The 288,358-nt window shown below is 37.7% G+C and overlaps 2 protein-coding genes and 1 long non-coding RNA gene across 12 annotated transcripts; all 3 read right to left on the reverse strand.

Annotated features, from left to right (window-relative positions):
* Window positions 1-1,292: 1,292 nt before the first annotated feature.
* Window positions 1,293-227,006, reverse strand: NME8 (NME/NM23 family member 8). The gene is made up of 19 exons (XM_077996925.1): window positions 226,908-227,006; window positions 54,510-55,077; window positions 54,182-54,414; window positions 52,932-52,971; window positions 52,796-52,853; window positions 52,490-52,596; window positions 45,849-45,920; window positions 41,053-41,169; window positions 39,848-39,914; window positions 38,887-38,960; window positions 37,683-37,775; window positions 35,379-35,575; window positions 25,615-25,790; window positions 17,708-17,852; window positions 16,926-17,033; window positions 13,734-13,885; window positions 7,083-7,227; window positions 4,534-4,771; window positions 1,293-1,451 (listed from the first exon to the last, which is right to left on the reverse strand). The coding sequence occupies exons 4-18, from the start codon at window positions 52,962-52,964 to the stop codon at window positions 4,549-4,551; spliced, it is 1,767 nt and encodes a 588-aa protein (XP_077853051.1). The 5' UTR covers window positions 52,965-52,971; window positions 54,182-54,414; window positions 54,510-55,077; window positions 226,908-227,006; the 3' UTR covers window positions 1,293-1,451; window positions 4,534-4,548.
* GPR141 (G protein-coupled receptor 141) lies at window positions 162,671-227,048 on the reverse strand. Of its 10 annotated transcripts, none has more exons than XM_077996928.1 (6): window positions 226,908-227,036; window positions 204,274-204,368; window positions 176,384-176,482; window positions 175,648-175,769; window positions 173,269-173,719; window positions 162,671-165,170 (listed from the first exon to the last, which is right to left on the reverse strand). In XM_077996928.1, exon 6 carries the CDS (start codon window positions 165,154-165,156, stop codon window positions 164,239-164,241), a length of 918 nt encoding a protein of 305 aa, XP_077853054.1. In that variant the 5' UTR covers window positions 165,157-165,170; window positions 173,269-173,719; window positions 175,648-175,769; window positions 176,384-176,482; window positions 204,274-204,368; window positions 226,908-227,036; the 3' UTR covers window positions 162,671-164,238. The 10 variants fall into 10 exon arrangements, with proteins under 10 accessions (XP_077853054.1, XP_077853053.1, XP_077853055.1 ...); XM_077996927.1 differs by lacking the exon at window positions 226,908-227,036 and adding an exon at window positions 213,892-214,041; XM_077996929.1 differs by lacking the exon at window positions 176,384-176,482 and having other exon boundaries at window positions 226,908-227,048.
* Window positions 227,049-257,561: 30,513 nt separating this feature from the next.
* LOC114676744 (uncharacterized) lies at window positions 257,562-263,866 on the reverse strand. Its single transcript, XR_003727791.2, has 4 exons — window positions 263,807-263,866; window positions 263,168-263,321; window positions 259,715-259,831; window positions 257,562-257,760 (listed from the first exon to the last, which is right to left on the reverse strand). It is a non-coding gene; the product is annotated as an uncharacterized LOC114676744 (long non-coding RNA).
* Window positions 263,867-288,358: the final 24,492 nt, after the last annotated feature.

Here is a 288,358-nt window from a genome sequence, read left to right on the forward strand (position 1 = left end):
AAGGTGCCAAGTACTGCTAACCCCAGTCCTTACACGCCTACCTCTTGCTATTGTGTTCCACCTACTAAACACAATCCCCTCTAGACTAAGACGAACTCAACTTAAAGCGTAGTTGGATAGATCTCTTTAGACATTGATTGTTAGATTTCTGGCTACTTCAGTTAGAAAGAAATGGCCTTTCTCTATATCTTGTGTATGAAATCTTTGTACAGCTTTAGTCACATATACACACAACTGAGTGTAGCTTGCCATCTGCTGGTGAAATATGATATCACTTTTAAGAGAGTTTTGTCTTGTTCCGTTTTTTTCCCAATGCATTCGAAGGTCTGGATCATCCTTGAAGTAATAGCAGTGTGCCACTCAGCACAATCACGTTATGAATATCGAAATACTATTAGGCCATTGAAAGCATCAGATAATAATACTCAACCTGCGGGAGCAGGGAAGGTGAAGGAAGTGAGGAAAGTAAAGATACTGACTGTACTTATTTCTCTGCACAATCTAAAGGAAGCCAATAATTGATTTGCCTTGTTTTTTAATGCATTCTGAGAAAAATTGAGAAATATCCTTACTGATAACTCCCATGTACGTAATTAGATTTTGTATAATTTAACACAGTTCACAGGCATGCTTCTCAAACGTTATGTTGGAATATGAAAGTATTGCAGTGAGTAATCTGTTTCTAATGTAGAGGGATCAAAGTTTGTGAGCGTCTTATTTTTATTAATATTAGAGTTAAGAAATTAGATTGAAAACTTAATCATTCAGCAACATGATTCTCACTCATTTGCAATCTAATATTTCCCCCGAGTGTAATGAAAAGGAGGGTGTCACGGCTAACATGCTGGGAACCACATATTACTCTGGCTATAGGCTTAAGAGCACGCCACTGCAGAAAACATCATTCAGAGTACATCGTGAGGGAGGAAAAGAAACAAAAAGAAAAACAAAATTGGCTTATTCCCTTCTTGCATTTTCTTACCCTCAGGGAGTTAGGTACACTGCCTGGACTGTTGGACTGTACTACAGTTTGCAAACTATACAAATCTACATGTCATCCTTTCCTTATTTTCTGCAAGAAAATTTAGAGTGAAAACTTTGATCAATTTTAAATATACATTAGACAGTGTGCATTTGTATTTAACTCCACTCCTGGCTTTATTTGATCTCTCCTACTCTCTTCTTCTCCCACATTCCGTGTTCCTTCCTCAATTATCTTGTTGTATATTGTATGCATTTATATACCTTAAATCTTTTCTGGAAGATCGGGTAAAAATAAACATTAAGATTTGTTTGGGGAATACATTTTTATTGTTATTATGCATCGCCATTCATTTTTGTATCTTGAGATGAGCTTTCCTCCAAAGCATGTTTTTCTTATTATTCCTCCCAGGAAGCTGTGCCAAATGGTTACATATTGATGTGAACTTGTGTATTATCTTCTCAAAGTTCTAGGAAAAGAAAGAATGCACTTAACAAAATAAATGACAGTGCTATACACTAATCTTTCAGCAGTTATCAATTTCCATATTGAAGTGTTGCACACAAATCACAGAACTGGGAGATGGGCCTTAACCTTTACCTATAGACAGTCTGACTGAGCAAGTAAGCAGTCATCAAACATTTACAGAGCAATGAGTTAATGAACAAACATTTGTGACAGGGTTAAAAATATTAACTTGTGAGTAAGCTTTCTACCCAACCCGTTCAAGGATTAAGAATTGCTGGTTGAACCAAAGGTTAAGAAGAGAATAGGAAGGGGCTGAGAAAAATGCCAGGACTGATTGTGCAGCTTCTTCTGAACATGATGGACAGGCTGGATTGTAAAGGCGGGGGTTGTGGGGTGGCCTGGGAGAGCAGCTGGGCATTCAGCAGGACTCTCAGGTCAGAGATGCCCAAGAAAGAGTTTAGGGAGTTTTGTTATTGTTATACTTTGTTTGAAACAAAATTTCCTTTATTTACTATCTGTTTAAGAACTTTATTAAAGGCTTACTTTTTTTTTCTTCAACTTTATTTTAAGTTCAAGGGTACGTCTACAGGATGTGCAGGCTTATTACATAGGTAAACGTGTGCCACAGTAGTTTGCTGCACAGATCATCCCATCACCTAGGTGTTAAGCCCAGCATCCATTAGCTATTCTTCCTGATGCTCTCCCTCCAGCCCCCACCGACAGGCTCTAGTGTGTGTTGTTCCCCCCACGTGTCCGTGTGTTCTCATAATTCAGCTCCCACTTATAAGTGAGAACATGCGGTGTTTGGTTTTCTGTTCCTGCATTAGTTTGCTGAGGATAATGGCTTCCAACTCCAACCATATCCCTGCAAAGGACATGATCTCATTCCCTTTTATGGCTGCATAGTATTCCATGCCATATATGTACCACATTTTCTTTATCCAGTCTATCATTGATGGGCATTTAGACTGATTCCATATATTTGTTATTGTAAATAGTTCTGCCATGAATATATGTGTGCATGTATCTCTATAATCGAAGGATTTCTATTCCTTTGAGTATATATCCAGTAATGGGATTGCTGGGTCATATGGTATTTCTGGTTCCAGGTCTTGGAGAAATCAGCACACTGTCTTCCACAATGGTTGAACTAATTTACACTCCCACCATAAAGGCTTACTTTTAATTAAAGATTTCGATGTTAGGATTACATGCATTTTCTTTTAAAAATGTGACACTAAATTTTGTATCATTTTGGGGCGGGCGTTGAAGAGTTCTCTTGCAAGAGTTTTTTGTGCTTGTCTGAAATAATTCTTCCTTATTTCACTATTTTTGTTACTATTTTTTTATCATGGCAATATGTCGGGGGTGTGTGTATTAAATTTGCCATTGCAACCATTTAAGTGTACAAATCAATGGTATTAATGACATTTACATGGTTTGCAAACATCACCACAAACAATTTCCAAAATATTTTGTCAACTTAAAAAAGACTCTGTACCCATTAAGCAATAACTTACAATTTCACCCTTCCTTCAGCCCCAAGCTATAATTTACTTTTTCTCTCTATAATTGCCTATTCTAGGTACCTCATATAAGTGGTAACATGCAATATGTGTTATTCTGTGTCTAAGACTTCATTTAGCAAAATTTTTTTGAGATTCATCCATGTTGCAGTATGCGTCAATACTTTATTCCTTTTAATAGCTAAATAATATTCCATTGTATCTTTATATCACACTTTGTTCATTGTTCTGTTAATGGACACTTGGGTGATTTCTTCCTTTTGGCTCTTGTGAATCATTTTTCTATAAACATTACTGTACAAGTATATGTTTGAGTCCCTGTTTTCAGTTCTCTTGGGAATGCACCTAAGAATATAATTGATAGGTTAAATAATGATTCTATGTTTAACCTTTTAAGAAACTGTCAAACAATTATCCAGAAGATGCACTATTTTATATTCCTACCAGCCCAAGGTGACTGTGGATTTTTCCATCACTGTACACTGTACAATCATTGTACACTGTACACTGAAACTTTGGCCATTCAGGTAATTACTAAAAAGTCAGGAATAATAGATGCTGGTGAGGCTGTGGAGAAATAGTAACACTTTTACACTGTTGGTGGGAATGTAAATTAGTTCAATCATTGTGGAAGACAGTGTGGTGATTCCTCAAGGATCTAGAACCAGAGACACCATTTGACCCAGCAATTTCATTACTGGGTATATACCCAAAGGAATATAAATCATTCTACTATAAAGACATACGCACACGTATGTTTATTGCAGCAATATTTACACTAGCAAAGACATGGAACCAACCCAAATACCCATCAGTGATAGACTGGATAAAGAAAACTTGGTACATGAAATACTATGCAGCCATCCAAAGGATCATGTCCTTTTCAGGGACATGGATGAAACTGGAAGTCACCATCCTCAGCAAGCTAACACCAGAACAGAAAACCAAACACTACATGTTCTCACTCATAAGTGGGAGTTGAACATTGAGAACGCATGGACACAGAGAGGGGAACAACATATAGCAGGGCCTGTTGGGGGGTGGGGAGCGAGGGGAAGGATCTTAGAGGATGGGTTAATAGGTGCAGGAAACCACCGTGGCACACATATACCTATGTAACAAACCTGCAATTTTTTTTTTAGAACAAATAAACATAAAAAGAAAGAAACTTTGGCCATTCAAAGCAGAGAAGTGGAAAGGAGTTGAGTAGAGGGACTGCACGAGGCTTTTTATGTCATGGTAGATGACACCACAGCTCAAGACCAAGGTGTGCGAACCAATGGGTGCATTGCTTGCCCTGTTGTCTCCATCCCTGCAGCCTGGATGCAGCATCCTCCACCTGGTTACAAGCAACCAGAATCCCCAAGGTCATCAGCATCTACTAGGCTCAGGTTTAAGGCTGTGCAGCTACTATGCAATAGAACAGTGTGTCTCACAGGAAATAAAGTTTGATTCAGGAATTTGGGAAAAGTTCTTCTCTTTTTAGGACAGGTTTGTCCTAGCCTCAGTCACTGCAACAAGCAAATAAAATAAAATAATAATTAAACAGGTACGTACTTCACAGTATATACTTTAGTTTTCCTCAGGATTCTCAAAGAGTCTATTAATAACTTCTTTTGCTTCATAGGCATTAGATGCTCCATGGACAACATTTTTCAACTTACTTATTCCAAACCGGGATCGGATGGAGTCAGGGGAAAGTACTTTTGCTTCTTCTGGGTCTGTTGGACCCATCAATCGTCTCCATTCGGCAACAGCATTCCACTTGGTCAGAATCATGACCATAGATGGACCTCTGCAAAGAACGGTGCTTTCAGAAGACCCAGCCTACTGAAAACTGTTGACACTGCAAACAAGGCTAAAGACAGAACACTGCACCCTGGGCCAGGGAGCTCCTCTTTATTCTTTGTCCTTATCAGTGCAATCATATACTTCCTTTTTTTCATTTCTCCCTCTTCTAATAGGTTTATATGCTAGGTGAGTGCTGTAATTTCATTCTAGACAATATTTGTCAATGAAGTCTTATTATTTTTCTAGTATGAGGTCTGTAAATAGAGACATTGTGATGGATTCAGGACTTGTTGCTTTATGGTTGTCCTGCAGCCTCTGACCCCTTCAGGGATTGCCTCCAGTTCAGACAGCCACCTTGCTCAGGCCACCCTCAATGCCAGGATGGCCTACCTTCAAGTAACTGAGTGATTTGACTGTACAACAGCCTGGTCATCTCAGCCAATACTGGACAACTCTGATAGACCAATCTAGCTGTGGTTAGCAGAGGCTGTTGTCTGGCCTGCACTACATCTTGACTTGCCCTCATCGCCATCCTGCTTCTTTGCCCTCTCTTCTTCGTCTCACCCTTATTCAATAGCCTGAATAAGAAACTCTTCCAGTTTCCCAGAAAATGCAACCTGCAATGAGTACAAAAGTTAGTTTTCTAAGCTTTCATGGTGCAGTCCTAGGCTTCTGCTTACTATTTATATCTAAATAGCACATATATTCCATTAAGTTTTGTTAACTTTATAAATTCTGCCTTCCTAAACTCATTGACAAATGGTCAAGAATGGAAAAAAGGGAAAATGTGCAATTAAAGAGATTTCTTATATGTATTTTATACACGTGTGTGTGTGTGCATGTGTGTGTACATGTACAGTCATGTACCTCTTAATAATGGAGATACATTCTGAGAAATGTGACATTAGGTTATTTCATTGTAGTGCAAACATCATAGAATATACTTACAGAAACCTAGATAGAATAGCCTTTTACACACCTAGGCTATCTGGTTTAGCCTATGGGTCCTGGGCTATAAACCTGTATAGCATGTTACTATACTGAATACTGTAGGCAACTGTAACACAGTGTTATTTGTATATCTAAACATATATGAACAGAAATGGTAATGCATTGCATTACAATGATCATGATGTCACTAAGGCAATAGGAATTTTTCAGCTCCATTATAATCTTATGGGACCACTGCTGTACATGTAATTCATGATTGACTGAAATATTGAACTGCAAAGCGTGACTGTATAGAAAATTTTTGATGTTTAATATATATGAAATAGAAAAGACATTTAACTCACAGTAAATCGATAATCATGTTCACATAATTATGAACTCTGTGTAAACGATAGTTTTGGAAAGCAGTAGTTAAAAGCAGAGACTCCCTGGGTTCAGGACCCAGCAAACCATGAGTTTTGTGACTGTGGACAACTTCTAGCCCTGGGCCTCTGTTCTCTCAAAATCAAAGTGGAAATTCTAGTAAAACTACTTCACAGAGTTGTTATTATAAGAGTCAAATGAAATAAAGTGTGTACAGCTCATCACAAGGCCTGGAATTAAGGAAACAATAATTGTTAGCCTTTAATTTCTATGCGGTGGTTATAAAAGTATGTGTTGTCAGGAACAGATGTATCATGTAGAAAGAAGTTTTAAAGGAGTGTATTTCTTATCGTAATCTTTATGTTATTACGATACATAAAGACAAGGTATCAACACATGTAAAAGGTATCAACACATGACAAGGTATCAACACATGTAAAAAAAGATGTGAATAATCACAGCTAGCATTTATCAAGTGTTTAATATCTGTCATGCACTGTTCTAGGTACTTTCAACACATAAATTATGTAGCCCTCCCAACAAGCCTATTAGATAGATACTATTATTATCCCCAGATAAGGAAACTCAGGCAACAATTAAGTATGTTGGCAAAGCAGGGGTTTGAACTGAGCCAGCCTCTATATATTTAATGCGAAGACCTAGAGAAACTAGAAGGAAGGAAGGAAGGAAGGAAGGAAGGAAGGGAGGGAGGGAGGGAGGGAGGGAGGGAAGGAAGGAAGGAAGGAAGGAAGGAAGGAAGGAAGGAAGGAAGGAAGGAAGGAAGGAAGCAAGGGGGCGAGGAGAGACAAAAGGAGGGAGAGAAAGGAAGATAGGGAGAGAGGTAAGGAAATAGAAAAAGGATGAACCGTGAATGTTAGCAGAATGTCTTCTCATGAATGAGATTAGATGAAATGTTTCAATTAATTTTTGCATTTTTCGAAGTTTCTATAATGAACATTTACCACTTTTATGATGCAAATAATTACGTATCAGAAACTTACTCAGATAACATTTCCAGTAAATCTTTATAAAAGTCTTTTCCTGTTATTTTTGGATAAATGTTCTCTATTTGCTCAGGAGTTAGGGACATTTTCTTCACCTGTGTCAGATCAAATCCAGCCTCCTTAATCATATTCAGAATCTTCTCTAGGAAAAACAGATATTTGATAATATTGCAGATTGCTTCACTTTTCCTTCATATTCAAGTAGACTGAAATAACTACGGAAAATGATAGTTTAACTTGCATGTTGTGGTTTAACACGGCAAAACTCTGCTAAACTAAATTAAAATTCCAAAGCACCAAATTGACATTCAGAACCTTAGTATGTTAACATAGATTTTCTAGTCTCTGAGGTTCACCTTTCCAGAAACCACCTGAAACACCTAGTAGACCACAAGAGTAGAAGGGGAAGGGACCTGCTCTCATGCTAAGAATAAAGATGTATTTTCACTTTCATGCTACAAATGCCAAGGAATTTCTTGCTAGATATGGATTGAAGGATAAAGCCAATCTGAACTCTTCTGCCTGAAGAATCAGAAATCTTAAGGGAATTAAACAAAGCAAATGTCAAAATCTCACCAGCAGCCTAAGTTTTGAGGGCTACATTCTAGAGACACAGGTGAACCAACTGAGAAACTGGGAGCTTTCTGGTAAAACGGCCTCTTCTTTGCTCTGGATCAAAAACACAGAGTGGTCTGGGAGCTAAAGGCAATATGATTATAACCAACAGACAGCCTGGAGAAGGCTGGACTCCTCCTGCTGGAAGGGAGGTGGCCAGGATCTGCCCTAAGACAGGCACTGCAGAAATGAAAGGGAAGAAAACATAAACCTTTCCTCAGAGACTAATTGTCTCAACAGAGAGCAAGGCCTATAAAGATATCATGAGAAAGTGATCATTATTATAGAGTAATATATAAGGTCCCCAGAACCACAGGTGAGAAAACATTTAACTTTCCCTGGAGAGGTCAGGGATGACTTCACAGAGACACTGACCTTTGTGTTAAGCATGGAAAAGATAAGGTGAGATCACCAAGTGGACAAGTAGGGAAAGTACATTGCAGGCAGAGTGAGTAATGTATGCCAAGGGCAGAGGGCAGGAAGAAGTGACTGGGTGAAAATATACTGGAGATGAAGTTGGCCAAGTAAGTAGAAGAAAGATTATCAATAATTATGCCCTGTGAAGAAATCTGGACTTTCCTCTAAAAACAACAAGGAACATTTAAAGCATTCTAAGCAATAACATATTCAGATCTGTGCTGTAAAATGATAATTTCCTTTGCACATGAAGAATGAATTAGTGTAGGAGTGGGTGACTGTGGCATTGCAAGCAAGGTATTTGAAGACTAATGCAGTTTTTGGAAATCAATACTTCCTGGTAAAAGGAGCCACATTGGAAAACAAAAGTCTCTTACAGTTCTTTTTTTTTTTTTTTTTTTTTAATACTTTAAGTTCTAGGGTACATGTGTACAACATGCAGGTTTGTTATATATGTATACATGTGCCATGTCGGTGTGCTGCACCCATTAACTCATCATTTACATTAGGAATATTTCTTAATGCTATCCCTCCCCACTCCCACCACCCCACAATAGGCCCTGGTGTATGATGTTCCCCTTCCTCTGTCCAAGTGTTCTCATTGTTCAATTCCCACCTATGAGTGAGAACATGCGGTGTTGTTTGGTTTTCTGTCCTTGTGACAGTTTGCTGAGAATGATGGTTTCCAGCTTCATCCATGTCCCTACAAAGGACATGAACTCATCCTTTTTTATGGCTGCGTGGTCTTCCGTGGTGTATATGTGCCACATTTTCTTAATCCAGTGTATCATTGATGGACATTTGGGTTGGTTCCAAGTCTTTGCTATTGTGAATAGTGCCGCAATAAACATACATGTGCATGTGTCTTTATAGTAGCATGATTTATAATCCTTTGGGTATATACCCAGTAATGTTCTTAGATAAAGACAGCAAGTGGTTCAGGTTAACATTCAAGATAAACAGAGAGTACTGTAGATAGTGAGACAGATTCACCCCCTGCAAAGGCCCTACCTATTAAGAAACTACCTAATTATATTAATACAAAACCAAGAGAAAATCTGACCTGAGAAATGAAATGAGCTAACCCAAACCTTATTAATCTTTACTGAACAATTAAAAAAGATAAAATTAAAATTACTTTTAAAATTACTATTTAAAAAATGTCTTCCCCTGCTAAAGAAAGAAATAAAAGAAAGAGAATGAAGAAGGAAGAGAGGGAGGAAGAAAGCCAGCAGAAGGATGACAAATACCCCCCAAACTGTAACACGACACCCTAATGTGAATTAAGCAGTTTGAACATTAAAAAAATCATAAATCAAAACTTCAAACTCAAAACTAGAAATGACCAAGCAATAAGTAGATGTGAAATAAAAGCTGCACTCACGAAAGACAAAGATAAAATAACAGAAATAAACTAGGTGTCTAATGTAACTTAAAACACAGAGAAGGACATAGATAACAGAAGTAAAAACAGCCAAGTAAGGGATAGCAAAATAAAGAAAGAGAAGTCAATAGGAAAAGCGATAGATACAGAAGTTAGGCAAAGATAAGTATGTCTACACGTGTGTGTATGTAGGGGTGTGTGTGTACATATCTGTGTATATATATAATTAAATACTATACATTACTACATTTATTTAAGAAATTTGACTTCATCTTACCAAAAGAGAATATTTTTAACTAAAAATTGGGTAAGTCAATCTAAACACTCAGAAACTTCAAAAGAATCCACTGTTAGTTCCAGTTGGTGAAATCCCTAAAGAAAAAAAAAAAAAAGACCCGTGGAACAGAACTAATATTTAAAACTATAAGGCAGGAAAACCATCTTGAAATAAGAGAGGATAAGAATCTAGACAGCAAAAAAGACTAACATGTATGTGGAAAAACACACCAAGAGTGGTCAAATCTCAGACATATGTTAGTAAAACTACTAGCCTTGAGAAACAAACAAAAATTCATCCCTTCTTCTGGGAAAACACCATATTACTTACAACGAAACAAAAGTCAATATGGCACCACGCTTCTTGAAAGAAATGCAGGAAACAAGAATAGAGATACCCTGTCAAGAAACTCCAAGAAAAAAATGTGAGCCTAGGATTATTTTTATCCAGCATATATGTAAATAATATGTTTTCTAACAAAGTACATGTAACATTTAACACAAGTTCAAAAAATAGGAGAATAGCTCAAGAAAAGAGAAAGATTAAGTACCTAATTGTCACAAAGGTAAAAGGATATCATTTAAAGCAGAGAAAACAAATATCCATCCCACATTTTTTGTTGTTGCTGTGTTTTGTTTCAGGCTTTTAGCAGCCCGAAGCCATGGTTTTTTGTTTCCGTCTCTAGTGATAACCAGAAAAGAAAGATGAGGAACGGGCTTTACTGGCCCGATCAGAAATAGAAACTGAGAACCCATGACTATATTCTTTCCCTTGGACAATCCTGGTAGATATTACAATAAAAATAGCTTCCAGAACAAATAAATTTCTCAAACACAAAAGAAAATGTAAAAGACCACACAGAGAAGAACATCAGTAAATGAAAAAATAACATGTAAAGTAAATATAATTTAAAATAATAAGATGTTTGAAACTAAACATATTATTAATATAAAATAAACATATTATGTGAATTTATCTCACCTACTAAATTTTTTTCCCTGTAAGACCTAAAACAATAAAACTACTAGAAGAAAATATAGGTGAAATGCTTCATAGCATTGGTCTTGGCAGTGTTTTTTTTTTAATAAGACCTCAAAAGCACAGGCAACAAAAGCAAAACTAGACAAATGGTATTATATCAAACTAAATTCTACATAGTGAAGAAAAAAATCAACAGAGTGAAGAGACAACCTACAGAATTCAAGAAAATATTTTCAAGCTATGCCTCTGACAAAGGGTTAATATACAGCATATATAAGGAACTCAACTCAATAGCAAACAAACAAAAGCCAGAAGAAAGGATTCTGATTTAAAAATGGGTGAAAACCTGAATGTACATTTCTCAGAAGAAATCTGTTGGACATACAATGACTAACAGATATATGAAAAAAGCCTCAACATCTCTTAAAAAATTAAAAATAGAACTACCATATATGATCCAGCAATCCCACTATGGGTTTATATCCAAAAGAAATAAAATCAGTACATTGAAGAAATATCTGTACTCTCATGTTTACTGCAGCATTATCCACAATAGCCAAGATTTGTAACCAACCTAAGTGTTCATTGATGGATGAATGGATAACGAAAGTGATATATATACATAATGGAATATTATTCAGCTATAAAAAGTAATGAAATCCTGTCATTTATGGTAACATGGAAGAACCTAGGAGACATTATCTTAAGTGAAATAAGCAAGGCACAGAAAAGACATATACTGCATGATCTCACTCATATGTGGAACCTAAAGAAGTTGATCTCCTAGAAGTAGAGAGCAGAATGGTGCTTTCTAGAAGTGGGGAGGGTATGGGGGAGGGAGAATTTGGGAGAGATCAGTCTATGGGTACAAGTTCTGGTGTTCTACTGCATAGTAGGGTAACTATAGTTAATAATATTGCATTGCATATTTCAAATTGGTAGAAGAGGAGATTTTGAATGTTCTCACCACAAAGAAATGATAAAGTTATGAGGCAATGGGTATGCTACATACCCTGATTTGATTATTACACAATATGTACATGTATCAAAACATCATAAGGTACCCCATGAATATGGACAATTATGTTTCAATTTAAATAATTAAAAATACATGAGTTGTGTACTGTTTTATTACAGTAAATTTGGCTGTTTAACATATATTTTGAGAGAAAGTCATGAATACAAATCCGTCTTTATGGATTTTATGTGTGAGACAAGCCTAAAAAAAAGTGATTCAAAAAGGTTAAAAATAAATAAATAGGCAAAAATGTATAAGGTAAATGCAAATGATAAGAAAGCAGGGTGTGTGGTCTTGATAGCAAACAATACAGAATTCAGGCCCCAAGGCATTAAATGAGACAAATAAGAGCTTTGTTTAATGCTAAAAACTAAATTTACCATGAATAGTTTTAAATATCTAGGTATCAAATAACATGGCCACCACCATTATTAATCAGAAAATACAGGAAATATAGCCAACAATATACTGAAAACAGGTGACTCACACCTCTAGTTTCTGACAGATCCTGCAAATTCAAGACAGATCAAGTTGGGAAAAAAATTAAATCTAGATGAATCAAACGGTAAGGCTGGTTTTATCTTATATTCAAACTTTTCACCATGATACCGGTGATAATATTTTTTCTCCTCATACACGTAGAATCTTCACAAAAGTTTGCCATATGGTAGTTCAACAATATCATGATAATTTCAAAAAAATGCAAGCTTTTTCTTCTACCAGAATTTTTAAAAATCTCTTTAAAATAAATTTATTTGTTGAATAACTCTAAGGCCCAAGGGAAAATATAAACCAAAATTTCAAAATTTTAATAATTAATTATCAATAATCAATAAAGATAATGAAAACACTATGCATTAGAACCTGTGGGCTATAATTAAAGCAGTAATCAAATGAAAATGTATAACTTTAAAAATTATTATCAATAAAAATTAAAAGTTGAAAATAAATTTACTATTCAACTCAAAAAGCTAGAAGAAGAACATAAGAAAAAACAACTAGGAAATAGAAGGAAGAAAATCATGAAGATACAACCAAAAATAGTAGTTAGAAAAGAGAAAAACATAGAACTCATGAATAAATTAAATTTTTATTGTTTGAAAGAGAGCAAAATATAAAATGGTAAAGTAGAAATAATCACTGAAATGGAGGAAATATAATAATGATAAGAAATTACTTTACAAATTCCATAGCTGGAATAGATAACTTCCTAGGAAAATGTAATTTATCTATATTTACTCAAAGGGTGATAGAAAGCTTAAATACAGCAATTTCCATAAAAGAAACAGAGAAAGTGATCAAATAATTATCCCACAAAACAAAACAGGCCCAGATATTTTTGCAGGAAAATTGTGCCACACCTCCAAATACCAATCTCAGTGCTGCTTACACTCTTTTGGAGCACTGAAAAACATGTTCACATTCCTTATGAAGTATTCCATTGATTTCTAAACCTGATAGATATCAAACCAAAAAAATGGAAAGCAGAGATCAAGCTGTTTCAAGTCTCAATACAAAAAAATAAACAAGTGAAATATAAGCAAATAGTATCCAAAAGCATATCTAAAAATGCATCATAACTAAGCAACATCTATATAGGAATGGAAGGATATAGTTCAATATTTGAAATATCATTAACATGATATTCCATATCAATATATCCATGGAAAAAATAACTCATCATTTTCATAAATTCTGAAAAGGGCTTCAGCAAAATTCAATACCATTTCTGATTAAGAGAAAGACAAAGAGAAGGATGAGGGAGGGAGAGGAAAGACAGGTAGTAAAAGAAAATATGACAAAGTTAATTGTTGAATCTAAATGAAGGACATACGTACTCATCGCAACTTTTTTGAATTTTCTGTTTCCTGCTTTGCTTTTCTGTTTGTAAATTTTTTAAATGTTCACAAAATTTGGAGAAAATGTATACATTGACTTTTATTCTTAAATATTTACCTATTTGTTCACTTGTTGCATGAGGTTTAATCAAGCCTAAAGTGCTTTGAAGAGGAAAGAAATGCTGTATTTCCCTTTCAGCGGTTTCTAATGAATCACTGCCATACAACTGGTTGACCGGCAAACTGTCCATCGCAAATTGTGCACATAAACTTTGAAAAAAGAAGTCAGATTTAAAAGCTATTGGAACAGAACAGAATAATATACCACAATTTATCTAAGTTGTTCAAAAGTTATCAAATAACAGCAAATCATTCCAGATCTTGACACTGTGCAAACGAAAGTGAGTACATGGTGGCTTAGGGCATGCTACTTCTTTTCAAGGAGGTAATGGTCATTAAGAAGAAAGGATGTGATCATTTAAATCATCATGACAATGAATATTGGCAGATAACTATGAAAGAGCAATGAATGCTTATATGGTTTGGCTGTGTTCCCATCCAATTCTCATGTTGAATTGTAATCCCCAAAATCCCCACATGTCATGGGCAGGACCTAGTGGGAGCTAATTGAATCATGGGGGCAGTTTTCCCCACGCTGTTCTCGTGCTAGTGACTGAGTTCTCAGAAGATCTGATGGTTTTACAAACACCTGGTATTTCCCCTGCTGGTACTCATTCTCTCTCCTGTCACCCCGTGAAGAGGTGCCTTCCGCCATGATTATAAGTTTCCTAAGGCTTCCCCAGCCACGCAGAACTGTGAGTCAATTAAACCTCTTTTCTTTATACTACCCAATCTCGGGTATTTCTTCATAGTAGCATGAAAACAGACTGATACAGATGCCCTGCGCAGTGAAAAAGCTCAGAGGGTAGAATTCTTGTTGCACTATTTGCTAGCTATGTGATATTAGGGAGCTGCTTAACTTCCCTGTTCTTTAGTTGTCCCAAATATAAATATGACAATAAAACCTGTTTCAGAAGGTGATTTTGCAGATGCAATCAGATGATGCCTTTGAAATATATGGTGCGTGTATTGAACTCTAAATTTTCTTTCACCATGTGATAATGCTTCATATTATCAAGCATTACATGGCATTTGACTCTACACCAAAGATACAAAATTATAAACAATAAATCCAGAAGATACTGTAAAGGAACCCCCCAGGTGAGCAACAACAGCAATAAAAGAGAAGTAGACAGGACAGCTTTGTGGGAAGAGGCGAGAGTGAAGTTGATAATACCAGACCAACCACATTAGATTAGACAGTTTATTGTTATGCTTTCTTTCCTATAAATAAGTATGTATCTCCTGAATCAGTTGTTGCTCTTTGGTTTTTTTTTTCCAGTGGTCCTTTTTATCTGTCTTTCTATCTATCTATGCATATTTTAGTAGCAAATGATGCTTACTGCCCATTTCACCTTTTTCCCTTTAAACGGTCCAGGGCAGTCAACCCAACAAATTCCAGCTATGGTGAATAATGTTCCTTCCTGCTAACACCAATGTGGATTCTTCATATCACAGGAAACTTGGTTTTCGGTCCCCAGCTTCCAGATCCTCTTCTTTCCTCTCTGGTCTCAGTGACGCATTCAGGGTTTTGTTTGTTTGTTTTTTCTTTTTCTTTCTTTTTTTTTTTTTTTTTTTTTTGCCTTATCACCCTGACGTTTCCATTCTGCCCTTGGCTGTTCCCATACCTCCAATTTGGAGATACTTTCAGCCCTAATCCCCTGGACTCTGTGATTGCTAGGGATGAGGGATTTGCACAATGATTGAATGAAACAACCTGAGCCATCGTGACCACTTACTCTACTCAGTGCAGAGCATTCTCCCATCCCCTGTTACGCTGTCAAACATGATTATTGGAAAATGTCAGGGGAGGAATAGTGGGATAGAGGGAGTAATGGGTAACAATGAGGGGTTGCTGTGCTTCTCTTCTATGCAAATTATTGTATTTTGGGTAAAACAACCCAGAATAGCATCTAATATTCAGGCACAGGAAAAGGGTGAAGTTCCATTGAAAGAGTTATTCCTAAAGCAACCGTAAGTGCTGGGTGGAGCCAAGGGAAGTGGAAAAGTGGGGATCAATTGGAAAGAAAGATGAAGATTAATTGTGAACTTGTGGCAATTTTCGGTATGATAGTGGGGTGGAGATGGGGCAGTAACTGAGAGCCTCCACACTTGGTGCCATAGTGTCTAGACCAGTGTGCCTACAGACACAGGCCTTGTGTTGATAGCAATCCTTCTCTCTGGTAGCATGCATTGCACTCTATGCCACATTTTATTAAATGATTCCATGGCACTCTGCTCACACCACCTGCAGAGGTTCTATGCTTATTATCCTTCACAATCATTGGCACATAAGCAAAGACATAACTGAGTAGGGCTAAATAAGGGGCAATACATGTTCATGCAACACAAGCCAAATTTAAGTATATCCTACCCAAAAGAAAGCACTTCAGCTTTCATGTAAGTGAGGCTTCATAACTATTGCTATTTATTGTGTCAACATGTATGTCAGGTTTGCAATGCCTTAAAGAACATCTATATTCTTACACACTTGAAGGGGGTATGAGGGGAGTCCTTTCTATCTTTGAACTGAATCCTACCCTAAAATCAGCACAAAGAATTCAAGGGAATTGAAATTCAATTTGCTTCCATCAGCTTCGTGCCAAATATGGAGATGCATGAGATACTATTTCTATCCTGCAGATGATATTAAGCCTAGCAGGTAAGCTCAGAAAATACAGAAAGAGTTTCCCCTATATGCCAGGTAATATGCCAGGGGTCAAGTTGATTACAAAGTTTAGCTGATTTCTAAGATTAATCAATAAGCTAAGTCAATAAATGTTCCCACTAAATTGTAGAGTACATATTCAATTAATCATCATTGTCTTAAAACTCATGATCAGTTAAAGAAGCTATAGCTGCCACCACAACCTTCCCAAAGGAATTTCTCCTAAATAGTGGGTAGGGTGGATATTTCTCCCAAGAGATGACCTGTTGACTGAAATATACACCTCTTAGCTCCCGGCCCCAAGCCTAGCATCTCACAATGGTCTCTTGCAAATCCTTGGCCATCCTCAGCCTGGCACAGGGCTGGACCTCCAGTCATAAGCAGTCCACTCCTTCACCAGGAAAGGTAGCTTTCCTGAGAAGCTCCCTTGGACTAGAGCTGTGGTTCCAATACTCTACATCTAAAAAGGTGTTTAAAGTGGAGCCCATGAAAACAGATAGGGACCCATGGTATGAATCCTACCTCTCTGGAAAATATTCAATAGCTTCTTCCACAGTTTTTGGTCCCAGTAATTGTTTCCAGTATTGCAAGCCATTGTCTCTCAATAAAACAAGGGCTAGAGATGGACCACTATTAGAAAAGGAAACAAAGAAGAGGTAATAAGAATTGTAGCTCAGTAATTAATTATGTGTAGGCAATACAAATGCATGTTGTTAAATAGATCAAAAACATGTAACATGTAAAATAATCTTTTAACAGAGGTCTGAAATTAGTTTCCACTGATAAATTTTCAAGAGCATATCTTTAAAATAGAAGCAGAGAAAGGAAGGGAAGGGGAGGGCCATGATTCTTGTAGATGTTTCTTTAATTATTCCCATGGTCCTGCTGGTTTACATGCCCTTGCAGGATTTCTGCTTCAATTGCGATTTCAGTTATTCTTCTAGCACATTTCTAGCAACTCATTCTTTCCAGAACTAGTTAACTACAAGATTACAAAAGCTCTTGAGAGTCAGTCAGTTCTCTGCTTAAACTTGATAGTGTTGTACACCCTGGACTTCTAGTGTTCAACTCAACAGGACTCCATTAACTTCCTCTGAGACCTTCCTACTATTCCAGTAACATTCCTGGAAGACTAGAGAAGGTGAGCAGAGGATTGGGATGGGAGCAGGACTGGTAGAGAAGTAAACTCAGAACGTGTTTACAGACTTGAGGAGTTTGGCAGCTTAAATAGAAACCAGACTTAGGAGAAAGTTTACATGATTCAAAAATAAATCAGACTGAGTTTTCTAAATCTTGAATTCTACCTGGTCATGTTTTCTATAAGTTTATTAAAATAGTCTTCATTTTCATATTCCTTGCACAGTGCTTGTGCTTCTTTTTCCGATAATACTAGTTGCCTTTGCTCCAGTATTTTGAAGTCTTCATCTCTAATAGTACGCAAAACATCATCTAAATAAAAACAGTCACATAATAAGTTTTAAACTGGTAGATTACTGGTTATGTACACAATACATAATATACTATCATGAGGGCATACAATGCACTTTACTCTCATACAAAATTTTGAAAATTTGCAGAAATAGCTTCTTAGGTTTTAATTTAAGGTGAACAGTGTCTCTTAACATCTCATTATGATGCATTTCCAATTTTTCATTGCATAGGAATCATGCATACATACACATACACATATACAACACACACACACACACATAGGTATCTCATTAAATCTTTTTCTTGGGTGTATGCATGTGAATATGAGTGTGTGTGTGTGTGTGTGTGTGTGTGTGTGTGTGTGTAGATAGTAACCTAAATAATCAACTAACACAATTATGGAAGTCATTATAAATAATTTTTATGTTCAATTACCATGATTTGATTTGTCCCATTTGGGGAGAAACAAGTTGATTGAATACCTGAAAGTATATCTCAACCTTCTTCTCTCTTGCCTGCTTCCCACTATAGCAGCCTAGAAAATCCAATACTCATACCTCCATCCTTCCTTACAGATAGTGTGGCAGTGTGATCCAGCTATGGTCAATGACATTTATAGGAAATACACTGGGGAGTCTTCTGAGAGAGGCACTCAGGGAGAACCTCTGTCCTACACCACCTTCTGCTTCCTGCTTTTGAATGTTTGAGGGACATGATGTTTGGAGCTGTGCGGGTCATCTTGTGACAAAGAAGGATAAGTCAAAAGCACAAATATTGACTCAGATCTCAAACAGCCTTAAGCTCCTTATTGAGGCCAAAAAACAGGAAATAAAGTGAATAAACTAGAACTAAGCAAACAATTGTAAAGAAAGAATAAAACAAAGTGCCATGCATGTTAATACAGTTTAAGCAACAATTTGCTTCAGAACAGCCTCACAGAAAAAAAAGAAAACACAGGATATATAGCTCTTGAAATTTGAAAAGGTGAAATCATATTAATTCTTAGAAGATACTGAAGTTTTTTTTAATTGCTAATTTTGTAAAAAGATTTCTGAAAGGAAGATACCTGATGACCACAGTTTAAAAAGTGACAACCAATCCCCAAGCAATTGCCATATAATATTAATAGCTTCTTGAAATGACTCATGATAAAAGCTGAGGAAAAATATTCAGGGAAGGTAAATCTGCATAAAGCTAAAGAAAGTAGATTTAATGGGAGAGTAGGTCGATTGTCGACCCTTGAGAATCCTGGTGATTGCCTTCCCTAATTTGCACTCTCTCAGTTAAGTGATCACAGACAAGTTATAAACCAGGTGTAGAGAGGGTCCTCACCATCCAACGGATAAATGGAAAAAATATTGGTGAGTATGCTTTATTTGCAAGACAGCATTGAGTTTCTTTGAACTCACCACTAGAGGATTGTTTCACTCTAAATTCCATGATGAATATAATAATAAATATTTTATTTTGCTTGCACTATGCCCACGACAATTTTCAAACATCCTTTCAAGCATTCCAGTAACACTTCCTAATGCAGTATTTGGTGACAGGTATGAACACATACAGAATTCCTGGTTCTAGATAAAGGCTTCTAGCAATTGCATAGAAGTTTCATGGAATAACCTGATGCATAAAAAGTCATACTTCAAAGTCTTAAACACCTTGTTGACTTCTTTCTTTCTTTCTTTTTTCTTTCTTTCTTTCTTTCTTTCTTTCTTTCTTTCTTTCTTTCTCTTTCTTTCTCTCTCTTTCTGTCTTCTTTCTTTCTTTTTCTTTCTTCCTTCTTTCCTTTCTTTTTCCTCCCTCCCTCCTTTCCCTCCCTCCCTCCTTCTCTCCTCCCTCCCTCCCCCCTTTCCTTCCTTCCTTCCTTCCTTCCTTCCTTCCTTCCTTCCTTCCTTCCTTCCTTCCTTCCTTCCTTCCTTTATTTCTTTTCTTTTTCTTGACAGGATCTCACTCTGTCGCCCAGGCTAGAGTGCAGTAGCACTATCTCAGCTCACTGCAACCTCCACCTCCCAGGTTCAAGTGATTCTCCTGCCTCAGCCTCCCCAGCAGCTGGGACCACAGGCATGGGCCACCACGCCCGGCTATGTTTTCTATTTTTAGTAGAGATGAGGTTTCACCATCTTGCCCAGGCTGGTCTTGATCTCCTGGGCTCAAGCAATCCGGCTGCCTGGCCTCCCAAGGTGGTGGTACTACAGGTGTGAACCACAGCACCTGGCCCACACCTTGATACCTTACTTCTCATCAATCACAGGTAAATTTCTAAGTAAGGTGCTTAATAGTTAAATAAATGTGTAAACATCAGTTCATTCTTAGATATCTATATAATTTTGAAAAACAATTGAGCAAAAATAAAGGGAAAATATTTTGCAAGTATCTAAATAAATCAAGCCACAACTACCAAGAACAAAAACTGAATTATCCACAAAGGAACAAAAACCAAGCTGACAGCAGACTCTTTCTCTGCAATACAACTTTGTGCTCACAAATTTGATAATTCAGATAAATTGACCCATTCCTTGAAATACGCTAAATATTAAATACCAAAACTCACACAATGAGAGCTAGGTAATATGATTATCCCTATATCTATTAGATAAATTGAAATAATCCTTAATAACATTCTGAAAAATACAGCACCAGGACCAGATTATATCACTAGTGAATTCTACAAAACGTTTAAGGAATAAATGACACCAATTATCTGGAAACAATTTATTTATTTTTTCCAGAAAATAGAAGCAGAGGGAACACTTTCTAACTCATTCCATGAGGCCAGCCTTACCATAATATTCAAAAAGATATTACAAGAAAGAAAAACTACAGATCAATAGCTCTCATGAACATAGGCGCAAAAATCCTTAACAAAATATTAACCATTCAAATTTAACAATGTATAAAAAAGTTACAAACCATGACCAAGCTGGATTTATTCCAAGTACGCCAGGGTGGTTCAACATTTGAAAATCAATTAACATAATCTCCACTAACAGGTTAAAGAAGAAAAGTCATATGATTATATTAGTAGATACAGAAAAATCGTATGACAAATTTAATACCAATTCATGATAAAAAATTCTTACCAGAGGAGGAATAAAGGGAAACTTTCTCAACTTACTAGAGAACATCTTCAAAAATCCTACAGTTAACACTGTCCTTAATGGAGAGAAACTAGAAGCTTTGCCTCTAAGATCGGGAAAAAAAAGCAAAGCTGCTCCCTCTCACTACTCCTCTTCAAATTCATACTGGAAATCTTAGCTAAAGAAATAACACAAGAAAAGGAAATAAAAGGTATACTGATTCAGAATGAGGAAACAAAACTATTGTTGTTCTTCACAGAGGGCATGACAGTCTCTGCAGAAAATCCCAAAGAATCATCATCATCATTGCCAACAACAACAACAACACAAAACTTCAGGCACTGATAAGAGAATATTATAGCAAGAGTTCAGGTTATAATTAATGCACAAAAGTCAATTTATTTCTATATACCAGAAATGAACAATTGGAATTTGAAATTTAAAACGAAACAATCTATACTAGCACTAAAAAAGAAAATACGTGGGTAAAAATCTATCAAAATACGCAAAGAATCTAAATGAAGAAAACTACAAAACTCTGGTGAAAAAAATCAAAGATCTAAATAAATGGAGAGATATTCCATATTCATAGATAATAAGACTTAATATTAAGATGTCAGTTTTTCCCAACTTGATCTGTAGATTAAACACAATCCCAACCAAAAACCGAGCAAGTTATTTTGTGGATGTGGAAATTGACAAACTGATTCCCCAGTTTATATGAAAAGGCCAAAGATGTGACACAGTATTGAAGGAGAAGAACAAAGTTAGAGAACTGATACTACCTGACCTAGCCACATCCATTAATGGAACAGAGTAGAGAGCCCAGAAAAAGACCCACACAAATATAGTCAATTGATTCGTGACAAAGTTGCAAAGGCAATACAATGGAGGAAGGACAGTCTTGTCAACAAATGGTGCTGAAGTAGTTAGAAATACCCTCTCAAAACAATAAATCTAGACACAGACCTTATACTATTCATAAAAATAACTCAAAATGGATGATAGACCTAAATGTAAAACACAAAACTATAAACTTTCTAGAGAATAACACAGAAGAAAATCTAGGTGACCTTGTGGTTAGCAATGAGTTTTTAGATACAACACTAAAACCACAATCCAGAAAGAAATAACTAATAAGCTGGATTATATTAAAAATAAAAACTTTTCTATATTAAAAATAAAAAGTGTCTGTGAAAGACACTTTTAAGAAACCACAGAACAAAAAACTTGGAGAAAATATTTGCAAACCACATATATGATAAAAGACTTGTATTCAAAATAAACAAAAACACTTTCTACTCAACAATGAGAAAAACAAACAACTCAATGAAGAAATGGGCAAAAATTTTAAAGAGACAACACATCATCAAAGAAGATACTGAGATGATTAGTAAGCACATGAAAAGAAGCTGTGCATAATATGTCATTAGGGAATTGTAAACAAGGACATCGGTAAGGTAATATTATTTACCCATTAATGTAACTAAACTCCCAAAAACTGACAATACCAAATCCTGGCACGGTTGTAGAGCAACAGGAACTCTGATTCATTTCTAATAAAAATGGAAAGTGATACAGCTGCTTTGGAAGACATTTTGGCAGTTTCTTACAAACTACACATAATTTTACAGCATGATCCTATACTCATGCTCCTAGATATTTACCCAATTAAATTGAAAACATACATCCACACAAAAACCTACATATGAACACCTACAGCAATTTTCTTCATAATGGCTGAAAACTGGAAGCAACCAAGATGCCCTTCGATAGCTAACTACATCAATAAACTTAGTTGCATACATACAATGGAATATTATTCATTGATAAAAAGAAATGAACAATCAAGCCACCAAAAGACATGGAGGAACACAAAATGCACATTGCTAAGTGAAAGAAGTCAATCTGAAAAGGCTATCCACTGGCCGGGTGCGGTGGCTCACACCTATAATCCCAGCCCTTTGGGAGGCGAGGCAGGTGGATCACTTGAGGTCAGGAGTTCTAGACTACCCTGGCCAACAGGGAGAAACCCCTCTCTACTAAAAATACAAAAATTAGCCAGCGTGGTGGCACACCTGTAATCCCAGCTACTTGGGAGACTGAGGCAGGAGAATCTCTTGAACCTGGGAGGCAGAGGTTTCAGTGATCCAAGGTTGCACCACTGCACTCTAGCCTGGGTGACAGAACGAGACTCCATCTCAAAAAATAAAAAATAAATAAAAACATATATATATATATATAATGAAAAGGCTACATGTGGTATGATTTCAACTCTAAGACATTCCGTAACATATCAAATAGTAAAAGGATCAGTGGTTGCCAGGGGTTAGGAGAGAGAAAGGGATTGGTATGTAAAACACAGGGGATTTTTTAGGGTGATGATTCTATTCTGTATAATACTGTAATGGGAATACCTAACATTATGCATTTGTCACAATCCATAGGATGCACAAAATAAAGAGTGAAACTTAATGTAAACTATGGACTTTAGTTAACAACATTGTAACAATATTGGTTCATTAACTGTAAAAGTGTATCACAGTAATACAAGATGTTGATAGGAGAAGCTGGGAGGCAGCAGGTATATAGGAACTCTGTAGTATTTTTCTTAATTTTTCTCAAAGTCTACAACAATTTAATTTTTTGGCTTGATTTTTCTGTAAATCTAAAACTCTTCTATAAAGTCTGTTTATTTAAAAATAACATATATTTGAAAATATTATCTTTTTTAAATATTAAAAGACATTCAAAATGGCAAAAAGACAAAAATAAAACAAAATCTTCCATAAAAGAGAATCCCATGTCTAAATCGTTTTACTCACAAATTCCAGTAAACATTTAAGATATAACTCCAATTTTATACTGTCTCATCCATAAAATAGGAGTGATTGCTTCTCATCTCACTTTATGAACCTGCATTACTCTGACACCAAAACCAGATAAAAACATTACAAGAAAATAAATCAACACGTATCCCTTCTGAATATAGACACAAAGATTCTCAAAAGAATATTAGCAAATCAAACCCAGCAGTGTGTAAAAAGGACAATACGTGACAGCCAAGTCAGATTTTTCTGGAGAATGCAAGGCTGTTTCAACATCAAAAATCAAAATAATCCAGCATATTATCAAAATGATGGAAAAAACACAATCACATCAATAGATACAAAAAAAAAATAGAGAAAAACACAACATCCATTCCTCATAAAAATTCTCACCTAACTAGGAAGAGGTGGTAATTTTCTTAATCTGATGAAGGACATACACAGCTAACACACTTAATGGTAAAAGACCAAATGCTTTTGCTGTAAGATCAGGTACAAGGCAAGGATGTCTCCTCTCATCACTCCAATTCAGCATCATGCAGGACATGTTAGCTAGCTCAACGAGGAAAGAAAAAGAAATAAAAGGCATACAGATGGAAATGAAGAAGAACAAGAACAAGTATCTCACTTTGCAAACCCTATTACTGTGTATATCAGCGATTTTCAGCCAGAGAGATTTTGTTCTACAAGGGGCATCCTCCAGAGACGTTTTTGGTTGTCACAATTTGAGAGGTGGGGCAGTGGGGAAGGGGGATATGATACTGACTTTTAGTGAGTAGAGGCCAAGGATGCTGCCTCACATTTTACAATGCACATAACACAGTCAATTCTCCCCCCTGGACAAAGAATGATCTGGCCCAAAATGGAAGCAGGTCTGAGGTTGAGAAATCCTGGTCTACACAGAAACACCAAGGAAACAATGTCAAAGCTCCTAGAAAGCTCCTGGGTAATTGGACAAGTCAGAGAATAAAAGGCCAATATAAATATTAATGGTAATTATGTTTCCATATATTAGGTATAAAAAAAGAATGAAGAGTGTTAATTTATGACTCGTGTTCTTGTTCTGCCATATTCACTCTGCTGTAAGAATGTGGGGTGAGATGAAAAGAACTAACTCTTTATGTGCCAGGTGCTTTATTTGTGTTTTATCATTTTAATGTTCTGAATTTTACACGTGAAAAAATAAACTTGGTAAAATATCTTGTTCAAGTTACACTATCAGTTATGGTAGATCCAAGCTTTGAATTGAGGCATTTCAGACATAAAAGCTTTCAATCTTTACTATGTAATAATTCCTGCAATGTTAAATTCTACTCTAACAAATTCACAGATTAGAAAATACCTTGTAAACTCTTCAGCTACAAATATGTTTTATTCACTATTATTAAGATATTAGTCAGTTAATACATTGATTTCTTTTTTTTTTTTTTTTTTTTTTTTGAGACAGAGTCTTGCTCTATCACCCAGGCTGGGATACAGTGGCGGGATCTCAGCTCACTGCAAGCTCCTCCTCCCGGGTTTACGCCATTCTCCTGCCTCAGCCTCCTGAGTAGCTGGGACTACAGGCGCCCGCCACCTCGCCTGGCTAGTTTTTTTTTTTTTTTTTTTTTTTTGTATTTTTTAGTAGAGACGGGGTTTCACCGTGTTAGCCAGGATGGTCTCGATCTCCTGACCTTGTGATCCTCCCGTCTCAGCCTCCCAAAGTGCTGGGATTACAGGCTTGAGCCACCGCGCCCAACCAATACATTAATTTCTTAAGGTGCTTTTTCTTCAATGTTAAATTTTAAAACAATGTCTTTAAATGTAATTATACTAGGGTTTATTCAAATCTCATCTATAAAATACTTAAACAATTTATGCTTGATTCCCTACCTTTCCTTTCATGAAAGAGATTTGGTCGAAGTAATGCCAATGTCTTTTCTAATTTCATGCTTTTCGTTTTTATAAAATCAGGGAAGAAAGTTTCCATGAACTTAGAAACATTAGTTGCATTCTCTTCAATGTCACAAAACTGAGCTACATGCTGTCTTTCCAGATATTCTTGTAAACTGTCAAAATCCAAAATACAATTTAAGATTATTGTAAACTGAAGTTTATAACCATGCCAACAAATTAAAACTGATAATATGTTCATAAACTACTAGAAGTTTAATAAAACAAAATTAAATTCCATATAAAGATAAATTGCATCTCCCTATTATATCCAAAAATATGATACTTAATTCAACTTTTTATTGAGCCCACTATAAAAATTACTTACATGATATCATCTATGTTTGACTTTATGAGAGAATAAACAAAGATCAAAATAAAATTTTGTGTCTTTAAGGAAAAATTTTTCTTTTCCCTATGTAGAACTTTCCAGATAGTTTTTAATTTTCTTTTTAATCTTGTCTTTGAACTAAAGGTTATCTGAAAATGCATTTAATATTTTCAAATGAAAATTGTCAGTTACTTTTTAATTGTTTATTTCCAATTTTATTGGATTATAATCAGAAAAATATGTGTGGTAAAATTTTGATTAAAAATGTGTTGAGGTTTTCTTTGTATAAAAGAAAAAATTATAGCGTGTAAGGTTGTATATATGTTTATGTTTCATATATTATAGATAATTTATCTATCTATATATACATATATATATACACACACACACATACATATGGGTTTTTTTTTGTTTTTTTTTTTGAGACAGAATCTCACTGTGTCACCAGACTGTAGTGCAGTGGTGCAATCTCCGCTCACTGCTACCTCTGCCTCCCGAGTTCAAGCGATTCCCCTGCCTCAGCCTCCTGAGTAGCTGGAACTACAGGCACGCGCCACCAGCCCAGCTAATATTTTTTTTTGTATTTTCGTAGAGATGGAGTTTCACCATGTTGCCCAGGATGGTCTCGATCTCCTGACCTTGTGATCAGCCCGTATCGGCCTCCCAAAGTGCTGGGATTACAGGAGTGAGCCACCGTGCCCGGCCAATTTAGTATATATTATTTATGGATTATATATTTTTAATTCCTCTACATCCTTACTTATTCTCGTCTGCTAGCAGGTATTTTTTCCAGTTCTCCTTATTTTTCCAGTAATTCCCTCCTTATGTACTTAGCTGTTATGTTGGGGGGGGCACAATTTTTTCTTTTTTTGGTTGCTATATTGTCATAAATGTTGCCTTCTACATCATGTCTTTCTTTATCAAATTTAGCAATTTTAATGATCGATGTTAATACTTTATTTTTCCTGGCTATTTTTTGGCCATCCCTTTATTTTCATCTTTTTTTTCTAAACAGAATATAGATGAGTAAAGTTGTTTAAATTTTTTATTTTGAAAAACATTAAATTAATAGAAAAGTTGCAAGACTAGGACAAAGAACTCCCATTTATACCCTTCATCTAGGTTCACCAACTGTTAACACTGTCCCGTATTTGTTCTCTCCATCTCCTGCTTTCATCCTCCAATGTGTGTTGAGGGTTGGGGGGGCTCTGCAGATCCATTTGAGAGTAAGCTGCAGATATTTTAACAATTCACCTCTAAATACTTAGGAAATATTACATTGCTACAAAACTATTACCTCATAAACAGTGTATATTCAATTTTCACTAATTTTCTAATATCATCTTATCTATAGTAATTTTTTATATTAATCCATGATTATATATTGCAAGCAGTTGTTTCGTCTCCTTAGTTTGCTTTTATCTCCAACAGTGACTCCACCTCTTTTGTCTTTCATGATATTGATATGTTGAAGAGTCCAGGCCAGTTGTTTGTAGACTTCCCTTCATTTTGGATGGTTTCAAATTATTGGATGGCCCAGTAGTCTCCTTTTACATTCTGGTTATGAATCTTTGGTAGGAAAACTACCTTTGTGAGCCTGTGTCCTTCTTGGTCCATTACTTGCTCCATCACATAGGAGGTGTATGATGTCAGTTTTTCCCATTATTGGTGATATTAATTAGTTGATATCCCCCGTTGCCTCTACTGAAAAGCTACAATCATCCCCTTATAATTAATAAGTCATCTCTGAGGACATTATATGAAATTGTGTATATATTTTTCACACAATATTTTTAAACTCAATGATGATTCTTGTGCCCATCATTAATATGGTGGTTTTTCATTTAGTTTATTTTTTTTACCTTTACCTAGTAATCTCTATATGTGATGGGAAAACTAACCTTTTCATAGTTAGCCTAATAGCCATATTCTTGACTTTATTTTTTTCATCTAACTTGATCTAGATTATTTATTTTAAATTGAGATTTCTTCTTTTTTCCCCTCTTTTGCTGGTCTGAGCAAGCTGCTATTCATTTCATGTTTTTCCCTTGTGAATGTGGAAGTTCTACTATACTTATCCACTGCACTAATGTTTACTGTCTTTTTCCGGCCCCTGTTGTCAGATGCGTATGTCCCAAATATTTCTTGCGTTCTGACACACTACCTCCCAATTTTAATACTCCAGTTATGCCCTTTCTGCAAATAAGAACCTCAAAATACAACTGTCAAAATACTACCTTCTTGATCTTTAAACCACATTGCCACAGACACCCAGAAACTTCTAGGTTTTGTTGAGATAATTTAGAATCTAGAAGAATTTTCCTCTATTTCTAGAGTCTTTCATCAGCTGTTATATTATAAAACCCAGAATTATGGACTGTATGTGTCTGTGTGTGTGTTCAGAGATTCCAAGTTTCGCTGATAAGAATTGTTTTTCTTTTTTTTTCCTCCCATATTTTTGATTTGGTTAAGTATATCCTCACGTATTTTCCACAGGAGTATATAGGTGATATACTGCTAAGTATGTCCTTGAAGATCTTCATTTGCTCTACCAGGTAAATATCTTAGCTTTGTAAGAATGCAGAGGTTGCAGTCTTTTTCTTCCAGTAGTCCTAAAATGAGCCTTATGGCAGTCAGGTATTCTTCCCTTGTAACTTATTCTCAATTGCTGCCAAGTATGCAGTTGGTGGAAGAGATCCACCTAAAGTGCAAGTGCAATTTTAAACCAGTAATAAAACCAATTAAAAGTCTGGTTGCTTTTTATCAGCACCATGTACCAGCACTCCTAAACATTAATGATAATGCTCCTATGTACTCTTGGAGTTCGCACATATTCATTACTTATCCTTTCGTAAGTAGTGTACTATACAAGGTGCTCTACATAGAAGCAATCCCAAAACAACAAAGCTATTGGCAGTATTGCAATTTATGTAATGTACTGTAAAATGGGAATTTCACCTGTCTGTTTCTATTAAACATAGAGTGGAGATCAATTTTCAGAACATCATGGACAAATGTTCAAAAATTAAGACTTTCAAAAAGCAAAATCTGGACTTCATTTCTGTGACAGATTAATATATACAGGCATACATGTATTTTATTGATAAAAACATTAATTAAATAATCTATCACTTTTTTCCTTTGGGACATATATACTCACATATTTATATATTCAAAAGTCCATAAAAGACTATTTTCTTTTCTTTTCTTTTCTTTCCTTTTTTTTTTTTTTTTTTTTTTTTTTTTTTTTTTTTTTTGAGACAAAGTCTCACTCAGTCACCCAGGCTGGAGTGCAGTGGCACTATTTTGGCTCACTACAATCTCCGCCTCCTGGGCTCAAGCAATTCTCCTGCCTCAGCCTCCAAAGTAGCTGGGACTATAGGCATGGGTCACCAGGCCTGGCCAATTTTTGTATTTTTAGTAGAGATGGGGTTTTACCATGTTGGCCAGGCTGGTCTCGAGCTCCTGAACTCAAATGCTAGGATTACAGGCATGAGCCACAGCATCTGGCCCATAAAAGACTATTTTCACTGTCTGTAATTTTATTCTAGCATAATTGTTTGCTTCATTCAGTAACTAATACTTAAAAATAATTTCGTCATACAGAGGAAGAGGATGTTAGGAAGATGATCTGCTCTGGGTTTCAAACATATGAAGTAAACAATTGCTTATTCTGTCTGTCTGGAAACAATGTGCAGAGTTTCTTCCCAGGATGTTCCTATATTTGTGTGTGGGGTGGGGGTGGGGTGGCATCAGCTGAGGGTGGACTATTGTAAGCCGTTGCAATTGGCAGACAAATGCATTTATTCTGGGAAAACATTTCCCCCATTATTTGTTGAATTACAGTTTGTCCGTCTGTTCTCTGTGTGGAGTTTCTCATTAGCACATTGGTCCCCTCAGTATATTATCCAGATTGCAGACTTCTGCTCTCATAATATCTGTCTAATTTTTTGTGTGTACTTTCAGCTATTTCTTGCATCTGACTTTCCATGTCATTAATTTGAGTCTCAAACAATGATCATACCCACTAATTATCCACTGGACTTACAATTCAAATCACAATTTGTATAATTCAAATTTGAAAGGCTGTTTAAATGTATACCTAGCAACTGAATCTCAAGCCCTATTTTTATTGCTATTTTATTTAAGGATTTTTCTGTCTCTAAGCAGATCTTTTTCACTAGACTTGTGTTGTGATTTTTGTATAGGCCTTCCTTTCTCTGGCTGCCAATCTCCCTTAGACAGGTAGTCATTTTTCCTTGTTGGCTCACGGGGGCTCAGGTCTGATTTTTGATATAAGTGTTGGAAACCCTGTAGTTGGAAGGCAAGATGACCTCTAGGCTACAAGCTTGCGCTGTAGAAGACAGTGGGTTGTTACTCTTCTGCAGGGCCAATCTGGAAAGGTACCCAGAGAGCTAGCTAGGACAAGGAATTCGATAATTCTACTCAGTTCCATCCTGGCCCTTTAAGAGTCAGGAAGTCGGGCCGGGCGCGGTGGCTCATGCCTGTAATCCCAGCACTTTGGGAGGTCGAGGTGGGTGGAGCACAAGGTCAGGAGTTCGAGACCAGCCTGGCCAATAAGGTGAAACCCCCCCGTGTCTACTAAAAATACAAAAAAGTTAGCCGGGCTTGGTGGCGCATGCCTGTAATCCCAGCTAATCGGGAGGCTGAGGCAGGAGAATTGCTTGAACCCGGGAAGCGGAGGTTGCAGTGAGCCGAGATCGCGCCACTACACTCCAGCCTGGGTGACACAGCGAGACTCCGTCTCAAAACAAAACAAAACAAAACAAAAATAGCCTAGGCTGGGCGCGGTGACTCAAGCCTGTAATCCCAGCACTTTGGGAGGCCGAGACGGGCGGATCACGAGGTCAGGAGATCGAGACCATCCTGGCTAACACGGTGAAACCCCGTCTCTACTAAAAAAATACAAAAAAATAGCCGGGCGTGGTTGCGGGCACCTGTAGTCCCAGCTACTCGGGAGGCTGAGGCAGGAGAATGGCGTAAACCCGGGAGGCGGAGCTTGCAGTGAGCTGAGATCCGGCCACTACACTCCAGCCTGGGCGACAGAGCCAGACTCCATCTCAAAAAAAAAAAAAAAAAAAAAAGAGTCAGGAAGTCTCAGTGAAGTCCACAAGTCTGTTATTCTCAGGTCTGCTGCTGTCTGCAGGTCCTTGTTTTCTGGGGAGCTCAGGAGCTCCTCAAACTCACAGTGGAGAAAACACCACACCACCCTCACCTTCTCCTGCCCCGGGGACCTGAACAGAGCTCCAGAATTCACTGATAGCCAGCTGCTCATCAGTTCAGCTTCCCTTTGACTCAGAGAGGAAAGAAAGCTTTGCAGATGGGAGTAGAGTCAGGGTATAGAATTCAGACTGCCCTGATCCCAAAAACACCTTTAGGGATTATTTTAGGAATTGTATCTACTGTGTTTAATTTAAATGAGAATACCATAAAATAAAAAATTAAGTTCCCTATAGCTATTACAGTTATAGGGACAAACAGAGAGGCTACTGAGAAGAGAATAGATATTTTCTAAGGACAGAGGAATACAATATAGTGGAGGTGGTTGGAAATGTCACCTTCACTCTGTCATAAAGACTTAAAACTGAAAGTGACCTCAGAGGTCATCATCTAATTCTTCCCCATCTTCGTATCTCTAGGATTTGGCATATAGTAGGACTTTAATAAATACTAGATGAATGAATCAACACATAACAGAATAAGTGAATGAATGAGAAGACTCGGCCAGTTACTACGTGTGTGACTCTGAGCAATGTAGCTAATGGAACCACACCTTCCTGATCTGTAGAAAGACTGGAAAGCAAAGATAAATGACACTATCCTTTGATTTCTTAAAACAGGCTGATTAAAGAGACAGACATGTAAATAATGTAATAAAAAGCCATCATGAAGGAAGCTGGAATGTGAACAACAAACGAGGGTACCTCTGCCCTGTTTCCCTGGCTCTTCTCCATCCTTCTGCAGCCACTGGAGCAGGGAGACCATCAGTGGCATGGAGAGAGTTTCCCCACACCATGTGAATTCATAAGCTGCGAAGTGTTTGTCTCCATAGGAATAACCAGCCAACAAAGCCCTGGGGCTCTGCTGCTCTGTACACAGAGGGGTCATGTGCATGGGAGGGGTCACCAATCACTCCCAGTTCAATTGCTCTGCTTTTAACTTCTCTCCTGTCTCACCCTCTCCATCCCCCCAACCCAGAGAGGAGAGTGAGCAGGCTGGGAGACAGGGGAGAGGGGGCAATAAAGAGTGAAAGTGAACAACTGAATAAATTACTCATGAGAGTTTTTTGTCCTTATTCCTTTAGATTCTGGACATACTTGAAAGATGTCACATGGAAGTGACAGTGCCTTTCAGGCCCTCCCTCCAAAACAAGAGCTGTGAAAACAAGAACAAGCACTATAAGGGCCGGGGAAAGCTTCCCCTCTGTCCTCTCAAGTTTCGCTGAAAAACCAACAGGCATCAACAACAAAAAGTAGCTTAGCTGGAGAAAAAGCAGACAAATTTGATTAACATGTACACAGTGAGAACCACAGAGTGAGTACCCACCCCCCAACGAGGTTCAGAAGCTTAAAGACCAAGCTTGTCCAACCTGCAGCCCGCTGGCTGCATGAGGCCCAGGAAGGCTTTGAATGTGGCCCAACACAAATTGGTAAACATTTTTTTTTTTTTTTTTGAGATGGAGTCTCACTCTGTTGCCCTGGCTGGAGTGCGATGGTGCAATCTCGGCTCACGGCAACCTCCACCTCCCGGGTTCAAGCGATTCTCCTGCCTCAGCCTCCTGAGTAGCTGGGACTACAGGCATGCACCACCACGCCTGCCTAATTTTTGTATTTTTGGTAGAGACGGGGTTTCACCATGTTGGTCAGGCTGGTCTCAATCTCCTGACCTCGTGATCCACTCGCCTCAGCCTCTCAAAGTGCTAGGATTACAGGCATAAGCCACCGCACCCAGCTCAAATTGGTAAACTTTTTAAAACATTGTGATTTTTTTTTGCAAGTATTTTTTTTTTAAGCTCATCAGCTATCGTTAGTGTTAGTGTGTTTTATGTGTGGCCCAAGACAATTCTTCTTCTTCCAGTGTGGCCCAGAGAAGCCAAAAGATTGAACACCCATTATAAACCATCTGGCAAAACAGGCAATGGGAGTGGGGAGAATTCTGCTGAGGGGCAATAAAGGATGACTAGGGAGAATGAACGGACCAACGCACAGAAATTAACTTGTACACTATCTCCATGCAGATGTGGTTACATTTTTGGTCTTATAGGGAGGGGAAGAAAAACAGTTGTTCTCCTTGTCGGATCTGTGGATTTTAGGCAGATAAAAGAACTTCAGCTTCATCCTGTGCTTTGAGAGAGACAGCTGGCCGGGAGTGCTGGGGCAAGTCAGAGAGATTGTGAAGCTTTTTCAGTTCAGCAGGTCAAAGCGCCATATTTTGGGTATCAGTTTCTGAGCCCCAGCACACCAAACAAGCATGCTCCATGCTGTCCCATGCTGTCTGCTGTGGCCAGCTTGGGATAAACATGGGCCAAAGGCACATGGGGACTCTAAGTTTAGAAAGGAAATACTGCAGACTGTGCCAGAGCAAGATGTACACATTTCATGTACACTCTGACCTTGGCCCCTACAGTGCTTGCTCTTGTTCTGGAGGGAGAGCTGCTGGCACTTCCTTCTGACATGCCCATTAACATGCCGAAATTGTTCATGGTGTCATGTGAGTATTGAACAATGGGAGCTTCTCAAAGTTGGATGTAAAGGTTTACTACCTAAACAATAGCCCCATGGAATGATGACTTTATTCATTACATTAATGAGTGCTTCATAGAACGCTTTTTGTTTTTTGAATGGCTTAAAAATTCTAGGATAAAATGTGGTATCTTTTTAAACTTGACACACCCTACCCAACAAACCTTCCCTCGGCCCACTCATTATTATTTTCCCTTAAAACCCTGAAAGTAACTGCTACTGTTTACAAAGCTCCTTGACAACAGGATTTACTTTATGAGTTCCTTTATCCTGCATACAATTTGGAACTAATGATATTAGGATCTCCCACTTCCTGAAAATATGGCATCATTGGGAGCCAACAGAGGTAGGCACCCAAGAAAAGCCACTACAATTCATTAATAAGACAAGAAGGAATAACAAGGAATATTCTGGAGATTCTCCATCAGAAAATGCAATGGAGATGGGCTGCCAAGCACAGGGAGACACATCCCAGGAAGCCTCAAGGCTCAGATACTCTTAAGTATGTTCTTGCTCACCTGATTTTCTTTCCGGTGCAGCCTGACAACTGCTGTGTTACACTCTCCATTCTCTGAGTCTTCAGAGGAATAACAGGCACAAACAGCAGCACATGAAACCAACGCTCTACAAATTATTTACATCCATTTTCTAATATTTTAAAATCCATCAACAAAAAATATACAACCATTTTGTTCTCAGTAATTTGTAACCACAAACCATCTAAAGTAAAAGTTCATGTTTCATGTTTTTAGGGCACCGGGAAGCTGGAAGGGGAAGGTGGGGAGATGGGAGAGGAGACTGAGTTGGGAAGGGTTATACATGGTTCCAATACACCCTTCAAGCCCCAGCCCTTGTGGCCAGACTGGTGTACCCAGCTTTAGGAAAACAAACGGGGAAAAGGCCTCCCTTTCTAGTGGTCTTGACATAAACTTTCAGGGTAGTCACAGTGAGGGGAGCAAAGATCGCCTGAGGGCTACCAAGCTGACTATCCAGAGGCCAAACTCCTTATGTGAGGAATTTAGAAGTAACTAGACTTCCCTATTATTTAAAGCCAGCATCTGGTACCAGGCTTAAAAAAAATTATAAGGAACTAGAATTTCTACACATCTCCGGAATGCATGTATGTTCAAACTCATTGTGCAACCCTTGCTGACATCAAGGCATAAACATGTCTATAAGTGCAATTATTTGTCATGACCTGTGTGGCTAATAAGGTCCAAATTACCCTTAAGCTCCAGCTTTAAAGTCCATAAATATCCCTAAAGAAAAATCCACCAAGGCGAGCTCAGTCCTCTCTTACTGAGGAGCCCTGCTGGACTCTTCTGCAGTCCTCTTTCTACCTAACAAAACTTTCCTTTCAAACCTACACCGTCACCTCTAAATTCTTACTACCCTACAACCCACGAGCCAACTACTTTTTCCGATGCCAGGTATCTGACACTTGACCCGGCACACAGCTCTTCTGAATATACAGTATGTTAGGTTGACTGGAAGAAATACTTATGCCTTTAACATAAAAACATTTGCCCTTAGGTATTGAGGTGCCTACATGACGCTTCATTACCCAATAACACATTGCAAGTGACACAATTCCTGGTCTTGAGCTATACCTGTCTCGTTTCTTCTTCATCATTCCAGGTGTAACCTTGGCTTCAATCTCACATTGATCCTCAGATGGTTTGTTAGGTGCCCTGTCAGGCTGTGGTTCAGTTTCTTCAGGGGGAGTATTGTGTTTACTTCCTTGAGATACAACTAGAATATAACTTAAGCCACTTGTCATAAAAGAGACAAACTCTTCGAAGTCAGGCTACAAAATAAAATGATAAACTGTTTCCTTCAGGCTCCTGAAATGGATGGACTAAAATGGTGGTCGCTACCCAAGTCAAATGAAATCTTCCCCCTCCATGGTCCCTGGGCAAGGGAATGTTACTCTTATAAATCTCTGTTAACAATACATTTTTATGTTTGGGGTTTTTTTTGGTTTTTTATTGAAAAATAATTGTATATATTCATGGGGGACATAGTGATGGTTCAATAAAGAAAATGTATAATAACCAGAGCAGGGTAATTTTGTATCCTTCGAAAAATATATCTCTTGGACCCCAAAATCACTAAGCCAAAGGGAAAAGTCAAGCTGGGAACTCCACTGGGCAAATCTGCCTCTCATTTTATTCCTAAATAAGATCGCTACAGAGATTAAAAAAAAAAAAAAAAAAAAAAAAAAAAAAGCTACATACCTCCCTCATAATTTGTCCACAAGGAAATTCCTTGTGGGCCTCAAGATCTTTACCCTAAAACAGTTCTGTTGGATTTCACCCTGGCAATGTAAATTGATAATTGATAGCTTATCTTCACAGGTGGGGGACAGAGGACAGACAGAGCCGAAAGTCATCCCTCTGCTCACCTGAGACAAATGCACATCTGATGGCTTCCTCTGCTCAGTTGTTTATGTAAAAATGCAGATTCACTAAGCGAGACTAAGGCATAAGTGACTATTCCTCTATGGCATCTCGCATGTAAATCGTGTGTTCAGTGAAAGGCTCATCAGAGACTCAGAAGAATGCAATCGTTTGTCTCTTACCTACCTATAACCTGGAAGCATCGCACCCCACAACTCTGCTTCATGTTGCCCCACCTCTCCGGAAGAACCAGTGTACATATTACACACACTGACTGATGTCTCATGTCTCCCTAAAATGTATAAAATCAAGCTGTGCCCTGACCACCTTGGGAACATGTCATCAGGGCCTCCTGAGGCTGTGTCATAGGTGTGTCCTTAACCTTGGCAAAATAAACTTTCTAAATTGATTGCAACCTGTCTCAGATAGTTTTAGTTCACACCTTTAACAAATCTTTCCCTATTCCTTCCCAGCTACTAGTCTCCTACATTTTTAAGTGGTAGAAGTTCAAAGCTAGTTGGAATTGATCTTAAAGATAACCTAACAACATTCCCAAATTTTAGGATGTTTCCAAGTCATCTAGGGGGCTTGTTAAGACACATTTTTCTGGAACCCAATCCTAGAGTTTCTGATTTAGCATGTCTGAGGTGGGGCCCAGGAATTGGATTTTCTCAGAAGTTTACAGTTAATGTCTATGCAGTTGGCGTAACCCTTTCTTTCTACACAGGTGGAAGCTGGGGCCAACAGAGATGGCGTGAGTGGTGCAGTCAGTTCCACAAAGTATTGTCCAGTAGAACGGTCTGTGATGAGGTACATGCTCTCTGCCCTTTCCAACACAGTAGCCACATGTGGATTTGAACACTTAAAATGTGGCTAGTGCAACTGAGACTTCATATTTTTAATGTAATTTAACCTTAATGAATTTAAATTCAAATGATCACATGTATCTAGTAGCTACCATATTGGACAATACATTTCTAGAAGTGAGGTCTCCTGACTCCCAAGCCAGTACACTTTCTAATACACAGCACTGCCTTTATTATATTACATCCCCAGACAAAAAAGTGTTGGTGGGGCAGGGAGGTGGCATGAGTGGGGCAATTAGGGTAGGGACAGCCTGAGAGAAATGCCTTTAGGTAAAGAAAAGATTAAAGCAGTCTTGTGAAGCTGATGTCAGAGCCTTCAACCCAGAATAAAAATCAACAGGAAAGGACTAGATATTCACTTCCAGAGGAGTGATGCAGGGGCCTTTGAAAGACATGACATAAAGAGGTCTTCATGTCAACAAAACACAATCAGACCATCCAGTTTTGCTTGGCAGTCACTATTTCTACCGAAGATTTTTTCAGAGCCGCTATCATTGGCATCTCCATGATATGGACACCAACAGGGACACCAGAAGTTATTTTAGTTGTTCAGACTTACCAATTTGCTTTTCTGTAATAAAGATTTAAAGCTTATAGAGGTCACTGTATTTAAACACATAGAGGATTTTTTTCTTTTTAACTTTCATACCTGGTCTGCTATTCGACTATAGAAGTTGACAACTTGTTCTTCAGTGAACACTGTCTTATGCTCTGCTTCTATGATAAATCCTGCTGTGGTAATCTTCAATTAGAGAGTAAGGTCAAATCCAAGTGTCGTGGGATCACATGTAAAACAAGTTAAGTTTGTTTTCTGGGCTTAACAAACCACCAGCTTTCAATGCATTTTCTATAAGAACCTCAGCAAAATCTATGGGACACTTGGTTTGAAGTGGCTCAAAAATATACAAACTTTAAGATTTGACTGCCCTGCTGGATTTCAGACTTGCATGGGGCCCATAGCCCCTTCATTTTAGCTAATTTCTCTCACTTGGAATGGCTATATTGACCCAAATACCTGCACCCCTACCCCTATTGTATCTAGGAAGTAACTAACTTGCTTTTTATTTAACTGGCTCATAGGCAGAAGGGACTTGCCTTGTCTCAGATGAGATGCTGAACTGTGAACTTTTGTGTTAATGCTGAAATGAGTTAAGACTTCGGAGGACTATTGAGAAACCACGATTGGTTTTTGAAATGTGAGGACATGACATTTGGGAGGGGCCAGGAGCAGAATGATATGGTTTGGCTCTGTCCCCACCAAAATCTCATCTTGAATTTTAAACTCCTACAATTCCCACGTGTTGTAGGAGGAATCCAGTGGGAGGTGACTGAACTATGGGGGCGGGTCTTTCCTGCACTATTCTCATGTTAGTGAATGAGTCTCATGAGATCTGATGGCTTTAAAAATGGAAGATTTCTTGCACAAGTTCTCTTTGCCTGCTGCCATCCATGTAAGATGTGACTTGCTCCTCCTTGCCTTCTGCCATGATCGTGAAGCCTCCCCAGCCATGTGGAACTGTAAGTCCAATAAACCTCTTTCTTTTGTAAATTGCCCAGTCTCAGATAGGTCTTTATCAGCAGCATGAAAAGAGACTAATATACAATCTAGTATAAGAACTATACTTTTTAAAATTTTACATAGGATGCTGGTAGAGTAGGATCATTTACAGAAGGATGCATGAATAGATCGAGCCTTGTAAAGACATAAAGAACTCAAAGCCTTCAGAGGTAACTAGCACCAGTAGTGCATTTTTGTTATATTTCACTCTAAATGATAAGTTTGTCTTCAAACTGACGATTAAGAGGTTGTTATTTTGCAATTAATTTAATCATAGTTGGAAAATATTACTTACTTTTCTTTTAATTTCTAGACCTTTTCCACTAATCACAGCATCCGGTTTGATAATAGCAATACTGAATAAGTCCTCTAGAAAAAAATTTAGAAGAAGACAGAATTTCATTTTCTTGGCACAAAGTCTGGATAATGAAGGATCTGGCAATTAGCAATGTAAGTTTCTAACGATCAGTGAATTGTTGCCCATTGATAGCTGCGTATCTTATTATGGCATTTCAACTACCAGAGGGTTCCTACTTAGAATCAAAAGGCAGTTCCTATATTTGCATGCAGGAGAAACATTCACAAGAGTTTTTAATCAAGAGGAAACAAAACTTGAGTAGGTAGGCCCTGGCGGTTTGAATGCAATTCCCATGTGTAAGAAGCACACACAGGATCCATCCAGCACAGTACCACCAGTGAGTGAAGTTTTAACTGTGAATCATGCAAGTAAACATCACCAACGGATTCATCTATGAATGTACCGACATTCTTATAATGAACTTTTAGTGTAAGATAACTCATTTGGTTGTGGCTGTTTGCCTCTGCTCCCTCCAGAACATGAAGACATACACCCCGCTACCCCAACGCAGATCATCTAGTGAAGGCGTGAAATTGTTAACTGCAAAGTAAACCAAGAGTATGGGTCATCAAGGAAGAAATTATCATCACACATTTTTGGAAGATGGTAAAGGATGAAGTAGGAAGCTGCTGTCCAGATTAGTAACAGGAGACAGGAATCCATTGTCCTGGGTAACCTCTGAAAGCCTCCAGGCCCAGAACCAAAGGTAAGGCGAGTGAGGAAAAGAGGGTGCTTTTTAATAGCTGAGTCTTGCAAAGCACAAAATCATCATTTATCTGAACAATTCCTCATTAATAAACATGGATTTTGTTACCAGTGTTTAGCTGGAACAAGTGATGCTCTGATGACCACCCATATACAGAAAACCCTTGGATTACTTTGAAGTAAATTTACTTACGAACACTTTCATACAGTGATTCCTCACTAACTTCTGAATCTGAGTCTACTAATGGAATTTCAGGATGCTATGAAAAAGAAATGCAATGCAAAGAGAACACAGTTATGTTTTAAAATGATAGTGAGTGGGTTTTTAGAAATTTTGTGTCTAGTAAATATTTATAATTTACTAAATAGAAAGTAAAGTGGAAGAGTTCCTGAACTTATCTGACATTACTGTCTCCAGCTTTCCACTGAAATAAAACAAGGGATGTTTTCAAATGGAAGGGGCAGGAATAATGCATATGTGCAGTATGAAAAGGGTAGCAAACCTTAAATTTTTTTATTTTTTATTTATTTATTTTTTGAGTAGGAGTCTTGCTCTGTCGCCCAAGCTGGAGTACAGTGGTGCTATTTTGGCTCACTGCACTCTCTGCCTCCTGGGTTCAAGAAATTCTCCTGCCTCAGTCTCCCAAATAGCTGTGGTTACAGGCACCCGCCACCATGCCGGGCTAATTTTTGTATTTTTAGTAGAGACGGGGTTTCACCATGTTGGCCAGGCTGGTCTCGATCTCCTGACCTCAAGTGATCCACCCACCTCGGCCTCCCAAAGTGCTGAGATTCTAGGCGTGAGCTACCGCACCCAGCCAAACCTTAAAATTTAATAAGAGCATGGGAGATAAAATAAGAACAAATCAGAAATTAATAAATAAGAAAACTGTAAACATATGATTATCATGTTAATGATCAAAGGAGCATTTGATAAGTGTGAAGATCTATTCTTGACCATTACTATCAGCAAATTTGGAACAAAAGGATATTTCCTTAACTTAAACAAAATCTTTCTAAACCAATAATCAATATCCTATTAAAGAGCAAAATACCAGAAGGACACAGGTTCCTAACTTACAGGGAAGCCATGAATATGCTTCTATGATTCTGTGAACTATCTGAAAGGTTTCATTTATATATATATATAAATATATATACACATGCATTGCCAAAATGCTTCCCAGAAAGGTTGCACCATTTACACACCTAGATAGTTACAAAATTAGGTTAAATAATTTAGGAAAACATCAAATAAAAGGTAATATACTTTTTAAAAATTAAAAGACATAAAGTACTCAAAGCCTTTAGAGGTACCTAGCACCAGTAGTGCATTTTGTTCTATTTCACTCTAAATGATAAGCTTGTCTTCAAACTGTTGTTAATCCAAAGTATTACCTGAGGTCGAGCCATTTCACCTGCTGCAATTTTTCTCTCCTCATTGATCAAATTAATAACTTTTTTATTAACAAGTGGTGCATTTGCACCCTGAATCTTTGCGATAATTTTGCCATTCTATAAGGGAAATGAAAACAAGAGGGGAACTTTCATTGCAGAACACATCAAGAATTAACACTTAAACTAGACTAAGTCATCCCTCCCTTCTACCCTGGTCTCATCCTCATGAATCCTCTTTGAGCTATGGTAATTAACCATTTTATAGTAAGGTCTTAATAATGTGAATGTTCTTGAGTTGGTAAACTCAGCTCTTTGAGTTCTACCTCCAATTTGCATGTCCTCCAGCACCTTGCAGCAAATCATCCCCCTGCAGGAGCTCTCACCTGATGCAATCTTTCCTGAGGCATCCTTGCTTTAAAGTTGAACAATTCTGGATAGACCTCCCAATGACATCCTCCCTAGTTATTTCTGACACCATGCCCCTTACACTCACTTTTCAACACCTGTTTACTAAGCATCTGTTTACTGGTGCTGTACCAGGCATAATGGTATAAAATAATAGATCTGGTACCTGACCTAATTAGATTAAAAAAATTTAAAAAGCCCTAGTAAACACAAACACGTGAAACAGCAACTTTAGTAGGTGCCACCAAGAGTGATGCAAAGCCCTTGGAGCACCTATAAGGATGGGTTTTGGTCAAAGAGATCAGCGAAGGTACTTTTCAATGTCAGGAAGTGATTCTTGGTTTAAAATATGAAAGATGGGTGAGAGCTAATTGGACAAAAAGGAGAAGGAAGAGCAAAAGGAATAACAGATACAAGGGTTCTAAAGCTGGAAGGAAAGATGGCAAGTGATAAGGCCAGGTGACGAAGTGAGGGGGAGCCTGGTGTGAGTTGAAACCCAGCACCCAGGGGAAGCCACACTGTGCACAGTGTGGTGGGCCAGAGATTCAGTCTTCATCCTAAGTGCAGTCAGAATGTTTAAGCAGAGGCCATGGCCACTATTAAAATTGTTTGTAAAAATTATTTCACCTACTGTGTGGAAAAAAAATGCTGGGGGGTGCAAAAGAAAATATTTGCAGACAAGTTAGGAATCACGCTAGAGGTGGAGGTGGAGAAATGATGGTAGTGGAGATGGAAAGGATGGAAATAGGTAGATGAGTGTGACAGAAACTTGGGCAGTAAAATTGACAGGTCCAAGGTATGACTTGGATAGAATGTGATGTAAAGAGATGTCACCAAGGCGACTCTTCTGTTTCTCACTTGAAAACTGGATAAATTATAAATTATCATGTTACATGCCAAATTCTGAGACAATAGAAGAGAACTGTGTTTTGTGGGGAGGAAGATCTGATATTGAATGAGTTTGCTATGAGATGCTTTTTGAGAAAGCCAATAGGAGATGCCAAGACACCAACTGGAAAGGTGAGTGGAAAGCATAGGATTCAGTTGAAGATGTAAATGTGATTTATTGATATACATATGGTGATGACTGAAACTGTGTGTAGACAAAATTTTCAAAGGAGAGTGTATTGCCTGATAAAGTCAATATTTAATCATGGAATAAAGAAGGGTGAATTTCTCAAAGGGACAGAGGGAAGTGGCATCCAGGAAGGTGAAAGGAAAACCAAGTCACATAAGCCAAAAGAAGCAAATATTTTAAAAAGGAGAGCATGGTCACCATATTCAATCCATTTAAGAGGTACAAATGATGACTACCTAACAATATCCATTGTACTTAGCACAGGCTGATTCTTGAATACATTAGCAACAGCAATTTTGATGGAATTATCAGAACTCAGGTCAAATGGATTAAGGAGTTAATGGGATGGAAAGAAAATAAGTAAAATTAAATATGAAAAGTCTTCTGACCAATTTAGCTATGAGGTGAAGACAAGAAAATGGTGAAGGCTAGAGAGGGATATGCTATCAGATAGAAGTATTATATATTTTTTAAATTGAAAAGACTTAATCATATTCAAAAGCCAATGAGAAGGATCCAGTTGAATAAGGTTTAAATGAAATCTGAAACTCTAGTTACCCTTTCCAACTAAAAAGTATCTTTCAACAATTCTGTGAACTATCTAATATCTCTTGAGGAAGCCTTCTGCTGAGACTAGCTGGAATGAATCTGTTGTCAGCTAAAAATGCTGAGCCGTACAAAGGCCTCATATCTGATGAGGGAATATCTGAATAAAATGAGCATTGGGCTTGATGGTGTTTTTGTGATTACAGAATTCTATTCTTAAATTAATGATTATGAATGTGGAGCAATGGGCAGTCTGAGACATGATTGCAGAAGTGATTGGATGAAGTTTATTGGAAGAAAAGTTTTTTAGCAGCCAGGAGGACAAGAATTGAAAGGCCAGGTTATTGGGTGGGTTGTCAACGTGGATACTAAAGTCCTCAAGGTGATGGCAGGACTCAGGCTTGAGAGTAGACTTTGAACCACATGCCAAAGACTTCAGTCATCAATAGACCTGATTTGAAGGTCAGCAAATGACAAGAGTGAGATAGGGGAACAGGAGATTTAGTCATGTGAAACAGACCTCTAGTAATAACAAAGAAAAGAAGGTTATTGAAGAACTAAGAAGTAAGGGAAATACCAACTCTATTCCACATTTTGAAATAAACAATTATCACTTCTGGGCTGTGGAGAGAGTGTCCAAAGGAAGAAGGTAGAATTAAGGCAAGCCAAGGAAGAAAGACAAAAGCTCAGAGCCATGGTCAAAAATCTTAGGAAGTCATTTTAATTCCAGATGTCAGAGAGTGGAAAGGTTTGGGAGGCAGGGGAAGAGTTGGAGAACTGGGTGTGACAAAGAAGCATTAGAAGGATGGATGAAACATGGCTACAAAGGAGGGTGGACTTAAACTCTGGGCACTGATTGCAGGGATTAGAGAACACGGATTGGATGATCCACTTAAGGAGAGTGGGGCTGGGTCTACTGGTCAGACTGGACTAGCTGTCGGGGTGATGGCCCGATTAGTCTGTTTTGCATTGTTATCAAGGAGTACATGAACCTGGGAACTTTGTAAAAACAAGTTTATTTGGCTCAAACTTTTGCAGACTGTACAAACATGGCACCAGCATCTGCTTCTGGTAAGGCCTCAGGAAGCTTGTTCTCATGGAGGAAGGGAAAAGGAGACAGCATGTCACATGGAGACAGAGGGAGCAAGAGAAAGGTGAGACAGTGCCAAGCTCTTTAAATAACCAGCTCCTGCATGAACTAATAGAGGGAGAACTCACTCATTACTGCAGGGAGGGCACCAAGTCATTTATGAGGCGTCCGCCCCAATGAGCCAAACACCTCCCACTAGGCCCCACCTCCAACGTTGGAGGTCATATTTCTGCATGAGATTTGGAGGAAACAAATACCCAAACTATATTATCAACTATGCCAGAGCTCCAGACTCTACAATGTGACCCACCTGCTCAATCTTTTCTCCTCAGTCCCATGCTCCTACCCACTACATGCAGCTAAAGCCTCCTCATTGTTCCATGAGCCCCCGAAACCCATTCTGCCTCTGTGTTGTTATTCATTCTGGTCCCCTCATGAGTGTAATGACATCTAGTTTAGGAGTCAGCAAACCTCGGCCCAGTCCAGAGACTGTATTTTAATCATGCTGAAAATATTCACTCTCTGGCCCTTTACAAAAAAACAAAACAAAACAGACAACAACAAAAACAACGTTGGCTCACCCCTCACCTAAATCATTGAATTCTAAACATCCAATTTAGAGGAGATCTACAATGCATTTTTTACCATTCAATGCATTTTTTTATCTTTAACCCAGCAATTCAACTCTTTGAAAGGGTTACAAGAGTATTGTTTAATAGCAGAAAAAAGCTATATCCAAGATGTGTTTTTTAATGAGTATTTCTAATATCAAAAATAAATATGCCACAGTGGAGGAACAGTCCAAGTCCTATCTATCTCCTCCGTGAAGGCTTTCTTCTGTCCCAATTCTCGAACTCTGGAGCAGCTATACTCCGTGTCACACAATTTAGCACTAACTGTACACTCTGCTTTTAGAAAATAGCACTTTTTATATCTTTCTAATTATTCATTTATATTTTATACTTATTTTATTATTACTTATTTTTAAAAATAGAGCTGTGGTCTCCCTATGTTGGCCAGGTTGATCTTGAATTCCTGGCCTCAAGCAATCCTCCCACCTCAGCATCCCAAAGTGCTGAGATTACACGCGTTAGCCACTATGCCTGGCCCCTGTCTGACTATTAAAGTTGTGTATTCCTCACAGAATATGTGGACAATATAGAATAGTATGAATAATAAAACTCAAATTAGTCACCTGTTCCTCACACAGAGAAGACTATGATAACATTTTGGTGAATCCACTTGCTTTCTTCTTTGTAAATATAGAGATAAGAGTAATATGTATTACAAAAGACTGATATACAGATGCTCCCTTGTATGGATATGCATGAATGTTTATAACCAATTCTCTGCTGCTAGGTATCTAAGAAATTTCCAAGTTGTTACTCCTGTAAATAATTTATTGTGCAAATCTCCAATCATTTCCTTAGTAAAGGTAAACACCATATTACTTTTCCTTTCCCTGATCAACCCAGTGTGTCATCATCTAATCCCTTCAATCCATTATAAGCTCCTAGCGGCCAAATTACAAAATTTATAAATAGTCAAGAAAAGATAAGGCAAACATTGTATAATTACTGTCATTGGCAAACAATTTCATGGTAATTTTACAATGTTACTTGTTCTTAACTGCAAACTGGAATCTGATAATGCAATTGAGAAAGTCAATATACTTACAACACTAAAGAGAAAAACAGGTTCACATTTATCTCTAAATGGCTGCAAAGTCACAATGTTGTCAGCTTCTGCCTGAAAAAGTAAATATTTCATATAACAATAAATAAAACTATATTCAAGTAATTTGATACACTATGTTGCAACAATGCAGAGATACATATAATTTTTATGTTTACTGCAACATTGTGTATGCCCTAGTGGTTTTAGGGATCAAACTGCACATACTGGCGATTCAAGCCCTACATCATTTGGCCTTAAGCTTTCCTCACCATTTCCCTTTACATTAACCAACCTTTAGCCAAACTTATTTACTCATCTTTTCCTCCCTGGTCCTGCCCTTCTTTTACTGTCCCTGTTCAGCTATCCTTCCTCTAATTCTGTCTCACATCCTTTTGCTGTAAATCATCTCTTGTTCTGCACAACATGTTACTGTCCCTCTCCCAAGGCAGCTATGTCCCTTTCAATATTCTGCTACAGGCACCTGTGGGCCTGCTGCACCTGCTCTGTTAGAAGGAGAGTTGTGTGCACAGATAGAGTATGTTTCCTATCCACGTTTGTATCTCATCTCCCTCTGTCAGTCATAGGGTCATACATTAAAAGAGGCTTACTAAACATTCCTTGAATAAATTAGTAGTCAACTTTTAAAGATTTTGAATTTTATGTCTGTAATCTTCTAAATATTTTCTCATAAATTTCAAGTTGTTCCAAATTAATTATGAACAACTATACATTCAATAATACTGTCTTCTTCCATATTAATGTAGTATCCATTGGTCCAGCTGCCAGAATGAGATCTTTTGGTAGGGTCTTCTGTAAGAGTTGGTGTCTTAGTCAGTTTGGATTACAATAGCAAATTGCTGTTGACTGGGTGGCTGAAAAACAAACATTTATTTCTCATAGTTCTGGAGGCTGAAAGTCCCAGATTAGGGTGCCAACACAGTCTGGGTGCCAGAAGTGAAGGCCTTCTTCTCCATTAATGTCCTCACCTGGAAGAAATCACATGTCTCTTCCCTTATTTAAATAAAGGCTTTGATCTTATTCTAATTACCTTCTAAAGTCCCCATCTCCAAATATCATCACATTGGGGATTATGATTTTAATATATGAAATTTGATAGCAAACATTCAGTTTGTAGCAGTTGGTTTTTGTAATCTAAGGCAATGCTTTTCAAAGTGGGATTTTCATTGTGTTTAGTGCAATGCCATAAACCTTGACTAACACCTTGGGATCCAGACAAAGTGCTACTAGGGATGTTGGAAGTGCTCCTGAAAAGCTGAGAAAAATCATGACATTACAAGAAAGAGCTGACTTGCCTGATAGGTACCCTAAATCGAGGTCTGCGGCTGCGGTTGCACACCATTTCAAGATAAAAGAATCCAGTCTAAGAGTAATTGTTTTTTTCTTTTAAAAGAAGTTCATGAAGCCATCGCTGCAGCTATGTCAGTAGGCATATAAATCTTGCACTTTTTTTGAAATATCTTTTTATCTTACATTGAAAATACAGCTTTTATGCAGGGGCAGGATTACTATAAGACAGGCATGCATATAGACTCTAATACGATTCCAAAAAAAGCAAAGTCATCATATGGCAACTTAAAGCAAAAGGAAGTGAAGGACCTAAAGATGGAGAATTTAATGCCTGCAAAGGATGGTTTGATAATTTTTGAAAAGGCTAAAAAATATTAACATATCAGGAGAAGCAGTTGCTGCTGACCAAGAGACAGCAGAAAAGTTTCCAGATGCCTTTGAGAAAATAATTAAGAGGAAAAGATGTCTACCCGAACAGGTTTTTAATGCAGGTGAAAGTGCCCTAAACTTGGGTTTTGGTGGGGGGAGGGGAATGCCACAAAGGTCGTTATTTAGTAAGGAAGAGAAGTGAGCACCAAGACTTAAGGAAGAAGAGATAGGCTAACTCAACTGTTTTATGCAGTCGCAGTCGGGTTTATGATCAGGGCTGTCTTTCTCAATAAAACTGCTAACCTCCAATCCTTGAAGAGAAAAGATAACACCAGCTGCCAGTCTTTCAGTTGTACAACAGAAATCCTGGACAATGAGAATCTTTTTTTCTGGATTGGTTCCATCAATGATTTGTCCATGGTGTCAGGAAGTACCATGCCAGTGAGAGACTGTTTTTAAAGTTCTTTGATTTTGGACAATGCCCCTGGTCACCAAGAATCCCATGAGGTCAACACCAATGGTGTCAAAATGGTCTGCTCGCCCCCAAACACAACATCTATAATTCAGCCTCTAGATCAGGGGCTCATAAGGACCTGGAAGGCTCATTACACGTGGTCCTCTATGGAAAAAAATGTCAGTGCTATGGAAGAGAACCCTGATAGAACATCATGAAAGTCTGGAAGAATTGCACCATTGAAGATACCATCATTGTTACAGAAAAACTTGCAAAAGCTACCAAGCACAAATTAATAAATTCCTGCTGGAGAAAATTGTGTCCAGATGTTGTGCATGACTTCATGGGATTTATGACAGAGCCAATTAAGGAAGTCATAAAAGAGATTGTGTATATGGCAAAAAGGTGGGGGGTGAAAGGTTTCAAGATATGGATGTTGGAGAAATCCAAGAGCTGAGAGACACCACACCAGAGGAATTAACAGAAGACAAATTGATAGAGATGAGTGCCTCTAAACCAGTGCCAGATGATGAGGGAGAAGATGTAGAAGAGCCAGTGCCAGAAAACAAACTGACACTAGAACATCTGGCAGAAGAATTTCAGTTATTCAAGACTGCTTTTGACTTCATTTATGACATGGACCCTTCGATGATATGGGCACTGAAACCAAAGCAAATGGTGGAAGAAGGATTGGTACCATATAGAAACATTTTTAGAGAAATGAAAAAGCAAAAACGTCAGACAGAAATTACCATGTATTTTCATAAAATTACATCCACTATGCCTGCTTCTTCTGCCTCCCCTTCCACTTCCTCCACCTTTTCTGCTTCTGCCACCCCTGAGACATCAAGACCAACTCCTCTTCCTTCTTCTGCTCCTCAACCTACTCAATGTTAAGATGATGAGGATGAAGACTTTTATGGCAATCCACTTCCACTTAAGGCATAGTAAATATATTTGGTTTTCCTTATAATTTTCTTAATACTATTGTCTTTTCTCTAGCTTACTTTATTGTAAGGATATAGTATATAGTACACATAACATACAGAATATATGTTAATCGACTGTTTATGTTACCCATAAGGTTTCCAGTCAACAGTAGGTTATTAGTAGTTAAGTTTCGGTGGAGTCAAAAGTCATACATGAATTTTTTACTTCACAGGGGGGTTAGCACCCCTAACTCCAGCATTGCTGAGGGTCAACTGTATTTAGAAGTAATTCAGGTATTACAATTACAATGTTTATATTATAATACATAAATGATTAAGGATTAAGTAATTTAATAGTAATATAGTAACTATAATAAACACCATTTACTAAATTTTTATATGCCTATATATATATATATATACACACAAAATATTTAATGTTCCTCTTTTAAAAAGGCACACAGTAGAAAAAAATTGTATACTGACCATTAAGCTCAGGATAATTTTAATAGGTAATCAACCTTATACATTTTAATTTTGGACCTACATGTTCAAGTTCAGAGTGTCTCTCTTCCTTGATTAACAGCAGAAAACAATACGTCCAGCAGAGGGCATCCCTCCATTACTGCTCACAATGGAGGTTTGGAGATACAATTTTCTTGCACCTTTATGGGCAGGTCACCAGAATCCAGAACCCCTAGTCTAGGTGAATGTCTACTCCTACCACTTTTGAACAAAGTTTCCTAATGCCAACTGCCAGGATTCACAGGAATTTCCTGATCCTCAATTTCCTGTGATCTATCTGTCAGCTGTTAGACACCTGTGACACTGTCTTTTAACTTCTATCAACCCCTTTCCAACTGCATGTGGCAATCTCCTTTAGGCCCTATTCTCTGCTCTTCTAACTTGATTTTTCTTTCTTGTGAAGAATCAAGTCTGGAATAACTTCCTAGCTCCTTTCTGGTGGTTCTGATTCTTCAGAGTGAAACAGGTTGTTACAGAATCTTGTCTTTAAAAAAACTACAATGACAAGAGAATGAAACAACAAGCCACAGACTGGGATAAACTATTTGCAAAAGTAATAACTGATAAAGGACTGTTATTCAAAATACACAGAATGCTTGAAACTCAACAATAAGAGAACAAACAACCCAATTTAAAAATAAGCCAAAATCCTTAGCAGACACCTCCTCAAAGAAGACATACAGATGGCAAATAAGTGTATATAAAGATGCTCCACATCACATAATCTTGGGAAATGCAAACTAAAACTACAATGTGATTCTACTACACACCTATTAGGATGACCAAAATCCAGAGAATGGCTGCTGGTGAGGATGTGGAGCAACAGGAACTCTCATTCATTGTTGGTAAGAATGCAAAATGGTACAGCTGCTTAGGAAGAAGATTTGGTGGTTTCTTACAAAATAAAACATATCATTACCACATGATCCAGCAATCTTGCTCCTGGGTATTTACCCAAATGAGTTGAAAGTGTATGTTCATGCAAAAACCTAAGCATGGCTGTTTATAGCAGCCTTTTCCTAACTGCTGAAAGTTGGAAGCAACCAAGATGTTCTTCAGCAGGTGAATGGATAAGTAAACCCTGGCACATCCAGATAATGAAGTACTATTTGACGCTAAAAAGAAATGAGCTGTCAAATCATTAAAATACATGGAGCATATCACTAAGTAAAAGAAGCCAATCTGAAAAGGCTCTACACTATGTGATTCTAACTATATGACATTCTGGAAAAGGCAAAACTATGGAGGTAGTCAAAAGATTGGTGATTGCCAGAGGTTATGGGATAGCAAGAGATGAACAGATTACAGAGGATTTTGCAGGGAATGAAACTATACTATATGATGCCATAATATAATAAGTACTTGTCATTATACATTTGTTAAAGTCCCTAAACTATACAACACCAAGAATGAACTTTAATGTAGACTATGGATTTTGGTAAATAATGATGTGCCAGTGTAGGCTCATCCGTTGTAACAATGTACCACTCTGATACGGGACTGATGGTGGAAAAGGCTATGAGAGTGTGGGGATAGGGGATATATGAAAACTCTTTACTGTCTGGTAAATTTTGCTATGAGCCTAAAACTGCTCTAAAAATAACATCTATGTAAAGACTTTTTCTTTTTTTAATTAAAGGAACGAAAACCTTACAAAGTCCTTATTTCAGAAGACAAAAAAAAAGTCAATTCCTTCACCAGAACAACAGGAGTTAACTACTGTAGACAGCCACTTACTTTCTTGAATAGAAAAATAATAAGAGGTGAGTGTCTAGGCTTTAAACTGCTTATTCATCATCTTGAACTAAGGAAAATAAGTCCTATGGAAAATGCATTTAAAGAAGGGGATGGATAGTGAAATACAAGGTCAGTAGGCAAACCCATTCCAATGTTTGGGTTGAAAGCGGGGCCATGAAAGACCCGTAACTGGGAGAACATGAGTGGGTTGTGGTTGCATGTCTGCATTAGGGACTATGTATTTCAGAGATAAGGAGTAAAGATCTGTTATCATCTGTTACCTGCTCCTGTATCTTAAGCCTAGTTGGTTTGGGTGCTTTTCTATATAATATAAATATATTATGTAAGCCACACATATAAATTCTCTAGTAGCCACATTTAAAAACAAAAAAAGGTGAAAATAATGTGATAATAAATTTTACTTAACCCGATACATCCAAAAGATTATCATTTCAACATGTAATCAATGTATAAAATTACTAATGGCATATTTCACTTTCTTTTTCCATATTAAATCTTTAAAATTTAATGAGTCTCTTACACTTAAGAACACATCTTAATTCATATGCTAAATGTTAATCAGAAATAATTAATCTTTAATTAGCTTTAATAAAATTTACAGTTAAATAGTAGATCCACATACTCAAGTTATCCCAGATTTTAAAGGTTTTACAATAACTCAATTGTCAGTTTTAAAATTCAGATTTAAATCATTAAAATTAAAAATTCAGTTCCTCAGTTGGACCAGCTACATTTCAAGAGCTCCATAGTCACTTATGCCTAGTAGCTACCATGTTGGACCACAAAATCCTAATTAGTTGATCATTTTATGTGAATACATTGAATAAACGGTACGATTAAGTAAAATGTGTTTGGCTATAATATTTCAATCCCTTATTGCAAGTAGGTAGCAAATAAATGAAGCAGAATATCATTGCTGCTGGAAAATATGGTAACTGGGTTAATGCCAGAGCATTACTCAGTGATACCTAATAAACAGCTTTTGCAGCCCTTATTCTAAAGGACACACACTGAACATGTGGTCAGGTGAAAGGAAACAGAACAATAGACATATCCATTATTACCCTTTTCTAACTTTCACAGTCATGGTAAATAGCCTTAATGTTATAAGAATGGGATAAAAATCATGTTCATTCTCAGATCTAGTAGAATTAAATATATAGTAAAACTGCCAAGTAAAGACTATTTTGAAGAAATGACAAGTTGTTTAAATTAAGACAATACTTAAAAGTATTAGAGGATACTTAAACACTTAATATAAAGTGAAAATAGTGGTTTAATTAAAACAAAATTCTTACAACAGCAAAATGCAGAATTTCATCTTCGTTCAGCTCGTTTTTCAATTTTCTGAATAAAGGTTGCATTGCTTTGCAAGGTCCACACCAGGCTTGGTAAACATCAATCACTAGAAGATGATGATATTTATGAAATAACTAAGTCTACCAATCTAGGATAGCAGTTATCCCAATTTGGAGCCACGGCCAGGGCAAAGGCACTGCAGGATTTCTTGATCAAAGTGGGGAGTGGCACTCTAGAGGGGCAGGGTGCCAGGAGGTGCCCTAGGTCAAACCCCAGGTGGCCAGGCAACCGGGGAGCCCTTATACCTGTTAAGCCTTTGTTCTGCAGCATCTCATCCCACAGGCTTTGATTATTGATGACTGCCTGCAAAGAGGAAGGCACTGTAAAGGGTATTCAAGCACCAGTGCACCAGATAAAGAATTGTTGATATGTCAGACCCACCTGTAACTGGACTTCTCGTTTTTTGCTTGCCATTTATCTACTATCATAGGAAAAAGAAAAAAATTTTTAAGTCAGAAATTTAAATAATATCTTCTTAATGCATGCGAATAACATCTTTTAAAACAATTTTTATTTTTAACTTTTCAGGGGACATAGTAAGTGTATATATTTATGTATCTCTGTATTTACGTACTTAAATATTTGTGTATTTAAATCTGAGATATTTTGGTATAGGTATGCAATGCATAATAATCACATCAGGGTAAATGGGGTAACCATCTCCTTAAGCATTTATCCTTTGTGTTACAAACAATCCAATTACACTCTTTTAATTATTTTAAAATGTACAATTTAGATTTGACTGCAATCACCTGTTTGTGCTAGCAAATACTAGGTCTTATTCTTTTTTTTTGTTTGTTTTGTTTTCTTTTTGAGACAGAGTCTCACTCTGTTGCCCAGACTGGAGTGCAGTGGAACAATCTCAGCTCACTGCAATCTCCGTCTCCTGGGTTCAAGCAATTCTCCTGCCTCAGCCTCCAGATTACCTGTGACTACAGGCGCCCGCCATCATGCCCGGCTAACTTTTTGTATTTTTAGTAGAGACAGAGTTTCACCGTGTTAACCAGGAGAGTCTCAATCTCCTGACCTTGTGATCCTCCCACCTCGGCCTCCCAGAGTGCTGGGATTACAGTATTAATTATTCCTAACTGCAAATAACATCTTAATATAGTAGTGAAAATTTTCCCCACTGTATATTGGATTATGCAGTCTCATCTTTGCTGGGGAGAGAGAAGCAAATGTCATGGAAGGACTCTTGTATGCTAGGCTCTATGCTAAATGCTTATAGCGACCACGCTATCTTATCCTCCCAACAGTCCTGTAGCAAGGTAAGAATGTTACACGTTGTCTGTTTTTTTTTTTTTTTTAAGTTTTGTTTTCCTGAAATATTAGAAAGTGTTTCCTATATTATCAATTGCAAACATATTGTCTGTGAACATGCCCGTGGATCTTTCTGGGGTCCCTCTTCAGATCTGGCTGCTCTAAGGATATTTAACCCTGAGAACAAGGCCACTAGTGTTTTCTGGGGAACAACATAAACTTCCCAAACTCCCCATTCAGTGGTATCGGGGCGGTGTAGAACAGGAATCCGTCAGCGTGTGGGTGATACTGGACACTAGCATACAAGAAAGGAAAGGCCACATGCAAGCCCGTATCCCAGGAAAGGTTCTGGTTGCTCCGGCAAGCCTTACACAAAACAGGTCCTCCTCTAAGCTAGACTGGGACGTTTAAAGAAAAGGAAGGAACAGGCCCAGAGGATCTAAATCAGCTCGCTCGTTGTGGCCGTTTGAGCGGTGACCTCAGTGAAGTTCCATTCCAGTACCTAAGGCCCTGCTAGGGCCCGGGGCTGAGGCTGGCCAACCTCTTGCTCGGTTTTCTTCTCCAGCTGATTCACCAAAAGGAAGAAGGGGGATTCCCTGCCTGTCTGGGAAGAAGAACGGGGGCAACGTTTTGTCCAACCCATCTGCCCATGAGGCTTGAGCTGCGTCTCGAGGCCCCTGCTCCAGCCAGAAGCTATACTTGGGCAGCAGGGACAAGACCAGGGGACGCCTAAAATCCTCCACCTCTTCTGCCCACACAATGCAGGAACAACGAAGTCCTGATTCCACCATCACAAGACTCTCTCTGTTCTTCAGCTGCCTCATCCCCAAACTCGCATCCCCCATCCTCCCATCCCCCCATTCCCCTATCCCCCAGATGTGCACCAAGGTGCGCTTTCCCAAATGCAGATTTGATCATATCTCTCCTTGGCTTTGAATCCTCCCATGACTGGCCACACTTTACAGCATAAAATGCATACTCCTCAAATTGGAGCAGAAGGCTCTCTGCCAGCAACAGCCTTTTCTTTCTTTTTAACTTTGTCTTCATTTACCCTGGTTCGTTCTTTCTTTCTTTTCTTTGTCTTTCTTTCTTTCTTTTCTTTGTCCGTCTTTCTTTCTTTCTTTCTTTCTTTCTTTCTTTCTTTCTTTCTTTCTTTCTTTCTTTCTTTCTTTCTTTCTTTCTCTTTCTCTCTCTCTTCTTTTTTCTTTCTCTTTCTCCCTTTGTCTCTTTTTTTTCTCTTCACTTTCGTTCCTCCCACGTGCAGCATCTGGAAATAATTTTTAACAACAGTTTCTGATTAATCCGCAGGCTGAGATACAGAAAGCAACCATAGAGTAGAGGGACACAATGAACCTTTGTAGGGATCCTCATCCCTGGAGTGGATCTACAAAAAATAGATGAGAGGGCTACCTGTAGAAGGATCTTTGACCAGGATCATATCCTATCAAGACAGGACATGTAGTACTCCTTCACTTCACCATCTGCAATTTTCTTTCTTTTTTTTTTTTTATTATACTTTAAGTTCTGTGATATATGTGCAGAAAGTGCAGGTTTGTTACATAGATATACACATGCCATGGTGGCTTGCTGCAGCCATCAACCTGTCATCTACATTAGGCATTTCCCCTAATGCTATCTCTCCCCTAACCCCCCACCCCCTGACAGGCCCCAGTGTGTGACGTTCCCCTGCCTGGTCCATGTATTCTCATTGTTCAACTCCCACTTATGAGTGAGAACATGCGGTGTTTGGTTTTCTGTTCTTGTGTTAGTTTGCTGAGAATGATGGTTTCCAGCTTCATCTATGTCCCTGCAAAGGACATGAGTTCATTTTTTTATGGCTGCATAGTATTCCATGGTGTATATGTGCCATGTTTTCTTCATCCAGTCTATCATTGATGGGCATTTGAGTTGGTTCCAAGTCTTTGCTATTGTGAATAGTGCCGCAATAAACATACATGTGCATGTGTCTTTATAATCCTTTGGGTATACACCCAGTACTAGGATTGCTGGGTCAAATGGTAACAAAAGCCAAAATTGACAAATGTGATCTAATTAAACTAAAGAGCTTCTGCACAGCAAAATAAACTACCATCAAAGTGAACAAGCAACCTACAGAATGGGGGAAAAATTTTGCAATCTATCTATCTCACAAAGGGCTAATATCCAGAATCTACAAGGAACTTAAACAAATTTACAAGAAAAAAACAAATAACCCCATCAAAAAGTGGGCAAAGGATAGGAGCAGACACTTCTCAAAAGAAGACATTTGTGAGGCCAACAAACATATAAACAAAAGCTTTTCAACATTGATCATTAGAGAAATGCAAATCGAAACCACAATGAGATACCATCTCACACCAGTTAGAATGGCGATCATTAAAAAATCAGGAAACAGGTGCTGGAGAGGATGTGGAGAAATAGGAACACTTTTACAGTGTTGATGGGAGTGTAATTATTTCAACCATTGTGGAAGACAGTGTGGTGATTTCTCAAGGATCTAAAACCATCTGCTATTTTCAAATAAGTTTTATGTATTTCCTATAATTGCTATTTCACCAGAGTCAGACTGCTAGCAAATTGACTTTTGATTCTTCTTTGATTCAACATAATAGTTCACATGGAGAAATGTTATGCAAATATTTCAGGCTAGTTCTTCATATAACACTTTGATGCAAGAAGAAGTTTCAAAGTATTCTCAAATTAGAACAAACATTTACCAGTGGCCAATACATGGAAGGAAGGTGTAATTAAGTTTTTTTTTCCTACATCATTACTACTAATTGCAAAAAATTTGAATGTTGAAGTTTTAAAACATAAATCTGAAGAGCTTTTGACTTGGGTCTGCCCAGAATTGACTTTAAGGGCAAATTCTCTGAAAATGTTGGTTACAAGACAATGTATATTTTATTATAGGAGAGTATAAGCTATAAATGCCAAAAAGCCTATGAGACATGTTACTTCTGAAGGGACCTAATAGTTTGTTTTGCTCCTTGCATATATTTGACTTTATCTTTCAATATTCATTAAAGGTACTCTCCTACATTGACTTGCCTTTTCTTACCCTCACACAGCACTATGTATAATGCTTAATTTGCTTCCTTGGGGCACAAGTTTATTAGTGCCTAATTATTTCATTTGTGTGTTCTCATGACTTCTAAATATATATGAAGACCCAGAAAAGAAGAACTGGATTGTAGAATTGTTTTCACTTTGCCTTCTTCCTCTCGAAATCCTCTCTGGCACCTAGCATCACCATTTGGACATAAATACTTTAAAATTAGGTAGCAAGCTAGTGCATTTGGAAGTAGCAGATATTCTTGACACATTTATGTACTCTTTAATGAGGATAAATAAAATTCTTAATTTTTGAATTCAAGAAATCTGCCTGGTGATTTCTCAAAGAACTTAAAACAGAGAGCTACAATTTGACCCAGCAATCTTATTGGATATACACCCAAAGGAAAATAAATTATTCTACCAAAAAGACTATGCATTCATATGTTCATCACTGAGCTATTCACAATATAAAGACATGGAATTAACCCAGGTGCTCATCAATGGTACACTGGATAAAGAAAATGTGTATATAAACATATACACCATGGAATATGACACAGCCATTAAAAAGAATGAAATCATGTCCTTTGCAGCAACATGGATGCAATTGGAGGTTATAATCCTAAATGAATTAATGTGGGAACAGAAAACCAAATACTGCATGTTGTCACTTGTAAGTGGAAGCTAAACACTGAGCACACATGGACATAAATATTGAAACAATAGATACTGCAGATTACTATAAAAGGGAGACAAGGAGGGAGACGTGGGTTGAAAAACTACTTATCAGGTACTATGCTCATTACCTGAGTGATGGGATTTGTACCCCAAACCTCGGCATCATGCAATATTCCCGTGCATTAAATCTGCACATGTACCCCTTATTTCTAAAATAAAAGTTGAAATTTTTTTTAAGTTTAATAAAATAAAGACACAATGCTTAAAAAAAGAAGAAATGTGATCCAGGTAATTAAGTAGACTACAAAGAAAATAAATGGTATAGGGACTTCCTTTAATTTTATCACTTCAGCTAGAGATAGAAGTAAGCTAGTCATCTATCCAGGAGAACTTTATATAACTTTATTTTATTTTATTTTATTTTTATTTTATTATTATTATACTTTAAGTTCTAGGGTACATGTGCATAACGTGCAGGCTTGTTACATATGTATACTTGTGCCATGTTGGTGTGCTGCACCCATCAACTCGTCAGCACCCATCAACTCGTCATTTACATCAGGTATAACTCCCAATGCAATCCCTCCCCCCTCCCCCCTCCCCATGATAGGCCCCGGTCTGTGATGTCCCCCTTCCCGAGTCCAGGTGATCTCATTGTTCAGTTCCCACCTATGAGTGAGAACATGCAGTGTTTGGTTTTCTGTTCTTGTGATAGTTTGCTAAGAATGATGGTTTCCAGCTGCATCCATGTCCCTACAAAGGACACAAACTCATCCTTTTTTATTGCTGCATAGTATTCCATGGTGTATATGTGCCACATTTTCTTAATCCAGTCTGTCACTGATGGACATTTGGGTTGATTCCAAGTCTTTGCTAAAAATTTCTCCTATCTCCACTAGATCAAAATGGCAGATTCTGAATTCCAATTTTAAAAGTCACCTGCAAAATAATACTAAATTAGATATTCTCTTTTCCCGTTGTATATGAAATTAAGGCACTGAGAATAATAAAAACTCATAATAATAAAACAGAATGAGTGAACCTATTACAGCTGCAACCTATTGGGAACTGCAAGATTGATGGGTTTGGAATGAAATAAAAATTTTGTGCAGTTTCTATATCCAAGCAAATCTGGCAGCCTGAAACTAATCAGAAAGAGGTTTTGGACCTTCCTGTCTGCTTTCTGTCCCAGAGACTCAGAGAGTTGCAATAAACCAAAACAGTAGCCATCCCTCTGCAGTCCAGGCACTGATTCGTAATGCAATTTATGTACTATTTTCTACCTTTTACTACCTTATTTGCTGTATTTATGGAAGATCACAATTCTTTCTAAATAAGAAAAGCAAGGGTGAGAAAATGGAAGAATTAACTTGTGATATCCTGAGAGTCATAATCAGTAATACACTGGTAAATGTTAATAACCAGTTCTCTTGGAAAAAAATGTATACAACGAAGTATTATAAATTTAATTGTTAAAATGATGTTTCACATTTTTAATATATATTATAAAATATACAGTACTCTTTATTGCAAATCCCATATAGTCAATTGATTTTTACAAAAGTGTTTTTCTTTAATTTTCGCCAAACTTGTGTTTCCATAGCCAATTCATGGTTGCAATTTGTTCAGAAGATGAATAAATGCTTGTTTACTATATGATTCAGCAAAGAAATTAGTCATGTCATCAATGAATGTGTGTAGTTCCAGTAAGAATGTTGGTCAATATTTCAACATACATTAATGAGTTCGGCGAAGTGAAACAATGAAGATATGTTAGAATTTCACCCATTCATCAATGAAATAAATGACTTCTTGCTGAATATGGTAATGGTTTGCAAATACTGGAAGATTATTTCTCAAATATTGGGTGCTTGTTAGAATATAACAACTACAGATGCAACATACTTTAACATTTAATCTGCATTAACAATCAACAAATCAATAAAGTGCTAATTTGTGGCATTTGCAGATTTCTATGGTGTAAATATTCCCACCATGTTCAGTTTCAAGTTACTAGCATGATGCCATGGGACACAAAAGATATGCACTAACACTTCATTACATGGTTGGTGTTTTTACCTAAAGATACAATATATACAAGTAATTTTAAGAGCACAGAAAATAGTAAAATGTGATAAAGTGATAAGGAAGTGATGAGAAATTTGAGAAATTTATTACTTATGTTTTAAATATAAATAATTTGTTACTTTATATATTTTTTGTAATGGCTGTGATTAACGATCATCTCACAGAATTCCTGAAACCTAACAATTTGTTCTCATTAACTAGTATAAGGTGGCTCCCTGCGGGATAATAATTTTAAATGACGTCTTACATTGGGACAGAGATAGGAAAAGAAGGAGTGGAAATGTAGGATGAGTACAGTATATGAATTCAGAATATTAGAGAAGCAAACAATGGGAAGAGGAGACTATCTGACTTCTGACAAGAAGAGCAGCACCAGATGTCTGCCATTTCATTAGATCTAGTTTTCAAAGTGCATTCAATCAACAACTATGTGTAGGTGAGTAAAACCAAGAAAACCTGGCACCTTGCTATTAGGCATATGACAGATATTTATATGAGTGAAGATATATATTTCAATGAAATAGTTAATAATAGCAACAAAAACAAAAACAACATGAGGCTTATGAACAAAGTAATAAAAATTAGTTAACATAATTTTCAAAATTAAAGGGTTCTTTACCTATATAAAATGTTTAAGGTATAAAATTTGAAGAACTGCCTTATTAATTGCATCCTATAAATTTTGACACATTGTGTTTTTAAAATCACCATTCATTTATAAATATTTTCTAATTTACTTTGTGTTTTTTTTTTTCTTTTACCTGTGGGTTGGTTATTTACATATGAGTTGGTTGATTTTCAGATAGGACTTTTCTAGGTGTTTTATCAATGCTGATTTCCAATTTAATTCTGTTGTGGTCAGAGAACATATTCTGTAAGATTTCAGTCTTTCGAAATCTACTACGATTTGTTTAATGGCCCAGTTTATAGTCTACCCTGTTAAGCCTTACATATGCACTTGAAAATAGGCTGGGTGCTGTGGCGCACGCCTGTAATCCCAGCACTTTGGGAGGCCAAGGCGGGCAGATCACGAGGTCAAGAGACACAGACCATCCTGGTCAACATGGTGAAACCCTGTCTCTATTAAAAATACAAAAATTAGCTGGGCATGGTGGTGCATGCCTGTAATCCTAGCTACTTGGGAGGCTGAGGCAGGAGAATTGCTTGAACTCGGGAGGTTGAGGGTGCAGTGAGCTGAGATTGTGCCACTGCACTCCAGCCTGGCGACAGAGCGAAACTCCATCTCAAAAAAAGAAAAAAAAAAGAAAATAATGTGTATCATGGAGTCGTTGGAGGCAGTGTTCTACAAATCTCATTTGAGTTAAAGCCACTGACATTGTCGTTCAGATTCTTACGGACTTTTTTTGGTGTAGTTGTTCTAACAATTACTTAAAAAATCTGACAGACCACAATAAGATACCATCTCACGCCAGTTAGAATGGCGATCATTAAAAAGTCTGGAAACAACAGATGCTGGAGAGGATGTGGAGAAATAGCAACGCTTTTACACTGCTGGTGGGAGTGTAAATTAGTTCAACCATTGTGGAAGACAGTGTGGCGAATCCTCAAGGGTCTAGAACTAGAAATACCATTTGACCCAGGCATCCCATTACTGGGTATATACCCAAAGGATTGTAAATCATGCTGCTATAAAGACACATGTACACATATGTTTATTGCAGCACTATTCACAATAGCAAAGACTTGGAACCAGCCCAAATGTAAATCAATGATAGACTGGATTAAGAAAATGTGGCACATATACACCATGGAATACTATGCAGCCATAAGAAAGGATGAGTTCATGTCCTTTGCAGGACATGGATGAAGCTGAAAACCATTATTCTGAGCAAACTATCACAAGAACAGAAAACCACACACCGCATGTTCTCACTCACAGGTGGGAATTGAAAAATGAGAACACTTGGACACAAGGTGGGAAACATTACACACCAGGGCCTGTCGTGGGGTCGGGGGAGGGAGGAGGGATAGCATTAGGAGAAATACCTAAATGACGAGTTAATGGGTGCAGCACACCAACTTGGCACATGTATAACTATGTAACAAACCTGCACATTGTGCACATGTAACTTAAAGTATTAAAAAAAAAATTGGAGCAAATTATTCTCAGTAAGAGATCAAAACTGTTTTATTAATTCCCAATCTCATCAAACATTTACAGAGACCCTATTAGATATGGCAAAGGATAAAAATTATTATTATTATTATGAAAACATTCCCTTTCATTCATTTATTATTTAGTTGTTTGAATACTTATTTATCTCTTCTAGTGTCAGGCACTGCTATTAGCTAAAAATTCAAGATTAATAAGATACAGTGCTGCACTCCAAGAACACACACTCCAGAGATTTACATCCTGAATTATTATTAGCTTACCTCTGCCCAAGAAAAGAGGGAGGAGAATGTGATAGAAAGGTGGGACTTCAGCTGTCTTTGTAATATTTTATTCCTTTATAAAACCTAATAATAAGAATATTAACATTTGGAAAATCTAAATGGCAAAAAAAAAGTCTGATAGAGTCTCCAACTATGACTGTGGGAATTGTGCATGACTTCTTTTAGTTCTGTCAATTTCCTGTATATATTTTGAAGTTCATTTATTAGGCTCATATGTTTGCAGTTGTTTCCTTTTGAACTGTCTCTTTATCATTACAAAATGTCCCTCTGTCTTTAGTTAGTATCTTTGTCTTAAATTTCATGTTGACTGATATTAGTATAGCTACTCCACTTTATTATGTTTACCATTTTCCATCCTTTTACTTTCAATTTATTTGTGTTTTTATATTTAAAGTGCATTATTTTGTGGATGGCATACTGATGGTTCTTACTTTTTTACACAGTTTGAAAAATCTTGATTGTTGCCTTTTTATTGGAGTATCTAGTCCATATACATTTAATGTAATTATTGATATGGTTGTACTGAGGTCTCCCATTTTTCTATTTGTCTTATCTGTTTTTGTCTTTTGTTCCTTAGATGCCTTGTTTTAACTGAATATTTTTAAGCATTCCACTTTAATGCCTTTTTTAGTTTTCTAACTACATGTTTTGAAATTATTTTTAACTCATTGCTTTAGAATGTAAAATATACAGCTGTAACTTATCTGTACCTACTTGGAATTAGTATTTTTTTAGGTAAAATATAGAAAACTTGCAACAGTATATTTCTAGTCATCTCTCCCCCATCCTTAATGTTATTATCATCTTAGGCATTATATTTCTATATCTTGTAGACTCATCAAGAAAGTGCTATAATTTTTGTTTTAAAATGTCATGATTTTTTGAAAATAACAGATACACAACATATGTGGTGAGGGGAGACAGAGAGAGAGAGAGAGATGGAGAGAGAGAGAGAGGAGTTCTTCTGTTAACTTGCTAACTCACATACTTACCATCATTTTTGGTTCTCTTCATTTCTTCTATGTATCAGAATTGCCATCTGGTTTCATCTCTCTTCAGCCTGGAGAACACTATAGGATTACTTGTAATGCAAGTCTTCTAGTGACAAATGCTCTCAGTTCTGTTTATCTGAAAATGTATTAATTTTTCCTTCGTTTTTAAAAAAGTTTTATGGATACAGAATTCTTGCTTGACATGTTTTTTATTCCCTCTCTTCAGCACTTTGAATATATCTTTCTGAAGTATGATGACTTCCGTGGTTCCTGATGAGACATCAGTCTTTAACATTATTATTGTTCTCCTGTATGCAATATGTCATTATTCTCTGCCTATCAAGATTTTCTCCTTAATTTGGCTTTCAACAAAATGACTATGATATGCCTAGTGGTGGTTTTCTTTGCATTTATTCTGCATGTGTTTTGTGGGTTTCGCAGACTCCTATGTTAATATTTTCCATCAAACTTCAAAAGTTTTATATCATATTCCTTGTAATATTTTCTTGCCTTCTTTCTCTATTCTCAATCTCATATTCCAATTGCATGTATGTGACAGTGTGATGTTGCCCCACAGGTCTCCGTAACTCTGCTTAGTTTTGTTCTTTTAATTCATTCTTTGGGTGCAGATAACATATTTTGATTTATTTTCAAGTTTATATTTTTTTGTCATTTATTATTTGTTGAGCTCATCTAGTGAATCTTTTTTATTTCAGTTATTGTACTTTCCACCTTTAAAATTTACATTTCTCATAGTTTGCATTTCTCTATTGAGATTTTCTGTCTAGTCTATTAATTAATGTAATTTTTTATTTAATTCTTGAATTTTTTTGAATTTATTGAACATATTTTTAACAACCGCTTTGAAATCTGTGTCTACTAATTATAACATTTGGGCCCATTCAGTCAATTTCTAATGACTGCCCTTTTTTGAGCATAGGTCATACTTTTCCATCTCTTTATATATCTAGTAAATTTTAGTAATAAAACTGGACATTGTAGGTAATGAAGTCAGCTTTGTAACAATTCTGAGTTCTGTTGTGTTGTTTTAAACATTTCTATTTTATTATTCTAGTAGGCAATTGACATACATTTCTATACTCAAAATGCAAAATTAGAATACCCATGATACATAGCATCTGGTAAAAGGACATGCTTTTTCAACTAAAGATATATATGAGTTGAAAGTCAAAAATGGAAAAAATATAATGTAAAAAGTAAGAATGCTGACATGACCATGTTAATATCAGACAAAGTAGATTTCAGTACAAGGAATATTTTCACAGATAATAAATATTTCCTAATGATGAAAAGGTTCATTAGGGAGACATAAGTATTTTAAATGTGTGTATATTTAAGAACAGAGATTCAAAAATATATGAAACAAGAATTTCCTAAATTAAATGAAAAATAGATAACTCATTACATCTCAATAATTGATATAAATATATAAAATCAGTAAGATTATTGAAGATCTGAACAACCCTGTCACTCATCTGGACCTAATTGACACTTACTGAGTAACTGCAGAATATACTTTCTTTTGAAATGCACATTGAATATTTACTTTAATGAATCATAAGCCAGACAATAAAATCACAATAAGCTTCAAATATTTACATCTTTCACTATATTGTCTCTGGTCACAATAGAAATAAGTTACAAATTAAAAACAATTCCATAATAGTAAAGTTTGAAATACCTGAAAGTTAACAATATACTACCAAATAATCCATGAGTTAAATAAGAAATCAAAAGGGAAATTAGAACATATTTTATTTATTTATTTAGTTAGTTAGTTAGTTAGTTATTTTTGAGACAGGGTCCCATTCTGTTGCCTAGGCTGGAGTGCAGTGGTGTTATATTTGCTCACTGCAACCTCTGTCTCCCAGGTTCAAGCGATTCTTGTGCCTCAGCTTCCCATGTAGCTGAAATTACAGGCATGAGCCATTAACACCCAGCTAATTTTGTATTTTTTTGTAGAGACAGGATTTTGCCATGGTGCCCAGGCTGGTCTCAAACTCCTGAGCTCAAAGTGATCCACCCCCTCAGCCTCCCAAAGTGCTGGAATTACAGGGATGAGCCACCAAGCCCGGCCTAGAAAATATTTTAAATTGAACGATAATTAAAACATACCATATCAAAGTTTGTTGGATGTTGCTAATGCAGTTCTTAGTGGGAAACTATAAATGCTTATATTAGAGAATACAACATGTTTAAAATAAGGATGAAATTACAACTTATGAGCTGAAATAAATGACTTATTTTTCAAAGTGAATTGAGAGAAGAAACGAACAAAAGTTAGAAAATTAATTAAATAGAAAATAAAAAAATGGAAGTTGACAAAACTACAAGGTTTTTTTTTGTAAAGATTAAAAAAAAAAAAAAGACAAACCCAAAACTAGACTACATAAGGAAAATAGGCTATATACAAATTTTCAGTATTGTAAATGAAAGAGGGCATATCACTAAAGACCTCATAGCAATGAAGTTACAAGGATGGAATATTATAACAACTTTATGCCATAAGATTTTAAAACTTAGATGAAATAAAAATTACTTGAAAAATACATTTTAGCAAAGGGTCACAAGGAACTGAATTACCATGTATCTGTTACTTACATTGAGTTTATAATTAAAATATTTTTATAAAGGAAATTTTATGCCCAAATAAGAAAAAAATTTAATACTATATAAACTATTTTATAAAATAGAGAAAGAGGAATATACCCTGACATGTGTCTGCTTCCAGACCAGCATAACCCTTATCGACCAATATACCTCATGAACATAGATGTAAGTATATGTAACACGTTTACAGATCGATTCTAATAATACATGAAAAAGATCATCTATCATGACCAAATGAGGTTTATCTATCAATGCAAGCTTGAAAATTAAGCAGTTATTCACCATATTAGCATAAAACAAGAGAAAAACTATATCATCATCTAAATAAATGAAGAAAATAATGTGATAAGCCTTATATTCATTCTTGGTAAGCACACACACAATCCCTTAGCGGACTTCTCCAATCTGATATAGGGTATCTATAAAACACCTTCAGCTAACATTGTATGTAATGGTCAATTATTAAACACTTTCCCGTAAGACCATGAACAAGTCAAGAATGTCTACTTTCCACACTTCTATTAAATGTTATATTGAAGTGCTAGCTAGTGCAATACAAGAGGAATATAAATAATAGGTGTAAAGATTGAAAAACGTATGTATATATAGGCAAAGGCATGATTTTGTATCCTAAGGAATCTTGAGGAAAAAATCAACCTACTAGAACTAATAGATGATTAATCAAAGTTGCACAATACAAGGTAAATATATAAAATTAATTGTATACCATAAACTAGCATCGAAGGTTTGGAAAATAAAATTAACTTTAAAATTTGCAATACCATCAAAGAAGATAAAATATTTTATAAATTTAAAATAAAAATCTATCTTATTGCTGAAAACAACGAAGTATTGCTGAAAAAATTAAAGAAACAAATAAATAAAAAAGTGTATCATATTCATTAATTAGAAGACTAATTGCTGAGATGTCACTTTTTGGTTTTTTTTTTTTTTTGAGACAGAGTCTCGCTGTGTTGCCCAGGCTGGAATGCAGTGGCGCGATGCGATCTTGCCCCACTGCAACCTCCACCTCCCAGGTTCAAACGATTCTCCTGCCTCAGCCTTCCATGTAGCTGGGACTACAGGCACCTGTCACCATGCCCGGCTATTTTTTTTTTTTTTTTGTATTTTTAGCAGAGACGGGGTTTCACTATGTTGGCCAGGCTGGTCTTGAACTCCTGACCTCGTGATCTGCCCACCTTGGCCTCCCAAAGTGCTGGGATTACAGGTGTGAGCCACCGCACCCGGCCCAAGATGTCACTTTTAACCAAAATTATTCTATAGATTCAATGCAATCATAATAAAAATACCAACCATTTTTTGTTGCACTTGACAATCTGATTCTAAAATTGATTTGGAAATGTCAAGTACCCAGAATAGTCAGAAAGAAAAAAGGTAGAAAACATGCACTTTACTATTAAACTACGGCAATTAAAATGGTGTGGTAATGCCATGTGTAGATCAATGAACAAAAAATACAAAGTTCAGAAAGAGTCCCATACATACCGTCAATTTATTTTTTTTCCAAAGACATCAAGATAGTTCAACAGGGAAAGGAAAATCTTTCAAATAGATGATGCTGGAAAAATTTAAACTCCATATGGAAAATAATGAACCTTCACCTTCTCTTCATAAAATATGCAGTGTAGTTCAAGATGGATTGCAGACTTATACATAAAAGTTTACAACTATAAAGGTTTTCCAAAAGTATAGAATAATATTTTTATAATCTTGGAATGGTAATCAAATATTTCTTAGAACACAAAGAGTCATCATAAAATTTTAAAAGTAATAATTGTACTTAATCAAAGTTAAAAACCAAGTCTATGCCAAAAATGATTAACTTTCATTAATAATAATTTTAGAAAGTTCTGAACAAACTGAGTTGAGAAATAATTCCGTCTGAAACTCAGAGCTAACATTGTATGTAAAATCAAAACATTACAAACATTCTAATTAAGCTAAAACCATGCAAGAATATTCACAAAATCCCATGTTCATGGATTAGAAGACTTAATATTCTTGAAATAATCATACTATTCAAAGTGATCTACAGTTTAAATACAATTTCTATCAAAATCCCAATGGCATTTTTTACAGACATAATAAAAACAATCCTAAGATTCATATTAAACTATAAAAGATCCAGAAGAACCAAAACAATCTCTAGGAAAAAAAAGAAAGCTGGAGGCATCATAGTTCCTGATTTCAAAATATATTACGAAGCTACTGCAATTAAAACTGTATTGTATTGGCTTAAAGGCAAACATATAAATCAATGGGATAGAATAGAGAGTGCAGAAATAAACACACACACATATGATTAATTGATCTTTGACAAAGATGCTAAGAATACACAGTAGTTTCTTCAACAAATGTTAGGAAAACTGGATATTTACATGTGTATATTATACCACACTTAACAATCAACTCAAAATAGATCAATGACTTAAATGTAAGACCTGGCCAGGCTTGGTGGCTCACACCTGTAATCCCAGCTCTTTAGGAGGGCGAGGTGGAAGGATCACCTGAGTTCAAGAGTTCAAGATCAGCCCGGGAAATATAGAGAAACCCTGTCTCCACAAAAAAATAGCCTGGTGTGGTGCACACTTGTAGCTACCTGCAGTTACTTGGGAGGCTGAGATGGGAGGATCACTTGAGCCCAGGAGGTTGGGGCTGCAGTGAGCTTTGATTGTGCCACTGTACTACAGCTGAGTGACAGAACAATACCTTGCCTTTAAATAAATAAATAAATGTAATACCCCAACTATAAAACTTCTAGAAGAAATCATAGGGAGAAAGCTTCATGATAATGATCGTGGCAGTGATTTCTTGAATACAACACCAAAAGCACAGGCAACAAAACTAAAAATAGACAAGTGGGACTACATAAAATTTAAAAGTTTCTGTACAACCAAGGAAATAATCAACAGAGTGAAAAAACTTCTAAAATCAGATAAAATATTTGTCAACCGTATTTATGATAAGCCAAAACATATAAGGAACTCCTACAACTCAGTAGCCAAAAAACCCTAACATGCTAATAGCTGAGAATTTTATCCTGATCCTGCTATTTAATTTCTTCAGTGAAATCAAAATCAACTCTTTATTTGAATATATTCTGTCTGAAGTCCTCATATGAATTTTCACTGCAAATGTTTATAAAAACTACCCATGACATTATTTGTCTATTACATTTGAATTTTATTTAATATAATTAATAACGTTTAAGTGTAACTTCTCAAGATGTCCATAAGGTGGCAGTGTGCACTTCTGCGGCGGCGGTTGAGCAGCAGCGCTCCAGAAAATCAGATAAAAGTCTGCGGGGACCACGTTTCGCTGCCAAGGCTCTGAAGCCCCCCTGCCCTAGACCATCTGGAGCACTAAACATACAAAGAGTTCTGAGCTCCTATCCCGGGACTCGGCGTTTTCTTTTCTGTTGCTCATCATCTTACCCCCAGTTCTAAAATGGCACCCTTGTTTGGAAATGCATGAACCTCTGGAATTCACACATACCCAGGTGGTCCTACAGCCTAGTTTCCAGTTTTCGGTCTCAGTTCCGAGTGGAAAGGATTTCCTAGCAGCCTGACCATACAGCCAGAAAGCATATTATGGGGCAAGGTGATAAATATGTGCCATATGAGCCGTCCCCGACTCTCCCACTTTTGTAGCAGACGTTACTAATCAATCATGATAGTTCTTGCTACTCAGCCGCCCCCTTTCTCAGCAGAACCCCAAAAGCTCCAACATAGGAGAGTTCCTGTCTTTAGAGGTGGGGGCCGATTCCCAGAAACTCCTAGGATTCCAACATGAGTATGGAGGTGTTATCACACATCAACCATGAACAGCAAGAACAACCCCTCAAGACCAGACCCCGCACAAACCAGGGATTCCCCACTCCTTCTCTCATTAATCCTACCCCTCTCTTCCACGGCCCCTGAAGACCTAAATTGTATTTTGCATTTTCAGCCAAATTTGGTATTATTTTTATTAGCATAATCAATTTTTCTTCTTTCCTGAATTACTTTCCATTAGGATTTTAATCTCTGATGGCATAGTATTTTTTTTTAATTCTCTAGTATATCAAAATTTTAACTTTCCTCAGTAGCAAATGTAGGATTTGATATAAGTCTTGATCCCAAATGCAAATCCCAGAAGACCTGGATTACAACCAAAGACCTGGATTACAGTTCCATCTTGAAAGTTATTTCTAGGAGATGGATCTGCCATCCAGAATGGGGAAATGAGACTGGGCAGAACAACCCGCAAAAGGAGTAGGGAGATGAGAGAAAGGAAGAAAAATTGCCAGTTCATGGCCATCGACATTATGCTTTCTTCAAGTGAAGATCTTTGATTTGATTATGTTCCTGATTCTAGAATGGCATCTAGGCCTAGGATAAACGTCCCCAACTGAGGAAACTGGTCTGGGAAAAATATCCTCAACCTTGTCTTGGGGCAGAGGTGCAGGTGTTGATGATGGCAGTGTCAGCAAGTACATCCAGGGACCAGATGGTGCCAGGGTCACTGCAGTGGCAGCATCAGAGCTACCAGGAGAAGCCGCGGGTTAGCACCCCATGCCCATAGTGGGTGGAAGAGGAGGAGCCTGACTCCCCAGGGAGCCTCAGCTGATAAGGGCTGAGAAGGCAGCTGCTGAGTCCACCAGGCATTCTGCCAAGGAAGGGAGGCACCCGCATCTGGGAACTTAAAGAGCTGGCCTGGTGATAGAATCTGTCTGGGGAGGCTCAGCAAGATCCTACTATTTTTTTTCCCATGTGACCCAGAAAATACTCCATTTGTTGTGAATTTAATATTACATAGAAGAATGTTTACACTATGTTCCTATGAATATTAAATATACTGTTCTTCACAATGAATAATGGTGATGACTCTACAGTGGAAAAATGATAAAAAGCGGTAGGCAGTGTCCCATACACATAAATAATTTCTAAATTCTGTAATCTTTAATATATAAATCTTTAATATGATATACTACTGAGCTTTTTTTTTTTCAACCATCATATGTTGCAATTTTTGCTTACTCTGGTATATTTTCAAAATACTCTTAATTCTTGCAGCCATTCTCAACTGGGGTTCTGTAAAAAATTAAATACATGCAGACATTCATTTAACTTCACTAGAAAACTTTGAAATACTGGTATTTTAAATGGATCAAAACCCATTATTGGATCAAAACCCATATATGGATCAAAACCCAGCTCCTATTATTTTCAGTTCGTGTGCTTTAAGAACAGACATACTTAGACCAGAATAGATAAAAATCTTGGAAATAGCCTTATTATTACAGTGATTCTATTTTTTTTTTTTCTGATTTTCATCTTAACTTAATCTTTTCGTACCCTTTGTGAACAAAAGTTCTCTGAAAAAAGAACCTGGAGGAAAGAGACTGTATTCCAGTGAACCGTTTGCAAATCAGGCAGACATGCAGGCTGCTGTGTAAAAATGAAGATCCATTCCAGAGAATGAAGGGATGGCATGCCTGGGGTTTTATAGGAAAAGTCCCCACCCAGGTACCCAATCAGGTCCATTTATGCAAACAAAGGATTGAGTCTTGTTTGGTTTTGACTGGCTGACACAGCTGAGTTCTGATTGGCCTATACAGCTGAGCCTTAGTTGGCTAGGGCAGGTGATCTCTGGTTGCTTTCCAAGCCCCAAACCAGAAGTCCCTGTTGGATGTTTCTTTCAAATGGCCAATGGGTCCTGGGGCTTGCGGCATTGGGAGGTGCGGGGAGGTGCTGTGCTTTTTGCAGCAGTTTATCTTGTAGTCCAACAACAGAACAGGAGCTGGTTGAGCTTGGTTGTAGAAAGGGAGGTCCTTTGATTTGTTTATAACATCTTTCCGAGAGCACGGACCTTGTGACCATTCTGTCACCCAGCTATGGACACCTAGTCCTGTTTTAACTTTGAGCTCCTCAGTTAGCCACAGGGAGTCCATTTTGTCTGGGGGCAGACTTACCACCTTTCTTTTCTAATTCTTGTATTATCTAATTGAACTGCATACTTTAGCACTTAATCGTATTTGTATACAACACTAGTTTATTTAGAATTGTTTGTTCTCTAGTTGTTTCAACTGCACAGGCCTTGCCTTCCTTAAGTGAGTGTGAACTCGTGTAGGCAGGAATTCTGAACACACATTTGTTTTGTTGTCCATAATTTCTAAAAATTCACATTTCATTAAAATAGCCAAAGTTACCCCTACTGAACAACACTTAGAGGCAATTAGATTCAATTGCTCGTTGGGCTCAGTGAATCCCTTCTTGTTAGTCACGGAACCATAGTTCTTTAAGCCTTGTGTACGCACATCTCTGGTAGATATGAATTAAGAAATTAATCCAGGATGCATTTTAGAATGGGTAATTATCATTCCTGAAGCCACACACAGTCACTACTTTTAGAACTGGAAAGGACTTCTCTTCTTACAGATGCAGCAATTGAGACCCAGAGCTGATAAGAATTTAGCCTGATTAACAGACTTCAATGTTGAAGACATTTGAAAATCAAAGCGGAACATTACTTTTTCTCAGATTTAGAATTAAAAAGGAAAAAAGAAACAAGTGGTTTAGTCTTGGGAGGGTGTATGTGTCCAGGAATTCATCCATTTCTTCTAGGTTTTCTAGTTTATTTGCGTAGAGGTGTTTATAGTATTGTCTGATGGTAGTTTGTATTTCTGTGGGGTCGGTGGTGATATCCCCTTTATCATTTTTTATTGAGTCTATCTGATTCTTCTCTCTTTTCTTCTTTATCAGTCTTGCCAGTAGTCTATCAATTTTATTGATCTTTTCAAAAAAAACATTTCCTGGATTCATTGATTTTCTGAAGGGTGTTTTGTGTCTCTATCTCCTTCAGTTCTCCTCTGATCTTGGTTATTTCTTGCCTTCTGCTAGCTTTTGAATGTGTTTGCTCTTGCTTCTCTAGTTCTTTTAATTGTGATGTTAGGGTGTCAATTTTAGATCTTTCCTGCTTTCTCTTGTGGGCATTCAGTGCTATAAATTTCCCTCTACACACTGCTTTAAATGTGTCCCAGAGATTCTGATATGTTGTATCTTTGTTCTTATTGGTTTCAAAGAACATCTTTATTTCTGCCTTCCTTTCGTTATGTGCCCAGTAGTCATTCAGGAGCAGGTTGTTCAGTTTCCATGTAGTTGAGAGGTTTTGATTAAGTTTCTTAGTCCTGAGTTCTAGTTTGATTGCACTGTGGTCTGAGTGACAGTTTGTTATAATTTCTGTTCTTTTACATTTGCTGAGGAGTGCTTTACTTCCAACTATGTGGTCAGTTTTGGAATAAGTGTGATGTGATGCTGAAAGAATGTATATTCTGTTGACTTGGGGTGGAGAGTTCTGTAGATGTCTATTAGGTCTGCTTGGTGCAGAGCTGAGTTCAAGTCCTGGATACCCTTGTTAACCTTCTGTCTCATTGATCTTTCTAATGTTGACAGTAGGGTGTTAAAGTCTCCCATTATTATTGTGTGGGAGTCTAAGTCTCTTTGTAAGTCTTTAAGGGCTTGCTTTATGAATCTGGGTGCTCCTGTATTGGGTGTATACATATTTAGGATAGTTAGCTTTTCTTGTTGAATTGATCCCTTTACCATTACGTAATGGCCTTCTTTGTCTCTTTTGATCTTTGTTGGCTTAAAGTCTGTTTTATCAGAGACTAAAATTGCAACTCCTGCTTTTTGTTTGTTTGTTTGTTTTCTATTTACTTGGTAGATCTTCCTCCATCCCTTTGTTTTGAGCCTACATGTGTCTCTGCATGTGAGATGGGTCTCTGCAGTACAGCACACTGATGGGTCTTGACTCTTTATCCAATTTGCCAGTCTGTGTCTTTTAATTGGAGCATTTAGCCCCTTTACATTTAAGGTTAATATTGTTATGTGTGAATTTGATCCTGTCATTATGATGTTTGCTGGTTATTTTGCTCGTTAGTTGATGCAGTTTCTTCCTGGCATTGATGGTCTTTACAGTTTGGCATGTTTTTACAGTGGCTGGTACCAGTTGTTCCTTTCCATGTTTAGTGCTTCCTTCAGGAGCTCTTGTAAGGCTGGCCTGGTGGTGACAAAATCTCTCAGCATTTGCTTGTCTGTTAAGGATTTTATTTATCCTTCACTTATGAAGCTTAGTTTGGCTGGATATGAAATTCTGGGTTGAAAATTCTTTTCTTTAAGAATGCTGAATATTGGCCCCTACTCTCTTCTGACTTGTAGGGTTTCTGCAGAAAGATCCGCTATTAGTCTGATGGGCTTCCCTTTGTGGGTAACCCGACCTTTCTCTCTGACTGCCCTTAACATTTTTTCCTTTATTTCAACCTTGGTAAATCTGACAATTATGTGTCTTGGGGTTGATCTTCTCAAGGAGTATCTCCCTCAGAGATAATACCACACATCTACAACCATCTGATCTTTGACAAACATGACAAAAACAAGAAATGGGGAAAGGATTCCCTATTTAATAAATGGTGCTGGGAAAACCAGCTAGCCATATGTAGAAAGTTGAAACTGGATCCCTTCCTTACACCTTATACAAAAATTAATTCAAGATGGATTAAAGACTTAAATGTTAGACCTAAAACCTTAAAAACCCTAGAAGAAAACCTAGACGATATCATTCAGAACATAGGCATGGGCAAGGACTTCATGACTAAAACATCAAAAGCAATGGCAACAAAAGTCAAAATTGACAAATGGGATCTAATTAAACTAAAGAGCCTCTGCACAGCAAAAGAAACTACCATCAGAGTGAACAGGCAATTTACAGAATGGGAGAACATTTTTACAATCTACCCATCTAACAAAGGGCTAATATCCAGAATCTACAAAGAACTTAAACAAATTTACGAGGAAAAATCAAACAACCCCATCAAAAAGTGGGCAAAGGATATGAACAAACACTTCTCAAAAGAAGACATTTATGCAGCCAGCAGACATGTGATAAAATGCTCATCACCACTGGCCATCAAAGAAATGCAAATCAAAACCACAATGAGATACCATCTCACACCAGTTAGAATGGGGATCATTAAAAAGTCAGGAAACAACAGGTGCTGGAGAGGATGTGGAGAAATAGGAACACTTTTACACTGTTGGTGGGATTGTAAACTAGTTCAACTGTTGTGGAAGACAGCGTGGTGATTCCTCAAGGATCTAGAACTAGAAATACCATTTGACCCAGCCATCCCGTTACTGGGTATATACCTAAAGGATTATAAATCATGCTACTATAAAGACACACGCACACATGTTTATTGCAGCACTATTCACAATAGCAAAGACTTGGAACCAACTCAAATGTCCATTGATGATAGACTGGATTAAGAAAATGTGGCACATATATACCATGGAATACTATGCAGCCATAAAAAAGGATGAGTTCATGTCCTTTGCAGGGACATGGATGAAGCTAGAAACCATCATTCTCAGCAAACGATTACAAGGACAGAAAACCAAACACCGCATGTTCTCGCTCATAGGTGGGAATTGGACAATGAGAACACTTGGACACAAGGTGGGGAACATCACACACCAGGGCCTGTCATGGGATGGGGCGAGGAAGGAGGGATAGCTTTAGGAGAAATACCTAATGTAAATGACAAGTTAACCGGTGCAGCACACCCACATGGTACACGTATACATATGCAACAAGCCTGCACGTTGTGCACATGTACCCTAGAACTTAAAGTATAATTTAAAAAAGAAGAAGTAAAACTTTAAAAATAAACAAACAAATAAATAAATAAGTAGTTTATTATTCATGGATTGTATCTTTCTATGAACATTAGTTTGTATATTTCATAGAGAAAATTTTTAAAAACCACAGTTCAATACACCTAAGAGATGGGCATTTCAAAGAGCTGCTTACATGGAATTATCTATGTCAGGATATTAAGAATGCATGTCTCTGAGTAACAGAATTTTATGGCTTTCTAAAAAAAATAATAATAATCACAAGACAGAAAGAGCCTGGATCTTTGAGTCATTGGCTGGAGGCTAGCCCTGGTTAACCTGCATGGGCCTTTGTGTGAGGGAGAAATCAGACTTCAGTGTGCTATGCCACTGGGATTTGGCAATTTATTTGTTACTCAACATATTCTCATTCATTCCCTCTAATGCATTTATATAGAGAGATGCATTGATTTGATCAGAGACAAATCAAAATAAGAAAAAAATCAGTATTTTGCTGGTCAATGTATCCTCACACACATTTTTCTGTAAGTGTATCCATACAAGTCAGAACCAATTGTATCTGTAATAATTCCGTTTTTCTGCATGTTACACAAAACCCAAGTAAGAATGGTTTAAAAGCATAGTGGCTTAATTTTCTCAGGGTGAAAAGAAGTGTGAATGTAGACACTTTGAGAATTGGGTATCATCCACAAAATATCATCAAAATCCTGCCTGCTCAACAGCATTTTCTCCTCAGGGTTGTGTGGCCTCAGTGACTTTACCTGTGATTAAGTATCCAGGAAAATAAAATCAGTATGGCATGGTTAAGTCCTGGGGTGGTCACTGACAACAGCTGCTTGGAGTACCAAGGATCAGAAGAGGCTTCCTGAAGAAAGTGGTGTTTCAGTGATTCCGGTTGTGTTCCCCCACAGAGTGAGCCTGTGCGATGACCCTGTCATGAGAGGAGCCAGCCCACTTTAGAAAGCTGTGAGGAGCTTGGTGTCGCTGCAGCTGGGTACAAGCTCAGCAGGGGGCAGATCTGGAGGAGCCTGGGAGGGGTATGAACAACTGGGCATACAGCCTGAGGGCAAGCGAAACGACCGCAGCTTTCTACTGAGCAAAGTGACTGCTCATTTTTACATTTTAGAAACACTACTCTGGCTGGGAGTGGAGAATGGGTTGAAGGAGAGAGGAGAGGATGGAGAAACAGAAAAGCTGGGGGAATCAGAGGGAGATGGGTGGTCTGCTGCAAGACTGAAGGAAAATCAGAAGAAAGTGTATGGCTGCACAAGAGGATTAGGAGGTACTTGACAACACATTCACACCACTACAATTATTTAAACCTGCACATCAAATTAGATATCTTTATGGCTTAATAGATTAAATATTTTTTCTATTACTCATCACTTCTGCATGTTATATGCTTAAACAAAACCGAAAATGCGTCGAGTGTGGCAGCACATGCTTGTAATCCCAGCACTTTGGGTAGGCCAAGGTGGGGGGATCACTTGAGCCCAGGAGCCCGAGACCAGTGTGGGAAAAATAGTGAAACCCAGTTTCTAAAAAATAAAAATAAAAATAAAATAAAATAAAAGTTAGCTCAGATTATGATCTGATTAAATATATGCTATTTTTTACTTGTTTCATCTTATTTATTATGTACTAGTTCAGAACGTCATGGCTTTCTCCAAATATTAATATTATTATTATTTAAATGCTTAAATAATTATTAATGTTATTAATATTTTGTGAGAAATGTAATTGAATATGATTTCATTGTTTTTGAAATCTTGATTTAATGTTGTGTGATAGAGTGATTCAAATGCCTGCTTCTAAGTTTTAAATTTATTTCAATGCTGAAAATACTTTCTCACAAGAAAATGCCATTTAAAACAAAAGATGCTTATCTTTCAGTATCTTCCAGACTTTTGTTACAATTACTCTGTAACTTTTCAACATCCTAGAAAATCTCAATTGCTTTTTCTACCAAATGAATTGGAAGCATTTGCATTTGACAAATGACTTAAAAATGTAACTTTTGGGGAAATTTTTTACAACGGTAGAAAATTTGTGATGCTAAGGTATTTTAAGTGTGTAATTGTGAGAGGGTTTATAAGTAATGCACATTTTCACTATTAAAGCATGTTAATTATGGAAAAATTTCAAATATTGGTTTTCATATATTTCTACCTCCTCACCATGAGTTATTTCAAAAAGCAGTAATTTTCTCACTGTTTCAAAACATCACTCTAATCTTAGGGGAAATAGATAATGATGATAACTTTATCAAATATACCTCTTAGATAGCAAAATTTAGAGAACCACATGTCCTCACATTTAAAACATTCTATTCTTACAAAATAAAAATGAACTTTGCCATGAGATAACCAATAAATAATATTCTGTAGCCATTGGTTTGCAAGTTGTTTTGCAGTGGACATACCAGTTTATCAGTATTGGTCAGGAATAATAACTGGATTTAGACCTATACCACCTGGTTTTGCTGGATCCCGGGGATGAAGAGGGAGAGGGGGCTTAATGGTCAAGGCTGACCAATAGCTGGGATGTTCCTGTGTGAACAGCTCCTTGTAGGAGACACTCAACAAACCTTGAGCTTCCTGATACCTTTGCATGTGTGTGGTGGTTGACAAACCAGAGACAAAGCATGTCCATGCAAACCAGAAACAGGAGGATGAAAAAGCCATTGAGGACATTACTGATGATACATATGATAAACATTAATAAATTAGCACAATCTTTTCTCATATTTCAGATAAGAAAATATACAAAAATATAAATGTCTTTTTCTTTGTGTAGCCTCATAGATTTATTTTGCATACCCCAGGGAAGGTGTACACAACACATTGGAGACTATTGGATATGAAAGATATTCAGGAAATACCTGGGCTGGAGATATAAATTTGCTGATAATCAGCACATTAGGGGAATAGGAGCGTAGGAGATGGCCAAGAAAATTGTGTAGTTTGAGAAAGTGAAGGTCCGGGAGGATATGCTAGGAACATCAATTTTCAGGAATAGGTCATGAAAGTAAAGCTGATGAAGGAAAATGAGGAGGAATAGCAAAAAAGGTGGGAGAAGAACCAAGAAATGATGTCATAGAAATCAAAGAGTGAGACACTGTTGAGGCAGCAATACTCAATATTGCCAAGTGCTACAGCGTGGCCAAATAAAACAAGATCTGGCCAAATAAAATGTCATTCACATGGATTGAGCAACAAAGATGCCAGTGGTGATCATGAGAGTGTCTTCAGCAGAGTGGTCTGGGAAAGTCCCTTGAGAGACTATAAAGACAGGAGGTAGAGACAGAACCAGCAACTCTTTCCAGAAGTGTAAGGGTGAAGAAATAGAAACAGAGAAGAGACAGTTACCCAAAAAATGTGAGTGCTGGAGGGCTCAGTTTTCTTTTTTAAACAAGGTGGAAGAAGTTTGACTATCATACTATATTTAAATGCTGATTTTTAACAGTCAGGAGAGGAGAAGTTGAAGAAATAGAAGATGGCAGGTGCAGGTGAAGAGAATACCTCAGATGACAGGAGGGGCGCTTCCTCAAGCATGAGCAAAAGAAAAAACACAGCCTTTCCATATCTTGTTTTTCTCCATTTTATGTATTTAAATAGCTTATATTTTCAATGACTTTTCTAGCATCTTTATGCAAATTATTTCTATTACAAGCATCTTTGAGGATCCCTGTGGTCCAAATATGTTATCGCTTAAAAAATCCACATCCATTGACCATGTCTTTATCCAGTCAATCTATAATCACAGCTATTTAAACATTTCTAAGAAATGCAAGAAAAAATAACAAAAGATGAAAGCATCCAGTTTATGCTCATGTAAACAGACCCCAGTAAAAGTAACACATTTCATTTGTAGTTGTTCATGCAAAATAATTTCAGGCTTCAGTGGAGAGAAATCTACAAGTCACTGCCCTGTTAAGCTCCTTTCTTATCTTATATATGTGTGCATGTGTGTATCTATAGATAGATACATACACACACGTATATATACGTATATGTGTATATATAAGATGTGTATATATACATATATAAGATAAAGACAGCTCTTATAATACACATGTATATAATATATATTCTGTAATGTTATGCATGTTATATATTATGTATTTTTAGCAGAGGTGGCTTTATCAAACTTTCATTTTATATTTATACTATTTCAATGGCAACACTAATGTCACTAGCAGAAAATGGTCAACTGGGATTGGTTCAGGTATGAGTTCCGGTTTCAACCTTTTTTTCTGTTTCCTAAAGGGAAAAATGTTAGGAAATTGATCATCTTATTTTTTCATTGATTTATTCCCTGGTAAATACTTATTGAACAGCAAAGCATTGTTCTAGAACATGAGGACATAGAGAGAAGTATCATTTAGTTTTTCTCTTTTTATGATTTCTCTGTCTGGTACTTTGTCATAGCTTGTCAAATTAGTCACTGCAATAGAGGCACAGCTAAGATGACAAGGGAGTTGGTTAGAAGGAGGTTCATAATCAGTCTGGAGATAGGAAAGGAGCATCCTGAAATCCTGGCATATGAGTTCTTGCAACAGATGCATAGGAATAATTAATTACTCCCGCCGCTCTCCATAAAGGACTAGAGGTAAGACTAGAACACAATAAGATGGAGCTGAGCATGGAGCATACAGGGAGGCAAATGGAGATAAAGGGAGTTTGGGGGAAGGGACTTCAAGGTGCAGCCGGAAGTATGTGTAGCCATAGGGATGGGAGAGCCAGATGTATGGAGGGGCCTGTGGATTTGATGCTCTACCTGACGTGAAGAATTCATGTGAGGGCATGACAAGCCTGGAAAGGCAAGCTTGGCTGCAGCATAGGGAGTCCAATAAGCATGTTAATAAATTTGGGCTTTATAAAAAAACAGTATGAAGCTTCTCAAAGTTTAAAGTGGGAAGACTTATGATAGATGCATGACAGGAAAAGGTTTCAATTCTTGAAAAACCACTGTGACATCACTGTGGCAATTGTAAATGTGGGTGGGAAATGAAACAAGAGGTAAGGAGATATGGGCTTATTGGTGCAACCCAGAGGAGCTGGGCCAAGGACCTAAACTAAGGCAGAGACTGTGGGTAAGGAGCAAAAGAAACTGACTTGTGAGAAACTGACTTGGTTTAGCATCAAGGGAACTTGAGGACTTATTCTGTGGAGGTGTGAGGGATGGGGAGAACCACAGAAAATCCTAAGTTTCAGGTTTGGGTGAGTAAATGATGCCTTTCATATTGACAAAGACTCTTTCTCCTTTGACCAAATTTTAATCAGGCTCCTCTGAGCCCTCTGCTCAACTGGGCCCAAACTTCAGCTTCCCTCTCTCTTCTTATAGAATCTAATCTGAGCAAGAATCCTGCTAAGTCAGTTTAGTGAAAATTTCCCACCCTTAGTATCCAATCACTCCCCATTCTTATCACCTCAAGTTGTCTTCAACAAGAATTCTGTTGAGTCTGCCTAGCAAGAATCCCCCTTACCCTTGATATTTCTTCCTAATAATTTTCCATCCATTGACTCCCACTCCATTCCTTGGCTAGAAATCCCCACTTTTCCTTGGAGTTGAAGTCAGACCCAATCTCTCTTCCCCTGTTGAAGTGGTTCCTATACTCATCACAATAATTCCCTTTCTTTGTATAGCCTTCTATACCATCTTTAATAAGTGCCAATGAATAATTTTTCTCTAACAAAATTAATGAGAAATGTAAAAGGAAGATAAGATCTGAAGGGTAGATCATGAATTCAGGACTTTTAGAATGACAAGATGGAAAAAGACTCACTACCACTATTGACAGTTAAACCAGGATTATTATGATCCACAGATATGATGATTACCAAGGAAATGATGAATAAGACAAAAGTCCATTTTCACAATAGCGTTAGGTTTGGGCCAACATTGTTCTATGCAATCAGTAATTTGAAAATAAATAAAGCATATTACATTAGGGCTTTTCCTAGCTAATTAGCTCCCCACACATAAACATATACACTTTTTTGGGGTAAAATTTCCATGCAGCAATATTGGGTAGTGGTGGTCTTTGAGACCTTGGGTAAGTTTCTTAACCTCCCTGAACCCCAATATCTTTACTGGAGATTATAAGCAAACTTATTGAATGGTTTCTGTGAGGATTCAATGATTTTAAATATGTAAAAGGCTTAGAAAAATCTCTAACTTATGGTGAACATTCAATAATTATTATTTATTGTCATGCAGAGATATAACTTTAATATATTTTCATTACTATATCTGTATAAAATTTTTATTCTACCTGAACTTTGAGAAAGTGCATTTTCACAAACTAATTTCTATCACTATTAAGTTAGAATCGAATGGAGATGGAGAAGAAGGAATGCCAAGGGATAGATATGGGGATGGGGAACGGGGAAGAATTACATGACTAAAATGTTTTAAGATGTTATATACTGATATATGTTCATACAAATGACTCATTGATTGATTGCTAAATGAGAAAAACAAAATTTGATCACAGCATCTGCATTTAGGTCATCTTAACATTATGTCATCACAAACAAATTGCTCAGCCCACAGAATAAGAAAGAAGGTCATGAATACCTACGGCTTGTTGTTGTATATGAAATTTCCTGTGGTTCTGGCCGAGATGTAGTAAGACAGACCAGATTTGCCCTGCTCTCTGAAAAAAATCAAAAACTGATAAATCCCTGTAACAATAGTTTTCAATACATTGAATGGGCATCAAGCAAAGAATGACAGTGATCAATGACAGATGAAAGATAAATGAGATGAGCCCTATGATCAACTTACTGCCTTGTGAAAGTTTCTAGTTTGCAACCTAATGGGGGAACTCTGGCAGAATGAGAAAGCATCCTTGGGATATGAGGAGGCTAAATGGAAAATTCAGGCAGCTAGAATTTGCAGAGCAGGTTAACAGAAAGAAGAAAGGAGACCGCAAAACAGAGAGAGAACCACAGGCATTTACAGAGTCCCTATCCTCCTCCCTGAGCTCAGGTATTCTGCTGAATACTGATCAGTCTGGAGAAAGAAGAATATGAAAGAATTAGTAGGGGCAGTTTCCAGTGTTTACATAGATCTGAGAATGGTAGATGTTACCACCAGGCACATTGAAGAATATAATTTATGGAATGCTGAATATAGTACTCAAGAAGATCTTGCCTGCATAGTGGGAAATACATAGCCTGAGATTGAGCACTGAGCTGAATTTACCTAACTCATCTTAAAAGCAACACCTGAAATGATCAAACTGCATTCCAGAAGAAAGCACGTTCATATTTATAAAAACATAAAAATACTCAACATCCAATCAGATAAAATGTACAAATGAAGGACATTCCCAATTAAAAATTGTCAGACACATGAAGAAGCAGGTAAATATGACCCACAATGAGGAGAAAAATCAGTAAATCAATAAAGCTGCCAGATTCCAGAATTAACAGAAAAGGATATTAAAATAGTAATTATAATCATGTTCTATAGTTCAAAAAGTAGAGAAGAGATATCAAACACATAAGACTCAAATCAAAATAATACAGATAAATATTCTGGCTGATATGAAAGACACAGAATGAGATTATTGGCAGCTTAGACACTGCAGAAATAAAAATTAGCATAGTTGAAGACAAAACAAAAGACACTCTCCAAAAATCAAACACAGAGTGACAAATTAACTTTTAAAAATTCAGAGTGCGTCACTGCAGGGAAGACAGTGTTCAGGGCAAAGTTTATAGCTGTAAACACAATTGAAAAGAAAAAGGATCTAAAATCAGCAACCTGAGTTTACATCTTGAGGAAGTAGAAAAAGAAGAGCAAACTAAAACCAATGCTAGTAGAAGAAAGGAAATAATAAAGATTACAGTGAACATAAATGAAGTAGAGAATTGAAAAATAATAAAAAGAAGCAATAAAACAAAAAGCTTGTTCTTAGAAAAAAATTTTTTTAATTGGCAAACTTTAGCTAGACTGACAAAGAAAATAAAAAAGAAAAAATAAATAACTAAGATCAGATGAAAGTGCGCCAATCTTACTGACCTGACAGAAATACAAAAGATTATGACAGAATACTATAAACAATGATTTGCCAATAAATTGCATAAATTAGATTAAATGCTCAAATTCTCCAAAACACATAAATTTCTTAAAATGATCCACAGTGAAGGAAAAAATATTCTCAAGATTCTCTAAAATCAGGAACAGGACAAGTATGTCCCCTTTCATCATTGCTATTGAACATTGTACTGAAAGTTCTAGCCAGAGCAATTAAACAAGGAAGAGAAGCAAAGGCATCCAAATTAAAAAGGAAGAAGTTAAAACTATTGCCATTTACAGATGATATGATTGATCCCATAAATAGAAAATTATAAAGAATTGAAAAGAATGTTACTAGAGCTAATAAATGAATTCAGCAAAGATGCAGGTTATAAGACCAATGTACAAAAATTGGTTGTTTCTGTACACATGAGATGAACAATCTGAAGATGAAATCTAAAAGGTACAATTTCATTCACAGTAGTATTAAAAGACACTCTTAATAAACCAATACATTTAAGAATAAATTTAACTAAGAACATGAAAAACTTGTACACTGAAAACTACAAACTATTGTGGCTAGAAATTAAAGAAAACCTAAGCAAGCAAAAAACATAACATATTCATAGATAGGAAGACTAATATTGTCAAGGTGTCACTATTGCCCAAAGCAATCTACAGATTCAGCACAATCCCTATGGAAATTCCAACAGCCTTTCTGTCAAAATTAAAAACTCTATCTTCACATTTATATGAATTGCAAGGAACTCCAAATAGATAAATTGCTCTTAAAAATGAAGAACAAAATTGGAGAACTCAGACCTTCTAATTTTAATACTTACTACACAACTAAAGTAATCAAAACAATGCAGTACTGCCATGAGGAAAGATATATAGCTCAATAAAATAAAATTAGAAGTCTATAAATAATCCCACATATCTGTAAGCAATTGACTTGTAACATGAGTGCCAAGTTCATTCAATGAGGGAAAGAACAGTTTTTTCAAAAAACTATGCTGGTATAATTGCATTTTCACACCCAAAAGAATGAAATTGGACCTACTTCACATCAGGTATAAAAATGACTCAAAAGGGATTAATGACCTAAAGACAAGAGCTAAAACCATACAACTCTAGATAAAAACATAGGGGTCAATCTTCATAACCTTGGGTTTGCAATAGATTCTTAAATATGACAACAAAAGCATGAGCAGCAAAAGAAAAAAAGATAAATTGGACTTTATAAAAATTAAAAACTTTTGTGCACCAAAAGACATTATTAGGATAGTAAAAAGCAACTACAGAATGGGAAAAAAATTTACAAATCATGTATCTAATAAGAGTTTGATATTCAAAATAAATAATGGACAACTAAAACTAAACAAAAAGACTAAAAAAACTAAAACTAAACAAAAAGAAAACTCAATTTAAAAATGGACAAAAGACATAAATAGACATTTCTCAAAAGATATACAAATGACCAATAAGTTCATAAAAAGATGTTTAACATCACTAGTCATTGGGGAAATGTAAATCAAAACCAGAATGAGATACCATTTCACACTTACAAGAATGGCAAAAAAACATACAAATAAAAAACCTAACATAGAAAATCACAAGTGTTGACAAGGATGTGGAGAAATTGGAACTCTCATACATTGCTGATGAGAATGTAAAATGGTGCAGCCTCTGTGAAACTCAGTTCGGCAGTCCCTCAAAAAGCTAAACAAAGAATTAAAAAAAAAAAATTCTCTAAAAATGTTTTTAAAATTCTATTTTTTTCCCTAATAAAGTTCTTAGTCCCAGTTTGGTAGCTGAGCTACCAAAGTCTAAGAAAACAAGCCCTTCCTCAGTATCCCTGGGAAAGAAGAGTTGAGAGAACACAGATCCACCAGGCCCTGGGTGACTGCATTGCTGGGGTCATGCAGGGCCTAGCCTTTCACCAAGGGTAAGTGCTGATTTTCCTTGTCTTTGTCCTGGCCTTGCGCCCATGCTGTCTTCCACTTTTCAGAAGTTGCCCGGTTCCAAGATGGCTCCTTCCTTTAGTTTACTAACATTTTCACTTAGTGAAGACCGCCTACCCTTCTCTTGCTTTACCTGTCATGGTGTCAGGGTGCCAGAGGAGTTGTCCTCCTGCAGAATGGTGAGGGGGGGAATCTCCCTAGTACCTTACCATTTGGCTTCCATCTATTGCACATAGAACCTGAAGATTTGGGAGTCTCAAGGTGTCTCAAGGGCTTGTCAGAGCTCTGGCTGGCTACAAGGGTTTCTGTGGGCTGTCTTGCTTCCTCCTTGAGAAACACCTGTTTGGTGCAAAACTCAATCTGGTTCCAAGACTGAGTTACTATATATATATACACTATATACAGACTATATATATATACACACACACACACTATATATATACACTATATATAGATTATATATATATTTTATATATATCTCTCTCCAGAACTTAAAAGAAAAGAAAAGCATATCAGTAAACTGGGGAAGCATTTCCATAAGCATAGTATATATGTAATTGGACTCAAAAAAGAGGGTAAAAGTCAGAAAAATTATTTGAAGAAATAATGGCTTAATTTTTCCAAATATGATGAAAAGTATAAAACCACAGATCAAAAAGCTCAATGAACCCCAAACACAAGAAATATGAGGAAAACTACACCAATTTACATCATAATCAAATTCCTCAAAACCAGATATAAAGGTAAAATCTTAAAAGTAGCAGGAGAAAGCAACAGATATTATATACAGAAGATCAAAGTTAAAGATGCCAAAAGATTGCTCATCAGAAATGATTTAAGTGAGAAGACAGTGGAACATGTTTAATGTACTGAAATGAAAGAACTGTCAACCTAGATTCCTTTCATTTTTGGTTTTTGTCATTATTTATGAAATAAATTTTAAAGTTTGAGGTTTACAACATGATGTTATAGAATACATATGGCTACCAAATTGTTGCTATACTGAAGAAGAGTAACATGTATTTATTTCATCTCACATGGTTACTTTTTGATAGTGACAAGAACAGCTAAAATTTACTTATTTAACAAAAATCTCTAATACAATACAGTTTTACTAACTATAATCCTTATGTTGTGTCTGAAATAATAACTTCTTAGAGGATACCAATACGTATGTTGAATCTCCTTTTCTGCGTTCAACAATTATCATTTTCTTGTTAATTCTTTTTCTTTTTAAAAATGTTCATATAATTATTTTTGCTTTTATTAATCCCAATTTCTGAGTCCTTTGCTATGTTTTCAGCAATTTCAATTCTGTATTATGAAGTTTTCAGCATGGCCTTAGTTTCTAAATCTCTGTTTCGTTTATTCTTCGAGATGTGCCAGCTTATATTTTATTGCCTTTTGTTTTCTTCCTATGTCTGAGAAGTTTCACCTCTGCTTTTTGCTTTGGTTTTGAGGCAGTTGTTTTAATAAGAAACTTTTTTTTTTAACATGGGGCTTTGTCAACACTTTTCTCCACAGTTGTCTACCCTGCTCCACCCAGAGAAGCTGATCTATGTGAATTACATCAGTAGGCTCTCTTGTATTCTGGCATCTGGTGAATTCAGTCCCAACAACAAAAGATTGGAGGAATGGGGAAGAATAAGACTGTGGCGTGTATTCCACCGGGTGATGCTCTGTGGTGTTGTCTAGGGATGGTTGTGTTTCTGAACCTAAATCAGAGCATCTTTCAAAGCAGTTCTCTCCACATCATTCCCTCTTTCCACCTTTGATAAACACTCACTCCCTTTGCCATTCGGGCCTAGGAATATTGATAGCACTGCTGTTAGTAGCCCTGCAATACTTCACTATTGTTTGTGGTTTCTCTACATTGTCCCCACACTTTTGAAACTAGTCTCTTATCCTTGAATTATTTTGATTTGTGAGGATCATCTGTTTCCTGATGGGTCTTTGACTAAATAAAAGCTGGGAGTTTTTGATCCAGCTGGCATCCCATTTCCAAGCCTGAAGATTATAGATTTAGTATTAATAAAGTAGGTAAAGAGTTTATCCTCCTTGTAGTTCCTTGTAAACGGAGCATCTGATGGTGATGTTTTATGCACAGAATTTTATTAAAGATTTATTTGTTATAAAGTGAAAAGTATCTGGTGGAGGGGAAAAATATCAGAGAATAGGAAATCAGTGCAGCAAAAGACCTGTATTTGATCCAGATAATGTCTAAGATCTATTCTGCTCTCCAATTTGATAACATTCACTCTGAAGTATCAAGGTTTATCATCATCTAGATTGAGAGGTATTTACACAAGCCCCCATCTGCCCAGATTGTGAGATCATTGGCTATTCTCTGTTATGTGAGCAGCTTCCATCCTAGGCAGAGTCTCATAAACAGATAAATGATACCTGAGGTCAGAATATTAGATTTCACAGATTCAAGCTCTCATTCTTTGCTTAAAGAATGGTTTGATTTATAGACTGATTTTTTGCTCTCAAATTTCTGGTGAAATGGGTAGTGGTATATTTGAGAGAGAATTCCATATAGACAAATTATTATATAACAAGGGCAATGATAGATGGCTCTACAGATATGTTTGCCAAGTATCTGTTGGTAATTTTCCTACTGTATCTTGATGCTCATTTTGTTTTAAATTTTATTGTTTGCTAAAGGTTTGGAATGAAAATAATTAAAAGAGAAATACCAAAGGAATTAATGCAAAAATAGGATGGAGCCCCAGATAGTGTATGAGAGTGGTGATGGAGGCCCTGGGAAAAGAAGGAAGGGTTAACTGAGCTAAGGAAGCCTGCATATGCACAAGAGCTAACAATAAGTAATTATCCAGGGTCTAAAATAATTCCTGTTTTTAACCCACTCTGAACTGTACTCATAAGTTACCAGTATGAAGTGCCAACTATTCTTTGGTCTTGAGAAACTTGAGGAGCTTGTTCTGTGTGTAACCACATCCTTTATCTCAGGATACCCTTTCAGTGGTGGCTGCCCTAAATCTGGGCTTGAAATGTAGCTGATAAAGTGCCAGCACTTAATAAGCTGTAGCCTGAATAGGGAGAGTAGGGGGAATAAAAGAAAGAGCAGTAAGAGAGCCTTCAACAAAAACAAACTATGAAGAAAAATCTCTAAGAAGGTGCAGTGAGGCCTAGATACAGGAAACTGAATCCATACAATGCATTCCAGCTAAGATGAATAAGTAAAGCTACCGAAGAAATTTTTACATCATACCAAGCCAGTATTTTTCCTCCTTGAGTGTTGTGATCACCGTTGTTATCATCGTCATCATCATGTATTTAGTGTGGAACCTGGTGATGTGCAAGTACTCTAGCATTCTGAGGTCACTCATATTTCACAACCAAATAAAATGATTCAAACCATTGCAGAAAACTGTACAGCCTGTGGTGATCCAGTGACTTCTCAAATATTTCCAAAAATTCTCCAAAATTTAGAATTTCCTGGAAACTTTATGCTGTAACCTCTAAGAGTCAGCAGAATTCTCATTTTGTGTCCTATGGCTCCTGTTGTCTCTCTATTCCACTTTATTATATTCATTCACCCAAAGCACCAATAACCTAAGTGTTAGGCTACTGTGAAGTAATTCCAAACATATAATTTTCTATGTGAGTGGCATGTTTTGCTGTAGTAAGAACATGGAGTGTAATCTCTCTCCCCAGAAGAATGTTATAACACACCTTATCAGACCACATATGTGAGTTTATAAACCCAAGACTTTGACAGACCTTAAGAGCTTAGAGTGTGGCAGGCAGGGTACTTTCTGCCAGCCTTTGAGCTATTCTCTGCTGCTTTGCCCACCAACACCAGCACTATTTGAAAGCACTGAAGGAGTTTACATGCCTCTGTGTTTATCAAACGTCTCTTTCAAGAACCTCTTGTGGAAAGGTTAAGTGTTAAAAGAAAAGTTTCAGCCGAATTTAATTTAAAGGAGTTTAATTGAGCAATGAATGATTCATGAACTGGGCAGCCTTCAGAATCACAGCAGAATCAGAGAGACTCCAGGGATGCCTCATGGTCAGAACAACTTTATAGACCAAAAAAAGGGAAGTGACGTACAGAAATCAGAAGTGAGGTACAGAAGCAGCTGGATTGGTTACAGGTTGGCGTTTGCCTTATTTGGACACAGTTTGAACACACTTAGCAGCCTATGAGTGGTTGAAGTATGGCCACTGGGGTTGTCCAAGACTCAGCTATTGTTACAGGCACATACCCCTAAGTTAGATTTTCAATTTTGTCTGCCAATTAAGCTAGGTTTCAGTTCATCCACAAGGACTCAAATATAGAATTACAGAGTCCTTCTCAGGCCATATTTAGTTTGCTTTACCATAAGCCTCAACTTCCATTAGACTTTACATTCACACATGCCTGCTTCCATCCTAATTGAGCAGCTAGACTTTAATAACTGAACTCTAATCAAAATTGGAACTCACTCACCATGTGCTTAATGTACCTTGTCTATCAAGTGTGTTCTCTGAGATTTATTCTCCTTATTCTCTCTCTCTTTGAGTGTGGTGGAAAAAACAATATTTTTATGTGGCAATAAACTGTATGATTGTGATGAATGAAATCATACTTTGATCATCTCCTTATTTTAACCATACAAAACGCCAAGGCTGTTGTGTAAGAATGCTGTAGAGAAGTTTTAATATCAATAAAGAGGCAAACACAACACAACATGGTACAGAAAATAGCTCAAGATAAAATATATAAGCTGTTTCCACATGCAAGGAGCTTGGGTGTTGCCTCTCCAACCTGACAACAACTAAAAATCTGAACAAAATGAAAAAAATTAACAACTCTTCTTAGATCTCTGAGATAAGTAAAGTCATAGCACAAACTGATGCTCCCCAAATTGGAGAGACAAAGAGGTATGAGGCATTACAACTTTTCTCAAGCAGAAATTCATAGAAATCTCCACAGGAGATTTCCACAGTAAATATGAGGGAAAAATTCCTTTGGGGTCCCAACAGTAAACTGATTCAGAGAAAGACCTCACATTTTTAGCAGGGGAAGGGTAAAATGGACTTTTTAAAATACACCACAGCATTCTGTTCTTAACAAAAACTGTTCTCAGGAGAAACTGAAGAGCTTAACCTGCTGGGATGGTATCAAGCCTAACTAACCTGGGGGAATGGAAATACCCAACTCCAGCTCACTCTAGTTAGAGTAAGCTCGTAAGTTATCTTCATCCTGTCTCACCGAAGGAGAGGAAAAAATAAAACCTGAGAATCATGTGTAAAGTTCACAGTCCAGAGGCACAGGCTGTCTCCGAGACTGACACCTAATCATAAGACTAAGAATGCATTTCTTCCCCCAACACCTTAACCATTACATTACTAAAGGCCTATTTATGGCAGTTTCTTTTACCCAGCACATCATGTCTATCTAGATAGAAAGAAAAATTACAGGACATACTAAATGGCAAAATAGGCAGTTTGAAGAGGCAGAACGTACATCCCAACCAGACCCAGATATAGCAAGGATGTTGAAATGATCAGACTCAGCATTTAAACAACTGTGATTCATATGCTAAGAGCTCTAATGGAGAAAGTAGACAGCATGCAAAAACAGATGGGCAATGAAAGCAGACAGACGGAAGTCCTAAGAAAGTCTCCAAAAGGAATGCAAACCAAAAACACTAAAAGAAATGGAGAATGCCTTTGATGGGCTTATTGGTAGACAGGACATAGCTGAGCAAACAATCTCGGAGCTTAACAATGTCTCCATAGAAATCTCCAAAATTGAAAGGCCAATAGAAAAAAATATTCACAAAAATGTAACAGAATATCCCAGCATTCTGGAACAACTACAAAAGTAGTAACATATGAGGAGGGAGAATACCAGAAGAGAAAAATGAATAGAAGAAATATTTGAAACAATAATAACTGAGAATTTTCCCAAATTGATGTCTGACATCCCCACCAACCTAAAATTCTGTGATCTGCAAAGTTACCCTTCAAAAATGAAGAAGAAATAAAGATTTTTCTCAGGCAAACAAAAACTCAGCAAATTTGTTGCTAGTATACCTGCCTTGCAAAAAATGTTAAGAGGAGTTCTTTAGAGAGAAGGAAAGCGACATAGCTCAGAAACTTGGATCTACATAAAGAAAGAAAAGACATCTGGCCAGGTACAGTAGCTCACACCTGTAACCTCAGCACTTTGGACAGCTGAGACAGGTGGATCACTTGAGGCCAGGAGTTAGAGACCAGCCTGGCCAGCCTGGTGAAACCTGTCTCTAATAAGTAGAAAAAAAAAAAAAAGAGTGGGGCATGGTGGTGTTCCCTTTTCTCTGCATCCTCACCAGCATCTGTTATTTTTTGACATTTTAATAATAGCCATTCTCGGGAGGCTGAGGCAGGAGAATTGCTTGAACCCAGGATGCAAACCCTGCAGTGAGCCAAGATCGCGCCACTGCACTCCAGCCTGGGCAACAAAGCAAGACTGTCTCAAAAATAAATAAATAAATAAACATAAATAAATAAATAAACAGAAGGAATAAGAGGATGAAATAACTTTTATTGTTACTATTCTTTTAAAAAAATCCCTTTTATTTTATTCATTTATTTTTCTTTCCAACTTTTATTTTAGGTTCGAGGGCACATATGCAGGTTTGTTACGTGGGTTAATTGCATGTTGCAGGGGTTTGGGATACAGATAATTTTGTCACACAGGTAATCAGCATAGTATTCAATAGGTAGTATTTCAAACCTCACCCTCTACCCTCAAATAGGCCCTGGGGTCTATTGTTTGTTTCTTTGTGGTATCCATGTGTACTCACTGTTTAGTTCCCACTTATAAGTGAGAATGTGTGGTATTTGGTTTTGTGTTCCTGCATTAGTTCGCTTAGGAGAATGGCCTCCAGCTCCATCATGTTGCTGCAAAGAACACGATTTTCTTCTTTTTTAATGGCTGAGTAGTATTCTATGGTGTCTATGTACCACATTTTCTTTATCCAGTCCACTCTTGATGGACATTTATGTGATTCCATGTCTTCGTTATTGTGAATAATGCTGTGATGAACATATGCATGCATGTATCTTTATGGTAAAGCAATTCATATTTCTTTAGGTATAAACCCAGTAAAGGTATTGCTGGGTTGAATGGTAGTTTCATTTTAAGTTCTTTGAGAAATCTCCAAATTGCTTTCCACAGTGGCTGAACTAATTTGCATTCCTTTTGCTCTGCATCTTTATCAGCGTCTGTTATTTTTGACGTTTTAATAATAGCCATTCTGATTTGTGATACAGTATCTCATTGTGGTTTTGATTTGCATTTCTCTAATAATTAGTGATAGTGAGCATTTTTATATGCTTGTTGGCCATGTGTATGTCTTCTTTTTCACAAGTGTCTGTTCCTGTCCTTTGTCCATTTTTTAATGGGGTCGTTTGTTTTTTGCTTGTTGATTTGTTTAAGATTTATTAAGATTCTGGTGTTAGTCCTTTGTTGGATGTGATGTGTAGTTTGCAGTATTTTCTCCCATTCTGTAGGTTGTCTGTTTACTCTGTTGATGGTTTCTTTTGCTGTGCAGAAGCTCTTTAATTAGGTCCCACTGTCAGTTTTTGTTTCTGTTGCAGTTGTTTTGGAGTCTATGTGATGAAATCTTTGCCAGGGCCTATGTCCAGAATGGTATTTCCTAGGTTTTCTTCTATGGTTTCTATAGCTTTAACCTTTACATTTAAGTCTAATACATTTTGAGTTGATTTTTTTAATATGGTAAAGGGAAAAGGTCCAGTTTCAATCTTCTCCATATAGCCAGCCAATAATCCCTGTATTATTTATTGAAAGGGGAATAATTTTCACATTGTTTGTTATTGTCAGCTTTGTTGAAGATCAGATGGCTACATGTGTGGCTTAATTTCTGGGTTCTCTAGCCTCTTCTATTGGTATATGTGTCCGTGTTTGTACCAATACCATGCTGTCTTAGTTACTGTAGCCTTGTAGTATAGTTTGGGGTCAGATAATATGATGCCTCCAGCTTTATTATTTTTGCTTAGGATTGCTGTGCTTATTCTGGCTTTTTTTTGGTTTCAATTCAATTTTAGAATAGTATTTTTAAAATTTTGTGAAGAATGTTGTTGGTAGTTTAATAGGAATAGCATTGAACCTACAAATTGCTTTGGGTATTATGGGCATTTTAACAGTAAGATTCTTCCTATCCATGAGCATGGAATATTATTCCATTTGTTCATATTTTCTCTGATATCTTTCAGCAGTGTTGTGTCATTCTTATTGTAGAAATCTTTGACTTCCCTAGTTAGCTGTATTCCTAGGTATGTTATTCTTTTTGTGGCTATTGTGAATGTGATTGTGTTCTTAATTTGACTCTCAGCTTAGGACATTATTAATGTATAGAAATGTGACTGATTTTTGTACATTGATTTTGTATCCTAAAATTTTGCTGAAGTTGTTTATAGAACCAGGAGCCTTTGGGCAGAGACTATGGGATTTTCTAGGTATAGAATCATATCATCTGTGAACAGAGATAGTTTGACTTTCTCTCTTCCTATTTGTATGCCTTTTATGTCTTTCTCTTGCTTGACTGCTCTGGATAGAAGTTCCAGTACTGTGTTGAATAGGAGTAGTGAGAGTGGGCATCCTTGTCTTGTGCCATTTCTCAAGGGAAATGATTCCAGCTTTTACCCATTCAGTATGATGTTGGCTGTAGGTTTGTCACAGATAGCTCTTACTATTTTGAGGTATGTTCTTTTGATGCCTAGTTTATTAAGGGTTTTAACGTGAAAGGATGCTGAATTTTACCAAAAGCCTTTTCGGCATCTATTGAGATTATCTTGTCGTTTTTGTTTTTGGTTCTGCTTATGTGATGAATCACATTTATTGATTTGCATATGTTGAAGCATTCTTGCCTCCTAGGAATAAAGCCTACTTGATCATGGTGGATTAGCGTTTTGATGTGCTGCTGGATTTTGTTTGTTAGTATTTTGTTGAGGATTTTTGTGTCTATGTTTATCAGAGATATTGCCCTGAATTTTTCTTTTTCTGTTGTGCCTCTGCCAGGTTTTGATATCAGAATGATGCTGACCTCATAGAATGAGTAAGGGATGAGTCCCTTCTCCTCAATTTTTTGGAATAGTTTCAGTAGGAGTGGTACCGGCTCTTCTTTATATATCTGGTAGAATTTGACTGCGAAACTGTCTGGTCCAGGACTTTTCCTGTTTGGTAGGCTTTTTATTACTGATTTAATTTCTGAACTCATTGTTGGTCTGCTCAGAGTTTCAATTTCTTCCTGGTTCAATCTTGGGAGGTTCTTTCCAGGAATCTATCCATTTGTTCTCTATTTTCAAGTTTGTGTGCATACAGGTATTTGTAATAGTCCCTGACGAATTTTTGTATTTTCGTGGACTCAGTGGTTATGTCCCCTTTGTCATTTATTGTTGTGTTTATTTGGATATTCTCTCTTCTTTTCTTTAGTAGTCTGGCTAGTGGTCTACAAGTCTTTTTTTTTTTTTAAACAATTTTTGATTTTGTTGATCCTTTTGTATGGTTTTTCTTCTATTTCATTCAGTTCAGCTTTGATTTTAGTTATTTCTTTTCTTCTGCTAGCTTTGGGGTTGGGTTGCTCTTATTTTTCTCATTCTTCTAGGGGTGACATTAGGTTGTTTGTTAAAGGTTTTCTAAATTTGATGTGACCATTTAATGCTGTAGACTTTCCTCTTAACAATAATTTTGCTGTTACCCAGAGATTCTGGTGTGTTGTATCTGTTTTCATTCATTTCAAAGAATTTATTGATTTCTGCTATAATTTCATTGTTCACCCCAAAGTTACTCAAGGGTCAATTGTTTAATTTCCATGTAATTGTATGGTTTTGAGAGATCTTCTTGGTGTGGATTTTAGTTTTTATTGTGTTGTGTTCTGAGTGTGTGGTTGGTATGAGTTGTTTTTTAATTTGTTGACAATTGCTTTATGGCCAAGTGTGTGATCGTTTTGGAGTATATGCCATATGCATAGGAGAATGTATATTCTATTGTTGGGTAAAGTGTTCTGTAAGAGGTTGTTAGGTCCATTTAGCCAAGTGTCAAGTTTGGGTCTCAAATATGTTTTTTAATATTCTGCCTTGATCATCTGTTGAATACTGTCGTGGAGTGTTTAAGTTTCCCACTATTACTGTATGGTTATCTAAGTCTCTTTGTAAGTCCTTTAAGATCTTGTTTCATGAATTTGGGTGCTACAATGTTGGGTGCATATGTATTTTGGATAGTTAAGTCTTCCTGTTCAATGAAACCCTTTATCGTTATGTAATGCCCTCTTTTGGCCTTTTTGATCATTGCTGGTTTAAAGTCTGTTTTCTTGGAGATAAAAATAGGAACTCCTGCTCTTTTTGGTTTTCCATTTGTTTGATACATCTTTCTCCCTCTATTTACTTTGAGCTTATGTGTGTCCTTGCATGTGAGATGGGTTTCTTGAAGTCAGCATATAGTTGAATCCTGTTTCTTTATCCAACTTACCAGTCTGCCTTTGAAGTGAGGTGTTTAGCCTGTTTACATTCAAGGTTAATATTGATGTGTGCTGATTTGATCATGTCATCATGTTCTTGTTTGTTAGGTAGACTTGATTGTGTAGTTGTTTTATAGTGCAAATAGTCTATGTACTTAAGTATGTTTTTGTGGTGGCCGTTAATGATCTTTCACTTCCATATTTAGAACTCCCTTAAGCAACTCTTGTAAGGCGGGTCTAGTGGTAACAAATTCCCTTAGTATTTGCTTATCTGAAAAAGATTTTATTTCTCATTCACTTATGAAGCTTAGTTTGGCTGGATATGAAATTCTTGGTTGGAATTTCTTTTCTTTAAGAATGCTGAATATAGGCTCCCAATCTCTTCTGACTTGTAGGGTTTCTGCAGAAAGGTCTATTGTTAATGTGATGGGGGTCCCTTTATAGTTAACCTGCCCCTTCTTTCTACTGCCTTAATATTATTTATTTTGCATTGACCTTGAAGAATCTGATGACTATGTGTCTTGGGGATGTTTGTCTTGTAAAGTATCTCACAAAGGTTCTCTAAATTTCCTGAATTTGACTGTTAACTTCTCCAGTGAGGTTGGAGACATTTTGGTGGATAATATCCTCAAATTTGTTTTCCAAGTTGCTTGGTCTCTCTCTCTCTCTCTTTCAGGGGTGCCAATGTGTTATAGGCTTGGTCTCTATACACAATCCCACATTCCTCAAAGGTTTTGTTCATTTTAAAAATTCTTTGTTTTTTTATTTTTGTCTGACTAAAATAATTTGAAGAACTGTTCTTTGAACTCTGAGATTTGTTTCTCACCTTGGTCTATTCCACTGTTAATACTTCTGATTGTGTCACGAAATTCTTTTAGTGAGTTTTTCAGCTCTATCAGATCAGTTTTGTTCTTTCTTAAAATGCCTATTTTGCCTTTCACCTCTTGAATCACTTTACTGGATTTATTAGATTCTTTGGATTGAGTTTCAATTTTCTCCTGAATCTCAAAGATCTTCATTGCTATCCAGATTCTTAATTCTGTGTCTGTTATTTTAGCCATTTCATTCTGGTTTAGAACCATCATTGGTGAAGTGGCATCATTGTCTGGGGTAAATACCCAAGGTTCATCATCTCATGCCAAGGAAATCAAGTATGCACATGCAAGAAGTAAGTTTAGGAGTGGAGGTTTAACAGGCAAAAGAAAGAAAAAGGAGAACAGCTCTGTCTCCTGTTTTAGAGAAAGGTGCCCAAATGGGACTTCTGGCAGACAGTGGAGTGCTCAGGATTTTATAAACAAGCTTGAGGAGGCAGTGTCTGATTTATATAGGACCCAAAGATTGATTAGACTAGGTTGACATTTACATAGCATGTGAGGAAGCTGGCAGTCCCACCCTAATATTATTACGCAAATAGGATATTTGCCCCATCAGCACCATGTTGTCTTCAATTTACTGTACATATGGTTTGGCAAAGAAAAGGAAAGATGGAGCTGACATTTTGAACATGCCTACTCCCCAGGTAGCCCCTTTCCTACTGGCATAGCTGCCATCACTTCCCCATGCAAGCTTCTAGCTTGCCTTTCTATGTCTGCAGCTCGATTTTACAGGCTGCTCTTTGTTAGAAAAGAAAATGATTTGGGGGCTGCTTTTCATTAAAAGGAAAAACTTACTAAAGACTTTCTTACCTCACTATCTGTCTAAGTAATTTATTTTTAACTCCTATATCATTGAGGAGCTAGTGTGGTCATTTGGGAGTAAGAAAACACTCTTGTTTTAGAGTTGCCAGAGTTTTTACATGGGTTTTTTCTCATCAGTGTGGGCTGATGTGCCTTTAACTGTGGTGTAATTTGAGTATACTCAGTTGAATTTGTTTCTGGATTTTTCAGAGGGCTGATGCTTTGTGCAGGGTCTTTATTTGTCCTTGATTTCATGGGGAGGTATGTTAGCAATGTATTTTTGGTGTTAAAGTTTGGGCTTCCATCCAGTAGATGGCACTTAACCATAATGGCTGGTAGATAGGCTCTTACCCAGCCACATGGTTCCTCTGTATTTCCTCAATTACAGCCATGCTGTCTCTCAGTGCTCTGAGAGTGTGGGTGCCTCTCCCACTCAAGTGCTGGCCATATATCTCAGCTTGGCACTCCCAGGCTGTGCACTATAGTCCTTTTGGGAGCCCAGGCTTTTTGTTCTCTCCTCAGCTTGAGGGTGGCAGGGGTGGGGACCTTGACAGCGGCAATCGCAGAGGTCCTTTCACTTGTCTTTGAAGGATTCACTCCAGAGAAGCACAGAGCTGCTACCAATCAGAATGATCAGCTGGGGGTGGGGCAACTGCATTGTGGGCCTCAAGCCACGGGGCCTTTCCTGGTGAAGAGCTGGAGGATTGGAGGCTTGCTGTAAAATCAGTCTGGCCTTTTCTCCACAGAGCAGCTGTGGCATGGAGGTGTGAACAAAGCACTTGGGCTCTTTGTTCCTGGCCCAATCTGGTGGCAGCCAGGGTGTGTATCCACTGCAGTGGAAGTTATAGAGGGGCTGTCAGTCGCCTCAGGAAACTCTATCCCAGAAAGACATGGATTTGCTGCCAACAAGAACATTCAGGTGGGAGTGGGATGGCTGTGCTGCAGGTCCAAGCCAGGGGATGAAGAGCAGAGAGATCAGGGGCTCACCAGGAAGCAGACTGGACTCTTTTGGATATGATAGCTTCAGTGTGCTGGAGGTACAAGCAAAACAATCAGTGTCTTCATTCACTTCGCAGCACAGTTGGTTTAAAATAATAATAGCAACTATGCATTCAATTATGTACACTTATGTGTATATCTTAGGTATATATGTCTATCTGTGCTTATATATGCTTACATATAAGTAAAATGAATGACAGCAGTGATACAAGGGATATAAGGGAAGAGTTTGAATTATTTTGTTATTATAAGATACCTGCACTAGCTGTGAAATGGTATAGTGTTTTTGGAAGTTGCCTTGAAATAGTTATACAAGCATATTGCAAACTCTAAGGCAACCACTAAAATAAGTGAAAAAGGCATAACTGATATATGTTAAGAGAGGAGAGAATATGGAAACATATTAAAGTATTCAATTAAAACCACAAAAGGTAGAGAAAGAGTGAAAGAAAAAATAAGAACAAAGAACAAGAACAACAAATAGAAAACACTAACAAATATGGTAAATATTAATTCAACTATATCGATAATCACTTTCAATGTCAATGGTATAAAATAACCAGTTGAAAGACAGAGATTGGCAGAGTGGATGAAAAAAAATGACACAACTACATGTTGTCTACAAGAAATCTACTTTAAATATAATGACACATATAGATTAAAAGTAAATGGATGGGCTGGGTGTGGTGGCTCACATCTGTAATCTCATTACTTTTGGAGGCCAACACAGGAGGACTGCTTGAGTTCAGGAGTTTGAAACCAGCTTGGGCAACATGGTGAGACCTTGTCTCCATTAAAAAAAAAAAAAAAAAAAAAAAAAACTGTGTGTGGTGGGATGTGCCTGTAGTCCCAGCTCCCAGCTACTTAAGAGGCTGAAGCAGGAGAATTGCTCGAACCCAGGAGGTCGAGGCTGCAGTGAGCCATGATCACTCCAGCCTGGGTAACAGCAAAAACTTGCAGGAGAGAAAGAAAGAAAGAAAGGAAGAAAGAAAGAAAGAAATGAAGAAAGAAAGAAAGAAAGAAAGAAAGAAAGAAAGAAAGAAAGAAAGAAAGAAAGAAAGAAAGAAAGAAAGAAAGAAAGAAAGAAAGAAAGAAAGAAAGGAGGGGCGGGGAGGGGAAGGGAGGGGTGGGGAAGGGAGGGGAAGGGAAGGGAAGGGAAAAGGAGAAATATTCCATGCTAATAGTAATGAAAAGAAAGCAGGAATCACTGTATTAATTTCGAGCACAGTGGACTTCAAAACAAGGAAAGTTAGCAAGGGTAAAGAAGGACATTACTTAATAATAAAGAAATCAGTTACCCAAAAATACAGAACAATCCTTAACATGTATGTGCCTAACAGAGTAAAAATACATGAGGCAAAAACTAATTATGCTGGAAGGAGAAATCGGTTAATCCACCATTATAGAGGAAGATTTCAGTGCCTCCTATCAGAAATGAACAGATCCAGCAGGCAGGAAATCAGTAAGGACATAGTTTTACTCAACAGCATCATCAATCATCTGGACATCTGTAACTCTCTACAACAATAGCCGAATACACTTTCTTCTCAAGCTCATGTGAAATATTAACCAAAATAGACCACATTCTTGGCCATAAAGCACACTTTAAGAGATCTAAGAGAATAGAAATGTCATATAATATCTGCTGTATATCATAATGAAATTAAACTAGAAATCAATAACAGAAAGTTAATTGGAAAATCCTCAACTACATGGAAATCAAACAAAAATAACACATGAGTCAAAAGAGAAATTTCAAAAGAAATTTTTAAAAATTTGAACTAAATTAAAATGAAAACACAACTTATACATGTTTGAGGGGTGCAGGAGAAGAAGTGCTTAAAGGGCAATTTATAGCATTGAATATGTATATATTAGAAAAGAAGGGAGATCTAATATCAATCATCTAAGCTTCTACCTTAGGAAACTAGAAAAGGAAGAGCAAATTAAATTCAAGGTAATCAGAAGAAAAGAAATAATAAAAATCAGAACATAACGCAGTTGAAGATAGGAAATCAATAGGAAAAAATCAATGAAACCTAGTGCTCATTCTCTGAAAAGACCTAGAAAATAGGTAAGTTTCTAGCTAGGCCAATCAAAAAAAAATCTTCATATCAGAAGTGAAACCGGAGACATGACTAGAGATCCCATGGACAATAAAAGGATAATCAAGAAATATTGTAATCAACTGCATGAACACAAATTTGATAAGGTAGATGAAAGGGACCAAATCCTTGAAAGACACTATCTGCCAAAGCAAGAAGAAAGAGGCAATCTAAATAGACCTATATCTATTGCAGTAATTGAATCAATAATTAATAACCTTTCAAAACAGAGAGCACCAGGCCCAGATGGGTTCACTGTTAAATTTTACCATACATTTAAGGAAGAAATTATACCAATTCTCTACAATCTCTTCCAGAATATAGAAACAGAGGGAATACTTCCTAACTCATTGTATGAGGTCAACATCACCATAATATTCAAACCAGACAAAGGCACTGCAAGTGAACAAAACTACAGTCCAATATCTCTCATGATCATAGATGCAAAAGTCCTCAACAAGATATTAACAAATCAAATTCAGCAATGAATAACAAGAATTATATATCACACCCATAGTGAGATTTATGCCTGGTGGGCAACTGGTTCAACATTCAAAAATTAATTAATGTAATTCATCACATCAACAATCTAAAGAAGAAAAGTCACATGATCATATCAATGGATACATAAAAATCATATTATAAAATTCAAGATGCTTTCACAATCAAGCTTTCAGTAAACTAGGAATAGAGACACTAGATAAGGAATATTGAAGGGTGACATAATATGCCACCTCAAAATATGCCACTTTGACATAGTATTACTTTGGACTAAAGGCACTTAAAAAACATCAGTTGCAGGAAGGCATCCTAATATTCCCCTTTTCTTCCTGAAAATAGAAGAGAAAAACTCATAGGAAAGATGCGCCCTCTATAGCAGGAGAAAAGAAACATTCTTCAATAGAGAGTCATACCCAGAGAATTCTGGGCAAACAGATCCTGTTAAAATAATTCTACCTTCCATTAGCCTCCCCACATAATTTAGTTACTTTTCCATGACTACCTCTCTTTGTTCAACCTAATATAAAAGCATACAAGTTTGCCACTTTTTGGGGTCATCATTTCCTTATGAGGACTCCATATCATGTAAAATGTAAATTCAATTTGCATGCTTTTCTCCCATTACTCTCTTATGTCAATTTAATTCTCAGGCTTAGCTGGGACTTTACAAGGGTAGATGTAAAATTTTGCTTCCCCTACTATATTTATCAAAAAACTGACAGCTAACATTACACTTAACGATAAGAAATGAGAAACTTTCCCACTAAGATTGTGAACAAGGCAAGGATGGTATTCTTACCACTTCTTTTCAGCATCATACTGGAAGTCCTAGCTAACCAAATAAACCAAATTTTTTTTTAAAGCATACTGACGGGGAAGGAGAAATGAAAACCACCTTTGTTCACAAACGACACAGTCATCTATGTAGAAAGTCAGAAAGAATAAACCGGAAAATAAAACCTCCTTAAACTGATAAGTACACCAAGGCTGCAGGATGCATGGGTATTATACAAAGTCAATCTGTTTTCTATATACCAGTAATGAAAAGTGGAATTTTAAGTTAAAAATACAATAACATTTACATTTGTGCCCCCCAAAATGATACACTTTTGTGTAAATCTAACAAAGTATGTGCAAGATCTACATGAGGAAAGCTGATGAAAGAAATCAAAGAGGAGCCCAGTAATAGAAGAGATATTCCATGTTTATGGAGAGGCAGACTCATTATTGTCAGGACATCGGTTCTTCCTAACTTGATCTATAGGATCAACACAATCACAATTAAAATTCCAGCAAGTTATTTTGTGGATATCAATAAAGTGATTGTAAAATTTTTGTGGAAAGGCAAAAGACCCAGAATAGCCAGCACAATGAAGGAGAAACACAAAATTGGAGGATGAAGAGTGCCTGACTTTAAGACATACTACAAAGCTATGGTAACTAAGTTGGTGTGGTACTGGCAAAAGTATAGGCAAACAGATCGATGGAAAAGAGAGGCCAGAAATAGACCTATATAAATAGATTCAATTGATCTTTTGACAAAGAAGAAAATGCAATGCAATGAGGAAATGATAGCCTTTTCAACAAATGTTGCTGGAGCAGTTGGATATTCCACATGCAAAAAATATGAATCTAGATTCAGATTTTGCACCCTTCACAAAAGCTAATTCAAAATAGATCACATACATAAATGTAAAGCGCAAAAGTCTAAAACTACCAGAAGATAACACAGGAAAAGATCTAGATGACCCTGGGTTTGGTGATTACTTTTTAAAGACAACACCAAAGTCAGAATCCATAAAAGAAAGAAAGCTAGAATAGATAAACAGAAAGAAAAATAGATGATTGAAAGCTAGCTAGATAGAATGGATTAAACAAATTATATTACTACTATGGATTTTGCCTCTTCCTTTTAAAATTTTTAATATGGCAAGTAGAAAATTTTTAATTATACATGTGGCAATTATCTATTTTTATGTAACAAATAATCCCAGAATCTAGTGGTTTAAATCAATGATTTCTCTCATAATTGTGTGGATTGGGAATTTAGGCAGTATTGAGTGGGCAATTCTTCTGCACCATGTTGTGTGGACTGAGGGCAGTTAGTGGTATTCATGTGGCAGATAGGTTGTTCTGAAGGGCCCAAGACAGCTTTGTTGCTTATATGCCTGGTGCCTTCGCTGGAAGTTTGCTATATTTGGGCACATCTCCATGTATTTCCGTGTAGTCTCAGGCATCTCTAGATGTTCTCCAGCATGCAAGTCAGACTTCTTTCATGGAGTTCAGGCTCCAAGAACCCATGCTTCAAGAGACAGAAAGTGGAGGTTGCTAGTTTCTTAAAACCTGCACCTGAGAATTGGTACAGCACCACTTTCCTTGTGTTCAATTGGTTGAAGCAATAACAAATTCCACCCATAGCAAGTTATAGGAGATATAAATTCCACCTCTCAATTGGAGCAGTTTCGATATGTGCCCATTTTCAGTTTATTAACTTAATCCAGTGCAGTGGTTCTCAGATTTTAGCCTGCATCAAAATCACCCAGAGGGCTTGTCGAACCTCCTGTCATTGTGACCCACAGCCAGAATTTCTGAATCAGTGGGTCTCAGGTGGAGCTCCACTGATATTTCTTTGTCAGAATTTTCATTTCTAACAAGGTCAGAGGTGCTGCTGGTGGTGGTGGTGATGGTCCAGGATCACACATGGAGAACCAAAGGTCCAGATTTCAACATGACTAACAGAACAATTCTTACCCACTCTTCAACTGACCCCATTGCAATCTTTACTCTAAACCAGCCCAGTGTATCTCCATTTACTATGATATGCTCATGTATACTATTTTACTATTACATATAATACAATACCGGGCACAGTTCTTATTGACTCAAACAACAGGCAAGGATATATTTTTATCATCAGCACCTGGAATAAGCAGAGACTAAGAAGCAGGTTGTAAATGTCAGATACTAGTGTCTTATGCGGCAGCATTCTGTAGGTGTAAATTACTTACTATATTATTTATCTATTGCTGCATAATACATTACCCTAAGACATGAAGACTTAACACAACAAGTTTCAAGTCAGGAATCTAGCAGCAGCTTAGCAGAGTAGTTCTGCCTTAAGGTCTATCATGAAGCAGCAGTCAATTCCCAGCCAGGCTGCAAACATCTCAAAGTTCAAATGGGAGAGGTGGGAGAGGATCTGCTTCTGAGCTTACTCCACAGCTACTGGTAGGTCTCAGAAGATTCACTTCTAAGCTCACTCGCATGGCTAGTAGAAGGCCTCAATTATTTGCCACATGGGCTTCTCCACAGGGCTGCCTTATGACCTGGTTTCCTCCAGAGTAAATCAATCCAAGAAAGAGAGAAAGATTGCTCGAGATGGAAGCCACAGCTTTTTTGTAACCTAACCTTGGAAATGATATTCCATCACTCTGCCCTGTTCTATTTATAAGAAGTCAGTAAAAGGGGAGGAGATTCCACATGGTCATTATACAGGAAATATTAGGAGGCAGTAATCACTGGAGCTCCTCTTAGAGGCTGCCTACCATGTTAAAAACAAACTTGTAAAACCTAATGAATTAGTAAGTTGAGTACTGACAATAATGAATACTGTCTATCTTGAGAAGACTGTGACTTAAAACACACCATGTGCCCTAAGAAAATCAATTAAGTGTAATTTGAGTATACTGCCATTTATCTTGCTCTGTGGTAGTGAAATTATAAAGTGGGTCTACTATAGCATTTTGAAATATAGTTAATAATTATAGTAACAATAATAATGGAAAGTTATTATGCCTAGTCATTCCTGAAAGAACTTTCTCTCTGTTGACTTCCTATCTGAGCTAATGCTTTCCTCCAAATACCAAAGCCAGTAACTGTAGCTTTACTGACAATCAGTAGTTTTCAAGAGGCAGCTATGTCAACTTAAGTATTTTCTAGAGCCCAGTTTATACCGTTCCTATTTCCAGGTTCTCTGGATCTTAGAAAATGATAGGTGGAGATGGAGGGAAATAACATTCTAGGGTCAGAACTCAGTGAAAGCAAATGTCACAAATTTTGCTCACAATGTAATTTTAGTACACTGCCATTTATCTTGTTCTGTGAAATTTGTGAGCAAATTTCCCTGGAGAGTACAGGGAAACCAATTGTTGTGCTTAGCTGAAGTTAAGTACTGCATGAAGGTAGTTAAGTCTGGAAAAAATGATACAGTCAGCTTGTATAGGGCTAAGAGACTGGACATATTCTGCGGTAAATATAGAACTGGTAATGGTTCTCTAAAGAGAGGGGAACAATCAATCCTCATTACCTTCTTGGGAAAAAAAATTCTGATGATGATTAAGATGAAAAATTTTGAAATCACAGTAACACTCATTCAATTAAAGCATTTTGTCACAATGATGGGAAAACACTGTGAAGCAAGAGACATGGGAATGCTTAATGGATAACTCCATTCATGAAACACAGCATACCCAGGCAACAGACAGTTGCTAAAGCAACACAAATTTCACTATAAAGAACTAAGTCAGAAGCTTTTCTCTCTGAATAATTTTGAATAAAGTGTACCTGGAATGCATGGTGGGGTACAAAACAGACAACTATTACTAAAAGGAAGAAGAAACTCTTGATTTGGGCTCTATACTCTTGATGGGTCCACATGTCACGCCAAAGAGCCTTTAGCAGTTGAATGATGACAGCTGTCTGTATCAGGAAGAGGATCACAACCATCGTCATCATAATGACAATCACAGATTAGTTCATGATAATGAATTCTCCACGTTTGAGATCTTTGCAGAACTCAAAGCATTGTTGTTCTGAGTAACTTGGATCTATGCCATACTGTAAAAAAAAAAAAAGGCAAAAAATGAGGCTGCCTACCATCCAAATAATATTGTTTAAAACTACTACATGGTATTTTTGTAACTGTTGCATTTGGAGGTTCTTAAAATAAATGAGTAAATAGAGTATGACAATGGCCACATAGAAAACAAAAGTAAAGTACATATGCCCATATAATGTGCTGCTAACCACTTGGCAAGTAAAGAATCCAAGCTCGCAGATGACTAAGACATAATAGCTGAGGCAGAATGGAAGGCTTACCAGGAGGATGGAGTGTAGCACTATGATATTGAAGATGATTGTAGCAATCATTGATTGGCTATTCTTTTTGAAGATCATACGTAACATCATAACCATTCCTGTAGTGCTACCAAGTAAAATCACACTGTACAGTGTCATGAGAATCATCTTATGATGCATGTCACAGTGATCTAAGTCTATGTTTGAGGAGTCTGACAGGGTGGTTGTATAGATCATCTCCATGTTTTGCCACACAGAGCTTGGACGAACCCCTAAATAAAAAGTTTTACAAAATAATGATAAACATATTGAAACTAAACAACTGTGTATTAACGTTACTGAGCTTGGCAACTCCAGATAATTATTTTAAAACCAAACCTATATACCAAAAAAAATTGTCAGAGATTCCACCCCATTGCCAAACATACTTAAGAGACAGAAGTTAGTGAAATAAATTAACAACAAAAATTTGTTTGAATGTAAAATTCAGAGCTGTGCACCTACAGACAAGTTTAAACACACATATCAGGTTCAGGGCTGGTATGAGACATATTAGCTTCAGGGGTAAAATTTAAGGAAAGGCCAAAAACTCAGGAAACAAAATAAATAATATTTTGAAGCAATATTTTTAAAATAAAAACTAATGCAAAGTATCATGAACAAAATAACAAAAGTTTAAGTAAATGCAGGATCAGTATACATCCAGTCCACGTTTAGGTCAGATATATAAAGGTCATTCTCCTATTGTCATGCGATCCAATTGGGGAAATGTAGAGAAAAATACACTAATCGTGTAATTATTGTAAGAAGGCATATCAGACAACATTTTAGAATATTTTCTGTGGGATCTATTTATTGCAGGATCTGGCCAAGAGCCCACAATGCAATGGGGCTCTTTCTTTGTTCCCAGGTGGATTGGCAGGTCGAGAAATAATAGACACACACAAGATAGTGAAAGTTGGGTCCAGGGTGGTCACTGCCTTCTGGTCCCACGATGCCAACAATGCACTGGATATGCCAGCATTTATTATTAAGTTTAGTGAGGACAGGGGTAGGTTAGTGAGGGATTTAGGGTCATTTGATTATGAGATGAGATGGTCACATGGGGATGAAGTAATTCTTTAACATAACATCTGTATGCAGAAGTACAGTATACAGAGATAAGAATTTACAACATAGTGTGTGCATCATTAATTTCTAACAGAGCCTTAAAACGTAAACAGTCTTTCCATAACCTATGATTAGCAAGATATTAATCAGCCATAACAGTTGCAGCAAAAGCTGGTTACAAACAATCCATATAAACAGGACGTGAAGCTAGACAACTGGTTAGACCAGAAATTCTCAGAAGGGAGTATGCCTTAACCCTAAAGAGGCCTAGAAGAGCCGTGGCAAGATGAGGGCATTTATAGCACTATCTTATCCATATGAACAGTCACCCTCATGCATCCGTTTATAGGCTCTCCACGAGGGTTGCATTCCATTCCCAGAGCTATGAACATCTGCTTTACTAGGAAAGGAATCTTGGTGATGTGAAACCTCCCTGACTGCACGTCCATTCATAGGCTCTCTGCAGGGGGAAGCACATCACGCGCTGTTGGCTCATTCTGGCTGTCCAACCTGGCATTGTCTTTACACAATCCTGCATGCAATTTTGTATTTACAATAATCAAGAGCATTTCATCTTTTATTCTATAGCAATAGTTTCAGGGGGTCTCCCTATATCTATTAAGCAGAAAGTAGCATATAATATATATGTTTAATATATAGTCCTTTCTTCTTCTTAGACCTGAATCTCTTCTTGCACTGATGTGGTACATTTTGGTGAAATGTTGGGGATTGAAGATGGGTTCCTTTTAGTTTTTATTTGAATTTTCCAGGTGTGGGAGTTTAAGGGGCAGTGATCATGTAGCAGAAGGACAGAACATTGTCGATCTGCCACCCTGCAAATAAGCACCAACTCTGTCATTTGGTTACTGTGGGCCTGCCATGAGTTACTTGACTTCTTAGGGCTTCAGCTGTGAAACAAGAAAAGTTGTACTGCCTGCCTTAAAGGGCTATTGAAAAGTTAAGTAAATTGGCAGGGCGCGGTGGCTCATGCCTGTAATCCCAGCACTTTGGGAGGCCAAGGCAGGTGGATCGCAAGGTCAGGAGTTCGAGACCAGCCTTGCCAATATGGTGAACCTCTCTCTCTACCAAAAAAAAAAAATTAGCTGGGCATGATGGCACACTCCTGTAGCCCCAGCTACTCGGGAGGCTGAGGCAGAAGGATCTCCTGAACTCCAAAGGCGGAGGTTGCAGTGAGCTGAGATCACGCCACTGCATTCCAGCTTGGGCATCAGAGTGAGACTCCATCTCAGAGAAAAAAAAAAAAAAAGCCATATAAATGTTATGGTTCTTAAGGCAAAACCACAACCACAAGATGACATTATTTGCCTCTTCCTCTCTGCTATAAGTAGGGGCAGAAACATAGTTATGATCCATAAGATTATGGTTGCATCAATAGCTATTTAGTAAATATCTAACTATTTAAAAACAAACAATAACTTTTCCAGATCTTGTTCTGACAGTATGAGAAACTCAGGCACCAACAGCTCAAAATGTTCTCTCTGGGAAGACCTGTGTCATTTTCTTCATGTATTTCCTACCTACCTGGCCACATTGGAGTTTGATTGTATCAGAGTGAAAAGGTATTCCACAGTGAAAGTCTAAATATCTTAGAGCTTTTCCTCTGCTACTACAGAATCTTCTTAGAATAACTAAGCTTTTTGTTTGTGATAAATTATATTGGACTTGGCATATTTACTACCCTCAATAAGATTTTATGGCAACTTAAAAACATAATTACAACTGATATAATGATCTAAGTTTTATGTGTTAAAATATTCATTTTTTAGAAGTATGTGTGTATATATATATATAAATGTAAAGCTTATAAGCTTTTGGGTGAAATAGAGTAGGTTTATATGACTTAATAAGCAATAAATATGATACTGATTCAGTTTTAAAATATTGGTCATCCTCAGGTCTAAGCATACATGATCTTTTAAAATAATTTCAAAAGAATGAAAACCTAAATTATTTACCAGTTCCATGGTTTATATGAACATATCTCCTAAGGCAGTGTGATATTTGGAAATGGACAGGTAGCGCCACACCTTACTAGCTGGGGAATCATGAGACAGATACTTAACTCTGTAGCTGTTTCTTCAGCTATAAAAATGAGAATGATAATGCCTATTTTGTAAGATTTTTGTGGGCAGGAAGTTAGATCACATCTGCAAAGAACCTAACAGACTCTCTGACATATTATAGGTTACTGAAGTGTCAATGGCCTTTCTCTTTCTATAATGTCCACAAAGATATTTCACAAACACAACGTGCAAGAGCCCATTCTGCTTAAGTTGCCTCTCAGAAACCTACAAATGTTTAAATTCATAAGGACAAATACAGAAGGAGGGGAGAAGTTACACAATTACTTTTCATATCCCTCAAGACCCTATCCTATGACTGCACCACCACTCATAACATTATCTTTCAAAAGCCTGTAATTTCTGGGATGATACTTGCTTATTAAAACCAAGTAAAGACATTTTTGGATCTGTATTATACTCAGAAACAAATGGCTACACAAACTACTTACTTGTTCTTTTCCTGTTACAATTTGCTTAATATCACAGTGGGTGTACAACCTGTAATATTATTTGTAGTATCATCGTAGGGGAATATTATCCCTAATATCATAGTGGGTGTACACCTGCTGTGTACACACTGTGATATTATTCATAATAACTTAGGGGGATGTTACTTCTAATATCACAGTGGGTGTACACCCTGTCATATTATTTGTAATACCTTAGGGGGATATTACTGCTAATACTATAGTGAATGTACACACTATGATATTATTCATAATATCTTAGGGGGATTTGACTCCTAATATCACAGCGGGTGTACACCCTGCGACATTATTTGCAATATCTCAGGGAAATATTACTCGAAATATCACAGTGAGAGTAGACCCTGTGATATTATTTGTAATCTCTTAGGGGGATATTAGTCCTAATATCACAGTATGTGGACACCCTGTGATGTTATTCATAATATCTTAGGGGGATATTCATCCTAGTGTCACAGTGGGTGTACACGCAGTGTGTATACCCTGTGATATTATTTATAGTATCTTAGAAGGATATTCATCCGAACATCACAGTGCATGTACACCTGGGGTGTAGACCCTATGATATTATTCATAGTATCTTAGAAGGATATTCTTCCTCCTATCACAGTCCGTGTACACCTGGTGTGTCCACCCTGTGACATTATTCATAATATCTTTGGGGGATATTTCTCCCAATATCACAGTGGGTGTACTCCCGGGGTTTACACCATTTGATATTCTTCATAATCTCTTAGGAGTATGTTCCTTTTCGTATCACAGTGGGTGTACACCCAGTGATATTATTTGTAATATCTTAGAGGAATATTACTTCTAATATCAAAGTGGGTGTATACCTGGTGATATTAAGAGTAATGTCTCAGGGGGCTATTACTTCTAGTATCACAGTGGATATACAAACAGTGTTATTAGGAGTCATATCTCAGAAGACTATGACTCCTAATATCACCGTGGGTGTACACCTGGTGATATTATTCATAATATCTTGGGAGGATATTACTCCTAATATCACAGTGGATGTACACCCTTGATACTATTCATAATACCTTAGGGGCATATTACTCCTAATGTCACAGTGGGTGTACACACGTGATACTATTCATAATATTTCAGGGGGATATTACTCCTAATTTCACTGTGGGTGTACCCCGGTGATATTATTGGTCATATCTCAGGGGAATATTACTTCTAATATCACAGTGGGTATACACCTGGTGATATTATTCATAATATCTTATGGGGATATTCTTCCTAACATCACAGTGGGTGTACACCCTGTAATATCTTCAGGGATTCTTCTCCTGATATCACAGTGAGTGTACACCCTGTGATACTATTCATAATATCTTAAAAGAATATTCTTTATGATATCACAGTGGGTGTACACCATGTGGTATTATAAGGAATATCTTAGGGTGATATTCCTCCTCATATCACAGTGGCTGTACACCCTGTGATATTATTCATAATATCTTAGGGGGAAATTTCTCCTAATATCACAGTGGGTGTACATCCTGTTGTATTATTTGTAATATTTTTGGGAGATATTTATCCTAATATCACAGTGGGTGTACACCCTGTGGTATTATACATAATACCTTAGGGAGATAGTCCACCTATTACTACAATAGGTGTACACCCTGTGTTATTATTCATATTATATTAGGGGATATTCCTTCTAATATCACTGTGGGTGTACATCCTGTAATATTATTTATAATATATTAGGGGGATATTCCTGCTAATATCACAGTGGTGTGCACCCTCTGATGTTATTTGTAATATCTTAGGGGGATTTTTCTCCTAATATCACAGTAGGTATACACTCTGTGATATTATTCATAATATCTTTCAGTGATATTCCCCCTAATATCACATTGGGTGTACACACTGATATTATTCGTAGTATCCTAGGGGTATATTTTTCCTAATATCTTAGTGGGTGTACATCCTGTGATATTATTTATAATATCTTAGGGGGATATCTCTTCTAATGTGACAGTGGGTGTACAACCTGTGATATTATTTGTAATATCTTAGGGGGATATTCCTCCTAATATCACAGTGAGTGTACACCCTGTGATATTATTTGTAATATCTTAGGAAGGTATTTCTTGTATCACAATGGGTGTAAACCCTGTGATATTATTTGTAATATCCTAGGAGGGATTCCTCTTAATGTCACAGTGGGTGTACACCCTGTGATATTATTCGTAATGTATTAGCGGTATATTTTTCCTAATATCACAGTGAGTGTACACCCTGTGATATTATTTGTAATATCTTAAGGCGATATTCCTCCTAATATCACAGTGGGTGTACACCTGGTGATATTATTTGTAATAGAGAGGTATTCCTCCTAATATCATGGCGGGGGGGAACCCGATGAAGTTTTTCAAAATATCTTAGAGGAATAGCCCTCCTAATATCACAGTGTGTGGACAACCTACGATATTATTTGTAATATCTTAGGGGGATATTCCTCCTAATGTCTCAGTAGGTTTACGCCCAGTGTGTACACTCGGTGATATTATTCGTAATATCATAGGATGATATTCCTCCTAATATCAAAATGGGTGTACACCCTGTGATATTATGTGTAATATCCAAGGGGGATATTTTTTCTAATATCACAGTGAGTGTACACCCTGTGATATTATTTGTAATATCTTAAGGCGATATTCCTCCTAATATCACAGTGGGTGTACACTGGTGATATTATTTGTAATATCTTAGAGAGGTATTCCTTCTAATATCATGGAGGGGGAAACCCGATGATGTTTTTCAAAATATCTTAGAGGAATATTCCTCCTAACATCACAGTGTGTGGACAACCTACTATATTATTTGTAATATCTTAGGGGGATATCACCCCTAATATTTCAGTAGATGTACGCTCAGTGTGCACACCTGATGATATTATTTGTAATGCCTTAGGGGGCTGTTAATCCTAATATCACAGTGGGTGTACACTCAGTGATGATATTTGTAATGTCTTAGGATATCACAGTGGGTGTACACCCAGTGTGTACAACCGGTGATATTATTCACAATATGTTAGAGTGGCATTACTCCTGATATCACAGTGAATGTACACCCGATGTGTACACCCAGTGATATTAGGAGTAATATCTCAGGGGCATATTACTGCTAACATCACAGTGGGTGTACCTCTGGTTATATCGCAGTGGGTGTACACCCGGTGTTTACACCTGGTGATATTATTCGTAATATCTTAGGTGGATATTCCTTATAATACCACGGTGGGTGTAAACCTTGTGTTATTATTCATAACATCCTCAGGGAATATTTATCCTAATATTACAGTGGGTGTACCCCCTGAGATATTATTAGGAATATCTTAGGAAGATATTCCTCCTAATATCACCGTGAGTGTACAACCTGTGATATTATTTGTAATATCTTGGGGGATATTCCTCCTAATAACACTGTGGGTGTACACCCTGTGATACTATTCATATTATCTTAGGGGGATATTTTTCCTAATATCACAGTGGATGTATACCTGGTGATATTATTCCTAATATATCAGGAAGCTATTTCTCCTAATATCATGGTGAATGTGCACCTGCTCATATTATTCGCAATATCTTACAGGGATATTACTCCTAATACCACAGTGGGTGTACACCCGGTAATATTATTTATATCAGGAGGATAGTACTCCTAATATCACAGTGGGTGTACACCTAGTGATAGTATTTGTAATATGTCAGGGAGATTTTACTTTTAATATAGCAGCATGTATACACGTGGTGATATTATTCTTAATATCTCAGAAGGATATTACTCCTAATATCATACTGGGTGTACACCCAGTGATATTATACGTAATATCTCAGATGGATAATACACCTAATATCACAGTGGGTGTACACCCGGTGATATTATTTCTAATATCTTAGGGAGAAATTACTCCTAATGTCACAGCGTGTGTACACCTGGGGTGTACATGCTACAATATTATTTGTAATATTTTGGGGGATATTTCTTCTAATATCACAGTGTGTGTACAACCTGTGAAATTATTAGTAATATCTGAAAGGGATATTTCTCCTAATATCACAGCGGTTGTACCGACCATAATATTATTCGTAATATCATAGGAGGATATTCCTCCTAATATTAGAGTGGGTGTGCACCCTGTGATATTATTCATAATATCTTAGGGGGATATTCCTCCTAATATCACAGTGAGCATACACTCTGTGATTTTATTCGTAATATCTTAGGAGGACATTCCTTTTAATATAACAGTGGGTGTACACTCTGTGATATTATTCTTAATATCTTAGGGGAATATTTTCCTAATATCACAATGTGCATACACCTTGTGATATTATTCATAATACCTTACAGGAATACTCCTAATATCACAATGACTATACAGCCTGTGATATTATTCTTAATATCTTAGGGAGATATTCCTCCTAATATCACAACGGGTTTACACCCTGTAATATTATTCGTAATATCTTAGGAAAATATTCCTCCTAGTATCACAGTGGTTGTACACCTGTGATGTTATTTGTAATATCTTAGGGGGATATTTTTCCTAACATCACAGAGGGTGTGCACTCTGTGATATTATTCCTAATATCTTTGGAGGATATTCTTCCAACTATCACAGTGGGTGTATGCCCTGTGATATTATCCATTATATCTTAGGGGGATATTCCTCCTAATATCACAGTGGGTGTACATTCAGTGATATTATTCATAATACCTTAGGGGGATATTCCTGGTATCACAGAAGGTGTACACCCTATGATATTATTTCTAATATTTTAGAGGTATATTCCTCCTAATATCACAATTGGTGTACACCTGGAGATGTTATTAGTAATATTTTAGAAGGGTATTCCTCCTAATATCACAGTGGGTTTACTCCCGGTGATATATTTGTAATATCTTAGGGGGATATGCCTCCTAATATCACAGTGGGTGTACACCTGGTGATATTATTCCTAATATCTTAAGTGATATTACTCTTAATATCACAGTGGGTGTACACCTGGTGTGCACACCCATTAATATTATTCATAATATCTTAGAAGGATGTTACTCCTAATATCACAGTAAATATACACTGGTGTGTACATCTGGTGATATTATTTGAAATATTTTAGGGGAATTTTCTTCCTAATATCACAGTGGGTGTATACCCTGTGATATTATTCATAATATCTTAGGGTGCTATTCCTCCTAATATAACTGTGGGTGTATGCACTGTGATATTATTTGCATTATTGTAGGAGGCTATTTCTCCAAATATCACAGTGGGTGTATACCCTGTGATATTATTTATAATATCTAAGGAAGATATTCCTCCTAATGTCATTGTAGATGTACATCTGGTGATATTATTCATGATATCTTAGGGGGATATTACTCGTAATATTTTAAGTGTAGACCGGTGATGTTATTCATACTATGTCAGGGAGATATGACTCCTAAGATCACAGTGAGTGTACACCAGGTGATATTATTCATAATGTTTCAGGGGGATATTACTCCTAATTTCACTGTGGGTGTACACCTGGTGATATTATTCATAATATCTGTGGAGGAGATTATTCCTATTATCACAATGGGTGTACACCGGTGATATTATTAGTGATATCTCAGGGGGATATTACTCCTAATATCACATTGGTGGGGTACACCTGGTGATACTGTTTGTGATATCTCAGGAGGATATTACTCCTAATATCACAGTGGGTGTACACCCAGTGATAATATTTGTAATACCTCAGGAGGATATTACTCCTGTTATCTCAGTGGGTGAACACTCGGTGATATTATTCATAATATCTTACAGGGCTATTCTTCCTAACACCACAGTAGCTGTACATGCTGTAATATCATTTGTAATATCTTAAGGTGATATTCCTCCTCACATAACAGTGGGTATACACCCTTCGATATTATGCATAATGTCTTACAGTGTTATTGCTCCTAATATCACAGTGGGTTTACACCCTGTGATATTATTCGTAATATCTTAGGGGGATATTACTACTAATATCACAGTGGGTTCACACCCTGTGAAATTATTCGTAACATCTTAGAAGGATATTACTCCTAATATTAAAGTGGGGGTACTCCCTGTGTTATTATTCATAATATCTTAGAGGGATATTACTTCTAATATCACAGTGGATGTACACCTTGTGTTTATGCCCTGTGATATTATTCATAATATCTTAGGGGGATATTACTTCTAATATCACAGTTTGTGTACACCTTGTGTGTACACCCTGTGATATTATTAGTAATATATTAGTTGTATGTTACTCCTAATATCACAGTGGGTGTACATCCTGTAATATTATTGGTAATATCTTAGTGAGATATTACTCCTAATATCACCAATGTACACCCTGTGTTGTTATACGTAATATATTAGGGGGATATTACTCCTAATATTCCAGTGGGTGTACACTCGGTTTGTACTCCATGTGACATTATTCATAGTATCTTACGGGGATATTACTCCTAATATCACAGTGGGTGTACGCCTGTTGTGTACAGCCTGTGACATTATTTGTAATATCTTAGGGGGATATTACTCCAAATATCACAATGGGAATACACCTGGTGTGTACAACCTGTGACATTATTCATAATGTCTTAGGGAGATATTACTACTAGTATCACAGTGGGTGTACACCCTGTGATATTTTTCATAGTATGTTAGGGGAACGTTACTCCTAATATTATTTTTTAAAATGATATAATTTACCATAGTCATTTACTAATCATGATCAGGGCAGGCAATGAGAGCAACTTACTGGAACCAAGACTTCGCTAACCTCAACAGTCTTGAAAACCATGTGAGAAATGATGAACCGAGGGAATAGATTTAGACTGAAGGCTCACAAGGAGGAACAGTGAAAATGGAGAGCACAGATGAACCATCCCAGCCACAAAGGAATGTTTATCTCTACAGTTAGTGGTGAAACACTTTCGAGAACATTCCCATAAGTAAATGCTTCATTTTCACTCTCAATGTCTTATTTTCAGAAATATTCCTTATTAAAATGAAACACTTAAAAGGCATTTTTCAGTGCTGTTTCTCATTGTATTTATGTGTTGCCCCAAATGTTTCACATTCAGAATGAAAACAACCTGTGGCATGACTCCCTGTGAGACTTTTGTATTCTCAGCAGTAAGCCTCCAATATTTAGAACTATAATTTTCCATTGTCAAATGTCCCTTCTCTCAACAACTGCCATTTGGACATACGGTTTTCTTTGAAGTCCAATCCTCTGGTGATGTAACTTCAACAATGAAGGTTGTTTTCCTCAAAAGTTTTTAAGTTTCATGTATCAACCATCTCACTTTCTGTCCTAACTTCACAGTCATCTGTAGCTGTGCTAAGACATCAAAGCATAATTTTGAGGAAGTATTGGGTGACTACACCCTACAGATGGAAGGAACTAGCAGTTACAGGCAAACTCAGCACCAAATCTTATTACTGCTCAACTACAGGAATTCCAAAGGACGAAAGTGCATAATGCAAGTGCGTTATGGCCTATGTTTAGGTAACAACTGATAAAGTTCTCATTTGCTTTGGAAAAGAGTAAGTATTGTCCCCACCTGTGCCATCTGCTCCACAATCATCCAACAGTACTTGCGGCCACAGAGATGTAAAACAGCAGAATCCAAATGTTATGGAGCCATATGCTTAATTATTTCAAAAAAGGCTCTCAATAAAAGATAAGATTTCAATTCTTATTATCAAAATCAAATATGTACCAATTCAACTCAGCTGAAAAATTTCACATGAAACCAATCTTTCAACTAATTTTAAACAATCTACTTAAATGAAATTCATTCAAAAATATAAAACCCAGGTTATAGTCCTGAATTTGGATGTATTATCTGACAGTTCCTTATTTTTCAGATAAAATGTGTTCCTGGAATCTTCAGGAGAATGTATGTTCCCATAGAAACCGTGCTATATTTAGGGGTTGCTTGTCTAACAAAGGATAAACTAAGAAATAAGTTAGATGTGACCAACAGTGGAGTATAAAAGTAAAAATCAGCTATGGTTTGGAACTATGACCAACACATACTTTAACTGTTCGCATTGATGATATTAGGATTTCAAAGTACTAAAATCTGTACATATTGCATTTGCAACACAGCTAGAAGAATGCAGGTGTTTCACATAATTTCTTACTATACTCAGAATTTAGCACTTTTTTCTTGGGTAGCGCCAAGATTTTAAAGAAAACTAACAATTCCTTACAGTGAGAGCTTAGAAATAATTTACTCCAGAATAGTACAATTCTCTTATTTAAGAGATGAGCCCACCCCAATTCAGAGTTTAGGAATTTACCACAAAGCCACAGGGCTACTTAAGAAGAAGATAAAGATGAAAACCAGGGTTTGTGTTCCAAGTCTTCATTTCCACTGCACCGTGATGGACACTACACATGGCAAGGAATTTGAGACAGTCTCTGGCAGACACATTAACAATCTATGGCTTCATTTTCCACCTTTTTCTTTTTGCTATCTGGAAACTAATTTTTGAGTTGGAACTTAAGTAGAAGTATATTTTAAGTAGAAGTATATTTTTAAATCCCAGAGAATTAAAATTCTTTAAATATAATTATTTTCCCCCTCTGAACTGTTAAATTAAGACATTAACATAAATGATTAACCTAATTTCATTTTTAGAAGACAAAGTCAATCTATCCTCAGAAGTCCAAAGCAAATGCTGCTGGAGATGTCACCAACTTGCCCACTTCTCCTTTTCCATGGAAATGCCATTTGAAATGGCCATTGCTGGGATATTACTCCTAATATCTGCTCCTGAAAGAATGGATGGAGGTCATTTTTCTTCTCTAGAGTTCTTAAACTGCCACTGTGAAGTATTCTTAGGAAAGTGGTAACAAAATCTGCAACTGCTAATTTCCAAACCTGTTTACACTCAAAAGTCATTAGCCAAAAACTTGAGATGCCAGGCTTGGTACCCTGTTTGATCTAAAAAAACCCCAGAGTCTTAACCATCCTAGAAACGGGGAGTGGTGTGTAGGCTCTTCACACTAGGCACCTGCATTCTTAAAGTATGTCTTTATTCATCTTTCCTTCTCCACGTATGTGCATGTCTCACTCTCTCTTGATTGAATGTATCCATGCTCTGGGATGCCTCCAAAGTGTTAAGATATACAGTGCCCTAAAAAGGCCATATTTGGAATTTGGAGAACCCTCCAGCTGTGGTGGATCTGAGATGGTCACGTTGGGTGGCAGAGCTTGTTAAGAAAGGATGATGAACTGAGAATCTCAGAGCCAGGGCATTTCAGTGCTTTCCACTCAGGCTGGCTCTCTGGGTTCTGTTGCTAAAGTATTTTACAGGGAAGAAACAGAACCCAGAGAGGTAGCCTGAGGTGAAACCACAGAACAGAGATTTCCCAGCAATGGTACAATAGACCTTTCTTCCATTGAAACATGAGATTTCAAATGAGAAGAATCCAGATAGGTTATCCCATCCCTGTCTTCCACTTTGCAGCTGAGAGATGAAGGCCCACAAAGGTCATTCTGTCTCTCTCACTCCTCCCCCAGAGGAAGGTGATCCAAGGCCGCATTTCTGAGCATCCACAGGACCAAGAGAACAAGCATGTTAAAAAAACATATTGTCTGGCATTTCTTTTCTAGTCTAGATATAGTCTCAAATAATGAAATCATAGTTGGCGCACAAAAGTCTTGGATGATCGAAAGCTCTGGATATTAGTCTCCAAATATTTATAAATGCATACCCTGCCCTGTAAGGGTGTTCTCTACATCTAACAAAATGACAGATGATTTTAAGTGCAACAAGAGAGCTTGAGATTAGACACTAAGAAGGGATCTGTAATGACTACAGAGAAAGATTTATGCTGGCCTACAACATCCTCCTTTTATATGCTGGACCATTATTCATACCACGCCACGCTCCATCCGTTGGATTTTATTTTGCTCCTGGAGCCCACCCAGCTCTTTGTGCATTGTGTTCTTTGCACCTGTGGGTTTCTCTGCCTGCAGTGCTTTTCTCACTTCCACCTGTGGGGCTGTTCCTGGTCATTCCATTCTCAGTATTAATGGCACATACTTGGGGAAGCCTGCTTTGACTGCCACAGTGTTAGGAAACTGCTCAAGCACTATCACATTGTTCTCTTTGAATTCTTTACATATGACTTTCCACCAGATGTTTTCATTGCCCTATTACTTGGCATGGGTTTCTTGTCTGCCTTCTGCTGAGATATTCTGCCTCCAGTATCTTAGTGGACTTAGCCACTATACTTTTAAATCAAACAGGGCACCCCCACCTGGCATTTTATAGTTTTGATCAGTGTAAACACGGAGGGTAAACAGGTTTGAGAATTAGCAGTTGCTGATTTAGCTAACACTTTTCTAACGATCTATTCCACATGGCCCTAACTATATTGTTTATTGTTATTTCCCAGTGCCCAGAAAATGCCTTGCACGTATTTGTTCAATTAATACAATATTTTCAATGATGGTCTGACTATACATGATTTTCTGAGAGTAGTCGTGGAATAATCCTTCTTTTGTAGATAGCTATTTAATCATTCTTAACTTGATTTTCAAAACTTTTCTGGGATCCCGGTTGAATGTGAGGAGAACTGACCTAAAACAAGGCTCTATCAAATCCATATACAGTATTTTACAGGGAAGGAGCAGAACCCAGAGAGGCAGTCTGAGTAGAAAGCATTGAAATGCCCTGGCTCTGTGATTCTCAGTCCTTCCTCCCTTCTTAACCAGAAGTGGCACCCAAAGGGACCATCTCAAATCTACTACAGCCAGAGGTTTCTCCAATTCCAAAGATGGCCTTTTTAGGGCGCTGTATATCCTTATTTTAAAATTAATATATGTGTTTCTTTATTAGTATAGTAAATACAGTATCTAGTGACAGGTTTAATGGTCACTGTAACATTGAAATGATTTGCATAAATGGTATTCTGAGAATGTGCCACAGTTGCAGTGTAATGTCAAGTGATCTGTGATTCCTACTGGTGACAGAGTCACTGGTTTCTCTAATACAATTCTCCTTTTTTGTCAACATTTATAATTGAAGGAAATGACAGATTTAGTTATAGATCAGTGAAAAATAAAAGTCAATTGTTTTCTGATCCCAGTTCACAGCTGAGGGCACTATATATCTTAACACTTTGCAAGTATCCCAGAGCATAGATACATTCAATCAAGAATGAGAGAGGGAGGAGCAAGATGACTATATAAAGCCCTCAATTTATCATCCTGCCAAAGGAACACCAAATTGAACAATTATCCACACAAGAAAGCACCTTCTCAAGAAGCACAATTCAGGTGAGCGATCACAGTATGTGGTTTTAACATCATATCAAGGAAAGAGGAATGGAAGAGGGATAGAAAGACAGACTTGAAACACACCTTCCCCATCCTTCCACAACACCTATGTGGAGCATGGAGAGATAATTTGTGTGCTTGCAGGAGGGAAAGTGAGTGATTGTGGGGCTTTGCACTGGAAATCAATGCTTCCCTGTTAACAGTGGAGAGCAACACCAGGCAGAATCCAGCTTGTGCCCAAGGAGGGAGTATTTAGACCATCCCTAGCCAGAGGAGAATCGCTCATCTTAGTGGCCTGAACCTAAGTTCCAGCTAACTTCACCACTGCAGGTTAAAGTGCTCTGGGATCTTAAATAAATTTGAAAGACAATCTAGGCCACAGGACTTCAATTCCTGGGCAAGTCTTGGTGCTGTGCTAGGTTCAGAGCCAGTGGACTTGGAGTGCATGTGACCTAGTGAGACACCAGCTGAGATGTCAGGGCCAAAGGATTGCTTTCATCACCCCTCCCCCAACTTCAGGCAGTGCAGGTCACAGCTCTGAGACTTCTTCTACTTGAGGAAAGGAGAGGGAAGAGTAAAGAGGAGGCCGAGGCGGGTGGATCACAAGGTCAGGAGATTGAGACCATCTTGGCTAACACGGTGAAATCCCGTCTCTACTAAAACTACAAAAAAAAAAATTAGCCAAGCATGGTGGCGGGCACCTGTAGTCCCAGCTACTCAGTAGGCTGAGGCAGAAGAATGGCGTGAACCCGGGAGGTGGAGCTTGCAGTGAGTCAAGATCGCGCCACTGCACTCCAGTCTGGGTGACAGAGCGAGACTCCATCTAAAAAATTAAATTAAATTAAATTTAAAAATAAAAAATAAAAAAAGGACTTTGTCTTGTAGCTTGAATACCAACTTAGCCACAGTGAAATAAAGCACCAAACAGAGTCCTGAAGCCCCTGTTCCAGGCCCTAGCTCCCTGGGCCAGAAAGGAATCTGTTGTTCTGAAAGGAAGGACCCAGTCCTGGCAGGATTCACCATGACCTGCTGGCTAAAGAGCCCTTGGGCCTTGCATAAACATCAACAGTAGCTGGGCAGTAGTCACCATGGGCCAGGGCAGTGGTAGACACAGGGAGAGACTCTTGCTTGAGGAAAGGAGAGGGAAGAGTAAAAGGACTTTGTCTTGCAACTTGGGTACCAGTTCAGCCATAGTAAAATAAAGCACCAAGTAGATCCCTTAAATTCCTGATTTCAGGACCTAGTCCCCAGATAACATTTTTAGACCCACCGTGGGCCAGAAGGGAACCTGTTGCTCTGAAGGCCTGGAAGGATACACCACTTTCTGACTAAAGAGCCCGTGGGCCTTGAATAAACATCAGTGATAGCTAGGCAAGAGTCACCACAGGCCTTGGGTGAGGCTCACTACTGTGTTGGCTTCAGGTGTGACCCAGCAGTGGAGGCCACAGGAGTGGTTCCATCACCCCTTCCCCAACTCCAGGCAGCTCAGCACAGAGAGAGAGACTCCATTTGTTTGGGGGAAAGGTATAGAAAGTGAACCAGAGACTTGGCCTGGGAATTCAGGGAATTCACTCAGATCTTACCCAAGACCACCAAAATGATGTTTTTACAAGTCTGCAAGAGTCACATTGTTACTAGGCTTGGGGTGTTTCCTAATGCAGATGTGGCTGCAGTGGGTGACCAAAGACTTAAATCACAACACTCAATTCCCTTCGAATACTTGGAAAGCCTTCTCAAGAAGGACAGGTACAAACAAGCCCAGAGTGTGAAGATTAGAATAAATACCTAGCTCTTCAATGCCCAGATGTCAGTGAATGTCCACAAGCATCAAAATCATCTAAGTAAATGTGACTTTATGAAACAAGCTAAATAAATTACCAGTGACTGATCCCAGAGTAACCGAAATATGTGACCTTTCAGACAAAGAATTCAAAATAGCTGTTTTGAGGAAGCTCGATGAATTTCAAGATAATACAGAGAAGGAATTCAGAGTCCTATCAGATAACTTTAGTAAAGAGATTGAAATAATTTTTAAAAATCAAGCAGAAATTCTGGAACTAAAAAATCAATTGACAAACTGCAGAATGCATTGCTGTGTGTCAACAGCAGAATTGATCAAGCAGAAGAAGGAATTAGTGTGCTTGAAGACAGGCTATTTGAAAACACACGGATTAAACAAAAGAATAAAAGAGTGAAGCATGCCTACAAGCCTAGAAGATAGCCTCAAAATGGCATATCTAAGAGTTATTAGCCTTAAGGAGGAAGCAGAGAGAAAGAGATCAAGGTAGAACGTTTATTCAAATGGATAATAATAGAGAACCTTCCCAAAATATACAAATGTATTCATGTTTAAGTACAAGAATAGTATAGGCCACCAAGCATATTTAACTCAAATAAGGATACCTAAAGACGTTTAATAATCAAGTTCCCAAGGGTCAAACATATAGAAAGATTCATAAAATCAGCAAAAGAAAGAAACAAACAACATATAAAGGAGCTCCAATACACCTGGCAGCAGATTTCTCAGTGGAAAGCTTAGAGGCCAGAAGACAGTGGCATGACATATTTAAAGCGCTAAAGGGAAAAAACTTTTAGCCTAGAACAGTGTATCCAGCAAAGATAAATGAAGGGGAAATAAAGAGTTTCATAAACAAATGAAAGCTGAGGGATTTCATCAACACCAGACATGTCTCACAAGAAATGCTAAGGGCAGTTCTTTAATGTGAAGGAAAAGGATGTTAACAGGCAATAAGAAATCATCTGACAATACAAAACTCACTGGTAATAGTGAGTACAAAAATACAGAATATTATATCACTGTAACTATGGTGTGTAAATTACTCATCTTGTGTAGGAAGACTAAAAGTTAAACCTATCAAAAATAATAACTACAATGACTTTTTAATATATAGATAGTAAAATAAGATATCAATAGAAAAACAGTAAAAAGTTATAAGGTGATGTGGATGAAGTTAAAGGTAGATTTTTCATTAGTTTTCTCTTTGTTTTTGTAGTCAAAGTTTTATCATCTTAAATAATTATTTATAAGACATTATGTGCAAGCCTCATGGCAACCTCAAATCAAAAAACCTATAACAGATATTAAAAAAAGAAAAGCAAGACATTTAAACAAATCAGAGAAAATCACTTTCAGAAAAGAGAAGACAGAAAGAAAGGAAGGAAGGAAGGAAGGAAGGAAGGAAGGCAGGAAGGAAGGAAAGAAGGAAGGAAGACAATACCAAAAAACAACCAGAAAACAAATAGCAAAGTGGCTGTACTAAATCCTTATTATCAACAGTAACATTGAATTTAAATAGACTAAATTACATAATCAGAAGACATAGAGTGGCTGAATGGATTGAAAAAAAAAAGACCCAACGGTCTATAAGAAAGATATTTTACCTGTAAATAAACACATAGACTGAAAATAAGGGCTACAAAGATACTCTATGAAATAAAAATTTAAAAAGAGCAGAAGTAGCTATACTTAGATAAAATAGATTTCAAGAAAAAACTTATAAAAGTGACAAAGGTTGTTATATAATGATAAAAGGGTCAATTCAGCAAGAGGATATTGGGTAAATATATATGCATCCACTGTTGGAGCACCCAGATATATAAAGCATATATTATTAGACCTATATAAAGAGATAGATCTCAATACAATAATAGCTGGAGACTTCAACACTCTCCACTTTCAGCATTGGACAGATCACTAAGACAGAAAATCAACAAAGAAACATTGGACTTAATCTGCACTATAGAACAAATGGACATAATAGATATTTATAGAACCTTTCATCCAATGGATGCAGAATACACATTCTTCTCCTCAGCATATAGGTTACACTCAAGGATAGACCATATGTTAGGCCACAAAACAAGTCTTCAAATATTAAAAAAACTGAAATCATATCAAGTGTCTTCTCCAAGCACAATGGAATAAAACTACAATCAACAACATGAAGAACTCTGGAATCTATACAAACTCATGGAAATTAAACAATATGCTCCGAATTACCAATGGTTCAATTAATAAATTAAGAAGGAAATTTAGGCCGGGCATGGTGGCTCACACCTGTAATCCCAGCTCTTTGGGAGGCTGAGGCAGGTGGATCGCCTGAGGTCAGGAATTCGAGACCTGCCTGACGAATATGGAGAAACCCTGTCTCTACCAAAAATACAAAATTAGCTGGGCACGGTGGCACATGTCTGTAATCCCAGCTACTTGGGAGGCTAAGGCAGGAGAATCACTTGAACCCAGAAGGCAGAGGATGTGGTGCATCAAGATCGTGCCATTGCACTCCAGCCTAGGCAACAAGAGCAAAATTCCATCTCAAAATAAATAAATAAATAAATAAAAGAAATTTAAAAATTTCAATTAAAATGAAACCACAACATACCAAAACCAATGAGGGTACAGCAAAAGCAAAACTAAAAGAAAAGTTTCTAGTAATATCCCAATGAGGGTACAGCAAAAGCAAAACTAAAAGAAAAGTTTCTAGTAATATGCACCTACATCAGTCAAGTAAAAATTTTTCAAAAAACAGCATAATAATCAATAAACAACCTAATAAACAACCTAATGATGCATTTTAAAGAACTAGAAAAACAAGGGCAAACCAAGCCCAAAATTATAAGAAAAGAAATAGTACAACACAAAAGATCAATGAAATGAAAAGTTGCTTTTTTAAAGATAAGCAAAATCAACAAATCTTTAGCCAGACTAAGAAAAAAAGAGAGAAGACCCAAACAAATAAAATTAGACATTAAAAAGGAGATATTAAAACTGATACCACAGGCCAGGCACGGTGGCTCATGCCTGTAATCCCAGCACTTTGGGAGGCCGAGGCAGGAGGATCATGAGGTCAGGAGATCGAGACCATCCTGGCTAACACAGTGAAACCTTGTTTCTACTGAAAATACAAAAAATTAGGCAGGCATGGTGACAGGCACCTGTAGTCCCAGTTACTTGGGAGGCTGAGGCAGGAGAATAGTATGAACCCGGGAGGTGGAGCTTGTAGTGAGCTGAGATCATGCTACTGCACTCCAGCCTGGGCAACAGAGAGAGACTCCATCGCAAAACAAAAACAAAAACAAAAAACCCTGATACCACAGAAATTCAAAAAGTCATTAGAGATTATTCTGAACAACTATATCCCAATAAATTAGAAAAACCAAAAGAAATTGATAAATTTCTAGATACATGCATCTACCAAGATTGGCCAATGAAGAAATCCAAATTCAGAATAGAACACTAACAAGTAATGAGATTAAATCTCCTAGCAAAGAAAACTCTGGGACTTCATGGCTTCCCTGCAGAATTTTACCAAACATTTAAAGAATAACTAACATCAATCCTACTCAAACTCTTCTGAAAAATAGAGGAGGAGGGAATATATCCAAACTCATTCTGTGAAGCCATTATTACTCTAATGCCAAAACCAGACACAAACACATCAAAAAATGAGAGCGAGAGAGAGAAATACAGGTAAGTATCTGTGATGAAAATTGATGCAAAAATTCTCAACAAAATACTAGCAAACTGAATTCATCTAAACATTAAAAAGATGCATTATAATCAAGTGGGATTTATTCCAAGCATCCAAGGATAGTTTAGTGTATGCAAATCAATCAATGTGATACATCATATCAACAGAATAAAAGACAAAAATCATATGACCATTACAATTGATGCTAAACAAACATTTGATATCATTCGACACCCTTTCATGAGAAAAATCTCTCAAAAAACTGGATAAAGAAGAAACTACCTCAACAAAATAAAAGTCACATGTGACAAACCCATACCTAGTATCATACAGTACGAGGAAAAACTAAGTCTTTCCTCAAGATCTGAAACAAGACAAGGATGCCCACTTTCACCACTGTCATTCAGTAAAGTACTGACAGTCTCAGCTAGAGCAATGATATGAGAGAAAGAAATAAAGTGGATGTAAATTGGGAAGGAAGAAGTCAAATTATCCTTCTTTGCAGATGACATGATATTATATGTGGAGAAAACTAAAGACTCCACCAAAAAAACTATTAGAACTGATAAACAAATTCAGTAACATTTCAGGACACAAAGTCAACACACAAAAATCAGTACCATTTCTATATGCCAATATCAAACAATCTGAAAAAGAAGATAAGAATATAATTCCAGTTACAATAGCTGCAAGTAAAATAAAATACATACGCATAAACTCAACCAAATAAGTTACAGGTCTCTAAAATGAAAGCTATTTTATTATAACTATTACTGATACTCAGTAATTTATAAAGGAAAAACGTTTAACTGACTCACAATTCAGCATGGCTGGAAGAGGCCTCAGGAAACACAATCATGGTAGAAGGAGAAACAAACATGTCCTTCTTCACATGGTGGCAGCAAGGAGAAGTGCCAAGCAAAAAGGGAAAAGCCCCTTATAAAACTATCAGATCTTGTGAGAACTCACTTTCAGGAGTTGGAAGTAACCACTCCCATGATTCAATTACGTCCCATCAGGTCCCTCCCACAACATGTGGTGATTATAGAAACTACAATTCAATATGAGATTTGAGTGGGAACACAGCCAAACCATATCATTCCACTCCTGCCCCCTCCCAAATCTCATGTCTTCAAATTTCAAAACACAATCATGCCTTCCCAACAGTCCCCCAAAGTCAACTCATTCCAGCATTAACTCAAAAGTCCAAGTTCAAAACCTCATCTGAAACAAGGCAAGTCCCTTCTGCCCATGAGCCTGTAAAATCAAAAGCAAGTTGCTTGCCAGATACAATGGAGGTATGGTCACTGGGTAAATATGCCCATTCCAAGTCGAAGAAATTGGCCAAAATGAAGGGGCTACAGGCCCCATGCAAGTCTGAAATCCAAAAGGGCAGTCATTAAACCTTAAAGTTCCAAAATTATCTTGACTCCATGTCTCACATCCAGTTCATGCTGATGCAAGAGGTGGGTTATCATGGTCTTGGGCAGCTTCGTCCCTGTGGCTTTGCAGGATAGAGCTAGCACTGCTTTCACAGGCTAGCATTAAGTATCCGTGGCTCTTCAAGTTGCACAGTGCAAGCTGTCAGTGAATCCATCATTTTGGGGTCTAGAGGACAGTGGCACTCTTCTCACAGCTCCACTAGGCAGTGCCCCAGTGAGGACTCTGTGTGGGGGCTCCAACCCTACAATTCCCTTCTGCACTGCCCTAGCAGAGGTTCTTCATGAGGTCTCTGCCCCTGCAGCAGACTTCTGCCTAGATACTTAGGCATTTCCATACATCCTCTGAAATCTAGGTGGAGGTTCCCAAATCTCAATTGACTTCTGTGCACCTGCAGACTCAACACCACGTGGAAGCTGCCAAGGCTTGGGACTTGCACCCTCTGAAGCCATGGCCTGAGCTGTACCATGGCCCCTTTTAGCCATGGCTGGAGTGGCTGGGATGCAGGGCACCAATTCCCTAGGCTGCACACAGCAGGGGAGCCCTGGGCCTAGCCCACAAAACCATTTTTTCCTCCTAGATATCCAGGCCTGTGATGAGAGGGGCTGCCGGAAGGGTCTCTGACATGCCCTGGAGACATTTACCCCATTATCTTAATGATTAACATTTGGCTCCTCATTACTTAAGCACATTTCTGCAGCTGGCTTGAATTTCTTTGCAGACTATTGGTTTTTCTTTTCTATTGCATTGTCAGGCTGCAAATTTTCCAAACTTTTATGCTCTGCTTCCTCTTGAATACTTTTCTGTTCAGAAATTTATTTTGCCAGATATCCTAAATCATCTCTCTCAAGTTCAAAGTTCTACAGATCTCTAGGGGAGGAGCAAAATGCTGCCAGTCTTTTTGCATAGCAAGAGCGACCTTTACTCCAGTTTCCAACAATTTCCTTATCTTCATCTGAAACCACCTCAGCGTGGACTTCATTGTCCATATCACTATCAGCATTTTGGTCAAAGCCATTCAATAAGTCTCTAGGAAGTTCCAACTTTTCCCACGTCTCCCTGTCTTTTGAGCCCTCCAAGTCTCTAGGAAGTTCCAAACTTTCCCACATTTTCCTGACTTCTTCTGAGCCCTCCAATCTCTGCCTATTACCCAGTTCCAAAGTCATTTCCACGTTTTTGATTATTTTTATAGGAGCACCCCACTCTCTGTAGTACCAATTTATTATATTAGTCTGTTCTCATGCTGCTAATAAAGATATACCTGAGACTGGGAATTTATAAACGGAAGAGGTTTCATTGACTCACAGCTTAGCATGGCTGGGGAGGCCTCAGGAAACTTACAATCATAGTGGGAGGGGAAGCAAACACATCTTTCTTCACATGGTGGCAGCAAGGAGAAGTCTCAAGCAAAAGGGGAAAATCCCCTTATAAAACTCTCAGATCTTGTGAGAACTCACTCACTTTCAGGAGAACAGTATGGAGGTAACTGCCTCCGTGATTCAGTTACCTCCCACCAAGTCCCTGTGGGGATTATGTGAACTACAACTCAAGATGATATTTGGTTGGGGACATAGCCAAACCATATCAACTATAAAAAGTTGATGCAAGAAATTAAGGAGGATACAAAAAGATGAAAAAATATTTCATGTTCATGGATTGAAAGAATTAGTATTTGAAAATGTCCATAATATCCAAAGCAATCTACAAATTCGATGCAATCCTTATCAAAATACTGATGACATTGGTCGGGCACAGTGGCTCACGCTTATAATCCAAGCACTTTGGGGGGCCGAGGTGGGCAGATCATGAGGTCAGGAGTTCAAGGCCAGCCTGACCAATATGGTGAAACCCAGTCTTTACTAAAAAATACAAAAATTAACCAGGCATGGTGGCACACACTGTAATCCCAGCTGCTCAGGAGGCTGAGGCAGGAGAATCGCTTGAACCCGGGAGGTGGAGGTTGCAGTGAGCTGAGATCGCACCATTGCACTCCAGCCTGGGTAACAGAAAAGACACTGTCTCAAAAAAAAAAAAAAAAAAAACTAATGATGTTCTTCACAGAAGCAGAAAAAAAACCCTAAAATTTATATGGAACTATAAAAGACCCCAAATAGCCAAAGCCATCCTGAGCAAAAAGAACAAAACTGAAGGAATCACATACCTGATTTCAAATTATATTACAGAGAAATGGTAACCAAAACAGCATGGTACTAGCATTAAGACAGACACATAGACCAATGGAATAGAATAGAGAATCCATAAATAAACCCATACATCTACAGTGAACTCATTTTCAACAAAGGTGCCAAGAATATACATTGGGGAAAGGACAGTTTTTTCAATAAATGGTGCTGGGAAAATAGGATACTCATATTCAGAATAATGAAACTAGATCACTATCTCTTGGCACATATAAAAAAAATCAAAATGGATTAAAGACTTAAATCTAAGACCTCAAACTATGAAACTACTAAAGTAAAATATTGGGAAACTCTCCAGGACATTGGTTTGGGCACAGATTTTTTGAGTAATATCCCAAAAGCTTGAGTATCAAATAATGGTCAAGAGGGATCACATCAAGTTAAAAAAAAAAAAACAAAAAAAACAAAACTCTGCACAGCAAAGGAAACAATCAAACAAAGTGAAGAGACAACCCAAAGAATGGGAGAAAATGTTTGCAAACTGTCTGTCTGACAAGAGATTAATAACTAGAATATATAAAGGCACTCAAGGAACTCATAAAATCTAATAATCCAGTTAAAAATGGCGTTTATCAGAAGACGACATACAAATGGCAAACAGATATATGAAAAGGTACTCAACATCATTGATTACCAGAGAAAATGCAAATCTAAACTACAATAGGATATCATCTCACCCCACTTAAAATGGCTTTTATCCAAAAGACAATCAATAATGAATCCTGGTGAGGTGGTAGAGTAATGTGAACCCTGATACATTGTTGGTGAGAATGTGAATTATTATAGCCACCCAGGAGAACAGTATGGAGGTTGCTTAAAAAAACTAAAAATAAAACTAACATAAGATCCAGCAATCCCACAGCTAAGCATATACCCAAACTAAAGAAAATCAGTATATCAAAGAGATATCTGCATCCTCATGTTTATTGTGGTACTATTCACAATATCCAAAATTTGGAATCAATCTAAGTGTTCATTAACAAAATTTTTTTCCTATTGAGTTCCTTGAGCTCTTTTATACATTGTAGTTATTAATCACTTGTCAGACAGACCATTTGCAAATATTTTTTCCCATTCTTGGGTTGTCTCTTCACTTTGTTAATTGTTTCCTTTGCTGTGCATTTTTTTAACTTGATGTGATCCCTGTTGTTTATTATTGTTTTGATACTTGTGCTTCTGGGATACAACTCAAAGAAATCTGGGATAAAGAAAATGTGGTACATACACACAATGGAGTACTATTCAGCCATAAAAAAGAATGAGATCTTGTTATTTTCATCAATATGGATGTAACTGGAGATCATTATGTTAAGTGAAATAAACCAGGCAAATAAAGACAAATTTTACATGTCCTCATTTGTAGGAGCTAAAATTTAAAACAATTGAACTAATGAAGATAGAGAGTAGAATGATGGTTACCAGAGGCTGGCAACGGTAGTGGGGAAGTGGCAGGGGGAAGAGTAGGGATAGTTAATTGTTAATGGGTGGAAAATATAGTTAGATAGATGGAATAAGATCTAGTACACACATCCAGTCTGCAGTAATTTATTGTACATTTAAAAATAACTAAAAGAGCATAATTGGAATGTTTACAACACAAAGAAAGGGTAAATGCTTGAGGTGATGAATACCCCAATTACTTTGATGTGATTATTACACATTGTATGCCTGTATCAGAATATCTTATGTACCTCAAAAATATGCACCAATATACCCATAAAAATTCAAAATTAAAAAGTAAATAAAAGGAATGAAAAAACATTTTGTCCAATGTAGACTTTTTCTCTGATCTTCTTTTTAGTCTTAGATCCTTAAATGTTTTGTGCAAATCTTCACTCATGCCGTAGGGTACCAGTCTGATGTTAGTATAGAAGAAGCAAGTGACCTCTTCAGGGGTTACTGTACAATGAGGTTTAATTTTTTTTCATCTTCTTTATTCTACGTCGTTATGAAAGAAAGATACTATTTATTTCCTCAGAGCACAGGAAGGGAGCTGGCGTTTTTTCTAACAAATGATATACACTGGACTAAAGAATGACATGTAGCTCACATCAGTAGATTAAACTCAACTGTTTGCAGAAACAATTATCTTAGAATTTTGACATCCAGAGGAATGTCAATCAAGATATAATCAACAATATATCTGATAAATGTGACAAGGAGGACTTTGTAAGAATTCACAGAAAGCACTTTCTTCAAGGCATAATAATATCCAGAAGCTGTACACATGTCTACCACTCTAGTGGTTTAAAAATGAAACTTCTAAAGCAGTATTTCTCAAATATTATTGTGCTTACGAATCATCTGGTGATCTTGCTAAGATGCAGATTCGGAGTCTGTAGATCCAGGGAGGAGCTTGAGAGTAGGCGTTTCTAACCAGCACCCAGGTGATGCAGAAGCCACTGGGCCATGGACCACATTTTATGTGACAAGACTCTACAAAATACTGTCCAATATGACAGTCATTTGCCACATGTGGCTTTTTCAATTAATTTAAATTAAATTACATTTAGCAATTTACTTCTTCAATCACGTTGGCCACATTTCAAGTGCTCAATCAGAGAGAGTTCTATTGAATAGATTTACTAAAGAAAACACAATTTATCAAACAACTCCTAATCCCTGTGATCTCACCTCATCTCTCTTTCAGCTATGGGCTGACAGCTTACATTTGAAGAAGAGCAAAAATTGACTGGATAAGCACTTGGATTTGGAACTGGGGGCAATGGGACTGAAGAGAACCAGGGAGAATAATTGTTAAGGAATCAAAAGAACAAGGGGATTTTAAAAAAGGCATGGTCAACAGGGTCAAATGCTGCTGGGAGGAAAAAGAAGCTAAGGCTTAAAAACTGTTCACTGACCTTGAAGAGGGCAGAGTAAGAGGGCAGGAGTTTGTGGAATATAGCATCAGACAAGGGTTTCTGAAGATGGAAGATTTTTGCTTGTTTACATGATAACTCTCAGAATGGCCATAAGGATATATTGGTTTTGAATGCTCAAGTCAAAATGGGCCCTGTGGTGACCTAGTTTATGCTCTGACAGTTCAAAGAACTCAAATAAATACCATTAGCTATTAAAGATTTCAGTCTCCCATTATAAGAAGCAGATCACAAGCCTTCAAAGAAACTTCCCATTTCCTTCTGGCTAAGTAGAAAAATAATTACTTTGTCATGAATACACCGGTGACTACAGAACTCTTCGCTCTTTTGCAGACTCTAGTTAGGATGAGGAGCAATTTCACTAATCACTTTTCACTCAAAATCTCACCAGACCCTTAAAAACAAACCCTCTAGGCCAAGCCCTGTGGGATTTTGCCAATCGAAATCTGATGCCTTGTTCAGAGCGTGAAAAAGCAGTTTTAATTAGGAGCACAGGCCAGCCTCTTTTTAAAGGAAAGAAAACTTCTTAAAATTACATTAATTGCCCTATTATTAGTAAATAAAAACACACACACAAAAAAAAGCCTGTAGAACTCTGTGATGGGTGAAACTGATTGCATTTTCCCGCTGCAGCAGCAGCAAAGCCCACTGAAGGAGGATGGCATCATGTGCTGGGGTAGACAAGGTTTAATTTCCCCCAAACAGTGCCGCACCTTGAACACTGAGAATATTGCTTCCTGGATTGTTCCAAATTGCTACCAGAGCATTGCATCACTGCACTACATGCTGGCAAATGACAGTTGACAAAGTTACTTGAAAGGACTCTTGGACAAGTTGGACAATGGGAGTTTGGCTCAAATGAGTACTGTGTGACTTCAGGCAAACCACCGAATATTTTAATTCTTTTATTTTTAAAATAGGCAAAATATATTTTTTTCTTCTCTTAAGAGATTTTTTTTTTAGAGGAACAAAAAGCAAAATAAACAAGAACATAAAAGGCATCTTGATTTCTTCAGGTAGTTGAGCAGTGCTGACCCAGCTCATGCACCGAACATTAGTTGATGGCTTAGACTTTCATTTTAAGCAATTGAAAAAATCTGAGTTTCCTTTGATTAACTAATAGAGGTCATTCATGGGGACACGGTATCAGTGGACATCTGGGAGATGACATAATTGAGTTGAGCTTAATTACAGGCACTGGAGAGAAGGATTAAGACAGAAAGGTGGGACTGAGGAAATGGACACTACTAAGGAGCTTGCCCCACTGGGGCAGTGGGGCCTTGCAAGGGTAGGCTCAGATGAAATGACAGCCTCAGCCAAGTTCGACCTGGTGAGGGCAAAGCAGCAAGAAGAGATCCAGGTGGCGGATGTAATCTAAACCCAGACAGGTAGAGGCAATGAACCTGGTATTGGGTTCATTCATGCATGGGCCCGGTGAGAGAAGAGTCAGATGGTAGGCGGAGCTTTCAGCTTTAACCCACTTCAGAGTCATCTGGGAGGCTTGCTGACAGGACCCTTCCTGATGGACTGTGGGGAGCTGGGAGGGGACCAGGCATCCACACTTTTGAAAGCCGCGAGGTTATCCTAATGTGATTGATCAGACGACCCTTCTAAAGCAATGGAAAACAGGCCTTGTCACTCCAGGTGTCAAGGCAGCACACAACAGGGCCAGATTTTACCTGAGGGTCTCCTAAAAAGGAAGCCAGTGTTCTAGAGAAGAAATGGAAGCAGAGTCATAGTTGCATGGACCAGGCAACAGGCTGATGAGCAGAAAACGTTTAACTCGGGCTGGCCAGATGTTTTCACCTCATACATGTTGGCCAAAGCCCTAACACACTTCCTGCATGACTACGGTCTGTGAGATATAACTCTAGAGGCAGAGTTTAGAGGCAGATCCAACCACAGAGAAGCCTAGAAGGTAGGGATACATCACATCTAGAGTAGCCTCAGTAGTATTCATTACCAAGTGATGCCTTCAAGTTGAAGAATCCCAATACAAGAGTCTTGGATAAAATGAGAAATTTTGTATCACACATTACAAGAGATTCAGGGTGGATGGCTCCAGTCTAGGTTATTCTTGAGCACTCACTGATGGCAGAACTCTCGCTTGGTTTCCCTGTGGTCTCACGGCCTTCTTTTCATGACTATAAAAAGATGAATGTTGCTTCAATTTTCAGGCCATCACACAACCTTCTGGAGAGGAAGACAAAGAAACTGTATCTTCCTGGTGCCTCTTTTTGTCAGGGAGAAAAACATTTCCTGAAGCCCTCATGCACACCTGCCTTTACACCTCACATGACAGAATGAGTAGTTGTTGATTCCTCAATCCATCTTAGAAGCATCATGGTTCACACTCTGTGGCTAGAGAAGAGCCTCTTTTCCCTGAGCCTACTCCTCCCAGTACAGAAAAGTATTGTGGTGCAGGGAGCAAGGAAAGAGTTGGCATATCTCTTCAAAGACAACACATAGTGCCTTTACCCTTTGACTCAGGAACTTAATCAAGAGATTCTAAATGCCAAGAACATATCTGTGCAGAGTTTACTGCATGAATTCCTCATGGTCTGCCCATTATCAAATTATGGCAGTAAAGTTATGGTCAAAGAACTAAGCTCCAAATACAACTGAGAAGCCTGTAAGTCCTCCTTCCATTCATCCTCCTCTGAAAAACAGTAAAACAGTGTACATTCCCAGCACACAGCCTCCTGTGCAGGACACTGCGGATCTTCTTTGTGTCATTGCAACCCTTGTTGTGATGCGCTTAGCAATATTTCATAACTTAGATGTTTCCTCACTTTTTAAAAAAACTATAAATTCCTTCTTCTAACTTCTTTTCATTTTATTTTTCTCAAGGCTCATCTAAAGATATTGCACCTCTAACATATTTCCTTCTTCAGGGGAAAGTGTCTTAGGAAATGCTGTACAAAAGTAGTCTGGGTTCTGTTTTTGAAATGACATGAAACCATGTTTTTCTATATGCCCACAAGGACATTCATGCCTAATGATTTCTGTGAATAATGTGACTTAGAAACATATAGGCCAGGCGCAGTGGCTCATGCCTATAATCCTGACACTTTGGGAGGCCGAGGAGGGAGGATCACTTGAGGCCAGGAGTTCGAGACCAGCCTGGCCAGCATGTCAAAACCCCATCTCTACTAAAAACACAAACAAACAAATAGACTTCCTGCTTGGTTCCATTAATGTTTCATAATTTCATGATCGGGTTTGCACTTTTAAAGCTATGTCAAGAGAATACATACTAGCAATAAGAGTATCTTAGTTGGCTTCTGTATTCCTTCATTCCCTTTTATTTGGCAAAGGTCCATTTAAAAAATCTCAGTATCAAACAACTCACATTTGAATATTCAAAACAAGCTTTTTTTAAGGAACAATAAAAAATATTATTGCAGGACAATTAGCCATTGTATCTAGAATTTAGGTAAAAGTCCTGATGGCTGGATAATAAGTGAAAAAAATCCAGAAGACTACTTGCTGAGAGAAAGCATAGGATCATAAAATCATCAGTGTTCAAATGAAACATCAATAATCTGTCGCAACCACCAATCTTACTATAAGGCATCAGAGCTGGAGAGGTTTCAAGCCTTGCCACATCTCACATGAAGAAGGATGCGGAGACAACCCTTGTCTTGCTTGGGCTTATAGCTTGGGCCTGCACTGCTGAAGGCAGTAGCCCCAAGTCAAGTGGGCCTGAACCCTTTAAATATGGTCATCCCAGTTGAAATTCAATACACGCTGAATTTTGAAGTCTGTTAAAGAAAAGAAATGTAAGCTATATTGTTAATATCCTTATATTGATTACAAGTTGAAGCAATATTTTTAATATATTAGGTTAAACAAAATGATATATGAATTTTGCCTTTTGCTTTTTACTTTTTTAAAAATGTGGTTACTAGGGAATTTACATTTTCTCACATGGCTGGCATTATATTTCTATTGTATTGAAACAGATGGTTAGCTCTTTTGGTTCTGAATACTAACCCTATTGAATGAGAAGGGTATAGTCTGGCCTCATGAAAGGTTTGTCTCACTATTTTTTAAGGAGGTTTTTTTTGGGGGGTGGGGAGGGCATAAATTGTGATTTTTTTTATTGGAAAAATAAAAAAAATCAACTCACAATGGGAGTGGATTTGAGGCAAATTGTGCCATAAGCAGATTTTCTTTAAGTGGCTAAGCAAAGTTTAAAAAGCAAGTAACAATAAAAGAAAATGTTTCTGGTACAGGACCAGCAGTACAAAAATAGTGTACAAGTGCCTGGATAACATACCCATTTTGCAAAGTGCAACTTTTAAGTACACTATTTTAATGACTTTCTTTGTTGCTTAATCCTTTGGATCATTATAAAATAGTTTTATGAATCAATCAACAGCCAGGAAATTTGAGGTATATTTCCTACCTGTATTGTTTATCGTAAGAGTGTTGGTCTCTAGTCCCACTTAAACTCTACAGCCCATGCCTGGCAATTAGGGACTAATTAACACTATGGATAGAGGTATATGGTTTTACCAGAATTCCTGACTGAAAAAACAATCAGCTTTAACTGGTTAGAAGTCATCAGTGCTGGCTTACATATTAAATAAATCTTTTCCATAAGTCTGACAGTGCCTTAGAAAGAAGCACTTTTCCCTGGAGACCTTCACCCATGCAGAGCACAGAAGAATGAATTCCAGAGCCAGCCATTGCTGGGAGATGGAACAACAGTAAGGAAAGCTGAGAGAAGCACAGTGTCAGTCCAGGGCTATTCCCTGCAAGCAGCAGAAACTTTGCCTTGGCTGACATTACACAGAAAAGGAGGTTTTGCAAGGTTAGTAGTTTGTTCACAGAATGATTGGGAATATGCAGAACTAGTGTCTGGAAATAGGCATGAACAGAGGGCAGCCAGAACCACAGCCAAAGTCAAGACTCAGAACTTGATCTTAGGGTGGTCAACGCCTCACTGCAGATACTGCAGCTTCCCCTACAGCCACGGTTGACCCTGGACACTGAGGCTGAAACTGCCACCCCCATACTCCAGCAGCAGGTGACCCACTGGTGCTGGTTTGCTCAAAACTCTTTGCCGGTTTTAAAACTGATAGTCTGGGCTTCTGAGTACCCCGTCTGCCTCAGCAAAGCAGGACAGTTGGTCATGCTAGTCGCAAGAAATTCTCCACCATCCCTGGCTCCCATGTCCAAGTGCTGGGCGCGTATGTCTGATTAGACCCTGCTGGGTCACCTGTCTAAGTTCTAGCTGCCAGAGAGATGAAGAGAGAGGGTCTGGCCATCTATCTTCCCTAGTGGGCGGCTGGCTAAGCTTTCCATCAGAGGCTTGTGACTAAAACATAAGGAGACTACTTCTCAGTAATTTAAGTTAAACAGAGGATACGGAACACAAAGAAAAGCAGCCAGGAGCAACTGGAACTGATGGCTCTCCTTCTGAGGCAGCACCGTGTGGTCGAAGGGGGAGGTGCTTTGCTGGGACTCATTTTGTTCATTCATAAGTTGGAGAAAGGACTCTAAAGGAGCTCATGTAAGGAAAGTGCCTAGCCCACATCACATGCTCAAATATTTCTTTCCCCTTTCTTCTGTTTTTCACTTTTTTTCCCTCACCCCTTCATTGGAATGTGATGTCACTAAAGTATAGAAACTTTACTATGGAAACTAAACTGATTTACATTCTCTACCAACTAGCCATTATTAAAAATTCAAGTAATAATGTGTAGAACTCATCACTTACTAGAACTCATCACTTACTATGTTTTATTTATTTATGCTTTTGAAGTTACTTATGTCTTAGTTGCAAGTTGCGAGTTCTACATAATGCTATGTCACTGCACATCTCTTCCCAAATCTGTGTTTGATGACATCAGTCGGATAGCTTGAAATTGGCCTGGTGGGAGTATACACATTTCAAAAATTGGCAAATGCTACAAATTAGGGCTCAATTTATCTTTTCTTGACTGTCTAGACTTATGGAAGTGGTAGAGAAAATGTTGATAAAGCAGATTAAACTTACAAGTGTGTTGTGTTTCTGTAGTACTGAAAAATATAGTTTTCTAGTATTCAACCACTATTATACAATTCAACAGGGAAGTTGCTCACACCATGGACAAAACAGTGAAGCTCTGAGACGTGAGTCTTCATTGTTTCACTTTTGTCTTACATGAGATAAACAAATGTGTCAATTAACTTGTTCATCAGTTGCAAACAAAGGTTGGCTATAGATAAGAGTTTGGTAGAAATTAATGAAGCGTTCTGTGGGAACTAACTGACTGTATGAAATTTATAATAACGAATATTGTGTATATATATAAAATACACATACATACACACACACATACGCACACACACATACATACGCACACACACATACATACACACACACATACATACACATACACTTACAGAGATTTTTTTAGGGAGAAGGGAACCAGTTCAAAAATTACCAGTATACTGCAGCGACCTGCCGTCTTTACATACGATCTGTTGTTATAATCATATTATTGTTGTTTTTAATTTTTATTTTACTTTAAGTTCCTGGATACATGTGCAGAACGTGCAGGTTTGTTACATGGGTATACATGTGCCATGGTGGTTTGCTGCAACTATCAACCCATCATCTAGGCTTTAAGCCCCACATGCCTTAGCTATTTGTCCTGATGCTCTTCCTCCCCTCCTCCCCCTATAGGCCCCGATGTGTGATGTTCCCCTCCCTGTGTCTATGTGTTCTCATTGTTCAACTCCCACTTACAAGTGAGAGCATGTAGTGTTTGATTTTCTGTTCCTGTGTTGGTTTGCTGAGGAAGATGGCTTCTGGCTTCATCTGTGTCCCTGCAAAGGACATGATCTCATTTGTTTTTATGGCTGCATAGTATTCCATGGTGTATATGTACCACATTTTCTTAATCCAGTCTATCATTGATGGGCATTTGGGTTGGTTCCATGTCTTTGCTATTGTGAATAGCGCTGCAATAAACATACGTGTGCTTGTGTCTTTATAGTAGACTGATTTATAAGTCTTTGGGTATATACCCAGTAATGGGATTGCTGGGTCAAATGGAATTTCTGGTTCTAGTTTCCTGAAGAATTGCCACACTGTCTTCCACAATGGTTGAACTAATTTACACTCCCACCAACAGTGTAAAAGCATTCCTATTTCTCCACAGCCTCGCCAGCATCTATTGTTTCTTCTGTCATCCATGTCATCCTCTGTTCAGTTCTGTGCCTTTGCTGGAGAGGTGTTGTGATCATTTGGAGGAGAAGAGGCACTCTGGCCTTTTGGGTTTTCAGTGGTTTTTTTGTTGATTTTTTTCTCATCTTCATGAGTTTGTCTAGTTTTGATCTTTGAAGCTGTTGATCCTTGGATGAGGATTTGTGGGGACTTTTTTTGTTGATGCTATTGCTGTTGCTTTCTGTTTGTTTGTTTTTCAATAGTCAGCTGCCTCTTCTGTAGGACTGCTGTGGTTTGCTGGGGGTTCACTTCAGGCCCTATTCATCTGGTTCACTCCTGTGCCTGGAGATATCACTCAAGGAGGCTGGAGAACAGCAAAGATGGATGGCTGCTCCTTCTTCTAGGATCTCTGACCTCAAGGGGCACCAATCTGATGCCAGTAGAAATGCTCCCATATAAAGTGTCTGACAACCTCTGTTGGAGGATCTCACTCAGTTGGGTAGCATGGGATGCAGGACCCACTGAACGAAGCACTTTGGCTGTCCCTTGGTGGAGGGGTGTGCCTTGCTGTGGGGAAACTTACTCCTTTGGGCTGCTCCGATTCCTCAGAACTAGAAGAAGGAAAGACTGAGTCTGCTGGTCCACGGAGACTATGGCCACCCCTTCTATGGGCTCAGGCCCAGGGAAATTAGAGTTCTGTCCCTGAGCCCCTGGCTGGAATTGTTGGAGTTCCTGCAGGGAGGCCCCACCCAGTGAGGAGGGATAGGTCAAGGTCAGGTCTGAAGAGGCACTTTTTCAGTACTCTGCCACAGCCGGTTTATTAGGCCGTGGGGAATACCTCTTGGGACCAAACCGTCCAGCCTCCTTGGCTCCAGCAGGGGAAAAGCGTGTCCTGGAGCTGTAGAGATGGCTGCCACGCTTCCCCTGCCCTGGCAGCTTAGTGCGTCAGGCAGCTAGCATTCCGTGTTGCCTGCCGCCCCTCGTCCAAGGAGCCCAGACAGCTTAGACAGCAGGCAGCTACAGCTGTGATGATGGCCTCCCCTCCTCTCAAGAACCAGGCAAGCTTAGGCAGATTCTAGCTGACTGGCTGTTGAGAATCTGCATGGCTCCATGGTTGGGACGCTAGGCCATGGTGGCTTGGGCTCACAAATGGGATCTTCTGATCTGTGGGTTGCTCAGTTCCATGGAAAAAGCACAGTTTACCAGACTGGGTAGCACACTCACTCACCACCTCCCTTGGCTGGCGGTTGGGGTCTCCTCTGTCCTGTGTGGCTCTCAGGTGGGCCGCCCATCACACTGCTCTTCCTTCCTCTCCATGGGTCATGCCAGCCTCCTACACAGTCCTGATGACAGAACCTGGATACCTGGGTTGCCGGTGGAGGATTCGCACACTGTTTTGGTTCTTTTCTATGAGAGCCTCCGATCGACACTGATTCTAGTTGGCCATCTTGGCCCTGCCCCCCAGTCATATTATTTTCTAAATCAAATAAAAATACATGATTGGACAGATTTATTTTCTGAGTTGTAGAACTTTTTACATGAAAATGCTTACATACAATTAAATCACATTTAGTTTTATGTTTACTAGGTTGTCTTCACTGAAAAAAATTTGTCACATAAAACTAATACACCATTCTATATAAATTATAACACTTAATGCATTACCTGACTATTTGAATAATGATAATGTACTATATTATGAAAATATAATCAGAAAGACTTAGTGTTCAGCTTTTCCTGTGTAATATTGGGCAAATTATTCTGAGTATCAGTTATCTCATCTATACATGCAATTAATGATATCTCTCATCCTTTTATTCAACTCTTTTTTTTTTTTTTGAGACGGAGTCTCGCTCTGTTGCCCAGGCTGGAGTGCAGTGGCCAGATCTCAGCTCACTGCAAGCTCCGCCTCCCAGGTTTAGGCCATTCTCCTGCCTCAGCCTCCCGAGTAGCTGGGACTACAGGCGACTGCCACCTCGCCCGGCTAGTTTTTTGTATTTTTTAGTAGAGACAGGGTTTCACTGTGTTAGCCAGGATGGTCTCGATCTCCTGACCTCGTGATCCGCCCATCTCGGCCTCCCAAAGTGCTGGGATTACAGGCTTGAGCCACTGCGCCCAGCTCAACTCTTTTAAAATAATTTCAACTTTTATTTTAGATTCGGGGTAGGTAGGCAGGTTTGTTAGATGGGTATACAGGATGATGCCAAGCTTAGGAGTATGAATTATCTCATCACCCAGATAGTGAGTATAGTACCCAATAGGCAGCTTTGCAGTCCTTCCCTCTCTTTCCCCCTCTAGTAATCCCCATTGTCTGCTGTTCCCATCTTTATGCCCATGAGTTCTCAGTGTTTAGCTCCCACTTATAAGTGAGAACATGCAGTATTTGGTTTTCTGTTTCTGTGTTAATTCACTTAGGGTGATGGCTTCCAGCTACATTCATATTCCTGCAAAGGACATAATTTTATTCTTTTTAAAGAATGTGTAGTATTCCATGGTATATGTACCATATTTTCTTGATCCAGTTTACTGTTGATAGGTACCTAGGTTGATTCCATGTCTTTGTTACTGTGAATAGTGCTGCAGTGAACATGAATGTATGTGTCTTATTTGTTGAATGATTTATTTCCCTCGGGTATATACCCAGTAATGGGATTGCTGGGTAGAATGGTAGTTTGTTTTTTATTTCTTTGAGAAATCTCTAAACTGCCTTCCACAGTGGCTAAACTAATTTACATTCTCACCAAGAGTGTATAAACTCAACAAATATTTATTGAGTACCTACCATGTACTTCACACAGCACAGAGTGCATTGAACAAGACGTGGTCACTGTTCTCAAGGAGCAGATGACTTCATGTCATATGAATTTTTTTTTAAATAACATGTAGGCTGTCAAACATGGCAGGCTCTCAGTAACAGCTGGTTTCTTATTTCCTTCTCATTTTTCCAGTTATCCAGGTTATATGGTCTTCAAAGCTATGTACATTTTGCCCTCCCTGTGCTCTTAAAGAACCTATAACTTTCTTCCCTTTGACAATCTTAAGCATAAGATCACACACACACACACACACATACACACACACAGAAACTGGAGAACAAAAGTGTTTCTTCTGCAAGTGGTCCTCTGATGTAATAAACCCTAAGTATCAGAGGCAGAGAAGAGAAATTCAAAAATCAACTAAATTAAGAGCTGAAATAATATAGAAGACACTGTTTCCCTAGAAGCTGAAAGTGATATTTTTCTTGTTCCTCTGTGAGTGAACTTAGCTGGCCCCTGAAGTCTTTCCTGGCCAGGAATTAATTGGCTGTGTAAGTTCCCTTTCTTATTCTCAATTTCTATCTCAACATAGAAGTATTCCGAGCTTGAAGTTTTATGTGAGTCTGGTTTTGCCACATAGGAAATGCAATCAGCACCTGGTAGAGATATCTGCACTCTCATGTTCATTGCAGCATCATTCACAATAGCCAAGTTATAGAAACAACCTAAGTATCCATTGATGGATGAATAGATAAAGACATTATAGTATATATCTACAGCGGAATATTCATCAGCCTTATAAAAAAGAGGAGAACTGCTACTTGCTACCACGTGGATGAACCTGAATGACACTGTACTAAGTGAAATAAATGAAATGACAGAAAGAAAAATACTACGTGATCTCACTTATATGTAGAATCCAAATAAAAGTCAAAAACATAGAAACAGAGTTAGAATGGTGGTTATCAGGGGCTGGAAGGGAAAAGAAATGGGGAGATGTAGGTCAAAGAGTCCAAATGCTATCATGTATGCTGAACAAGTCTAGAGATCTGATGTATGGCAGGGAGACTACAGTTAATAATATTGTATTGTATATTGAAAATTTGATAAGGTGGTGAATTTTATATCAAGCATTTAAAATGAAAATGTTTACATATAATTAAATCACATTTAGTTTTATGTTTACTAGATACATCTTAACTGAAAAAAAATGTAACATGAAAGTAACACACAATTCTACATAAATTATAACATTTAATGCATTACCTATTTGAATGAGGCATGTCTCTAGATAATGTACCATAGTACAAAAATACAATCAGAAAGACAGTGTTTTGCTTATGCTGTGTGATACTGGACAAATTATTCTAAGTATCAGTTATCTCATCTATACATGCAATTAATGAGAGCTCTCTCTCATCCTTTTATTCAACATTTTTTAAAATAACTTCAGTTTTTATTTTAGATTCAGGGGTACATGTGCAGGTTTGTTACATGGGTATATAGCATGATGCCAAGGTTAGGAGTACGAATGATCCCATCAGCTGGATAGCAAGTATAGTATCCAATGGGTGGCTTTTCAGTCCTTCTTGCCCTCTCTTCCCGTTTCTAGTAGTCCCCAGTGTCTATTGTTCCCGTCTTTATTTCCATAAGTGCCCAATGTTTAGATCCGACTTATAAGTGGGAACATGCAGCATTTGGTTTTTTGTTTCTACTTGAATTAGCTTGGGATGATGGCCTCCAGTTACATCCATGTTCCTGCAAAGGACATGATTTTATTCTTTTTAAAGAATGTATAGTATTCCATGCTATAAAAGTAAAGGTACTCCAAAGTGAGTAATAATTTCACTTCATGTATGAACGCATCATGTTGTGCACTGTAAATATGTACAATAAAAAATAAATCAACTGATTAGTTCATTAATGAAAACACAGTCATATTTCCTCCAGTATTCAAACTGTGACGACAGTGTCCCCAAGCACATGGTTGGAAAGTGAGATTTTATTCTGGGCTTCTATCCAGGTCATGCTAAGACTCTCTAGTGTAGTTTACACTCCTGAATAATTAGCTCTCCTTGGTGTTTCCCTGCTGCTGCCATCTGTCTGGAGAGCACAGAACCAGCTGTGCCCACAACAGCTGATCTCTAATCTGCTCACTTCTGGGTAGGTGGTGCAGGCCCCATGTTCTGCTGGGACCTAGGGAGCAGTAAGCCAGTGTGATCCCACAGCTCTGGAGCTGGGCTCTGCTTGTCCGAGGAATCACCATGGTAACCAAGGCCCAGCCACCCTTGCACAGTTGGCACTCCAGCAACCCTGTGTAATATGCTGTCTACAGTCTTTGATCCTTCAATGTTTCTCTGTAATGGATGAAAGTGTTTGACTCCTAATAGTACACTCAACCAGGGGTGCCCCAAAGCAACAGGCACAGGATGCAACACCCAACTGTCTGGGCTCTGAGATACCAGCTCTTTGAGTTTGCATACATGCGCCTCTTCCCAGTAGAAGATAGGAGGAAAGAGTAAAATAATGGGAACTGCATCAGGAAAGGGTACAGTACAGCCACAAATTGTGTCTCAATCCAGCCTTTTTCGAAGAATATCTAGGCTCTGGGGTTGCATCCAAATCACTCATTTAGATCCCTCCCTGATGGTGAGTTTCCTCCTGGGGTACCCTGTTGACCTTTCTTGGTAGCTGGTTTTATTTGCCACCCTTCTAATCCATCACACATGTTCTAGTTAATTATTGTAAACTTCAGAGATGATATTTGTATTCTGTTTCTCTTTCTTCCATAAAGGTCCTTGGCTTCTAGGAAAAAACATAAAGCAGAATCAAATCAATACGTAAGGGATACATTTTGCCTAACTATACACAGCAAGGTTTCTGTGTTCCAGGTTCCTGCTGAGCTTTACATGGATGACACATTCTTTCAGAACAGTAAGTGGGGTACTTGATCTCCAGCAACATCACTAAGAGGGACCATTGAGAGCAAAAGGGTCTATTTCAGTAGGCACAAAACTTCAGGTACAAAAATACAAAGTCTGGTTATCTCCAGCCCTAGGGAGAAAACTGCTTTCAAAGGAAATGGGAGCTTTTCAGCCAGCATCTAAGTTCCATCTGTTATGACATATTTTCCATATGTTCCAACATATTTCCTTGAAGAGGAGAGGACAATGCAGAATTACGGCTACTCCACAGGGAATATCCACCAGCCTCCAGCCTCTGTGAGTTTTACTGGGAGATATAGTGTTCCATGTGTGAGTACTATCCATCACAGGATAGGGAAGAATAGTTGAGAACGACTGTGCAGAACTACATGCACCTGCCTGCTCACTCACTTGATGCTGCATGTGTCACCGTTGCCTACATGAACACAGAAAATATTTCTAACAGGTAGTTTGTCAAATATTTTGTTGTCCCCAAGTCTGGTCAAATTCAGAGAATGTAACTGGGCTCCTGTCTGAAATGCCTGTCCAAATGTTCTTGGACATCGCTAGACTGCAGTTGAACTAGGAAAGCAGGCCCATCTCAACCTTTGCCCTCCTGATCCTGACACTTGCCTCTCTCCACTGTTTCTTCCTTAGTAACTAGCCCTCATGGACTCCTACTCAGAACCCACATTCCAGGCACTTGCAGTGATTTTCTGTCAAAGTCAGCCTCCAGCGAGGACTAGTTTCTTCACACTGAAAGAAAAATGACTGGTCTGGCTAAGTGCTACTCTTCCCAAAAGCCCAAAAGAATGCAAAAGGAAAAGAATGAGAATCTGAAAGCTCCCCACTCTCCAGGTTATACTTGCAAATACATAATAAGAATCTCGTTACCTTGGAGAAAAGCAAGTCATCAGGACTGAGAGTTACACAAATTCTATTTCTTCCAAAACTCTGTAGCTTTAATCAAGGCATGCTGACACCAGATGATGTCTGGTTTATGGTACCACTACATTAAATTAAATTAAATGATTAATTTACACTAGATTAAATATTTAACTGCTATGACCACATGGCAGACTTTGAGATAAAGATTGTTTCAGCAACAGGCCCTGCCTTCAAGGAGCTCACGATCCAGGAGACATATAAGCAAATACTTAAGGGCAGATTATATCAAGTACCTGCCAACAAGTGCACATAAGGGATTGATGACTAGAACCACAGAGCCTAGGGAGGGTGCAGCCAGGTTTGTGTCCTACTAACACTCTGTGGAAGTACTACTGTCCCTACCAATTGTCTTTTGCTTTTGACAAAAGTGATGACATCGCTGTGGTGTGAGAGCTAATCAGCCACATCTGAGAGCACTGGTTAAAAATCAGGTCAAGGCCAGGCACGGTGGCTCACACCTGTAATCCCAGCACTTTGGGAGGCCAAGGCGGGATCACCTGAGGTCAGGAGTTTGAGACCACCCTGACCAACATGGAGAAACCCTGTATCTACTAAAATCACAAAATCAGCTGGGCGTGGTGTTGCATGCCTATAATCCCAGCTACTTAGAAGGCTGAGGCAAGAGAGTCACTTGAACCCAGGAAGTGGAGGTTGCGGTGAGCCAAGATCATGCCATTGCACTCCAGCCTGGGCAACAAGAGCAAAACTCCATTTCAAAAAAGAAAAAGAAAAAAAAACTCAGGTCAAATGCTGCACTAGCGCATGGCCAGAGAAGACGAGGCCCTGGCTGTGGGGCTTCCCCCTGAAGTGCTCCCATCATGTGTGGCAATGCCAGGGGACTCTTCCACAAGGGGCCCAGATGATATTCTGTTACCTCACTTTGATCGGAATATCCTAATTTTAAAACTTCATTATTTGTTCTTTTTCTGAAAATACTCACTTAAGCACCTAGGAAATATTTTATTGAAAAGAAAAAACACAAAAATGAAGAAATTGTATTGAATCTAGTTGCACTTCGAAACTCACCCTTCTCTGTGAGGCTGAGTTCTCTCTCCTCATTCCAACAGAGAGTAGTCATGTGATACCACCTCCTTCCAACTGAAAACCATCCTCTCTCCTTATCTGTGACTACAGTTTACTGTCATTAGACACCCAGCCCTCACAGCAAAAATCTCCTTTGGCAGATCAAATGAGATTACCTCATGATCAACATTCTTTCAATGCTGCTTTTAATTGTTCACCAAAGGTGGCCACTGCAACACTAAATTCACCTTTTCCAAGAGTGAATAGATTGCTTTCTTAAACCTTAAAATATTCTGTAAGTCATACACATTTACTACTTTAAAGTGCACAGGAGTAAAGACATTCAGAAAAAAGAAAAAGCCAATCAGAATCAACTATAAGTACAGCCAAAATCTCAATTTATATTCTTCTCAAAAACTCTACATGAAAAGAGAAACACACACACTGGATTTATCACATGCTTAGTTTCCTTAATAATACATAAAGAACATTTTCTCATGGAAAGAAAAGTTCAGCAGCACCATTTTTAGGAGTACATAATAATATAAAACACCTGTGGATAATAGGCAGGGTTGTACAGATGAAGGAATGATCAGCTCTTCCTGAAGGAATGAATTCTGTTCTGGGTTTTAAAGCACAGTCAGCAATTTGCTGGGCAAACAATAGAGACCACTGTTGGCAGTAGAGAAACAAGACAATGGCGTGTGCAAAGTCACTGAGGCAAGAAAACATGTGAAGTGCTTTGGGAGTTTTAAAGAAACTTCATAATGCTCACACATAAGAAAGTTATAAGTGATGACTTTCTAGAAAAGTAAAGTTTTCTAGTTTGATGTAGTCCTACTTGTCTATTTTTGCTTTTGTTGCCTGAACTTTTGTTGTCATAACCCAAAAATCACTGCCAAAGCCCATGTAAAGGAGCTTATCCCCTATCTTTTGTCCAGGAATTTTACAGCAAGTCTTACACTGAAGTCTTTAATCCATTTTGACTTGATATTTGTGTGTGGTATAAGATAAGAGTTCATTTTCCTTTTTTCACATGTGGATATCCAGTTCTCACAATAGCATTTATTAAAGAGACTATCCTTTCTCTGTTGAGTAACATTGGTTTCCTTATTGAAAGTGAGTAGTCCTTATATGTTTGGACTTCTTTCTGGACTCACTGTTTTCTGCCATTGGTCTAGGTGTTTGTTTTTATGCCAGCATCATACTCTTTTGATCACTATAACTTTGCAGTATAATTTGAAATCAAGAAGTGTGACGCCTCCAGCTTTGTTCTTCATGCTCAAGAGTGCCTTGGCTATTTTGGGTCTTTTGTGTTCTATTTGCATTTAGAATTGTTAAAAATGTCATTGCAATTTTGAATAGGAATGCATTGAATCTGCATACTGCCTTGGGTAGGATGAACATTTTAATCATATTAATTCTTCTAAACTATGGACAAAGGATATATTTCCATTATTTCTATATAAGGATTGGGGGAATATATTTCTAAACCATATATCTGATTAGGGATTAATATCACAAATATATAATAAATGCACACAACTCACTAACCAAAGAAAAAAATAAAAAAACTCAAGTGGTTTAAAAATGGGCAAAGGACCTGAATAGACATTTTCTTAAAGAAGACATACAAATGACCAACAAGTATATAAAAAGAAACTCAACATCACTAATCACTAGGAAAATGCAATTCCAAATCATATTACCTCACACTCCTTAGGATGGCTGTTATCAAAAAGACAAAAGATAGCAAGTGTTGATGAGGGTGTGGGAAAAAAAAGGGAACCCTTGTACACTATTGGTGGGGCAGTCATTACGGAAAACAGAATGGAGATTCCACAAAAAATTAAAAATAGAATTGCCACATGACCCAGTAATCCTTCTGTTGGATATATAGCCAAAGGAAATGAAACCAGCTCCTGGTAGAGATACCTGCACTCCCATGTTCATGGCAGCCTTACTCATAATAGCCAAGCTATGGGAACAACCTAAGTGCCATTTGGTGGATTTATGGATTAAAATGTTGGATTTATGGATTAATATTAAAATTAATATTATATATACACACACACACATGCATGTACAGAATAGAATGTCATGTGACCTTTAAAAAGGAGACACTGCCATTTATGACAACATGGATGAACCTGGGAGACATTATGTTAAGTAAATAAGCCAGACACAGAAAGAAAAATACTGTATAATCTCATTTATATGTAGAATTTTTAAAAGTTAAGTACATAGAAATAGGGATGGGGAGGTAGTTGAAATGGGGAGATACTGGTCAAAGGGTACAAAGTTGCCATTCTGTAGGATGACTGTTTAGAGACCTAATGACTAGCAGGAGGACTCCAGGTGATAATACTTTACTGTGTATGGAAGATTTGCTGAGAGAGTAGATTTTAGGTTCTCTCACCATAAGAAAAATAAAGTCAACTCTGTGAGGAGATGGCTATGTCAATTTGCTCAACTATAGCAATCATTTCACTATGTATGTGTATAATCAAACGTCATGCTGTACACTTTAAATACATGCAATTTAAAAAAAAAGATAAAACACAGGCAAGAGCCAGATCATCAAGTTATAGAGGTCATAATGAGTAATGTGGGCTGTATCCTGTATGTTGTTACTTTCACAACTTCTTTTGAGTTGCATACTGACTTTGAAAATCTAGTGAGAACTATGGATTCTATATCTGGAAAATGCATGCATATAAGGTACACACAAACATTTACAAATAATTTAGGAGAATCAGAGACCTCTCAAGTTAAAACCAGTGAAGATTTTAGGCAGTGAGGTGACAAAGTTACATTTGTCCCTGATTGATTTCTGGTAATAATGCTTAACTGGGTTATATTCAGTCCCACACACATCCTTTTCCCCTTCAAATAGCTTTGTCACCTAAAAGAGAGATGTACATATATTGTGCAATCTCTAATGGCCATGTGTAACAGTGATTTGTCATTTGGGATATGTAAATTCACAAAATAAAAACTTATACACTAAGCGATATCTTTCTCTTAAACACTAACAGACACACAAAATATGACCCTGTTCTTTAATTCTGCTGTGCATATCTTGAAACTTTTGTCCTTAATTATTATTATCCTCTATAAATATTCACAGACCTCCTAGCAGAGCACTCTTCTAAATCATGTAGATAAAAGGGGAAAAGGGAGTTGGTTCCTGCTCCTGAAAGAAGTAAAACTTTAGAAAGTCTGTAATGCTTTAAATCAGAATCTTTACCCAATATTAGCTCATAATTATCTCAATTCCTTGACAAAGTTCAGCTGTCATTAAAAAGGAGACATGACTTCTTTTCTAGATGGTTTCTGTTTTCCTGTCACTTTGTTGTGATTTTTTTTTTAAATTTTGTAACCAGAGATTTTCCTCTGCCTGTCTTTCATACAGACAGAGCACCAGCTTTCAGCCACAGATACCTGGGCATATCCACATCCATGTCTCTGCCAAGTTTTAGCCCTGTGTCCTCAGACTAGTCACTTAACTTCCCTGACTCCTATTCTTGGCCCTGGAATAAGTGGATGATAAGACCTATGCTTGTTGTTATGTTACTGTGAACATGTGTAAAAGTAGTATATATAGTTTTTAATAAAAGAAGACTCCTGATTCATCAATGAAACAGGAAACAGCAATAACAGCAGCAAAAACAACAATGTACCAATAAATGTGCTATGAGTAAGCCATCATCCACCTTTCCTATGGCCATACCACAGCTCTTCTTCCCACTTGAACTCAGAGAATCGTTACAGTTCTCAACAGAGGGGTCCAGGCAGACAGCACTCTGATGTAACTGGTCCTCAGGTTGAAGATTCTTTGATAGCCTGAGCAGCTGATTCAATCACAAAACCTCACAACAGAGGACAAGCATCAACTGCTTCCCTAAAGTGCACACCTGCTCGGGGATAGGCTCTCCCCTCTTTCTTATTACATTTAGGTTATTGAAAAAGTAATTGTGGTAAGTAATTACTTTCAATGGCAAAAATTGCAATTACTTTTGCACCACCCTAATACCTTTTGTTTATGTAGAGATGTTATCAATTTTTTAAAATTAATCAAATTCACTGAGAGAGATACTCTAATTATAATTCCCACAACAATTTTGTCAAAACTATTAAAACAAGAACATAGTCTATTAAGGCCTAAGGCACTCCTGAAGTTTATGCTCTACTGGACCAATTCACAAAGTCAAAAAGAGTCATTACAAACCCATCAGAATTACAGAATTTCCCCAAGCACATAATTTATCATCTCTGAAAGAATCATTTTTAAATCATCCAAAAAAGACCAAAAAAACCATTTTATTAATGAAAAGAACTTTTCAAAGAGGCCCAACCATGACACTTTTATCTGAATACAGGCTGTACATATGCTAAGCTGCTCAGTGAAGGACAATTCATTTAGACATCTACTCGGCTTTATGGCATTGTGCATATGGGCTGGCACTGTTTCCATACCTCACAAATACCACCTCACTTGAGATCTGGGACCAAAATACCTCTGTCCCATATAAACAATGCCATAGAACATACTCTTCTGCCCCAGTGCTAACCAAATCTGAGACAATATATTCTTCCTGTTTCTTTATTAACCAGTACTGAGAACAAGCAAAACACACTTAGCTACTTGCTCCTTGAAACACTTGCTCGTGGAATATAAGACCGTGAGCCAACCCAATCACTAATTCATTAGGACTAACAGCTTGCTAACTTAATTCACTTTACCACCCTCACCCTACTGTGTCCATCAAAGCACAGTTATTTCATAAACTCTGTCCAATCCAAACCTTAAAAGATACCTTTAAAATCTCCCAGGCTGGCCTGTGGCCCTATAAATATCCTGCCCTAATTGCTCTTTTTAAGAAACTCCTTGGGGTCCATCAAGAGATGGCTCTGCTTGATCAAGAAGTCTTTCTGTTGGTTTTCTGAGGAGTTATCATCCAACCTGGTGAATTTTCACATTAACTTCAGAGAGTTAAATGTTTTAAACTATCATCTTAGAGAAGAAAAATTTGAGGTTCTTAGATATTGAGAAACTGACTCGAATTTTATATGCTAAAAAATGGCAGATCGTGGGTTCAAATCAGTCTGATGAAAAGCAGGAATTCATTCCTTTACCCATTTTTTTATTCTTTCAACATATATTTATTGAATGCCATTAAACCTTAGCTCACAATAGCCAGGCAAAAATAATGTCCTTCTTTATGACACTTAAATTCTAGTGGACAAAAATTTAATTAATTCTTGTTAATTAAGAATACATAACAATTTGTGGTAATAATAAATGCCATAAAGAATGTAAAGTAACCAGGTGTGGTGGCTCATGCCTATAATCCCAGCACTTTGGGAGACCAAGGCGGGGAGGATCACTTGAGGTCAGGAGTTGAAGACTAGCCTGGCCAACATGGTGAAACCCCATCTCCACTAAAAATACAAAAATTAGCTGCGTGTGGTGGTGCACCCTTGTAATCCCAGCTACTCGGGAGGCTGAAGCAGAAGAATCTCTTGAACCCAGGAGGTGGAGGTTGCAGTGAGCCGAGATGGCGCCACTATACTCAGCCTGGACGAGAACATGAGACTCCATCTCAAAAAAAAAAAAAAAAAATATATATATATATATATACACACACACACACACACACACACACACACACACATACACATATGTATATATAAAATAGTATAAAAAGTAGGGAACGAAGAGCTACAATTTTAGATAGAGAAATAGAGAAATCAGGACCGTCTTTGCGGAGATGACACTGGAGCAGATGTGAATGATACGGAGGAACCAGCCATTTGAGGAAACGTTCCCATCAGAGATAACAGAAAATTGAAAGCTTATGAGGCAAAAACAAAGGAACAGAAAGAAGTTAAGTGAGAGGCAGGCAAGGGTCTGATCATGGTGTTTATATTTTCATCTGAGTGGGATCGAAAGCCACAGGAAAATTTTCAGTGGAGACTATCATGATTTAACATCAGTACTATAAATTAGTATAACATTGAATTTATAATTCCACGTGATGTATGGCTAATGTGCAGAGAATTGACCACAGTGCAACAAAAGTGAAAACAGAAAGAGGCAGAATGTTGTGCTAGCCCGAGAAGGTAGTAGCAGCAGAAATGAGAGACATGCTTTAAAGCAGGGTCATCCATATTAGAAGATACAACGTATGTGGTGTGGGTGTGAACAAAAGAGAGGCTATCCATCCATATATTGTCTTCGGCTCCAAATCCACCCTCTATTACCCTGCCATGAAACTAGCATGTTTCTCCCTTACCAGTGGGCAGGATGCTAAACTAATCTTCATCATTACAAGGCGCTGAAGCAGTACTTGGGGAGGAATAGGCTTTTCTCCCTGGCTTTGGTACCTGCTGTCTTGTAGCAGGCTGCTGCCTAATGCACACAATGCATGTGGCCTCCTCGTGGACAGTCACCCCTGCCCTTCAGAGGGCAGCTTCCAAAGGCATTCAGTTCCTGGACAGATGCCCAGCATGGCCTGAGATGCAGTTTCTCCCCTTGGAGAGCTTTTCCTAATACCCCTATGAATGACTTTTCAGCGAGTTCCATCAGCACAGCACCTTTGTGAACTTCTCCATCATCCAGGGGACCCCCCCCACCCCCCCACCACCACTGCCCGCCACCATTTCCTGCAAGGTCTGCATTTCAGCGCTAGTTGTGTGTGTATGTGAGGTGGGCTGGTGGGGGCAAGGGGGAGGATTCCTTACCCAGGTTCTTTTTTCTTTGCATGCTTTGCCTCTGGTCTGAAGATAGTGGCTGCTGGCTATATCTCCTACTCTGTATTCTTTAGACATCTCTTTACCTCTTAGTAGCTAATCTCTCAATGCTTCAAGAGATTCAATCTCTCAATGCCTGTTATAGCTAATGATTAAACTTTCCCTGTTTAAATCACCAAGCAGTTTCTGTCTCATAACTGGAACCTGATGGACACAAAGGGCGTTGAGAATAACTTCTTGGTATTTGGTTCGAGCTAATGGGTAAAAAGTGATGCCATTTTCTGAGATGGGGAAGGCTGCTGAGGCAGGAAATCCAGTGTTCTGATCTGGTGAAATTAAATTGAAGTTGCTTATTATTATAAGTAGAAGTTTCAAGTGTAGCTGGAATCTAGGAGGGAAGACAGAGAGATATAAATTGGTGAAGATCAGCATACAGATCACATTCAAAGCCACAAAACTGGCTAAGATTTTTTTAGGGAAGTGTGCTGAGAAAGGCAGGAAGGTTGCTGAGGATGAAGACCTGTGCACTCCAACCTTTAGAAACTGGGAAGAAGAGGATGAATAGCAAAGAAATGGAAATGGAGGCAGGGTGTGGTGGCTCACGCCTGTAATCCCAGCACTTTGGGAGGCCGAGGCAGGTGGATCACGAGGTCAGGAGATCAAGACCATCCTGGCTAACACGGTGAAACCCCATCTCTACTAAAAATTAAAAAAAAAAAAAAAATTAGCCAGGCATGGTGGTAGGCGCCTGTAGTCCCAGCTACTGGGGAGGCTGGGGCAGGAGAATTGCGTGAACCTGGGAGGTGGAGCTTGCAGTGAGCCGGGATACGCCACTGCACTCCAGCCTGGGCGACAGAGTGAGACTCCACCTCAAAAAAAAGCAAAAACAACAACAACAACAACAAACAAACAAAGAAATGGAAATGGAATACTCAATGAGGTAGGAGAAAATCCAATAGCAGGAGACATTTTAGAAATTAAATGAGGAAAATATTTCCATAAAAAGAGATATCTCAACTGCATCCTACCTTACTTTGAGATTGAATAAGGTGAAGACTCAAACTTAACCATTGAATTTTATAATTGATACCATTAATGACCTTGACAAAATTGGTATGGAGTGGGGCATAAAGGAAACTATGGAACTGGGCCAAGGGAATAATGGAAGGTGAGGAACTGGAAACAGAATGCAGCTTTGGGAGGCCAAGGGTTGGGGGGTGGTGAATCGCCTGACATCAGGAGTTCGAGACCAGCCTGGCCAACATAGTGAAATCTCATCTCTGCTAAAAATACAGAAATTAGCCCGGTGTGGTGGCTGACACCTGTAATTCCAGCTACTCAGGAGGCTGAGGCAGGAGAATAACTTGAACCCAGGAGACAGAAGTTGCAGTGAGTCAAGATCACGCCATTGCACTCCAACCTGGGCAACAAAAGCAAAACTTCTTCTCAAAAATAAAATAAAATAAAATATAATAAAATAATGCAGGTGTTACTTTCAAGGAGTTTTCTTGTAGAAAACTTATAAAGGGAGGCAGAACAATAGCATGGCATTTACTGGAGATGATGGGAGTGGTTTTGTTTCATTAATACTATATTATTTATGCAGATGTGGATGACTCAGCAGAAAGAGAGAAAATGATGGTGCGGGAGTCTGAGGCCACAGTAGCAGAGGCAAAGTCCTGAGTTGACAAGAGAGGATGAGGTCTGTGGAATAAGTACATATTTATATACCAACACCCAAGATTTGGTAGTTTCATAATTTTGGAGCATTTTTATTTCAAAAAATTATCTGCATTGATCTTTTAGGGTAGTATCCTATATTTAAATATCTTTAAAGGTTTTGTGGTTTTAAAGCATCACAACAGACAAAACTTAATATATCATGCACTAGAGTTGCTTTGATCATTTGCATTTAGTTCAATAAATCTGAAATGAATATGTGAACACTCATATTTTCAAGAAATTCTGCATGACTCTCCTTGGCAGGCTGGATGTTTATTTTCATCATGCCCTTCTGTGAATTTACGCACAACGCAATTCGTGGCATACACATTTTTACTCTGTCAGGTTTTTTAAAAAACATTCAAGGCCAGATGCAGTGGCTCACACCTGTAATTCCAGCATTTTGGGAGACTGAGGCAGGTGGATCACCTGAGATCAGGAGTTTGAGACCAGCCTGGCCAACATGGTGAAACCCCATCTCTACTAAAAATACAACAATTACCCAGGTGTGGTGGCAGGCGCCTGTAATCCCAGCTACTCAGGAGGCTGAGGCAGAAGAATCACTTGAACCTGGGAGGTGGAGGTTGCAGTGAGCCAAGATCGCACCTTTGCACTCCAACCTGGGCAACAGAGCAAGACTCCATCTCAAACAACAACAAAAAAGAACATTCAAACAGATAAACTGGATCAAACTTCACTTTGACATGTTTAACATGCTTGATCTTTTAATATCCATAAAAGGCAGAATTAATTTTAATCATCAAATATATCAAAAGTCAGGACTTTGAGAGAAATTCAATGTGTTCACTTATTGATTGTTTACAACTAATTTCAATCTCATATAAAAATTTATTTTTTTAAAAACTTTGCCAGATATTTTTGGGGCAATGTGTCATCTGGGGTGACTTTACTGATAACAATAGCAGATACAGGATTCATTTTGTGTCCATGATATACCAAGACTGGCCAAAGGGCACCTAAGACCAAAGACTGGAAACTGACCAGTATTTTCAAGAAAGTTGTCTATATGTGGTTCTTAGCACAACCACCATCTTGCAGATTACTTAATTATAATCTTATAAATGGTGTTTATAATATTTCTAGTACATTATGATATAATACAAATAAAGTGATTATAAAAATATGTCTCTGAATATATCATTAAATATGTTTCACTTTAAGAGAAACACAGTGCATCATTGCTACATTTCTTATTTCCCTGGAAAAACAAAATTTTACTATGAAGCAGCACCTGTCATTTGTGGATTGAAGGCTACTTGGAGGTTCACTGACATTGCGGGGAGAGGGTTTGTACACACACAAAAAAGGCAGTTTCTTCACTCCAGAATCATTCTGGGTACACAGGGCTGACCACTTTACACAAGAGAATTAATAACTATACAAAAGACACTGCAGCATTAATAGAGTTTTCCATAATCCCTACAGCCTCTTTCCTGCCCTTCGGCACTTAACACCAGGAACTGGTAATCAATCTCCTATGTTTACATTTAAGTGGATGCCTCTAATAGCGCCTGATAATAAGGACTTAATGAGAAGAAGCCACTGACACAGTTGGTAAGAAAAACTAAGGCCTAGGGATCGCTTATTTAGGAATACAGGAATAAGAGGGGAAAACTACACGTGGCCAATAACCAGAACTGCTCAAATGGTAGAAAGAGTACGTTTGAATAGAATTTTCTGAATGAGACAGAAAGACATTGTAGACAGTACTGGTCAATTTTAAACCACTGACAAAATTCAAAATACATGTTTTCTGTAGAACAAGAGGTTAAATGTGAAATATGTTAACAGGTTGTGATAAAAATGGAGATGAGGCAGAAATTTAATTTTAGGAAAGTTTAGGAAATAAGGTTGTGAAACTAAATATGCAATAAAAATTTAAATGCAAAGCAAAATTTTGAAGATGATTGTGATAGGAGGGGAGAGACAATTATTTCAGAACAGATATCTGGCTCTTTCTAGTCTAAGGAAATAGTGACATGGAAGTGGCTCTAAGAGTGGATGGAACATGAGAACAAGAGGCCAAGGAAACCTGCCTTCCTATTGTCAGAATCATGGAAGAAACATTTTTCTAGACCGAGTGCTGAATGGATCTTATTCTAAAAGGAATGTTAGGATTTCACCAGCAACTTGCCTCCTGGAAAGATAATTTGGCCTCAAGATAATCAAGTAGAGTTGCTCTCCTACCTGGGGAAGACCCTGGAGTTGGAGAAGCAATGGTTTTGAGATGATAAGCCATGAGATGGAGAGGAAAATCCGTCTCAAGTCCCTTTGTCTACCTAGGGGCATGCACAGTAGTTGCCTGCTTAGAGAGTTCTTAGCCATGACGTTTTAAACCAAAATCCAATAGGCATTGACTCCCATTTTCTGGCACTTAGGCTGTGAAGGAAAATAACACCTTTCTAATTGTTTTTCTTTCTTTTAGAGGTAAACATTTCTCTTGCCTGGCTCTTTTTGTACTAATTCTTTGTTCTTAATATTAAAAGCATCTCCAAGGATATGTCCAGATGTGAAGTGTTTTCCATTTGCTTTCCCTATAGGTAGTCCCTTGATAGGAGGACTGAACTCTTTTTATGTCTCAGACTAGCTTTTTTCTTTCTAATATTTTAACTTTCTCCATCAGCTCAGTTCTTGCCTATTAAAGTTTCTAAATATATACATATATATATTTAGAAATGTTATATATATAACTAAATATATATATGATATATATATCTTCTAATTTAAAAAATTGTTTATTGTGGTAAATATGCATGACATGAAATCAACTATCTTAGGCATTCTTAAGTGTACAGGTCAGTAGTGTGCGCCATTTTTAAGCACAATGCTATGAAAATAATGGAATTCTGAGAGGCAAAGGACAACTCAGAGAATGGGGTACCCAACTGGGCTGTGGTAAGAGGTGTGCTGTGTTATACAGAATTGAACATCACTGGAGAGGGGGCCTAGATGTCTTTCCAGACCCTCCTGAGGGTGCCAGAAGGCAGGTGTAGACTTTGGCAAGTGTCTACTCCTGACATGTAAGATGATGCTTTCCTGAAAACAGAAGGGAAACTCTTCTGACTCTTCTAAATCCAAGGGATTCTTTTCTTACTTGACTTAGGGATGAGCTGGAGATCTTTATCCAAAATCTCTGATCAGGTTGCCAGTGGTTACATTTTTGTAACCACACCCTGTCCTCCATGAGCTCTGTGGCCCAGATCAACAACAAAGGGCAGGAATCATTCATTGCTAATGACATAAACGATTAGGACAAACTGCAAATAAAACAAACCTCACTCTCCAGCACCTTCTTACCTCCTGTTCAAAACTGTCTTCTTTGTTTGCTGCCTCCATTGCTCTGTTTTTCAAGAACAGTCCTGTTTGCTCAGAACTCCTGAGCAAGACTCCCACAAGCCCCTCCTGCTCTCAGCTAGCGGTTCTCAGTCCTGGGTCTCATTTCCCCAGCAGCTCCTGCTGGGTCTTCAGATTCCCCTGGTTTCCAATCCCCATGGGTGTCCCTTGGCATGTTGCAATCTCTGAGCATTATCCCCGCAGTTCTGCCATCCCTGTGCCCCTTTACCATGGAGCTCTCAGTACCAAGTATTTACAAAATGCTGTAGTTGGCCCCTATAACAAGAAGAGCTTCCTTGTTCCTGCCCCAATAAGTGTGAGAGTCTTTGGCCTCTGTCTGTCTCATAGAGGAAAGTGGGCAAAATCTATCCAATCAAAGCTATGACAGCGTCCCAAATTCTAACTTCACACCAAAAACCAGTGACTGAGAATGGATTGGCCCAATACCCTCCTTCAGAAAAACTGAATCTTAACCCAACAATCGTGTTTTCATGGCAGCTTCATTGAGGAGGATTTGGGGAGGCAGGAGGGATTCATTAGCACCTCTTGAATCACTTTACAAAAAGTTCATTTCACCTACAAGTGAAACAATCTTTTTATCCCGAATTTAAATGAAGCTGGGGAGGAAGGCAGCGGACTCAATGATCCTGTCACAGGAAAATTAAGGAATAAATAAGAGCATGTACTGTCCCTTTTAATGGGTGCCTGAAGAGATCTTTCTGCCTGGACCTCAAAAATTATTATGCCTGGGTTAAAAATCTGGTAGATGTTGATCAAGAGCCAATCTGAGAGTGGTGAGGCTCAGAAAAAAATGTATTTTTCTCATTAAAAAAGAAAATACACATGTATATTTTCTTCACATTTTTCTAAAAGTTGCATTTAATTGTTTTAGAAACAAAAGAAGTAATTTAGAATTGAATGAAGATGAGGTAAGTATCTCAGAAACAGAAATATTTTTCCTGTTTATAATGTTAAAATTTATAAATTTCCCTCTTATTTTGTCCCTTTGTGGTAATTTAGTGGTTCTCAGCTTTCTCAGACCCAATACTTTGCTTTTTATCACAAATATTTGATAATACTTTTACCATTCTAAAATAAAACTTACAGATAATTTTACCATTTCGGAATGAAATGTATATACTTTCTACACTAATAATGTAAATATACACATTATTTTTACATATAATGTTCTCACTGTAATATAAATGAGTAATGAAAAGTTATCAATACTAGTATATAATTCAGTGTGTAAATGCTTAGGCATCACCACATAAAGAGACAAAATGAGTGAGTCTGATGCTGACACCTGTATGTAATATTCCCTGAATACAACAGCTACAAATACTGCCTACAGGCATGTTGTGTCATATTTTAATGTCATAAATGGCATTGCTACTTATGTCATTTCCAAAGGACTGAACAACTCTTGGTAAAGTTCAGAGGAAACCAAAGTAAAATCTTTCTTCAATCCATGATAATTGCATTTCCAGAAAATTCAGAGAATTAAAGCTATACAAAAAAATACTATGTGTTTGTGAAAACTGGGTAAAACCTGGTAACTGCTCTGATGGTTTTGTTTCACTTCATTAATATCTAATAGGGCATTCAAATAGAGAGCAAGGCCTGATGGTTCTTTATTGTACGGACAATTATGTGCAAGGCAGGATGTCTATTCCTTGGCTCCCACCACCAAATGCTAATACTAGTGCTCTCTTATAATGGTGATATCCAAAAATGGCCCTAGAGGCCAATGTCACCCCCAATCCCACATGAGGTTCATTTCTGTATTGACTAAAGACAAAGAACAGGAAAACTAAAATTTTTCTATTTACTCTGTAAATACTGATGAAAAAGATATTTTATATCATGAAATATTGCATTTCTATATTTTGAGTAACATTTGTAATAAGCCCTTTATTATAATGTATGAAAATAACATAGTGTTATGTTAACATTATAACAGATTAATACAGAGATTAATTCTTTTGAATTGCCTGACCTCAACATATATAAAATGTGGAAGAGAGTATGATATAATCTACAAGGTAATGAAATTCTAATGAATACTTTTAATTTAAATATTTTCTAAATTTATTTTTTTTACATATTTACAGGTATTATAAATTTTCTTAAAACTATCAGGGGTCTTAGTAATTGTCTTATAAATTTTATGGTCCAAAAAGAGAGAGAAAAAATGTAAAAAATAAATGGGAAAAAAGGCAAGAAAGAAAATAAATATTACTTTTTTAAAAGGACATTTAAAAGAATATATAAAACAGAAAATATATGGAAACAAGTCGTGTTTGAACTATGTTGCTACTTCTGCTTCCTCAAATTAATTTCTGTGGCTCACTAATTTTAGTTGTCACAGAAATTCACAGAGGTATTTCTTATTCATCTGAGGAATCTGTGGATCCACAGAGTGATAATAAATTAAGAAAAACTTTTAAATCCTGAAGATATATCTTGATGAAAAAAAAGTTCCCTTAATTCATTATGTTATTCTATTCATGTTACTAATTACTCTAGGTTTTCTGAAGCATTAAATATGAAACTGGATCAGATCCTGGGAAATTTTTAAGGAGATAAAACATTGAAGATAGTAGAGTATGGGCAGGAGGTAAAAAAAACCCAAAAAGCAAAAATCCACAAGCCAATGTATCAACCTAGCCAGTAATGGAAGTTTTTGAAATAAAGTCAGTTTAACATGCCACATGTCACAAGTCATTAATACAATTTTACAGAAAGTAACTCAGAATTTGGAAAGAAAATCCAAATTATTTTATTATTATTACTTTAAACTTTTATTTTAAGTTCAGGGGTACATGCGCAGGTTTGTTACATATGTAAACATGTGTCATGGGAGTTTGTTGTACAGATTATTTCATCCTAAAGTATTAAGCCTAGTATCCATTAGTTATTTTTCCTATATTTTAAAGGATTATACTTTTATTACTTTTGAATACATTTATTTATCCATTCTTCAAATATTCAGAAAACCTTCTTCATGCAACCTAATCTCACAGAGTCTAAATTAATGGTTTTGCTATATACTTCTCAAAAGTTCTCTTTTAAAAACATAGTTTTCATTTATTTAAAAATATATAATTTTAACCTGGAAACCATCATTCTCAACAAACTAACACAAGAACAGAAAACCAAACACCGCATGTTCTCACTCATAAGTGGGAGTCGAACAACGAGAACATATGGACACAGGGAGGGGAACATCACACACTGGGGCCTGTCCAGGGGTAGGGGGCTAGAGGAGGGGGAGCATTAGGAGAAATACCTAATGTAGATGGGTTGATAGGTGCAGCAAACCACCATGGCACATGTAAACCTATGTAACAAATCTGCACATTCTGAACATGTACCCCAGAACTTAATGTATAATTTAAAATATATATATATCTATAATTTTAACAGTGGAAGGGAGCTCTAAAGATTTCAGTATAACTTTCTGTCCCCCGTAAAAATCTTAATTTACTGTGGCCCAGGACATCTAGAAATTCTCTCAAAAAACAGAAGAGAAAAAAATTTTAATCACTTCCCTTGGGAACTCATTTTAATGCCTACCAGCACATTGGTCAAGAATATTTTCTAAATTACAGTTTCACCATTATGTAGATATGTCCAGTAAGCTTTTAAATGATTTTTGGAGCAACAGTGCAATTGGTGATATTGAGGAAATTGATCCCCATGTCGTGAAATGACCTTTCACAGGACAAATCTAGAAAACCTTGTTAAAACAGAAGGCCACACGTTCTTTGTCTCTTGATTTCTAGACAGATGACTTCCCACCAGAGTTATGATACCCTAGAAAAATTTTTTAACTATTCTCTCCCCTTACCAGTTTTCATCAGGGTGTGAGATGAATGGGACATCTAACCTGGTTAGCCAAGGAGAGTTTGTGTCTTTGGAGCTGGGTGGTGGTCAGGATTTACTTACCTAAGATGAAGTGGGATGAAAAGAACTAAAGGGCTGAGTTCAGTCCAAAACCTAAGAAAAGATCATGCTTCAGAGGAAATTAGAATGAGCTAATGAAACTCCAAAATTCTTAAGACCTATGTTGCTTTAATGGGCCACGCAGACATTCTGTATTGGGAAATAATGTAATATTGGAACTCCAGGTGGAATCAACATCACTGGTCTTTGTATGGGCATCACTCAGAGATGGCAGGGATCCCACAAGGACTACAATGAAGGCTCTGACATTTTATAGTTCTTTCATTTTGTGTAGATCAAGGCATGGTTTTGATTAAGTAATGAAATACCATTCTTACCTCCCCATACTGATTTTTATTCCCAATATAAAGGAAGCAAATATGAATACTGTAGTTTGTGGCTAACGGCACAAAACACAATTCCATAAGTCAATTATCTTTTGCTTAAACCAATGGCTTCCCCCAAAGACAAAGAGAAGCAAATCATAGCAGCTAATTGCTGTTACACTCAAGAAGATTTCGTTATAAAATGCAATCTTGCTGTTACAGGTATTGGAGTGCATCACAACATTCAGGTAATAGATCCTAAAGAACTGGTAGGGAAGGAAACAAACAAGGATGACTCCTATAAAAAATAGGTTTTTCAGCTGAGCCCAGAACTCCTGGTGGGATAGTAAGGAGTGGCGTAGCTTCTGCACCATCAACATAATGATGAAGACCTGGAAGACCAAAAGAATCACAGCAATGGCTATGACAAAAATGACTATCATATAGTTGATGACTTTCACATACGTGTAAGCAAGCTCTTTGTGAAATTTAAAACAGTGCTTTTCATTGTATTCCTCGTGAATTCCATACCGGGAGACAACCAGGGGTACCACAATGACAATCACCAGCGTCCACAGGCCAGCACTGGCAGCCACAGCATGCAGTTTTCTGTAGAATTCCACTTTGTCTTTGCGCTTGAAGAAGATGAGGTACCTGGTGACCAGGATCACCACATAGAACAGGAATGTGAGATACATGTGGATGTGCAGCATGGCACTCACGAATCTGCAGAAGGGCAGCCCAAATATCCAAGTCTCCTTGATGAGGTAGGTCAAGCGAAATGGCACTGTCAGCAGAAAAACGCTGTGGACCACCACCAAGTTAATGACCGCCATGGTGGTCACTGACCGGGTGTTCATTTTCACCAGCAGGAACAGAATGGAAATGACACCCACCAGCCCTCCAATGAGCACTATGAAGTAGAGGCTGATTAAGTGGGATGTCACTAAAGGATCGCAAGAGGAATTCCTGGAGGTATTGTGGCCAGGCATACTTGGGAAGTCACCTGGAGGAGACAAAGCACCAGAGTAACTGACAAGCTTTCAGAACTTTGTTCCTATCTCTTTTCTAGCACTGACAATGTGACTTTGTCATTTATCTGCTTACATGATATAAACTTTACATGCTTTAAGAATGAAGATTATGTCCTATGAATGTTTGCATACCCTAAACCTAAAGCACAGGAAGCCATTGATTCTTACTCTTTAATAGGAATAAAAATCGAATTTTAATCTTCAAGTTGCCCCCCAGAGATGTGTATGTAGATAAGACAATTTACATAAAACTTCAGGAGGATTGCAGACCATCTGGAGCTGATACTTGGATACTAGTACTACAGTAACCCTTTAAAAAGTTGTAAGATGGATAGAAAGATCGACGGATTCATGAAGTATACAATTTTTTTTTCTTATGGACATGATTATAATTCTCTAATTCTTTCTTACTTATTAGCAAATAACCCAAGAATATTCATACTTAATTCATTTAGAATACTGATTAATTTGACCAAAAATATCATCTAAGTCAAGGCAGCAGCAGGCAATAGGAAGGTTTACCTGAATTTCTCATTATAATTATGTGATCATCCAGCAATGAGGCCTTGCTAAGCCTTCCCATGGGCCCCACTGAAAATACAGCATGTCTCCCAATCTCTCATCTACTCTCAAAGGACTTGAAAATTCATGACAGAGCCATCGTCATTTATCCCCTGGACTCCTGAAAGATCCGCTCCATAAATACTCTCAGTCCTTTCTAATTCATTCTCCATATTCTTATTCATTGCTTGCTATAAAAGATTTAGTAATCTTTTAATTTCACGAGAAAGTCATGTCAGTTTCCTATCTAAATCCCTTCAATGGCTTCCCATCTCTTCTAAGATAAAGATTGATAGCCTTACATGTCTGGAATGTTCTGGGTTACAGTGGCAAAATCTGATCCCTTGAGACAAGATTCAAGCAATAATCAAGAGATGAAATTGGCAGGCTTTAATGGTTTTGATATGGGGAAATGAGGCAAAATGAAGTGTCTTGATACTCTCAGATTTTTGACTTGAACAATTGTGTTATTAGAGGTATGTCTACTAACACCAGGGAGACTAAGATTTGAGAAAGAACATAATTGCATTATGCACTCACTCCCTGACCTTCGTAACACATATTCAATTATTCTTATTCATTTATTGAATGTCTCTTTGTATAATGGAATATTACCCAGCAATAAAACGAACCAACTTCTGATATACACAATACTGATGAATCTCAAAAACATTACACTAAATCATGTATTCTCAATGGGGTGACAGCACCTTGTAAGGGGCAAAACATTTTGAGCTGTGAAAAAAAAATCTTGGCCGGGCGCGGTGGCTCACGCCTGTAATCCCTGCACTTTGGGAGGCCGAGGCGGGTGGATCACGAGGTCAGGAGATCGAGACCATCCTGGCTAACACGGTGAAACCCCGTCTCTACTAAAATACAAAAAATTAGCCGGGCGTGGTGGCAGGCGCCTGTAGTCCCAGCTACTCGGGAGGCTGAGGCAGGAGAATGGCGCGAACCCGGGAGGCGGAGCTTGCAGTGAGCCGAGATGGTGCCACTGCACTCCAGCCTGGGCGACAGAGTGAAGACTCCGCCTCAAAAAAAAAAAAAAAAAAAAAAAATCTTACTCTGTATAAAACACAGGTGTATACACAGTACATAAACATATAGATTATCTGTGGTAGCAAAATTTCATTAAGTGGGGAGAGACAATTAGGGAAAAATACTCATTAGAGGGACCATAACAAACACAAAATGTTGAGAAACATTACTAAATAAAAGGTACCAGCCACCAAGATTATATATTGTATGATATCTTTTTCTAGAAAAAGCAAAACTAACATGACAAGAAGCAAATCAGTTAGCCCAAGGTCCAGGTTGTCGGGGAAAGGATTAGTTTCTGTTTTATATTATGTTGGTTACCATTGCAGTTATTCGCCAAAGCTCATTGAATTGTATACTTAAAATTGATCATTTTTATTGCATATAACGTATACCTCAATGAAACTTAAAAAAAAAAGATAATAATAACCCAACTTCAGGGAGCCTTCTGCATTTGTGGGCATGGAATACAATTTCAAGGAACTGTGACTCACTTAACTGAATATTATTTTTTTGTTGGCTCTGCAACAGCTGTCTCATGTTACACTGTGTATTTCATCCGTAGGCTGAAATCTCTCTACCTGCCTTTTATTTTCCCCTGTAGAAAAGTAGTTTTATCAAGGAGACATGAAATTATATTGTGTTCACATGTGAGTCAAGAATGAATGTGCCACCATAAGTTCTGCTCACCATTTCCTTTGGCTATTGGCCTAGTAGGATTGACTCCTAATTGAAGAAAGTAAAGTAAGTAAGCACATCACTTGTCCCAAGTCCTCTTTCTTATTATAAACTCTCATGATCGTTGCCAGATAACAGAAACACATGTTAAATATCTTCCATGTTTCAGGACTACACTACATCCTTGCCTGTACTTTGTCTTATTTAATTTAACCCTTACAACAGTTCTATGAATTGTGTAATGTATTATTATACTGAATATTAGATGACAAAACTGAGCCCTAGCAGGATAAGTCATTTGACCAAGGTGCCCAAAGCACACACACACTCCCCAAAACTTTATTATACATTACAGAGAAGCATTGTGAATCTCCTAAGTCCAAGTTTCTAAATTGTAATACAAGAAGGAAAGGAGGCCACGGAAATTTGGTTCTACTCACATGGCTGTATGCCAATATATCTTGAAAGGTGCTTTTCTCTCTTTTTTGATATCTTACTTTCCCATTCCCTTTACTTGGCTTATAGTCAATCCCATATGTTAATTCACTCAATATCCACCTGAACCTTTTCTGGACTGCTTTTCTGTACAGACTTTTTGCATCTACAGTGCTTGTATGTGCCTTAGTTTCTGCTAGTCTGTTGCACTATTGCAAAACTTGGAGGCAAAAGTGAAGCAAATGAGGGATGTCAATGTGCAGAGAGATTAGACCAGAGGTGTCTAATCTTATGGCTTCCTTGGGCCACATTGTGGAAGAAGAAGAATTTTCTTGGGCCATATAAAAAATACACCAACAATAACTAATGAGCTAAAAAAAAAAAAAAGTTAATAAAAAAATCTCATAATGTTCTAAGACAGTTTACAAATTTGTGTTGGGCTACATTCAAAGCGGTCCTGGACTGCATGTGGCCCATGGGCCGCAAGTTGGATAACCTTGGATTAGACCATTTGACAAGACAGTGGTAGATTTATCTGGTTTCTCTAGGACTGTTATAACAGAATCCTGGATTTCAAATACTAATATGATATATTACACATAATTTCAATCACATTTTACATTAAATGTAAATAGATTAAACAGTCCAATTAAAAAATAAAGGTTGTTACACTGAATTAAAGAAACAGGATCCAGCTACATGGGTTTTAAGAAAGACATTATAAATACAGGAATTATAATAAAAGTGATATATTCATTATGAAATGTCCTCTTTGTTTCAAATAATGATTCTTCTTTGAGATCAACTTTTGACACACTCAAGCTTTTTTGTTTATTGTGTGTACTTTATATGTTTTCCCTTTTTTTCTTGCAATCTTTATGATTACTACCTTTAAAATGTGTTTTTTGTAAATAGAAATTTTGACTCTTCCTTAAAATGTTATAAATTCAGAGCATTTTAATTCCATTTACACACTCCCTTCTTCTCTTATAGTTTTCATACTTTTTATTTCTATATATCTAATTAAACCCCACACAATATTATTGTATTGTATCATTAACATTCAATCCCTAGTCATTTATTTTTGTCCATTTAGTTTTCTTAACCATTGATTTTTATGTCTTCTTGAATTTCTGTGTTTCCATTGGATATAACTTTCCTTCTGCTGAAGAACTCCATTTTAAATTTCTTTCAGTACAGATTTCTTACGGATAAATTCTCTCAGCTTTTGCACGTGTGTGTCTGAAAATGTTTTCATTTCATCTTTATTTTTAGGATATATTTGCAAGCCATAAAAGCCAAGGTTGGCATTTCCTTTCAGTACTTTAAAGATGTTATTACATTGTCTCCTGCCTTTCATCATTGAAACTTCAGTTGTCAATATTGCCATTGCTTCTATTAAGGTTGCATGTCTTTTTCTTTCCTTCTTTCTTTTTAAGAAAGATATTTTTGCACTTTTGCCTGTGTCGGTTTTTTTTTCTTCTTTGTTTATGCTGTTTGAGGTTCTTAAATTTATAGGTTAATGTCTTTGTCCCTTTTGGAAAATAATCAGTTTTACCCCTCCAAATATTGCTTTGTCCCAATCTGTTATCTCCTCTTAAAGTTCAATTATAGTTATGTTAGACATTTTAACTGCTTCCCTTCTGTCTCTACTTTTTTTCTGAATTTTATATACATTTCATCCATCTCTTCTTCCCTTTCTCCATTTGGATATATCCTTTTTTTTTTTTTTTTTTTTTTTTTTTTTAAAGAACCTTGCTCTGTCACCCAGGCTGGAGTGCAGTGGCACGATCTCGGCTCACTGCAACCTCTGCCTCCCAGGTTCAAGCAATTATCCTGTCTCAGCCTCCTGAGTAACTGGGATTACAGGTCTCCATCACCACGCCTGGCTAATGTTTGTATTTTCAGTAGAGACAGTTTTCACCATGTTGGTCAGGCTGGTCTCGAACTTCTGACCTCAAGTGATCCACCCGCCTCAGCCTCCCAAAGTGCTGAGATTATAGGCATGAGCCATCATGCCCAGTCTGGATATATTCTTGTTCAGTGCTTTTATCTTTGGTTGTTTCCATTCTGCTGTTAAACCAACTATAGTTCTTCATATCAGATATGTAATACTTTCAGTTCTATGCTGTGTCAGTCTTATACATTCTACATTCTACTTTGTGAAATTTTCTCATCTATTTCATTTTCTTCACCTTTTCCTTTAATTTTAATTTCTTAAATACTTTAACCATAGTTATTTCAAAAGGCTCGTCAAGAACATTTGTAGATATATTTCTATTATCTCTTTTTTCCTCTTGGTTTTCCATTATGTAATCTTATCCTTTGATATGTCTAGTAATTTACTAATAAGTTCTGTATATTTTTCTTTAAAAAGGTAGTGGTTCCAAGTAATGTTCTTTTTCTTGAGAGGGGTCATCCTTTCCACCACTATACTAACATTATTTTCAGTCAAGCCTTGTTTGCAGTTCTAGTAAGGCTTAGTGTACTTCTGGGTCTCCTTAGCCCCTTTTGTAATTTCAGCTACAGTCAACAGTCGTATCTCTGACCTCTTTTTCTGATGAATCTGGCCTGACTTCAAATCCTGGTCTTACAAAACTGCTGACATTGTTGCTATATTTTTCAGATGTTTTAAGGCTTAGGATTTTAGTCTCCCATCTCCCCAAAGTCCCAGAATTCATCAAAATGTCTTCATGCATTGGTGAAGAATTTGAATTCTCAGCTCTGAAAAAGCTACTGTGGTGAACGAAGTTGCTTTGAGCTTTTTCTCTCCTTGGGAGTCACGACCTCTTCACTAATTGCCTCAACTGCGCTCCACTGTCTTCAAGCAAATAACTTCGGTATTTTACTTTATTTGATTTCTTGGATTATTCCTGGCGGGAGCACTAACCAGTTGATCAACCTTCCATCCTATGAAGATGCAGAAGCTAATGCAATTTTTAATGTTTCAGTGGTGCAATAAATTCTTATAGTCTTGAAATTAATGGAATTAACAAGAGAAAGGTAACTTCCTCCCCAACATATAAAGATTAGTTCCCTTTTATAAATTTATATTCTGATGTAAATACGTTATAGTACTGTTATTTGTACATTTTAAAGTGCATCATCTAATCCCTGCTTTCAGCACCCACACTCCATAACACCTTACCTTCACTGAATGCCTCAAGCTCTTTCTTGCCTTAGCACCAACACTTCTTCTCTCCCCTCCCCACCCATCTACTAATCCTTCAGGTCTTAACTCCATTATCAATTCTTTAGGAAAGTTTTCTCTGACTCCCATACTAGATAAGATCTACTTGGCCTCTTTCAGAAGATAAGGCAGAGAACTCCTACACTACATGAGATCTACCTGACTTTCTCTTTTCTCCTCTTCTGAAAAGAACCACCTCTACAAGGGTGATTAAATAATCACTTGGGTAAATAGGTGCTGGTTGCTGGTATCTTCCCTCTTCCCCCTAGATTATAAGCTCCTAAGCTCCACAAGGACAAGGACTGTGCATGTTTTTATTATTTTCCACTCTTAGATCCATAGCAATAGCCAACACATAGAATATAGTCTCTAAATATGAAGTAGAAGAATAATTAAATATTCATAACATGTAGCTAACAGAACAGTGCATTACTTCAATTCTTGCTTCTGCTACTGTTTGCAGTGTTACTGTGAACAAACTACTTAACCTCTCTGAGGCTTATTTCTCTCACCTAAAATGTGGATAAGCCCTACCTACCTCATATAGCCATTATGAGACAAACTAGATAATTTATGCCAAATTAAAACAATATACAACATAATTAATATTGATTAATTGAGTAATTAATTAGTTGGGACAGTCTCGCTCTGTTGCCCAGGCTGGAGTGCAGTGGCATCATCATGGTTCACTGCAGCCTCGATCTCCTGTTCGCAAGTGATCCTCCCACCTCAGCCTTCCCAGTAGCTAGGACTATAGATGTGGACCACCACACCTGGCCTAATTTTTGTATTTTTTGTAGAGACAAGGTTTCACCACGTTGCCCAGGCTGGTCTCAAACTCGTAGGCTCAAGAAATCCACTTGCCTTGACCTCCCAAAATGTTGGGATTACAGGCATGAGCCACCATACTTGACCAATATTGATTAATGTATGAGATAAATATCCAACGTGTGAAGTGGAAAACATCTTCTAGGAATATTTTAAACATCATCTTGTGGCTGCAAAATTCCTGCAAACTTCTGTTTTTCTGAGGGGTCTATCAAGTTGGCAATAACTGGAATGGTAACTATCAGGGATGCTAATCCTAGCAATACTTTTCTTTTTTTCTTTTTTTTCTTTTTTTTCTTTTTTGAGACGGAGTCTCACTCTGTCACCAGACTGGAGTACAGTGGTGGGATCTTGTCTCACTGCAACCTCCGCCTCCCAGGTTCAAGTGATTCTCCTGCCTTATCCTCCCGAGTAGCTGGGATTATAGGTGCCTGCCACCATGCCTGGCTAATTTTTTGTATTTTTAGTAGAGACAGAGTTTCACCATTTTGGCCAGGCTCGTCTTGAACTCCTGACAGGTCATCCACCCTCCTTGGCCTCCCAAAGTGCTGGGGTTACAAGCGTGAGCCACTGCGCCTGGCCACAATACTTTTCTGTGGCTTTCCTCATCCATGTCCCTGCTCCATTTGCTGGGACAAGTCACCATGTGTTATGGTAACATCACAGTTATTCCCAGGAGCAGAGGCTTCTTCCCGTCCCAAAACCTAGGACCCAAGCTGTTTATAATAAAATTCCTTGCCAGGTGCATGATAATAAAAGCACCTGTAGATATAGCTGCAAAACATTCAGCTAGCCAAGCACATAGAGCCAAGTGTATGTCTTCCCAGCCCTGCCCAGATCCATCCACGTACTCTACGTTACTTGTTCTTGACTTGCCACCTGATATCTGGTTTTGGTTTTCTGCCTTACCTGACACACTTTGGCTCACTCCCTACCAGCTCCCTGCCTCAGACTCAGCTCTCTTGATTGTTTCCCAGGCAAACTCATCTGCCTGACTTTAAAGCCTGATTTTCCCTTCTAGGAAATGCCTCTTCATGTCGCAGCTCCCCCATATACTCTTGCTACTTTCCTGTGACTACATCTCTACCTCAAGTTTTGGATTAACCTTCTCCCAATCAGAAAAGGTTTATCTGCATCTCAGGAGATTCTGCATGAACCACTGCTGTGCCAACCCTCTCCTTATGATCATCTAGCTCTCATAAAGAGTTCTGCTCTGCTCCTTTGTTACAAATCTATTACTGAGATTCCTTGGTGGTGCTGTTTACCTGCTCACTATCTTCATAACCTATTTATTGTTCCTATATTGTAACCTTGAGGTCAAGTTCCATGATCCCACTTACCTATGATCACTTGTCCTGAAATTGAGTCCTGATAGGTTTTCCAGATGCTGCCTTTTATGTCTGCCTGAACCCAGCATGTTTCCAACTTCCAAATTCCTTTTTTATTGTGCTCTGTCCACACTTAATCAGGATATTGCACAAGACTTTCAGATGATCTGCATCAGATTGCAACATCTCCATTCTGTCCCATGGACTATAGCTAAAATAATCATTCCGCTAAACCATGCGCTCTCTCAATCTGCCTGCTGGGGGCAGAGTCTGGCAACTCATCACTCTCAAGGTGCGGGGCTCTGACTCTAGCCTAGGTAATAGGTTGTTGCAAAAGTAATTGCTGTTTTTGCCATTGCTTTGCATGCTTTTGCAACAACCTAATAACAAAAAGAGAAAGAAATTGCAGTAAGCCGAGATCACGCCACTGCCCTCCGACCTGGGTGACAGAGTGAGACACCATCTTAAAAAAAAAAAAAGAGAGAGAGAGACAGAGAGAAAGAAAAGAAGTTAGAAAGTTCTTCCTGCACGTTGTGCACATGTACCCTAGAACTTAAAGTATAATAAAAATAAAAAATAAAAATAAAATAAATAAATAAATAAATAATAAAAAGCAAACAAACAATAAACCTCTCTTCCTCTTTACTTTGCTTCTTTCTACAAGGCACTTACTCCCTTATTGTCCCCCCGAAGACCACTTCATCTCATGTAATGAGCACCCCACTCCCAAGATGGCTCCCCAGCATCTAAAAACCGAGCAAGAACTAGGATGGGGCCAAATGGAGGAAGACCATGAAGCAATAAACTCTTTCAAGATTCACAGATAGTAAGAAAGGCCAGAAAGGGATTGGGGCACAAGTTTTTCCTAGTGGGACAAAAAGATTATATATTTGTGTAAGAAGTATTCCTCTGCACCTGTAATCTCTGCACTTTGGGAGACCGAGGCGGGTGGATCCCGAGGTCAGGAGATCGAGACCATCCTGGCTAATTTGGTGAAACCCTGTCTCTACTAAAAATACAAAAAAAAAAAAAAATTAGCCGATGTGGTGGCGGGCGCCTGTAGTCCCAGTTACTCGGGAGGCTGAGGCATGAGAATGGCAACCAGCAGAGCTGGACAATCACCTCCCCACCTATGCAGGTGCATGGGGGATTGCTACATATTCATAACAGCCTGTTCTCTAATCCCTGAGAAGAGATGGGTATGCAGGATCAATAACATGATTTTATCAGTATTACATTAAAGAACTGTATTCTCCAAATCGAATTTGAAACATTAAAATCTGCAGATTATTCTCATTTGAGTTTTAATTTTAGCAGTGTCACATTTGTCCTCCAGGGCATATTTCTTTTTACAGTGGTTTCCTTCAATGGCAATTAATAGCAACATCAATTCAATCAAAGTAAATATATTTGTTTGAACTTAGACTGTTAAATATTCCCTAGTCTATTAATTTACGTGTCTGTTAGAGTTGGATGCCCACAAAGAATGAAGGCAATTTTGAGCCTTTTCACAAAATGGAAAGTTCAAAGCTTAATAACCTTGAAAGGAAATGTCTTCATTGCTAAAAAATTGAACGCATACAAAAAGAATAAATGCTGCTCAGAAATGCTTCCAATGCCTCACTTCAGAATATTAGCTTGTTATTTAGAACACTCCCCGAGACTGTGGGAAGCCAAGAGAAGGTCTGAGAGACACAGTGAGCTGTGAAGCAGTGAGCCTGCCAGGCATGAGACAGACAAGCCTGAGAGACAAACACCATGGCCATGGCCGGGCCCTGGGACCCTGGAACAAGCAAGCCAGCACCCACAGTCACAACAAGTGCAACTGATGGCTTTGATGTGTGTTATATACAGAACCTGCCAAGTGTGGTTAAAACAAACACTTGTAGGTAAGAAATATGCAGTCTCTGATCAAATGAAAAGCTCTGTTTTCCTGGGTGCCAGCTTTAGATGATACATGTTTAGATTTCTTGATATTCAGGTTCAGGTTTTGAAATTTGTCCTGAGCTTTGGGACACAGGCACTTTGAAGAGAAAACAATGGAAGCTTACAAAGTGTCCAGGATAGACTGTTTGAGACACACTTGTTGTTATTATTTAAAGATCCACCTCACACTTAATTTTGAAGAAAAATATAGCATGTACCCTAGCTCAGAATTTGGGACGTGGTATGTGTCAAGTACTTCTGTCATGATGCAATGAATTCATGAAAGAAAGAGGGTGAGAGATCAAGAAAGTGAGGGAGGAACAGAGAAAAGAGAAAGAAGTGGGGAAAACAAAGAAAAGGAATAAGAAAAATAAAGAAGAGAAGAAGATGAAGGGAAAATAGGAGAGTAGGCTCTGAGGGTCCCAGCCAGTGATGCTGGTGTTATACTTAAGGCATTGAACTGACCGTAATATTTTCCTGGGCTTCGGTCTTTCTTTACACCTAGAAATGATTCAAATGTCTCAGTTACTCTCTCAGTTGATTGTCCAATATAGTTTTGCTAAGGAGTGCAGCTGATCCAGGAAAACCTGAAAGAAGGTAAGAAAGAGGTAGTTTCTGCTTCCACGGAGACAATCCATTCCAAATACAAGAAACCAGGGAATTTTTTTTCAAATAACATTAACAACAGTTATTTGTTGATGCTACTTAGATATTTCACCTATATGTCTTCACTGTGCTTTCTCTTCCCAAAATATTACCCTCACTCACACAGTCTTGCACATCTTTGAGGTGTAAACACGGACTTTCAAGCCCTTCAGGCCCCCAGGACATTCTCAGCTGCTTTCTCAAAATGCTTTACAGGTGCCTCTCAGTCCTTCCTTTGTTGTCTTATTAATTTCTCTATTTTAATTATTTTATTCATTTGTGCACTTGCTTTTAACTTTGAATTTCTTTCAAAACTAGCATATAGTTTTTTAATAGCGGTCGTGAGTTATTAACTGAATGGGTGAAATAATGGTGAACAAGTGCCTTGACTGGATTAAATATTTTTTGGATATGGCCACATTTGGATCTAGACCAACAACTGACATCAGGATCCCAGAAATAAACTGCAAACCCAGAGCCAGCTCTCTCAGGGGGCAGGACTGCCTCTCTGGCTGACTGTGAACTTCCTTGTCCCACATGGGGATCCCCTCTTTACCTCTGCAATTGATCTTGGAAGGTCATCATGAAGTCTGGCCTCAAACTCTGATTTTCCCCTGCCCTCTATCATGTCTCTGCTTAAAATCCTCTTTGTTTCCTGTTAGAGAAAAGAATAAATTCTCAGTTCCTACGATGACATGTAAGCCCTTTGCAAACTGGCCTCAGCTTCTATTTCAAGGAACACCTCCTCTCTAACCCCCTTCCTTCAGCCTCGTCCTGTGACTCAGACTTACCTATCGTTCTTGGAATGTTCTCTTTCATACCCCCAGCTTGTTTCTTTTTTCTCTATGCCCCAAATGTACAGCGAAACAACTAGACTGAAGTCCAAATTGCGTCATCAATGATTTCATTTCTCTTTTTAAAAACTTTCCCTGGCATCCCATTGTCTATGGGAGCTGTGGAAACTGACATATTAGCTGACCTGACATACCGGGCCAGGTCTTGCTGGTATTTGTAGCTCTAAACAAGCCTCTCCCCTATTCTGGTGCACCAGGATTCTCCCATCGTGCCTGCATGATTCTCTTATGATTCTGATCTGATCTCATCCCACACACAAGAGAGCTCCTCAGGTCTGCCTGAGGCCTGGCTGGTGGCTATTCCCTTGTATCTTACCAACCCCCTTCCCAAAGCCTTGCCCACAACCTTGCTTGGGTCTCAGCAGTCATTGTCCATGGCCTGAGGACTACATCAATGTCAGAAGTGAGATACGGAAGTGGTTTTAGTGGCTGTTTCATAAGAAACCTATGGTAGAGCCAACATCAGAGACCAGCCTACAAAATGAGAGTCCTACACAATTTGTAGAACCCTGCAAAATGACATTAAATAATCCAAATGCTCATTAGTGTGTAGACCTTAGTCACCAGAACCCCTCCCTGTACCGTTTTAAAACAGGCAAACAAGTATAACCTACTTTGGGATTTCTCACTTCATTTATTAAACAAATGATATCACTCTAAGTGTCTATTGTACAGTAGGTAGCAAATATTCTGAAATGAATAAAACACATCCCCGCATTTAAATCTCCTTCTGTTTGGTAGGAGAGAAAGAGACACATCAATTATTTACAGAAACACCTACAGATACATGAAAAATGCTGCAAGAATTCAGAAAGAGCAGTAGTTATTTAAGAGGTACTGGAGGATGAAGGCATCAAAATAAAGTAAAAGATGCTTGGGTACAGATATGTAGCAGTTACTGGATCTGAAAGGATGTATTGAAGTTCTAGATGTAGACAGGAGGAAATAAAGCACTCCAGGGAAAGAGAAGATTCTGGGCAAAGGCTTGGATGCACATTCTGGGAATTACCAATAGTTTGATGTGCCTGGAACATCTGACACATGAGGAGAACATGAGTGAGAATCTGTAGATGAGGGTTTCCATATATACGGCATGTTGCCACTCTAAGGATTTTGCATTTTATTCTGAAAATTATGAGGGATGCAGGGAATTGTAGAATACTGAATGACATCTTAATATTTCAGTTTTGAAAGTTTGTTTTGGCAACAGAACGGAGGGTTGGAGAAGGGTTATTCAGGTTAAAATATTATAAGGATTGGAGCAAGATGACACCCACCTAGGAGAGCTTGCCCCCAAATTAAAAAAAATTGAAGAGTCTGGGCTTGGAAGAGAAAAGTACGTGCTTCAGGTTCCTTCATCCACATTCAACAATAAGAAAGCAAGGATGAGTCACTGGACATTTTAGGAGAGCTAATGCCACATTAGATGGATACCAAATTTCCCAGACAAAAGAACTAACAGATGGGTTGGTTTGCTAAGAAGGCAAAGTGGAAAAAAGTAACTTTAAATGTGCTCAGAGAGGAGAGAATGGTGTGAAGTAAGACTCAGAGTTGTTATTTTAATTAAAATGCACCAAACCACACAATCAATGAGATTGTAAGAAGGTTGAGAAGACTCCCGCAGATAGAACCAAAAAAGGTCAAGAGATGGAAGATTTAAAAGAAAAGCTAAAAAACACCTAGAACGAAACTATTAATAGAAGTTCCAACATCATCTGTTATTTTCCTGATCTTGACCATTGTATGTGGTTGTATAAGAGAATATCCTGTTCTTATACAATATCACTGCATACCATATGGATAAACGCAGCATGCTTTCAATTTATTCTCAAATAGATTCAAAAAAATTACAACATGTATATACAAAAAGGGAAAAGCCAATGTGGAAAAGATTACAATTGGGGAATCTGGGTGAAGGTTATATTGGAGCTCTTTATATCATTCTTACAACACTGTAAATGTTGTGTGTAAAATTAGTTCTAAATTTAAAAATTATGAAAAATTACATAAAATAAACATACAGTTGGTCACCTCTTCATTGCCTACATTGCAACAACTGGGATTCAGCCACATTAACTCTTAAAGGGATTATTACAGCAAATCATTTTTTACTCCTATCTCCCCTATTCCCAACTCAGCAACCTAAGTAATCTTTCAGAATGTAAGTTAGAAGATGTCATTCTTCTTATCTCAATCCTCCAATGGCTTCTCACCTTTCTCAGAGTCAAATCAAGATTTGGAAATGGTGTGGAAGACTTTATAGAATGCGATCCCTCCTCCCCGTTCTCTGTCTTTGGTCTCACTTTCTACAGCCAAACTGCAGTGAAATACATTTTAGACCTACAATGCTCATGATCATACCAAATTAAAACACCCATTGGTTTCCACAAGGTGGAAGTGAGGGAAATAAAAGAGAGAAATTGTATGTGAATATCTTAATATTTTTTGGTGGGGAAGAGGTTAAAGGTACTGTTTAAGTGTAGAGAAACAAACAAAAAAAATGAATGTAACTTCTTCTTTTTTTTTTTTTTTGAGACGGAGTCTCACTCTGTCGCCCAGGCTGGAGTGCAGTGGCCGGATCTCAGCTCACTGCAAGCTCCGCCTCCCGGGTTTACGCCATTCTCCTGCCTCAGCCTCCCGAGTAGCTGGGACTACAGGCGCCCGCCGCCTCGCCCGGCTAGTTTTTGTATTTTTTTTTTTTGGTAGAGACGGGGTTTCACCGTATTAGCCAGGATGGTCTCCATCTCCTGACCTCGTGATCTGCCCGCCTCGGCCTCCCAAACTGCTGGGATTAGAGGCTTGAGCCACCGCACCCGGCCGAATGTAACTTCTTGACGAAAACTTAAGAGCAATCAATTAGTGAACCAAAGTTACATGTATGGCTTGCAAATTATGAGAAGGAAAAACAGAGCACAGCAATAGCAGTAACAGATGCAGGAAGGAAAAAAAAAAAAAGCAAACATGGTAAATAAACATATTTTAAGATAAAAGAATGAAAAGTCCAGACATCCGAATTCACACAATTTATAATTTGTTCCTTCTTCCACCTACAAAAACGAGAAATTTTGTCTATCACTCTGTGACTGTACTAAAAACCACTGAATTGTGGTTCACCAGCCATAAAGTTGTCCTTTGAAAAAAATGACTTTTATAGTTGGTGAATTATATTTCAGTAAAGCCATTGTGCAAAAAAAGAGAGAAAGAAATTGCATCTGAGCTGAGCCTTGGTGATGAGGGAGGAGCGGGAGAAATATTGACAGAGAATCAATGCTGCCGGTGACTTCCTTCATTTATTCATATCGAGGGCAGAGTAGGAAGCTCCCCTGGTTAGAGGGCTAGGTGGATGCCGTGCCAGGAACCAGGAGCTCTGGGTGCCTCACCCTGCTCAAGATTGCAGGCCTAGTCCCTCTGATGTGGCTGCTCATTCCTCCTGGCTCTCCACTCCATCCCTGGCTTCACTTCTTTCCGCTGCACATTGGACAGATGGGACTGCAGATTCAGCTTCTTGATTCTTGACCACTCATTACAAGGAACCAGCCCTACCCAAGCCATGTGCTTCATAGCACTGATCACTGTCATCTCACTTTTTCTTTGTTATTCTCTATATTCATCCCTGCTTCCAAGAAGAAAAGATCCATGAGAGTGGCCATGATGTCTCCATCTCCAGGACAGAAGGAACCCTTGGACCAGGAATCAGAAGACAAAATCACGAATTCTTAGTGTCAGAGTGAAACCTAGAGATTATAGCATCCAGTGCACTCATTAAACTGAGGAAGACATCGAGGCCCACACAGGGACCTTCAAAAGCTAGCAAGGCTTGTCACTGGCTAAGTTCCAGGTTCTGTGTCTCAGTCTGGGACTATTCCCGTGACACAGCACTACTACAGGCAGACTCCAGAGGCCCAGTGAGACAGATGGCAGCTTCTAATCAACAGAACTATGCTTTAAGTCCAGCCCCATAGGCCCCACCTCAAGGACACCAGTTGGGAGCCAGGATGGATGTCCGGCCCCAGCTAGAAGAGGCATCACAGGTTGTTCTGAGAAAAAGTTGTCAGCAGACAAATGGCTTCCCTGCCTTTGAGATCTCCTTAGAACGAATTATAGTTTGTTGTGCTTGCAGAAAACAAATGGGAGCCGTCACTTTAATCACTCACTCAGGGAAACTCAAGCAGCAGTTCATCCAAAATATATTGAAAAAAGATTCTGGGATGGCAGCTCCCACATTAAGGACCAGCTCAGTATAGCTAAAAAAACCAAAACCAAAAAATCTGTCTGAAAATATCTGAAGCAGTGTGGGAAACAACAAAAGAGAAATATCCACTCTAAAGAAATCCACTGGAGAAGATTATAGGCCTAAGTAAAATATGAAAATTGCCCCCTGTTTTGTCCATATTCAAACTCTTCTCACAGTCCTCCTCCTCTGTACATCCTATTTCTGAAGTTTGAAAGGACTCTCTCGGGTTTTCTATGGTTTGTTTAATAGCAAAAAAAATAATAATAATAATACATTTTTTAGGCAGTTTCAAGTAAAATTAGATGTGCAGCCTCACTCATCAAAGACATCATTTTCCACCAAAGAACAGGCTTCTGGATTTGAGCTCTCCATTCTCTCCTCACTTGAGGAATTCACCATTGCTGCTGACTCTCTAACAGGTGAGGATGCAAGTTCTGGTTACCTACAAGGGAAGTGGGAACTGAAACTCAGAGGCTTTGTGTCTGTGTAGAGTGAACCACACTGCTCCGCAAGGCACTCAGGCTGCCCCTGCTGCCACCCGTGTTCTCCAAAATAAGGAACTGTCAGTGAGTTCGTGAGTTCTTTCCATTCCCAGTGAGAGCCTTGCATAGATCCGTAGGTCTGCAGATATTAAAATGAGCTATGAATTCTGATCTTCTTGAATGTCCATCTCCTTACCAGAAATTTTGCTTCAAAGTAATCTTTCATTGTCCAGGGACTGTGCTTTATTCTCTGAAATTGTTAAATCTGGGGGACTGTGTTCCTGGAATTCCTGAGTGTCCAGTGCTACCACGGCCTTCTCGTCACCTTCGACACACCATCTGGCCTACTTAATCCACCCAGCCTCGAAAGACAGAGAAACATGTCTATACGGACATGTAAGGGACGAGGCCTTCAGATAGGCAAAACGTGGTATTCAACAATGCTGGTAACTTCCTTGCCTCCAAGCCTCCTTATGGCCCATGAAGCACTAAAACGTGATAGAGCAAGAACAGGACATCACTAAAGGAGGCTGCTTTTCACATCATCATTTCACAGGATTCACTCTGTGCTTCACCCAGTATCATAGTTTCTTCCCTCCCTCACCATGTGCACTTCAGGCATTTCACTATCTGACTTGCTCATCTTCCATGCCATTCACTTTTTTTTTTTTTCTTCCTAGTAACTTCTAGGGTTTTATTTCTTTTTATTTTCTCAGTGTTTCTGGGATTGTTTTATATCAATAAAAAAGAGGCAACTAAAAGTCACTAAAGGAAAATTAGGCATTTCTGGACTCTTAGGCTGGGCACAGTGGCTCACGCCTCTAATCCAGGCACTTTGGGAGGCCGAGGTGGGTGGATCTGCCACCACACCCGGCTAATTTTTGTATTTTTAGTAGAGACAGGGTTTCACCATGTTGGCCAGGCCAGTCTTGAACTCCTGACCTCAAGTGATCTGCCCGCCTTGGCCTCCCAGAGTGCTGGGATTACAGGCGTGAGCCACTGCACCCGGCTTTTTTTTTTTTTTTTTTTTTTTTTAGAGAGGGAACCTCACTATAGTGCTCAGGCTGGTCTCAAGCTCCTGGCCTCAAGTCATCTTCCTGCCTCAACCTCCCAAGTAGCTGGAACTGCATATACAAGCCACCATGCCTGACCTGTTTCTGTGCACTTTTATATGACAGCATAGCATCTCATCAAGTGGATGTCTCCAAAGTGATTTAACCAAATTTTCAATGATGTTATGTTTCTAACTCATTAATGTTATAAATAACTCTGGGATAATCATTTTTGTGAATTTAGTGTTTTACGTATTTTAGATTTTTCCAAAAGGTGGTGTCCAGTAAAAAAGTGGTCATAGGACATGAAAGTATTTGTGGATACAGATTGATACTGCCAAGTTGCTTTATGTTGACAGACATGAAATATTTCCTTAAAGTCAAAAGTTTATTTCTGTTTTCTAACTTAAACTATTCCTGTCAAGAAGTTTTCCAATATGTTATCCAGATGGCTTCAATCAACCATCAATCTTTATTCACTGTAGGTGAAGTACACTTGTAGGCAAAATTCCGAAATGAACAAGACAAAAAAGGCTGTGGAAAAAATACATCCTTCAAGCAACGCATTGGCCCCTGAGACAGACACCATACTTTCAGGCCTCAACAGTCCAGGCCGACAGTGAGAGAAGACTCTCCCAGAAGATCTAAAAATTGTGTCTCCACTTCACACCCAGAGACATGGAGATATTGTCGACCTTTGTCTTGGAGCCCAATATAATCTGCCAACAAGTTCAGCTGCCATGCCAACAGAAAATCTAGGGAGAACCAGGAATGGAAAATAGTTTTAGGACATGTTGGGCATGTTTATAAAGGGGATTTCATCTATAGAAGCAATCAACATCTATGGATGGAAAACACCACACCACCAAAGTGAAATCCATTCAGAGAAGACCTTTCTTAAATCAAAGCTACTGAGACATTAACCAGGCCAATCTGTCCAAGTTCACCCTTATTCTGTCTTTAGTCCCAGGTACCTCTAGGTTTATGCCTTTTCACTAATAATGGGCACATCTATTATAGTATAATGTATTGATAACTTTTGCCACCAGGTCCTGAGTGCCTCCTCAGTTCCTGGCACTAAGATGCAAATTTCTTATATGCTACTTATAATCCTCCCAAGAAATCTAGGACATGGGTACTTTTATTCCAAATATTAATTGAAGAAATGAAACTCAGAAAAATTAAGCAGCTTTCTGGGTTCACTCAACTAACAAATGATAGCCCTGAAATTGGAGCCCCAGGCTGTTTGACTCTGAAGCCCAAAAGTTCTGCAGCACATCACAGGGTCACAGCAACATAGAAGTCCCTTTCCTACAAAAAAAGAGAAAAAGTGATATTTCTTCGCTGCTCCATCCCTGCTCTCCTTTGGAGCTGTGGATTCCCCTAGACAATCGGTCCTTGTTTTTCAAATGTATTGTTTGTATCTCTATGACCAATTATCAGGGTATCGAAAAGTAATTAATTAGAATACTGGAAGAGGACTTGGAGAAGTAATTAAAACAGGCCTACTCGAGTTCTCTAAAGCCAATAAATGTTTGAAAAGCAGTTCATCAGATTGCAATGTAAGAGCAAAACAAAATTGCACTAAAATTTAATTCCCCAAATTTAATTTATCCCAGACAGGGTTCTGAACCCTTTTCTTAATTTCTTTTCCTTTTTGAACTCTAAGTCCTTAACTCTCTGCTTTTGTTGAGATTGGAAACTACACTCAGAGACTGTTATGATGCACTCAACTCACATGCTCAGCTCCAAGAAGGCCTAGCCCAAGGTGGGCCAGGTAAAGCCATCAGTGGGCATCAGGGTCTGGTATCTCTAAGTGTCTGCTGCCCTGTGCCCTGTGAACACGGGATGAGTGCCGGGGACAGTCCCTCTTTTGGAAGTGCCAGGCTTGAGTCACGGCACACCTTTTCTCTGCCTGCCTTCTGCCCAACTCCTAATTCACCTCCCAGGCCCTGTTGAGTCCCAAGCCTTCCTGAACCCCAACAATCTCCCCACACTCTAGAACCTTTTTCGTTCATGTTGCGGCCCTGGCAGTAGTTTAGATGTTCCTCTTTGACCAGTGACCCTCCAAGACTAGTCACCCCTTCAGAGGCTGGTTCCAGCCTGACTCTGACACTCTCTGGGGGCTGCGTTCCCCATTATTCCTGCTGCTCCCTGTTTCCAAGGGCTGTCCTAGCTCCCCAATCCTTGCCTTATTTCCAATGGGATCTCTGAAAGGATTCAAGCTCCACCTCACACTCTCATTCCCTAATCTCTTCCAATAAGCTCATTCCCTGCTGTATGTCATAGGAGTTGAAGGAATGTTTTTCCAAAAACAATTCCTGACCAGGTGGAGAATCACTAATTTCACTCATTTCCTCAGTTTCTCGTCTAATTTTCAGCCCCCTTTTTCTGGTTTTCTACTCAGCTGCCTATGAACTGTACATTCTAAATATGGCCAAGGCTAACTCTAAGGTTAGACAGTTTAGTCCCTTATGACAATGACTCATAATTTGCAGACATGTGTGGCAAAGGTGAGTGTCAATATTTTTGAGGAAAGCAACTAAGTTGCTAGAATCATTTTGATCCTCTATATAAGATGGGAGAGGACCCATCTGTTAATTAGAAGAAGTTAAAAAGTTTATAACTAGTAAGGGTGATTAGAAGCCCTAAATTCAGCAAATGTTCAGCAAAGTATTTAGTGTTTACTAGATATCTAGTATCATGCTAGTGATGAACTAAATAGTCACTCTCACCACCCTCATGGAGACTGTAGTCTAGTGAGGAAAATGGTCAATTCATATGCAAATTAACAAATAGATTTACAGTTAGACATTGTATAAGTGCTATAAAGAAGTTACTAACCATCAATGCTGGATGAAGGAAGAAGAGATGCAGATATCCAAGCATTATCAGGAAACTTCTTGCCAAACTGAAAACTTGCAAGATACAAAAACTCATCACTGAATCTGATGGTCAGACAAGATGATTTATCTCGAGAGTGTATGATTTGGCAAAGTCCTGGCTTTTGCAGTCATATCTTTTTTTTTTTTTTTTGAGATGGAGTCTCGCTTTGTCGCCCAGGCTGGCGCGATCTCGGCTCACTGCAAGCTCTACCTCCCGGATTCACGCCATTCTCCTTGCAGTCATATCTTACCACCTCTCATAGCTCACACAAACTTCTACCTTAGACTCAATCAACACAACTGTCTTGTGATAGTGCCGGTTACCAAGCAGCCAAAGGCATTTCTTTCTTGGCCCAACCTTTGATTCTGGCATGGCAGAACCAACCAGAACTGTGTGGACATTTTGAAGTATAAATTGGCCATCCTCCACATCACAGCTTTCCCAGGTCACATGAGAAAGTTGAAATCGTCTGGTGAAACTCTTCACACACAGGCAAGACAGCTTGTTCTTCTTGCCTTCATAATGCCCTCCAACCCCATCCCCCACCCTGCAACACACACACACACACACACACACACACACACACACACACACACACACAACTTATCAGGGAAGCCTAAAATACAAATGTATTACAAATGTGAGCCCTGCTTAAGATACTGCATCTTCAGTTCTATGTCGCTGGTGTGCATTCAAAGCTTAACAGAAGCCCTTGGTTAAGGTTCAGTGAGCCAGGGAGATCTACATAGGCTCTATCACCCTTGTGATCTCAGAAGAGCAATTGTTAAGTGGATGTAGACAGGGTTCTAGTACCAATTTATCTCTCATTTATGCTCAGGGCAAATGTTGTTTCCTTTGCCAACCAGTGGCCTTTTCATACATCTCCATGAATGAGGATAGCTCAATTTATCTTAAATCAAGCTCATCAGCAGAAATGACTTTCTAACCCACATTTTCTCTAAACCTTTTTTTCTTGAATCAATCCTTCCTTCCTTCCTTCCTTTTTTAGAGACAGAGTCTCACTTTGTTTCCCAGACTGGAGTGCAGTGGTTTAATCATAGCTCACTGTAGCCTCGAACTCCTAGGATCAAGCAATCTTCCTGTCACAGCCTCTCAAGTAGCTTGAGTAGCTAGGACTACAGGCACACGCCACCATGCCTGCTAATTTTTGTAGTTTTTGTACACATAGAGTCCTGCTATGTTGCCCAGGTGGCCTTGAATGCCTGGCCTCAAGTGATCCTCTCACATCAGCCTCCTAAAGCACTGAAACTGCTTAATTTCTTTATAGCACTTATACGATGTCTAACTGTAAATCTGTGTGGTAATTTGCATATGAATTGACCATTTTCCTCACTATAGTCTCCATGAGGGTGGTAAGAGTGACTATTTAGTTCATCACTAGCATGATACTAGATACCTAGTAAACACTAAATACTTTGCTGAACATTTGCTGAATTTAGGGCTTCTAATCACCCTTACTAGTTATAAACTTTTTAACAATTCTAACTTTCAATATAATTGACTTATTTCAGCCCAGAGAGAAGGAATACTTTGCAAGGCTATTAGACCAGGGGATCCACTTCCTGGTACATTTATCACACAATTATATTTAACAATTATATTTATGAGCAATGTAAACAATCATATTTAAGATATATGTGTTTGCCCAAGAGATGTATAAGGATTGCTCAGTAATGAAGGAGGGACACAAAGTAAAAGAAGAGCAGTCCTGCCCTCAAGGAGCTTATAATTTAGTGAAGGAGACAGATGCATGTTGTAGAAATTCATGAAAGTAAAATAAGATAGTGCATCAGGGCATTGTTGTGGGAGAACAAGCCAATCTTGGAGAAGGGGGAATCTGTGAAGGCTTCATTCAGGAAGCTGGTTTTGGAGTGACACTTGAAGATAGAAAGGATTCAGCACACAACAAGGAGGTGAGGGAAAGAAAGAGGGGGCAGAAAATATCAGGGATGGATAGCATAAGCCAAAAAGGCAGGCACTGATGTTGAAACATTTGTTAATGAACAAAGTGGTCTTCTCCATTATGGTCTGAAATGTATCAATCAGCAAATACACAACCTCCACCTAGACTTTGACTATCTACTCCTCCTTTTTCAGAGATGTCCTCAATCCTCTTAACCTTTGAGGGGAAGGGAGATTTCAGTAAGAAATATACTTGCAATTCTCTTTTATTGGTTCAGTTTTAGGTCACAGGCCACCTACTTTAAATGTAGAAGCTTAGCTTTCCCTTTTGTAGATTTGAAAACAGCTTTTTCATTCTTCTTCTAGCAAGCCTTCATGCATATTTTCTGAACCACATTCCCTCCTAGTGTCTATTATGTATTTAGAAAATGAAGCAAATTTTCACCTTAGTAGAAGACACACATAATTAGCAAGGCCTATCTGTCCTCAGAGGCACCCGTGATTTGGACATGGCTTGATTCTCTTTTGATCCTCTCCATCATCAAAATTTGAGGCTCTTAGATGGAGGACCTCTCACCTATCTTCCTGAGAACCTTACATAGAGCTGAGCCCTTTTAAATGCTCACAATACCCTCAGCCCTTGGCAGGCACTTTATCCATCTCCAGTGTGTAAAGGAAAACCTTCCCTTTAATATTTAGAAACAGAATTTGAGTTGAAAACTTAGCTGAAAGCTCAGGTACTTTGAGTCTTCTTTTAGAGCAAAAGAGATATAAGTAAACAAATATAGTTGCAACTTTATTCAGAAATAGAAATTCTTAAGAAGGAATCATATAAGCTGACAGAAAATATACTTTGCAATACTCTGGTTTCCTGAGCAAAGAGCTAACTCACCAAAGAATATAGAACTTACCATTTTTCAGCCAACAAGAAATTATACTTTTGTCCACACACTTCTGATTTTTTGACCACACTTATTGGAAAAATTGATCCGAAGTAAAACAGCGAAATTGAGTAATTTTTGTTCTTTGGAGCCTTATATTTTCTACTAAAGCCCTGGGCATTACCTCTCCTCATCTTTCTGTCCATCCTGTTCCCTAACAAGTCTTACTCTCCCTATGTCCCAGTTTCTCTCAGCATCATATCACATGCAGCTAAAATAATTCCTATTCCTAAGTACCCCTTCGAGCTCTAAGAAATCTCTCACCCGCCTTGAAAATTTTCCATTATTTGTGCCAAAAAGTAATTCTCCTTCTCACTCTAATAGGTAGTTGCCACTTTTATGTCACAGCATTTCAGGTTTTGATTATAGTTATTAATTTAGCTCCTCCCTCTTCATAACAAATTATAGGCAGCCTGGACAGGAACTATGTCTAATTCATGTCAGTTTCTCCCACTGTTCTTAGCCCGATTGCTCTCTAGATGCGGCTTTGAAAGAATAAATGATGTTGTGGACAGCTGGGTTTGCCTGGCTCCCAGACTTCCATGTCTGTCTGCCTTCCTCAAAGCCTACCACTTCCATTTCAAGATCCAAGTCATTCTGAAAAGTTGACTCTGTCTTAGCTCCAAGGATGGGATTCTTGACTTGGGCTATGTTAAATGGAGCAATGCATTTCACCCCCGCCTCACCCCTAATCACAATTACCAGTTCGGGCTGCACATAAGGCTTATGGTGGTTTAATCAGAATGAATTTCAGGACTCGTTTCAGGAAGCGTGGACAAAGGCAAATTCTCTTGTTTTAGGTAGTGGGATGTGTGCATCGGCGACCTACAAATGCTGCCACCATTTTGTTAACATAACAGAGGTCAATATTTCAACTAATACTCACCTCCTGATGCTAATACCTGCTGGCCACAGACTTTTAGGGATCTGGTAGAAGAACTATGTTTTCATATGCAAGGAAACAAACAAAATTTCCTATCAAATTTTGAACCCATCAAAGCCTGATAACCAAAAAAGCTAAATTAGAGATCTATGCAGTTTGCATTATCAAATGCCATTGTTTCTTCAGCTGTAATATGGAACTAACATTGCAATAAACTATGTAAAGCACCCAGCATAAGATTGGATGCTGAACAACCACTCCATAAATATCCTTTGTTTCCTTTTATTTTCCTCCTCATCTAACGAGGTTTTCTTTTTAAGGAGGAAAAAAACCCCACTATTTAAAGGAGAAAATAGACTGGGCACAGTGGTTCACATCTGTAATCCCTGCACTTTGGGAGACCAAGGTGGGAGGACTGCCTAAGGCCAGGAGTTCCAGACTGGCCTGGGCAACATAGTGAGATCCTGTCTCTACAGAAATAAATTTTAAACAAGAATTAGACACATGTGGTGGCTCACATCTATAGTCCCAGATACTCAGGAGGCTGAGGCAGGAGAAGTGCTTGAGCCTAAGGAGTTCAAGGCTGCAGTGCGCTATGATCATGCCACTGCACTCCAGCCTGGGCAAGAGAGGAGAGTGAGACTCTGTCTCTAAAAAACAATAAAATAAGATAAATAATAAATAAAAACTTTAAAACCACTAACATATATCAATAGCCAACAATTCTTGTTAATAATAAATAAAACACTTTAAAACCACTAACATATGTTAATAGCCAACAATTCTTGCTATAACATGTTTTGCAGAATTCAATATAAAGACAAATAATACCCAGAAAAGAAATGCCATTTTCTAACTTTCATGAAGATAAAACTAACCCAAATCAGAACTCATAGAGTTTTTTGAAATTCCTAATGCTTGAGACACAGATGAATGGGAAGCCATTGGAAAAAACATAACAGCTTGCATCCTGTTTCCACACATCAAAGTAACTGCCATGGCGTAACAGTGCTTGCTACACAAATGGCATATGAAAACAACATGAAGAAAAATAAACATGATTTTTTTTGGACCATATCTTTACAGTAAAACATGTTCATTGGAAAGTGAGGACAATGGAAGGGAAGAAATTTCAATTTGCTTTCTTCAAGGTTATTTAGATAAATTGAAATTAGTTTGACTTCTTTTTGGGTTATCCTTTAACTTAAATTGTCTAAGAAGTTAGGTAAACAACCAATAGTAACAAGAGTCCCAAGTTATTCAAAAATCCTTTTATAAACCAACACTCTAGAACTTAGTGGGCTGTATGGCTGAATAGTAACTATCCTCTGCCATCTTATTTCTATGTTATTGCAATGTGAAGAACACCCATGCTATTTTTATTCCCAACCTCTTCCAGAACTGTATAAATATAGTCCTTTAGGTCCAAGTTCACTGGTTAGTTCCAGCAGCAAAATTGTAGACTCTCACACCTTCGATTACCATGATTAAACATAGTAATTTAAATAAGAGAGGAGGAAAATATACTGAGTCTGCATCCCAGTCCCTGTAAATCTCTTCACTTCAAAGTACTAGTCCCTGCAGCTTTATAGAAGATAACAGTAACACGTGCCTTGCCACACTCACAGGCTCTCAAGAGAATAAAAAGAGATGGCACTAACACTTGCTACCCAAACATTCTTTACTACATCTCAGAGAAAAATTTAAAAACTCAAGTATATGGGTGAGAGGAGGGGAGATGATTAAAAAAAAAAAAAAAAAGATACGTGGAAAATAGTAGAAAAACCATTGGCTTCGTAGCCAAACCAAACTGTATGAATTCTGATCTTATTACCATTTCGTCCTTAAGCAATGTATTCAATCTTCCTGAGTTCAGTTTTGTTTACATAATGGGGATTACTCAATGAATACTGCAGTGTTGTTGTAAGGTTTAAAGGAGATGACAAAGAGATACATAGGAGTTAGTGTAGATTCTTCCATTAGAAGGTTGTCAATATGCGGCAACTAAAATTACACAGAATATTCGAGGAGAGAAATAACATCTCGGTCACGTAAATATATAACTGATGCGTATTCTGCAGAATGAACTGGAGGCTCTTTCACAGCAACTTTAAAGACAGGGTATCTTTAAAGTGGCAGAAAAATTGCAGTTATAGAGTCTGAGAATTTTAATTGAGTAACAACATTCAAGGCAGACAAGTATAGCTTTGGAAGCATGAGGAACACAGGAAAGAATTAGAAGAATCTATACAGCAGAGGAGCAAAAGAATTCTGAACAACACCAGTCAGATTTGGATACATTGACTAAAGTGTTTTAACAGTTTATTCACAGGAAAGCATTATAAATTAACATCAGGCCAGGCACAGTGGCTCACATCTGTAATTGCAGGACTTTGAGAGGCCAAGGTAGAAGGATTGCTTGAGCCCAGGAGTTTGAGACCAGCCTGGGTAACATAATGAGATCTCTAAGAAAATAAAAAATAGCAATAAAAAAATTAGCATCAGAACCTAATGGTATTTTATCTAAATTATCTTACATGTATTTAACTTAATTGATAACACATGGTGTATATTTGTGTTAGGGACACTATTTGCCCAATTCTTCATGCACTGCCTAAGCCTATATGCACATTTCCTGACTTATAACTTTGCAGTTTCTCAAAGTTATGCTGTAGGAGCATAATGTATTTCTGGCCCTCTTGACCCTGTGTTTGGCCAGGTGACTTGCTTTAGCCCATAGACCAAAGTGGAAGTCACAATGTGCTAGTTTCCGGCTCTGGCATTAAGAGACGATTTTTCTGTACATTCCCCTGTGCCTCTATCACTACCATGAGAAAAACATGCTTGGCTAGCCCCTGGTTTTAAGAGGAAGATGAAGACACATGGAGCAGAGTGAAATCATCCAGGACAGCCCCGCTAGAGTCAGCAGACACCAGACATAGAAGCAGGACCAACCGAGTTCTGCAGAGCCACCGAACTCAGCCTTGACCATCTGGCTGACCCTTGGCCAATACACAGGTCCATAAGGATAAATGATTGCTCTTTTGTGCTATTGAGTCTTGGGATAAACTTATTGGGTGGCATTTTGTTGGCAGTTGCTAACTAAACACAATGTTCTTCAGAGGCATCTTATTCATCTTGTTTTAAAAATTACTGTCCCCATTTGCTCATGCATTGCCACCAGAAGGGCAGCCACTGTTTTCCATCTTTCAGGTATCAGGTGTGCTTAAAAACAAAAGGCCTTTGATTCATGACCTGGTGTTCTTGACCTGAGGTATTACCTGGAGAAACAGAGGGGCAGGTGGTGTGAGGAGTAAATGGCAGTCTAGCATCAATGGCCCAAACAAAAGCAGTATTAAGTAGACAACATTGATCACTTTATTAACCTCCTTGTCTTTGTTTCTTTTATACTCTTTATTACTTGACCCGCCCTGCCCTCAGACATACACACCCTGAGTCCCTTAATGCTTGGGTCCTCCTCCCTATACCATATACCACCGATTCAGGCGAGCCCAGGAGATATGGAGGTGAAAACATAACTGTTATCAAGGCGATCACAGGTGGGAATTTGATTGCTGCTCTCTTGCTGTGTACCAAAGGTCAGCCAGTTTCTCAGTATCGCAGGGATGCCCCCACCCACTCTCTCCACTTAGAACTTCTCTGTAGGGCAGATTCTGTCTCCCTGGGATCTGCCTTTGAGATTTTCATATTTTTGGTTAATCAAGTAACAGGAGATGAGAAACTCAAATACCCAGGGAGAGTTACAAAGCTTCTAGCAACTTTAAAATCCTAAAGGTGCTTCTTGGACTTAGATTCCTGAATTGTTATGAAATGAAGGTATCTCCCCTGACTTTGAGGGCATCTGTCATCTATTTTTACCATACAGACAGGACTGAGTTTTCTAAACCTCCGGCACTCTGGCTGCGACAAATTGAACTTGGAAGCCGTTATTCGAGCGAATCAACGTACTCTTTTGACTGGAGTTTAAAATTTGCATCTCTGGCATAACCCAGGTATCCAGATCACTGCCTGTTCAAGAATGTCTAAACAGATCCAGTAAGGAAGTAATCACAGACAAGAGATGCATACAGGCAGAGGCTGTGGGATTTCAGAAAAAGGTTGCCTCCAGTTAGGAGACTCACATAAAGATATCTGGCAGTGTTTGCAACAGGCTTACATTGCAATCAGTGGTTTAAATTTGTCTGGAGAGGGAGAATCTTTCTTAAGGACTTGATTTTTAAAAGGAGGAGTTATCTCAAAGGAATGAACCTATGATGAAAAATTGACAACCCCCAGTAAATTCAGTGAGGCAGCTGAGCCTTCTCTATCTGTCACATCAGGTAGGAAACAACCTGGTCAACCCACAATTCACCTGCTCCTGCCCCATGACGTGATTTTTCCAGCACTTACTCCCATGTAGTGCAAAGTGAGTTCCTCTGTACTTTAGCAGGGCTGTAGCCAAGCAGATGCTCCCGTTGGCTGTTAATTAGGCAACATGTAGATGGATTAGTGTCACTAAATCAGTCAGTGCATTGGCAGCATCGGCATCACCAGGGCCCCACCCAGACCTATTGAATCAGAGTCTCTGGGGTGAGGCTCAGCAACTGGGTTTTAAGAAGGCCTCCAGATGATTCTTGGTCATGTTAAATTCTGAGAACCATTGATTTAGATCACCTTGAGCAAGTCACCTTTCCAGCCTTAGTGTATCTCTCTACAAAATGAAGAAATCAACTAGAATGTTTTCAGTAAACCCCTGTAGCTCTATTACTCTGTGATTTTACTTTAAGTAATGTCAGTCTCTCCACTTGCTTTGTTTTCTTTTCTTTTTGATTCATTGATGTTGCAGAATATAAAGGAAGATTTTGAAAGCCAGATCACTGGTAAGCCCTCCCATTCTCACCCAGAAGAACCCAAAACACTGTTAGTTACAATAATCACACTGAGTATTTAAGAAGATACAGAACTCTGATACTCAGGAGAGAAAAAATGACCTACTGTTATATAAATAAGTAAATAGCAATTAAAATTCTGTATGTAAAATAAAAATATCCTCCTATTACTTTCTAGCTCTGTCCAGAAATAATAACCATCAGAGTCGCAATAAGTGTCCCTGGCACTCAGACTGTGGGCATTTATTTAAATATCATTTTCCACCAGAAGTACCATTTACTTATACTTATTAAAGTGAGTACAACAACAAAACAACAAATGCAAGGTACAGATCTTGTGTGGAACCCAATTCAAGAAATCAACTGAAAAAAATATGAGGCAATCAGGAAAATTTGAACAGTTATTGACTATTTGGCAATTTTAAAGAATTATTTTGGGCAAGATGATAGGTTTTTCAAAAACCATCTTGTAGAGATATATACCAAAATATTTATGGATAAATGGTATTACATCTGGGATTTCTGGGATTTTCTTCAAAATGATCTAGCTGAGGGGTCGGTGGGGAGACAGAATAAATCACTCAGGGCAGCCTTGCATGGAGTCTATGGAGTTGCACGTAGCTGAGTAATGGGTACATGCAACTCTGTATGGGGTTTATTGCTCTCTACTGTGCTACAGATTTCAAATTTTCCATAATAACATTTTAAATTAGTAATCTAAGAACAAAAGAGTAAGGGCAGAAAAAAATACCCAAAAGAAAAAAATCCAAATAGTAACAAAAGTTATACTTCCATTTTCTATTATGAAGAGTAAGATGACTAAACTCAATGCCTCAAAAGGAAATGGTGCCTGTGGGGCATCCTCCAGGTCATCACGTACTCTCAGTTTCTGTACTTGGAACCCATTCTTGTTTTATTCTTTGCAGAGAGAGCTTCGTGAACAGAGAATCCACGCTGTGAGAGAATGCTTACTGCGGGCGTGCATGGAACCCGGCAGGCATTGGACAACTGTTCATGCAGTGAAAAATACTCAGAATGGAAGAAAGAGAGGCAAGCTGACAAACAACAGACATCCTTTAGTCCCTGCTGCTGTGCTCCCAGTTCTTGTATGCAATACCCAAGCCTCCCTTACCCTTGAGTTCTTATCTTGGCCCTCACCCTTGAGTTCTTATCTTTTCCCTTGGAGGGAAACATCCAGTTAAGCTGCCTTTTACAAGGATTTCTTTTATCCATGTCTTTAATAAGTTGTGTGGACAACGGAAAGTGACCATGCCAAGTGAAAATTAAAACAACAATATCTTTTAATCTATAAAATTAGTGAATTAAAATATTGTGACAATCTTCAATGCTGGCAAAGGCAAGCTGATGTTGCTCATTAGAGCTGAAATTGGTACCACATTTCTAACAGTCAGTTTGGCCATATGTGGCAAGATCACTAATAGCAATCATGCTCTTTGGGGTAGTAATCCTTCTAGGAATTACGAAGAGCAATATCAGCAACAGGTACAAAATACATATACTATATGAAAGAGATTTGTTAACAGTAAGTTAAGTAAATTATGCTCCACTCATATGATCTACTATGTCATTAAAATGATGCTTATTAAGAATATTAAATAAAATAGAAAATTTCTGTGATAAAGAAGACAACCCTGTACACACACTAGAATCCTGACCATATAATCCAAATATATTTATTTATTGAAAGTAACTGCACCAAATATTTAAACATTGTTGCTTTGGGCAGGTGGATCACGAATAATTTTTATTTTCTTTCTGTACAGTATACAACGATTTCCCATTTTTCTGCAATAATAAGAACCCTGTTTCATATGTTCTTCTAATATATCTTCACCATGCAAAATTGGCCAAATTTCTTAGTTACCTAATGACAGAAACAAAACAACAGTCTTAGATGCACTCAAAATAGGTGCTATAGCTTGTGGATATATATATATATAATTTTACTTGGCTTAATTAAAAATATAGTTTAATAATACCTCCATCTCAGGGTCATTTAAAACATAAATGAGATATTAACCTTCATATGCCTTTACATTCATAGTTTCCTTTGAATGTAAAATGTTGAGAAGTCTTGAGTGAGATGTCAAACCTGAACATGCATTGTAATCTACGAAATGTTGTAAAAATGGTAGCCTCTATGATGACTTATTTAAATGGGTACTTCAAAGAAAGCATTTGAGCTTTGATACCTTATTGCTCTTCTACACTCTAGGTGGCTCTTACATAATGAAACTAACAGTTATGCACGAAAGGACCCTGTCTGTATGAGGTCAGTATCCTACGAAAGCCACCCTGATTTCCCTCTTGAGTTTCTTGGAGTTATCTGCCTCTTCCCAGAGGGAACCCCTGACTTTGCTGTAGGCACAGCATGATATTATTGCTCTCAGACAGGATGAGTACTCATTTTTCCCAGGTCTTATAAGGTCAGCTTTAGCTTTCACCACCCTCTGAACATGGCACCTTATTTGGTCACCACCATTCCAGTAGTTCTACTACAGCATAGAGGAAGAAATGTGTCTTCCTAGCACAAAAAATAAATTCCAGAACAACTCTCTGCTTAATTAAAATGCAGGCTGCTTTTGGCCAGCTTTTTTTTTTTTTTCTTTTTTTCTTTTTTTTTTTTTGGCCAGCAATTTGTCAAGAGGCAGTTTGAAAGAAATGCTGGCAAAGACTAGAAATGCTGGCAGAGACTAGATTCTGAGCTGAGTTCAATGACTAGATTAGTCATTTACATGGGTTCAATCACTTGTCCTTATCATGCTTCAGTATGACCACTTATAAAATGTTATCATTACATCTGTCGGGCTGCTGTGACGGTTTCAATGAGCTAACTTGTATATCCAAAGCATCTAAGAGGTCACATATTAGCTTAGAGGTCATATACACTCCAATGTTCTCTTCAATTTAGGAAATTTCTTTAGCATCTGAAAATTTCCAAGGTCAAAATCTTCACACTCTGTTTTGAGAGGCAGTCTGTGGTGTTGTTAAAAATAGTTGCTGGAAAGTCCTTTATCATATTGTGCAGAAATCTGCCTTCCTAGAAAAACCCTGTCGTAGCATTGCGATGTAATTGTTTTTCCTCTCTAGTTGGTATTTCCTTGTCAACTGAATATTCCTATTTTCTCTCTTTGCTCCCAACTTCCATCTTCCTCTGTGTCCTGTCATCCTTTCTTTTTCAGGCAAGTAACTAAAGTTTCCAGTGTAGTATATGATCATAAGCGTTGGCTCTAAAATCTGCCAGCATTTCTAGTCTAAAATCTTGCCTTTATTATTTACTAGCTGGGCCATCTTGGGCAATTTACTTAATATCTCCATAATTTATTTTCCATATCTGTAAATTGGGATGATTATAATGTTACCTGTTTCATAAAGTTTTTGTACTGTTTCACAAGCATGTGAATAATCTATATAAAACACATCATAAGACTTGGCATAGAGAGTACATTTGATAAATGCTTATTGTTGATGAGAGTGATAAAGATAGTATGGTTTCAATACCTTCCTCAGAGGGCCAGGATATTTGGACACTGTAGTTCATCAATGACCTTCATAAATTATAATGCCACAACTAGAGTCATAAAAATGTTATAATCAGGGAAGCTCAAAGTACAGTGGGATATATACCACTTGATTTGAATATTAGCTATCTGAAATTGAGCAAGGTATTTGACCTCTCTAAGCCTACATTGATAAAATGGGGATAATGGTAATAACGTTATCTACTTGTAAGGTACAAACTACATTCAAATCACCATTCTCAGCACTAAATTTTAAAATACTTAGAATTGTCTTGTCAAGAAGTAAACACTCTATTATCATGTAGAAGTTCTGGGAGGTTCAGGATAGAGATGGCTGCCTCTAGGGTGACTTTTTTCTCATGGGCACAGTACCTGAGGTTACCCTGCCCGTGAGGAATCCCAAAGGCTCTGACCACAGCTCTGTTTGGTTCCACCACCACACACTTTTTAACAGGAAGGAGGTAAAGGGAAGGAGAAGAGGGTCAGGGAAGCACTGGAGGGAAAGGGAAAGAGGAAGGGGCAGTGGGAGTGGAACAGAAGAAAACATACCAGGTGGGTGGGTGGTTGCTCTCAGGAGGGAGAAGAGGGAAAACCACCGACTTAAGAAGGGGCAGCTCTTCTTTTCCTTTGTCCATGACCAGGCTATTTGTAAGGGTCTCTAGTCAATCATTACGATTTATATGAAAAGAAAATGTATGTGAAAAAGCGTCCTACAAAATTCACACTGTCACTTGCATATAGAGAGGCAATGGTATGGAGAACAAAGGATGTGAACTTTGGTATCAACACATTTTCCTTTTGTATAGTCACATTTTCATGACACCCATCAGGAAACCTCTCCATTTGAGTACCAGGTTCAGCTGAGCCTCTGCCAAGTGTGGCCTTTAATTTGTTTGGCTAGAATCCTCTTAAAAATTATTTTTGCCGCTGATTTGTGAATTCTTTAATGCTGCCAGAAGAGTGGAAGGAACTCTGGTAGGGAGTCGGGGGAGATAGTTCCACTTCCTCCTGGTACTTACAGAAATCTGGAGGGTTGAAAAAAGTTCTCTTCACTGGGAATGTTAAACCTCAAGCCTTCTTCTTGAATCTAGATAAATGCTTTTACAAATATTTTGCTGTTTAAAATTTACTAATACAACAGAGTACATAAGTGCTCTGAATTTTGGAAGTTCATCTATCCCAAACCAATGGTTCTTAATCTGGTTTTTAAATGCTCTCCAAGTATTTCTCAATCTATTGACAGACTTGCACCATCTTGTCCCTTCTATGCATCCGTAGAGTCCCTGGCCATAAAGGTTAGCGTTAGACGCCATGAATAATAAGAGCTGATACTGTGACAGCTGCAGGGAGAACTAAAGAGAAGCCATTATTTGTGTATGTGTGTAAACACTATGCAGGCCCGAGAGCTTCTGGAGAAAGGAGACCTGTAGTTCACCAGTGGGTCTCAGGCTTCTTCTAAACCACCCACATTGGAGCAAAGCAGCTGCCCTCTTTAGTGGTAGTTTCTAGATATTCTTTCATTTCCTGATTTCTGGAACAGGAGCAGCAGCTTTTTCTGGTCTCTTTTCTCTCTCAGCCCTTTCAATGCTGTTGCAGCCTCTGATTCCCTACACTAGACCTCTTTCCTGTTTGAAATACCTGGAGTGGTTTCAGTTTTCTCATGACATCCAGATTGATGCACCAACTCTGGCTGCACTATAGAATTGCCTGGGAAGCTTTTGCAAAATAGTGACACGTGGTTCTCACTTCTGGGAATACCATATAGGTGTCTATATTTTTTATTGCTCTCCAGATATTTTCAATGGGCATCCCAGGATGAAAACCATTTTCTCAATTGCAAATTTGAATTTTCAACCTCAGGCTTTGGTATCTTTTCTCTCAGACCCCCATCTCATTGTCACTTCAAATCAGGTTTACCAAGTCACAGAACTCACTTTATTTCTTGCCCTCAATATGTTTTCTCAACATATTGAGAAGAGGCCAGCAAGCAATTTCCAATGTAAAAACCCTAGATTTGCAGACATACTTTCCTTCAGACAACTAGCCTAAGCCAGAATCCAACTGATATATCGCAGTCCCCAGCATTTCCTTTCTCTACTGTGGTCGTAGAAATAATATTATAAATGGAGAATACATTCTTTAGATGGATTTATGCTGTGATGTAAATAATTTATCAGCGATATAGGTTTTACCATTTAGTCTGGTGATCAAACCAACATTTAGAGTATTATTTTCTATGGAAAAATATTCTTCAAAAGAGCAAACACCTGAATTGTGGACTGCCCATCTGAAGTCAATAAAAATTCCTAAAGTTGCAGATTGAGGCCTGTATTCTCTTCAGAGTTTTAATAGAATGTTTTAAATTTAACATATTTTAATTGTCTTCAATGTCAAAATAAGCTTTCCTTGGGTTTTTAGAGAAATATCTAAATAATACCAGGGTTACATTCAACTATACATATAATTATTCATTTAATAAGTATTATTAGAATGGCTATTGCATACCAAGTATTGGGCTTGTCACTGAGAATACAGCAATAACTCTGATGTGGAATTTGAGGCAGAGTCAGTAAGTGTTGACCTCAGTTCACAGTGGAAAGTACCCTAAAATGCCAAAAATAATTTTTAAACATCTTTTAAAAATTCATGGATGAGTTAAAATAAGTATAAAGTCTTAGTAGAAAAGAATAATTTAGTAATACATAAATCAAGAACGGTAAGCTAGTAAGTGAGTACTAAAAGCAGAGGCAGCTCTGAGGTTATTCATCAATGCTGGAGACTTAGATCTTTCCTGTTAACAGACCCATATACACAGGACAACAGGGACAAAGCCTGGGCCCCATATAAAGTGTAAAGTCAGATTGGACTCAACCACACTAATATGGTTTAGCTGTGTCCCCATTCAACTCTCATCTTGAACTGTAATCCCCACAATCCCCATGTGTCATGGGAGGAACTCAGTGGGAGGTAATTGAATCATGGGGGCGATTTCCCCCATGCTGTTCCCATGATAGTGAGTGAGTTCTCACAAGATCTGATGGTTTTATAAGCAACTGGCATTTCCCCTACTGGGTCCTCATTCTCTCTCCTGCCACCCTGTGAAGAGATGCCTTCCGCCACGATTGTAAGTCTCCTGAGGCCTCCCCAGCCATGCGGAACTGTGAGTCAATTAAACTTCTTGGGTATTTCTTCATAGCAGTATGAGAACAGACTAATACACACACAAAGCTACAACCTAAGACAAGGAAAACACTCGGGAAAAAAATCCACTCCAGCGAAAGACACAGTCTACTTACTTGTCCTAGTTTTAGCTTTGGGTGGAAAAGAAAAAATATATTCTCCCCACAAAAATTCATAATCATAAGACCGCCTTGTCAGAGTTTGGACAAAGGAATCTATACTATCACTGGGTCTCAAAAAATCCCATGTTGAAAATTTAGTTTGAAATGGCCCAGAGTTTCTGGGTATCTGGCAGAAGGTAACTGGCAAAAGCAAATGTCAATGTAAATATACATATATAAAATAATGTAATATATTAAAAGGAAATGATCTTCAAAAATGAATAGGCATTTTGAAAAATAACCAAAAAGTTACTTTTGGAAAATTGTATTTTTGAAAGTGAAAAATATACTAATAGAACTAGAAAGAGAAAATAAAAATTGGTGAACCATATAATAGACATGAAAACAATTGCTCAGAGTGCAACACAAAAACTAAATAAGAGCACACTGTTCAAGCTTCTTAGCACTTTACACATATTTCATCTTGCAATCCTTACAACAATCCTATGAAGTAGATACTATTGCTTCCTCCACTTTAGAACTGAGTGAACCGAGGCACAGAAAGCTTAAGAAACTTGCTCAAATTTATATGCCTACTAAGAGTTAAAGGCATCATTTCAGCCTAGAGAGTTTGGACTCAGTTCTGTTTCTTAGCAACTATGCTATGTTCCTGTAAGAAAATTGAAAATTACAAAAAGGAAGTCACATGGAGGTTAAATTTGTTCCAGAGTAGAAGATAAAGAGAGCAAAGTAAAGGCAATTTTTTCGAGAGATAATAGCTGAGAAATTTCCAGAGTTGATGAAAAACATCAATCATCAGATTCAGTAAGGTCAAAAGTTTTTAAGCAGTGTGAATAAAAAGAAATCATACTTAGACACAGCATAGTGAAACCACATAATACTAAGGAAAAAGAAGCTGATATTAAAGGCAGCCAGTTAGAGAAGACAGACCACTGAAAAAAAATCCTCTACACAGTCAAGTGGCTTCTTAAAAGTGGCAGTGGAAGCAGGAAGACAGTTGACTATTATCTTTAAAAAATGAGTGAAAATAATAATCAACCTACAATGTGAACCCAGTAAAATTGTTTCAAGAATGTGAGCAAAATAAAGACCTTTTATACAAATGAAAATTGAAAGATAATACTACCAGTTTACCGTTACTAAAGGTACACATGGAGGACACATTTGAAAAAGAATGAAAGTTATACAAGAAGGAAAATCAAATAACAAACGAAGAAATGTTATACTCCAAAACACTGTAAATATATGGGTAAACATATTTTGTATGAATCAATAATATCTAATTTATCAGTTTAAAATATAAGAAAATACTAAAATACCAGGCAACAATATTATATGACTTCGGGGGTATTTTCTGTCTATGTGTTCTGAGACGTGTATTGTTTGAGAAGAAAGTAAGATTATTTAACTTCAGTTTTCTTAAATTAATGTGAAAATTTGTATTTGACAGCAATAAAAGAGTAAAAATAGAGTGTATATCTTCTGAACTAGTAAAGGTAAAAAATGAAGTAAAGAAGAAAAAAGCTTACTTAAGAAGAAAGAAATGAAGGAAGGAGAGGAATGAATAAAAAAAGAAGGGAAGGAGGGAGGAAAGGAGGGAAAAGAGAGGAAGAAAGGAGAAAATATAAAACCTACAAAAATATAGACAAATAGTAAACAAAAAATTAAAAGGCAGAAATAGATGTACATATTATCAATAGATAACTTGTGTACCAAACTCTACAGTTAAAAATAAGATTTTTAAAATCAGACTTTGTGTCTAAAAATTGCTTTAGAAGGCCATTATTTAGACATGTTTTAAATAAGATGACTTGGAAAGTTTTGAAAGAAAAAAAATCTTATAAAGTTATGTCTGACAAACACAAACCAAACAAGAAAGAAATTGATATGTCTATGTCATTATTACGAAACAAGCCTTAAACCATGTAGGTTGCTGCAACAGAAATAAGTACAGCCTGTTAAAAGGGAAAAGGGAGGAGCTCCTTATTCTTCTCAGAAAGGTTAGGAAAGCACTGAGGTAAGTTTGAGAGGCAAAAAGAAAATAAACATTTACCTAATGTTTTTTGAGCAGCTGCTGAATCCTAACCTGAACCTAGGAGATTTATTTGCATTCTCTCCATTTAATCCTCATGACAACTCTACAATATGAATTATTAGCTCCAGGATAAGCAACTTTTCTAAAGGCTTATGTGTGGTTGTGCAGAAAATTAAATCCAATTCTGTTGAACGAGAAAACTCTCCACATGAAAACTCAGAGCCTTAAGTATTTGTGTGTAGGGTTGACAGATAAAATGCAGGATACTCAGTTAAATTTGAAATTCGGGCAAACACGAATGATTATTTTGTATAAGTACCCCATGCAATATTTGGAACAAAGTTGTGCTAAAAAAATATTTACCATTTATCTGAAATTCAAATTTTACTGGGAGTCCTATGTTTTCATTTTCTAAATCTGGCAAGTCTGCATAGGAAGTGAAATAGAACGGAGGACAGAATTGAGCTGAGATCTAGTGGTGCTTCTCAAAGGCCTTTCCTTGGGTCATGAAGCAAGTCTCCCTCCATTCCTCTCCCAACAACCCACTCGAACATTGAAGTGAGAAATATATGGATGACCATTTATCTATTATGATTTATATTTCCTTTTATTAATAGTTATTACTATTTTCATAAATGAATATACAGTGAGGTACTGGAGAAAGAAAGAGACTTAGGAAAAATAATCATATCAATTCAATTTTCTTCTACATTCCATTTGAAGCATTTGGAAGAATTTTCTTTGCCAAATCACGATGAATCGTAAGATGTATTGTCTCAAGGTTTGCAAATGGAACGACTAGGAGTATGTTCACTATAACAATGTCCTACCACAATGACATAGTTCCATGCACAAGGGGTATATGCTCACTTTTCAGCATAAGCTAAGGATGCAAATCCTGTCTAGACTGGAAGAATAAAGCATCCACACTCAGGTGAATCAGACACCATTTCCTGGGGCAGGTGAGTTTACCAGGCTGGTGGTAGGAGAAAAATATAGGTTGGACTCTTCTAAAAGAGAATATTGTTTAGTGGCAATATTAAAGTTTTGAAGATTTGAAGATCTGGCTTCAAATTTCGTCTTACATATATAATATACTTGTGATATTTTTGGGATATCTTTCATATTTATCCACAGAAATATGTAGAAGCTGGGTATATGGTATAAATGAATGTAAACATTATATGACTAGGAGATTGTTTTAATTAATTTGCATGAAAAATATCATTGTGTGTTTTTTGACTATAAACATAAAATCATAAGAAGGTACCTGTACCGTTACATGTTACCTATACATGTTTGTATTTGTTTTCTATATTCAGAGAATAGGAGATTTTAGTTGAAAATTCCTTTTGACTGAGATCAGTGGCATAGCATGTGGTAGGAGAGGTTTAGAGTAAATCTCTCTCATGATATGCCTTACCTCATCTTTCTACCGTCAAACTACAGTGGAGACAATCTGACACGGTGGTGGTAGATGATCTTGGTTTTCAGGTGGCGTTATTATGCTACACTTTGCTGAAAGAGGAATATATAAAAAGGAAATTAGCATGCTGAGGCTCAATATGCAATGCCCTCCAACACTATGGTACTGAATTCTAATTTCCACATTTAGCCTTTAATTCTAAGTTTTCAAAAAATTTAAATGTAACAAAATACACTCTGCACTAAATTCAATCTGATCACATCATTTTAGTTTGATGATTCAGAAGATGATCCAAAGATCTTATGCCCCAGAGCACCAATTGAATAATTTATAAAAATTGAGGGATAGGGTATAGTGGAAAAAGTGTGAGTTTCAGCACTAGTTCTACCACAATATCTGGATGACCGAGGACAAATTGTTCAGCATCTCTGAGCCTCAGTTTAGCAAACAAGAGTTATCCTTTAAGGAATAATGAAAGGAAGGGCCAAGCATGGTGCCTGATAGACTGAAGGACAGAAAAACTATTCAATAAACACTTTGGCCTCACAAGATCTGGTTGTCACTATACAGATGGAAAAAGCAAATGGCATGAGGCACCATGCTGATTCTCTATTGTGTTTGGAAATAAGCATTTTTAAAAATTATAAATAAATTAATAAATCCCTGAAAAACCAAAACCTCACAAAGTGTCTATTTGTTCATATTTATTTTATATTTATTACACATATTTACTTATTCAAAGCAACTTTAAATGTGTTAAACACATTTTTAAAAACCCAAGTTCATTTGGGATCTTTGCTTACTTATCATCTAGATAAAAAGTTTGCAAACTAAAGCCAAAGGGCCCAATTCCACCTGCCACCTGATTTTATAAATAAAGTTTTATTGGAGCATAACTACACCTATTTGTTTACATATGATCTATGGCCACTCTTTCACTACATTGCCAGTTGGGTAGTCCTACTAGAAACTTTATGGCCCACAGAACCAAAAATATTTACTATCTGATTCTTCATAGGAAAAAAATTGCCAATCCCTGATTCTAGATCAAAGTATGTTTTCTATTGTAAGTAAAGTCAAAGGCAGGCCATTTCAACAGACAGGCAGGAATTCATTCGCATGCTCTAATGGTGCCCAAAGCACAGCTCAATAAGGTGACAGCACACCAGACTGGGAGTTTTGGTGGTTAAAAGTCAGATAGATCTGGCTTCAAATCCCACCTTATGTAGACAATATACATGTGAGATTCTCAGAAGGATCGAAGTTTATCTTGACGTAGGATACAGAAACTGCTCAACAAATGTTCAGCGTCTCAACACTTCTCCACCTTCCACAATTCAAATATATATCAGCTTTGCTCCTACATTCTCTTTTATTTCAGATGTGAGAAAGAAAAAAAGAGAGCAGCTCAAGTAAGATCACTCTAAGGCCATGACAAAGTGGTACAAAACAAGTCTACTGCACACTTTTGTCTAAGCACAGACAAAAACAAGGTCATTGGGCCACTCATAAAATACCAAACACCCCCTTTTCTGGTTAAAATTAGTGACTGACATTTCTTTACGTAACCATAAATTTGTCCCTGCCTTCTGACAGCAAACAGCATCCAATACATAGCAAATCCCCACATTCCCTAATCACCCAACCAAAACCCAAATCCTTCCATAGATTGTTTCTAACACTCTCTTGCTGAGTTGCCCCAAGATTCCCCATGGGGTGTGTTTCCCCTCCCTACAATGAGTCATAGGCCCTACACACACGTTCTCGTGGCCTTTGGCTGAAAGTCGTTGATTGATGGAATAGTGAGATAGGATAGTTTGGTTTCATTTATAGATGTTATAAAAACTAAAAACTGTACAATGGTGGTAGTGGGGAAGAAGGGTAATAATTTTGAATAATACTCTGTCCTAGGCATTTTTCACACATTATTACTTTTGATCCTCACAATTTTCATTTGAGTTAGATATCACTCTCTTCCTTTTACTTACACAAGAATCTGAGGCTTGTTGAAGCTGACCAAGGCCATGCATCTGGAATATGGCAGATTAGCTTGTTTCTTTAAAGTACACAATAGCAGACAGAATCATCACTGTTTTTATAAAGAAAATCTAGGAAATAAGGAATAAAATTACTAGCCTGTATATCCCCCTGTGGCATAAACCTCCTGTATGTATCCCATGCTGCCAGGCATGGTGGCCAGGATGCACAGGTTGTCTCTGAATATTCCTCCCTCTCTTAAACTTAAGCCCTCAGAGCAGCTGTTAGTTATGTCCTTGGTATTGGCACTTACTATACAAGATTAGGATACAAGATGAGAGATAACCGGGCTCCTAACCTCTAGCCTTCATAATCACCTAAAGAGATGAATCAAATCCCTGGTGCCCAGAGCCTCTTCTCAGACCACTGGATTAGAATTTGTGGAGAGACCTTGAAACTGGTGCTGATAAGTGGTTCAGGTGATTCTGAAACAAACCGCCTTTGAGAATCACTGCCTTAATGTGCCTGAGTGTCAATTTCTTTGTTGTTTATCCAAATGCCATCTGTACACTGAGACTCAGTGAAGAGTCAACCTTCTGATCTCTCCACCTTCACTGACCTCCCTCCTTCCTAAACCACCTCAGCGTTCAGGGTACACATCCATAACTCATGCCTGAGCATGGAGGCTGCTGAGACACACTTAGAGCTTGAAGTCAAAATTCACTCTCCTGACTGGCTAGGTGACCTTGAGCCTTGACTTTTCCATTTGCATTATAAGGCTCTAAAGTTTTTAAAATAAACTTTAATGGTATTAGGACATATTCTAGAAAACTAGCTACAAAACTAACTACCCACTCAGTCATTTGGTTAGTGATATGTACTCAATGTTCTTTTTCCATTTATGCTAACAAAGATTATCTAATCACTCTGTTTTTCTGCAAATGTCTCCAAATTGGCCTGTTTTAGATCTGTTCCTGTGAAGAAAATTTGACACTTAACTTGTAATTTCTCCTAATTAAATATCTGGGGAAAAACAGTAAAATAAGAATTATTACTTCTACCTCCTCTTTATAAATCATAAAGCATTTTACAAGTATAGAATTTCAGAAAGTCTTCTGATCTTGGCATTAGTTTTACATATATAAATTGTGTCCTTCTAACTAATTATAGCCTCCTGGAATGCATGGGTTATAAAAATATCTTTGAATTTCCCTCTTTGAATTTCTCTCTCTCTCACTCTCTATCTATCTATGGTATTATAAAGAGTAAATTAGGTAAAATAATTTCTATTTTACTATTAAAATTTTTTCCAGAAAACTCAATTAAGGAAGCCTATATATGTTTGTGTCAAATTTACTGCATCTGAAATGAGTATGAAGGGCGACTGGGAGAGGAGAGAGAGAGTAGGCATCAAATTAATGTGACAATTGTTTAACTTCTTAAAAAATTATTGCATCTCATATCTAAATCTCTAAGCAAGGCCATCACATAGCATAAAGACTGGATCCTGTTCTACAAGGAGATTACAACCAAATAATAAGATTAAACCTAAACTAAAATTATCTTTGTAAGGCAGCATATGATGTGTTATATGAGTGCCATTATACTAAATGACATAGAGAAATGAGAATTATTCCATATGTGCACATCAGTGGTCCTTGTACTGGGTCGAATGACAAGTTGCACTTAGGAAAATGAGGTGGTTGAATGCCAGGCATAGATCATAACATTCCAAAGAAGGGAACAGACAATATATGTTTTCAGGAGCAACAGGTGGAGGATAGTGGGAAGTAATGCATGAAAAGCACATAGCAGGGTACTCTTAGACAAGATTCCAATATGGATGCTCCTCAATTTTCAACGGGGTTTTGTCTTTATAAACTCACTGTAAGTTGAAAATACCATTAAGTTGAAAGTGTATTTAACATACGTAACCTACCAAACATCATAGCTTAACCTCAACTACTTTAAACATGCTTAGAACACTTACATTAGCCTACAGTTGGGCAAAACCATCTAACACAAAGCTATTTTATAATAACATTATTATAAATGATTTTTAAGCAAAAGTCAAGATTCAGAGTCTGTTTTCTACTGAGTGAGTATTGCTTTCACACTATTATAAATTGCAAACTTATAAGTCAATCATTGTTTAAATGGGGGATTGTCTGTACTTTCAAACCAGAGGTGGCTGGAGGCCAAGGTATATGGGTAACTTATTTTTTCCTGTGACTCCAAGAACAGATGCAAGAATTTATGTTTAAGCAAAAGAACAAATACTATATGCTTTCACTTATACAAGGGACCTAAAATTGTCAAATTTATAGAGACTGAAAGTAGAATAGAGATAACCAGGGGATAACCACCACACAGTGACAACATGACATGTTGGCTTGTCAATATACATTTTTTAATTCAAACACTATGGAAGTGTTTAAAGAGAAAGGATAGCTGAGTGACAGAAAGATGGCTAACTAGAAGCCCCTAGCACATGTCCTCACCACAAAGACAGACAAAACAATGAATACATAACTACATTTTAATAAAAATAGCTAGAGCAGAGTGGCAGAGTTCCTTAAAGAAGTAACAGAAACCTGAATGAACACAGAAACTTAGGATACCCACATAGAGAACAGAAGGAAACACAGGGACTCCTACATTCCATCCGCCAGCCAGGATCAGCTGGGAGCGAGGAGGAATTTCTCCCATTGTCAGAAAGGTGAGCAAGAGAACCCTAGCCTACCTCATCCACACTTTGAACATCTACAGACCTTGCCAGTGGGTCTCTACTGTCCTCACAGGCATTAAGTCGAGCTGAGGGAGCTGCCTGGAGTCCACACAGCTGTGCTCCTAGCAAAGGAGTGGACACAGTGTCCCACCCCCAGTGGCCTGCATGGCTACTGTTATGCCATTTCGGAACTGGAACTATGTTAGAGTGTGTCTTGCTCCAGGGGCATGGAGCTATGGGGGCCCCTTCATCCCTGAAGTTAAGCTGCCATGGAACCACCCCCATTCTGTGGCCTGATATCCACAAGCTGAGCTGTGAGCAACTGTTACACCCTTCCCTGGAGGCCAAGTGACTGTAAACCACTCTACCTGCTCCTCCTTCTGCCCCCTCGTCTGGAGCTAAAGCTGAAGCTGTGCAATCCCCGCTGGGGAAACCTTGCTTTGGCAGAACAGCTCCATATACATCTCGCAGTACTGGCTGTGCCCTGCCTTCAGGGCCCTAAGCTGACGCTGCACACTGCCTGCTGGGAAAATGGTGCCTTAGCGGAATTCCTTTATCTACCCTTCCCAGTCACTGAGCTCTACCCTTAGGGTAGAGCTGTAGTTTGGATACTTGACCCTCTAAGCCTAATGTTGAAATTTGATCCCCAATGTTGGAATCCAGGCCAAACAGGAAGTGCTAAGGTTATGGGGGTGGATCCCTCATGAATGGCTTGGTGCTGTCCTCATGGTAATAAGTGAATTCTTGCTCTATTAATTCCCATGAGAATTTCCCTGAGAGTTGGTTGTTAAAAAGAGCCTGGCACCTTCCCCATCTCTCTTGCTTCCTCTCTTGCCATGTGATCTGCACATCTGCCATGTTTCTTGTACAGGCTGCAGAACCATGAGCTAAATAAACCAATCTTCTTTATAAACTACCCAGCCTCAATATTCCTTCACTGCAACACAAATGGACTAAGACAGGGCCTGAGCTGGAGCTGCATGCTCCCTGCTAGGAAAACAGTTCTTCAGCAGAACAGCTCCATCTACCTCTCCAGTTGTTGCTTCACCCTGCCCCCCGGGGCCTGAGCTCAAGTTGCACAATCTTTCCTGAGGAAATGGCGCCTTGGTGGAGTTGCTTAATCTACTTCTCCCGGTTGCTGCTGCACCCTGCCCTGAGGGGCCTAAGCCAAGGCTGTGCACTGCCTCCCAAGGAAAAAGTGCCCTGGCAGAGCTGCTCCAAAACCCCTCCCAGTCGCTGCTGCACCTGTCCCACAGAACCAATACTGAAGTTGCACACTGCCTCTCATCCCTTCTGATTACTACTGGGCCCTGACACAGGTTTCAGAGCTGAAACAATGCCAGACATCCCAGGAAAATAGTGCCTTGGCTGCCCAGGGTAGTCATACCTCACCAAAGTCTAAATCGAAGCAACAACCTGCCTCCCAGGAAATGGTGCCTTGACTGTCTGAAGTGGTCATACACTGCAGTACCTAAGCCGAAACAGTGTCCTATATCCCAAGGAAATGGTGCCTGGGTCATCTAGACCAGTCTTGCCCTCCAGGACTGGCTGAAGTGGCACATTGCCCTTGGGAACTCTGTGTCTTTACAGACTTCAAGCTAAGAAGCTGCACATCTAAGGCTGAATTGACAAGATACCCTATATCCAAGAAAAACAGCTGAGACACCCCATCCTACAGGCAAAATAACTCTAGTATTCTGCTTCCCTGGAGTTGGACTAGCCCGCTAGAGTTTGAACTACTGAGATACCTCTCTTCTGAGGAAGTAGAGTCATTGTTGTGCTGCTTCATGCTCCCACAGGGCCCTAACAGCTGTGCCCCACCATTCTGGGATACTTGCTGCCACTGTACCTGCTCTCACAGAGTCTGGGATGCTGCTAAGCCCCACCATCCCAGGGTCTAGACTCACCACTAGGAGGTGCTTCATCCCCTTTGTCCCAAGTTGCCACTGAGGCCTATTGGCTCAGTTTACAGAAATACAGCCATACCTGACTCCTCTACACCATATAGCTAAGACAATCATAAGCAAAAAGAACAAAGGTGGCGGCATCAAGCTACCTGACTTCAAACTATACTACAAGGCTACAGTAACCAAAACAGCATGGTACTGGTACCAAAACAGATATATAGACCAATGGAACAGAACAGAGGCCTCAGAAATAATGCCACACATCTACAACCATCTGATCTTTGACAAACCTAACAAAAACAAGCAATGAGGAAAGGATTCCCTATTTAATAAATGGTGTAGGGAAAACTGGCTAGCCATATGCAGAAAACTGAAACTGGACCCCTTCCTTACACCTTATACAAAAATTAACTTTTGTATAAGGCAGATTGAAGACATAAATGTAAAACCTAAAACCATAAAAACCCTAGAAGAAAACCTAGGCAATACCATTCAGGACATAGGCGTGGGCAAAGGCTTCATGACTAAAACACCAAAAGCAATGGCAACAAAAGCCAGAATTGACAAATGGGATCTAATTAAACTAAAGAGCTTCTGCACAGCAAAAAATGAATAAATAAAAAATAAAAAAAATAATAATTTTGCAATCTATCCATCTGACAAAGGGCTTATATCCAGAATCTACAAGGAACTCAAACAAATTTACAAGAAAAAGACAACCCCATCAAAAAGTGGGCAAAGGATACGAACAGACACTTTTCAAAAGAAGACATTTATGTGGCCAACAAACATACGAAAAAAAGCTCATCATCATGGGTCATTAGAGAAATGCAAATCAAAACCATAATGAGATACCATCCCACGCCAGTTAGAATAGTGATCATTAGAAAGCCAGGAAACAACAGATGCTGGAGAGGATGGTGAGAAATAGGTACGCTTTTACACTGTTGGTAGGAGTGCAAATTATTTCAACCATTGTAGAAGACAGTATGGTGATTCCTCAAGGATCTAGAACCAGAAATACCATTTGACTCAGCAATCTTATTACTGGGTATACACCCAAAGGATTATAAGTCATTCTACTATAAAGACACATGCACACGCATATTTATTGCAGCACTATTCACAATAGCAAAGACTTAGATCCAACCCAAATGCCCATAAATGGTAGAATGGATAAAGAAAATGTGGCACATATACACCATGGAATACTATGCAGCCATAAAAAAGGAGGAGTTCATGTTTTTTGCAGGGACATGGATGAAGCTGGAAGCCATCATTCTCAGCAAACTAACACAGGAACACAAAACCAAACACTGCACGTTCTCACTCATAAGTGGGAGTTGAACAACGAGAACACATGGACACAGGGAGGGGAACATCACACACTGGGGGCTGTTGGGGGATGGGGAGCTGGGGAGAAATACCTAATGTACATAACGGGTTGATAGGTGCAGCAAACCACCATGGCACGTGTATACCTATGTAACAAACCTGCATGTTCTGCACATGTATCCCAGAACTTAAGATGTAATTAAAAAAAGAAAAGAAAGAAAAACAGCATGCAATTCAGCCCACCAAAAAAAAAAAAAAAATCAAAGACAGTGAGAATTCTTAAAACAGCAATAAAAAATATAAAGTCACTCTAAGGGAATCCCCATTAGATTAACAGCACATTTCTTAAGAGAAAGCTAACAGGTCAAGAGAGAATGGGATGATATATTCAAAATGTTAAAGGGGGAAAAAATACTCCACTCGAGACTACACCCAGAAAAGGTATCTTTCAGAAATGAGAGATAAAAACATCTTTCCCAGACAAACAAAAACTAAGAGAATTTATTACCACTCACCAGCCTTACCAAAACATGCTCAAGGGAGTCCTACATCTAGAAGCAAAACGACAATCATCATGAAAACATGCAAAAGTATAAAACTAACTGGTAGAGCAGATACACAAAGGAGAAACAGAAAATAATCAAACTTTATATTACAGAAAATCATTAAACCACAATAATAAACAATAAGAGAGGAAGAAAAGAACAAAGAATATACAAAACTACAAGAAAACAATTAACGAAATAACAGGAGTAAGTCTTCACCTATAAATAATAACCTTGAATGTAAATGGATTAAATTCTCCACTTAAAAGATATAGACTGACTTGAACCAGGGAGGCAGAGGTTGCAGTGAGCCAAGATGGCGCCACGGCACTCCAGCCTGGGTGACAGAGTGAGACTCCATCTCAAAAAAACAAAGCAAAACAACAACAAAAAAACACAACAGCAACAACAACAACAACAACAAAAAAGATACAGACTGGATAACTAGGTGAAAAAAAAAGACCCAACTATATTCTGTTCACAATAAACTTACTTCACCTATAATAGTACAGATAGACTAGAAGTAAAGAGATGGAAAAAGACATTCCATGTAAAGAGAAACCAAAATTGAGCAGGAGTAACTATACTTACGAAGATAAAAGAGATTTTAATCAAACCTCTAAAAAGATACAAACAAGGTCATCCTATAATGATAAAAAGGATCAATTCATAAAGAGAACATACCAATTGTAAATATGTATGCCCCAACACCAGAGCACATAGATACATAAAACAAACATTATCGAATCTAAAGGGAGAGATAGACTACAATACAGTAATCACAGGAGACTTCAACACTTTGTTCTCAGCATGGGCAGATGATATAGAGAGAAAATAAACAAAGAAATTTGGATTTAAGCTGCACTTTGGATGAAATAGACCTAACTGATATTTACAGAACATTTCATCTAGCAGCTACAGAATACGTTTTTTTTTTTTTTTTCTTTTTCATCAACACATGAAACATTCTTCAGGACAGGTTACATGTTAGGCCACAAAACAATCCTCAACACATTTAAAAGAACTGAAATAATATCAAATATATTTTCTTACCACGATGAAATAATCTAGAAATAAAAAACAAGAGTGTATTAGGCTGTTCTTGTATTGCTATAAAAAATACCTGAGACTTGGTAATTTATAAGAAAAGAGGTTTCTTTGGCTCATGGCTCTGCAGGCTGTACAGGAAGCACAGTGCCAGTATCTGCTTCTGGGGAGCCATCAGGAAGATTTTACTCATTGTGGAAGGTGAAGTGGGAGCAGGCACATCACACTGTAAAAACAGGAGAAAGGATGGGTGAAGTGCTACACACTTAAATGGGTGGATCTTGTGAAAACTCTCTCACTACCAGGTGGACAGCACCAAGCCGTGAGAGATCTGCTCCCATGACTCAAACACCTCCCACCAGGTCTCACCTCTAACACTAGGATTTACATCTCAACATGAGATTCAGAGGGGACATCCAAAGTATATTACAAGAGAAACGGTCAAAACTGTAAAAATGCATGGAAATTTAAAAAAAAAATGCTCCTGAATGACCAATTGGTCATGAAGAAATTAAGAAGGATATTTTAAAATGTCTTGAAATAAATGAAAATAGAAACCTAAATTCCAAAATGTATGGAGTACAGCAGAAGCAGTATTAAGAGAGAAGTTTATAACAATAATGGCTACATCAGAAAAGTAGAAAGATTTCAAATAAACAATGTAACACTGTATCACTAGGGACTAGAAAAACAAAAACAAAACAAACCCCAAATTAGTAGAAGGAAATAAATAATAACGATTAGAGCAGAAATAAATGAAATTGAAACTGAAAACAAAATACAAAAGAGAAATGAAATAAAAACTTATCTGTTTGAAAATATAAATGAAACTGACAAATGATTACCTAAACTAACCAAGAATAAAAGAGAAAATACCCAAATAAATAAAATCAGAAAGGAGAAGAGACTGTACAATTAATAGCACAGAAATTTAAAATAAAAAAAGAATCACTGAAGACTACCATGAACAACTGTACACCAACAAGATGGAAAACCTAGCAAAAATGGATAAATTCATGGATACGTATACCCTACCAAGACTGACTCAAGAAGAAACAGAAACTCTGAATAGACCAATTATTAATAATAAAACTGAATCCATAATTTTTAAAAAGTCTTCCATCAAAGAAAAGCCCAAGACCTCAAGACTTTGCTGCTGAATCCTACCAAACATTTAGAAAATAACTAATACTATTTCTTTTCAAACTCTTCCAGAAAATTTAAGGGGAGAAAATTCTTTTAAACTCATTCCTCAAGGCCAGCATTAACCTGATTCCAAAACCAGACAAGGATACAACCAAAAAAGAAAACTATAGGCCTATATCCCTGATGAGCACAGATGCAAAAATCCTCAACAAAATACTAGTAAACGGAATCTGGCAGCACATTAAAAAGATTATTCACCATGACCAAAAGGGATTTATCCTAAGGATAGAAGGATAGTTTGACATATGCAAATAGACAAATGTGATATATCAGATCAACAGAATGAAGGACAAAAACCATGTGATCATCTCAATAGATGCAGAAAAAGCATTTGATAAATTTCAACATACCTTCATAAGATTACCAGGGGCCTGAGAGAAGGAAAGAATGAGGATTAACTGTTTAATGAGTAAAGAGTTTTAGTCTGGGATGATGAAAAACTTCTGGAAATGAATTATAGTCCTGGTTGCACAACAAACTGAATGTATTTAAGCCACTAAGCTATATGGTAAAATATTTAAAATGGTAAATTTTATATACTTTACCACAAAAGAAAGGGAAAAGGAATTGTCTTTACAGCAGACTCTCCCTTTAGTCAAGAAAGGAAAATTCTGATAAGCCGTTTAGTGGCATGAATGGGAGATAAGCGCTACTGGTAGTTTCAGAGATGCTTCCGACCTCCATGGACCACATTTCTGTTCAATGGGCCTTCCTCTTGTCAGATGATTATGGCATGAACTTGTTTTTCACATCCCTAGCTGGGGCTTAACATACGGGGAGAAGAACCTGAACTTGTGGAAGTGAAGGCAAGGAGGAGAGAGGACTTCTGGCCAGGAAGGATGAGTGGGTCTCAGTAGCACGGCCTCAGGCCAGGGCTAAAATGAGTGATGGGCACCTCCAGGAAGGGAAGTGCTAATACTTCTGGAAGGCATTCTCTAACTGTGAATTTTGTATATCTTTTTACTACATTGTAATTTTTTTTTTTTTTCTGAGACGGAGTTTCACTCTTGTTGCCCAGGCTGGAGTGCAGTGGCGCAATCTTGGCTCACCACAACCTCTGCCTCCTGGGTTCAAGTGATTCTCCTACCTCAGCCTCCTGAGTAGCTGGGATTACAGGTGTGTACCACCATGCTTGGCTAATTTTTATATTTTTAGTAGAGACGAGGTTTCACCATGTTGGCAAGGCTGATCTCGAACTCCTGACCTCAGGTGTACCACCATGCCCAGCTAATTTTTGTATTTTTAGTAGAGACAGGATTTCACCATGTTGGCCAGGCTGTTCTCGAACTCCTGACCTCAGATGATTCAACCACCTCCTAAAATACTGGGATTACAGGCATAAGCCACCGCGTCTGGCCTACTACATTGTAATTTTTTAAAGTTGACACCAAGCATTCAATATAGTTCATGGGCCAGCAAACTACATCCCGTGAGCTGGCCACTCATTTTTGTAAATACAGTTTTTATCTGATCACAGCCACACTTATTTATTTATGTCTGTGGCTGCATTCACACTACAACTATAAGTTGTATCGTTGCAACCTAGGTTGTTTGGCTCACAAAATCTAAAATATTTACTATCTGGTCCTTTAAGAAAAACCTATTTTGCCCCCAAAATAGGTTTGCCACAGATGTAAGTTTACTTGTCTTTGAGAGGAAATGAAAGGGGTCTTGACCACTTTTTGGAGTAAAGCCTTCCAGAGAAGTGCAGAGGTCATTTGAAAATAGAGCTCGGGGCAGCAGTTGAAGTGAGAGGAGTGGGTGCTACCAGTCTTGGATTTGTAGAACATGCAAGCACTGCCCAGGGAGTCTCAGAAATCCTCAGAGAGGGGACTAAGCTTCCTGCCACACCCAAGTGAGACCTTGGATCATAAGACATATTTGAGCTCCCATTCATGAAGGTTCTGGTCTTTGGATTACATCTGGGACTAATCTCAATCCTTAAGGAGATCCGGAAATATGTCCTCGGTAAAACTGCTAAATGTGTGAAGAAAATGGTGCTATTTAATATAGAGTGATTCTGCACAGGTTCACTGTATAATTGTATCCCAAAGCAAAGACTACATTGCTATTTCCTAACAGCTTCTGAGATGAGGGGATGACAAGAGCAGAGGTGAGAGGCACTTTTTTGAATAAGGATGTCTCAGGCATGATACCAACTATATACAAAGCTACTCAGGTTTTTCATTACCATTTCTTAAAATTTTAAATCTTATATTTCCCTGAGAAGTGAGTGAATCATATACTAGTTATTATAGATTGGATTTCTTTTAGTGGAATTGTTCCTGGAGTGTGAACAGAGCTATGATTTGATTGATCACAAGTTATTCCCCTGCCCCAGGTAGCTGTAGAAAATTCTCAGGAAACAGTGCACTGACTGACATCATCAATTGGGCAGGCAGTGGAGCACAGTCTGAACTTTTTTATCAGGGAGCAGAGTAGTGCCCTAAGTTCTACCAGACTTGACTTTTGGATTTCCCAGAAGAGCTACCATTTATGCATGATGCTCCAGCTGATAATATCTTCTACCCAGTCTCAGGACACAAAGGGCTCAGATGCTGATGGCAATGCTTTTCATTAACAAAATTTCACTCTCCACTCATGCCATCCCAGAGAGTAGGTTACTAGCAACCTTGTAAGAAGTATTTCTCTCTCCTATGTTAATTAAATTTCACAAATTTCACTCTTTTTAAAAAGTGACTTAATCATCAGGAACTGCAATATTGAGTTGGCCAGTTATTTTGAAATCACAGTTACCTCCAAATTTGAAAAGAGAAGCCATCTTTGGACTTAGCAACTACTGCTTTTAGACCATCTGGAGTTCCAAGCCTTCAGTATCTATGGTACATAATCTCCATGATAATACCTTCATCATTTCATTCACTTATTCACTCATATAACCATTCCAAAGATGCTGAGTACTTACTAGGGGTCAAACACTGTTCTAAAATATAAAGGTAGCAAAGGCATAGTTCCTGACCTTAAGCAAATTATGTTTTTAAGAAACAGACTATGCTTAGATTAAGTTTGATTATGATTGTCATGAATAATAACATTGTCATTCAAAATAAGATGGGACAATAACAATTTTTGGAAAATACTTTGGTATAACGCATGAAGTAGCTTTGAAAACACTTTGCTGGGGGCGTGCCCAAGATGGCCAAATAGGAACAGCCTCAGCCTCCAGCTCCCAGGGTGAGTGACACAGAAGACAGGTGATTTCTGCATTTTCAACTGAGGTACCGGGTTCATCTCACTGGGGTGTGTTGGACAGTTGGTGCTGGTCTGCACATGCAGCCCGACCAGCGAGAGCTGAAGCAGGGCGAGGCATCGCCTCCCCTGGGAAGCACAAGGGGGAAGGGAATTCCTTTTCCCAGCCAAAGGAAATTGAGACACACAACACCTGGAAAATAGGGTAACTCCCACCCTCATACTGTGCTTTACCAAGGGTCTTAGCAAATGGCACACCAGGAGATTATATCCCACACCTGGCCCAGAGGGTCCCACACCCACAGAGCCTCCCTCATTGCTAGCATAGCAGTCTGAGATCTAACAGCAAGGCAGCAGCGAGGCTGGGGGACGGGCACCCGCCATTGCTGAGGCTTAAGTAGGTAAACAAAGCCCCTGGGAAGCTCGAATTGGGTGGAGCCCACCACAGTTCAAGGAGGCCAGCCTGCCTCTGTAGACTCCTTCTCTGGGGACAGGGCATAGCTAAACAAAAAGCAGCAGAAACCTCGGCAGAGGTAAATGCCCCTGTCTGACAGCTTTGAAGAGAGCAGTGAATCTCCCAGCACAAAGATTGAGATCTAAGAATGGACATACTGCCTGCTCAAGTGGGTCCCTGACCCCTGAGTAGCCTAACTGGGAGACATCCCCCACTAGGTGCAGACCGACACCTCACACCTCACACCTCACATGGTGGGGTACACCCCTGAGACGAAGCTTCCAGAGCAAGAATCAGACAGCAACACTTGCTGTTCAGCAATATTCTATCTTCTGCAGACTCTGCTGCTGATACCCAGGCAAACAGGGTCTGGAGTGGACCTCAAGCAAACTCCAACAGACCTACAGCTGAGGATCCTGACTGTTAGAAGGAAAACTAACAAACAGAAAGGACACCCACACCAAAACCCCATCAGTACATCACCATCATCAAAGACCAAAGGCAGATAAAACCACAAAGATGGGGAAAAAGCAGTGCAGAAAAGCTGGAAATTCCAAAAATCAGAGCGCATCCCCTCCTCCAAAGGAATGCAGCTCATCACCAGCAATGGAACAAAGCTGGACGGAAAATGACTTTGAAGAGTCGAGAGAAGAAGGCTTCAGTCGATCAAACTTCTCAGAGCTAAAGGAGGAACTACGTAACCAGTGCAAACAAACTAAAAACCTTGAAAACAGATTTGACGAATGGCTAACTAGAATAACCAATGTAGAGAAGTCCTTAAAAGAACTGACAGAGATGAAAACCATAACACAAGAACTACGTGACAAATGCACAAGCTTCAGTAACCGACTCGATCAACTGGAAGAAAGACTATCAGCGATTGAAGATCAAATGAATGAAATGAAGTGAGAAGAGAAGTATAGAGAAAAAAGAGTAAAAAGAAATGAAGAAAGCATCCAAGAAATATGGGATTATGTGAAAAGACCAAATCTACATCTGATTGGTGTGCCTGAAAGTGACAGGGAAAATGGAACCAAGTTGGAAAACACTCTGCAGGGTATCATCCAGGAGAACTTCCCCAACCTAGTAAGGCAGGTCAACATTCAAATTCAGGAAATACAGAGAATGCCACAAAGATACTCCTCGAGAAGAGCAACTCCAAGACACATAATTGTCAGATTCACCAAAGTTGAAATGAAGGAAAAAATCTTAAGGGCAGCCAGAGAGAAAGGTCGGGTTACACACAAAGGGAAGTCCATCAGACTAACAGCAGATCTCTCGGGAGAAATTCTACAAGCCAGAAGAGAGTGGGGACCAATATTCAACATTCTTAAAGAAAAGAATTTTCAACCCAGAATTTCATATCTAGCCAAACTAAGTTTCATAAGGGAAGGAGAAATAAAATCCTTTACAGACAAGCAAATGCTTAGAGATTTTGTCACCACCAGGCCTGCCCTACAAGAGATCCTGAAGGAAGCACTAAACATGGAAAGGAACAACAGGTACCAGCCATTGCAAAAACATGTCAAAATGTAAAGTTCATCGATGCTAGGAAGAAACTGCATCAACTAGCCAGCAAAATAACCAGCTAACATCATAATGACAGGATCAAGTTCACACATAACAATATTAACCTTAAATGTAAATGGACTAAATGGTCCAATTAAAAGACACACACTGGCACATTGGATAAAGAGTCAAGACCCATCAGTCTGCTATATTCAGGAGACCCATCTCACATGCAAAGACACACATAGGCTCAAAATAAAGGGATGGAGGAAGATCTACCAAGCAAATGGAAAACAAAAAAAAGCAGGAGTTGCAATCCTAGTCGCTGATAAAACAGACTTTAAACCATCAAAGATCAAAAGAGACAAAGAAGGCCATTACATAATGGTAAAGGGATCAATTCATTAGGAAGAGCTCACTATCCTAAATATATATGCACCCAATACAGGAGCACCCAGATTCATAAAGCAAGTCCTTAGAGACTTACAAAGACACTTAGACTCCCATACAATAATAATGGGAGACTTTAACACCCCACTGTCAACATTAGACAGATCAATGAGACAGAAAGTTAATAAGGATATCCAGAAATTGAACTCAACTCTGCACCAAGCAGACCTAATAGACATTGACAGAACTCTCCACCCCAAATCAACAGAATATACATTCTTCTCAGCACCACATCACACTTATTCCAAAATTGACCACATAGTTGGAAGTAAAGCACTCCTCAGCAAATGCAAAAGAACAGAAATTATAACAAACTGTCTCTCAGACCACAGTGCAATCAAACTAGAACTCAGGACTAAGAAACTCAATCAAAACTGCTCAACTACATGGAAACTGAACAACCTGCTCCTGAATGACTACTGGGTCCATAATGAAATGAAGGCAGAAATAAAGATGTTCTTTGAAATCAATGAGAACAAAAATACAACATACCAGAATCTCTGAGACACATTTAAAGCAGTGTGTAGAGGGAAATTTACAGCACTAAATGCCCACAGGAGAAAGCAGGAAAGATCTAAAATTGACACCCTAACATCACAATTAAAAGAACTAGAGAAGTAAGAGCAAACACATTCAAAACCTAGGAGAAGGCAAGAAATAACCAAGATCAGACCAGAACAGAAGGAGATAGAGACACAAAAAACCCTCCAAAAAACCAGTGAATCCAGGAGCTGGTTTTTTGAAAAGATCAACAAAATTGATAGACTGCTAGCAAGACTGATAAAGAAGAAAAGAGAGAAGAATCAAAGAGATGCAATAAAAAATGATAAAGGGGATATCACCACCCACCCCACAGAAATACAAACTACCATCAGAGAATACTATAAACACCTCTATGCAAATAAACTAGAAAACCTAGAAGAAATGGATAATTTCCTGGACACTTACACTCTCCCAAGACTAAACCAGGCAGACATTGAATCCCTGAATAGACCAATAGCAGGCTCTGAAATTGAGGCAATAATTAATAACCTACCAACCAAAAAAAGTCCAGGACCAGAAGGATTCACAGCCAAATTCTACCGGAGGTACAAGGAGGAGTTGGTACCATTCCCTCTGAAACTATTCCAATCAATGGAAACAGAGGGATTCCTCCATAACTCATTTTACAAGGACAACATCATCCTGATACCAAAGCCTGACAGAGATACAACAAAAAAAGAGAATTTTAGACCAATATCCCTGATGAACATCGATGCAAAAATCCTCAATAAAATACTGGCAAACCAAATCCAGCAGCTCATCAAAAAGCTTATCCACCATGATCAAGTGGGCTTCATCCCTGGGATGCAAGGCTGGTTCAACATATGCAAATCAATAAATGTAATCCAGCATATAAACAGAACCAAAGACAAAAACCACATGACTATCTCAATAGATGCAGAAAAGGCCTTTGACAAAATTCAACAGCCCTTCATGCTAAAAACTCTCAATAAATTCAGTATTGTTGGAACGTATCTCAAAATAATAAGAGCTATTTATGACAAACCCACAGCCAATATCATACTGAATGGGCAAAAACTGGAAGCATTCCCTTTGAAAACTGGCACAAGACAAGGATACCCTCTCTCACCACTCCTATTCAACATAGTGTTGGAAGTTCTGGCTAGGGCAATCATGCAAGAGAAAGAAATCAAGGTATTCAGTTAGGAAAAGAAGAAGTCAAATTGTCCCTGGTTGCAGATGACATGATTGCATATTTAGAAAACCCCATTGTCTCAGCCCAAAATCTCCTTAAGCTGGTAAGCAACTTCAACAGTCTCAGGATACAAAATCAACGTGCAAAAATCACAAGCATTCTTATACAGCAGTAACAGACAAACAGAGAGCCAAATAATGAATGAACTCCCATTCACAATAGCTTCAAAGAGAATAAAATACCTAGGAATCCAACTTACAAGGCATGTAAAAGACCGACCTCTTCAAGGAGAACTACAAACCACTGCTCAGTGAAATAAAACAGGACACAAACAAATGGAAGAACATAACATACCATGCTCATGGATAGGAAGAATCAACATTGTGAAAATGGCCATACTGCCCAAGGTAATTTATAGATTCAATGCCATCCCCATTAAGTTACCAATGACTTTCTTCACAGAATTGGAGAAAACTGCTTTAAAGTTCATATGGAACCAAAAAAGAGCCCACATTGCCAAGACAATCCTAAGCCAAAAGAACAAAGCTGGAGGCATCATGCTACCTGACTTCAAACTATACTACAAGGCTACAGTAACCAAAACAGCATGGTACTGATACCAAAACAGAGATATAGACCAATGGAACAGAACAGAGTCCTCAGAAATAATACCACACATCTACAGCTATCTGATCTTTGACAAACCTGAGAAAAACAAGAAATGGGGAAAGGATTCCCTATTTAATAAATGGTGCTGGGAAAACTAGCTAGCCATATGTAGAAAGTTGAAACTGGATCCTTTCCTTACTCCTTATACGAAAATTAATTCAAGATGGATTAGAGACTTAAATGTAAAACCTAAAACCATAAAAACCCTAGAAGAAAACCTAGGTAGGTAATACCATTCAGGACATAGGCATGGGCAAGGACTTCATGTCTAAAACACCAAAAGTAACAGCAACAAAAGCCAAAATTGACAAATGGGATCTAATTAAACTAAAGATCTTCTGCACAGCAAAAGAAACTATCATCAGAGTGAACAGGCAACCTATAGAATGGGAGAAAATTTTTGCAATCTACTCATCTGACAAAGGGCTAATATCCAGAACCTATAAAGAACTCAATCAAATTTACAAGAAAAAAACAAACAACCCCATCCAAAAGTGGGCAAAGGATATGAACAAACACTTCTCAAAAGAAGACATTCATACAGTCAACAGACACATGAAAAAATGCTCATCATCACTTGCCATCAGAGAAATGCAAATCAAAACCACAATGAGATACCATCTCACACCAGTTAGAATGCGGATCATTAAAAAATCAGGAAACAACAGGTGCTGGAGAGGATGTGGAGAAATAAGAACACTTTTACACTGTTGGTGGAACTGTAAACAAGTTCAACCGTTGTGGAAGACAGTGTGGCCATTCCTCAAGGACCTAGAACTAAAAATACCATTTGACCCAGCCATCCCATTACTGGGGATATACCCAAAGGATTATAAGTCATGCTGCTATAAAGACACATGCACACTTATGTTTATTGTGGCACTATTCACAATAGCAAAGACTTGGAATCAACCCAAATGTCCATCAGTGACAGACTGGATTAAGAAAATGTGGCACATATACACCATGGAATACTATGCAGCCATAAAAAAGGATGAGTTTGTGTCCTTTGTAGGGACATGGATGCAGCTGGAAACCATCATTCTCAGCAAACTATCCCAAGAACAGAAAACCAAATACTGCATGTTCTCCCTCATCGGTGGGAATTGAACAATGAGATCACTTGGACACAGGAAGGGGAACATCACACACTGGGTCCTATTGTGGGGAGGGGGGAGGGGGGAGGGATAGCATTAGGAGAGATACCTAATGTAAATGACGAGTTATTGGGTGCAGCACACCAACATGGCACATGTATACATATGTAACAAACCTGCACCTTGTGCACATGTACCCTAGAACTTAAACAATAAAAAAAAACTCTTCTTCAGTTCAAAAAAAGGAAAAGAAAACACTTTGCAAAGCAATGTCTCAGAAATCTTTGACCAATTGAAAATTGTTTTCAATGTTACTACTTTGAAGGATAGTACTGACTTGCACATACTCTAATCTTCTTTAAAATATTTTTTGTCTGAGTCTGAGTCAGGAAGACTGCTTGAGCCCAGGGATTTGAGACCAGCCTTGGCAACACAGTGAGACCCCCCTCTCTAAAGAAAAAAAAAGGCAGGCAGGGTGGCTCACGCCTGCAGTCCCAGCTATTCGTGAGGCTGAAGTGAGAGGATCACCTGATTCCAGGAGATGAAGGCTTCAGTGAGCTGTGATTGTGTGACTGCACTCCTGCCTTGGAGACAGAGCGAGGCCCTGTCCCAAAAATATATTTTTAACGTATTATTTAACAATATATTTAACATATTTTAGTCACAACATGCTATGTCTCTTATAGTGCTAGCACAATGGCTTATACATAGTAGACACCAGTAAACATTTCACGGGTTCATTGATTTTAAATTTGGAAAGCACTTTTAGAAATTAGCTAGATCTATGGTCCTTAACTTTAATTGGATTTTGGACCACTTTGAAAATCTGATGAGATCCGTGTTTTTCTTATTTGAAAAAGAAAAAAAAAAAAAAAAAAAAAAAAAAAAGCGCTGCCAAGCACAATGGCTCATGCCTGTAATCCCAACACGGCCAAGACAGGAGGATCACTTGAGACCAGGAGTTTGAGACCAACCTGGGCAACATGAGCAAGACCCTGTCTCTATTAAAAAAAATTAATTAATTAGCCAGGTGTGGTGGCAAGTACCTGTAGTCTCAGCTACTGAGGAGGCTGAGATGAAAGGATCACTTGACCCCTGGAGATTGAGGCTGCAGTCAGTGAGCCATGATTGGGTCACTGAACTCCAGCCTGGGCAACAGAGAGAAAGGCCCTGAAGAAAGAAAGAGAGAGATAGAGAGAGAGAGAGAGAGAAAGAAACAGAGGGAGGGAGGAGGGAGGAAGGAAGGAAGGAAGGAAGGCAGGAAGGAAGGAAGGAAGGAAGGAAGGAAGGAAGGAAGGAAGGAAGGAAGGAAGGAAGGAAGGAAGGAAGGAAGGAAGGAAAGAAGTAAGGAGGGAGAGAAAAACAAACACACACACAAAAAAGAAAAGAAAAACACACATTACACTTTTGCATGCAACTTCAGAGGATTGGTGTATCACTCTAAAGACCATGCAGGATCTCCCTTAGCTGAGCATCTCTTATCTAGTCTACAACTTCCATTTTATAATTGTTGAAAATCATTGCTAGAAGAAGAGTTGGAAAACTGTGTCCCCTAAGTCAAATCTGGCTCACTTCTTGTTTTTGTACAGCCTATGAGCTACAAATGATTTTTATAGTTTTAAATGGTTATGTAAGTACCAATATATTAGCCTCAGTTCTACCTCTCGGCTTGCAAAGTCTAAAATATTTACTATCTAGGCTTTCGTAGAAAAAGTTTGCCAACCCGTGGTCTGGAATCCTTAGATAATATTCCCCCAAATTATGCAGCCAGTTACTAGAAAACAGAGGACTAGAATTCACACCACCTGATTCCTCATTCATTGGTCTTCCTATTACTCCTATTGACTGATTAAAATCCTGACTAATTAATTGATTTAAACCCAATAAAACAGAAAACAAAGACATGTAATTCTGGAGTACTTACTAAGTAATTTCTCAGATAAGTAATTGTGCAATTATGTAGAATGTTGAAGTCCAGAGAACTAAGTGACCTATCAAAAGTCATATAACAAATTTGTGAAACAAAATTAAATGCCTATATTCAGGTTAGGCATTACTTATTTTTTTAAAAACTTTGCCTTATATTTCATTCGACATATTTGAAAAATGCTACTTCTTGGAAGTAGAACATATCGGTACAGACGGTATTTTACTTAAAGTAAAATTATTTGAACAGATGTTGTTCCTTTTATTTGTCTTATTTAAGAAGTTATTTTTGGATCCTTCCTGTTATGTAGTACTTTAAAAGTGGTATGGAAAGAATTATAATTACCATTATTTCACATGTTATTTTGAATATGCTTCTTTTAGAAATGCCTAAGTACCTGATTGCTTACAGATTGTTTCCTTCTATTGACTAGGGCTGCCTGAATAGTTTCAAATTCTATCTGAAAATAATGCAGTAATAGAGTTAAAGGATTTTTCGTAACAAAAGAAAATTAAGACATCACTTAAAAGATAAGCATTTAAATAATTATACATAAATTCAATAGTGCCAGGTGCCCTAAAAAATTCTATGATACGTTTAGCCGGTATTTTGACAGAGAGATTCTGAAATCATTTTGGTTCATAGTTACCAATAAAAATTAGGTTTTACTTTCAGAGCAGCGTATCCTAAGCAGTAAGAATAGAACAATTCTTTCTATGAAGAAGGAGTTGTGGTTAGAGAGAATAAGCTTGCTTTTTATAGCAGAACCGTTGGAAGATTCCGAATTAGAACTATGCCAACCAATTCAGTATGCTTTATTTCTACGGCATTTTCATTCATGTGTCCCCAAACCTAAGTCTTCTGCACTTACCTTGAAAATCCAGATTTCTCAGTGATGGCTACAGAGATGGGCCACATGTCTGCCTTCCAAATAGGATTCTGTTTCAACAGCAGGGCAGCTGGGGCATTTCCATGCTCTGCATGCATTTGCAAGGGCTCTGGACAGCTCACCAAGCAAAAGGAAGTGAATGTGTTCTAAGTTCCTCAGAATGTCAACAGACCATAAAACCTCAAAACCGTTTGAAACACAATAGTCTTGAAAAACTAAGCTGTTAAACATGAATAGTCCAAGTTGCAAAACTACAGAGAGGCCAATTATGTCAAGAAATATTTATGAAGGATTGATGACTATGATGAATCAAGTTTTTAAAATGTTATTCAAACGAAATTTTGTAGAGAATGGGGAACAAAGTGATATTATCAAAAACAAAAAGGGAAGATAAACTGTGTATTGTTCTTCTGGTGAAGGAATATATGTAATATTTCCTTTCAGTAAGGAGAAAATTTCCAGAGTTGCTCTATACCTCACTGGGCTCCCACTTAGGGCTCCCACTTTTATAATTGTGTTAATTAGCTGTTACTGATAAATGACATTGACTGTGATATGGTACTATAATTATGTCATTTAATTAGAATTAAGATAAAAAGCATTTAAAATCAGAGTGTGCTATAGGGGCAGGGGACGGGAGTAAATTTGTCACAGCTTAACTTCTTAGACTGTCAACATTATCTCCAAAAGAAGCTGTTCACAGTCATAGAGATGCAATGCAAGTATTAAAAAAAAAAAATTGTCAGTTCCTCAAACTGTTTTAACTTTCCTACCATTTTATGACCACTCTATAAATTAGGATTTTATAAATGTTCTAATTATCATGTAAATCAGCGGTCCCCATCGTTTTGGCATCAGGGAAAGGTTTCATGGAAGACAATTTTTCCACAGACAGGGCTGGGGGATGTTTTCCAGATGACTCAAGCACATTACATTTATTGTGCACTTTATTTCAGTTGTTATTACATGATAATATATAATGAAATAATTATACAACTCATCATAATGTAGAATCAGTGGGAGCCCTGAGCTGGTTTTTCTGCAACTAGATGGTCCCATTTGGGGGTGAGGGGAGACAGTGGCAGATCATCAGGCATTAGATTCTCATAAGGAACACTGCAACCTAGATCCCTAGCATGGACAGTTCAACAATAAGGTTCACACTCCCATGAGAATCTAATGCTGCTGCTGATCTAACAGGAGGTGGAGCTCAGGCAGTAATGCAAGTGATGGGGAGCAGCTGTAAATACAGACGAAGCTTTGCTGGCTCATTTGTGCACTGCTCCCGCTCCTTCTCTACAGCCCAGTTCCTAACAGGCCATGAACCACTACTGGTCTGTGGCCCCGGGGTTGAGAATTCCTGATGTAATGAGCATGATAATATTTTATGGAAATTTATCAGTTAAAAAGTACTAATTTATTAAATATCAACATTTTAAACATTCCCCTATTTTAAAAATCCACTGTGACATTTCACCATTTCAAAAAGAAATTTTAAAAGGCATCAAAATGATATTGGTCCTGGGTTATTTCTACTTTAAGGTCCCTAAGTAGAATAATTTTGGTCATTTTGGGTGATTCCTGGTCTTCTTTACAATGCTAAAACACTCATATTTTAGGCAAAATTTTTGCAGTTTTGCTTTCATCAGTGTTCACATTTCTTACTCCGAACAAAATGTTGTAAGTGCTTCCAACTTTGTTTCTTAGTTTGAAGGAAAGGCCTCTACATCAGGAAACTCTTCAATTTCAGCAGATGAACGTTCTTTCCATTATATGCGTTAAAATGTTATCTGCTTCAAAATAACTCATGCTAGAGATATTTCAGGCTTTATTAATCGTAGAGAAGATTGTTGCTGACAAACCCTCCTGCTGAGAGCAGCTTAAAAGAATGAACAGAATGCAAAACCTGTAAGTTCAAAGGCTTTAGAAAGCTGCCCAGGCGATGAGAACTTAAAGAAATAAAATCCACAGAAGAAAGGAAGTACCAAAAAGTGAATCTGATTTTCAACTCTTGAGTACGTTTTACTCAAGGCACTGCTGATTTGAAATTGGACACTGAGAGGTAAAGAAACAGGAGAAATGGAGTGTCTAAGATGCTCAGAAGTAAAGGAAATCTAGTTTAAGAAGCAAAATTAGAGTCTAGAGACCACCAAGGACGTGGTGCCCTTATAATTACCTCGAAATTTTCAGTTAGGACCCCTGAAGGGCTACACTCTAGGAGAGAGCATGCACTAGAAATATTGTACCATCATGAAGTGGGAGCCCAATTTCAAATCACCTAAATGACTTAATTAGGTAGACAATCACTGAATAGATTAGGAGATTTGCCACCATCATAACAACCTCCTCGCGCACACACCAAGCAAAAGTAAAGAGTCTCTGGAGGACAATAACACCAACCAGATCAACAAATTGGTTCTCAAACTTTTTTGACACAATGTCCAAATTTCAATAACTATTAACAGCCATGTCTGAAGACAAGTCTAGAAAAACAGACCATGAAAATAAACAGAAAATAGAAACAAATGCACAAGGGCACTCAGAATTCATTGGCTTTAAAATAGCTGTAATTAATTGAAGAACATACACAAAATATAGAAAATTTACACTAGAGAATTTTTTAATCAAATAGAAATTCTGAAACTGAAAAATAAAATAACTGAAATTACTCAACTGATGAAGACTCATAGAAGATTAGACACAGAGGATGACAGAATTGAAATATAGGTCAGTAGAAAATACTAGATTGGGCTGGATGTGGTGGCTCACACCTGGAATCCCAGCACTTTGGGAGGTCAAGGTGGGTGGATCACCTGAGTTCAGGAGTTTGAGACCAGCCTGGTCAACATGGTGAAATCCCGTCTTTACCAAAAATACAAAAATTAGCTGGACATGGTGGTGGGCACCTGTAATCCCAGCTACTAGGGAGGCTGAGGCAGGAGAATTACTTGATCCCAGGAGGTAAAGGTTGCAATGAGCTGAGATGGCGCCATCGCCCTCCAGCCTGGGTGACAAGGGCGAAACTCGGTCTCAAAAAACAAAACAAAACAAAACAAAAAAACAAAAAAAGAAATACCAGATTGAGGAATGGCAACAAAAAAAGATAAAAATCATATAAAATCACACAAAAGACATGAAAGACACAGGGCACAGTTTTAATATGCCTATAATGTTGCTCTGGAAAGAAACAAGAGGAAGAATTTGGAAGAAACAGTATTTTAAAGGGCAATACATTTTTTAAAAATCATAATTAAAAAAAGGCATAGACTCAAGAAGCACTATGAATCCTAAAGAGGATAGAAACAACAACAAAAACTCCACCAAGGTCCAGTATATAAAACTTTTCAACAATTGCAATGGAACCCAAAGGAAATGGAACAACATCTTCAAAATTATGAAAGAAAATAACTAATTTAGAGTTCTTTATGCAATAAAAATACCCATCATCTTAATGACAAAATAATAATTTCAGACAAACTGAACCTATGATTTGTAACCTGCCAACATGAACTAAGGGAAATGCTAAAAGGACTGATTCCAAAAGTGCAAAAGCAATCGCAGGTGAGAGCCAGAACTGCACAAAGAAACCAAGAGCACTAGAAAGAGCAAATGTGTGGGTAAACCTAAGTACATATCGAAGATTTACAATAACAATAGTAATCACCTAACAGGATTTAAAATATAGGTAGAGTCAAAGTTCGTGACAATAATAGGATAAAACATAGAAGAGTGTTCTAAAATCTTTGCATATTCTTGAAGGTGGTAAAAGTACTAATTAATATTGAACTTTAATCAGTCAAGAATGCTCACCATAATCTTTGGAATAGTCACTAAAAAATAACAACAAAAATAGCAAGATAAAACAGGAAAAAATGGAATGAAGAAATAATAATCCAAAAAATGCCAAAAAGTAGAGAAAAGACATATAGAATGGATAGATAAGTAGAAAACAGAGTAAGAGAGCAAACTTAAAACCCCAAATTTGATGACAATAATATGTAAATGCACTGAGCACTTATCAGATTACACTTTAAGGCAAGAAACATTATTGGCAACAAAGAGAGTTAATTTCATAATAAAAGTGTCAATCTTTCTAAAACATTACAATTCTGAATTTGTTGCAGTTTTAGTCTCAAATATGTGAAGCAAAATAATGACATGACACGAGGGAAAATGGACAAATTCATTATCATAGTAGAAGATTTTAACAAACTTCTCTGTGATACAAGAAGCAGACAAAAATTCAACGTGGATATAGTACATTTGAACAATGCAATCAATAAACGTGACCTAATTCATGTACCTTATACTCAGCAAATGCAGAATTCATATCACATGAACAATCTCAATTAACTCAATGGTAGATATAAAACAAATATAACAAATATAATAAGACTGAAATTATACAGAGTATATTTTCTGACAAAAAGCACAATTAGGCTAGAAATCAATAACAAAAAGATAATGTTAAAACCTGTATATGTTTGAAAAGTACTCAATATACTTCTAAATAAATCACAAGCTAAAATGTGAGTACAAATGAAAATTAGGAAATACTGTCATTTGAATGATAATGAAAATTCAACTTGTAAAAACTTTAATATTACAATTAAGGCCATATTTAAATGCATATAGTAGAGGTGGAAAGATGAAATGAATGAAACTCGAGGTAAGCAGCAAGAAAGAAGTAAGAAAAGTCAAGCAGAAGTCAATGAAAGATAAAACAAATGTATAAAAGAGAAAATAAATCTACAAGTTCATTCTTTTAAAGACTAATAAATTTAATGAATCTATAGAAAAATGGAGAAAAAAAGAAAGAGGGCACAAAATCCAAATATCAAGATTTTTTTAAAGAAGGGACTTAACTACACATCCCTCAGGTAATAAAATGCTAACAAAAATATATCATAACAATTTTAGAGCAATGATTTCAATAAAATGCTGAAATAATTTAAAAAGCCATTATTTATATACTAAACTGCCACATGAAGAAATATATAACACAAATAGTTAATATCTCATAAAAGAAATGAAATCTGTAACTACAACCCTTTGAAAACAAATTTCCAGGCCTAATGATTTTATGTGAATTCTTCTAAACATTTAGAAATAACATCAATTTTATATACATTATATATTATATATATACACATTATATACAATTTTATATACAGCACAGAAAAAAGGAAAGATTTTCTAACTCATTTTCGGAGGTTATCATAACTTTGATAGCAAAATTCAGTGAGGAAATTATAATAAAGGGCCTAAGCAAAGTCTACTCTGATTTATATAGACACAAAACTCCTACACAAAATATTAGCAAATAAAATCTAGTGATACATATATATAAATTATAGCTGGGCATGGTGGCTCAAGTCTGTAATGCCAGCACTTTGGGAGGCCAAAGCAAGAGGATTTCTTGAGCCCAGGAGTTCAACACTGCAGTGAGCTATGATCAAGTCACTGCACTACAGCCTGAGCAACAGAATGAGACCTGCCTCAAAACAAACAAACAGAAAAATTACACACACACACACACACACACACACACACACACACATGCAATGGCATGGCATTATGGTCAGGCAAGAATTATTTTGACAAGACAAGACATGTAAAAATTACTGAGTGCAATTCACCACATAGGCAAAATAAAGGAGAAAAATCATAGGATCATTTCAAATAGAGGCAGAAAAATCGCGATAAAATTCAACACCTATCCATGATTTTTTAAAAGGTACCTACAAATGAAGAATAGACATATACATATAAAATCCTACAGCAAACGACCTGCTTTAATGGGAAAATATTGAATGCTTTCCTCCTGATAGCAAGTATAAGTCAAGGATGCCATCTGTTGCCACTCTTACTAAAAATGTTTTATTGGATCCTGACAGAATGTAGTGAGGCAAAAGAATTAATAAAAGGTATAAATATTGGAAAGAAAGAAGTAACAGAATCTTTATTTGCAAGAGACATTATTTTATATATATAAAATACAAAGACTCCACAGATAGACTTATAGAATAAATTTGTTAACTATTGCAAAGCCAAAAGTTACATATTCATTCTCAAAAATCAATTGCATTTCACACTTGCAGCAAAGAAGCAAAGAATACAATTTTTAAAATAATACCATTTAAATTAGCATCAAAATGAAAAACTTAAATACCTAGGAATAAATTTAACAGTAGATAAGCAAGTCTTCAATGTAGAATAATATAAAATATTGAGAGAAATTAACAAAGATCTCAATGGGTAGAAGACTATGCAACTATGCATTACTTTCAGGTAAAAAGATTCAATATTGTGAAGATAGCAGTGCTTCCCCAAAACTACCTATATTCAATATATTCCTAATAAAAATCCAAATAAGCGACTTTGTGAAAATTAACAAGTTAATCCAAAAATTTATATGGCAATGTAAAGAGCCTTAAATGTCCTAGACAATGGAAGAAAATACAAATATTTGAAAGACTGAATTACCAGATACCAAGATCTATTTTAAAGCTAAAATTATTAAAACAGCATAGTATTAGCACAATCATAAACAAGTATAGTACAGAGTCCAGCAAATGAGCCACATGCATATATGAACACTTATTTACAAAAACAGTGGCAATATAAAGCAGTGGGGAAAAAGAAAAGAAAGAGGGAAAGAGAGAGAGAGGCAGGGAGGCAGGGAAGGAGAGAAGGAAGAAAGGAAGGAAGGAAGGAAGGAAGGAAGGAAGGAAGTCTTTTTAATAAATGGTGTTGAGTTGACTAGACATTCAAATCAGGGGGAAAAAATGAATCTTGAGTTTCTACTTCACGTTATTTGCAAAAAATCAGTTCCAGATAGATTGTTGATCTAAATGTGAAAAGTAAGACAATAAGGCTTCTAGAAGATAACAAAGATTATCTTCTTGACCTTCGAGTATAGGAAAATTTTTTTAAGAATACAAATTTCACTAATCACTAAAAAGGAGACTGAGTCAAATTACTTTAAAATAAGATTTTATGTTCATCAAAGATACCATCAAGACAGTAAAAAGACAAACCATGGAATGAAAGCAGATATATGCAGTTCATATAACTGACCAAAGATTCATATCAAATATGTATAAATGAGAAAAAAGATAGATAATATAATAAAATTAGTACATATAAAACACATGGATAAGCAATTTGCAAAAGAAGGTTTTCTCATAAGTACAGGCGATGTTACTCATCTAAATTTGTCATTTGGTAAATGGTAATTAAAAGCAGCTGTGGAATAACACTAAATATATCCCAAATGGCTAAAATTAAAAAGATTCACAATACCAAGTATTGAGGAGGATGTGGAGCAAATAGAATTTGCATACACTGCTAGTGGTACAGCTAAAACTTTACTTCTCAAGCTCAACATACCTTTGTCTCATGATCCAGCAATTTCATTATTAGATACGTACCCAACAGAAAATGCATATGTATATGTGCCAAAAATATTACAAGAATGTTTGCAACAGAAATATGCATATCAGTCAAAATCTGGAAATATCCTTGATGTGGCTCAAAAATAAAATGTATTCTTTTTAAAAAAAAATATGGACATGTAGTTGTTCTTTAACAATGAAAATGAATGAAATAATTTTACATGCAAAAACATAGATGCATTTCACAAACATAGTATTGAGAACAGAAACCAAAAACAATTCACTGTGTGGTTACATTTATACGAAGTTTAAATACAGAGAAAACTGAACTATGATTTTGCAAGTCCTGCTACTGGTTACCACTGGAGGCGTGGGAGGAGTGGGAGCAATTAGGGGAAGAAGGGGTACTTCTGTGCTACCTCTTGATCTGGGTGGTAAGCAGTCAAATGTGCTGACACTGATAATTCATCTGGTTGCACTCTTGTGACTTGTGCATTTTTCTGTCTAAACAATATACTTCAATAATGAAAGTTCATTTTTAAATGTTCCACACTAAAAATTTAGTGGTATAGGTGATTTAACACTAATTATTTTCACAGTTTTATTATTATTATCATTATTATTTTATGATGGAGTTTTCACACTTGTTGCCCAGGCTGGAGTGCAATGGTGTGATCTGGCCTCATTGCAACCTCCACCTCCCGGGTTCAAGTAATTCTCCTGCCTCAGCCTCCCTAGCAGCTAGGATTATAGGCGCATGCCAATACACCCGGCTAATTTTTGTATTTTTAGTGAAGACGGGGTTTCACCATCTTGGCCAGGCTGGTCTCGAACTCCTGACCTCGTGATCTACCCACCTCACCCACAGTTCTATTATTTCTAAATAATGATCCAGCCAACATTCTGTTTTCTCACATGAAGCTTCACATTAAATGTCCTCCTTTTCTGAATTACCTGCATGCTACAGCTCATTTTCCTGGGAACGATGCTAAAACATCCTCTTCCTCACTTTAAAATATATTTGTCCAATGCTTTATCTCATTGAAATAAATGCCAGAACAATTAGTTCCAAATCCATATTTAGAGCTCATTTAGAACAAATTTGCATCTGGCATTTGTGAGCTTCCAGCTCTCACCTATTACATCAACGTTATTACATGCAAAGTAAACTCTGGTTGAACTCTGCTGCATATCTTCAAAATTATCCGAATCACAAAAAAAGGATGATTTCCAATATTGGGACTTCACACAAGAAACAGGGTGGTGATAACATGCCAAATATGTAAAGAGCAAAGGAGGGATCTGTGAAGCACAGAAATTCAGTGTTTAGAACTACTCGCTGATACTGGAGACAACCCTCCAAGTACCATCCAGTATCTAGTTGTTCATCTTCTGACAGCTCTGGCATTTAAAGTTATTTATTACTTACAAACTGAAATGTTTCCTTACACTAATGACCCACATTTTTAATTCCCATCTTAAAGCCAAGGAGAAAAGAAGTTTAATCCCTTTTCTCCGTGACAGCCCTGCAAGTACTGAATGACGATTGTCTTGTTCGGTCTGAGTCTTCCCTTCTCCATGTGTGGAGCTGTGATCTTTTAAAGCAATACTCACGTGATGTGGTTTTGAGTTCCTCCATTCTCCCAGCCACTCTGTTTACAACATCCTTTAGTTTCCGTAAGTTCCTCCTTCTTAAAGTGTTCATCCAGAACTACACCAAATGCCTTTCAGTGTGCTCCGACCTGTGAAATAAAATTTCTCTCCTCTTATGTGGTGCCTTAAGAACTGCCTTCAAGCACAACTTCCACCATCCTGTGATTTTGGACCCAGGAGAAGGACCTTTTATTGATCATTATTAAACTTGAGTTTCCTCCTGCCTTCTTCAGGACTTATTAGATCCTAAATCTGACCACTCACCTCATTCAAGATGTGAAAAATTGTCCAAAACAACAGACCTGAGGTACAAGTCCTCCACCAGCTACCCGATAGCCTCCAGTTGGGCACCAGTTCATTCATGAGTGTCCTTTGCCTGGAGGTATTCTCCAAATATCATACAGCCTGTGTTTCCGTAAGGTCAACATAGTCAGCAGTAGCCTTGCCAAATGCCTCACTGAATACCACATACCTGTGATTAATGAATATTGTCCATCTTCATTCTGATAACCTGTCCAAAATATTCCTGTTGCAACTGAGCTTTCCAGCCATATGAATAAGGATGTAGATGCTGCATTCACATAGTACAAAGAGATCTGGAAGTTCATCTGCACTCAATTCCTCCCCTTCATCTGGTAAACTGGGTGTCTGTAGAAAGACCATATAGACTTTCTGAGCATCATTTTGCTAATTGCGACAGTGGGGTAATTACCTATAACTCTATTGTAGATTTTTTGAAAATGTGTTTGTTTTACAATTTGTGTGACCTTTGTTTAAAGCAGTATTTTCTCTTTAAAGTGTTCAACAAATTTCAAACTTCACACTTCAGAATGATCTGAAACAGAGGCTATCAAACATCCCCCCCAGTGCAGAGGCAAAGGTTCTTACCATTTGATGCATTCAGACACTATATTTAGTTAAAAAAAACCTTTGTCACCTGTAAAGAAATGTTGTGACAAGAAATAGTGATGTGACAAAGATGATGATGATGATGCTGATGCTGATGATGATGATGATGATGATATCCTCGCTTCCACCCTGAGGTCTACACCGGGAAGACTTCTGCTGTTGGAATAACTTATGTCACTCGCTTGGCTTCTCAGAGTACGAGAAATTGTATTTATACTCATGTCAGGATATTACAAGGTATTTTAGGGCAGTTGCTAGGGTGACAAACATATTTTATGGGGAGCATGAATGCACCTCAAATCTGTACTTCATCTCAGCAAAGGACTAGATTCAAGTCCTGTGTAATTCTCAGGAAACAGAGTTACAGAGTCATTTTTAAAGCAGAATGTGTTTTTCCAGAAACAGAGCAGCAGGCCCTGCTCTGTGGGAGACAATACTCCTATAAATAGAGAAGAAATCTAATGGTATTTTGTCTTAGGCAGGAAGGCTTAGAATATCAGGGCAGAATTTCAATTTTTAATGTATTTATTCATCAATAAGATTCAAACACACACATGTACACATATCAAATAAATCTAGTAACTGAATCACCAAACGAGAGCTTTTATTCCAGGCTAAGCCGGTCAGCCACCAGTTATGAGCTTCAGGCATCCTAGCCATGTTTGCTGGAATAGTCTCTGACCTTTTCTTTTGACAGTAACCTTAACTTCTTGTCTCATTGCCTACATTAGTCAGGGTTCTCTAGAGAGACAGAACTAATAAGACAGATGTATACATGAAGGGGAGTTTATTAAGGTGTATTGACTCACACGGTCACAAGGTGAGGTCCCACAATAGGCCGTCTGCAAGCTGAGGAGCAAGGAAGCCAGTCCAAGGCCCAAAACCTCAAAAGCAGAGAACCTCACAATGCAGCCTTCAGTCTGTGGTCAAAGGTCCAAGAGTCCCAAAGCTGAAGAATTTGGAGTCCGATGTTTGAGGGCAGGAAGCATCTAGCATGGGAGAAAGATGGAGGCCAGAAGACTCAACCAATCTAGTCTTTCCATGTTCTTCTGCCTCCTTTTATTCTGGCCGTGCTGGCAGCTGATTAGATGGTGCCCACCCAGATTGAGGGTGGGTCTGCCTCTCCCAGTCCACTGACTCAAATGTTAATCTCCTTTGACAACACCCTCACAGTCCCACCAAGGAACAATACTCTGCATCCTTCAGTCCAATCAAGTCGACACTCAATATTAATCATCACACTGCCAAGTCTACATTCACTCAGCTCTTGACAGTTTAGCCTTAACTCCTTTTAGTGGCCCGGGGCTGCACCTTGGACTTGAAGATAGATTTAGCTTCTTCAGTTCCAGGCAATCTCTCTACCTGATGGAGTCCCAGCTTGGAACTCATCATCAATGATAGTTTTAACACTCATTCTGTGAGAGGTTCAAAGAGAATGGCCAGCTCTTGCTTGAGAAAGATAAGAAACAGTTACACTGTGTCTTTACCTTAGTGGCTTTAAAAGAGTTTTACTCTCTTTAAAAAACAAAAAAATCTGTGGCTTACTGTTTACTTAACATCCTTCTCTTAATCCTTTATTGTGGTCCCTGAATCTCTAGAGTGGATTTTCTCCAAGGATGACTTTATCAATTCATTCAAAAATGCTGATTAGACCAGGCATTGTACTTAACAGCGTAGGTCCAGAAGTTGCCTGTTAGTTTGATTCTGCCTTTGCTAAGGAACGTGTCATCTGTTTGTGCAATGTCACTCAACAATCTCCTTGCATTTGCCAGCACTCCACTAGACAGTCTCTTTGCCTTTGAATTCTTCATCTTTATGCACCAGTCTCCTTCTCACACACTCTCACTTTCACTACTATTTCAACTTGCACTTTAAAACCTTAAATTATCTACCATAATAAACTCAATTGTTTAGATTTGATATCCATATTTTGTATACAGTTCAACAGAAAGGCGGGTCTATGAAATTAGGAACTATAATTTATCTATTATCCTAATTTCATAGGCAATATCTATATTATCCTATATTTTCCTAATTTCATAGGAAATTCCCTATGAAATTAGGATAATTTGATTTATCTCTTACTGCTTCACCAACACTTAGCACAGTAGCACCAAAAACACTGTAGGTGCTCAAATGTTTGCTTATGGGTGGATGGATAGATGCTTACTTTGTGCCAGGCAGACAGTAAGAATTTCATAATTTTTTAGTATTACCCCCACAATGATTTTATAAGGGTAGGAATCATCAGTGTCGCTTTATGGATAGGGAAGCAAACTAGAAATATTGTGGTAAGTTGCTCAAGACCATTATTAACAAATACTATTATTACTTGGTATTACGTTAGTCAGATTTGCATTTATATTTATAATCCTATTGCTAGCGTTTATTGGATACTTATGCCTTCAACAAATATTTTCTTCCTATTATCTTACAGAGTCCTCAGGCAACCCTGTAAGATAGTACAATTATTACATTCATTGTATGTATTCTCTACGTGCAGGACAATCTAAATGAGAGCTATTAAATGGAATCTTTTCACTTACTCACACTTCTCTGTCCATGGCCAACCCAGGAAATGGAGCATACAAAAAAACTTCTGCTTTCCTAGAAACAGCACTACCTAAAGAAAATAAAATCAGTTTAATCTACAGTTGCTCCTGTAGTTCCCCATTACAGAAAGTCATTGTCATCACTAAATTGTCATCACTAAATCAATTTGAAACTTCATCTTCCATTATTGATAAGGACCAGGATAGAACCACAGGTTTTGACATGCTTTGATATTATTAAATATATGTATTTGCTTTTTCTTACACATCAGTTAAATAGGAAATAAAACTGTGGTGTGTTTTATGATAGGAAAACTCAACTGTGAATCGGGGTTATCTAATTTCCTCATTCTTCATTTAAATGTACTCTACCACCAAGTCAATATACCTATCAATTGTTTTCAGGTATTGAATCTTTCCTTGTCTTCTGTTTCCTTCTATTCATCTACAGAAACTAAAGTAAGTACCAAACGCCATGAAACAAAAGTTGACACAAGGATGAAATTTCCTGCAGATTGACATTTTTGGAAAACACAGCTATTGCTCACCCAGGGATTTTCCTACTTCCTTTCAAATGGGATGTCAATTTTGTTTGGTTGGCAAAGTACCCAGCTTGGGTGGATCTATTCTCAGCCAATAAATTTTTAGCCAGGCTTGGTGATGCACATCCTCCTTGCTGTTAATGGGTCTAAAGGTGGGAATATGATGCAGGTGCAGCCACTGGAGGTTCCTGAGAAAGACTTTGCTCTCTCATTTTTTAGGGGGTTAGCAGGGAGATAACAAAGAGACCTGTCCTTTCTTTTTGAAACGAGTTGAATGAGAACAAGCTTCCATAGCTGTACCCATGCAAGGGGTACACCTAAGAACAAGTATCCAACATGCTGAGGTTGGCATATTGGATTATTAAGAGCTGGGTCTTTGACATCAGTCCAGGCACTGCACAAAACGCCTGTTCTTCCATGCATTCTCAAAAATTCTTCTAATATGAGATAATTTAATGTCTATAACTTTTGTCATATTTAGTTAAGCTTTCTGTTTAAGTGCAAAAAAACCCTAACTTAATTAATATGTGTTACTAGTTGCAACTGAAAAGAAAAAGAGAGCGTTTGCATCCTTAAGAGACAATTTAACAGTGCTGCCAGCAGCCAGAGCTAACATGTGTCATGTCCCTCTGTCAACTTGGCCAAGTTGACAAGCCACAATTTCTTCATGACAACACACACACACACACACACACACACACAGAGGAATATAATACTTATCTCACCTGATTACTGTGAAAAGAAAATGTACATGACACATACCTGATATATAACTAGTGTCAGGTAACTGATAAGTACAAGTTTTGTGATTTCCTTACAATTATCTCAGTGGGTGATGAAGTATTGCTGAGTAATTGATTGTTCTTTTTGCATTTAACTGATATTTTTTGTATGACAAAGGCTATAGGAAAGGCAGGAAAATCCTCTCTCCATATTTCCAGAAAACCCTCTGAAGAGCTTTTGTCATGAATAGCCACTGTGCCCTTTTTATTGATGCCACTTGATATTTCAACCTTTCCCATCCTAATTCATAGACAGTGTCCTACCACTGCAAAAACAAGCAAACAAACAAAAAACAAAACACACACACACACACACTTTTCAGAGCTTCCACCATCCAGCTAATTCCACTGAAAAGCTGTAAAATAAACCAGCAGGCAAGTAAAAGTTGGTATTAGTGAAATTTCCCTGTTTTTTTGTTTGTTGGTTGATTTGTTTGGAACAGGGTCTTGCTCTGGCACCCAGGCTGGAGTGCAGTATTGTGATCATGGCTCACTGCAGCCTTGACCTTCCAGGCTCAAACAATCCTCCCTCCTCAGCCTCCTGAGTAGCTGGGACTACAGGTGTGTGCCATCACACCCGGCTAATTTTTTGTAGAGATAAGGTGTTCCTATGTTGACCAGGCAGGTCTTGAACTCTTGAGCTCAAGTGATCCTCCTGCCTTAGCCTCCCAAAGTGCTGGGATTATAGGCCATGGCATCTGACTTCCTGTTTTTATCTTTCTTTCAGAATTTTTTCTAGAAAATAAATATTGCAAGAACTCATCTGGGGAACACTGAAGCAAGTTCACAAACTCATCCCCATAGTATCTCTCTGAAGGGAAACCAGTAAACTTGTCCAATACCCAAAATAGGTGAGCACCAGACACATCCATACTGTGCCTGCACATGCCCTGAAACCTTGCATACCAAATCTTCCCATTCTTCTCCAGTTTTGGTCTGATTTTAGACAAGAAATATTTTCCTATCTAGCTTTCTCACCTGAAAAAGGAGCAATTAATATCTTCTACCTTGTAGCCATTGAAGGGATTCACAGATTGCAGGAAAAACAAAGTACTTGTCACAAAAAAAACACCAGTGACTCAAATACCACTCTGAGGTGAGAAGACCAGATACATATGCGGATTCCTTCTTCCCCAGATATGATAAAATGTGTAATGCCAATGTGAACTTCTTGGCAGGGGGATTCTCCCTGTTGAGTGTATCTTTACCAGTCTTGGACTCGTGACTGTGAGTCTTGACTGACGGACATCCTGGTGAGCCTAAAATCAAGAATATTTTCATGGTCTGTCTCCTTAACTTGCACTCCCATTGTGTTTCTGCTATGGCTTTTGACAGCAATAAGTACACTTTCTAAAAACATATTTTGCCTGGGATAAATTTTAGAAGCTAGGACTACTGTGATAAACTTTAAAAATATGAGGCACTCAATGACTTAGCATTGAATTAACTTCAGAGGAACTATATTCTCCCAACTCCAAGACTGCAGGAAAAAACATCAACTCCACCTTGTATCAAAAACCCATCAGGTTGACAGAATAGATTAAGAATTGAGTAAACTAAATCTGGAAGCTTGGTTTGTTTCAATTTTAACTTTCAGAGCCATGTAAATTGGGTGTCAGACCTTACTTCTTTTGGTCTTTAATGTGTTCAGATTTTAACTTGCAAGAAAATTTATTCTTTGAACTAAATTCTTTCCCTTGGGATACCATGATGGAAGTCACTTACATTCCAAATCGGGGTGTCTCTTTTTTTTTTTTTTTGAAACGGTGTCTTGCTCTGTCACCCAGGCTAGAGTGCAGTGGTGCAATCTTGGCTCACCTCCCAGGTTCAAGTGATTCTCCTGCCTCAGCCTCCCAAGTAGCTGGGATTACAGGCACGCACCACCATGCCCAGCTAATTTTTGTACTTTTAGTAGAGATGGGGTTTTGCCATGTTGGCCAGGCTGGTGTTGAACCCACCTCAGCCTCCCAAAGTCTGAGATTACAGGCATGAGCCATCATGCTTGTCCTTGGAGTTTCTCTTCTAACTCAGCATCTTCATGTTATTATCTGATCTCAACGCAGAAGCCTATATTTAATTATGTAGCTGGATATATTATGGGATGAAAAATAATATAGTCAATAAAAATTTTAGCTTTGGGAACAGAGGGGCTACAGGGTTAATTTTATTTAACATTTTGTCCTGACCCTTTTCAGAGTCTTCACTGAAAAAAAAACAGTGAAAGTCCTAGGAGGACCCTAAAAGGAACAGTGATTGATTAAAATTAGAGGAGGAGATCTGTGCTAATAGAATCATAATCTTCCCTCCCAAAGGGGTAAACACAAACTCCTTGATTAGCATGAGCTTAATGGTTAACCCCACTGAATTAAGAGAAGCAGTAACTGAGAAAATGTTAGATGGTTTCGAGAAGAGGAGGTTTTTCCTTATGTTCTCTTGCCTGCCTCTTAATTCTCTCCACAGAGGTGAGAACAATTATTGTACTGATGAACAATAACAGTTGGTCTCCATACTTCCATACTGGGTGGAGCCAATTTATCAAAAGCCCTTGACATGGAAGAGATGATCTTTTTCTTCTTTCTCCTCTTCTACCTGGGACCTGTGGAAGTCAGCCCCTCCAAGTTTCCTCCCTGAAGGCCATTCCCTGTGGTCATGAAGTTGGCAAGCCCATTTAGCTCTCATACCAAAACCAAGGCATTCGATATCACTTTATATGCATGATAATCTTTATTTGGTCTCTCTGGATCCTTCGTCTTATATCTCCAGTCACTGTCTTCTCTTAGCTTTTATTTCATACTCTTATCCTGTTTTGTCACCTTTCATCTCATTTCAGTGTCCATGTTTTCTTGTTTGTTCTTGAGAACACAGAGTAAATGTTCTCAAAGGCGTTGTTTTTTCTTGTGAATAATCATCAGAAGAAGTTAATTGTTAGGATTCTTACGTTTCTCCTCCATACGCTTTCATGAGTCTTGAGTTTGTGCTGTTGCCTCTTTCTCTAAGTGAATGAGAGTAGAGACTTAGTGATGAGGCGGCAGGAGAGAAGGAGGGTGAGGAGAGAAGAGGAAGGAGAGGGAGGAGGTGAGGAGAGGAAGAGGGGAGAGAATCCTCAATGCCTCAGAAAGGAGGTCTGCACAGTAAGTTAGGAGTTTCCTGATCTTTTTGCTTGAATATGCTAAGGATGCCTTTGTCCTGTCTGGCTCTGTAGTTTAGTCTCAAAATTATAATAAGTGTTGGGCAACAGTGATGGCTCAAGACAGGACCAGTCATGCTGTACAAACAGGTAATGCCTCATAGGGTTGACAAATCACCAAACAATATGTGAGGTTCTTTGAGAAGCAATTGTTAAGAAAGAAGATTCATGCTGGGCAAGGTGTCAGAGCCTCAGCAACAGAAAGTGATTGTCTCACAAGTAGTAAGAAGAATTTACCAACAACAGTATAGGTTTGAAGAGGAAAGTTTTATTAGATGAAAGAATACTGCAGGAGAGTGCGGCGGGGTGCCTCAGCAAGAGAGAACTGAGCACACAGCGGTGGATTTTTCCTTGCAGGTATTTATGGGCCTTAAAGTGGGAGCTTAAGAGTAAATTGGACCACATTAGCCACATAAATCATGATAAATGATTACATTTGTAGGAATTTTGGTGCTTTGATGTAAAGGTTAACACAATGAGCTTCAACATGCAAGCATTTCGGAGATGTATAGAAATTCTAGTTATAAATTGTGGGGAAAGAAACCTGAAACCAGGTGCTGGCTTTAGATAATAGGGACGTCTAATTATTTCTGAATTCTCCGGATACGGAGTTTGCCTCTGGATGGTCTGCCTGATAGCCACCGGGTGATCTTTGCTCTCCCCAACGCAGGAAAGAATAAAGTCAAACTAATGGGTATGACTCTCAGTCCATAAACTAGGGCACAAGAAATGTCCTGTTTATATTCTATTCACATGATTTTCTGACTTAAAGCCCCCATTCCCACAGGCTATTGAGAAAAACTTAACACAGTTCTTTCTGGAGATTCCTTATCTGCCCTGAGCAGTGCTTCACGTCCAGAGTCTCCAATGCTGCCAAGGCCCAGCAGGGCAGGGAAAAAAAGGCATCCCATCCTTCATTGCTTATCTGCCATTGCCCTACCAGCTGGCTTTAAGAAGACATTAAGCTCTCTGTCACTGCAGCTGAAGAAAAACACAGGGAACATCTGCAAGGTATCCATAGCCCCATCTTCCCAGAAACACCAGGCAGACTTTCTCTTGTATTCGGCTGCCCCTGTGGCGGTATACCCCCAGGACAGCACAGGATCCCTCTTTTCTCACAATCAATAAACCCAGCTCCTGCACTGCCTCTAGCCTGGGCAGACGGAGTCCTGAGCTCCTGCACTGCCTCTAGCCTGGGCAGACTGAGTCCTTCTCTAATTCCCGTCAAGCCACTTCTCTATCCACAGATAATCTCCCTGAGGACCTGAGAATGTACAAACAAAAAACCACATCTATTTTTTTTTTTAATCTGGTGACAAATTTCTGTGCTTGTTTCAACGTGGGAAAGAAAAAGGGGAATAGATCAGTAGAAAAAAATATATGAAACAGTAACCAGCCATCCACCATCCTAACCACAAAAACCGCTCCTCGTATCTTTCCCCGCCCCATCTCACAGCTTTGTGTTAACCGTGTATTTGCCATAACAAAGGATTCAATTAAATGTAGAATTTTAAAATAATAATTGTGTTTTTCAAAAACCAGTATATAACAAAGTACTCCCATTTTTCTAAGAGAGAGGTATTTTTTTCTCTTCTTTTCTCCTTTCCCCTTACCCCTACTTCTCACTTAGCCCTTTCTGAAATGCAAAATAACCTCTCACCTCTCTCTCACCAGACATTCCCTAGAGGTCAAGTTCATCTCTGTGCTCTGGATCTCTCCTGTAGAATTGACAGTCTATTTGCAGATCAAAGCACGTCCCCATGGAGCTCCCATCTCCAGGTACATGTTTTAGGCATGCCCACTAGGCCACTTCAATAACTGACTCCTGCTCAGAAAGATGCCAAGTCAACTGCCTAGTTGATAACTTCTGGGTATCAGGACACCCCCAGGCCTTGCTCACTTCATTCCTTACCTAATAAAAGTGCCCACTTTTTGTTCCAAAAGCAAAGTGACACATTCCAAGCAGGGTGAACTTCCCCCAAGCTAGCTTCAGAAATAAATTCCTTTTCTTGTACCAATGAGGCAGCAATGAGAACAGGGTCTGGAGACAGGGAACTTAAGGCCAATTTGTGCTAACTTCCTAAAAGAGAAAACACCAAGGTCTGGGGGCAGGAAATCTAAGGCCAATTCACGCTGACTTCCCAAGACCTCACTCTTGTTAGTGGGACTCTTCATACAGAGAGCAACTAACCTACTTTGTGGCTACAAGTACATATTTCCTTTGGATACTTTGGAAAATTCATAATAGTATAGTGAAGAAAATAATAATATACAATGCCACCACCCTGAAATAAACACAGATGAGGTATTGATATGCACACATATGGGTAGTTTTCAAGAATTTTATGTGGCAGGTTAGCTGAGTCGGAAATTAAGGGTTTGATTTTTCTCAGTTATAAGAAAGATTGTAGCCAATATTTCTATTTAGCTAGGCATTATATATTTCAATACTCAAAAATCAGGAGCCCAATATTTTATGAGATTATTTTCACTATGGAATGTTCCTTTTGCTAATATAGAGTAATACTAAATTGCTCTGCTTAATTTTTAAATTTTTGCCTTAAACATGCTTTTAATATTTCTATTGTCTTCCTTGAGTCTGTTCGTGGCTTCCTAATATCTACATTTTACTTTTAAGTTATTCTGAGTTCCCTGTTTTAACATTTGTTTTAGTTTGAGAGTCTTTGTGTTTAGTAGATAACTTTACTCGTGACAGATACTATCACAATTTGTTTAGTGTTGCTCCTTGTAAGGCTTAACAGGAAGCACGGCTAGGAGGACTCAGGAAACTTACAATCATGACGGAATGCAAAGGAGAAGTACGTCTGACATGGTGGCAAGTGACAGAGAGAGAGAGAGAGAGGGAGGCAGGGAGGAGAGAGGATGGGGGCAGAGAGAGAGAGAGAGAGAGAGAGAGAGAGAGAGAGAGAGAGAAATTGCCATTTATAAAACCATCAGATCTTGTGAGAACTTACTATTCTGAGAACAGCATTGGGGAAATGGCCCTTATGATCCAATCGCTTCCCACCAGGTCCCTCCCTCAACACCTGAGGATTGTGATTTGGATAACAATTCAAGATGAGATTTGGGTGAGGACACAGAGCCAAAGCATATTACTCCTATAACTGACCAAAGGTTTCACCTTGTCCAATGTTTAGGTGGGGTCAATTTATCAAGAAAGGGGAATTACGATGGAGAAAAAGTAATTCACACAGAACTGGCTTTGTGGGAGATGGGAGTTTTATTATTACTCAAATCAGTCTCCCCAAGCATTCAGGGATAGGAGTTTTTAATGATAATTTGGCAGGCAGGGGCTCAGAAGTGGGGGGTGCTGATTGGTCGGGTTGGAGACGGAATCAGGGCGTCAAAATGAGTTTTTCTTGCGTCTTCTTTTCCTGGGTGGGACTGTAGAACTGGATGAGCCAGATTACTGGTTTGGTAGTGTCAGCTGGCACATCGAGTGCAGGGACTGCAAACTATCTCAAACACTGATTTTAGGTTTTACAATAGTGATGTTATCCCCAGGAGCAATTTGGGGAGGCTCACCAGTGTATGTGAGGTGGACCTATTTACACACTGGTGAAGTCTTTGACAATAAATGTACTGATCACATTTCACTAATAAGAACAAATAGAATTGGTATAGGGAGCAATCACACTGTGAAACAATTTAAGATTGCTCCATCTTGTCAGAACCAGCTGTTGTCTCTTTGCCCAAATGTTAGCTGTCACTCTCTTTACGCTTTTTCAGTTGAGACAAACGAGGCTCTCATTCCTACTGATTACTAATTCCAATCATCGGGTTAGCACAATCACTTTAGGGTAACTATATTTAAAAGAGCTGAATAGATTTAGCAACAACACAAAAAGGTTTCCCTCACATTAACTATAAGATCTGACAGAATCTGTTATACATAATTTTGTGTACATTCTCCTCTTTTGCCTGCAGAATTCCAGTGCCTCTCAGATGAAAACGAAGACCCCGGCTCTCTGTGTATGTACTAAATTTAACTGTTTGTCTCCAATCACTCCACAGTTCTGACCACAACTTTTCTACTTGCCAGACCTGATTATTTACTATTTTCCAATTTAACTACAAACGTTTATATCTTGATGACTTTACTCAAGTTTCCAAAATGTATGCTCCCCTGCCTGTCCAAAGAGAAGACATTTGTTTCTCATGACTTAGTTCAAATATCTCATTCTTTGTAACCTCACCTTCCTTTTGAGTAAAATTATTTGTTTCTTCAAGCTTATTCCTATAGCAATTACCAAACTGCACCACATTAGTAGGTAACACTGATATCTTTGAGAGAAGGAACTGTGTATTATTTATATTTGAATCCCCACACCTAGCACAAATGGAACCAACATCTATTCCTTCACTCATTTACTAAAAAAAAAAATTCACTACTGTTAAATCAAGTTTCGCCTAAAGCTGCCTCCTTACATATTTAAGTTCGGCCTAAAGGTTTTTCTGTACGTTGTGAACTATAACAAGTGAAGATATAAACCAGCCATAGCTCACACCTGTGCCAATCACTGAGTTTTTGGCCAATCAAATGTAGCCAACTGTTCAAATCATGTTCAAATAAGGCAAACAGAGCTGTAAACAATCCAGTTGTTTCTGTACTTCACTTCCATTTTCTGTACATCACTTTCTTTTGGCTCTCTGTAAATCTTCCACCACGTGGCTGCACTGGAGTCTCTCTGAATCTGCTGTGATTCTGGGGGCTGCTCAATTTGAGAATCATTCATTGCTCAATTAAACTCCTTTAAATGTAATTCGGCTAAAGATTTTCTTTTAACATGACTTACCGTATTCCAGACACTATTCTAGGCTCTTGCAATACAGTAATGAAAGAACAAAGTGTCTACTTTTTTAGAACATCCTCAATAAAAAATAGTTTAGTGGAATTGAAACTTTTGAAAATATTATATAGTTTAGATTGTATCCTTATGAAATTGGATGGGCTGGCTTTAAAAGAAATTTAGTCTAATTCATTATCCAACTGACTTGTGTGAGAAATCATTCCTTTGTGATGCTATTTAGCTGATTTTTTGGAACTTGTTGAAATAATCCAGTACTTTTTCTTTATTAAAACACACTTAGCATATAGTTATGAGCTTCTTTCAGAAATTATAAAATAAATAAGGTAGGCGTGAAGGTTTTACTGAAACCTGAAACTGGTCTCAAAAGGTGCCCTTCGCACAAAGTAAGGGCTAAGTATTTTTAGAGTGAATGAGTGAACGAATGTGTTCACAAAGCAATGCTTCTGTTGTAAGATAGTCATTGAGAACGCTAAAATGATAACTACATACTGGTTGCTTAAAATACATATGATTTCTATATACAGTATATTATTTCTATACACAGTATATTATTTCTATGCCTATGAGTCCATTTTTTTTTTCTCAGAAATTCAAATTTTATATTCACCACAAGGTAGGATAGATTCTACTTGATTATTTGAAAAGATTTTACTTCTACAGCAGAAAAGAAATGAATCCATCTGTCAGAGGTGTTTGAACCAGAGCAATTCCATCTTGAATAGGGGCTGAGTAAAACAAGACTGAAACCTACTGGGCTGCATTCCCAGGAGGTTAGACATTCTATGTCATAGGATGAGATAGGAGGTCGACACAAGATACAGATCATAAAGACCTTGCTGATAAAACAGGGTGTGCAAAGAAGTCAGCCCAAACCCACCAAAACCAAGAGGGCCACAAGAGCGACCTCTGGTCATCCTCACGACTCATTATATGCTAATTATACAACATTAGCATGCTAAGAAACACTCACACCAGTGCCAGGAAAGTTTACAAATGTGATGGTAATGTCAGGAAGTTACCCTGTATGGCCTGTAAGCCAGTTCTGCGGAATTGCCCACTCCTTTCCTCAGTTCTGCGGAATTGCCCACTCCTTTCTGAAAGCTCATGACTAATCCACCTCTTGTTGCCCATACAAATGGACAATCAGCAGCCCTCAGGGCTGCTTTGCCTACAAACTAGCCGTTCTTTCATTCCTTTACTTTCTTAAACTTGCTTTCACTTTACTCTATCCACTCCCCTCGAATTCTTTCTTGAGTAAGATCCAAGAAGCCTCTTGGGATCTGGATCCGGAGCGCTTTCCAGTAACAGATTCATACCCTTAGTTGTATCCAACTACATGTAAGTTTCTGAACATTGAAAACGAAAAAAAAAAAAAAAAACATTGAATGTATTTGAAATAGAATGTAAAAGGTGAAAGAATACAGTAAGAAGTTTTAATACTGATGTCATACAAAAGAAGCATGTCAAAAGAAATCATTTTTAAGTACAGAGGTGGTGTACTCTGAAATGAAGTGGACAATATGCTTGGCATAGTTGAGGTTTTGCATCTCAGTTCATCTTGCTGTGCACCAGCCTGTCAAATTGAAGTGATTCTCAAAAATGGTGTGAAAAATATTGTCTGGGTTTAGACAGAGTCTTTTGTTTTGATTTTGCAATGTTGTTATATTTTTGACACATCTAACATTTTTCCTTCTTGAAGTGTTAAAGAAGACATTTTTAAAGGTTAAATATCATATGACTATCTTATTTTAAGAACCCCTGTATTTCCAAATTTCCAGTTGTCACTTTCATAGGTGGGTAATTTGAGACAAAATAAATGCACACATACATACACACACAAATATACAAAACTGTATACTTTTTACAAATATAGAAAACTATATAGTTTTAATGTGAATTTAATAGATAATGTAGTTACATGATTCAAAATTCAAAACATACAGTAGAGTGACAATCTCTCACCCCTCTCTTCTTCCTCAGGGGCCAATAATATGATCAGTTTCTTGTTTCCCATTCAAGAAGTATTCTTTTCTATTTCTCTACTCCCTCCACTTCCTTTCCATACATGGAAGCACAGAAACATACTACATACAATGTCATGCATGTTACTTTATACTTAATAATCTATCTTGGAAATTGTTCGATATTAGGACACAAAGTAGTTCTGCCATCTTTTCCTATAGTTGCGTTGTTTTCCATTGTATGAATGGGCTACAAATTATTGAAGTAGGCTATTAAGAGAAAGCTATGCCCCCAACCTTAGGTTACTGCAAATTCTTATTAAAATTCTTCAATAGATAACATTTTTCTTTTATCATTTTGCATATGTGTGGATATATATATGAGATAAATTCCTACAAATAGATAAGTGGTTATTTGGGGTTTTTTAACGTTTATTTTAGGTTCAGGGGTACATGTGAAGGTTACGTATGTAAACCCGTGTCACAGGGATTCGTTGTGCACATTCTTTCATCACCCAGGTATTCAGCCCAGTACCCAACAGTTGTCTTTTCTGCTTCTCTCCCTCTTCCCACCCAAGAGTGGTTATTTTGAAAAATTATTTCCATCTCATACTCCAAAGAATTCATTCTTGTTTGTCTCCCTTAAACCCATAACAGCGGGATGTATCCCCACACCTGTCAACAATGTGTGCTGCCAAACTCTTTTGGTTTTGCAAGTATGATAGGAGAAAAAGACAATTTCAATGAAGTGTTAGTTTATATTTTATTACCACGAATGATGCTGAATATCTTTAATGTGTTTAAAAGCCTTTCATGTTTGCCCACCTGTAAACTCTCAGTTCAATTCTTCACCCTCTCTTGAATTACTGGCAGCTTTTTTTCTTACTCATTTAGTATATATTTTCTATTTTAAGAAAATTTGACCTTTGTTTTTTTCAATAAGTTGCAAATAATTTTCCCAGTTTGCTGTATGACTTTTGACTTTGCTTATGATATTTTTGCTATGGAGAAATTATTTTTAGGCACTACATTTATGAATCTTTTATTTCATTGTTTCTGGGTTTTATGTCCTAATAGAAAGGACCATTTCTACTTCTCACATAGTTTCTTCTAGAACTTAAATGTCTGTTTAATTTTAAATATTTGATACATCTGTATTTTGGTTTACAATGGAAGTATGGATCCAATCATATTATTTACAGCAGGCTATCCATTTATCTTTACATTACTTCTGAATAATTTACCTTTTGTCTATGGATTTGTTAGTCCACTTCACATATGTGTGTGTGTGTGTGTGTGTGTGTGTGTGTGTGTGTGTATTTACATATGCTTGGTACCATTTCTAGACATTTATTTGGTTCTATTCATGTTGACATTACCAGGCTATTTTAGTTAGTTAGTTAGTTAGTTAGTTAGTTAGTTATAGTGTTAGTATATGTTTTAGTGTTTGGTAAGGATAAATCAACTTCAGTACCTGCTTTTTACTCAAAAATTTTATTTCTATTATTGCTTATTTTTTTCCATTTGAAATTCAGGATCATCTTCCCTAGCTATAACAGTTTTTAAAGTATTTGCTGTGATCACATCACATGTATAATTTAAAGATAATTTACATCTCTATGATAGTGACTATTCCTATCCGAGTTCACAGTATATCTTTTTCTATGTTTGCATCTCCTTTTAGTTCACTGCTGAGCATTTGCATTTTCTTCATATAGGTATTTATAATAAAGGCACATATTTCTTGGTGTGGCAGTTACTGCAATTTGACACCTACTTCCACCACTTCTCACACATCCTCCTCCACCACAGAGGGGGTAAAGCTGGAGGTCCTTCCACCAAGCAGAAATGTTCATACAAGTCTTAGAAGGCAGGAGTGAGCAGTGTGAGATGACATCTAGACTCAGAGAGATGGAATTTCCATAAGCATCTGCAGCAGAGGTGCCACTATCACAAGTAGTGAGGAGGAGGTGGCAGCTTTGAGGTTTCCACTAAACAAAGTGGATTAATCTGCATCAATCCTGCCTGTGAAGTAACCAAAAGAGTTTCCCTGATTCTTGCTGAAATTCTGTAAACAAATTCTTTATGATTAATCTACCTGATATCCTGTTTCCTGAAATAATTAGAACCCCCCCAAAAAAGTTTGCAGGCAACAGACCATCAAGGCAATTGGAATTTAGAATCAGCTCTCTGACTCAGTTTGGGTTAAAGGGTTAGCATTAATGGGTGGGACATCATATTCCATAACTCAAAGTGATAAAAGAGTTATGTAAGGGGTCATCTTTGGGAGAGAGTAAGTGGCATCTGTGATAGACTACTTTGATGTGGTACTAAGTATACAAGGATCATGGAGTAGGCTGGCTGCGTCTAACTGCACTGGAAGGTTAAATAATAGGACTCCATTATTGTATTTTGGGGTTAAGACATGCTTGGTAGCCCTGGTAGATTCAGCTTCTGACCGTGGACAGCAAATGACTGTCTAATTTATTTAGATTCACACAGCATTAAGCTGGGTGTGCCCAGCAGCATCCTACCCTCAAGAGGAAGTGGTCTATATGAGACTGAGTTTGAGGAGATACTGAAAGCACAAGTACATTGCTTAAGCAGCTGGTGAGCACTCCCAATGTGCCTACTCCTGCCACATGGCCTCTTCACCCTTCTCCCATATCTACAGCCCAATAGGGATCATCCTGCAACCCCCTTACTAGGGCCAAAAAACAGTTAAGCACTGCACTATGTGCTGGCCCCAGTGGACTACCAAAGAATTACTCTCCTCTGAGGGCTATCCCTAATGACTCAGGAATCCTCACAGTACTCAGACCTCCAAGCAGTCTATCTCTTTAAGCCCTTTCCCTGAAAGGACAGGTGGCCAGATATTTATGCTCCTGTGTTGATGCTGGTGATTTGGTAAACAATCAAAGGTTAAGAAGGAACAAGATTTGAAGATTAATAACAATAAGGTTTGTAGAAGAGGTTTCTGCAGGTGCCTCTCAGAATGCTAGAAGAGTATGAGTATATCTGCATCCTAGAGAACACTCCTCAGGACGTGTCTATAAAACAGATTCTAGATAAGAAAGTGGGCAAGACAACATGCTCTGTGAATGTCAGTCAGCCTCTTTCTCCAGATACACCATTGATCACAATGGGCCAATGAAGAGGTGACCAAAGGAAGCAGGGAAGGAGATTGCATGTGAGTTTCACAACATGTACTTCCCCTCACCAAGTCTGACCTAACTTCAAGTGAACCAGCAACGGAGACCAACACTAATTCCCAAATATAGCCCCATAGCCCAGGGGGACCAGACTGCACCTGGTGGCAGATCAACAGAATTGGATCCCTTTCATTATGTAATGGGCGGTGATATATCACATTCAAATAGAAACCTATTTTTGCTATACTCTGTTGCCTGCAATTCCTCTAGCAATACCATCCACGGACTTAACAAAATCCGTATTCATCATAATGATACATGGCTTCTAACCAAGGATCACATTTTAGGCAAAAGAAGTAAATGCAATAGGCTGATGCTTATGGGATTCACTGATCTCACTGTGTAATCCATCATCCAAAAATCGACATTATAGAAGGGTAGAAAGACCTATGGGAGTCTCAGAGGTAGCATCAACTAAGTTTTAGAAAAGCCTGTGAGTTTGGCATACTAGCCAATAGGTACAGAATATATTCTGAACCAGCAGCCAATATGTGATGCTGCTTCTTTTATCACTGAACTATAGGAGTCTGAAAGTCTAGGGATAGAAGTTGAAGTGTCTTTTTCTAATATGGCACAAAATATGACACAATATGAAAAATTTTGCTTCCTATTATCACAAATTTGAGCTGTGTTGGTTCAGCAGTCTTAGTACCCAAGAGACTAACGCTTCCACCAGGCAATACAACAATGGTTCCATCAAACGGAAGTTAAGAATGCAACTGGCCAGTTCTCCCATGACATTAGAAAATCCAGCAAAATACATGCTTGCTGTGGCATTTAGCTGACGTGATTGATCCCAAATATGAAGAAGTGGTTTCCAACTACATAATGGGAACTTAGGTGAATATTCTAGAACATGGAGATTCTCTAGGGTGCCTCCTGATACTGTCATGTGTAGTGGTTAAAACCTAAGACTCCAGTAATTCCATACATTGCAGGACTCCAAAGGCTCAAATGAACAAGAATGGAGGTTTGGTTTATTCAACTATATAAAGACTTGTATGGTATAAAGGGAATGTGGAAAGGGCAGGCAGGAAGTTATACAAACTTTTCCCTTATGACCATTTGCAGAAAGAAGACTCAATTAGCTACTCATATTCTTCCTGGTTTTCGTACATGGATGTGATCTTGGATTTTGTATGTGGATATGTTAGGTGCTCAGTGGCCACAGTGGGGTTTCCACTGGCACCAGGTCTCTTGCTGTGTTTGTGCAATTTCCCTTGCTGTATTACTTCATGATGTGTTGCTTCCAATACCAGTTCCCTTTCCCTTATGGACATTCTGTAAGCTACTTAATAGCAATCGACTGAATGTGTCCCCTCCAAATCCTGATGTTGAAACCTAATCCCAATGTGATGGTACTTGGAGGTGGTAGCTTTGGGAGGGGATTAGGTCAAGAAAGTAGAGCCCTCAAGAATGGGATTAGTGCCTGTGTAAAGCCCCAGAGAGCTTGACTGCCCATTTTGCCATGTGAGTACACTACAAGAAGGCAGCAGTCTATGAACCAAGAAGTGGGCCCTCAGCACACAGTGAATCAGCCAGCACCTTGATTTTGGACTTGCAAGCCTCCAGAACTGTGGGGAATAAATTTCTGCTGTTTCCAAGCCACTCAGTCTATGGTATATTGTTAAGGCAGCTGAACACACTAAGATATCATGTAAGTATTTTCTCTTTAAACTATCACAATTGGGTTATGTTGTCTGCAATTCAGACAGACCAAAAAAAAAAAAAAAAACCACACACACACAAATTTTTATTTTGTTTATTTTTGCTTCAGAAAACTGCGTCTTTTCTTTTACTATGTCTTCTAAAGTGCTATTTGTCCCTTTTTGTGGTGAATGCTTGGGTATACAATTATGTCATCTGTACATAATAAAGTTTACCTATTCTTTTCCAATATTTATACATCTATCTATTAGTTCACTAAGACTGCCATAACAAAGTACTAAAGACTGGGTGGCTTAAGCAATGGAAATTTATTGTCTTACAATTCTGGAAGTTAGAAGTTTAAGGTCAAGTTGTCGGCAGGGTTGGTTTCTTCTGAGGCCTCTTTCCTTGGCTTGTAGAGAGCTGTCTTCAACTGGTCTTAACTCTGTGATTCTCTGTGTCCTAATCTCTTTTTATAAGGAAAAAAGTTATATTAGATTAGGACTCATCCTGATGACTTCATTTTAAAAGTGAATTAGCCCATTTACTAAACCTGTCTCCAAAGGCAGTCACATTCTGACATAGAGGGAGTTAGGAATTCAACAAGAATTTCTGGAGGACACAGTTCAGCCTATAACAATCTACCTCTTGTTTCATTTTTTGGCTATATACTTATTTGACAAAATAATAGAAGTGATTATTGATTATTCACAGTATTTACTGTCAATAATCAGGAAGCTGATTTTAAAGGAAGGATTCCATTGTTTCTCCATTAAGTGGGATTCAGGATTTGGAGTTAAGATATAAGTAGATTTTATCATGTTAAGAAAGAATCCACCAGATCCAGCAATTCCACTTCTGGATATATATCAAAAGGTATTAAAATTGGAATTTTGAAGAGATGTCTTCACTCCCATGTTCACTGCAGCATTATTCACAATAGCCAAGACACGAAAGCAACCTAAATGTCCACAAACAGAGAAAGAAATAAAGATTACGTGGTATATACACACAGTGGAATGTTAGTCAACCTTATAAAGAAGGCAACTCTGCCATTTGTAAGAACACAGATGAATCTGAAAGACACCATGTTAAATAAACTAAGCCAGAGGCATAAAAAACAAACACTTCATGATACCCCTTACAGTCATACACTGCATGATGATAATTTGGTCAACAATGGATCACATATATGATGGTGGTCTCATAAGATTATAACACCACATGTTTACTATACTCTATGTTTAGCTATGTTTAGATACACAAATACTTGCCATTGTGTTGCAATTGCCTACAAGATTCAGTACAGTAGCATGCGGTATAGGTTTGTAGACTAGGAGCAACAGGCCATACCACGTAGCCTATGTAGTGTATTAGGCTCTACTATCTAGGTTTATGTAAGTACTGTACACTCTATGACGTTTACACAATGATAAAATTGCCTAATGATAGCATTTCCCAGAATGCATTTCCATTGTTAAGCAACACATGATGAGTCGAAAATAGAAGCAGGGTATAGAACAGTGGTTGTCAGGGGCTGGGGAAAGGGGAAACGAGGTATTAGTCAAAGGGCACAAAGTTTCAGTTAGGCAAGAAGAATAAAACCTAGAGATCTATAGTACAGCACAGGGCCCATATAGTTAATAATATTAATAATATTTTATTATCTATTCAAAATTGCTAAGAGGGTATTTTGTTAAGGATTCTTATTATACACATGTAATAATAACAGAGGGGGGAGGAGGAAACATTTGGAGGTTATGGATATATTCATGGCATAGATTATATTGATTCTTTCATAGGTGTATGATTATCTCCAGACTTGTCAAGCCGTCTACATTAAATATGTATAACTTTTTGTAAGTCAAAACACAAATAAAAACACTGCTGATGACAGAAGGAAAGAAGGAAGGAAGGAAGGAAGGAAGGTTGGCTCCACTCTTCCTTGTTTATTAAAAGTTATTTTTCAGAAAGCAATGTAAAAATTTTATTAGTTATTTGAATAGCACTGATACAAATGGTCACTTTTCAATTTTTTTTCCTTTGAGCTGGGAGTGGTGGCTCACACCTGTAATCCTAGCACTTGAGAGGCCAAGGTGGGCAGATCCCCTGAGTCCAGGAGTTCAAGAGGAGCCTGGGTAACATGGAGAAACTCGCATCTCTACAAAAACAGAAAAACAAAAATAAAAAAATTAGCACAGCATGGTGATGCACACCTGTAATCCCAGCTACTATAGAGGCTGAGGTGAGGTGGAAGGATCCCCTGAGCCCAGGAGGTCAAGCTGCGGTGAACTATGATTGCACCACTGCATTCCACCCTGGAAGACAGAGTGAGACCCTGTCTAAAAACATTAAATTAAATTAAGAAATAATTTTTTTTTGCTTTGAATTGTAGGTCATCAGAAACTTATACAAATAGTACAGAGGATTATATCATCTTTACCAGTTAGTATTACTGATATTATAAATTTTGGTGATAGATTTCCTAATGTTGAACTATTCCTGCATTCTTGGAAAAAAGTCTACTTGCTCATCGTCTGCTTTTCTTTATGATATGCCACTGGATCCTACTTGCTAAATAGTTTGCGTAGTACTTTGGCATCAATATTCTCAAGTAAGGTTCATCTTTTTAAAGCAACTATGCTTTATATCAACTATGCTCACATCTTCAAAAGAATTTGAAAACTTACCTTCCTTTTCTATGTTTGAAGCATTGAAATTACTTAATTTTTCAAGATTTGGTAGAAGTGTCTCAACTTGCTTTGTTTGCTTTTATCGTTGCTTGTTTGTTTCTGCGGGGAGTCAGTAGCTTTTAGACAAATTTCTCTATTTCTTCTAAGATAAATGATCTATTTAGATTTCTTTACATCTGTTTAGAGTTACTTTTGATAAATTATATTTTCCTGGAAAATTATTCATTTCATCTAGCTTTTCCAAACTTATTAACATGTGCTGGAGGAAATTAGTTCTTCACGATCCTTTTAATTTTCTCTGATTCTATACTTTCTCATCATTGCTTATTTTTGCCTACTTGTGCTTTTTATCTTCTTAATTAGGATAGCTAATGATTCATTTTCTTTTCAACAAGCAGTACTGAAAACTTTAAAAATTGTCACTTTTCTCTTTTATATTTTAAATTTTTCTATTAATCCCAATCTAATTTCTTGAGTTGTATGACGAATTTATTGACTTTCATTATTTACCAGTAGAATGCCTAATGCTGGCCGGGCGCAGTGGCTCACGCCTGTAATCCCAACACTTTGGGATGCTGAGGCAGGCGGATCACAAGGTCAGGAGATCGAGACCATCCTGACTAACATGGTGAAACCCAGTCCCTACTAAAAAATACAAAACTAAAATTAGCCGGGCATGGTGGCAGGCGCCTGTAGTTCCCAGCTACCCGGGAGGCTGAGGAAGGAGAATGGTGTGAACCTGGGAGGCAGAGTTTGCAGTGAACCGAGATCGCGCCACTGCACTCCAGCCTGGGCGAGAGAGCAAGACTCCCCATCAAAAAAAAAAAGAAGAATGCCTAATGCTATGCATGTTTCTCTGCGTGCTGCCTTCATGTCTAGATTGTTCTGCCATAACATGAGTTAGTTAAGAACTTTTTTTTTATTTCCAAGCAGTAAGGAATTTCTGATTTTATACTTAGTTTGCATTTCACCAGTATATCATTTTTCATACTTTATTTTCAACTTATAATCACTTTGTGTTAAAATGTCTCAAATATACCATAGAGTTGATTTTTGCTTGGTGATCCTATACAACTCTTTCTTTTAAAGCATGTATATGTAAATATAATTTGCATTTATCAGTATGATAGTTATGTTAGGATTTAGCTCTCCTTTGTGACATACTTTCTGCTTTTATAATTCGGTTTTTAAAACTGAGACTATTGGGCTGTTTGTTTTGTTCGGGTGTATGTGCTTCTTCTGATAATTGGAAAGTCTGTATTTTTCTTCTAATGGTTACTTTGTGGTTTTTTATAATATCAATAATCATCTGAATCTTCTATTTCAAAATAATATAGTATCAGGAAACTTTTGTGGGTCTGATTTTGGTAATTCCCCACTCTCATCAATGACTAATTGACAAAGTGCCCCCTTTCTCCTTACCTTTCTCCTGTGTCACAACAGTTTGGTTTTTGCCTTCTCATTATGTGTTTTGTGTTGTTAAATATACATATTCCTCCACTACTTGGCTTATTTATTTAAAATGATGTCTTTTGGCTCCTGGGAATGAAAAGATAGATAAGACCGTCATGAAATTTAGAGCACCTACCAATTCTTTTTTTTTTTTTTTTTCCTAAGACTGAGTCTTGTTCTCTTACCCAGGCTGGAGTGCAGTGGCACAATCTCGGCTCACTGCAAGCTCCGCCTCCCGGGTTCAGGCCATTCTCCTGCCTCAGCCTCCTGAGTAGCTGGGACTATAGGTGCCCGTCACCACGCCCGGCTAATTTTTTGTACTTTTAGTAGAGACGGAGTTTCACCGTGTTAGTCAGGATGGTCTCGGTCTCCTGACCTCGTGATCCGCCCGCCTCGGCCTCCCAAAGTGCTGGGATTACAGGCGTGAGCCACCGCCCGGCCTAGAGCACCTACCAATTCTTATTAGTAGCATCATATTTTCAGAGTTTATAACATTTACATGTCTTTAACCATACTGTTTCCATTTATCTCTTAATTTGTTGACAATTAATCTCAAATAGTGTCTTTAAGAAGACACGGGGTGGTATTTATAGTAACAACATTCCCTGAACACTTGCATGTTTAACCACATCTTTCTCCACTTCACATTGGCATGGCAGTTTGATTTGGCTTTAAAAAAGTCTTTTCTCACTTTCTTTCCATAAGGACTTTTTCCCTAAGGACATTTTGCCCGATTTAGAAGGTTGTGTTGTATCTGAGACAATCCAACTTGTTTAATTGTAAGTTGTAGATACTTTTAGTCTGGCTCGCCTAAAGATTTTTTTCCTTGGAAACCGAATCGGTTTACTGAAATCATTCTCCATTTTGACACATCTCTATTTTTCCTAGATCATGATATGCCTTATCAAGCATAGATTCAAATTACCTTCTATATTTTGGAATATTACCTTGAACCATATTTCAGAATATCTGTACACCTCCATTCCTTCTTCTAAGACTCTAATTTTTAAAAATATTAAATCTCTTTTGCCTATCCTCCATTTCAGGTGTCAGCAAAGTATGGCTCATTGGCCAAATTCAGCATACCACCTGTCTTTGTAAATAAATTTTTACTGGAATACAAGGTATTGTTTATGACTGTTTTCATACTGCAATAATACGATTGAGTTATTATGACAGGGAACATATGGCCTTCAAATCTGAAAATATCACTACTGTCAATCCCTGTTCTATATCAATCCTTTCTCTCTAATCCTTTTTAACTCTTTATTCCTATTTCATTTCGCTGGGCTTTCTTGTTCCTGTCTTTTATGTTCTGTGTTCTTTCATTCAACAGTGTATTTTCTCCCCAGAGTTGTTTTCAAATGCCTTTATTTATGGTATTTTAATTTTAGTCTTCTACATTTTTCTGAGTTCCTCCAGAAAACATCACTTCATATCCTTTTCTCTCAACATCTCTGATCACTGACTTCAGCATATATATATATCTATGTGTGTGTGTGTATATATATAGAGAATTTCTTTCTAAATATCTTTAAATTTGTAGCTATATAATAGGTCATAACGTTAGACCTTCTCTGTGGCAAAACTTTTCAGGTAACCATTCTTTATTTACGATTTGTTTTTCCTTTCTCTTTCTCTTTACTTCTTTTCCTATAGTATTATTATACAGGCATTATTCTGATTCCTGTTTTGTTTCAGACATCTATTTGGTTGATCTGACTTGGCATCTTTTGAGAATCAGCTATTTTCAGGCAACAGGGAATATGGGAAGCACCCGGTCTTGTTTTAGAAAACATTTCTCATGACTTGAGGACTTCTGTATTCAATATTTGGCCTTTGCTTCTTCCCAGAAAATGAAGCTATAGGCAACCGTGCAGTTGTCCCTCAAGGCACGGTTTCTGCATAACTCCTCCACATGGATGACTGTTTCCAGTAACCACAGCTTCTCCACGTGGTGTTGGCTTCATCTCTGCCTCTCTGGCTTCTGAAACCCACGCTTCCACCATCAGCCTGAGAGCCCATGCACACTTTTGGCTTTACACGCTCTAGAATCCATCTGTCCCTGTGTGGCTCCTGGGAGGATTCTGCTGTTCCCATTCCCTCCCAATTTCCACTTTGCTGGGTCCTTTTGCCACCTATTTTGTGGTTTGGCATTTCACGTCTCCTTTTATTTTTTTTAAGAGTTTGCATGTGTTTTTTATATCTCCATGTTGCTTTTTGTTGGTTTTCTAGAAAAGGTGGTTGAAATGCTGACTTCATACTGCATCATCACACCGATATCTGTCCTAATAGCTTTAAGTTTCACTTTCTCAATCTGTTTAATGAGGTATTAGCTGCCCCATGGAGTTACTACAAAATGTATTAAGCAATCAATGTAGATTTCCTAGCACATCTTTCTCTATTATCCTTCGTATCTACTCAGGAAAGGGTAAGAGGCTAATTCTATTGCTTCTCAGTCTTTCTTGCCAAGGTTTAATTTCAGAACCATACTGCAAATGTAAAGTTGCACTCATGTTTTCTGGTTATCGTGTAAACTTCATGTATATAAAAATTAAATTAGATATTTCTCTTCTCAGAGTCTTTAAGATGTTATTTAGATAATTATAATAAAATACTTGGACTAAAATTTGAGGGCAAAAGTTTGTTTTCCAGATAAAAAGTATATGGAAAAAAGCATTACAGGCAAGGCAACAGAATGTATACAGCAAGAGAACTATCAAAGATGGTGGAATGTTTGAGACCTTAAAGAAATTCAGCATTGATGGCTGGAAAGCATGAGATCACAAAAGCCATTTAAGGACCTAACTCTTCTGATCAAAACACTGCATCAATTATTTAGTCTCTTGTGAATTTAGCCATGCTGATACACTATGGCTAATGGATTAAACTTACAACTTGAACATTTTTAGCACCCTCTTGAGCAATCCAGCATATGAATTATAAATTATGATACCCTCATTGGAAGAATGAAGTTGCTTCCCCTAATCGTTTATTAATATAAATGTCTTCATTTTCTGAGTAAAAATACTCATAAAAATTATGTATATGTACACTGAGAAGAAACAAAATTGGCCTCTTACCCTTTCCTGGGTAGGTAACTCAGAATAGTAAAGCTGTTCTAATAAACAAATGTGTATATGTATATTGTTTTAAAATTATGCATTCTGTGTGTGTGCACACATGTATTCAGAAATGACACATATCAAATTAATTGTGGTTGACTCTGGAGGGAAAAGAAAAGAACTGGAAAAAATAAATAAGACTTCAACTCCATCTAAGGTATTTTATGTTTTCTTCCTTTATTTAAAAAATTCTTTAAAAATGTTAACTGTTAACTCTGTAGAGCAATCAGGTGTCAAGGTGGAAAACTGAGTCAACAAGACAAACTGAAAGCAACAATCAAGCTTCCTATTCACTTACAATGCAAGCAAGAAGTGCAAAGGGGCTCCAGCTTCCCAGTGTTTCATTTTCCTCTACAGAATGGAACTGGGTGAGGTTCAGGAATGAGGGGGAGTCATCTCACTGCTGAAAAGCCCCAAACAAAAGGCCTTTGTCTCTTCATGGACCCATAGACCTGGGAGAAGAGGAGAAGGGCTTTAAGGAGGAAAGTACTGAGTCAAAATGAGGAAAAGTGCTTCAGTCAAGGCTGCTAAGCAAAAGAAGCCTCCGGATGGCGGCAGCAGGGTGAGGAATTACATATGCAGGTGAGCATGGCTGGTGGTGGTGCAGAAAGGGGATGAATTCTTGACCGCAACTCCCTGCAGAGAACTGCAATGCACTGGCTGTGCACCAAGTCTGTAGGAAAAGCCGTTTCCTCCCATAAAGCTGCAGGATAAGCCATGAATTTGCTCATGGTTAGGCCTAAAATATATGTAAGATTTTAACCTGGAGACAGACTGCTCAAATTCTAGTTATAAATAAAGTCATTTGTTCTCTATACTTTTCTGTATTTTATACTCTTTCAAAAATTAAAGTTATACATATACATTGAAAAAACAATTCAAATAGATACATAAATGAATAAAGTAAATAGTGAAAGTCTCACTGTAATCACATTACCCAGAGATATCCACTGGTAGCAGGCTGGTGTCTTTTCTTCTGAATATTTTCTGTGCTTCTATATACAAATATATAGAGAGAGACATATTTATAAAACTTGAGCAATTTTTAAATGTATTATCCTGCATTTAATAATACAGTACAGCATCTTTCCAAGACAAGATGTATCGATCTAGCTCATCTTTTAAAATGGCTGCATAATTACAATGTACACAGCAATGCAATATTGCAGTGATGTGGCATAATTTTGTTACCCCATGTCTTACAATTTTCTAAATTGAAAAATGTAATTTATTAGCACATTTGCTACAATTATAAATAAAACTGCAATGTATATTCTTATACTTATGATGTGCACATCTTTGTGTGTTTAGGTATTTTCTGAGTAAACCCTTAAGGTAGAAATGCTGGGTCAATGGATATATTAATGTTGACACATTGCCAAATAGCTTTCCAGAAACTTTGTGCCACCAATGCATCTTCCAGGGCTACATGAAAGAATGTCTTTTAACACACTGTTGCCAAAACTGGGTGTTTTAATAATTTTAATTCTTAACAACTGATAAGCAAGAGATAATTTTACCTTCAATTTGAATTTATTTTACTAATAAGGTTCAGCATTCTTTAATGTTCACTGATCAGAACTAGCAATTTTGTGAGCTCCCTATTCATTTTCTTTGACAAATTTTTCACGAAGTTTCCTATTTTTCATATTAATTTTCAGGTTGATATGTCTTAGTACTACCTAGCTAGACAGATGCACACATATTTATATATATAAAATGCTGTCCTAAGTATGACAAATATATTTTTATATTGTCATATTTTATATGTGTTCTTTGCTTTTCATATGTGTTCTTTGCTTTTCAATTCTGTGATACTTCTTGACAAAAGAAACTTAATTCTTAGAAAACCAAATTTGGAGGAGGGACAAAGATGGCTCATTAGAAGCAGTTGCAGTCTCAGCTCTCACAAAATGGCCAGTGAATTCTGCACCTTCAACCTGAGGATCCAGGTTCTCACATTGGGACTGACTAGGCAGATGGCTTGACCCACAGAGAGTGAGGAAAAGCAGGGTAGGGCGACAGCACACCCAGGAGTCCCATGGAACCAGGGAAGTCCATGCCCCTAGCCAAGGGAGGCAGTGACTGATTATGCAATCCTGCCCAGGAAACCACTCTTTCCCTATGGATCTTTGCAACTCATGGATCAAGAGATCCCCTCTTGAGCCCACATCACAAGGGCCTTGGATCCAAAGCACAGAGCTGTGCACAGTCTCAGCTGAGCAGCTGCTCACTTACTTGCTTGCTCAGGCACCCAGGAGTTTTGCATACTCCGGCCACAAGAATGCAGGCAAGGTGAGAGATTCCGTGCATTCCTCTAAGAAGGAGGCTGAATCCAGGAAGCCAAGCAGTGTTGTTCTGTGGGCCCCACTCCCACGGCACCGCACAAATTAAGACCCACTGGCTTAGAATTCCAGCCGGCCAGTGGCAGCAGGCTGGACAGACTGAGACAGCAACCTGAGACAGACTGAGTTTCCAGTGGGAGGGGTAGCCACCATACCTGCAGCTGGAGTAGGCCATTCTAACAGGCCAGCACTGGGGACTGGGAGGAATTCCCCAAAACCCAGCACAACTGCTGTGCCTGATCATGGCCAGTCTGCTTCTTTAAGTGGGATCCCAATTCATCCCCCCTCACTGGTGGGGCCTCCCTGTGGGGATTTCAGCAACTCCAGCCAGATTTATACAGACAGAACTCTGATTTCTCCCTGGGATAGAGTCTGCCAGGATGCCTGTTCTGGAGAGGCCGGGTAGTCAGTGCAGTGCAGTGCACCTGCTCTGCCAAGGGGCAGCCATACTGCTTCTTTAAGCACATCCCTGATCCTGTTCCTCCTGACTGGGTGAGACTTCTCAACAGGGGTCACCAAACACCTCCCACAAGTGTTCTGGCCAGCATCAGGTCAGTGCATCACTGGGATGGAGCTCCCAGAGAAGGAGAAGGCTGACATCTTTGCCGTTTCACAGCCTTCACTGGTGATACCTCCATGTTTCAGGAGGGACCACGATGACTAGGGTCTGGAGTAGACCCCCAGCAAACCACAGCAGCCCTACAGAAGAGTGAAGAGTGGTCTGTTAAAATAAAATAAACAGAAAACAACAACAGCATCAGCAAAAAGGCCCCACAAAAACCCCAATCAATGGTCAGCAATCTCAAAGATTAAAGGTAGATAAGACCATAAAAACTAGAAAGAATCAATGCAAAAATTCTGAAAATTCAAAAACCCATAGTGCTCTTCTCCTTCAAATGACCACAGCACTTCTCCAGCAATGGCACAGAACTGGGCTGAGGCTGATATGGCTGAATTGACAGAATTAAGCTTCAGAAAATGGGTAATAATGAACTTTGCTGAGCTAAAGAAGTATGTTTTAACCCAATGCAAAGAAGCTAACAATCATGATAGAACAAAACAGGAGCTGATAACCAGAACAGCCAGTTTAGAGAGGAACATAAATGACCTGATGAAGCTGAAAAACACATGAGAAACTCACAATGCAATCACAAGTATCAATAGCAGAATAGACCAAGCAGAGGAAAGAATCTCAAAGCTTGAAGACTATCTTTCTGAAATAAGACAGGCAGACAAGAATAAATAAAAAGGGGCCAGGTGTGGTGGCCCACACCTGTAATCCCAGCACTTTGGGAGGCTGAGGCGGGCAGATCACGAGGTCAGGAGATTGAGACCATCCTGGCTAACACAGTGAAACCCCATCTCTACTAAAAATACAAAAAAAATTAGCCAGGCGTGGTGGTGGGCATCTGTAGTCCCAGCTACTCAGGAGGCTGAGGCAGGAGAATGGTGTGAACCCAGGAGGCGGAGCTTGCAGTGAGCCGAGATCATGCCACTGCACTCCAGCCTGGGCTACAGAGTGAGACTCTGCCTCAAAAAAAATAAATAAATAAATAAAAAGGAATGAACAAAACCTCTGAAAAATGGGATTATGTAAAAAGAGTGAACCTAAAACTGATTGAGGTATCTGAAAGAGACAGGGAGAATGGAACCAAGTTGGAAAACATACTTCAGGATATCATCCTGGAGAACTTCCCCAAACTACCAAGACAGGCCAACATTGAAATTCAGGAAATCCAGAGAACCCCAGTAAGATACTCCACAAGAAGATCAATCCCAAGACACATAATCAGTTTCTCCAAGGACAAAATGAAAGAAAAGAATGTTAAGGGCAGCCAGACTGAAAGGCTGAGTAACCTACAAAGGTCAGCCCAACAAAATAACAATGGGCCTCTCAGTGGAAGCTCTACAAGCCAGAAGAGATTGGAGGCCAATATTCAACATTCTTAAAGAAAAGAATTTTTAATCCACAATTTAATATCTGGCCAAACTAAGCTTCATAAGCAAAGGAGAAATAAAATCAGTTTCAGACAAGCAAATGCTGAGGGAATATGTCACCACCAGGCCTGCCTTGCAAGAGCTCCTGAAGGAAGCACTAAGTATGGAAAGGAAAAACTGTTACCAGCTACTACAAAAGCACACTGAAGCACACAGACCAGTGACACTACGGAGCAACCACATAAACAAATCTGCAAAATAACCAGCTAGCATCATGACAGGATCAAATTCACACATAACAATATCAACCTTAAATGTAAATGCAATAAATGCCCCAATTAAAAGACACAGAATGACAAACTGGATAAAGAGTCAAGACCCAGCAGTATGCTGTCTTCAAGGGATCCATCTCACATGCAAAGAAACACATAGACTCAAAATAAAGGGGTAGAAAAGATTTACCAAGTAAATGGAAAACAGAAAAAAGCAGGAGTCACAATCCTAGTCTCTGACAAAACATTTCAAACCAACAAAGATCAAAAAAGACAAAGAAGGGCATTACATAATGGTAAAGGGTTGAATTCATCAAGAAAAGCTAACTATCCTAAACACACATACACCCAATACAGGAGCACTGAGATTCATAAATCAAGTTCCTAGATACCATCAGAGAGACTCAGAGTCCCATAGAATAATAGTGGGAGACTTTAACACCCCATTGACAATATTAGACAAATAACATTGAGATAGAAAATTAACAAAGATATTCAGGACCTGAATTCAGCTCTGAAACATGTGGACCTGATAAATATCAACAGAATTCTCCACCTCAAAACAACAGAATATACATTCTTCTCATTGCCACATGATACTTACTCTAAAATTGATCACATAATTCGAAGTAAAACACTCCTCAGCAAATGCAAAGAACTGAAATAATAACAGACAGTCTCAGAACACAGCACAATCAAATTTGAATTCAAGATTAAGAAACTCACTCAAAAACCACACAACTACATGGAAATAGAACAACCCGCTCCTGAATGACTGCTGGGTAAATAATGCCATTAAGGCAAATATCAAGAAGTTCTTTGAAATTAATGAGAACAAAGAGACAACATACCAGAATCACTGGGACACAGTTACAGCAGTGTTAAGAGGGAAATTTATAGCACTAAATGTCCACATAAAAAAGCCAGAAAGATCTCAAGTTAACAACCTAATATCACAACTAAAAGAACTAGAGGACCATGAGCAAACCCCAAAGCTAGCAGAAGACAAGAAATAACCAAGATCAGAGCAGAATTGAAGGAGATGAAAACACAAAAAAACCCTTCAAAAAAATCAATGAATCCAAGGGCGAATTTTCTGAAAACATTAATAAAATAAACTACTAGCTAGACTAATAAAGAGGAAAAGAGAGAACCAAATAGACACAATCAGAAGTGACAAGGGGCATATCACCACTGACCCACATAAATACAAACAACCATCAGCAAGTACTATAAACACCTCCATGCACATTAACTTGAAAATCTAGAAGAAATTGATAAATTCCTGTACACATACACCCTCCCAAGACTGAACCAGGAAGAAATAAAATGCCAGAATAGACCAACGACAAGTTCTGAAATTGAGGCAGTAATAAATAGCCAAAAAAAAAACCAAACTCTAAATTAAGACCAGATTTATAGACATAAAAGACAGAGATTTATAGCTGAATTATTCAAGATGTACAAAGAAGAGCTAGAACCATGTTTACTGAAACTATTCCAAACAATTGAAAAGGAGGGACTCCTCCCTAACTCATTTTATGAGGCTAGCATCATTCTGATACCAAAACCTGGCTGAGATACAACAACAAAAAAAGAAAACTTCAGGTCAGTATCCCTAATGAACATTATACAAAAATCCTCAATGAGATACTGGCAAACTGAATCCAGCAGCGTATCAAAAAGCTTAATCACCATGATCAAGTTGGCTTTATTCCCAGGATGCAAAGTTGGTTCAACATACACCAATCAGTAAATATAATCTATCACATAAACAGAACTAAAGATAAAACCCACATGACTATCTAAATAGATATAGAAAAGGCCTTTGATAAAATTCAACATCTTTTTGTTAAAAACTCTCAATAACCTAGATATTGAAGGAACATACATCAAAATAATAAGAGCCATGTATGACAGACCCACAGCCAGTATCATACTGAATGGGCAAAACCTAGAAACATTCCCCTGGAAAACCAACACAAGACAAGGATGCCTCTCTCTTATTCACCATAGTGTTGAAAGTTCTGGCCAGGGCAATCAGGCAAGAGAAAAAAATAAAGGGTGTTCAAATTGGAAGAAAGGAAGTCAAATTGTCTTTTTTGCAGATGACATGATCCTATATCTAGAAAGCCCCATGGACTCAGCCCAAAAGCTTTTTAAGCAACTTCAGCAGTCTCAAGATACAAAATCAAGGTGCAAAAATCACTAGCCTTCCTATGCACCAACAACAGGCAAGCAGAGAATCAAATTATGAATGAACTCCCATTCACAATTGCTACAAAGAGAATAAGATACCTAGGAACAATGCAGCTAACAAAAGAAGTGAAGGAATTCTTCAAGGAGAACTTCTAACTACTGCTCAAAAAATCAGAGAAGACACAAACAAATGGAAAAACATTCCATGCTGATGCACAAGTAGAATCAATATTATGAAAATAGCTATACTGGCCAAGGAATATATACATTCAAATGCAATTCCCATTCAACTACCATTGGCATTCTTCACATAATTAGAAAAACCTATTTTAAAATTTATATGGAACCAAAAAAATCCCAAACAGCCAAAACAGTCCTAAGCAAAAAACCAAGGTGGAGGCATCACACTACCTGACTTCAAACTATACTACAAGACCACAGTAACCAAAACAGCATGGTACTAGTACAAGAACAGACACACAGACCAATAGAACAGAATAGGGAACCCAGAAGTACTCCACACACCTACAACCATCTGATCTTTAACAAACCTGACAAAAACAAGCAATGGGGAAAGGATTCTCTATTTAATGAATGATGCTGGGAGAATTGGCTAGTCATATGCAGAAAATTTAAACTAGACCCCTTCCTTACACCTCATACAAAAATTAACTCAAGATAAAGACTTAAATGTAAAACCCAAAACTATAAAAACTCCAGAAGAAAATTTAGACAGTATCATTTAGGACATAAGCATGTGAAAAGATTTCATGACAAAAACACCAAAAGCAATAGCAATAAAAGCAAAGATTGAAAAATGGGACCTAACTAAAGAGTTTCTGCACAGCACAAAAAAAAAACAAAAAAAAAGTTTAGCAATCTATCAATCTGTCAATGGTCTAATATCCAGGATCTATAAGGTACTTGAACAAATATAGAAGAAAAAAAAACATTAAAAAGTGGGCAAAAGGCATGAACAGACACTTCTCAAAAGAAGTCATACATGCAGCCAACAAATATGAAAAATAGCTCAACATCCTGATCATTACAGAAATGCAAATCAAAACCACAACGAGATACCATCTCACACCAGTCAGAATTTAAAAAGTCAAGAAAGAACAGATACTGGTAAGGTTGCAGAGAAAAGGGAATGTTTTTACACTGTTGATGACAGGTAAATTAGTTCAGTAATTGTGGAAGACAGTGGGCAATTCCTCAAAGATCTAGAGGCAGAAATGCCATTTGATCCAGCAATCCCATTACTGGGTATATACCCAAAGGAATATAAGTCATTTTATTCTAAACATACGTGCATGTGTACATTCATTACAGCACTATTCACAATAGCAAAGACAAGGAATCAACCTAAATGCCTATCAATGATAGACTGGATAAAGAAAATGTGGTACATATACACCATGGAATACCATGCAGCCATAAAAAGGAATCCTATTATCCTCAGCAAACTAACGCAGGAACAGAAAACCAAACACTGCAAGTTCTCACTTCTAAGTGGAAGCTGAATGGTGAGAACACACAGACACATAAAGGTGAACAACACACACTGGGGCCTGTTGGGTGGACAGTGGGGACAGAGAGCATCAGGAAGAATAGCTAATGGATGCTGGACTTAATACCTGGGTGATGGGTTGATATTTGCAGCAAACCACCATGGCACACATTTGCCTATGTAAAAAACCTGCACATCCTGCACATGTACCCCAGAACTTAAAATAAACGTTGAAGAAAATAAAAGAAAACCAAATCTGTCTGTCTTTATGGATCTGCCTTCATATCTTCAAGGTCATGTTTCTTTCTGATTTGAATTACCGTATCTGAAAATGTGAAAATCTGAAAATGACTAATTAATGGCTAATGTAAAAATAAGTACAGGGGGAGGGAGGGAATTTTTGCTTCTGGGATGATGGTACAGACATATTTTTCCCTGTTCTTTCCACTAAATATAACTAAAAACCTTGTCATTTTACATTAAAGCAGACATAAGTAGATACTGAAAGGTGGAAAGACTAAGGCAGAGTGGCTGGGGTTCTCTGGACTCAAACAATGACACAGGAGTGAGTTCCCTGGGCTTTCTTTTAACCTCATGTATCCCAGACAGGGTTCTGGAGAAGCTGGAAACTCAGTGAGCCCAGACAGTAACTTACTCTGTCTAGCATATAGATAAAGAAGTGGCTCTTTAGCAAGACAGAAAATTTTTAGAAAAGTACTGCTTTATGGAAGCCATAAAACCACAGGACCAAAAAAAAAAAAAAACAAAAACAAACAAACAAATAAAAAACTGGCTCCATCTCCAGCCACACCAGCGAGAGCTGAGCAGGAGCCTAGGCTCCCACCATTGCCAGGCCATAAAGAAACACCACCCACTGCTGATATAGTGTCAGAGGAGAGTAGAGAGCGGCAATGGCATCAGCGGAGAGCACATGGGCAGCTTGGACTTCCACTCCAGCCTGGCATAAATGAGGCTCGCTCCTCCAACTGAAGTGTGTCAAAGGAGGACTAGGGAAACATCAGGACCTTCCACACCACCCAGTGGTAATGATACCACCCACTTCTTGGTGCCAGCGGTGCCATGTGAGCATCAGGAATGAGGCATGCCTGCCACTCTCAGTGGAGGCCTACTCAGGTACTGAGCTTCCACTTCCACCCAGTAGTAATGCGAAGCCCCAGTTTTGGATGTCAATGGAGGCTGAGTGAGGAACCTGGATTTTCCCCTATCTGGCTGTAATGAGGACATGCCCCTTCCTTGTCCTTCCAGAATGGTGTCACAAAGAGCCTGCTAAAGCGAAAAGCTAACTGAGATGCAGTCTCGTAACGTACTACCCCAAATGCCCAGGTTTTGGTCAAAAATCACTCCTCATACCACGACCAAGAAGATCTCAAACTGAATGAAAATGTACGACATATTCCAACACAGAAATTACAGAAATATTACAATTATTTGGCAAAGATTTTAAAGCCACCATCATACAAATGCTTTTAATAAGCAACTATGAACACACTTGAAACAAATGAAAAAATAGAAAGCCTCAGCAAGGAAATAAATGACATAAAAAATAAGCAAGGGGAAATTCTAGAGCTGAAAAATACAATAAGCAAAATAAACAACTCAACGGACGGACTCAAGAGCAAAATGGTGAGAACAGAATTTTTAAAAATCCATGAACTTGAACATAAAGTAACAGAAATTACCCAATCTGAACAATGGAAAGGGAACAGGCTAAAATAAATACATACATACAAATAACAGAACCTCAGGAACTTTGAAACAATAACAAAAATCTGAAGTTCAGACTACTGGGGTTCCAAAAGGAGAGGAGGAGAACAGGGCTAGGCAAGTACTCAAAAAAAAAAAAAAAAAAAGGAAGAAAACTTCTCAAATTTCACAAAGACTTAAATCTACAGATTCATGAAGCTGAATGATTCCCAATCAAGATAAATGAAAGAAATACATACCAAGACACCTCACAGTTAATTTTTCAAAACTTAAAATGAAGAAAACGTTTTGAAAGAATCAAAAGAGAAACAACTACTTCTTATAAAGTAAAAACAATTTGAATAGCAGCATACGACTCATCAGAAACTATGGAGGCCAGAAAGAACAGCCATATTGTTTTCAAAGGGCTAAAAGAAAAGAACTGCCAATCCAGAATCCTATACACAGTGATAGTATCCTTCAGGAATGAAGGGACAATAAAGACTTTTTTTAATAAGATGAAGAGGAAACAAAAAATTTTTTTGATTTTTTTAAAATAAAAAGAGTAAAAGAGTAGCTAACGGAAGTTTCCTAAATAGAAAATAATAATAATAATAATAATAAAAGAAGTAGCCTTGGAACATCAGGAACGGGGAAATAATATGATAAACAATAAGATGGGCAAATACCATTTTTCTCCTCTTGAGTTTTCTAAATTATGTTTGACAGAAGAAAGAAAAATCTTAACATCATCTGATGTTGTTCTAAATATACGTAGAGAAAATATTTTTAAAATAATGTTATAAATTGGGAAAAGTAAAGTAGCATAAAGTAAGCATATTTCATTCAAACTGGAAAAATGATGACAGTAGATTATAAAGAGTTACATATGTGTAGTGTAATACATAGAACAACCACTGAACAAAAGCTATACAAAGTGATACACTCAAAAACACTATTGATAAATCAAAAGAGAACTCTAAAAAGGTATAAGCAACCTGTAAGAAGGTAAGAAAAAGCAAATGAGAAATGAAAAACAGAAAGAACAAGTAGAAAATAAAAAATACAAACCTCTTTCGATTAAAGACAGAGGTCAGCAGAGTGGATTAAAAAACATGATTCAACAATATGAACTCTATTAGAAACTCACTTCAAATATGACAATATAGGCAGGCTGAAAGTAAAAGATATGGCATGCAAACATTAATCAAACAAAAGCAAGAGTGGCTACATAATATCAGATAAAGTAGACTTCAGAGCATAAAAAAAAAATCTTTAGAGACAGAGAGTAACATCATATAGTGATGATTTGATAATCCATCCAAAAGACATAGCAATCCTAAATGTTTACATGCCCAACAACGGAGATGCAAAATACGTGAAGCAATTTCTCAATTCAATTGATTGAACTGAAAAAAAGAAATAGACAAATCCACAATAATAGTCAGATCCCTCAAAACTCCTCTATTAATAACTGACTGAACAATTAGACAGAATATCAGCAAGGATACAAATCACTCAATAACACCATCAACCAGCAAAATCTAATTAACACTTTTGGAATACTCCACCCAAAGATAGCAGAATACACACTTTTTTTAAGTGCCAATAAAACAAATACCAAGAAAGACCACATCCTGCGCCATAAAACAAACCCCAACAAATTTACAAGAATTGAAATCACTAAAAATATAATCTCCAAACACAATAAAATGAAACTAGGAACCAATAATGATAAGATAACAGGAGAATCTACAGACACTTGAAAAATAACAATTCATGTCCAAATAATTCATGGGTCAAAGAGAAAATCTCAAGGGAAATTTTTTATAATTTAAAAGAAAATAAAATGCAACATATTAAAATGTGTTAGACAAAGCTAAGGCAGTTTTTTTAATTAGTTTTCTCTTTGCTTATTACTTTGCTTTTGCAATCAGTATTAAGTTGTCATCAGTTTAAAATATTAGGTTATAAGATGTTATCTGCAAGCCTCATGGTAACTTCAAATTTAAAAACCTACAACATACACACAAAAAATAAAAAGCAAGAAACATACCACCAAAGAAAATAGCCTTCACAAAAATGAAGGAAGGAAAGATGGAAGGAAGAAAAAAACCCACAAAACAACCAGAAAACAAATAACAACAACAAAGAAAGAAAACAAATAACAAAATGGTAGAGGTAAGTCCTTACTTATTAACAACATTGAATGTAAATGTACTAAGCTCTCCAATCAAAAGACATAGAGTGTCTGAAAGAATAAAATAATAAGATCCAACAATCTGTTGCCTACAACAAACTTCACCTATAAATACACACATAGACTGAAAATAAAGGCATGAAAAAAGTTATTCCATGCAAATGGAAACCAAAAAAAAAAAAAAAAGTAGGAGTTTCAAAAGAACTATAAAAAAAAGACAAAGAAAGTCATTATATAATGATAAAGGGGTCAATGCAGCAAAAGGATATAACAATTGTAAATGTATAAGCACCCAACATTGGAGAACCCAAATATATAAAGCAAATATTATTAGAGCTAGAGAGAGACCCCAATAAAATAATAGCTGGAGACTTAGGATGCCAATCTCAGCATTAGAGATATCTTCCAGGCAAAAATATCAGCACTATACACCAAAGAGATCTTTACAGAACATCTCTTGCAACAGCTACAGGATACACATTCTTCTTAGCATATGGATCATACTCAAGGACAGACCATATGTTAGGATGCAAAACAAGTCTTAAAACATTTAAAAAAAAAATGAAATCACATCCAGTATCATCTCTCACCACAATAGAATAAAACTAGAAATCAATAACCAGAGGGACTTTGGAAATTATACAATATGATCCTGAATGACCAGTGGGTCAATGAAGAAATTAAGAAAAAAAACTGAAAAATTTCCTGAAGCAAATGAAAATAGAACCAAAACATACCAAAACCTATGGGATACAGCAAAAGCAGTACTAAGAGGAAAGTTTTCAGTGCCTACATCAAGAAGGTAGGAACATACCTTAACACAATAAAAACCAAATATACAACACACCCATAGCTATTATTACACTGAATAGGGAGAAACTGAAAGCCTTTCCTCTAAGATCGACCAAAAAACTGGAGAACTGATAAACAAATTCAGTAAAGTGGCAGGATACAAAATCAACATATAAAAACCAGTAGCATTTCTATACACCAACAGTGAACTATCTGAAAAATAAATTAAGAATGTAATCCCGTTTACAATTGCTAGAAATAAAATACAATGCCTAGGAGTAAATTTAACCAAAGAAGTGATAGATCTCTACAATAAAAATTATAAAATATTGATGCAAGAAATTAGAGAAGACACAATAAAATGGAAAAATATTCCACATTTATGGATTGCAAGACTCAATATTGTTAAAATGTTCGTGCTACCCCAAGAAATCTATAGAGTCAATGCAATCTCTATCAAAATGCCAATGGCATTCTTCACAGAAGTAGAAAAAAATTCTAAAATTTATATGGAACCACAAAAGACCCAGAATAGCCACAGCTATACTAAGCAAAAAGAACAAAACTGGAGGAATTATATTACCTGACTTCAAATTATACTACAGAGTTATAGTAACCAAAACAGCAAGGTACTGGCATGAAAACAGACACATAGACCAATAGAACAGAATAGAAAACACAGAAAGAAACCCTTACATCTACAGTGAACTCATTTTTGACAAAGGTGCCAAGAACATGCATTAGGAAAAAATGTCTCTTCAATAAATGGTGCTGGGAAGACTGGATATCCATATGCAGAAGAATGAAATGAGACCCCTGTCTCTCACCATGTTACAAAACATCAAATCAAAATGTATTAAAGACTAATTCTAAGACCTCAAACTATGAAACCACTACAAGAAAACATCAGGGAAACTCTCCAGGACATTAGGCTAGGCAAAAAATTCTTGAATATTACTCCACAAGCACAAGCAACTAAAGCAAAAATGGACAAATGAGATCACATCAAGATAAAAAAACTTCTGCACAGCAAAGGAAACAATCAACAGAGTGAAGAGACAACCCAAAGAATGGGAGAAACTATTTGCAAACTACCCATCTGAGAAGGGATTAGTAACCAGAATATACAGGGAGCTCAAACAACTCTATAGGGAAAAAAAATCTAATCATCTGACTTAAAAATGGACAAAAGATCTGAATAGACATTTCTCAAAAGAAGACATACAAAAATGACAATCAGGCATACGAAAAGGTGCTCAATATCACTGATCACTAGAGAAATGCAAATCAAAACTACAATGAGATATCATCTCACCCCAGTTAAAATGGCTTATATCCAAAAGACAGGCAATAACAAATGCTGGCAAGGATGTGGAGGAAAGGGAACCCTCGTACATTGTTGGTGGGAATGTAATTTCATATAACCACTATGGAGATCAGCTTGGAGGTTCCCCAAAAACCTAAAAATAGAGCTATCATAAAATGTCACAATCTTACTGATGGATATATACCCAAAAGAAAGAAAATTGGTGTATCAAAGAGATACCCGCACTCCCGTGTTTGCTGCAGCACAATTCACAATAACAAAAATTTGGAAGTAGCCTAAATGTCCATGAACAAATGAATGGATAAAGAAAATGTGATACACAAACACAATGGAGTACTATTCAGTCATAAAAGAAGAATGAGAGTCTGTTGTTTGTAACAACATCGATCGAACCGGAGGTCATGGTGCTAAGTGAAATAAGACAGGCACAGAAATACAAACATTGCATGTTCTCATTTATTTGTGGGATCTAAAAGTCAAAATAATTGAACTCTTAAAGACAAAGAATAGGATGGTTACCAGAAGCTGGGAAGGGGTTGGAAGGTAGGGGAGAGGTGAGGATAGTTAATGGGTACAAAAAAATTAGAAAGAATGAATAAGACCTAGTAATTGATAGCACAACAGGGTGACTATAGTCAATAATAATTGTACATTTTAAAATAACTAAAAGTGTACTATTGGATTGCTTGTAACATAAAGGATAAATGTTTGAGGACATGAATATCCCATGTTATATAATGTGATTATTGCTTACTGCATGCCCATATCAAAACAACTCATGTAATACTCCATAAATATATACACCTACTGTGTATACACAAATATTAAAAACTTTAAAAAATGGCAAACAGGTATATGAAAAGGTGCTCCACATCATTGATCACTATAGAAATGCAAATCAAAACTACAATGAGATATCATCTCACCCCAGTTAAAATGGCTTTTATCCAAAAGACAAGCAATAACAAATGCTGGCAAGGATGTAGAGAAAAGAGAATCCTATTACACTGTTGGTGGCAATGTATATTAGTACAGTCACCATGAGAACAGTTTGGTAATTCCTAAAAAACTAAAAATAGAATTACCACATGATCCAGCAATCTCACTGCTAGGTACATACCCCAAAGAAAGGAAATCAGTGTATCAAAGGGATATCTGCACTCCCATGTTTATTGCAGCACAATTCACAATAGCCAAGATTTGGAATCAACCTAAATGTCCCTCAACAGATGGAGAAGGAGAGAAGTGAGAATGTTTAGTGGCTATAAAAGTATAGTTAGAACCAATAAGATCTAGTATTTGATAACACAACATAGTGACTACAGTCAACAATAATTTATTGTACATTATTAAATAACTAAAACAGCACAATTGGAATGTCTGTAAGAGAAATGATTAAGTGCTTGAGGTGATGACTATCCCATTTATCCTGATGTGATTATCACACATTGTATGCCTGTATCAAAATATCTCATGTACCCCATAAATATATACCCCTATTATGTACCAATGAAAAATTTTTAAAATTTTAAATTAAATACAATTTCTAATTGTTCAAATTAAAATAAAATATCTACTTGTATATCTAACAAAATATGTACAGATCTTATATGCTGGAAACTGCAAATATTAATGAAGGAAATCAAAGAATACTGAAATAATGGAGAGACCTTATGTGTTCATAGATCAGAAGATCCTACATAGCAAAGCTGTCAGTTCTTCCTAAATTAACATACAGGTGAAATTTGTGGACAAATGTTTACAGCATCTTTATGCATAATAACCCAAAATGAGAAACAACTCAATATCCTTCAACAAATGTGCAGTTAAGCAAATTGTGGTACTTTGTACAATGGAATATTACTCAACAATAAAAAGGAACAAACTATTGATCCACACAATGATATGAATAAATCTCCAGATAATTGTGCTGAGTGAAAAAATGCCAACGCCAAAAGATTATATACTGTATGAATTCATTTATATAATATCCTTGAAATGACAAAGTGTAGAAATGGAGAACAGATTCATTGTTGTCAGTGGCTAAGGAGGGAGTGAGGGTAGGAAAGAATTGGATATGTCTATCAAACAAATCTCAGTTGTATTCACTTTCCCCGTAATGAGGGCATGTTTCTCTTTCATTCTAGTGAACTTACACAGAGTCATTTTCATACAAAGTATACACATTTTTTCAAAGTGCACTTATGCACAGCTAAACTGTGGAAAACAAACTGCACAGGAAAGTCTTTTATTGACAGACTTTCTTTCCAAGGCCCCACAGAATCACAGAATCCTTTTTCTGATGATTTCAGTGCATTTAATATGATAAAGCACATTTTGCAATGAGATAACATGTTGCTAACGGGCTGACAATTTTATAAGTGACATAAAAATTTAAGGAACAATTATGATTATCCTTGCAGTCATCACTATTTTGACACTGTAGACACTTATGCACTATTTTGACATCGTACTTACTGAAGAAACATAACTATTATCTCTTCTCAAGACTCAGGAACAACTTAAGATTTTACCATATTGTTATGTGCAAAGTGATTCAGGAAATTTTATTCCCATGTTGTTTTATTTTTCTTAATAAATATTTAATGTTTAGCCATTATTTTGAGACACCATTATTTTGACGAAACAAGCCATATTATATTATTAAAATATTGTGTTCTTAAGCTCTATTTAATTAGAATAAACCCATTCATTTTCTGACTAATTCAAGATAAAAAACGTGATGAAATTTGTTTCTAGAGCATTATCATTATGCTAAGAATTGTATTATAATACTGTTAAGAATAGTGATATAATGCCATCTACTTGTTACTTTGGAAAATAACTTACTGAAAAAAGTAACTGCTAAAAAAATTGCAACCCACAAAATTTTTCAAATATATTTTAAATTATTATATGTCAGAGATAAAGTAACAACCACCAGGTATTTTTCTGCAATTTCTCAAATATTTTAAACGTCAAATCTTCAAAAGTCACAATTGCATTCATTTGTGTATTTAGAACACGTTATTTTTTCAGTTGAAATTGTATTAGCACTGTCCCCAAATGCCCTAGCTGCTCTCACCTACTTAAAAAGTACACTCCATGAATGTTTACACTTTATGAAAGTATTAGTAGTTTTGATAGTGTAAATTATTTTAATGATGTACATTTTTGTGGTTTGTATAAGAAATGTAGTTAGGCTTAAACCCTAAAACTTTATAATAAACACAAAAGTATTTCTTTGCTTTTCTTTTAATAAGTAACCATGAAACTTTTCATTTAATCCTTCATTAAGCTACATTACCTAAGAGCATTTTACTTGGGCTACATGTTGGATTTGTAAAAACAAATGAGACATGATCTCTCCCTAATGAAGTTCCAAATTTAATGTTTATTTCTAAATTTATAGCATAAAATGAATATATCATTTATAAGTACCATGTGCTAATCTATTGTGCAACTGGAGATAATACACCATTTAAATTAAATGCATAGCATTTCTATATGTATTTTACTTCAGTTAGTCTAATGACATTTTAATAATAAGTAATAGTAAGCTAACTTACATAGTAAATGTGCCAAGCATTTGCATATAATTCATTTTGAAGTTTTAACATTTTCTTTTTCAATATAGAATGATGAAATTCAAATATTACCTAAAGTTGCATCATAAAATATCAGAAAGAATAAAAAATTTTAAATACATTTACAATGTATTTAATTATGTGATAACTTATACCAACAAAATATGGTATATATTTGAAATTGATGGATTATTTTAACAAATTAATTCAAGATTAAGAAGAAAACATAAATAACATGAATACACCGGTAATCATAAAAAAATGTAGAAGTTAGGCAAGATACACTCTCAAAATGACAAAACACCCAGATATGTTTACAGCATGTTTTATTAAACCTAAAGAAAGACATATTTGTTGTTACCTAACCCGTTTCAAAACCATAAGGAAAACATAGAAAGTTAACACCTTACTTACAGGAGGAGAGAAAAGCTATTGTATCTAATTCTGATGCCAAAATCAGCCAAGAAGAGCACAGTTATCACACCATCCCTATTCAGCACACACACACCTAGAAAGCAAGCTTATTAAAGAGTTTTAATGTCATATTTTTAGGTTAAATATCATAGTTTATTAAGAGAACAATACATTATGACCAGTAATGTTTTATTAAGGAATATAAGGATGGTTCAACATTTAGAATTCTATTTCTGTAGTCACTACATTCATAAATTACTAGAGTAAGAAAAATATTATTGTCCTGATAGAGTCTTAAAAAAATTTGACATATTCCTAATTTAAAACTCTCAGTAAACGAGGAATAAAAGGAAACTTCCTCAACTTAGAGGCACAAAGATGAAATGTTGGAGGCATTCACATCAAAGACGGGAAATACAAGGAAGCCAGTTATTATTGTTATTGTTACTAGCCAATGAAATGGGAAAATAGATTTTAGAAAAAGAAATATGATATATAAAAATTAAAAAGAAACTTTTAAAAGTTATTATTTTCACATGATATAAATGTGTTTCAAGAAAATTACCCAGAAAACTATTAGAATCAATAATTCTAATAAGGGAGTTACCCCCAAATGATACCTTTTTAATGTACATGCAACTGTCCAATTTTAAAGTAGAATCAAAACTGTGCCCATTCAAAATGGAGATAAAACTAAGACATCCAAAAAATACCCAGAAATATTAAGACTTGAAAAGAATTGTACAAATATGCTGAAAAGTGATTTTCAGGTAAGAAAAACCTGACATATCAGGATCCTGTATGTAAAGACATCAATTCTCATCAAATAATTTAATAAATTCAAAGCAATTCAAATTGAGCCCACAATACTTTTCCCTTGGGACTTGACAAGCAGATAAGAAATCCCATTTGAAAGAAAAGTGCAAAAATAGTCAAGACAACTTTTTTTAAACATACAGGAGCTTGCCCTACCAGGTATCAAACATTCCATAGAGTCACATGAACCACTGTAGGTGGTATTGGTGCGTAAACAAAGAGATCATTGACTTCAAATAGACTGAAATCATGTACCCAAATATATATGCCAATTTAGTGTGTACTATAGGTAACCCTTTGGTCATATCTACCTATACTTTCTCCTTAGTTTTCACCTAGACACCAAAGATTCCCATATTTGTATCTTCAACACCGTTTTCTTCAGTTGTTTTATATGTTTAATAGCAACTCAAATTTAAAATATTAAATGGAACTTTCAATTACCAGCCCCAGCAAATTAGTTCCTGACTCCACCTTCCTCACCTTAAGAAATGGCAATACTTTCTACCCAACTGCTTAAGACGGACATATAGGTATCACCTATGATTATCACTTTCCTGTCAACCTCTTTAAGCAAGGCTGGTTGACTCTACCTCCCAAATAAACCCTAAATCCAACTATCTTCATTGCTAGCAGCCTAACCTGAGCCACTGTTCCTCTGACCTGGACTCCTGTTAATAATTTTTCTCCTGCTTCCACTACAGCCCTCTACAATCTATTCTCCCATATCCAAGTGGTCTTCTCTGAGGAAAAAACAGAATCCATTCATTCGATATCACTATCCATTGTGCTTCTACTATGGGTCAGGCACTCTTCTAGGCAAAGATTTTTCTATTTTATTCTTTGCTGTAGTCTTTCTGCCTAAAAGAGTGCCTGGCCCCACCAACCAAAGTCTAGTGGTTGGTGCAGCTAAAAAAAAAAAAAAAAAATTAAAAAATGAAATATATGATATGTTAGTGATAAATGTTATAAAGAAAATAAATAAAGCAGGGAAAGGAAATAAGGTCTTTGGTTGGGTGAAAATTTAAATAAAGTAACCAGAGAAGTCCTTTCTAAGAAGACTTTTGAGGAGGAGAAGAAAAAGGGAGGAGGATGAAAAAGAGAATGTGTGAGCCATATTGATTCCTTGGGGGCAGGGAGGAGGCAATCCAAGCAACAGAAATAGGAAGTCCAAAGGCCCTGATATAGAACCATGCCTATTATATTCAAGGACAGTGAGGATACCAGAGAAGCTTAAACAGAATGAGGAAGATAAAACATGTATAGATTATGTCAGAGAGATAAGAGGGAAGGTGTGATGTTGGGCAGTGCTATGGACTAAATGATTGCATCCCCCAAAATTTACCTGTTGAAGCTCTAAACACCAATGTAATGATATTTGAAGGTGGGACCCCATGATGGAACTAGTGTCCTTATAAGAGAGAAAATGAGACCAGAACTCACTCTCTTCCATGTGAGGACTCAGCAAGAAGCTAGGAAGGAAGCCCTCACCAAGAATCAAATCTGTTGGCAATTTGATCTTGTTCTTGGACTTCCCAACCTCCAGAACTATGAGAAATAAATGCTGTTGTTTAAGCTACCCAGTCTATGGTATTCTGTTATAGTAACCTGAGAAGACTTAGACCAGCAGAGAGCAGATCATGTAGGGAGTATGTCATAATAAGAACTTTTCTTTTATTTTGAGTAAGATGGGAAGCATGGAGGGTTTTGAGCAGAAAAATTACATGATCTGACCATGGAAACTGTGATGATAGGATCACTGTGGCTGCTTTGCTGACTGAAGACAGGCAGAGTGGGAAATAGTAAGGAGATAATGGAAACAATACTGGTAGGAAATGATGATTGCTAAGCCCAGGTGGTGGCAGTGGAGATAAATAAGAAGTAATAGGTTCAGGAGAGAGATTTAAATATGAAGCAGAATTATGTGCTATCGGATCAGATGTAGAATGTGAGAGAAAGGGAAACATTAAGGACAGAGCCATGGTTTTTGGGTTAAATGATTAGAAGGACAGAAATTATTTATTTTATTTTATTTTATTTATTTATTTATTAGACGGAATCTCACTCTGTCACCAGGCTGGACCTCAGTGGTTCAATCTTGGCTCATTGCAACCTCCGCCTCCTGGGTTCAAGCAATTCTCCTACCTCACCCCCACCAAGTAGCTGGGACTACAGGCTCACGCCACGACACTGGCTATTTTTTATGTATTTTTAGTAGAGGCGGGTTTTTGCCACGTTGGCCAGGATGGCCTTGATCTCTTGACCTGACCTCATGATTCACCCACCTCAGCCTTCCAAATTGCTGGGATTACAGGCGTGAGCCACCACGTCCAGCCCAGAAACGGTTTTAACTGAGATGAGAAAGACTGCAGGACGATCAGGTTTGAGGAAGAATCTTAGGAAATTTATTTCAAACATGTTTAAATATCCAGGTGGAGATGTTGGTTAGACAAATGGATATGTAAGTTTTGAGTTCAGGCTAGAGATAGAAATGTGGGAGCCACAAGTACAGAGATGATATTTAAAGTCATGACACTAGATGAGAGGAAGTTAATGAGAAAAATAAGATATCTAAGAACTGTGCTCCATGGAACTACAATATGTAAACGTCAGGAAATGATATGGATGATTCAGAAAATAGATTGAGAAGGTACAGCCAGAAAGATAGAGAAAAACAAAATAAAATGTCGTATCCTGAAAGCCAGGTGAAGGAAATGTTTCAAGACAGCTTGATTAAATAGGCCAACTTCTGCTAATTGCTCTGATATTATGAGGATTAGTAAATGAATATTAGAGTTAACAATGGAAAGTTGTCATTGACTTTGATGAGAGCAGTTTTGGGTAAAATAATAAAGATAAAATCCTTCCTTGAGTGGAATCAGGAGAAAATGAGGATCAAAATGAAGCAACTAAATCTCACCCTCCACCCCCAGCACACACACACATATGGAGAGAGAAAACAACAGCAACCACCACCAGAGCAAAAAAGACAAAATATATAAAACAATGACATTCAAGACACTTAGCATTAGACAACGAAGGATACTAATCTCTGAGAGAGAGGAAATAAATGAGGTCAACTCTGTGATTGCCCCAAAGTCCTGGCTTGGGAGAGTTTCTAAGCTATAGCCAAGGCAGTGGGAGCCCAGGAGGAGCCCAGCAGATCCCTTGATTTGAGAGGGAGATAAGAATCCAATGAGAACAAGGTGGCTACAACACAGAGAATTGAGTACTGCAGAAGAGAGGGCTGAAGAGGGACCTTGTTGAATTTTCATCTGAGTAGCAATCAGTCCATGAATGTGAGGAAACTATCAGAGGAAAATTACCAGAAAAGATTAAAGGAAACCCAGTAGTAACACAGGGCCATAATAGTGACTGTACCTACCAGCCAAAGACTGGAAATCCACAGACTGGAAAAAGGACAATGTATAGAGTTCTCAGAAGGATCTTGCCTCAGTAGTGGTGGAAAAATAAATTCATGAAATACCATTAAATGCTTACAATAGAAAAGAAGAAAGGTTTCAAATCAATGACCTTAGTGTCTATCTTAAGAAACCAGGGAAAGAAGAGCAAATTAAATCTAAAGCAAGCAGATGAAAGAAAATAGTAAATATCAAAGTGGAAATCAATAAAATAGAAAGCAAAACAAAAACAACAACAAAAAAAACCTGAGAATATTAAGGAAACCAAAAGCTAATTCTTTGAAAAGATAAAATTGAAAAACGTATAGCCAGACTGACCAGGAAAAAAAGAGAGAAGGTAGAAATTTACCAACATCACAAACAAGAGGCGACATCACTACAGATTTTATATATATTTAAAGGATGATAAAAACTTTGTAGCAATAAATTTGGAAACTTAGATGACATGGACGAACTCTTTGAAAGATACGAACTGCCAAATTCATTCAAAATGAAATAGATGGGCTGAGTAGCCATATACTTATTCAGGAAATTTAATTTCTAGTTTTAAAATTTTAACTTGTAGTTTTTAATAAGTTAAATTTATTTTATAATGTGAAAGTTGAATTTCTTCCGGTAAACTACAGTTGCTTAACTAATGAGTTCTACCAAATATTAAGGAGGAAATAATAACAATTCTACACAAACTATTCCAGAAAACCAAAGAGGAGGCAATACTTCCTTCTCATTCTCTGAGGATTAAGACATTTAAGCAGGTGCTGCACTGATTTAAAATATTAAAAATTGAAAAAGACAAAGGTATTAAAAGAAAAAAACTATACAGACACAGATATAGGTAGATATATATCTTATGACCATAGATGCAAAAACACTTGAAATCAGAAAATATAACAAGAATAATATATCACAGATCATAATAGTAATATGTGAAATATATTACATAGTATGATTATGTATTTTGGCACAATATATTGTTACATATAAAGTGAGAGACGTGTGACTCTTCCTTTCTCTTAAACCTTTAGAGGCCTTTGTAGGGTTTCCTAACTGTCCTCATTTCAACATTACTGTATCTCAGAAAATAGGAAGGCCTGAGGAGAGAGAGAGACATGAAGGAACCACTGGTTGGTGGAGCAGTCAGAACACACACATCATTTATCAACTCCAGCCTGGGGTATGGGAGTGAAATCCTGTCTCAAAAAACAACAAAATCTATTCTTTTTAAAGACATGTTGATAGGTAAAGATACCAAAGACTTATTACTGAAGATCAAAAGAGAAATTATTGAAGAGCAAAATCACAATGATATTTACATAGGACTTGGATCATATTTATGTAAAATGTTAAAACCTCTGTGTATATACATGTTTGTGTACAAACTGTATGTTGATCTGCAGATAATTGTTTGCAGTCATATACAGTTCAATATTGGAGGTTGCAGGAGAAGAAATGGAGATTTGGGAGCTCAAAAGAGACTTTTCAGGTTTTCTCTTGTACTTTTTTGCCTTACCTTCTTTTCAGTATTGTATCAGCAAAAGTAAATCAGTAAACAGTTGACCCAGACAATGTAGGCATTCTAGGCACTGACTCCCTGCACCATGGAAAATCCACATGTAACTTTGACTCCCTCAACATTTTACTAATAGCTTACTATTGACCAGAAGCCTAATCAGTACATGAACAGCCAATTAACATATATTTTGTAAGTTATATGCATTACATAATATATTCTTGTAATAAAGTAACCTAAGGAAAAGAAAATCTTATTAAGAAAATCATTGGGAAGAGAAAATACATTTACAGTAGTGCATTATGTGTATCGGTCCTGTAAGTTTCCATCTTCTGCTTCCAATATGAATCATCTGTCTGAAATAGCAAAATACCTGCAGCTGCAGACCTCAATCTCTGGTGCACACCAAGCGGTTCAAGTCATGACTTTTCTCTGCTTCTTGGGAGCACTTCCAGCATCACTAGTGGTACTTAGTATGGATGCCATGGTGTCATTCAAGGTTTACAGGATCGCACTAAACATGATGTAAATAAAATATGCAAGAACCTCAAGGGATCACGTTTTGCTGTGATACACAATTTACTTGAGAGATAAACCACTCATTAGGAGATGATTATCATCACACAGCGAGTGGATACTCACAACCCTGGAGCTCACCACAACAGCAACAGGAGGCAGCTAAAAAATTACTATAGAAGTACAATATGCCATACAGTTAATTTTATGCAGTTATAATTTAACACTGCATCTTTACATTTCTCTCAACTTCTATGCGCCATGCATCGTTTGTGTTTGTATGTGTTTGTTTTGATAAATTTAAACTTCTTATAACAGATTTCTGTATATTTTATGGTAGTAAATGATAAAATAATGTCTACATATATTTTATACATTCGTGACATACCTACCATTTTCTTAATTTTTGGTATTTCTAGACTACAATGTTTATATGAAAGTCTTTTTCAAATTGTTGCAAATCTCCAAAAAGTTTTCCAATATATTGATTGAAAAACATCTGCATATAAGTGGACCTGTACAGTTCAAACCCGTTTTGTTAAAGGGCCAGTCATATATACTATATAAGTAGAGTTTAAAGAAAAAACAGTAATAGCCTGTACCCACCAACCAACTTAATCATTATAACCTGACTTCTCTGTGGGTTCTTTGTGCTCTACTAAATCCATGTGTGGAAATTACCCTAGAGGCAAAGGGATACATGCACACTGCCAGGCAAGTGTGATGGCTGTTTTATAATCACATTATATTATTTTCATTATCGTTACCTTTTTTTCAAGGATGGGTTTGAACTATATGGAAAGTATGTGTATATGGTTTAATGTGAGTGCTCTATGATTCAACTTATTATTGAAATAAACAGCAGCAACAATATTATTCCTTTATATTCACATAGCCTCATTCACAATGTTATGGTCTCAGTTGTCTATTGTGTGAA

Source organism: Macaca mulatta, chromosome 3 (genome assembly GCF_049350105.2).
Source record: "Macaca mulatta isolate MMU2019108-1 chromosome 3, T2T-MMU8v2.0, whole genome shotgun sequence".
NCBI classification, from domain to species: domain Eukaryota; kingdom Metazoa; phylum Chordata; class Mammalia; order Primates; family Cercopithecidae; genus Macaca; species Macaca mulatta.

What these genes read in the sequence shown, in the direction of transcription:
- GPR141 (XM_028845862.2), bottom strand. Translation starts at nt 165,156, where the DNA reads ATGCCTGGCCACAATACCTCCAGGAATTCCTCTTGCGATCCTTTAGTG.
- NME8 (XM_077996925.1), bottom strand. Translation starts at nt 52,964, where the DNA reads ATGGCAAGCAAAAAACGAGAAGTCCAGTTACAG. An exon ending in AACGAGAAGTCCAGTTACAG is followed by an intron (nt 52,854 to 52,931) that starts GTGGGTCTGACA and finishes TCCTCTTTGCAG; the next exon opens with GCAGTCATCAATAATCAAAG. An exon ending in ATAGTCGAATAGCAGACCAG is followed by an intron (nt 35,576 to 37,682) that starts GTATGAAAGTTA and finishes TTTATTTTGTAG; the next exon opens with CCTGACTTCGAAGAGTTTGT.